This window comes from Nelusetta ayraudi, unplaced genomic scaffold (assembly GCF_046127955.1).
Source record: "Nelusetta ayraudi isolate G7.1 ecotype Tasmania unplaced genomic scaffold, CSIRO-AGI_Nayr_v1 ptg000165l, whole genome shotgun sequence".
NCBI classification, from domain to species: Eukaryota; Metazoa; Chordata; class Actinopteri; order Tetraodontiformes; family Monacanthidae; genus Nelusetta; species Nelusetta ayraudi.
The window spans coordinates 57,100-317,500 of record NW_027466215.1 but is presented as its reverse complement, the minus strand read 5'-3'; the positions used below and the strand labels follow the sequence as shown (position 1 = coordinate 317,500).

General features: G+C 47.8%; 1 protein-coding gene and 1 long non-coding RNA gene across 4 annotated transcripts; one reads left to right on the top strand and one right to left on the bottom strand.

Annotated features, from left to right (window-relative positions):
• Positions 1 to 24,885: 24,885 nt before the first annotated feature.
• On the top strand, positions 24,886 to 231,389 carry LOC142880287 (glutamate receptor ionotropic, delta-1-like). Of its 2 annotated transcripts, none has more exons than XM_076014089.1 (16): positions 24,886 to 25,095; positions 26,969 to 27,124; positions 157,768 to 158,052; positions 169,745 to 169,950; positions 193,229 to 193,282; positions 199,212 to 199,385; positions 202,909 to 203,070; positions 203,717 to 203,836; positions 212,021 to 212,122; positions 213,490 to 213,687; positions 214,752 to 215,082; positions 217,837 to 217,975; positions 222,142 to 222,337; positions 224,133 to 224,299; positions 225,532 to 225,772; positions 230,327 to 231,389. In XM_076014089.1, exons 1-16 carry the CDS (start codon positions 25,017 to 25,019, stop codon positions 230,762 to 230,764), a joined length of 3,048 nt encoding a protein of 1,015 aa, XP_075870204.1. In that variant the 5' UTR covers positions 24,886 to 25,016; the 3' UTR covers positions 230,765 to 231,389. The 2 variants fall into 2 exon arrangements, with proteins under 2 accessions (XP_075870204.1, XP_075870205.1); XM_076014090.1 differs by having other exon boundaries at positions 225,532 to 226,006; positions 230,327 to 230,465.
• On the bottom strand, positions 203,998 to 247,014 carry LOC142880289 (uncharacterized). Of its 2 annotated transcripts, none has more exons than XR_012925414.1 (3): positions 246,846 to 247,014; positions 245,015 to 245,126; positions 203,998 to 204,328 (listed from the first exon to the last, which is right to left on the bottom strand). It is a non-coding gene; the product is annotated as an uncharacterized LOC142880289 (long non-coding RNA). The 2 variants fall into 2 exon arrangements; XR_012925413.1 differs by lacking the exon at positions 203,998 to 204,328 and adding an exon at positions 218,672 to 219,218.
• Between the last annotated feature and the right edge of the window lie 13,387 nt (positions 247,015 to 260,401).

Here is a 260,401-nt window from a genome sequence, read left to right as displayed (position 1 = left end):
GGTTAAGACCGCTGTTGGTTAAGACCGCTGCTGCCGCACAGCGAGAAGGTCACAGACTTGACGGACGGGAATCAAATGCTGGGGTTTGGTGTTGGAACGCCGGTGGCGCGACGAGAGGAGCGAGGGTTTTATCACTGCCTGTCAGTGGCAACATGACGGCTGCTGTCTATAAATACATAGAAAATACACTGGAGTTGGGTGTGACTGCGGCCGCTCTGTTCCACCTCATTAGTCCTCCAACAGAAACTGTTTACTTGTGCGCAACACAACAGCTGCTCGTTGCTGGAGTGCGAGTGTTGACACGGCAACGCTGTGACTCCTGCTGCTGCTGCTGCTGCTGCTGCTGCTTCTGCCGCTGCTTGTCGCTTTGTTTTTCCTTCATTTTTTTAGTACATATGTATTTTTCCGCACAGCCGCGTTGACGAACACAGGCGCTGGTGTCCCGGTCGGGGGTGGGGTGGGCGGGGGAGCAGCGGGAGCCAGTCAGTTCAGGCGCAGCCCAGGGTGCAGAGCTGCACGGCAGAGATAGCTGGGCACACACACACACACACACACACACACACACACACACCGGGGATCCATACAAATTCCAGAGTGCGTTTGACCTCGGTTGAACCCCTTGTTGAATTCTAACGACGCTAATGAAACAAAACTGCGTGTTTTTGGAGAGACGTTCATTTGAATAGCCTCCTCCTCCTCCTCCTCCTCATCGTCCTCCTTCTCCTCCTTGTCCTCTCTGATGATGCCATAAATTTTGATGAGGTCGGCGAGATCGAAAAGGAACAATTTGCCCAAAATTTTGCAAATACACAGACGTTGGGTGGAAGCCTTTCCCTCTGGGAAACTCTCGGAAGCCTTGCAGACTGGAAAATACCAGCTCGGTCTCCCTCGACATAAAGGCAAGGATGAAAATGGGCGAAATATATATGATATTATCATATTTTCTTTTTTGTTTTTTAGCACTCAACAGAAAAATTAATTCCGGCCCTCACCGAGTCATCAAAGTGCTCAAAGTGCTGAGTCATCAGCGTTACTGAATGCGGCACGTCTGTGGAAGGCGAGCAGTGAGTAAACAGCAACGATGGACACATTTTCAAAAATCATTGTTATGTCTCTAAATTCATATAATTCATATCAATGTCATCCGTACATCTTGCTCTATAATTGTGACAAGTGCAATGGCAATGAAGTTGAATCTGATCTAATCTAATTTCCATGAAGCAAATTGACTTACACAGCTTCTGCTCCAGTACTCAAAACGTGCATTCTCAGAAAAAAAAAAAAACTAAACAAAAAGATTTCAAGGGCGAAAGGTGACCCTCGAAGGACGCAACGCAACACAATGCTGGCGAGGCGATGCGGGGGGGGTTTGGGTCGGACGTGGTCGTTCGTCCCTCTGTCGAGCTGCGACGGGTCAGAGCTCAGCGTCGGGCCTCCGCGCAGCAGATGTTTACCTCCTCATTACCGGCAACCTCGGGAACAGACGAGCGTGACGCGGAGAGACAAACAAACAAACAAACAAACAAACAAACAAACGGAAAACATGCCACCGCCGACATGCCATCATTCCCTGCCGGCGGCCCGTAGCCGCTTTTCATTAACGCTTCCACTTTCCAATCGCTTTGCGTCGTTGTTGGAATTTTCTCTTTTTTTTAGCGAGTCAAACCTTGGCGGGAACGTGGAAGAATTGCCCCCATCAACCTCCTCCCCGGGAAAAGTCAGATCTCATTTCAACCCTCGTGATTCGCTGACAGGTTTCACCCCCCCCCCCCCCTCCCCCCGATTCCCTCGACTCGCAGCCTTTTAATCTCCGCTCCCAGGTTGCTATCGTGCGTCTCGGAATGGCGTTCCGACGGAAATGAGAACGCGCCGCCTTTTATCCACGGCCGTGTCTGACATTCAGGGAAGAACGTCTGTCAAGAAAAGTGCGCGGCGTCAGCTGGATGACGGGTTCTCCGCGCTCACCGCCCCCCCCCCCCTCCCCCCCCATCGGAGACTCTGATTTGCCAATCGTGATCTCACTCATTTCTAAGAACTAGATGCAGAGTTTCTGTGTATCTATCACACCTGTTGGCTCCCGTACTGTGCAAGTACTTGTAAACAGAACCACTTTTTCCTTCGCTCTTGCTGCCTCCACCCTGCTCCGCGCTCGCTCTGAGCATGTGTTGCGCCGACCTGAGAGGCGAGCACGCTGGCGGTTTTCTCGACCGACCCCGTTGCTACTCCATCGATTCAAAATTCCCCACCCACATGTTTATTTCACCCTGATGAATTGCAAACACGGCGCTCATTAGAGCCGGCGCCCGGAATTACATATCGAGAAAACCTCGCTTGTATCTTTCTGCTTCTCCTAATTAGGTGCATTTAAACAAGAAAAAAAAAGAAGCTAAACTAAGTCATTCATGGAGTGGGAGTAAAACTTTGCATGTTTTTAATTAGCGGTGCATTAAGCCGCGAAGACGATGGAGACTGGCTGTTTGTAGTTTGATGTAATTGATTCCCCCCTCCCCAAAGTCAGGCTCATTTGAAACATACATTCGGAGGAGTGCAATGCAGAGGCCAAACTCGTCCCACAGGCCGGGATGGGAAAGCGAACCCCGCTCTGATTTCCTGCGAACGCACCGTGGGCGCCGCAAGCCCAAGGACGCTACACACCAAGCGCCTTTCTTCCTGCCATTATTTCGGAAGGTTCTCATTTTTTTTTTTCAAATTGCGCTTTTGCTTAGATGCCGCATAGACACGCTTGGCGCTGATGTTTCGTTAGCGAGAAAGCGACGCAATTTTTTTTTTATCACAATCAATCAATCAATCAATCAATCAATCAATCAATCAATAAGCTTTTGTTTGTACAGAACTAAATCACATCCAAAGGCGTCCCAAAGCGTTTTGTACAATCAGGAGAAAACCAACTGAACCCTCCAGAGCAGCAGGGGGCGACAGTGGCCAGGAAAAACTCCCCTGTAGGAAGAAACTTAGAGCAGATCCAGACTCCATAGGGCGCTCATCTGTTTGGAATAAAAAGATATATGACTGTGAGAGCCGCACACTTGGAACACTTGAATAACATTTTAACTGGGCCAAAAACCACAGCATGTATTTGTGCTTGAGAGTGTTTTTCTATTCTAGCCGCGCGTGATTGTGTGTGTATGTCTTGAAAATATTGCATCTGAACTGTTCTCAATGCCACATGCGACTGCTGTGCATCAGCATCCTTTCAAGGTCCAGAGTGTAAAAATTGGCTTGCTTTATAAGTTTTACATGAGTGAAAGCTTAATATACTGCCCATAAATACATTAATAAAAGTTTATAATAGCGGCACAATAAAAGTAATTTGGTTTTCCTACCCTTAGAGCAGATCCAGACTCCATAGGGCGCTCATCTGTTTTGAATAAAAAGATATATAATATAATATATATATGTAATAGAGAGAGAGAGAGAGAGAGAGAGAGAGAGAGATAATATAAATAAATGTGTTGTTATAAATAGATTTAAATGTATAGCAATGGCTGCTTTAGCTGCTCTGGAATGTGTTTGTCCATGTCTGGGAATGGGAGAACTTTGAGTTTGATTGCGTTCTGCGAGCAGCGTCAGCAGGTCACGAATATCTCCGGTTCACCTCAAAAAAACTGCTTTTTCAGGGTCAACGGGCTTCACAGAAATGAGCTTTTCTCTCCCTCGGATGAGGTGAAACAATAATCAAAAGGTCCACAAATTGTCCCGCTGACATCAGAAACTACGTTCGGAACCGACAATAATAGAATTTGTTTGAGATTTGTTTTTAACAAGTCGGAAACTCCTGCTCTGTGTCTCTGGCTTGGGGGATTAAGTGAAGCTACAACCTCCTCTTCTTTTTTGCCTCCATCTCCATCTCTGTAGTTGATCCAGGACCTTGTGGTTATTATGTATACTGGTAGTTTTGCAGCATTGCAAAAAGTGTTTCCGTGGCGAACTTCCACTGTCAATGACACAAAATCGAATCGCGGCTGGCCCAAATGGATTCTTACGCATAATTAATCGTCCGCGAATGACGTGTAGTTTAGTCGTGGCGGTCTTTGAGGCTCTTGAATATTGACGGCTCTTTTGAAATGAAAAGGATTGTGGAATAGGGAAATTGACAGAGATGCATCTACGTGCGCGTGTCAACACTGCGGCAGACGAGCAACCGACGATGATCTCGACGCACGTTTCCGCAATAAGAGAGGAGGCCGACAGCTTTGCCCTTTTCCATTTGATTTAATTGGATCTCTTATTCCCTGCTAACAAAGACTTTCAGGAAAGTGTCGTAAGGGTTTGCTAGCCTTTAATCTTTGGCGGCGGGGTGGGTGGGTGGGTGGGGGGGGGACATGAAAGAACCGCATCCCGCAGCGTTCACCTGCAACCTGTATCCCGCCTGATGCTACTTTATTATTCCCCTAAACGAAGCGGCGGCGGCGGTGATTGATAAGCAGATTGAGAAAAGATTAAAAGCAGCTCGACCTTATTCCCGTTCCTCTGTGATACCGATGCACCGCGCGATACGCAAAAAGATGCGTCGTGTGAGTTTTGCCTCGGCAGGCATTCACATTCTCGCACACACGCACGCACGCACGCGCACACACGCGTGCATATCTTATCTTCCGCTGTGCATAGCGCCCCCCCCCCCCCCCCTCCCCAATCGGAGGACACGGTGAATCCACGTGAGAGACGGGGATTTAATTTGAGATGGTGGAACGTGATGCCACGCGTCGTAAAGGCATTAACGTGGGACATTATCTCGTCTCTCAAGTGCTATTAGCTCTGTGCAAATGCAGACGGATTTGTTTTGTTTTTTTTTTTTGTTTTTTTTAGCGGGTCGTCCCAGTTTGTTTTCTGCCTTTGTGCTTCCACTGTTACGCTGTTACTGGCTGCGTCTGAGCCTTCCTGTCTGCTCAAGGGTGTAAATATTGAATTGGCTCTCAGGTAATTCAGCCTGTCAGCGGGCGACTGTGAGAGCCGCCTGTGCTCAGTAAAGTGAGCGCGCGTGATTGTGTGTGTATGTCTTGAAAATATCGCATCTGAACTGTTCTCAATGCCACATGCGACTGCTGTGCATCAGCATCCTTTCAAGGTCCAGAGTGTAAAAATTGGCTTGCTTTATAAGTTTTACATGAGTGAAAGCTTAATATACTGCCCATAAATACATGAATAAAAGTTTATAATAGCGGCACAATAAAAGTAATTTGGTTTTCCTACCCTTAGAGCGGTTCTTATTTTTACATATGTATAATATACATCAAATAAACCAACAAAGAAGAAGGTGGACAAGGTATCCAGGTTTGGTTTCAGGCCACTGTAGTTAACAGGCAAGCTCGGGAGGAGGGGGAAGCGTGAAAGACGCTGCAATCTAAAATATAACCACTTGATGTCGCTGTTTTTTCTTCAAAATCTCCAAATTTACACACAGTGTTTGATTGACATTTTACTGGGCACACTTGTTGCACTGGACTGAACATATTTACCCGCAATGCTCAGTACGTATGACAACTTTCAACACAACGCAGAATTTATCCGCTTGCTTGTAAACTCACACAGTGACAAAGTCCTGCAGTGACTGTTGCTACATTGTCCAGAATCAAGAGGCACCTTAGGGCGGAGGAGGAGATAAAGAAGGAAGAAGAGGAGGAGGAGGAGGAGGAGGAGGAAGAGGAGGGGAGAGGTGGTGACATGGACGAGTGTGACTTGCCTTGCAAGTCGGCATGCTAATGAAGAAGAATGCTAACACCTCCTACCTGCTTATCTGTACACGCTCGCGCCCCCCCCCATCATGTGCACGCACGGACTGACAAGTCCCCACACCTCCTCCTCCCCTTCTCCCCCCCCCCCCCATGAAATCCTATTTTTACGACTACACATCAAGGACCTGGAGGTGGCTTGTTGGTGCAGCCGGCAGTCTTCTCCAGGAAGTCATTGAAGAGGAGCCGTCTCCTCTCGGGATGGAGACAGCTGTCTGGGCGCTGAAAGCGGGGACAGCAGCGGCGCCGCAGGAATATGCATGAGTTCTTTCATAATCCGCCGTGTCCTTTGGCAGGGAGGCGAGGCCGCCGCTTATCTCTCCACACGTTCTGTCAGCTGCCCACAAGACACCTGGTTTCCAATTTGCCCGCGCCAGAATGGCCTTGACAAGGGAATTTAAATGGCTGTGGCGTTAATCATGTAGTCTGACCCGCACTTGGGTTCCCTGTTTTCTATTTAAAAAAAAAAAAAAAAAAAAAAAAAGCCTCTGGGAGCCAAATCAAGCCTTCGTCCTGGGAGAAAAATGACTAATGCCACATGCATTACATCCCAGCACGTTATTGCTCCTCCCTATCACAATGTGGGCCGTAAGTGGTCGTAAGCCGAAAGCGAGACTTTAAATTGCTCCGGAATTCTCCCGCAAAAAAATTGTATAATCTGCTTAGCGGCTGTCGCGACTGTTGATAAAAGTGTGACGCTGGCGCGATCTGGGGGTTAATCTCCTGAGGTGACCTCCGCTGCGCCGCAATTTCTCACAGAGTGCGTGACGTGCGCGGTGTCGCGCCGGGGCCGCGGAGTCTTCCGGAATGGAGTTGCAAAAAAAGGAGCAAATTAGCTTGCGAATGGTGATTTGCCAGAATGGGGGCAAAAAAACCCAACAAAAAACTGCCACTGCTAATGTGCTGCCAGTTTGCTGTCACTGGCTGCGTTTCCATGACACAAGTAAAAGCGATATTTGTAAAGTTTCGATTTGCAGGTGTTTCCATCGAATGGTGTGAAGCACAGAAGCCGTAATTCTCCTATAATCTCGTCCGGCGAGACCCCACTTTGTGGAGGATGGAGGTACAAAATTTCTTGTATAAATCTGCATTTCGATGTTGTTTGCTTTCAAGAATGGTTTTTCTCTTGGTTTCCTTGTAACCAAATATTCCGTCTCCGCTTCTGTCCAAACATAACATGCCACTCCGCACGTCACGTCCGGTGACGTGTAAATGCAAAAAACGTTTTTCTATTTCTTTATGGATGCGTCTGAGAAACCACCTCTTGAGAGCATCAAAAACCTTTTTAGTTTAGGTGTTTCCATTATCCGCTTTTCTATTGCTATATAGGTTTTGAGCAGTTCCATAGGGAATGGACACGCAGCTATTGAGTTCATAACAACGTAATTGAAAAAAAAGATAAAGAGAGCCAGCGCAACAGGGCCTCTGCTGGAACAAGGTCCCATTCGAAGGCCCCCCCTCGTAGCCTCCTTTTGCGAGTGCTACTTGCAGAAAATAGCCAGAGCTTAGCGACTCGTTCGTTAGACACCCGTCCTCTCTCGGGGTCTTTCTTCCTATTGTTCCGTCATTGAGGAGCTTTAAGCCCACCGCACATGCTCCGCTGCACTGAATGATCTCTTCTAAGGGGAAAATCAATACGCTCGCCCTGGATTGTCACCGCTGCCTCCCTCCCTCACCTCACCTCTGCGTCTGTCGGACCGCTGTGTGGAGCGTGGCGTCTCGCTAGCCAAGGCTAGCCGCTAACTACTTGGGAGGTGTCGATCAAAGTGGGATCCCGCCCACTAGGTCTTGCAAATTAGCTTGAATCACAAAGCTGATTTGGCGTCTTAACACAACTTTTGTCTGCACTCTACTTTGATGTCATATATACATTTTTTTTCTTCTATTTCAAGCTAAGTTGCCAGAGGCTTTACAGTAAAATGTCACCTTGACTTCTCTATTATCAATGAAGTCGGGTGGAGAAAAGAAATTGAATAAAACAAAGTGCCGGCGTGTCAGAATAAAGACGGAGAGCGAATTTTATCTGGAATTAATACGCTGCCTCTCTGCTGACATGTTTTCTGTCTTGTGCGGCCATATTAATTAAAGCCACATAGATTTTTCTTTAATCTCCCCCCCACACCCTATACGCCCCCCACCCCCACCACCACACCGCTCCAATACTCCAAATGTCAGACTGCGGCGGAGACATGATAATTGCGCTCACACCATTTGTCTGACGAGCTCACCTTGCTGTGAGTGTTTATTAGCCTTTCGTCCGCCTGTCACACGGAACATCGCACCCTTAACAAAAACAAAAACAAAATAACAAAAAAAAAAAAAAACGCCAAGTGACTCACTGTCAGCGAATCAAACGAGCAACGTCGCCAAAGTCATGGCTCTGTTACCCCCCCCCCCGCGCGTCCAATGGTTCCGTCCCTTTTCAGGGAACCGCTTCTTTTGGCTCCGCTCACTACAGAAGACTTTTTCTGGCTCCCAAGCAACACTTTACATTTTTTTTGTTGCTCACATTATTTTATGACCAAATTCTGTGCTAAAAAAATAAAATATAAAATACCAAAACAAACTCCCCCCATCCCAATACAATTATATCCAAGTAAAAGAACACAACAACAACAAGAGAAAATTTGCAAAACTAACAAAAAGCACCATTCAGAGCCTGAGAGGAGCTTTCTTTACTCTGCCGTTACAACATGGAACAGCCTGCCCCCAGAGGTTGTTGGAGACATGACATCAAGCAACATTCATGCCTTTAAGAAGAGCCTGAATAAACACCTCCTCTGTAGTTAAACTAAAACACGTTCTAAATCCCTGCCAACTCTGCCACTGCATGTGCGTGGACCCGTTTTCCGGGTCGGTCCCCGAAAACAAAAAACAAAACAAATAAGTGACTCCCAATCAGGAGCCGTCTCTCTTCGTTCACTTCAAAGAGCCACCTCTGAGAACCGGTTCGTTGGCGAACGACCCGTCACTGGCGTCCAACCTGTCCCTCCCTGCAGCTTCCTGCCACTCCATCCCCCCCAACCCACTGCCACCGTTCTGATGCTAATCGTCCCGTCGCGCCGCCGCCGCCGCCTAAAAGCCACCGGCGTCTCGGCCGCTCGTCGCCAGACTGTCACACGGGGCTCCGTATTGATCCCCTCCCCTGTTTTATATCCACTCTGCTCTGTCGCCTCAGTGCCACTGTCACTCACTCAGCTCTCGGGCGGCGGTCCAACCTCCTGCTTGTCCACCACGGACCTCATCCTTCACTGTGGCTGAGCCCCCAACCCCGAAAAAGTGACCTCAGCCGCCCCGGTCGACTCTACCTGCGGTTCTGGTGCTCATGTCGAAGCACAGAGTGTCCCGATCCATTGGAGAAAAAAAATCGGTTGGGTCTTTGAGATTTTTGCACCTCTCCAGACAGGTGCCTTGTCTATCCTTTTCTTTTCATTCTTTCTTTCTCAACCACTCGTCGCATCTCGCCGCGGAGTCGGTCGATTTTCTCGGCAGTTGCGTTTTGTCTTTGAAATGGGCCGAATGTCGGCGAGCCTCTGTGATTGCTGCCGGAGACGTCAGCGGCTCCCAGGGTGCTAATTCAGTGACGCTTTTGTGCCTGAGACTGTTGATTATAGATGCTATAGTTTCATTCTTCGCGCTAACTCTTTTCACCGAGGAGGTTCAAACATTGATTATTTTTTTTTGTTTGTGTTTCCAAATGCATTGTTGGAAATTGAGTGCATCTACGAAATTGAGTTTTTCTTTTCAACACTTTTCAACACTGTGAAGTTTTCTGATTGGTGAGGGGAAAACCTCCAGATAAGGTATCGGCTAGAATGCTCAGAACTGGTTTTTAGCTAGTTTCTTGGATTTTTACACAATACAACTATGAAGAGCGCAATTATTTTACAGCAGCGGTGGTGTTGTAGCTGTGGCATTAACGGTGAGTCGATTTGGACCAGAGACTCTCGTCACTGTTGAATGCCTCTCCCTTTTCTCCCCCCTCAACTACCCTGCCCTCCTTCACCCCCCCACCCCCCGACACCCTTCTCTCCTCCTTCTGGGGTACCCGGCAGTTATTATCTCTTCGATGAGCTACGGGGAAAACTACTGAAGTCGGAGTCAGAAGGTTTTGCAGAAGCAACACTAATAATAAGCAGCAGCTGTCATCAGGCCAGCGTCATCCCTCCGCGTGCCAATTAAACAGGGAGCAAAAGAACTCTGTGTGTGTGTGTGTGTGTGTGTGTGTGCGTGTGTGCGTGTGCGTGTGCGTGTGCGTGTCCGTTTCTGAAAAAAATCTACCATGTTCCGCGTTGGCTTGTTTGTATCGTCCTGTGTGTCGGCACCGCTTGTAGCTGGGAGATGATGGCTGTCTGGAAAGTGTATGCGTTGTTTGTGTGTGTGTGTGTGTGTGTGTGAGACGGCAACCCACACACATAAGCGCACTGCCAAAAACGGCTCAAACTCGGCTCAATATTGTTGAAACTGGACCTTTTCTGTTTTTTTCCTGCTCAAACACACAACACGGCTTCCTGCAACATGTTGCTCCTGCCCACCGATGCGGATCTAGCCGGTGTTGAAATCTTAGGGAAGAAAGTGCTGATGGAAGTGACTTTGAGTGGCTGTTGGTGGCGGAAAGGCTGCAGGTTCACAAACCACACAACCACCTCCAGGGTTCACAGAGGATGGACCCCCCAAAGAGAAACCATCCAGGTAGCTGAGTGGCAGTTGCATTGAGGAAAAATACCTTATTGATGTCAGGGGGTCAGAGGTCAAGGTGGCCAGACTGCTTGGAGACCCTTTAGAAAGGCAACCTGAACTCAATTAACCACTGGTTGCAACCACCCTCCAAGGCCTGCAGAGAAGCAACTCTGGACGCACAACGCTTCCGGAGTGGCGGAGGCCAAACAAGGGCGTTCAAGGTCAGTCGGAGGCTAAGCGCGGCCACGTTGAAGCGAAAAAAAAAAAGCCCATTCATGCTGCTAACCGTTTGACTGCCACCGCTTTGACGTCAAGCTCGGCGCTCAGATCTCACCAGACTGTTTATCCCAGAGTCCTGATCAAACAGCCGTCAGCGCCGCTTTAATACGAGTTTAACTGACAACTCAAAGGCATTTTTTTTTTTTTTTGTTTTTCTTAGTTTCCAATATTCCCCCCCAACCCGATGGGCAAAAAGTACAAATGAAAAATGGTTTTGCCTTTTGCTGTTTTGTGTTCGACTTTCAGCCTGGCGCGGTCACACGGGCTCCTGTCGTTTGTCAGCAGGTTGCCAGCAGCTGATGGCCAACGCAGGGTCCAAATAATGTCCATAATGTCCCGGCGGAGGCCTCGGGCCGGACTTTAACACACTCGAGCCGGCACAGCGTTCAAATCTGTTTCATCGACGGCCGAGACGACCAGCTGACCCACCCTGCATTTATTAACTCGACGCCCAAACGATGGAAAATGTGGAAAGTTGGTGGATTATTTCCTTGTTGTCGCGATGCGACTGGGGAGGAAAATGTTTGAAAGGCTCCTTATTTCTCTTTTGTGAGAGCACAATCACTGGCTTGCGCTCACAAACATGTGGCTAAATCTTACTGGAATGTAAAACCAATAGATTGCTTGTGTAACCCAGTTAAAAATATAAAGAAATACATAAGTCATAGTCCGGAAAAAAAAAAAAAGATAAATAGATTATTGAATAAAAGCACTCATTTTACTTATTTGTTTGTTTTTATTTTGTTTTGGTATTTCTTTTATGAGAAATGTTTATTTTGTGTTTTAAAAGGAGTGTAAAAGTAATGTTTAAATGTGAAAATATGTGTTACGTTGAGTTTGTTGTGTTTGGGGATATCCAATCAGTGATGAGTGTGAAAGGTCGACCGGATGAGGAAGAGGAGCAGGTGAGAGCACGAGGTGGAGGAACATGAGGAGAGAGCACGAGGAGAGAGGAGAGGTGTGATGGCGGAGCGTGGTGACGGACAGAAAAAACTGTGAAAAGAGACTGGTTGATGAACGGACGTGGAGACAAACGGACAGTGAGTCTCGGAACAACTTCCATCAGCGCAGCAGAGTGTTCGGTTCGAACGGAGAGACTTTGGACAAAAGTTATCCAGCGCAGCTAGAGGCTAGGGTAGCTCATTCTAGCCACCTGGTGGTTTCACTCGCGAGCCGCTCACACAGCGCTCGACTCGGTGGAACTTGCCAGACTACTGTGAAACGGACCAGCCGGAGAAGACCCGCGGTGAGGGCCAGCACAGACGTTACCGGGGAGGACGGAGGACTCGTTTACAGCCGACGCCAGCCACCCGCTGCATCGTGAACGACAAGGACTACGCCATTCGTGCCGTGAGTCTGTGGTGGGTTTTTTTTTTTTTCTGCGCCATGCGCGAAGCAGCCATTAAAGTTTGAGGCTACAACGCTCACAAGCAACGAATCAGGCCTGCAACGATTTACTGGTTAAAGGGTACCCATTTTATTTTTATTTTATCTCATTTCGTTTCATTCCATTTTATTTCATTTCATTTTCTCTCTTTTTATTTTCTTTTATTTAGAAAAGCCGGCTATAGGGGTGAATACTGGGGTTTTGGGGTATTAAAGCATAGAGATTGAGTGTTTGCATTGAAAACAAGGGACATTTGAGTGTTGGAATTGATGGAGAAACTGTTTACTTGAGTTTATTGTTTTGTTTGCTGATCTAAGGTTTAAAGGTATTGAAGTCTTATCTGAAAAGGTATTGAAGACTTATCTGAATATTATTGAATTGTTGGTCTATTGTCTTTTTGTATTTTATATTTGTTTAGGTTCAGTAATTATTACTAAAGTAAATAATTATTACTTACTGGTGGTTTTTCCATTCTTTCTTCCTGCATCATAAGTCTGCTGTTTATATTTATTTAGATGTTTTGAGAGTGTCTAAGTTTCCTTTTAAGAGTGCTTTAGAGAGAGTAAAAAAAACAAACTAACAAAAAGAGTACTTTAATATCAGGAAAAAGAAACTAACGGTTCATAAATAGTGTAAAACAACTTATCACTCATTTGCGTTAATTAACCATTGATCAATAGGTTTAAAAGAACTTGGGGAGCGCACTTCATAGAAGGGCTAGTTGTCTAGAGGGCGCTACACTTGTCTTCAGAGCACACAGTCCTACTGGTATGTTGAAACCAGGGCCGCAACAACAAGCAGGTGCCATTTTGCTCGTTTCAAATGGTGCTGCAGGAGTTGAAGACGTATAAATAAGAAAAATATGGTGTGCATGCAGGAAGCCACTCTACTGGTTTCCTCTGTATGTGGAAAAAGAGTAAAGCAGAATTTCCTGAAAATCTTCAATCTACGTTTTTTTTTTAGATGGCGCTGAGGTACTGAAAGGAAGAATAACAAAAAAAGCTGCTTCTGTGGTCAAGGCCGAAATCTGCTCTGACTTGTGCTCGTAAGCGGAGCTAGAGTTCTTCTGCAAATTGTGTCTGCTGGTACGACGACTATGGTTAGTTTTGCAACATGTCTGGACGAAAAGAGAGAAAAACTGAGGCTTGGCTGTTTCTAAACCCAAATATTGATTGGATCGAAATTTCTGCTCGTCCCTCATTAGTTTTCAATGATATTAAAGTTATTAAATCTCTAACAAAAGTGCTCCTGCATCAGAGACTTCTCTTTCACACCTGCCCAAAACCTGTGATGTGGAAACAGAAGAGCTGAGCTGAAAAGAAATCGTCTCTGCTCTCTTATTTTCCGAGTCCACCAGCTGTTTGTTTGTTTGTTTACAGTGAGTGATATGCACCACTAGACAACGGCAAGGCGCCAAAAGATCACCTGCCCAGTTCGGGCGTTGCACCTTCATGTCTCACTGTTGTCTTCAGTCCCTCAGTCGCCATTGTGTCATTCTGGCTCTTTTGGCTGGCGTGCTGCGCTAACTTGCTGGTCCCACAATGCAAAGTGCAGCTGGCACGTATGAGGCAGTTACATCATGCTGCAAGGAAAGCCCTGCAAGTGTGTGTGTGTGTGTGTGTGTGTGTGTGTGTGTGTGTGTGTGTGTGTGTGTGTGTGTGTGTGTGTGTGTGTGTGTGTGTGTGTGCGCACTTAGTCCCGCCTCAATGCAGTAATGCAGTGTGTGCAGAAAACAGCCCGGGGGGGGAAATATGCAAATTGATTTGGAGCCAATCATCTGTTTCGGATCAAAGCGGGAAACGATCCAAATGGGGAAGCGAACCGGCCGAGTCGCTGCGCTCCGTTTTTTTGTCGACTAGTTTCTGCCGTTGTGTGCGCTTTGCCGGCGTTGCCAATCGCTGGAACGCCCTTTCCACACACCCCCACCCCCCGTCGCCTCCCTCCACTTCCTGCCAGTCGGTCCCCTTCGCCGCCTCCTGCTTTCCAGCGGGAGGATAATTGCATGCTAATGATTTAAAAGAGCGCGCCGGGCTCGGTACCAAAAGCCCGGATCTCCCTCGAGACGACGGCGAGAGCTGGTCTGAGTGATTGACACCTGCCACCACAGACTCGGTCCTCTGCTGCTGCATCGCAGTCGTCGTTGGCGACGTTCCCGCCGATCCGCAAGGTCGCATCCCGGGTCGGCGCCGAGTGGCCCGGGCTGGTGGGCGGGGCGAGCGCACTGTGACAGTTGGCGTTAGCGGGAGCCCGAACAGGAGACTATATCATCTTCCAATGAATTAATCCAGCAGCGCCTGCTTCATGGGCCCATTAGATCCCATTTTAATTAATCAGACGCCATCAGGCTGCTGTGTCACTTACCCTGATTTGATGGATAATTAACCAAATGGAAGCCAGCAATTTAACCGTGGGGACTTTTTTTTCCTTTTTTTTTTTTTTTTCAGATATCTCCTTTTAAATAAGGAAATGAGGCGAGTTCCTGCATATTTTCAACACCGTGGTAACAGATGAAACAGGCCGTTAACAAATGTTGAGCGCTGCTGCTGGTGTGCATCACTCTAGTCAGGAAGAGTGCGTGGGGCCGTCTTTTAGACTCCAAGTGAAAAGTGGGGAGCAATTCGCTTAGCATGCAGGAGTCATACCTGTTGTGTGAGATTTTGAAGCCTTGAAAAAAACGTCTTCCGGCCAGAGGGGCAGAATGTAGAAACCCCACCAAAGCCCCAATTCCACTGGCCAAAAAACGTGATGTCCCGCAACTAATTGGTTGTTGCGCGACAAAATGGGTCAAACAACCCGGCAAGCGACCCGGGTGATAATCGGCTCCAATCGGCTCCGCACCGATCAGCTTGCGATGGAAATTGCGACACCTGGGACATCACCACCTTTTTTACCTGCCGCACGGGGTGACGTTGCTCGTCACGTGCGCTAAATGATAATCTCGCGCCAGTCGCGGCGTATATCAAGTACCGAAGCAAAGGTTTTCAATCACGTTCCATCAGCGCTCGATAATTGTTCATTGTCCCCTGGCTGTTTCGCCCGCTGCTCGCGCACAAAATGCTTCAAGTCTGGCGTGAACGACGTCATCGTTCCACGACAGCCAAAAGTGGCCAACAACTAAGAACACTGGCCACCGCCGGACTCTTGAATTCTGTAGCACTTCATCATGCGATCTCAGTGCGATGACGTCAGCAGACACGCAGCGGTGAAAGCGGAGGGAGTGCAGCTTGCCCGCGGGGGTGACACTCTGCTGGGTTTGGTGCGTGGAGACGGGACTCAATGCCGATCGCTTCTGCAACGTCCCGCGTCAAAAAACATGGTGAAATCCCGCTAATTTTAGTGGAACAGAGGCTTAAGAGGCAGTTTACACGGAGACAGATTTTTTTTGAAACCACACATTTTCCAAAACACCCTTGAAAAAAGTGAAAAGTGTTTACACAGATAAGCTGGAAACAGCTGAAACAGATGTAGTACCTATGCCGGGCCTGGTGTGGCGCCGCAAGTTTACTCCCTGAAGGCGGAAGAAGAAGAACAACACCTGAAGCACGCCGTGTTGAAAGAAGCAGGAGCTCGCTAACAACATTAGCATCACTGAGAACAGAAAGAAAGATCGCTCATGAAAAGACGGTGTGGTCGTCTGCACCTCACAGCCGCTCAGGTTGCGGGGCGGGGGAGGGGTTTAGAGCTGTGACATCAGCGTTTCCAAAAAAAGATTGGTTTCGGCGTTTACACCAATCCGGGCAAGGTGGCGTTTTCAAACTGATCAACCCTGAGGAGCCTTTTCGAAAATGTGCGGGTTCAGTGAAAACGCCGGCTCCATGTAAACGGGGCCTTAGAGTCCAAGTGAAAAGTGGGGAGCAATCCGATTAGGTTGCATGAGTAATACCTGTTGTATGAGATTTTGACGCCTTGAAAACGGTCTTCAAGCCAGAGGGGCAAGAATTTAGAAACCACACTGAGTTGCAAAAAAGTCCAGAAACTGAGCCGCATGCTCACATCTTGTCGCCGCTGCCTTTTCTTTTTATATATTTCTTTATTGTGAGCGACAGAGCAAGGGAACCGAAAAATCTCTCTTCAATTGGACCCTTGAAGGTTGCCGAGTGAGAGGGACCAAAAAAAGCGGAGAGCAGAGATTTGGCCAGCGCGAGATGGAGTGAAAAGGCAGAGAGGGAACAAACGAAGTGGCGGGGAGCTGCGAGAGACGATATGAGCTCCCTTGCTGGACAAGTTTCCCGAGCTGCTCACACCTCCGGGTTCGACAGTCATTCACTCTTTATCTCTCTAATAGCTTCTGCTCTCCCCGCGGTCTGCACCAGGTAGTTTTTTTGTGCCAGGTCATTATTATCATTATTTTATCTTTTACAGACAGTGCGCTACAACCTGCAGAGTGTTGCTGAACATCACCGAACTGTGTGAACTCCTGTAAGGTGCGAGTCACTGAAAAGGAGGTTAAACTGCTGATGCTTGTTCTCATCGCCACCGCCGCCGCCGCCGCTGCTGGAGTAGGAGGAGCAGCTAACTACCTGCGTGGTGGTGGGTGGGGGGGTGTTGTCACATGACCTTTTGAAGTATCCCACAGTTGCTCGCTGCTCTTTGAGAGCCGCAATGTTTCACTGCGACTTTGGGACAATTTTGTGCAGCACTCCGTCGCTCGGTGAATTTGGCCTTTTGAATTTTGAAAACAACTTCTGCATTGAGGCGCTTATTGAAATCCGAATGAATCGCTTTTTATTCCCACACCCAGCCTCCGCCAGCTCCCAATGAAGCAGCGAGTTGCTTTCTGTGAGTGTTCATAATTCCGATTTGTTTGTTTGCACTATCATTGTGAGGCTTTGCAGGCGCCTGTCTGCACTTATCTCCGTCCTCTCTGCCTCCTGTCCGCCGCCACAGTGTGAATAATTGGAGGAATAGATTCCTGCCAAGCGGCCGCAGAGCGTTTTGAATTTCCCCAACAGTCTCCTGTTGCGTCGTCTTCTTTTGTGTTTCCACTTGTTACCTTTGGCAGTTTTTTTTTTTTTTTTATTATTATTATCATTATTTGCCGTCCTTTCCACATTTAATGAAGCGCGCCGACCTCCTCTTTTTAAACCGAAACACTCCGAAGGAGCCTGATTGTGAAATGTTCTCCGTCTATCCTGCTGGTTTGTGAAGGGCTGCTCCCAGGCGGCTGCAGCCCTTTAAACGGCCACATCCGCTAATGACTGTTCTGCAGGCACAGCTGGACTGAAGCGCAGCTGACATAAGTAGGCGCCGGGTTCAATAACGCTGCTGAGGGCGGCCGAAAACAAATGGCTGTGCCTTTTTTGCTTTGTCTTTTTTTGCTATTAAGCGTATAAATTGTAAACATCTCTGCAGGCGGAACGAGCGGCTTCCCATTTCTTCCCATCATTTCATTCTGGACTCACAGGTGCATTTTTCACATGAGCGCCGGTATTTGTTCAACAAGAACTGCGGCATTTGGCTGGCTGAATGCTTTTATCGGCCACCGTTTTCAGTTTTGGGGCTGTTCTTAAAACATAATACTGGGAAAAACAAAAAGTTTTAAAAGCCCATTTGTGAATTTCTGAACAAGAAATGTCTCAGTCAGTTAGAGTCACACGCTTACAAGGTGCTCTTGTTTCATTTCCTTGCATTTGTAGCTTTTACTTGCTGGATGATTTAAAAATTGTGTTCGCTAAATGTGTTTTTATATGAAATTTGTTGTCGCGTCTTGGGTGGTTGTGCAATTGATGACACTTTTTGGTGTGACGATTGTGATTGTGATGATTGTCTGTGGAAGCAGGAAGTGTACGAAGCACTTCCATACATATGAATTCCATATCCATGTGTCGGATCTCTCAGTTAATGCTCTTCTTACTGTATAAGTTACGAGTTCAAACTGCGAGAAGGAACAAAAACAGCAATACAGTTTTGGCAACTCTGATGGTCAGTGTGTCCTCATTGGATCATGCATGCTGTTCACACCATGTACGAGTCGTGTGCGTAGCCATCTGCTTCCTCCACTCTGACCTGGAGAGGCTCAGGCTGTGTACGGCTGGTCAAGTTGGAGCAAGTCTAACAAAATAAGAACCAAACTCAGTCTGCATCTGACACGTAAATCTGTTTTTGAAGCCTGAGAGCAACGGCGTCGCACAGCTGTTGTTACTATGGTTACAGCATGCAGTTGTGTGTCTGGTGTTTCGTCCATTAGCTTTTGCTGGCCCGCACCATCATTCATGGGTCGCTCATCCTCCACGTTTCAGATAATGACTGTAACACAAGAACCCACCTTTGAAACACAGCTTCATTAAGTTAATGACACAGATCCCCATTAACAATAACATCATGATGTTCTAGTGGAAAATTAGGGGACTTCTCCCATTTGCCAGTGTCTATATTTGACCCTTGATTCACACCCACAACATTGTTGTGCACTTGGCGAAGCCCCTCCTGCCGACTGCGCTGCCAGATAGCGGCCGCCGACCAACACGCGGCCCGATCACATTTGGCTGAGCTGCGTTTGGAGGCCGTGTGGACGCTCTCGGCCTATCGTGTTGCTCCTTGGGGCGGTTTTCAGTGCATTTTTTTTGTGTGCTGGCTGGTGGTGGAGATGGACGGCACAAATCGTTCTTTGGGGAAACTGATGCCATCAGACTGGTCGTTTTTTTTTTTTTTTTTTATCTTATCAGGCTGTTTGTGTCCACACGCCGTGACTGCCGGCACTTCATGATGCAAGATGTTGCACTGCGGGAAGGAGGCGAGATTCGCCTGGTCCTCCAGTGGTTGAATGCTGTTGCTTGTTAGCGGGCCGTCTGATCTTTCGTGTTTCCAAATTATATCGCTGGAAAAAAAACAGAAACCCCCCCCCCCCCAGAAAAACAAGTGAATGTTGAGTTATCGATGAAGCTGCAGGTTGTGATTTTTGGGCACCAGATGGTAACGAGCCTGGGATGCGAGAGCCAGATCCAGGTGTGTCTCTCCGCCTCCTGACCCGCTCCATATATATTTATGGCTGCATGGTGTAATGTTGAAATACATAACGATGTGGATAATCATCAATTCAGCTCATTGAAATTCAGAGGAGGCTGCACTCATTCTCTCCCAACACGATAAATCTGTAATGTTACCTCGGGCTGTGTATTTGGACGAGTCTTGCTTGTTCACCTCAACTCGCCGGAGAACTTTATTGCCATTCACGCCGCGTCCGCGGCTCGCTTGTCTGAACTGTAAACCCTCCTCATATTTTTTGGGCCTCCCTGCGACCGCATCCAGTCCCGCGGTGGGAGGACAGGGAACGGCTGGTGTCACCTCTTTGTTTCTCAAAGTGGGTGGCGTGCTCCCCCTGGGGGGCGCAGAGTCACGTCTAGGGGGGGCGCGAAACACCAGGCGGGAGGGAGACGGGCCGCCCGGGGGAACTAATGTTTTCACGTGGGAACTTTATCCACGGCGGAACAATTAACAAAAAGTGTTCAGTGGGTTGTAGCAAAGAAAAACGCTGCTCAGGTACACAGGATGGACAAATATTTGACAGGGACGAAAAGAAGAATTCAGGAGTCCGCCGGAAAAATTTTCTTCCTCCAAGGTGGGGCGTGACAGAGAAAGTTTGAGAACCACTGCCCTGAATACCATGCAAGCCTATGGGGTCAAAAGTCAAGTTTATCCTAGAGACATGGGACCACTTGCAAGTTCATCGGGATCCCTCAAGACACAGCCACGTCAAGTTTAGGGCTTCTTGCCCCTAATTTTTGGGGGGGAGGGCATGAAAAACTTTCTTCCTCCAAGGTGGGGCGTGACAGAGAAAGTTTGAGAACCACTGTCTTAAGCTATCCGCCGTGCTAACCGGCGGGGGCCAGTGTATGAAACTCAAACCTCCCCCGACAAATCAGCCTTTGCTTCTTCTATGCAACGGTGATTTGCATCGTTTCCATCCCTCCAGCTGTTTGAGGGAATGGCAAAGGTGAGTGAGAAGATAGGAAAATGAGACTAGCAGGACACTGTCAAAGACATCATCAACTGCCAGCCAGCAAATTGGTGCTATGGGAACCAACACAGGGCATTGGAATCGAGGACGTCCCATCCGGACGTGTGTGGATGTTCTCAAGGAGGATGCAGGAACAGGAAGCACCAACGAAGTGGCCCGATGTATGAAGAACCAGGATGACTGGAAGCGACAACAGAGGGCTCATCTGAGGACGACCTAGAGACCTGGCCTGCCAACTTGGAGCTGCAGTCGCTTTCATCAATAGTGGTACGAGCAGCAGTCTGTTATTATGGACGCCACTCTGCTGCCTTGGCAGCTAATCTGCCCTGTAATTATGTTGACTCATCGTGCCTTTGTCTCCTCTGTCTCTACTTTCTTTCCATTGACCAGATATATTTCAGGCGAAAGGCTCATAGCCAAATGAGACGCAAATGTAGGCCGCCCGCATCAGGCAGGGCATCGTGATATCGTGGCGCCGTGCCCCACGCTGAGCACACAGACACACAGCGATTCTGGGGCAAATTGTGTGACTGTGCTTTGTTTCATCCTCGCGGGAGCACGGCGTCGGGTCCTTAACCAGCAAAACATTTTCCAGGCCGCAGCGGGACGAGCATAGGAAAATGATTTATGGCTAAAAACTGACTAATGGGACTGATCGGGCAGGCAGAGACTCTCCCTCCGACCGGGGAGACGGGGCTTCTTTAAGAAACAATTCATCACGTCGAAACGAGCGGCAGGCTTTTGGCCAGATAATGTATTATTGTGCATAGCCAGAGGAAGAAGGCAGATCAAAGAATATAGTCGTCGGGACTAAAAGGTCACTGTGCTAATTAAAGGACCTGCATGTGCCATGTAGTGACACCTATTGGTCGGAAAGCATATCGCAAGGAATGTTCATTTTGACCCCTATATTCTGGTCTCCCATTTGATTGTATTGGGATCAAAGTCATGTTGTATTAAAGCATAAACTGTGAATGAAACTTCATCTCCCACAATGCACGTGGTTGTTTTTCTTTACCCACAAACTGACAAATACTAATATTCCAGCACAGATTTAAATCAACAAACCATCTCAAAACATTGAACGTCAGTTACAATTGTGTTTGATGTTTTGTCTTTCTTTCCTACTTAACCCAACCTAAACCTAACCTGAACTAGATTTGGTAAATTAGGTACGCAAATGAAGTTTTTTTTTTTTTTTTTTAACAACACAGAATTGGACTTTCATGCATGGCAAGTAATTTTACCGCATGTTAAGGAGCGATGACATTTATACAGTCAAACGGCTACAAGGGCAACCAGTCAAAACACGATTGACTCCCCTTGTTGAACACGGGGCCTTTAACCTGTCTGCCTTTTTTTTTTTGGTCCCTGTTGTTGTTGCTGCTGCTTCCCCACATTTGCATACGATGCCTCCCTTTCAACGAAACTCACCTTCTGGCCTCGCTCCGAGAAAATAAGGCGTTGGGGGGGGGGGGGGACAACATGTGTTGTCTTTCCCTTTCACTCTTTTTCGCTCGTGGTCATAAACACTAATGACTCTGTTATCGCCTGAGAATGAAATTCTGCCTCTGCGTGCTGCCGTGAAGCGGGCGTGACCTACCTGCCAATGTCCTGGTGACTAGCTTTTGCGGCACTTTCCTGAGGCTGACTCATGCTGACACCCGCTGAGCGGCACCGAGCACATTCTCCATCGAGCCCGAGCCCGAGGAGCCAAATGCTAGCTGATGCCAACATTACTGAACAAAAAAAAAAAAATTATAAAATGGAATGAGTGGCAGTGGAAGAGATTCCCCCCCTATACGTCAGAGCAGGTATGAATCAGAGGGATAATGACGGCCCAAATATGGTTGCGTATCGATTTGGATGGCCTCCTTTCTATGGAAAGTTATTCCTTTTGTCACGTCACATCTACTTACCAATTCATGGAACACACAGAGCCAAACACGCAGGGCCATTCATTCAGATATCTCATAAATACCTTTCTATATGCAGAGGATAAATATTAGAGAACATACATTATTTTTGACAGTGCCTCTGCTTGATGTATGCTAATGGCTAACATGGCAGGAGGCTGCACTTGTACATACTTATACACACTGTGTGGAGCTTTTTGCTGCCCCTGTCACCGCCCACCTAACTCGTCCCAGAGAGAGAGAGAGAGAGAAACTTCCAGTCACTCCTTACAAATTTGCTTGCGGAATCAAACAGTCGTTAGCCTGGCACGCTCACAGATTAAAAATCCAACATTTTATTTGACGGCTTCATTGGCAGTCACCATCATAGGGCGTAATGTTTATTATTGGGAGAGAGTGTCAATGAGTGATTCATAATGAACACAGAAAAAAAAAAAACTTGGACACGTTTGAAATGCCCGAGAGAACCCCCTGTTGTTGTGAGTAAATTGTGCGTATACGTTATGCACTCCCGTTAAAAAATATTGCTTCATAGATCAGTGGGATTGAGAACTCCGCTCCTCCACCGAGTCCGAGATGAATTGCTTGGAGTGGTTTTTTGGATGGCCGTCTGCTTCAAAGCTCAAAACCTCAAGGTTAATCTCTCTGTCGGGGGTTGATGTGTTGTGGAAACTTCAAGTGGGAACTATTCATCAGGTGCTACAGCGGCAACAACGTGTAGCCTCGCATTAACTCGGTATTACCTCATAAATATTCAACAGCAATGTATTGTCGCAGCAGCGTTCCGGGCTCAGTTCATCGTCCAATCCTGCTTCCCGTAAACGTTTCCACCATCTACGGTACGAGGGAGAGGTTTTTTTTTTTTTTTTTCCTGAAGGCCACTTTCCACCATCACCACTGGAGGAACTGGACAGCATTTACGGAAATTTCAATTTGGGCTTAAATCCAAATCCGAACCCAATAATTTATCAGATATCTACTACCAGCAGTCTTTTTGTTGTTGAAACAAAAAATCAAAACTTACTGGTTTGGTTGTCTTGGTTTATTTGTGCGTGGGACTAAATGGATGGATGAAAATCAGTGAATAAATTAACAGATAAACGTTTTGTGGGCACTTATGGGACATCATACATAAGTAAATGAACATGTTCTTAAGCATTGATGGATTGATTACTGGTAACGATTTCTTGCCTTTCGACTGAAAGACCAAAGCGAAGTGATTGGTGTGAGGAAGCCACTTGACAGAAAGCCTGCATGTCTCCACTTGACAATGGCAATTATCCCCCCACCCCGAAAACAAAACCAGCAAAACAAAAACAACCAATAAATGCATGCAATTGTGTGACACTGCAGCAGTGCACACGGGTGGCCAGTAGGGGCAGTGTGTGATTTTTCCATCAACTTTGGAGACGTGGATGTCGAAGCGCTCAGCCGCAATGAAAACAACGACACGAGAGCGACGTGGAATCATTTCAACGCGAACACGCAGCCAGTCTCTCTCTCTCTCTCTCTCTCTCTCTCTCTCTCTCTCTCTCTCTCTCTCTCTCTCCAGGTTCCTACAGGAAGTGTCCACTGTCGCCGGTGCTGAAAAGTTGTTGCTGCTCTGCGCTCCTGACAGACTTAACCAAACAATTAAGAGATATTTCCGTTTTGATTGCAGCCACAAGAAATATCCTTTAATTGTAAGATTATGCCCGTCTAACAACGTCCAACCTCACGCGCGAATTCTTCACAGCACGCCCGGCAACGTTGAATTTTTTTTTTACCCCCCCCAAACACAACGACACCGCTGGTTTTTCCTTCTGACTTCTTCTCCTACAATAACGATAAGCGGCGCGTAAATGACTCCGCTTGCAGCAACAATGAACAGACGGCCGCTTTGTTTGCTGAATCGCTTGTTGGATCTCTGCGCGCATTCCTTGCGTAAAGAAAAAAAAAAAAATCTCCAGGCGCGTCTCCAACGGCTCCTGCAGCCAGGCGTCGTGCACGTCTCCTGGTCCCATCTTTCCGTCCGACAGTCGCCACATCAGCCTGCGCTCCGTCGAGCAAACGTCTCCCTCCTTTTCTTTTACGCATAATCCCTGCGAACAAAAACAAAATCCCCTCCAACTTCTCCCAAAGTAAACCGCTCCTACATCGCTCCTCCAATATTCCCCTCTCCATCCTCATTCTTGCTGATTTGATTATTATTATTCCCTAAATTAGTTGGCACGGACTCGTGCGTATTTTTCTCCTCCCCCCCCTCCCCTTTTTTCCCAGTAAGGAGGTCGCGCGGTCTTTGCGGTTCGCGCGCCTGTGACTCCGGCTTCTCGTCGCGTCTCTCCTCGGCTCCAGTCCAAATCATTTCCACCACGGGCTCGTGTAGTCGTCAAAGTCTCTGCAGTCACGTGATCGAGAAACCGGACTCGCGCGAGCGTGTGTGTGCGTGCGTGCGTGCGTTTGCGCGCGCGCATCTCCACATATGTGTGCCTGCGTACGTTAGTTAGGAGGGTGTCCCTCCTCCGCACCGCACCCCCCACCCCAACCCCACCCACCCACCCGCACCCACCTCGAGCTGCTTCGCCGCGCTTTAGACGCCGGAGCGCAGGAGGAGGAGAGGCGAGAGAGGGAACCCGGCTACCTGTCACTCTTACCTCGGCTTCCCCCCATCTGCTCCGGTTGCCCACCTTCCTGTGGTCCACTTGTGGTTCTCGGGTTGCTGGTGGTTTTTTTGAGAGGGGCAAAAAGAGAGGGGGAAAAAGGAGAGCGAGAGAGAGAGAGAGAGAACTGTCAGAATCCCCTGGTCCGGGTCTCATGCTGCTGCTGCTGCTGCCGTCTGCCGGGAGAAGGACCGAGCTTCTGTCGTGCTCCGGGTTTTGATCATCTCTCCTTCTCTCCTTGTGTGTGTGTGTTGTTTCCCCCCCTCTCTCTCCTCCTCTCCCCCTCCTCCTCCTCCTCCTCCACCTCCTCCTCCTCCTTCCTTTTATCTGGTCGCTCCGTTTGGACAGCGCAGGATAGCCGAGTGAGGCTCTGTGGATGAGCCGCCTCGACGCAAGAAAAACCCCGCGATGGAGTTGCTGCTGATCTGCCTTTCCCTGTGGATATTGCAGTGTAATTCGGCCAGAGCGGACTCCATCATACACATCGGTAAGGCGGCTCGGCTGCTGACGGCCACGCACGCACACAAGACAACGCGCGCTCGGTCCGGGGTAGCCGCGGACGGGCACGGACAGGTGCGCAACGCCGCTGCGTTTCGATTTGCAGGGATTTGATGAGAGGGCGGGAGGAATACGGTGGAGTCGGCTCGCATCCCGACTTTCGGGAAGACTTTGGATGTGGAGCGAGTTGAAAAGTTGGGCGTTTTTCCCCCTCCTCTCCGGTGTCTGACCTTCTCTTTGAATATTCGCCAGCCTCATTTGCGCACGCTTTCTAATGTCGGGCATTGAATTGCAAATTGCGTATTCCAACGTAAGGGGCTGTGCTAAAATAAATAAATAAATAAAAAAAAAAAACTAAACTAAATGCGTCGTTTAATCGGAAACAGCCGGAAGATGCTGCGGCTTGACGGCAGCGGCGCAGCGTCTAATCGCCAAATGGCTCTGGCGGTTTTTTTTTTTTTTTTTTTTTGCAGACCAAGCTATCTCTTGTCTGTATCCGACAAGCCTCAACTTTCACCGGGACGTGACTGCAATATCAAGACGGTGCTGTTGGAGAAGGGAGGAGGGGAGGTGGCAGGAGGACGGAGGAGGAGGGGGGGTGGGGTAGGGGGGTTGGTTTTTAGAGATGCTAAACGCATAGAGACGCTTTGTTCTCCAACTTCAAAACCTTACAGCTGCTCCAATCGTTTTAATTTGTGCGCGTGAAGCGCGTGAGCGCGCGGTGCTCTAAACTCTTCGTGACTGCTTCTGATCTGCTGCTGAGTTGTTTGCAGTATGTCACGTCCAGCGCCCCCTTTTTTCCTATTCCCTCATCGTCTCATCTCTCTCTCTCTCTCTCTCTCTCTCTCTCTCTCTCTCTCCCTCTCTCTCTCTCTCGAGCGCGCACACACACACGTTTCAGCACTGAGTAATTGCCTCAATGTGTGTGTCCCCTCCTCCCGACACACACACACACACACACACTCACACACACACGCACACGCACACACACACACAGGTAGCCTCTTCCAATGACTGGCATTGTAATCTCAGATAAAAACGTCAATGTCACAGAGAGCCAACGTGGCTGCTGCTGCTGCTGCTGCTGCTGCTGCTGCTGCTGCTGCTGCTGCTGCTGCTCAGTCTTTTGCTGCAACAGTCTGGCAAGCAGCAGGTGTTCACTCACTCACTCCCTGGCTCACACAGCGGCGGGACTCCATCCAGATAATATTGGCTGATGTGCCGCTGTCCCCTGTTATATTTCTCATTTCCCGAAATTTGCCCCCCATCCCCTTTTTTTTGGCGATATGTTTCCTTCACACGCAAAAAAAAAAAGCAAAATATAACCAGCTGCTGCCATTTTGATAAACAGAGAGGGGAGCGAAAGGAGGGCGACTGAGCGAAAGAAGAAGAAGAAAAAAAAACCTCCAGCCTCCCACACAGGCCTGCAACGTCGCTGGGTGCCGCTGATCCAGAAGCAGCCTTTTCATCTCCACGGCCGCCTGTTTAAAGCTTCTCCGCGCTACCGACGCGAGGATTTGAGGCTGTCGCTGTCCTCGGTGCTGAAGTCTGGGCACGTCCCTCCACCCACAGGCTCCCCCGTCACCACCGCACAAGTTCAACACGCAGTCACACTCGCACTCACTCACACACACACACACACAATCACATACACATACACATAAGGAAAGCTGCATTTCTCTTGGCGTTCACGCGTGCGACACCTTTTCACCGAGGATGAAAACAAACTCCCTCCAAAGCTCCCCCGCCCCCCCCCCCCCCCCCCCCCCCATTTCGCGTTCTTCTGAAAACAATTCACCCTCCCAACCCCGTCCCCACCCACCACTCACATCATTAACTGGAGGCTGGTTCTTGTTCAACAGGTGCCATTTTCGAGGAAAACGCCGTGCGAGACGATGAGATTTTCCAGCTCGCCATCTCAGACCTGAGTCTGAACGACGATCTTCTGCAGAGTGAGAAAATTACGCACTCGGTGAAGCTGATTGAGCCCAACAATCCCTTCCAGGCTGTGCAGGAAGGTAAGGAAGCCTCTCTGGGTTTTTTTAGGGGGCGGGTGCTGGGGTGGGTTGGAGTGGAGGGGGTGGGGGGGTGGGGGGGGTAGTCCTGCTCTTGTCCCCGATTTTGCATTTGTTTCGGAAAAGAGCTTCTGTTGGTTGTTGTGTCATGATGTGAACCGGTACGTGTCTTCATTTGTGAACTTTCTTGGCTTTTATTTTGGCGACTGCACCGAATCACGTTTCAGTTGTGTGTTGGTTGGCCGGGAGGAAGCACTGAGCGACACCCGCCGCTGAGCAATTCAAATGTGATTAAGTAGCAAATCCAGCCACAGTTCTCCGCTCCTGTAGTCAAGCCAGGAGAGGTGTCTCTGCCCGCTTGTGTCTCTTTGAAGAATAATCGCCGGAATCCCGCTAATGCACATTTACCAACCTTTACCCTTTTTTTTTAAAAAAGGGGACGTCTCGCCAGCCTGACATGTCTTATAATTGCCTGGGATTTACGCTCCTCCAAAAGGCAGTCGGCTCACCGACGCAATTACAACCACAAGAGTCAAGGTTATTTCTGTCCTGCGCAGTTGTGTGTGAAAAGTGATTTTACAAAAAAAATCCACCACTCAAATGAATCATTAAGGCTTTATTAGTTTCCCGGGGACCTTCAGGAAGTGTTAATGTCCTCTGTACGAAGTGACGCGCCCGTACTTTTGTCCCCCCCCGACGAGTCATTGCGACTCCCTAGAAAGACCCGGAAATGGACGACACGCTCTGCCTTATTTTTTCTTTTTTGGGCTGTAATCATCCATTTTCATTTGGTTGTGGTCCATAAAAATGTCTTGGGCGTCCCCCAGTTCCAGTTCACTCTGGCTTTTTCTCATTATGGAAATCGAGTCGCAGGCCCGACGTTAACACACACTCGCTCAGGTTGGACTGCCGGCGCACAAAACCTTCCGTTTAAGTTGTTTCTTGCGGAATCAGTTTCAAAGGACACACATGTGCAAACCCGTTTGCATGTCTTTGCTTTGATAACTGTGATGGTGGGACCCGTGTCGTGGCTGGACGCCAGAGCCTGTTGGGCGCCGAACCTGACGTGGAAGAGGGTTGAGGAGAGGCGGGGCTTACGCGGCGTCATCGCAGCTCATTGAATGAAGGATCCCGAGATAATTGGCTCTGGTTGAGCCGCCTTTTGTCACCTTTGATTTGACGTCATGAAAGATCTTAAATTTGTTTTACCAAGGAAAACCATTAGTTGTAAGTGCGAAGACATGTGGAGCAGTGGGTGGTTGGGATGGGGGGGGGGGGGGGTAGGGGCCGTTGAGAGGGTTGGAGATGGAGTGCTGAGTGACGAGCCGCAACGTTGACCTTTTCACTCTGGTCTTTTGTTCGCCATCGTCCCGCTGCGACCGCGCCACTTGGTACCTGCAGTCTTACATGGCACAGAGCGAGCGAGAGAGACGGAGGGAGAGCGAGAGTGAGACGGAGGCGGGGCGCCTAAAACAGGGCCGGTGGGAGCGTCGTGAGAAATGGGAATGAGACGATAAAGGCGGGCAGTTGGGTGAATGTAAAGAAGGACGGGGAGATTAAGGGTGAGGGGAGCAATGAGGAGGAGAATAACCATGAGGAGCAGCCAGGATAAATATATATATTAAAATAAAACTGGGCAAGGAGGGAGCAGTATGATCAAGGCCTGAATAAAGATGAGGATGGGTGGGTGGGGCTGGGGAGCAGCGGTGCGAGAATTAAGATCGGAGTGATGTGATGACGGAGACTTTGCCAGGACGTGCAGCGTCATGTTTGCCCTTATTTGTTCCTCATTGTCCTTGATCCACCAGACGAGGGCGTCACACAGAAACACTCCGACTGTTTAGTCGCACCGCTGCTGCCCCTGTGTGTGTGTGTGTGTGTGTGTGTGTGTGTGTGTGTGTGTGTGTGTGTGTGTGTGTGCGGTGGCGGTGGCGGTGGTGACAGCTCGAGGCTGGATGGATCGGTAGCCCGACCACTCCTGGCAGATGCTGGCCTATTTATAGGCTGCAGCAGAACGACTCGGGGGCGATTTCAGCAACCGTGAGGGAGAAATTCCGAAAATTGCCATCAGCCACGTTTCTAAACGCCGTGTCATGAGGTCCCGGGGTTGACGGCGGCGGCGGCGACGGCAGCAGATTCCCACCAAGCTGGATGGTCTCCAACTCTAGAACTCTGGAATGTTGCTCATCCGCGTTGTCAAACTCCATCCGGCAGTATTTTCAAACAGCCTTATCTTTTCATAGAAGTCTTACACCCAGCCAGCTTCATTTTGGCTGACCTAAAAACCAGGAAGTGACTGATGGCAGCTTTCCTAGCAGGCGGTGGAAGTTGATGAGGTGTTTAGCGGCAGCCGTCGGAAGTGGCTGACGTTCCTTAACGAGAAAAAGATTCCAAATGTTGCCTCTTAAACGCACTTGCTGCTTCTTAAAACATTTGTATTGTGACAAATGAATGTGAAGATGTTGAATCATAACTAAGTGCCTTTAACTCTGTTGAGCTACGAGAAAACAGCAGCGCACGGCGGCAAGATGTGAGGAGATTTCTGGTCAAAGATTTCTGAAAGTTGCCGAAATCTCTGACCGTCTTGATCTGTTTGCTGTCAGCGAGGCAGAATATACAGCAGTGTTTTATTCTGTTTTTTTTTTTTTTTTTTTTCAATCTTCCTGGCCTGGATGTCTTCTTAGAACGCCTCCTGGCTTTCTGAATGCGTTTCAAGCTTGTCCGTTTGAAATGAAAACCTTTAAATTCAGGACTTTCTGCGGCATTTCTACATCTAAAGTTTTGCAAACACCAGTGGAAGCTGTCTTGTCCTGCCTGGCTTTGTGTTTTTGTGTGTATACACGTATAAATATATATATATGTATATATGCAAAAGGCGGCCCAAGCAACCATTCAGTGCATAGAAATGAACGTACTGTTCAGGAGCCTGACATTTGTTTTGAAAACATCCCTTTTTTTGATTGGTCTTCTGTGATATTTTATTTCTGTGACACGCTGAATTTTAGGTTGTCATTATCTGTAAGCCACAATCATCCAAATCACAGGAAACAAAAGCTTGAATTATTTCACTGTCTGCGTAATGAATCTATATGAGATAACTGTTTAACTTACTGACACGACTGACAAAAAATATTCAACTTTTTCCACAATATTCAAATTTTTTTTTAAGCTGTACCTGTGTATATAAATCAACCTCATAGAAGATGGAAATGGCAGACTACAACATTCTTCTTACTGTCATAATACTGTAAGTCTTATTCAGCTGTGCCTCCTCCAGGGGCAGCTGCACAGCTGATTGGTTGAGCCCTGTGCTGCTGGTGGACCCCCTGCTTAGAAAACTTGTCAAGTTTCCGGGCTCTGGATCAAGAGAGGGACCAACTTGGCGGAACCAAGGCTCAAGGCTCAAGCGAACAACTCCGAAATATTGTTGGAGCAACCAAACGGATAGAGGGGGTGATGGAGACATGACCCTTTTTCTTTTTTTTTGAGGAGTGGAGATTATTCGTAGTGGATTTGACGGATGTTGCAACTCAGGCTGCAGCAAGTTGTGACAGGCAAAGCGCTCCAAAAAAGACTTGAGAGCAGAGAGTTTAGCGAACTCGCATTGAAAAAAAAAAAAAAATCATAGAAATCTTTGACACAATAAATTTTTATCCCATTCTAGTTATGATTTCACTCAGTAGAAAAATGGCATTTTGTACTTTGTGCAGCTTTTCGCAAAGGCAGTAAATCGTCTTTATGAGATTTTTAAAAAAGGAATTCATCGAGAGACGGCGCCGTTCACTTATTCATTTGCGTTATTCACAATTCATTTCATGCATTGTGAACGACTCATCTGTCTGGTTCCGATGTGAAGTGGAGTGTGAAGGGACGCGACATCAGTCAAGAACCCCCGTGACGTGGTTACGCAAGAGGGCGCTGCGAGCGCTCCTGTTTGGATCAGTTCTAAACGGAAACTCCCGCCCACCATCATCACGCCTCCCCGCGGGGATGTTTGTCGGGTTTTCAAATAAAGTTCACACCTCGACTGCCGACCACTTGAGCGCTGTATGTATATTTAACCTGCTGCCTGAGAGTGCAACAGCATGACGTGCATGTATGTGAACACGGAGGCTGATAAAAGACGGGGTCCTCGCTCTCATCTTGAGGTTTGAACCCCACAGTCGCCCCGACGGCTCCGTTTCAAAGTGGAGTTTTGTCGCCCGTAAGCCAGATAAGTACACTTAAGTAACAAAGACCTTAGGAGCTTTCTTTTTTGTCTCACATTTTATTAATAGGATGGCGCAGGTAGGTGGGGACAGTGTCTGGATTATGTAAATCCCACCTATGCATATTTCAGACTTTATCCTGTGTAAGGGATTTGCTTGGAGGACGTGAGCTTTTTAATTTTAGCTGGGATGTGGCTGAGCCCCGTGCTTCAACTTTCCCCAACGGTCACAGCGCGGGGTTTGTGGGTCGGGAAGGGATGGGATTGGGAATATAATGCAAAAATCCTGCCATACAAGTAAGAGGAGGGGAATTTATTTTTCCTCCAACGTCAGCTTTTCTGCAGGTGTGGGAGGAGAACTTGTGCATGGCGAACATGACGTACGGGGTCACGTGACCAGTTCACTTCAAGTGAAAATGGCGCGTTATGTTTGGACGGAGGAAGAGACGGAATATTTTTTAGAAGTAATCAAAGAGAAAAATATAACAACGTAAACAAACAAAAGCAAGCGTAATCTCGTCCGGCGAGATTCTACGTGCATTATGGCTTATGCGCTTCTCACCATTCAATGGAAACACCTGCAAATCGCAATTGTGCTTTGTCAACATTTTTTAGAAATATCACTTTTATCTTGCGAAAAACTGCACTGGAATCGCAGTTTGTGTCTGCTCGCCACTGGGAGTCGGGGGATAGGGTTGTGCAGGGACCCGGTTTGTTTTGCTTAAGATTTGTTTCGAGAAGCACAAACTACAACATCTGGGGGTGTTAAGCAGCGCCTCCTTTTTAAACCGGTCGTTTAAATCGTTTACAATAAAGGTTGTGTGTGACGCTCCCACTGAAATGCTCACAGATTACAAAAACTCTTTATTCAGAGGTGAGCGGAAGCCGGTAGAGCCGCGGGGCCGCAGCTAGCGAAAGGGAAAAGTCGTTTCCTCTAATGTGCCGTAATTTGTTGATTGTTCTTCCCCCCTCGAGTGGCTTTGACAAACGCCGGTGACCTTCCATTTCCATCATCACCCCTGCCAAGGTGACGTGAAGGAGGAATGGAGTCGCTGCTCTTTGTGCTCCTCCTCCCCCAGCGAGGCGTTCAGGGCCCGGCTGTACATTTCCTGTTTCCTTAATAACGAGAAGAAGAGGGGAAATGAGGGTTTTCTTTGAGAGTATCTGCATGGCCAGAATAATATCTTCCAAGTGATGCTCTGCAGCGTGACAACTCATTACACCGCGGTGCTCTAAACGTGATGGAATGCTGCCCTTTCTCTGTTATTGTCCCCCTGAATTTTATAACGCCACATAAATCATCGTAATGGATTTGTTTGTTTTTTTGTTTTTTTTTCCCCTCCTCCTTCCCCCCCCCCCCAACATTTGGTTACCAGCTCCACGGCGAGAGAGGCTCATCGGGCCATTCTGCCGGGCCCTGTTAATTGCCCAGCGGTTATTTTAATCTGTCATAAACCCCTCAATGGGCTGTGTAAAGGCCTGCTGGTGTCCTAATCAGCTAAGTGATGCGGCGTCAGCCGGAGGTATACCTTTGCCGTTTAATCCCTGCACGGCGCCGGGGGGGGGGCAGCCGCTCGGCGCCTGCCTTCAGTTCGCCGTTGTTGGGGCGGCGAAAAGGCCAAGTTCACGGAAGAGGAGGTGGAGGGGGAGGGGTAGGAGGAGGTGGAGGAGGACGAGGAGGAGGAATAATTCCAATAAGAAATGATGGTTAAGATAAGGACGATGAGGATGAGTGTGATGACGACGCTCACAATATGGTGACGGACGAAAAGGTTTATGATCGGGAGGATGAGGATTAGGATGAGATTAAAAAGGATGAGAATCATTTCCATTATTCTGTCATTTCTGTTCTTAAAATCCACCAAAAACTGACATTTATGAATTCCATGTTAAACCCATTTTAGATTACAATTTAATCCGAGAGCCTAGACTGGGGCTGCGTCACCTGAGCAATTATCCTCCGACATCGCGAGGGGTTGAGTTTAACTCAACGTTTTCCACAGGAGCGAGCAAAGGAACTCTATGGACGCGTGTCCTTGGTGTCGTGTGTTGGCAGTTCACTGAGAAAGTGGGTCCAGAGATTGTTCGCCTGGAAAGTGAATTTTCCAAAATCTGAGACCTTTATTTTTTTTTCTGAACAAAAAGTTACTGTAACTGCTCACAACAAGATGGGCGCTCCCTCCTCGGTATCTGGGTCAACATGTTTGCAAAGAGATGTTTGCTGACGTCTTGTCAGACAGATGTTTTTCTTTGGGCGCTTTCAGCAGCACAAGCAGAGTCAGTGTGCAAAAACAACAAGTGAGGAGTAAACAGCTTTTTTTCTGTTTTTTTTCACCCTGAAGAGTGAAGACTGAGAGTTTATATTTTTTTTTCTTTCTTTTTCTTTACCTCACTGATCGTTTACCACGCGCACCTGTTATCTCCTGCTTCCTGGTGTCGGTAGGACACTCTTGGGGGCCTCTGCTGGACGAAGCTCAGCCGTGACCGACACAAAGTTTAAAAGAAGAAGAAAAAGAAAAAAAATCTTTCCCACCAACTTTTAATCAGTGGAATCAATCGTGGCCGGCCTTCCGAGCAGGGACAGGAGGACTAGCAGCAAAATAGCAAAATTTGAAGGCGGCACAGGCAGGTCAAGGCTGTTAGAGGCTTTTTTTCCGCTTCACGGCAACAGAATTTTCTGTCGGTGCAGAAGTGGAACAGCGGCTCGGTGTCCGTATCTTGCTGCGATCCTCGGCGTCACTTTGGCTGGACAGTATATTTTGTTTTGACAGTTCAAAAACCTTTTCTTTAAAAAAAAAAAAAAAAAAATGAACACGGAGCCTTTTTAAGAGTCCTAGTTGAAGGGGTAGAGATATAAAAAAAATGTTTTTAAAAAGTTGCCCAAAAAAAGTATTTCTGCCTTTTGATTCAGACGGCTCAGCGGGCTGATTAACTTTCAGAAAAGCCTGGTTGCTCTTAAATGCCACGCCTGATCTGTATTCAGAGGAAAAAAAACCTCGGCACTCTGCTAAATGTCATCCGAGACGCTGTTTGGGAGGAATCTTTTGAATTGTTCGGAAGCAGGACACTTTGTTTGTCGTAAAGAAAAAACAACAACTTGAAACTCACTTGGAAAAGTAAACAAATAAATAAAATATACTTGCATTTGTTTATTCATAAAGAGAGCTGAAGACTTTTCCTCACGTGATTATGATTTGATTGATTTGATTGGCAGTCGATTATGTTTGTAGAGTTTTGCAGGAAATCTTGACGTTTGGTCTGTGATGTGAAAATGATGAGGTCTACCTGGCTGGGAGGCGTGGCCACTAATCTGGGTTGAATGTCAGTGCCCTTTGTGACATCACTTTTTATTTTTAGTAAAGGAAGGAGGACTTTAGTTGTGTTTGATGTGTTCACTGACAAGATGGAGCTTCATTGGGACCTAAAAGTTGTGTTTTATGCACGGTAGGCCTATGCAAGACGAAGTCGGTGCATTTTTCTTATTAACAGTGTGACACGCTTCCTCTTTGCATGATATTGATTGTTTTGGGGAAATCTGAATGTTTGGTCTGTGATGAGAAATGAATTGGCATGTAGCATGTTGATGCCTCCATCCATCCCAACGTCAACGCCAGAACAAAACGCCCTTAATCACTGACAACTGGAAAGTGATTCTCCTCATTTTTTTCTTTCTCCACGCTTGTCATGTTTCATCGAGGGGGGGGAGGGGGGGGGTTGGTGGGCCACCATAAGCCTGACTAATGGTTGGACCCGCTCTCTGAAGGACAAACACGCCCCAACGCCTATTTGAGAGGCGGACAGATTTTTAATGGGTGCTGAAGAATCTCATGTTTGACAGACTGTTCCTGCCGCGGCGCCGTCATGTTCCCAAGCATGTCGCTTTTAGCACCGCCTGACCACCGATCCCACTGTTGTCTGAAAAGATTTTTTTTGGCACCGGCAGCAACCCGTCTGGGTTGCTAGCACAACTCGCAATGTGACAACTCGCTAGAAAGCAACATCGTACAAGGCAGCTAACGACCATGGAGTCAATGGGCTTCCTGTGACACAGAATGAGTGCGTGTGTGTGAGTGTGTAGAACAGCACGGCGCTGAGTGAGGCTGCCCTCAGGAGATGTTCCGTCCAATCAGATGGAAGCTGATGAACCACACTGTGTTCCGTCGCATCGCGTTGCCACCGCAGCCATTCCTCTCGGCTCGCGCCGCCGTTGCTTCGGCATTATCGACATGCTGCTGTGATTGGCTGATGGCGGGTGGTCTGCAGTGCCATTCACTCCGTGTGCATAGCTGCAATGTAGATGGAATCTACTGAAGGCGGAATATCACCAGAATTTGTTGCTTATTTTTTTTTTTACTTAAATTTGGTTGGCGAAGAGAAGCAGGGACAATAAAAGTAGAAATGCATTGGTTATATTTATATGGGGGGGGGTTTCAAATCTACCTTTATACATCAGGTGACATGGCATTTTGATAGGTCAGAAGGTTTAAAATAAAAAAATAAAAAATGAAATGAAATTAAAATATGAAAATGAACAAAAATCTGGATGAATATTAAAAGGAGAGCGGAGGAGGAGAAACTTGTTGAATGGTGGGAGAGGATTTGTTTGTTTGTTTGTGTGTATGTGTGTGGGCATGTTATGAATGTGCTTCTTTATCTCTTTGTGTGTGTGTGTGTGTGTGTGTGTGTGTGTGTGTGTGTGTGTGTGTGTGTGTGTGTGCGTTCGTACGATCACAGCCAATAGTAGGACTCTTCAAACCGCAGTGTTACTTTTAACAAATGTTCCGAGTCGCAAAAGTGCCACAAGCCTGTGGACGCACGCACACATACACACACACACACACACACACACACACACACACACACACACACACACACGCTCCCCCTCTCCTCCATGCAGACTTGCTCTGAGGGAAGTGTGTATAATTTACTACCCGCCACCTGCAACGTTGGCGGCGGGACGACTTCATCGCAGGAAGGAAGACGGGAGTCGTTCTCAGAGAGGCTGAGCGAGCGGGAGGGAGGAAGAGAGAGAGGGAGAGAGAGAGGGAGGGAGAGAGAGAGGGAGGGAGAGAGAGAGGGAGAGAGGGGAGGGAGTTCAGCCAAAAGACATAAATCAGCCGCTGAATGAATGACGTGCGTCGCCAGACGGTGCAATTTTATTTTAGGGGGAGAGAAAGTAAAGCTGCAGAGGAAGAGGAGGAAGAAGTGAAGGAGGAGGAGGAGGAGGAGGAGGAAAAGGAGGAGGAGGAGTGAGGAGAACTCCCACCCGGGTGGGAGTGGAGAGGGAGTTAAAGGTGCGAGGCGAAATGGAGTGGCGAGCAGAGGCTGTTAAATATCAGTCTGCGGAGGAGACGTGTGTGTGTGTGTGTGGGAAAGGGGGGGGGGGGGGTTGAGATCGTGGTGTCGGCTCACTAGCCTCGGTGATGAAGAGACGCCGTCGTGTCCCCGGAAAGTCGTTGTTTGCATTCGTCCCCAAAGACGTCCCGACACCCGGAGACCATCTGTCACCGGGGAACCCCCCCCACCCCTCCCACCCCCACCACCCCCGCCTCGCCATGCCCCCCTCCCCCTCCCCTCAACCCCCCTCGGCTCCCCGCCGCCTGCCGCCGGCCGGCCGGGCCTCCACTGCGGCCAGGCAACATGGATGTGGTCCAGGCCGAGGCTAAGCTAGTGTGTAAGCTCTCGCAGTGAAATCAACCCCCGCCCATCCCACCAGAAACAAACAGACAACAAAATGTGTGCGCTCGGCGAAAACTGGCCCGGACACTCGGAGCTGTGAATTTACCCCGACGGCTAAAATCCCAAGCGCCGGACTTCGGGGCCCTGGCGTCTGTATCGACCCCTGGTGGCGGTTGCGGTGGCGGCGGCGGCGGCGGCGGCCTCCAGAACCACGAGTCCGAGGATCACGACTTTTACCCTGCATGATGTCACCAAAGCCCAGATATGGAGCTAAAGCAGCGTGGAAGCTGAGAGGCTGTTTCCATGTTGTTGTTTCCCCAAACCAATTCAAACAACTCAGCCTGTGTCAGGCACTTGAGCTGCAGCTTGAAGAGCCATTCAAAAGACTGACTCGTTACACTCATCATTATTTTTTTTTAAAAGTCAATGAGGGGTGACTCGTTTTCATCAACTTGAGAGAGATGTTTCTCTAAAAAAAACCTTGCAGTTGTGCTCGGCACCCTGAAAAAAAAAGCATCCTAACTGGCTCCCATTGTTCCACTTAAAAGACCCGTTCAAACGACTGACTCGTTCACAAAATATACATTGTGAAAAAATGCATCTTATTGGTTACATTTGTGAAGGCAGAATAATGATACATAATGATGATGATGATGATGCAGCAGCGGGATCTGTTTTCCTCATTTTTTGAAATCACCTGGAGGCCGAGATAAGACCAGGACCAACGAGCGTCGAGTACTGCAGCACAATCTGTCCGACTCCTGATGGATGGAACCCACTGCAGGAAGAGCAGGAGAGCAGAGCTGCTGAGGTTGTGGCGGAAGAAGACAGAGGAGGCGGAGGAGGAGGAGGAGGAGGGTCAGTACAATAAAATAATGAGGGAGTCAATCAGTCAAGCTCTTTGAATGCCGAACACGGCAGCCTTTGAATTTGCCCTTTACTCATCTCCATATGTCGACGTGTACAAATATCGTCTAACGAGCGTGGATTCATCTCAGATTTTTGCAGCCAGAACATTAACAATCGTGCCATCGATGGCCGAGTATAAAGTGTTGCAAACTGCAAACTGTGCATCAAACGTGGAAAAACAAAATCACCCGAGTGGACTGTTGCTGTTTTTTCCGAATAGGAGACGTCTGCGGGCCACTTTTATTACGATGGCGTTGTTCATTTCGCGACGCCGCCGCCGCCGCCGCCGCGTCCTCCCCGACGATAAACAATAAACCGTGACGAGCACTTCATCAAAGTGGTCGGAGGAGTTTCAGCTTGATTAAAGTTTTACTTCCCGCCTCTCCCGCAGAGCTTTTAGCGCACGGCTAACGAAATCAATACTTCCTTGTGTCTCCGTCATGCACGTCTTTAAGTGCACGGCCGCTTTTTCAAAAGTAACTAGCGGGTTGTTGATGTCGTCGTCGTCGTTCATCTTCATCTGATCGACCTTCCTTCCTGAATCTCCTTTTGTCCTTGAATTGATCGCGCCTTCGGATGTTCCTCTCCAGAGTTTCTCCTCGGATTAATTCCAGTCGCAGCTGACTTGCCGGTTCGATTCCCCCTCAAAATGTCTCAGTGTGGTGGTGGACTTTGAGCATCCAGTAAACATCCAGCCTTCGTCCGTCACTGCCATAGTTTTCATCCCTGTGGTTGCGCTGCGCTGTTGTCTAACAGCAAGGAGTGGGTTGTGGATTTGATTCCCGGGCACCGGGATCCTTTCTGATCTCGATTCTCTGTGTGTCTGACCTGCACATGATGCTGGTTGACGGCTGTAAGGGAGTCTGAGTGCAAGAGATGGATGGATGAAAACAGTGTCCGAAATACAGGGGAGTCCGGGGGGGTCAGAACCCCCAATTTACCCATGAAATCCCCTGAAAGCCTGAAAGCAACATTTAAGGGGGTCTCATATTTTGTCAAAATGCTAAAAAAAAAATTATACTACCAGGGAAAGGTTTGGAGACACCCAATGAATTTAATGTCTTTCCTTTTATTCTCATGAATATTGATGTTGAATTTTCTCACTGAAGGCATCAAAACTACATAGGAACACACATGGAACTATGTAGGGAACAATCAAAGTAGTCGAGTTATTTATCGTGTTTTTCTTTGCGGTGTAATTATCTGTAATATATCTGGCTCATATATTTGATGTCTTTCGTATCTATCTGCAGTGTAGAAATTTGTAAAGATAAAAAAAAAAAAAAATTGCATGAGAAGGTGCGTCCAAACTTTTGACTGGTGGTGTATATATTATTGACGCTCACCCGACTCTCTCTCTCACTCTCTCTCTCTCTTTAACTTAGTTGTCTTGTTTGCTTCTGCTCAGATGGAAATTTGCCTCTTTCATGCCGACCATCCACGCAACCGTCATCCTGCTCTTCCTCTATTTACGTTTCACTTCAACGCGGTTAATTTTTTCCTGTTAAAAAACTCCCGCGCTGCCCCTGCCTAGCCAATTAGCCCGCCCACCCCCCTCCCACCACTGCTCCCCCCCTTCTCCTCGCTGCTGCATAATGCATGAGCCTCCGGCGCGCTTCCTCCCTCGTGCTGCTTTTTGAACTGTATCACTTGATTGATACCAACTTTCATCACCCTCGTGGCGACCTTTTCATCCATTCGCGCACTTGAACGCGCATTGCGATCCCGCACCGCCGCTTAATGGATAGGAAGGCGCGTTGGTTGCGCGTTTATTTTTAACCTGACCTTCCCGGTGTAGAAATATTTACATTGTGCTCAGCCTCTGGGCTGGAAAATCGATAAAACAACGTATTTCTCAAAGTTGCTATCGCAGGCGTTACTACCGAGCGCAGTAGTAACGTCCCCCCACACTTCCCCCACCTCCCCACACTCCCTCCATCCTGTTGCTCCCCTTCAGCCTTTGTTGCCGCCGCCGCCGCCGCCGTCGCAACGTCCCGATGTTCAACACACTGAACATCCGGCCATCTTTGGAGACAAAGAGCTGTGTCACCGCATTAATTCTTCATTTTGTTTTTTTGTGTTTCCAACGGCGAACGGGTCGGGACGCCTCAAAGTGGGTCACGTTCTGCTGTGTTGTCTAATCCGCCATCGCACAAATCGCTCCGGCGAGATGCGAGGGCCTGATTTTTCTTTTGTTGTTCGTCGCCGACTTCTCTTTGGGGTGAATGAAAGCAATTTGTCATTAGCGGGATGTAATCATGGCGGAAACAAGCTTAGGAGACCCGCCGTGGCGCCGCCGCCACCGCCCCTCAGCCCCCTCTAATCACGCCGATGCAAAGGGAATCTAATGAGACCGCCCACTGACATGACAAGTCGTCACATCTCAAAGCGGGACTCTGAACCGTTGTGGTTCATTTAAAAACCCGCCGCTGACGCTCCGACAAAGTGTTACATGGCTGATGTGGATGCTCATTTCATGAGCTTTAGCGCACGTGGCTCCAACGCTTCAGCTGGAATTAGCCCGTCCCGACCCTGGATTTGCACTGGCCGTATTTTCCTGCTAATAGACGTGTTTTGGAGTGCAGCCGCCGGAGCCGCCGGACCAACGAGGTCCTGCAGTAATTAACCAATTCTGGAAGGTTTGCAAGATATCGCACTATGTGGTTGATTGCAAACAGAACGACAAACTTGAAAAAGATTTTTTTTTTTGTTCCGAAGCAGCAGTGGAGAAAGACTGAGCTGCTTTTTTTCTAATTAAATCATTACAAAACAATAATGTTTTTTGTTTTTTTTCCCGGTAGCTTTTGATCTTTTCTGAAAGCGTGACGAAAGAGTTTCTTTTGAAAATAAACCAGACACTTGTTTATGGCACCCACATCGTGTTGCTCGTCTGTTGAACCGCGTTGTCCAATGCCAGCATCTTTGTGTGTGCAGGACGTTTTGCAGTTTGCTTTCCTCAAAAGAAATGTGGGAACCTTGGAAAAACTGCGCGAGTCCCTCTCTCTTTGGAAATACCATGTTTTTGAATATATTTTTAACTCTCATAATAAGCTATGGCTGGCCCCAGATACCGTATCATTTGAAAAAAAAAAAAAAGAAAATTGGCTGGAGCTTTTAAAGCCTTCTCCGCCTCTTTATAGCATCTTAAAATGCAGCCCCTAATGCAATTATAATGAGGATGCTGCTTCATTTTATCTCAGCACATTTGAACCAACGAACAGAGGGACTGTTTGGTCCCTTCCAGAGGCGCACATTCCCCTTTGCTACTATTCAAAGCGCCACTGCGTCTCAATTTGCAGGCGCACCAGAAAAAAAGTGGGGCGCGAGAACATTTTCGCCAACACCTTTCTCTGCAGCGACTCAAACGATCCTGTGGTCAGTGCTAAACCGCCAAGCTCTAGTAACAGCGTTTCAGAGTGGCCCATTACAGGCGGAGACTGCTGGGATGTGCGAGCACATGGATACACACACACACACACACACACATTGCTTGAAACGGTGTTTCTCAAAGTGGGTGACGCGCCAACCCCTGGGGGTTTCGAAGACAGCTACTTCGAAAACACTGTAACGCTAATGCTAACCCTTTATAGCATGTGCTAGGCTCAATCCCCCAGAGTCCAAGATACTACTCATTTCAATAAAGTTGCTAGTCCAGCGCATACGCCAAAAAAGTTTTTGACTTCCGCGTTAATGGGCCGAATAGTAGTGTCACTTCCCATCATGCCTCTGTAACTCACATGATCTATGTGGCCAATCAGAACGATTCTGGAGAGCATCACTTACATGTCAGGACGCAGCCAATCAGAATGAGCTGAGAATCTTTTCTGGTGATTTTCTGGCATTTATCATTTTTTTTTAAATCTACAATATAAAGATTTGCTCTAAGTTGCATTTCTGGTCACAGTCGTCCTGTCAGCTGCTTTAAAGGCGTTGATTTTTGTACTGCAGACTATGCTTTTTGGACCCATGGGATTTTGCATCAGGATTTTTGCTGCAGTACCTCAAGTGGCCACTGGAATAGATTGGCGCGCTGCCATATTGCCATTCCGGTATCCAGTTCTTATAATACATCCATTGTTAGGCTCCCAGCCACTTCCTGTCTGTCCTCTACCCTCTGACACGCTGCCAGCAGTCACTCACTTCCTGCTTTTTTGTTGCGGCTGACAAGAAGATGGCCGGTTCTCGCGGAATACGGCGCCGTCTTCAGCCCGGCTGAAAAGACTTCCTGCCGGGGCGAACTCAGAATCTGCGCGCATTCAGCCCGTGCTGCCGTGACAGGTCGAAGGAGAGGGGATCGTGGCTCCGCCCCCCCCCCTCCCCCCCTCGCTCTCGTACAGCGCTGCGACGCTCATGAGGGCGATGCCATCAGTTCCTGGCAGCGGCTGCGCTCGCCTAGCAATGCAACCAGGAAGAGAGGCAGCGAAATGAGGCATCTTCCTATTGAACAGCTCAGTGACTCACCACATGCCCACTCAATGCCATTAGAACAAAAACTCCCCCCTTTTTTTTTTAAGCGCAAAAATGGAAACTCTTCAAACACTGTCCTGTTCATCCCGGCACAAAGGGTGTGTGTGTGTGTGTGTTTGTGTGTGTGTGTGTGTGTGTGTGTGTGTGTGTGTGTGTGTGTGTGTGTGTGTGTGTGTGTGTGTGTTCACCGCTGACACTTCCTGTGTGTTTGCACATTAGTGCGGCCGCCGATGCGCAGAGTATTATTTCCACAGCGGCTCCTGGACTGGCGCGGTTTAATGAGCTTGCATTAGTTGAAAAAGACGGCAGCAAAGGGAAAACCTCCAGACAGTGCGGCGCTGCGTGATTGTGACACTGCCCTCCTGGTTTTCATCTTCCTTCTGGGAATGTCGCGCAGCCGCCAAACCTGCGTTCTGTTGGTTTGACATTTGCTCTTTGCGGCGGCTGATGGGGGAACGAGCGGCCTCAGGGCCCCGACCTCGCCGCAAATTCACCGCCGTTGTCTTTTAACAAGAACACCTGCTGCGAACCCGTCGGAGAAATGACTAAAGTCCATCCTGTGTTTCTTGGACTTGCTGCACTTTTCGAAAAGAAAAGAGAAGAAAAGAAAAGCGCAAAGCATTTCTGGAAGTCGACTGAAGATGATGAAGAAATTCTTTTGATTTTAGACTGATTTACTTGTACTTTACTTGTGTTTAAGAATGTGCACGCCAAGGCAAGCAGTTTTTAACAAGAGCGCATGAATACCTCTGTAGCGTTAGTAGCGACACCCCCACATTGTAGCTCCACCCCCACATTCAGACCTCCTTGTTTTTGTCCCCCTTAAAGGTACGGCGTGTAATACTTTGAGATCTTGATGATGGAGCAGCAACATCAAGTGGTTTCATTTCAGATTGCGGTGTCTTTCCCTTCCCCTCCTGAGCTTGCCAGTGAACTGCAGCGGCTTGCACACACAAACCCTCGAAACCTCGTCCACCTTCTTCTTCGTTGGTTTATTTGAGGACGCGAGTGTTCACCCTAATTACGAAGGCTTACTTAGAAATACGATGGAGCAAGATGGCAGCTAACTGGGAGATTGATCTGTGAATATTCTTATATACTGTATATATGATAACTGTTCGAAGGGTGGGAAAACCAAATTACATTTATTGTACTGCGATTATACGCTTTTATCAATTTATTCATGAGCAGTATATTGTATATATAAATACGCTTTTATCAACATAAAAGTCATAACTTAAGCCAAATATTACACACTGGACCTTTAAACATGTAGACTGAAAACAAAACATCAAAAGGCTCTGAGCAGCGAGCTGAGTACGATCTCTTTTGGGGGTTCTGTAGGTAGTTTAGCTTTCTTCTATTGACTTATTCATTGAGGGACAGTGCAGGCAAACATAGTTACAGGCTTGCAGCTGATGTGCTGCATGTAGAGTTTATAGCTAATGCTAACTCTCAACCCCAGTCTCCCAGGCTTTTCCACAATGTTCTCATTCTACAGTGAACAGTAGAGATCTGGCACTGGGGTCACTGTTGGGCTTCATGGAGATTTGCAAGGCATCTGTGTCAGCAGGAGGCGACAGAGCTTCCCAGACGTCCGAAAAATGCAATTTGCTTGCATAATTAAATATGCAGGTGCTGCTCGACTGGAGCCCAGGATGAAAAATAAAGAGCTGGAATTGTACAAGACAGGACAACATTTCGAGGGAGGAAACAATGTTTTGATTTATTGGCCGCATCAAAGAGTCTGATGAGGAGGATGAAGGGATCAAGGGAGGAGGGGAGGGCAAGTCTCGTTTCTAATTACAGTTGATAGAGCCCTCCTTCAAATTAGCCGGTGTCACCCTAAATCGGCCGTCGGCAGTCCGGGATAATCCGGCGCCCGCCGAGTGTGTTTGAGGAGTGACAGATGGCGGAGCAGGTATTGATCACGTCGAGCTCTTCTGAAAACAAACACGGTCAGATCGGCTTCCTGCTGGCCGCCGCTGCTGCTGGGATTTTGTCCCTCACGGCTCCCTGTGGTGCTCAAGGTTTTGCTTAATGGCTTGTTTGTTTGTGTTGCTTTCGTCTTGCAAAACAAAATATTGCTCCTCGCACCGGACCATGTTAACGAATCAAAAAGCAAAACTAATCGACTCTGGTCGTTTGCGACAGAAACAGCAGAAACCTGCCGAGTGTTTTTTTTTAAATTTTATTTATTTATTTATTTTTTGTGTTTGCGAGGTTAAAAAAATATTTAAAAAGCAAAAAAATAAAAAAAAATCCTGCCTGGCACCAGATCCGATTGTGGAGCGGCTAATGGCAGCTTTTGTGAGCAGCCAGGTCAGGATTCGTGCTCGTTAAACTGTTTGCAAATATTAAAGCCGAGCTACGCCTCCTCCGAACATGCAGGGCCGCAGATTTCAGGATTTTTCCGTTCAAATCGCTGCAAATCTCTGATTAGGTCTCGACTCGTGCGGCTCTGCGTCGTCAATAATCTGACTGAAGCCTGAACCAGCTTTCAATCCATATGTTGCCCCCCGCCATCCCCCGCACCGCCCACCCTCCTCCCCCTCTTTCCCCGAGAGCTGTCGATGCCATTTCAGCACTCGCTCTCCTCCTCCTCCTCCTCCTCCTCCTCGACTCCCTCCACCACCGCCGCTGCTCTCATGTCTGATCCGACACAGTGCGTCGCCACTTCTTACTGCCTCTAAATGTCACACACTTGTAGTACTTCAGAACTCCACGTATCATAAAAATAACGTTTATCCCCCCCGCTGCTGCGTTATTGCAAAGGTTCTGAAAAACCGGTAATGACGGCCACCCGTCTCGGCAGTCGGAGATAAAAAAAAACCAAAAAAAGAAGAAGAAGAAGATTTTCTTTTGATTTTTACAATCACATTTATTTACAAAATACAGGCTAAAAAAAGAAGAAGAAGAAGAAGAAAGATGCATCATTTTTTTCCCTCTCTGGTTTGTGTTGGCGCTTGTTGATCAAGGCCGGATTATTATTTATCCGCAGACCTCGAAGCGAGGACTTTCCGAAGGGAACGCAGAGTTTGGAATAATTTGATCAATGCTGAATTATTATTTCTCCGCAGGGTTCCGAAGCAACAACTTGAAATAGAATGTGAAGTCTGGGATCACTGGGCCCCAGAAATTGGGCGGAATGAATTATATAAAATGCAATCTATTAGTAATAAAGGACCAATTAGTACGTTTATCAGTAGTGGTGCTAACAACACGACCACACACACGCTGTTTTTCCTTCTCTGCACTTTTAGCATTCTGACATACGAGAGCATAATTTTTTTCCTCTGGTTTAACACAGATGTTGTTGTTGTTGTTGTTGTTGCGTGCCACAGCCAGCGACCTCCGTACTTACAGCGAGTTATCATCAGCCTGCAGCTCCTGATTGTGAAGCAAGAAGCACTCTGAAAAGCCTTGAGATGCATCAGCGTCTCCATCGCAATGAGGTTGTTTTGCTGTTTCCAGGATTTGAGACTCGCGCCACTCTGCAAATCTGGCGGAATATCCGGAGCCTTTGAACAGGAGACGGGAAAAAGAAAAAAAAAAAACAGAATACGCTGCGGGTGCGTTTCAATGTGAATGATTTAAGCAAAAGTGACTCGAGTCATCTACTGCTGGGATTGGAATGTGTGCTGTATTTGAACAAAACCGAACGTTTACATGGAAGAAAACATCCTCCTGGAAAGACAAACAATAGTTTAATGTGAAAAATAAACTGTCAAGACGTCGTGAAGGTAAACAACTGGGGTTGTTGTGATTGATTGGATGCTGCTGCTCATTGTCGGCCAGCATTGATTAGGCCGCCGGTCTGCCGGGAGTCTTAAAAATGAGCCACTGGAAAGATCCGATGAGATGCCAAGTACTTAATTGTCATTTTGTTTGTTTTGTTTTAAAGCCGTGAGTTTTGCCAAGTTCCACAACTGGATGGAATTCCAGCGACCATGATGGTCACCCGCCACAGCTTGATGGTGGGAACCAGGAAGTCTGAGGGGGGCGTGTGACGGCTGCTGCGTTAATTACGGCGTAGCTGTGAGCTAAAATTGGCGTGTTGCAGCTCGAATCAGTCGGGATTGGATCCAATGAATCCAATTGGCTTCCTGTCGATACGACTTCCCGATCGGTGCGGGCTGATTGGTGGAGCCTGCTGCTCATCACACACCAGGGAGGGAGATTCCCCCACTTCCACCCAGAGGAAACATTTATCGTATTTTTTTAATTCTCGCAATAAAACTCCTTTTTTGTTCGGCCATTTCAGAAATTGCTTCCACGGTAGAAAGAAATGTAACGCCTGAGGGAGCTAAGCCTCTCACGGGCGTAGGTTGGAAAACAAAAAAAAACAAAAAACACACTTTTAATATCTCTTCACAAACTCTGCAGTTTGCCGACTGTGACGCTGAAGGTGCTCCGTCGATGTAACGCGTCTCGACCGAGCGGCGGCGACGTCGCTTTGAACTCCCGCGGCAGCCCACAGTCGCTGCCTCTCACACAGCCAGGGGTTAAAACCAGCAGCCGTCGGTTACACACACACACACACTGGGTGAAAAAGATCCACTTTTATGTTCTTTGCGGCGCCTGAGGATTTCTGCTGATGAGCTCGCTTGTCATAAACCTCGGAGCCAGCGCCGACTCGAACGCCTCGTGTTTTTTGCGCTCTGGTGACAAAGTTGGGCGAAGGTCGAGGTCGGGGAAGAAGGGACAGTTGCCATCCAGCCAGCCAGCCGGTTGGCCACCGCCAGTTCAATCTCTGCTCTCGGCCTCTGATTGAAACCAGGAGGCCTCGTTGGAGCGACGAGGATTCCGCTCCAAATCGCTCCATGTGTTATCAGTTGTTTTTTTTTTTTTTAACTCCCAGTGGGAATTAGGTTTCCAAATGACCCTCGCTTCCCTCCAACTCGACGCCACAGCGATCAAAGGAAGGCGTGTCTTCCACCCACTCAGCAGAAATCAGCTGGGCCGACAGACGAGGGCGGCTCTTCAATTACCACCACATCTTTGAAGTTCCCTTTTGTTCCGTACGTATAGGCGGGATTTTCCAGGATCAGATTATATCCTATAGCGTCAGGCCGTGCCAGAGAGGAGATGAGGCTTAACACCGCCTGTCACTGGGCAGCCAAGTGCTTTGCATGCCATTAGTATGGATAGCTGGTCATTACGACACGCTTATTCCACAAAAGCTTCCAGGAAAAGAACGACAGAAATCGATAAAGAAGAAGCCAGAATGGAAGGTTTGTGATTTCTTCAAGCTGGCCTCGTTTCTCCATCTGGGAAGAAGCCCATGGAGAGAGTTTCTGAGGGGGCGGAGCCTTGTGGACACGCCCCCCTCGTCATCAATATTCAAGCTGATCATCTGTCGAGGTTTGAAGCTTCCCGCTGGTGCGAGCAGCCCCGTTCATAAACCGCTTATAACCGCCTCGCTCCGAGAGCTAGCCGCGGCGTGCTAACCTCTCTAGCTGCAGCTGCCAGCGTGAAGATTGAGATGTAAAGCATGTTGCCATATTCCATCCTTTCTCTCGGGATATTAGGAGGGTCCAAGTCCCAATTATCCCAGTTTTGTCGGAGTTGAAAGTTTCTCACAGCTCATGAGCTGGTTTTGCTTGTTTTTTTGTTCGTGCAACTCGCACCAGTTGTTTCCTTCTTACTTCACAAAGTGAAAGGAATCAAATTGTCAGGCCCACTGTCGGCGAGATGAGCAACGTGAAAAAATGTTTCAATGAAAAGCTTGTGTGGATACAGCAGCAGCACAAGGTTTTACTTGTGAAAATGATTTTTACTGCTTTGCAAAAAGAAGAAATGAAAAAGCGTAATGGCTGCTTGCAGGGGCGTTCAACCCTCCCATGTGTTGAACTTCACGCTGTTATTGTCGTCTATGGTCTTTATTCCATCTGAACGCCACATTATCGACCCCCTGCCCTCGCCGCAGTGTTTGAGTATCGAGTACGTCAGCGCGCTTTGCCAATAAAGTTTTCCTCCACATGCAGAGGGACATACAACCTGGTGTGTGTGCACGTGTGTGCGTTATGCATTTCGTAACCGTGCCAGACGTGCTCCTCCCTTCACCGGGGAAAGGAATTTGAATTAATGTCTTGGCCCGCTGAGGGTCCAACCTCGTTGCTGGAGTTGCTCCGTCTTCCTCCACTGAACACGCCGACGCCGGCCAGAAGACTTCGCCTTTGACGCTGGTTTATTTCTGACTCCGTCTCGAGAGGCGATCTCATTACAGACAAAATGTTAAGACTCGCTTCCACTTGCTTATGCAATACTTTTTGCACCGCTGTTCTGTTTCTTTCTTTCTTTGTTTTTCCTTGATGCTGCTGCTAATAACGCGCTCCGCCACTGCACATTTTCTCATCGCGCACCAACCACCTCGTATGGATTCGCTGCGAGGTCGATCTCCCTCAGGCTGGCGATTCACGCTAAAGCCTGCCAGAGGTCTCACGCTGCAAAATTGAGTTGACGCTAATTAATTTCAGCGAGGGTTTTTTTTTTTTTTCGTTCTTTCTTTCTTTTGGTTGGCTTGGCGATGGGATGTTGCCAGATTTTTCTGTGTCCCTCTTGCCTTCCCGCTTATGAGGAGCGACAAAGTGCTGCCGTCGTGCCAAGAGCTGCTCTGAGGCGATGAGACCTCCGTTACGTCAGCGGCGAACTGATCCGTTCACTACACCACCTCCAGCTTTTGCCAGACCTTCGTCATAACTTTGTAAAGTGCTTGAATTTGTCCTTATTTGGTCCATCATCGTAACTTTGCCTGAGTTGGAAGGCAGCTAGTAGCTATTAAGTTTAGTATGTGCTAAATTGGGCAGTTTTGCAAGTAAGCCCTTTGTGATGTCACACAGGCTACTCACAGTTACGTCCCTCCCATGCCGGGTGGTTTGTCTCTCCTTCAAAGACCAACTTCCCTTCCTCCATTTTCTTTTAGCTCCCCTTCCAAACACTCAACACAGCATCACTTCTAACAGGAAGTTCACACAGAGTGTTTTTTTCAGAGTGCAGCCGGCTGTAAACAGAGGGCTAAACACGCTGTTACCCACAGAGTTGTAAAGCTGACAGAATCGTTAATCGTGCGACGACCTTATCGGAGGAAGAGATATAAAACTGAAGATGTGAAAATGGAAATACTGTGGCATCTTTAAGTTTTCAATTTAAATTTATGGGCCTCCAGTATCTTCAGCCCCCGCGGTCGACTCTGGAGCCGCATCGTCGCCAGCGATAAAAGCGCTGGCATTTGCGCTGAAGGGCCCCCCCCCGATAAAAAGAGGAGCCGTTTCTAACACGTTGCCTTCCAGACGTAGCGGGAGGAGCTTCCCGCCGTGTGCATAGGCCGCGAGATAATCGTATGTAGGTCGCGCGGGGGTTAAAAAAAGAGAATCAAATTGTTCCCGCGTAAATCCGGCCAAAGGGTGAAGCCGCGTCCTCGAGGTCGGCAAAGTGGGCTGTGATTGATGCAGCGATCACGCGGCCATTTGGGACGGGCTATTATCCCGCATATGATTATCGTGACTCTCTTTTGCTTGTTAATCACGGCAATCTGCGGGATGCGTTGGCAAGGTGATCGCATTTAATCTGGCCCTGGCAAAAGAGGGAGGGTGGGGTGAAGGGGGTGGGGGGGGTGTTTTATCGCTTAGCGGGCGAGCGAAGCTACGAGCATTATCACCGGGCGAGAAAAGAAAAAAAAAAAAAACAAGCTGCGGCGGGGTGGGGAAGCTGATTACAGCGGCGGCGCTCCGCCGTCGTCGCTCTTCAAGGGCGCCGCGAGTCACACGGGACGACCTCGGAACCGCTCGGCGAAGGAGAAAGAGCGAAACAATTACGGATGCACCGATTTTTCTACTCGAATCATTTTCTATGCGTCCTTTTTTACAGGGCGAGTACGAGCACGGGCGTTTCAGTACTCAGGGGTCAGCAACTTTTTTTCAACCTGCGAGCTACTCTGAATCATCAGCGATTGCTATAACAAACTCAGTCATATGTGATTATTAACGATACTTATCTATGTAAATAAACTGATCACGTTAAAGGGTGTGGGGGGGGGGGGGGGGGGGGGCGCCACGTTGGGGAACCCCTGCGATACAGAGTACTTAATAAGGCCATTACACATTATAGAATTATTTTTTTCCCACAGATGTTCTGTTAATTGAACAACATTCCTCAGCATGTTTTTGTAGAACAAGTTTCACTGCAGTACAAACACATTTAACAAAATTGTCAGATACATACGTATACAGCTGGTATTGGTGTTATGGTATCGCCATATTTTACAAATATGAATAGGGTACTCAACTCGGCTATATATACGATACCCGATACTGGTGTGGGTATCGGTGCATCCCTAGAAAGAAATAACATCTCCAGCTCAGCCAAACCGAGGGCTTCATCTGGGGGCAAACTTTGCATGCTCTCGCTTCCGCCGGGAGGAAGAGAGCTCCGCTAATCAGCGCGGATACAGAAGTGTTGTCTTTGATTGGAGGAACGGCTCTTCGCATAAAGGATGCAGGAAATTGTAAAAAGTTGCGCGGCGCGCGGAGGGTGTAAGACATCACGGTTTTGGGCTGAAACAACAGACGAGGAGAATGACAAACAAGAGTGTTGAGGAAACATCCGTCCTGACTCATTCATGCACGGAGCCGAGCTGTCAAAGAAAGACAGAAGAAAGAAGAAGAACAAGAAGCCTCGTTGTGGCTCATTCTGTTTGTTTTTAACACAGGCTGTGTTGTGACAGAATCAAACCGCTTTTGTCTCCAGTTTTAGGGAAACACCACCCAAAAGAGTCTCTCTCTCTCTGTCTCCCTCTCTCTCTCTTTGTCTCTCTTTCTGTCTCTCTCTCTCTCTCTCTGTCTCTGTCTCTCTCTGTCTCTCTCTGTCTCCCTCTCTCTCTCTTTGTCTCTCTTTCTGTCTGTCTCTCTCTCTCTCTCTCTCTGTCTCTCTCTGTCTCTCTCTGTCTCCCTCTCTCTCTTTGTCTCTCTCTCTCTCTCTGTGTCTCTCTGTGTCTCTCTTTGTCTCTCTCTCTCTCTCTCTCTCTCTGTCTCTGTCTCTCTCTCTGTCTCTCTCTCTCTCTCTCTTTGTCTCTGTCTCTCTGTCTCTGTCTCTCTGTCTCTCTCTCTGTCTCTCTCTCTGTCTCCATCTCTCTCTCTTTACTCACAATTTGACGACGTAGATAAATCACGACCCATCGTGATCTCACCTTACCGCCCATTAGCTCACCTGGGAAAAGGATGAGGGCTCGAGAGGACAAATGAGCAGGTCGTCCTGCAGCTGTATAATAAGGCTTCTCCGTCTTCTTCCCCCCCGGGGCTGCGCGTGCTTGTATAATCCATTACGTAGAAGACGCTGGCAGGGGTCATTTATGTCTCCGACCCCGCAGGCAATCGCCAGATTAGCGCCGCTAATTACCGCTTGCCCTTCCGCTACATCGTCGGCCGGCGGTGGTTCGCCAAGGTCACGTTGCTATTGTGCGTCGCCCGGCGCAGGTATCACACAAGGCCGCGGTTTCTCCTTTTCTTTTTAACGCGCCGGCGTTTGCAAACATCTGCTCTGCTTCGAGCGTCCTGCAGTCCGGTTCCTACCTTCCTTCCTTCCTTCCTCGCTCCCCTGTCTTCCCCCCACCTTAACCCCCCCCCCACACCCCCCCACCCCCCCTCTCTCTATCGCTCTCTCTCGCTCTCTCTCTCTCTCTACGAGGCAGGCGGGCAGACTTGCAGCCGGACCCGACCCGAGCGTCGACGGCGCTCTCGCTTCAGCATACGAGGCCAAACATTGTAATTAGCCGCTCGCTGGAAAGACACAAAAAGGCCCCCGATGGCGCGGCACGCTCACTCATGCGTCACGGCGGCTGCAAAGAGAGAACGAGGCGGCAGAGAGGGAGACGAGATCGTGGAGTTTTTGAGCATTGAAAGCAGGCAAAAAGAAAACATGAGCTCGCTGAACTTTGTTGGCTCTTGAGAAAGAAACAGTTTGAGGCCACTGACAAGGCTGACAGGGGTTTTTATTCATCTGGCATCTTAAGGAATTTAAAGTTCCGAACCCCTGAAGTCCTAAAAGTTTTTTTTTTTTTTTTTTTTAAATGCCCCACCAACCAAAAAAAACCCAAACTTTTTATGTGCACAATTGCCATTTCACATTGATGTGTCACTCAGTGGGACAGCCAGTCAGCCTCCTGGGTGGGCCGGTGACGCATGTGGGCAGCAGTGAGTGAGTTTTAGTTAAAGAAACCTAGTATGTGAAAGTTCTTTCTCTCTTTTTTTTTTTTAACCAAAACTGAACTGCTGAAACTAGTTGCAGGGAGCCTCCAGAGTTGCAGGGAGCCTCTAGAACTCGCTCACCAAATCAGCAATGTCCAATCCTTGTGCGAGAGCTCGGCTGCTCTGGTCCTGACAGTTAGCTTAGTGATAGCTAGTGGACTTTTCGCCTGGGTAACTGTTCCTGCTAACACAACGGCTAAACAAAGTTTGTTTATATTTTCTAAGCCTCAAAAGTGTCGGAGCAAGAAAGACCACTGCCTATAAACAACCCAGTCCACCCCGGCTAGTTCCGGACTTTGCTAGTACCAGTTTCTGCGAATACAGTCACATATTGAACACGTGGTAGCGACATTGTTTTGTTGTTATGGCCTTTGTGTGGCCTATTGATGTCATGGGTTTGTGTCTATTTCTTCACTTTGTCGGTCTTTCCTCTCTGCTTCTACTCCACTTGACTCAACACCCGAAATACAATTTCTGCCTCGGCCGCCGCTGCCGACCGCTTCAAAACCTTTCATCGCCGAAGCCCTGTTAGCTCGTGTCAGCTGCCCCCTCACAGTCGGGAATGCAGCCGGGGTCAGCTGCCAATCGCCTCCAGCCTTCGCTCACCCAAAACGGAGGCTGATTAACACAGTTCTCTCCTTAATAAGGTCCATGTCTGTTGGCATTTGAGCCTGTTCGACCGCGTACACCTGCTTTAAATCGATATGTTATACCTTAGAATTTCTTCTTTTTTTTTGGTCGAGGGCGCACAAGAAAAAGAATAAAAATACCAGCACCTTCCGGGAGTGCAGGGCTTGCTACGGAACAACAGTTCAGCCTGTGAAAAAATAAAAAGGCACAAAATAGAGATTTCCCCCCCCCCCCCTTCTGTTTGCTTCCTCTGCACCGGTGTGTGATATCTGGGCTGTGACTTCATCAGCCCACTGAAACCGTCAAACAGGTTATGCGAGGGATGCGGTGGTGGGGGGTTGAGGGAAGTGAGGATAATCATTTCTCCTGCGGTGTCGCTTGGATCCTGAGTATTTGGGTCGAGGCCGCGGCGGCGGTGCGAGCTCAGGAAACCGTGACTGCAGCATCTCCAGCTGTGATATCCAGATGCTGGGGGCAGAGGGAGGGGTTAGTGGTTGGGGGGGGGTTGAACACACTTGGTGCGCTGGGCGGGTCGTCTGCTGGGTCAGTGCTGATTGACTGACGTCTTTTGGTTGCGTTAAGCAGTGATATTGTGCAGCTAAAAGGCTGTGAGCTCCAACTGGCCGGTTGGGTCACAACTGGTGGAGTCTCACAACCCACATTTATTGCACACAAATAGAAACGCTTGTCCACTTTCTGTCCTGTCTAAGTCAATAAATTATTAAAATTATTGAATTGAATTGCATGTCCCGCAAAAATAAATAACCGGCATTTTCTCCAAAAATATATGTATTGGGGGCGGGGCAACTGCCCATGAAGCTGCTACCAAAATCAAAACAGCAGCTGGAAATGCTGTATGAGAAGACAACATTGTCGTATTTTTCAGTTGGAAACTGATTTTTCATTGTGTTCTTGGAATATTTTCAGTTTGAATAATTCAGCGTCCATCTTTAAATGGCTCGTTATAATTTCCAAACCTCTTAATATATTTCAAACTATTAATAAAAGAAAGAAATCTTCAAGAGCTAAAAGACGCTAACCTCGCAGCCTCTGGCATTCAATTATTTCAACGCTCCCACTTGACACTGGGTGCCTCCTCTGCCGGTGACATTTATGATCCCAATCTTTACAACCCATCATCGACGGAACGATGTTGAGGTTTTAGCGTTGGATGGAAAAAAAAAAAAAAAAATGGAGCGGCCCTTTGTGAAGACGCAGCGACGCTCATGTGCCGACGGGAGCGAGGCTAACCGTGCCGCCGAGCAGCGCAGAGATCAAGAGGCGGAGGGGGCGGAGCTTTGATTTGATGCCCCGCTGTGATTGGCTGTCGGGGCGACTCGGCGGTGAAGGGCTGCACACAGACGTCCCAGATTCCCTCCTCAGTGTGATTCTCTTCCACTCCCACGCTGTTCCCTCAGCCAAGCTATCTCTCCTGTTCCCGCCAGTGATCTCTTTCTGAGGATGTGGGCTCCTGTTTGAGGTCGGCCGGTCAGACGGCCGGCGAATGCTTAGCAGAGTTTCTTTTTCTCTGCCGTCGCCCGGGTCCGGTGCACCAGATCACCGTTCCACCACCAACACGAGTTCACGTGTCTGACTGCTGACTTTCCCGGGACAAAAACGTCGGCGTTTTATACAGAAAGTAGCAGAGTTAAAGAAAAGAAAAAGTTTGACGACCAGGCTGCAAAGCAAAAAAGGAAAGGCAGAATTTTTTTTTTTTTTTTTTTAAAGAAGGCCAGAGGCTGCTGTCAAATCACAGAAACCATCATAACATAAAAGACACTCCAGAAAAACAAGTGGAGATTAAGGCGTAGAGGGAAAGAAAGTTCACAAACACAAGTCCGCAGTTGCTGCCGTTGCCTTGGAATTTCAAGTCTGCCAGGTTCCACCCACAGAGTCCCAGAAATCACCAGAGTCCAGTGATTTCAAAGAGCGGCTCCAGGACCAAAGTGTGCGTCGCTTTATCGAGCGAACAAACGGCAACAAATGACTCGAGTCGTTTCCTCCAGCACGACCCCTCACTGCTGGACCTGGACTTGTGATTCCTGAGGGGGGGTTAGGTGGTGCATCAGGCCCCACCCACCAATCACAGGTCAGCGGACCCCGACTACATGAACACAGCGACATCAAATGGTTACGCTTTAGATTGCAGCGCTCTTTCCCTCTCCCTCGTCCGTCAATTCTCGGATAAAGCGGAGAGTTTTGCAGAGTTTCTCCTGGGAAGAGAGCAGCGAGAGAGAGACTAAAGTTGCAAACGTGCGGCCGCAGCAGCTACGTGGTGGTAATGACACTCCAAGCCATTAGCCGGCTTATCGCCCCAGCTCTCCTGTGATTAGCCCGCCGCCTCCTCTGTAATCTCCTCTATGGACCTTTGAAAGCGCTTCGCCTCCTTCCACTCCTCCTTTTCTCTGTTCGCCCCCCGAGAGCGAGCCGAGAGTCATGGCGGAGAAAAAAATAGATCAATTAATAAGGAAAGAAAAAGGAAGAAAGAAAGTAGCGAGGTGCAATTGTTTGGCGCCATTTGTTCTGAAATAGCATCTCTGGGGATTGTGTTTTGGGAGGTGGTGCCTGACTAGTGGAAGTGGTTCTGATCGGACTCTATTAATGGCCACTGGGGTGTCTCCAGGTGTCTCCGGGTTTCTCGGCTTCACCCAGAGAAAGAACACCTTGTGTGACGCCATCAAGGCAGCGTAAAAAGGTTGTGCGCCCGGAATCTGCAGAGGCAGAGGCTTCGTTGCTGCAGCAACCTGGTGAACATGTAGTTGTGTGTGTGTGTGTTTGTGTGTCTGCAGTGTACAAAAACGCCAAACGTTGGGTTTCTGATCCATGAGATGAAATGTGGAAGCAGGAGAGAAATGCACGGGTCGGCAGGAAGTCAGTAGGAGCTTCCTGCACCGCTGGTTGCGCGTTGTGTATCTCTGCTCCCCCATGTGTGAGACGTCTTATTGGGCCTCCAGCGTCGGTGTGTGTTTGTGTTCCTGAATGAGAGTCCAGCCACTTTGAGCCAGGCTGCTGTCACAGGCCCATGACACAGTGATAAGATGGACTGTTTGCTCTGTAGAAATTAAAAAAAAAAAGCAAACCCACTGCGGTTCCTCTGGTCCTATCTTCACCGCCCTCTGGCTCCTCCAAGTCAAGTCCTGTGACTGGAGGAGGCGGCGGCGGTGGCTCATCCCTCTATCTCGCGTATTGATCACTCCGCCGCACCAGAGCCTCCCTCCCCCGTCGCTTAGATGGCCGGATTTATCGGAATTAACCTGTTGACAGCCAATAGCCAAGGTACGCCTGGGGAGGGCGCCGCCTCTTACGCCGACGACCAGCTTCGAGCATTTAAAGAAAAAGAGAGAAATAAGTGTCAGGGAGGTAGATATTTATTGGGAATGAAGCGATGTTCCCGTGGAGGAGCCGGACTGCTGCAGAGCAGACCATCGGAAAGAAGAGGGACTTTTGATGTGGAGGAGAAACAGATAGTTTTAATGTGTTTGTTTATTTTTAATGACTAATATTAAGGAAAATGTGTCTCTCATGCTGAGCTGCAAAACCCACGTGGCACAAGTGTTTTGTTTGTTTTTTTTGGCTGTTTTCGAAGTCAAAACTTCTTCTTCAAATTTTCTTTTAGGGAAACGATAAACAGCGACATTGGGAGACAATGTCAGCTTTAATCCCTCCTCTGGGGGGATTTAATACACATGGACGCTGTCTTAAAATGAAATGGGAAGCTTAAAGCTCTTAGATCAAATATATATATATTTTATTTATACATTTGTCGCAGTCTCATCTATTTATCTGTCTGTCTGTCTATGCTGCTCAAGCATGAAATCTGAGATTTCAACTTAGATTTGAACTAATTAAATGTGTTGTGACCTCTCTCCTCTCAGTTTGTCCACGGCGGCGTCGCCGCTTCAGCTGTGTCCTGGTGGCTGATTGAACCTTATTTAGGGCGTTCGGCGGCTACACGAGGTCACTGCGCTCTTCGCTAAAAAACAAACAGGCCGACAAACCGGAGAAACGAAACCCGACAGCGGCGCCATCGATCCGACTCGGTTCCCGAGCAGTCGAGACGCCACGTTAAAGGGTTTTTGCGGCACGGAAAACAAAACAAAAAACTCAAAACAAAACAATTTTCCCTGCCACCCTGCAGCGACTCCGCTGTTTCCTGCCTCGGCTCTGGCTTTGACAGGTGTGAATATAAGGGATCTGTTTTCCCTCCTCCGACTGGGATGCGTATGGATTGCATTACAAGCCGCCGGCGAGCGCGTCCTTGAGCGATAAAGAGACTCTTGTGCCTTTGTGCGGCAGTGAGAGAAGATTAGCCGACGCCGTGGAGTAGGTTGCTTAATGAAAGGAAAGATGTAAAATGGGAACGAAAAACTGGGATCCTCCTTTGCATCGGAGTGAAGGAGCTCTTGTCGAATTTCGAGTCGTCTGTCAGCTGACTAACCGAGCGGAAAGTGGAGGGACGCTCTGCGGGATTACAGTCCGCCGCGCACAACACAACACAGCACAACAACAGCACAGCACAGCGGCTGCAGATAGCAACACTCCCTCACTCGGGGCCTTTATTTCAGCGTGGCGCGCTGTTCCAAGACAAAAAGAAGACGCTGGAATATCGAAGCGGCTGTGATCCAAAGCCAAAATACAAAACAAAACAAAACAAAAAACAAGCTGGTGCAGACGGCTCCGCAGTTTAAAATAGAAAAAAACAAATCTGTTGTAATGCAATTGTTTGGTGAAAAAGAAGGCCACTGGCATCCAGGACTCGCTGAGTTCACCGACCCAAACTCACCGAGCGCCCAACATTGACCCGAGTCACATTGAGACTTGATGAGCTTCAAGCCCAAGTAACCTGCAACCAGTGTGCGAAATACCTGTCAGTATTCCATCCTTCAGATTGCTACTTCACACCAATCTAAACATGCAGGAGGCCTGTAATAACCCGAGTAACATCACATTTTAGACATTCTTCTGAGATCAGCAATGGTTTTTTTTTTTAAATGGGACCCTCTTAAACTTTGCTTTAAGGGCTTTCAGGGAGTCTCATGGGTTAATCGAGTGGGGCCTCTTTCTGTATTTCGCACACCGCCTGCAACAGCCGGAAAGGGTCTGTGCTTAGTCCGTGGGGTCGTTGGGGTTATTTCCTTTTTATTTTTCTTTTTTTTTTTTCTTGTCTCTTGCCTTTTGAAGTCCAGACAGGGATTCGCTCGGTTCCCTCCGGGCTGCTGAAACCAGAGTGAACCACAATGACGAGACGTCAGCTCGAGAGTGAAGGCCGCTGTCGATCGCGGCCCTGATTCCCCGGCGAGGATCGGGATCAGCCGACGACGGCCCTGTCCTCCTCCTCCGACTCAACCGCTGTTCTGTGCTTCCTGTGAAGGTGCGATCCGGGGAGAAAAAAAACAACCCAGTGAAATTCCGAGAAAAACACGGCTGCCTGCGATGCGCGAGAGCTTGTTGCTGTTTGAGAGCGACAAGGTTTTTACACGTTCCACCGACTTTGCAGTGTCCCGCAGCTTGTTGTAGCGGGAACACCGTCGGAGGTAACCAGCCGTCGTATCCAGTTTCCGGATGTATCCGCCCCACTGCAGGGATATTCAGTGGAGAAAAAAAATAATAATAAAAAAAGTTCCTGTGTGTTACAGCTGAGCCGGCAGCTTAGCCAGGCTGAGAGCTGCTCAGCCAGAAAGTGTGTAAAGGAGGATGTGTGTGTGTGTGTTTTGAATTTGGATTTATTATGGGATAGCCCCTTGAGATGCGCCATCTAATTTTTTTGAAAAAAAATAAATAAAAGAAAAGTAAAGCAGTCATGGATTTGAAGTTTCCAGTGTAAATAAATGATGAATGCAGAATTGGCTGCGGGTTCAATGGACTCGGTGGAGTTCGGCAGACGCCCACTCGGTTTGCTGGGTGTTCATCAGAGGACAGGATCACCGTCTTCTGACAAACGCATTCGACAAATGATTTACGCATCACGTTCCGTCGTTGTGCTGACTGTCGAGACGACATCGAAAAGAATGAAGAAAGAAGACAAATAGAATATATAGAATCAAAAGACTTCTTCCATGTTCAGCCCTCAACATGTGCTTTTTTCCCCCCCGTCCCATTCAGAAAGAATAAAGGCTGAAAAAGTATCAGTGAATGACTTCATCGTTAATCATTAAAAGTCAGCATTGGGAGGACGGGCCATGCTGGCAACAGGGTCCATCAGTTAGTTGAATGTTTGCACAAAGAACTTTGTTTGTTAACATACAACCCCCCCCCCCCCCCCCCCCTCCCCGACAAAAACCTATTAACAGAGCTTTTTTTTTTTGTCGAGGCAATAAAAGCCTTGGAGTCATCAATTCATCAGCCTGCTCCTGTGTGTGTGTGTGTGTGTGTGTGTGTGTGTGTGTTTATTTTCCTTTATTCCTCACTGTATCCCCTCCCCCGCCCCTCTTGCCCTTTCGGAGTCTTCCCTTCAGTCGACGTTCTCCTTGGCTGGCGCCGCTCCAGGCCCGTAGGTGCTGCATCATCCAGTGTCAGTGTGGTCGTGGGGCTCAGATCAATCAGCTGCGCCGGTAATGCGCAGTTTTAAGCATGCACAGAGAGAGAGAGAGAGAGAGAGAGAGAGAGAGAAGAGAGAGAGAGAGAGAGAGAGAGAGAGAGAGAGAGAGAGAGAGAGAGAGAGAGAGAGAGAGAGAGAGAGAGAGAGAGAGAGAGAGAGAGAGAGAGAGAGAGAGAGAGATCCGAGGGCCGCCGCGGTCCGTGGGGAAATCACGCGATGCATCGTTAGCGCCCAGGTTTGCAGAGCTCCCGTCGCCGCTCCTGCTTTTTTTTGTCTCTCACGGCCGCGGTTGGCGTGATTATCTAGATTTTTTCTGCCAGTGATTATGCGTGGCCTAGGGCGTTTTCTGGAGACAACGGCGGTACGGCGGTGACCTTTTTGAGTGTATTTATTATGATACGTGAAAGGCTAATGGCTCCGGTCAACACGCGATAAAGCCGATACCTCTGCCGCAACCTCACATTTGCATCTCAGCGTTCTCAGCTCGTTACCACTCGGCTATCTTGGACCCTGCCGGTGGAAAATAAACGGCTTTTTGGTCCAAAATGAAATGATCCTCCCTCCTCCTCAGCGTTTTCCATCTTTCTTTTGTACAAGATACTTAAACAAAGTGAATGAGACGCAGGCATGGTAACCCCCCTTCCAATCCACCAGACCCCCGAGGGAATCCCTGTCTCCTGACGAGAGGAAGGCAATCTGAACAGTGGGAATGAACGCCGGCCCTCTGTCAGATAAAGCACTTAATCTGCCATCAACTCCGCGTCCGGATTGAGACACTTAAAGGGAATTCGGCTCCTGGCGTCTCATGTTTGCCACGCTCGCATTACCAAACAGGGGCCTCGCTTGGCAGGATGAACTTCTAAACCGCCAATTAGGTTTCGGGATTGGATCGAAGCGTGTCTCACTCTCCATAGATTTTCTCCTCGCCGCCACCATCGTGTCGGGCTTGATCACATCCAGCACGTGCTGCTTTAGAAGCCCAGGGAGGAGAGCCGAGACGCACAAACAGCACGTGTGTGAGCGAATGTCCTGAAGTAAACAACAACTTCCCTCTGAATCGTTGTGCCTGCTGTGCCAGTGACACTGTTGCTGTGAAGAAGCATCAACAGTCTCACGTTAAACAGGTTTTCAGGCCTTTATTTTTTATATCCGTGCCTCTTGTGGAACAGCCTGGCAGGATGACTTCCCCCAATGCCATGTAAGTCTATGGGGTCAAAAGTCAAGTTTGTCCTAGAGACATGGGGCCACTGGCAGGTTCATCGGAATCCCTCAAGACACAGCCACGTCAAATTTGGTGCTTCTAGCCCTTGAGGAACCCCGAAACCCTAACCCTAATTCTAGCAGTAACCCTAACCCTAACCCTAATTCCAGCCTTATCGCTAACCCTAATGCCATGCAAGTCTATGGGGTCAAAAGTCAACTTTGTCCTAGAGACATGGGACCACTTGCAGGTTCATCGGGATCCCTCAAGACACAGCCACGTCAAATTTGGGGCTTCTAGCCCATGAGGAACCCCGAAACCCTAACCCTGATTTCAGCAGTAACCCTAACCCTAATTCCAGCCTTATCGCTAACCCTAATGCCATGCAAGTCTATGGGGTCAAAAGTCAAGTTTGTCCTAGAGACATGGGGCCACTTGCAGGTTCATCGGGATCCCTCAAGACACAGCCACGTCAAATTTGGGGCTTCTCGCCCATGAAAGAGAAAGTTTGAGAACCACTGCCCCAAAGACACTCTGTTGATATCCAGTGATCACTGCATTTAGCCCACTGTTTATAGCCAGCCCCACAAAAAAAACTTTCAGTTTTAGCCTCCAGCTGAAACTAGTATTCTGTGGAGCCTTCCTTTTGTTTGGAAGGGGACAAAACAACAACTCTTTGAGGGTCGAGCCAAAGCACATTTCCAGAATGTAATGTAATGAGTATTTTATGTAGAAATCACTGACAACCTAGCAATACTTATTGTGGGAAACTACTGGTAGAATATATTTAGTCTAATATTGAACCTTTCATTTTAGCTGCTGCTGAGCAATCACTTGTCGTGGGAGCTGCTCACGCGTCCTCAGAACAGTTTAGCTTAGCTGCATCCTTCAGTCTAATGTACACGGGCACCGCTCCGTTGATCCGTGTTGATGTGCAGGGGCTGCACACGTGTGATAAAACTGTCTCCCAATCACGGGGGTTATTTACGCGGTGAAAAGGCAGGGCATGGAGATTATTTTGCCGTCAAAAAGCGCGGCGTGGTTTCCAGCCCGCCGCTCTCCGCTTCTCTGCGACTGGATTTGTCAGTTTTTCCTCATTAGCTCGAGCTAATTTTCAGAGACATTTTCTCCAAATGTTAAGTGCAATCACCCGGTTTTCTCGCGGCTTGCCGGCTGACGATTGATTGTGCCGTTAAAGGTTATAACTCACTCCTGAGATTAACGCCCCCTATTGGAAAGGCGGTATAATAATATGGTTCTTCAAAAAACCCTAACCAGATCCCACCAATGCCTCCTGACCTGCAGCTGAGTGTTTCTTGTATGTGAGGAGGAAACTCTCCTCTCACTTCTCTAAGCAGAAGACATATAGTAATAACATTAACACACGCGGTTCTTCCGCGCACCCAGTATTGGTGCGACTCAATAGGCGAAGCTGTATGTCAGCACGTCAACTCATCCCACTGCCCTTTGAAGCTGCGAGTGAGAGAGATCCAAATTGCTCCCCCTACTCCCCTCAGCCCGGTGTGCAGGTCTGGATGCGTGCGATGAAAAGGCGACGTTCCAGGGAGGCGGCGGCGCCGCTCGACCCAGCTGAGAGACTTTAGAGAGCACTTTAATCCGGCTCTCCGGGGTGGGAGTCGTCCGTCGAGTCACGGGGAGAGTTTTGCTTTCCGACCGGGGAGCTGGAGAGACACCAGCCAGCAGTCCAGCTTCATCACTGTTCGCTGGCTTCACAGTCACTTGGTCCACCTGTGCTGCAGTGCAGAAAACAGAAAAAAGTTGAGCGCATGGTTGGTTGGAAAAACACACAAAACACAACCAAGAAATCTGAGAAATAGAAAAGTTCTCTTTTTCCGATGATCCTACCCTCGTCTTCTTCAGGTGATTTAAGGTGCTGGATTGTTTGGTTGGTGCTATTGTTGCCTTATCTTGATGTTTGGTTGGTCTTTCACTGTTTCCCTGTCGAGAGGATGTTGCTGAGGCGGTGATTCCAAAACCCTGAAGCCATTCATTCAGAAGTCCAACATGACCGACTGCATCTGCTGACTATTTTATTAACTTTGCTGTGTGTGTGTGTGTTTGTGTGTGTGTGTGCGCTTCCCACTGTGACTCCCCCTGGCCTGTCTGCCTGCCTCTAGCTTGTTTGCATTTCCTTTTTTTAGCCTTGTGGGGGCTAGTGGTGGAGGTTGGTGGTGGTGGAGGGTCTGCTTGAGGTTTCTTCCCACTGGGGAGTTCGTCTTTCCGCTGCCAGTTTTGCTCAATGCTTGCTGTGGAGGGATTAGGTGGTTTCTGCCTGTGGATGTGATAGAGCGCTTTAGAAATCAAAGTTGGCCGAGCCAATAGGTTGATCTGCCCCAACGTCTATCGTGGCATTTCCCCTCCTCGCAGCAGCAGCGGCAGCAGCAGCAGCGGCAGCAGCAGCAGCAGAAGCAGCAGCAGCAGCAGGTTATCCTGCTGCGACTCTGTTGTCTCTGTCAGGAAATCCCTGCGAGCTAGTGGGCTCCGACCAGCTTCACAATCGTGCAGTGTGAACACAAAGCGACCTGAGGGAAATATGCAAATGGATTTGGGGGGGATGAAGTGAAAAAAAAAAAGCGAAATGGTCCAGGTGTGAAAGCCATTTCTCCAATTTCCATACGCAACAGGAGCGAACTGCCTCCACTCTGGTCAATCTTCTCTATTTTCAGGTGCCGTCGCTCCCAGTTGCCGTCAAACGGCAGAGATGGGATCGACGCGGACAGGAAATTGAACGTGCCCAGCAAACATGCAGCAATTTATTTTATTTTAAAAAACAACCCACTGCCAGGGCTTCTCACCTGAGAATAAGGAACAATCCACTTGAACAACCAGCACTTGTGGTTTCTTTGAGAGGGAGTGAAAAAAATACCCCTTGGGTTACTTTTATTTGTGTTGGGCTAAGTCAGTGTTTTTCAACCACTGTGCCGCGGCCACACTAGTGCAACTGTGAGATAATGTCGGGTGTGTCATGAAAAATGATCCAATGTCACTTCATTGGTTTATTAAAAAAAATAGCGTTCCATTGTGGAGTGGCTGTGCTTTGAAAGGAATGTAAAACAGTTTTCCTCCCTCCATTCTATCAGCTTTGTGTGCATATAAACAGGTTTCCCAGGTTTCACAATGAGGGAGTGTAACTAAGTGAAGAGACTGTATTGTCACTATTAGGCTACATAGTGTCATTTTATAATATTTTGGTTGGAGGTGTGGCATGGGATTTTTTCAATGGTAAAAATATACCATGGCTCAAAAAAAGATTGAAAAACATTACGCTCCATTATTATTGTTCTTACATTGTGTGTTTAGTGTTGTGGGTGCAAGTCGTTCTTTCTAGACGTTTCTTGCTCCAGCAGAAGAACCAGATTTCCCAGCTCTGGTTCTGGCCAGCGGTCTGCCCCTCCGTTGCCTGGTCAGCAGCCGGACGCCTTTGTATTTCATTGACCTCGGCCTGTAATTACAGTGTGAAAATATCAGCCGTCCCGTCGCGGAAATGTCGTCCCGCAGTGAGCAAAGTTTAATCGAAACAGAAACCCTTGTCTGATCAGCCGCGGCTATGAATGCTGATAAGATGGACGTCCTCGGCGAGGGACTGAGTCCAGTTTTTCAATCTCAGGCAAATGTATGTTTTCCATCAGTCATTCTGATAAAAAAAAAATGTATATATATATATATATGTATGTATATCAGAATTCTCCCTGCCAACACAAATCTTTTAATCTAGAATTTTGCGAAGCTGCACCGCCTAAAAAAAGCAACAGTAAAAATCTGAAATGTGCTGACAATCATAATAAAAGGTCTCTGAACGGTTCAGCGTTCTGAGGAAGATTTGGATCGCAAACTGTTTGCCAACATCTGATTCCCTTTTATCCAAAACCTCATCGTCAAAATACGTATTTAGGAATGTTGGGCAATGAGAGCGCTCTTTTTTTTTCTTTTTCCCTATGTGCATCCAGTCGGAATGAAAATGTATTTTCGTACCATGGCGGAACCTCTCCGTGTAATGAGAAGTATTATCATCGCCGGATGATTCATCTCAATCAGCCAGGGGAAAAAAAAAAAAAAAAATCATCCCGATAACAACAAAAGCTGCGTTTCATGACATTTGACGCGGCGCTTACATCGGCCTCGTCTTCTCGCTGTGTGCTTTTTACCTATCGCGGAGAGCGGCGGCGTATCTTTCATCTCCGTAATGCCTCGGCAAACACTCGGGTCGGCTCTGTTAATGTAGTCCTGCAGTGTTTACTGTCATGTAGAATCGATTGGAAATCTGACCCGCGAACGACGTCGCGTCTGTGTTTCTGGCTCGGTGTCGTTGTGACCGAATCGTCTCCCGGCGATTTCTAGCGATAGCCTCGATGGAGATGCTAAGCCATAGTTTTGCAGGAGTGTGGAAAACGGCCACTTCTGGGCATCAGTACTTTGTGATGTCACAAAGGGCCCACATAATCTCTCCCAGGTTAGTGACAACATCCTCAGAAGGTGTTGGCTCCTCCCCCTGAGACCATCTTGGTCTCCTTTCAAACATGTGAAGGGTCCAAAAAAACGTCTTTTCGCAGGAGGCTTAAAACACAGGACTAAATATGCTGTTTCCTGAGCATCTTTAACGTTCAAAAGTGAAACTGAAGCATCAGGATTGCCTGACACCTGCATAAACTATGTTTTGGTCGTGTTCAAAGTACCAATTATTTATTATTACCACGGCATATTAAGAGATAAAAAAACAAACAAATATTGATCTGATCCATGGGACCCAGATCCTCCAAAGCATCATGATGCTGGGTCCAGACCTCCTCTAATTAGGCCGACGATGAGTTCAGGGTGCTCACGGCCTCCAAGAATCAGACGGTGACCGCATGGGTCGTGGCTGAAACAGTACAACCCATTAAAGCCTTGAAAAAAGGCTGGCGGAGGGAAGGTTTTTTTTCCGCTGAGCGAGACAATCATTGGTTGGATTTCATGGTTGAGAGAACAGCAGACGCCCTGGGAGACGCTTTTCCCAGCGCGGCTGCTCTGCGGCGATGTTTATCGTCGCTCACTTTGTCTGTTAGCGGCCGTCACGCTGCAGCTGGCCAGCACACCCTTCCGCGTTCCCTAACGGTCCGTCTGGAGCAGGTCGGTTATGTCATTGGCTTGTCTCATTTTAGCCTAATTGTCACGATAATATGCATTAAAAACAGACAAACAAAACACGTTAGATCGATAGTCAGAGTTTGAGTTTGCTTGCTTCTCTCACTGCAAATCCGAATTGGGTGAAAACCAGGCGACTTGGTCCCAGGCTGGTTGGATTGTGTGCGTTTGTGTGTGTGTGTGTGTGTGTGTGTGTGTGTGTGTGTGTGTGTGTGTGTGTGTGTGTGCGCACAATCCCCGACTTATCTCAGCGCCGCGCAAACATTCCGGGGCGCGGGAATCAAACGCAATAAATCTCCCCGTCCTCCCGACCCTCCGTGAGGAAATCACGGCCGGCGCTATCTCTGAAACACCTGTCGTCCGGGACGCCGCGACGGAACGTGAGGCGTAATGTTCCTCCGCAATATCACCGCCGGACGCCTGAGGCGCTTCGGAGGAGGAGGGGGAGGTGACGGCGGTGGCGGATGCGGGAGGATGGGACACGAGATGAATGACAGGTGGCGCTGGAGGGAAGTCGTTGGATTAGACAACGTGTGTGTGTCAGATCAGGGCTGGGCAAACTTTTTGGTTTGTTTTAAAAAATTTGACAGAGGGGCCGGAGCAGCAGCAGATTCATGGAGTGTTTTTTTGTGAGCCACCTCATAGAAGGACTGCGTCATGCAATCCCGACTCTCGTTTGGTTGTTTGTTTTGCTAAAAAAAAAATATGACGCGCTATGAAACCCGCCTCCCATTATTCGCCTCCGCTCCTCATTTCATCCCCCTCCTCTTCCTCCCTCCGCTCTCCGCCTCCCTCTCCCCTCCTCCCCCCTCACCTGGGGGGCGACGATAACACGAGGCAGAGTTATAAATGGCTGCAGACTCGGTGAGGAATTTGGTAATGGCGCCGCGCTTAGCTTGGCAAAAAAACATAAATAAAAAAAATCTCTCAGCCGACAGCCACGGGGGCCAATAAAGGGCTCGTCGTCGTCGGGCGACTTCACTGGAGCTTGACCTTTCTCATAAGGAGGCGGCGGTGGCTGCTAACCAACTCCCACAGCATGAAAGCCCTCGCCGCCGCCGCTCCGGCCCGGTCCACTGCAACTCTTATGTGTGGACTTGTTGCGCACGAGTGAATGAAATGACAAAATCAGTTTGTTTGTTTGTTCTTTTCTTTTTCTTTGGCTCCCCCCCCCCCCCCACAACAAAAACCTGTTAAAGCCAAGTACTGGAAGACTTGGCAGCTTAGAAATCAAAACATTAAAAAATAACAATGATAATAAAAAAATATCCGTTGGATGCGCAACTCCCCTGCGGTTCCTCACTTCCACCGCTTCTTTTTCAAAACTCTCCGTCTTGGTTTTGCGCTAAAAGCTGGAGCTAACTTCTTGATTATCAACACCGATATCATTGTACCTCGATAGATGGGCTGTTGAAACAGCCATTGAATAGTGTGAGCTAGTGGGTATAGCCACCACTGATGGACCACAAGAAGGCTGTATGTGAGCAAGTGTGACGAAAAGAACCCCCTTCATTTCTTTGCATGCTTTGGTTCCGGTTCGTTTGTGTGGCAGGTGGCAGCGAGCGGAGAGACACATTCATGTGCAAAACCACACGTTAGCAGCCGAGTGGCGGCGGAACGTTGCAGTTTCACGCCATGAGGTTGGAGCTGCTACCAAGGTTCCACCAAGTCGTTCTCATTCTTTCCTCTTTTTAAATGCGGAATACTTATTTACATATGTATATATAAATGCCAATGCAATACATGGGATGGTAGTGCATATATTCATACGCACACACACACACACACACACACACACACACACACACACACACACACACACACACTCAGACACTGAGCTGTGCATGCAGAGGAAGAATTAATGTCAGCCTCCACGCAGATGCAATATGTGAAAATGCGTCTTGTACATTTTTATACTAAACTGAGTAACACATTTGCATAGAAAGAGTGCACGCGCGCACGCATACACGCAAACACACACACACACAGGCATGTTTATTGTATAAGGTCTCTGTGACAGCTCCGCAAATGAAACATGTTGGTTTTTCTCGGCGGTGCAAAAACTCAGCATTGTTATGTAAAGTGAGATGATGGGAGCTGCAGTTGCACACACGCGCACATGCAGAGAGTTGACTAGAGCACTCAGAGGCTCAGACATCGGGATGACAGGACTGAATTTGTATCAGTGAGGAGCCTTTACTTAACACACATGGCCGACCTAGTGGAGGTGTTTCACTGTGTGTGTGTGTGTGTGTGTGTGTGTGTGTGTGTGTGTGTGTGTGTGTGTGTGTGTGTGTGTGTGTGTGTGTGTGTGTGTGTGTGTTTCTACTGCGGACTGATTCTGATGTTTGTCCTGATTCCACAAACCTTTTCCCTCTTCATCTGTACACAGACAGAGACTTCACTTTGTCGATTTTTTTCGACGTCCTTGTCAACATTGTTTGAGCCTTCAAAAAGCTGCTTTCAGGGGAGCTTTTTTTTCCCCGTTGAATTGGTTCATCTTTGAGACCAAACTGCTGCGTTCACATTTGACTTTGTTGTTTTTACTTTTGTTCTTTTGGATGCATGTAGGCAGCCTGGACCTGGCGCTGGACCTCGTAGGTCTGCTAAAGACCACACGGCTAATAAGAGCCTTCTGTTACCACCAGTTGCAGTGTCTAATAAAGGGATTTGAGGAGCCTCTCATTTCCATTTCCCTCTCTGCATCCTCCTCTTCCTCCTCTCCTATCTTCTCCTGACGTGGACGCAGGCTGCTGCTGAAGACAGATAACAGCAAACTGGAGTTTTATATTTGCTTTATTGAGCGTTGGTTTCAGCGATGTGTGTTCGCCACTGATGGATGTGCACTATAAGCTGCGGCCAATATGAGAGTGAGTGAGCGACTCCGGAAAGGGTGCGTGTGTGTGAGTGTGTTTGCGCATGCCTGTGGTGTGTGTGATAACGTGTATAAAGAGTAAAGTGCGTTAAGCAGCTGTTTAAACTGATCAGCGAAGCGTGCGAGGCTTAGGGTAAAAAGGATGTGAAGGCGTGTGGAGATATGTTTGCGTTTTCTTCTTTTCATGTCTGCTGCGGCGCGCAGATCTTTTGCAAGGGCTGCTAACGTGGCAATGAGGACACAATGCGACGCCTTGTATTCCTGCTAGATTTATGTGATTTTATAGCAACAGGGTGAAGGTTTGAATTCACAGAGCCTATCATGGCTGGAGCTAAAGGGACTAGTGTGGCTGGTGCTAAAAGACTAGCATGGCTGGAGCTAAAGAGACTAGTGTGGCTGGTGCTAAAGGGACTAGCGTGTCTGGCACTAAAGAGACTAGCGTGACTGGTGCTAAAGAGACTAGCGTGGCTGGCGCTAAAGAGACTAGCGGGGCTGGTGCTAAAGAGACTTGCATGGCTGGAGCTAAAGCGACTAGATTGTCTGACATTGAAGAGACTAGCTCGGCTGGCGCTAAAGAGATTAGCATGCCTGGTGCTAAAGAGCCTAGCATGGCTGGTCCTAAAGAGACTAAAATGGCTGGCTTTGAAGAGACTAGCGTGGCTGGTGCTGGAGAGATTAGCATGACTGGTGCTAAAGAGACTAGTGTGCCTGGCACTGAAGAGATTGGCATAGCTGGTGCTAAAGGGACTAGGGTGTCTGGCACTAAAGAAACCAGTGGGGCTGGTGCTAAAGAGACTAGCTCGGCTGGTGCTAAAGAGACTAGCTCGGCTGGTGCTGAAGAGACGTGCATGGCCGGTTCTGTCAAAGAGAACAAAAACATTGCCTGAAATGTGTCTCTTTTACTACTGGCTAACACTGTAGTGCCTCATAGCTCCTGCAGTTGGTGGATAAGGTGTTTATGGTTTGTCCTCTATGGGAAAAAGGTTAGTTGAAGCAGCACCACCGTTTTTTTTTTTTTTTGTTGCATATTTAAATTGTCCCAATATATTTTTTTAAGATTCATTGAGTTGTAACGTTGTGAATGGAACTCGTGCATGCGCAGAGTGACTGCGAGACACAGGATCGCAGCCACGCAACTGTAACCCGGACTGCAGAGTGTGACAGGAGGTGAGAACTGTTGCCTTTCACACTCGGCTCGTACTGGTGTCCCGATAGAACGGCAGTCAGCCCTGCGTCTGGACTGGCAGCACACGTCCCTGGCATGAGGGATTTAAATCCAATAAAAAAATGTTTCATTGTGTGTGATATATTTCAAAATGAGCTAATGCTAAATTATCGTCTGCCTTCCAAAGGTGCGAAATAAAAACAAAAAAACTTGCGGGCCGCAGTCAATTGCAGTTTTGGTAAATCACAGTGCGACCGCTGAATAATTTATTTGCTTCCCCTCCACCTTCTCTGTTCTGTCAGAAACGCCTGCGTGTCCATATTAATTCGGGGCTCTGTGCGTAATTTTGCATGTGTGACGGTCGCGACCCCCATTGCGTCCTTTAGTCGATCCCCTACGTCGTTAATCAGCTTGTCTAGTCACGTTTTTGAGTGTCCTTCCACACGCAAACCTTTTGGTAAATCATCATTTCTTCCATCCAAGCAAGAGTTGTCGATGCTCTTCAGTCCTGAAGCAGGCCAGCTGGGGGCGCCGTGCCAATGGCCGCGGTGCCGCCCTCCCCGTTGGAAGTAACAGCCTTTTTTGGAAGGTGTCGTTTTAAAGGTAGAAAATCTTCAAGTGTCTCCCTGCTCGTCACTTATCAGCTCACCTTTGCACAGTCAGATAGCGGATCGTTGTCTTCCCGCCCGTGGCTCCTATTGCCAGACACTCCTCTCTGATCCCCCCCCGCCCCCCGTCTCCCTCTGGGCTCTGCGGCTTTGTCAATTATTGGATTGGCTGGAAACCATTCAGTGGGTTTTTGATATATATATATATTTTTTCAAGCTCCCCTCCCTCCACCTCTCGCACACACTTTGACCTTTTTTCCTCCGAGTCGCAGCGGCGGCAGTAAATGTCTCGCTGTGTAATGAGACCTTAATAAAACCATCCATTCCGCATTGACGTTTATATGAATATTGCTCAAACCGCGGCGGGCTGATCTGACACCGTGAAGTCAAGTGCACTCGACCGCGCCACACATCACGACCCGCCATCTGCTCCGGATACGTCCCCGGCTCGTTGCAGTTGCTCTCCAGAGAGACCCCCCCTCCCTTCCCCCCTCCCCCCTCCATCCAGACGCCGCTGGTCTTTGGTGGTGGCGGCGGAGTGCGTTGGCGCCTCCACGCACATGAAATATGCAGCGTGAGTTTGGTAACATAACAAGTGAAGCCCCGTTGGGGGAGTTTGTCCTGTGCTTGCGAGTTAATTTCCACATTCATGTGAAGCTCCCGAGGAGAAAGCTTTGTATTCGGCGCCAGTCGCTTGGGCCAAAATGATGGAAAGTACTGCATGTATCCTCATCTTAAAAGGTTGGACTGAAACGTTTATCCACCAGTGTTTCCCTTTAAAACTATTTTAAGGTTGAAAAAGTCTTAGCCTTAATTTCATGCTGAAAAATCCTTTGCACTGTGGCAAAATGTAATTGTATCCATTACTGTTTTTCATTCATCAGCGCTCATTAATCTTAAAGGTAGGTCCCGTTCCTGTTTCACAAAATGAGTAGTTTTATTTCACCAAAGTCAGAAAAAAGGGGAATAAAAGTAGTTGCTCATATGTTTAAGGACAACAAATATAACATTGAAAAATCTAAGGAATGGCAATGTAATGGAAAAAAAGTGCATGATTTAACCCTGAAATCCATTTGATTAGCATCAAAAACTGAACAAGTGCCTGAAACTTCTTGCAAGAAGTCTCTCCCAGGAGTGTTTGGAGGTTTACCGACTGATTTGAAGACTCTTGGAAGAGATAAGTGGATAGTGACAAACAAGAAGAAATAGTTTCATTCCCTCCTCTCCCCGAACTGGCGACGTGTCCAGAGCCGGCGGTTCAGCTCCATCCATATTTAATTTGCAGTCACTTTGGTGCTTTTAGGCCCCTTTGTTAGACGGGAGAGACCCAAAACGCTGCCGCCGCCCCCTGTGTGTCCCCTGCTCACTTCCAGTCGGCTCAGATGAGACCGTCTGAGCGTGAAGCTCCGGAGATGAGCGCCGCGCCAGGGAGAACACCGACACAAAAAAAAGGGGGGGGGGGAAGGACGCAACGCTCAAATGCTTTAAGTGTAGCCGACACACACTTTGCCTCACTGTTGTCGCGCCGTCACTTCGCTTTGGAGCGGATCTGTCCGAATGTCTAGTTGAAAAAAAGGCTACAAATTGAGTTGTTTTTGTGAGGAACTCTTGCATGTTCAGAAAGTTTTTTTGTTGGGGAGGAACAAAGCTGCAAACAACGCAGAGGCCGTGGGGGAAACTTCTGTTTTCGATGAGTTCTAATCAGCGGTGATTTTCGCTGGACTAATCCCTCCCTAATTGCATCAAACATCCAGTGTGTTTGAAGTGGTTGCTTCCAATGGTTGAAAAGTGTATTGAAAGGAAATGAACACATCTCTATGCATGGCGGCCGCGCTGCTGAAATAGTTCGAGCTGCGGAACTGCAAATTTCACTCCGTTCCGCAGAAAGCCTCGTAGATCGTTTCTATTTTGCTCCGTCCATTTTTCCCACCATTAACTCCACATGTTTTGTTGACTTTCATTTAAATACAGATGCGTTTTTGAACTTCGAGTGGGGAAGCTAATTTCCCTGAAACACGAAAAGCCATTTCTCTGCCCATCGAGCCGGAAAAGGTCTAGAGCTGTTGATAGACCAGATCTTCTGCCCAACCCCGGCGCTGCTTCCACCAGCCCTTTATTTTGCTTATCGAGTCATCACAGTTGTGTCACCGAGGCGGCTCAGTGTCCACCCTGACTGCGCCGGCTGCACTCTTCATATCAACATCAGTATTGAATTGATTTTTCCCTTGCTCAGCGTAGGTGAAGGTAGAATCAGCGTGTGACATATGTGCAGTCGGGCCATAAATCCACATGAGAGTGATTTGGACTTATGCGTTCTGTTGACTTTGGACCCCCAGGGGGAATAAGTCTGAATTAGTATTGGAGTATTCATGTAAAGAACGCTGGGCTTTTCTTATTTTCCCTGTGCAATAGTAAGAATATATATTTTTTTGGATGTGTATCTACTGTATCTTAAATTCATACCTTTATTTTACCAGACAGAATTATTGTTGCATTTATTTTCGTGGTCACTAAGTGGCTGCTGTTCTTGCCGAGAACCTGGAAAAATTGAAAACCTCTTTGACCTCCCCTCTCGTAAACGACGTCATTGCGCGATAATTCCCGTGCGTGGCCGCCGACCGAGGGAGCAGAGGATTCTGGGACGGCGGCCTCAGCCCTAACCCTCAAGGTAGCGGTTAGCCACTCGGCTGCTAATGACAGCCCTGGAGCGCATCGATGTTTATTGTATGGGGTGGAGAGAGCAGGAGAGGAGGGGGGTTTGGATGGGAAATTCAAATGGCAGCGCACTCTGTTTATTTACACGGCATTTACTGGCAAACTCCCCGGCGGTCCCGACGACATGTGATCAGGCAGCAAGCAGAAATTGCTGTTAAACTGGACAAAAAGGAGAAGAGGAGAATTGTTCAAAAGAACAAAATCAGCCGGGCTAATTGCCTTTTGTGCAGCGTGCCGGCCGTCTTAACGGCCCCCAGGCCTCATTCTTTGGCTTCTCTTTGAACTGCATCTTAAAAAAAAAAGCAAACCTCCCTGCGACCGCCCGCCTGATTAGCCACATCGACACGCTCAGCGGACAGAAAGACTGTTGCTGCTGCTGACTTCCGACTGCGACAGCAACCACCAGCATGACGCCACGTTTGAAGCCTCAGACTGGAAAGAAAAATGAAAAAAAAAAAAAATGGAGCCCGAAGCTTCCTGATGACTTAGAATCCTGATGCACAGTTTTGTCTCGTCTTCGTCTTTATGGGTTGCGTTTATTGAGGTGGTTTCACGTTTGACGGCCGCTCCTTGATTTTGAAAATGCGCCGGACCATTAACCCGATTCAGCTGGTTATTTAGAATTAGCCCGATCTGGGCCAGGCGTGTTTATCAGCGACCCCTTGTGTCGGCACCTGGTACTGTCGGTGAAGCTGGGGCGAGACCCTTAACCCCTGGGCAGCCTGACGAATCAGTCAAAGCTGCTCAGGTTGACGGCAGTCAACAAACAAACACCATCAGACACGAGTTGAGTCATCAACTTTCTCCAAAGTCTTCGTTTCTTCTCAGGCAAACAACAGTTTAGACGTGTCAGTCAAATTTGTCTTTGTCACTTTGCAGGTCACAAAAATCAACCTGCATTGTGGGAGATGGAGTTTAGTGTTGATTCAAAGCAGTGCAGACCGAACTTTGAAGCTCTGGATGGAGCCTTGACTTTGCCTCATGTGTTGTGGTCTTTTGGAGAGAGGAGACGGAGGAGGAGGTTGCAGTAGCGGGAACAGACAGAGGTGGCGCCGCGGGTTGTTGCGTGTTGCGCGATCACCGGCGCCCTCTTCACGCCACTCTTCTGACGGGCCGCGGGATTTTCCCCCTCGGCGGCGCCCTGCCGCATGTGCCTGCCGCTTAAGCCCTCCTGCCCATTTCATTCATTCATTCATTTATTTATTTCTCCGCTGTACGTGCGGCGCTGCGCCTGGGATCTGATGTTATTCCTCCTGCCGGCTCAGATTGATGGCGGCGGGCTCGGCGTGATTGGCGTTAAGCCTCCAAAACTCTCCCGTGGTCATTTGGGTCTGACGGCCGCTGATTGGGTTCAACTGGCTGCCGGGGCTGCAGATGCGATGTGAAGATTGCTTTTAGACCACTCCCCAATCCCCCCGTTCGACCCCCACCCTCAACGCCCCCCAAAACCCCCTAACCCCCCCCCCCATTGAAACACAAGGACAGATAAGAAACAGCCGATTCTCTCCATGGATACCGACTCTCTTCTCGTCCTGCATTTCCTCTTTTAGAAATGCAAACATGTGCGCGCCGTTCTCATTTCACTGCCCTCTGTCAGGTGGACACAGACACAGACACAGACACACACACACACACACACACACACACACACACACACACACACACACACATGCACGCCACTAACTGTATTTGCTCGCTCCAAGGCAATTCGCTTCAAAAGAGAGAGACAGAAGGAAAATAAAAAAAGATGTGTGGAGCGATTGGTCTGGAAACAGCCTTTAACTGGGTGGCCTCCCAGTCCACCTTGGCGCCCTGCTGTCGTCTTATCTCCACCGTACAGCGTGCTAATCAAAAGGCGGTCGCGCCCCGCTATCGCTCGGCGGGATCACCGGCTTTGTCTAAGCCCTCGGCACGAGTGGCTTTAAAAAAACAAAACGAAACCAGATAGAGAATGAGAGAGAGAGTCTTTTCAAATTAGTGTCGGTCTCTGGCTCCGCCCACCCAACACACTCGAAGCCGCTGTGCAAAAAGTGAGTAAAAGAGATGTCACCATTGAGTTTATGAAGGTTTGGAGGCGGGTCAGACTAGATCAGACCAGACCAGACCATACTAGACCAGACTGGATCAGAACAGACTAGACCAGATCAGAACAGACCAGACAGTCTCCACTTGGAGTGTGATTGCTATCACAATCAAATTGTGATAGCAGAACGTTAGCCTGGATTTATGGTTCAGGTATTAATATTTGTCACCTACAGCCAGTTTGTTTGTTTACTTCGACTTTCAAAATCATCTGATTATCTGCACTTACAACCTGCTCTAACTTTGCTCAAACAACCTGCTGGGGTCCATAGACGCAATGCGGCTGGCAAAGGAACCGAGCTGCAGCTGGACGCTGCACGGAAACAACATTTTGTATATTCTGAATGCACGTCGTCCACCAGCTGCAGCTGCAGCTGCTGCTCACAGTCACAATTAGAGAAGCTTTCCATGCCATTTTCAGGTGCAGGCAGAATCCATCATTCATACGGAATTGCTATGGAACCTGCTGAGTGCAATCTTTATTTCTCTCTTTTGCCTCAGCCAACGGTTTAAAAAAGTTGAAAACTGACTTAAGTGTCTGAAAACCATTCGAGCTACAGTAGTAATAGTATAACAATCCTTTCACAGGGCAGTGCTGCAAACCAGCGTCCTGGACGTTCTGCATGTCAGGAGCAGTCAGTCAGTCTCCCAAATAAACGCAGTGAGGGGAGTTTAACGAGATGAAAGGCCCCAATCCTGCTGCACAAACGAGTCTTTAGTCAGAATTTCTGAACGTTTTCAAGTGGGAGCCGCTGTTTCGCACCTCGGGGGGCGGCAGCAAGCGTGCAGCCTTTGAACGCCTCGTGCCTGAAAGACGCAAACAGGTTTGCACGTTTCCAGCAGCAGCGTCAGGTGGCTCGGGAACGTACGGACGGCGAGTCCCACCATCCCACGCTCCCTTTGCATTTCAAATGAACCCCAATCTGCATTCTCATTGTTGAGGCCCCTTGTGGCAAAAAAATAAAAAATAAACAAGATTTACATTACTATACATTCAATTAGGGAAGATTTTAAGCGCTCAAGTAGCCGGAAGCCAATCGCTCTCGCCCGCCGTGCTGAAATGTGCTTCACAGCGTGTGTGTGTGTGTGTGTGTATGTGTGTGCATGTGTGTGCATACGTTGGTGTGAAAAGACAGGCATGATGCATTCGTCGAGCAACCTTCATTAAATCTGCCTCGTGTTCAGCACACATTAGCCCAGCAGCGACTCAAGATCGGGTTGATACAACACGGCTGCCGAATTCGACAGTTAATTGTGCGTTCTTTTTTTTTTTTTTTTTCTCTCGACTTAAGCACCCAGAAAATGAGCCTGATTTGCGTTTGAGTGAATCTCTTGCAAGTTTTTCTCACTCACTCACTCACTCACTCGCTGAGTCTTTGACTCATCGCACCTCATGGCTTCCTGCTTCTTCCTTAATGCACGCTTTACCTTTTTAAAGCTTCAAACCTTCGTGTGGAAAATTGGAATGGCAGCAGAATCAATAAGGTTTCAAATTCCTTAAATCTGGCTCATCCATCTGCGGGAAGCCCCGGAGCTGTAGCTGCCTGACTTAACTGCCAGTAAAAAAAAACAAACAAACAAGAGAAATACCTGATGGATGTTGCACTGCGCAACACTGTGCATGTGTCGCAGTTTTTCAAAGCCCAGCGTGAAACGAAAGGTGCGAGAGGAGCGGCTCCGCCTCCCCGCAGTCGAACCGACGCTCCCCCGCTTTCACTCCCGTTTTCCACCTGCGCGGTTTTCTCCCGCATGACGCCTGCTGCTACAACACCACTGCCTCATGACGAGACACCACACCACATCGCCCCTCTCTCTTTCTCCCCCCTCCACCCGCCGACTCCTTCGCAAAGCTTCACAGGTTCCGCCTTCGAGAGAGAAACACGCTCACTCGCGGGAATTACGGCCGAGTGAGGCAAACAGGCGTTTGCCAGTCGGCGGCGGCGTGTACGATGCCGCTCGACGCCGTAGCATCGTTAATGGAATGCAGAGTGCAGTTCAGGCGACTCTCCAATAACCTGAGATACCGACTAGTGGGTGTTGCAGACCAGCCTTTCCAGGGAAGCTGCGTCTGATGCCTGTTTGAAGGAAGCCGACGACTGCATTGTAGTGAGCAGCAGCATGAAGCAGAAGCATCAGAAGCAGCAGCAGCAGCAGCAGCAGCAGCAGCAGCAGCAGCAGTTCCTGACTGCTTCTGCAAGGGTTCTTTTAGAGGCAGAAATCTCGCGATAGCGTTGCGATTCTCAAAGTCCCTCACTCTGGTCTGGTTCACACTCGGCCAGTTGATGAATTTATTAGGGAGGGGACGATTCAGCAAAATAATCACGTCGCCTTCTCTGCTTTTAAAAGTCCAAGATCATCATTAGCAGCGTCGGCTTCAGTGGCCATGAGGAAATTGTGAGTGCAGGATGAGACGTTGGAGGGGCCTGGAGGGGGGTGGGGGTGGGAGGGGAGGAAAAATAATAGATGGAGTATGGGGAGGAGAGCAAAGTGCAAGTCGGAGCAGAGGCCGAAAGGATTGGATAACAAATAAAGGAGAGGGAGAGGGGCTCCTTTTGCCAGACTAATTGAATTCCGATTTTCCCTCGGAGATTGGTTAGTAGCAGCAGGCAGGCACCGCCGCCGCCGCCTGCCTCTAGCCGCCTGCCTCCAGCATGGATCAGCCCCCTACAAGCAATCACGTTAATACACTGTCTTTTATCCAATCCAGTGGTGCGCGCTCAATTGTTCCTGTTGCGATGCAAGGTCAAGAAGAAAGCTGCAGAGGCAGAAAATAAAAGAGGAATAAGTAAAAATACAACGTTTATTTATATCTTTGCAAAAAGGAGCTATAAAAACGACCTGCAATTACAACACATTTGGAATAATCCTCAGCTCTTTGGTGCCGCGGTGAGAAAGTGAAACGTTTTCAGCCAGGTTAATATGGGCGGTGGGGGGTTGGGGGGGGGTTCTCTCTCTCTGGGCGGCCGAGAAGAATCCAATTTGTGGGAAACCCGCAGCGAGCGGTTTAAATAATACTTGAAAGGCAGGCTGACGTTCTCACATTTTCTCATCGGCAATGAACTCCGTGGAAGGTAGAAATGAATTTATTGCGCAGATCATCGTGTCTGCATGTGTGTGTGTGTGTGAATGTGTGTGAATGTGTGTGTTTGTGTGTGTATGTGTAGTCTTTAGATCCTCTGAGAAACGTTGCGTCAAAAAGCTGCTGCGTGTTATGACTCACTGACCTGCATTTCTTCCCTCTGCTGAAAACACACTTTCCCCCCAGAGGCCACACTTCAGTGATGATCAGTGGGTCAGACACAAGCTCAATTACCCTCATTGCTGACACGGCGGCCCGATTTTGTGCTCATCTGTCTTTGCATAGTCCAGTGTGTGGGGCGCAGAGTCACGTCTGGGGGGGGGGGGGCACGGGGCGCCCAGGGGAACTAATGCTTTCACGTGGAAACTTTTTTCACGGCGGAACAATTAACAAAAAGTGTTCAGTGGGTTGTAGCTAAGAAAAACGCTGCTCAGGTACACAGGTTGGACAAATATTTGACAGGGACGAAAAGATGAATGCAGGAGTCCGGCGGCGGCCAGTGTTCTTTGTTGTTGGCCACTTTTGGCTGTGAAAAATGTTCTTTCTCCAAGGTGGGGCGTGACAGAGAAAGTTGGAGAACCACTGGCATAGTCCATCTGAAAGCATTTTCAGTCCGTCTTTGCGTCGTAAAGCCGACCAAAAAGCAAGCTGCCCTTGGAAACCCTGGAAAGGGACGCAATGCATTCACAGGAAGTGACTGTAAGTCTGGCTAACGAGATTAGCATGGCAGCAGTTTCATCAAAGATGGCAATCAATACAGCTTTAAATGAAGAAGAAATCATTACAAAAGTTTTTTTGTTTTTGTTTTTGTTTTTACCTTCTCTTCACTCCTCCACACCTGGCCGAGGAAATCGTTCAGTGGCGAGGTGGCGCTAATCAAATGCCGCCCCGACCTATTGTTACTGGGCTAAAGCGACTGAAAATTGGAAAATCTGATTCCTTCTCTCGCTTCCTGAACGCTTTTCGTTGGCTCTTTACAGTAGTGATGGCCGATAACATGTTTTTCAAATTCAATACGATAATTGACATTTTTGGGGTCGATATTGCGATATCAATATAGCAAAATTGATTCTTTTTCGTTTCGAATAAAAAATATCGATATGCACATCACTACTTTACAGAATGGAAACATGAGATCAATTTAATGGATGGAACACTTGGAGGGACGCTAAGCCGTGCGTGAAGCTAACACAAGGCTAAAGTGTCACACGTGGCGGTGGGTGTTGGTGCGAGTGGTTGTTTGCGTCTCTGTGGGCGTGACCCCGTTTCCATCCCGTGGCAGCAGCGATAGACTTTGACCCTGAGCGCCGACGGAAGATGGATGGATGGTAGCTGGTGCAGGCGTGTTCTACCCGTGTCTCCGTAATTGGACGTTTAGTGTTAGCCAGGGTTGCGCCTTCACCACGGCCGCCCGTCCACTTCCGGCTGCGCGCCGACGCACGGAGGCCTTCCTGTCCGTCTCTGCTCATTATTTGCGCCCGTCATGAATATTTCACCGCCACCTTTTCCCGCTCACCCTTCCTCCCGCCCCCCCTCGTACCTTGCCGCCGCCTGACTCCCACCATCTCCGTCTTCAGCAGGAATCGTTTGTTCCTCCCCACAGTGGGACGGAAGGAAGCTACTGATCCACACTCGGGGGGGCTTTAACGCCCAATCGTTGTTTCTTATTTAATCTGTTCCGCTTTATTGAACTTAATTATTTCTAAATGATTAACGGGGGGGTCGGCTGGAAAGAGGTGGGGAGGAGTAGGGGAGGAGTAGGGGGGTGCGGAGGGCCGTGTTGGTAGATGAGGTGGAGGTTGGTCCACTGACAGGGAGATGGTGGAGATCATGTCTTTTTTTTTTCTTCTTTTTTTTTTTATTGGTTGTACCGCTTGATCCAATTACTCATCAGTCTCGGATTCCATTAGCTCGGCGTGACTGCAAACACACGGCTCACTCCCATCGGTGCGCTTCACCCAGACTCAAACGAAGCAAAGCTAACTGGGTCTTGTGTGTGTGTGTGTGTGTGTGTTTGTGTGTGTGTGTGTAACTGTGACACACAGTGAGGGCAATTTGCATTCTCTTGAAATATTATTTTGCTGTGCTTCTGGGGAGCCACAGGTAGCAGCTTAGTCAATTTTTCGGGGTGTCACGGTGCGTTTGTGTGTGCGCGTGTGTGTGTGTGTGTGTGTGTGTGTGTGTGTGTGCGCACGTGTCATGGGTGAAAAGGTGCAATGGCTGCTGTTCACTTTATGGTGCCCCTCAAACAGAGGTATTCATTACAGTGGTGGCGGGCGGGCGCTGAAGGCATACATTATGTAATAACGTCCAATAGGCTGGCGGCTCCCTGCAGGGGGATGCGACTCACTTTGTATTGTTTTTTTGTCAAGCTCGGGTCACCTCAAATAATTGCGGCTGGCGTGCCTGAAAGATTGGTCCTCTTTGTTTCTCCACAGCGGCCGGGAATAAACATTTCATCAGAGCGGCGCAAACAGAGTGATGTTGACAGGCTCCAAACCTGCGCTTACTCACGCTTGTAACTCGCTGACGTGAATCAAAACAGAACAAATGGAGGGAAGCACCTCGTAGAATGTAGCTGCTGCTGCTGCTGCTGCTATCGCGGCCCAGCGGTGGGTCCCACTGCCAGCGTGGAGGCTTGAAGTCCTACTTCTCATACTGATGGACTCTGTGTGTGTGTGTGTGTGTGTGTGTGTGTGTATGTGTGTTGGTAGGCACGCCGCTGTGCAGCCCCTCGAGGCGTTAAAGTTGTGTTGATTCGCACAGATTCAACCGTGGCACTGAATGAAGGAAGAAAGAGTTTGCAGAAAGAATGTAAATCATCATCCTTTCAGATTTCCACTTGCACTGAGAAGCAGTGTGTGTGTGTGTGTGTGAGAGAGAGAGAGAGAGACTTGGAAATGTGGGCAGAGCGTTTTAGTAGCGATCTGAGGGTCATTTCAAAAGTTCAAAACGTTTTCTTCCCCTCTTTTAGACTTTTAGACGTTGGAATTTCTCTTCGCGTTTGGCTTTGACATTCAGATGCGGAGTCAGATTCCGAATGCTTTATTAGTCCCAGGGGGCAACTGACTTCCCAGTCAGTAAAAATAATACCGGAGCAAAGAAGAGACAGTACAACATTTGGCATTTCCATCATCTCATCAGGCATTCACAGTTATTGACTTATTTTACTCTCATGAGCTCCACTTGTATCCAGAAGGCGTCCATGATGCAACGCACTGACCGCCGATGACCTCTGCCTCCGAGCGGCCGCAGAGGTTTTGGGGATGGCGAACAAGAAGCTGGAATGTTTTGCTCACGCCGGCAGTTTGCACGTAGCTCCGGCGGGCGCGTTGCAGGCGATTAAGCAGGGACGCTCACAGGTGCAAAGACGGTGGAGGAAGGAAGTGGTATTTAAATGAGGGTTTTATGTCCCCCGTGCGGAGGCTGTATTGAGAGTGAATTTTAATGTCACGTGCCTGCAGGTGCGAGCACAAAGTGGGGGGGAAAGCAAAGAAATGAGGAAAACAAGCAGTAGAGCGACATTTCACTTCCACTTTCAGCTCAATTCCAATTTCATTTATTTGTTTTTCACCTTGCCAGTGCATTAGGAAGAAATGTTATATATATTTTTTTGCCTCTACAATGTGCATCTAGTGAATTGGTGAAAGCAGAGAACCTGAAAAAAAAAATAAATCTGCGCATAAAACAGCTGGTATAGCATCCTCTCCTACAGCTTCAGAGAAATCACTTTGCGTCAGACTGATGCGTCTCTGCAATCCCACAATCCCCGGCATCCATCAGCGGGTGAAGGCTGCCACTGATGAGCACCTGCCTCGTAAACATGCTAAGTAGAAAAAATAAATAAATAAATAAAACAAGCCTGGGGTTATTTTAGATGGCAGCGCATGTGCCAAGTGTAGACATTTCCATGTAATCCTGCGTTTTTCCATGTTTGTAATTATGGCAAACGGGCAAAATCAGAGTGCATCACATTCATTTCTTACAATAATTTACATCTGACAGCCCCAATCCTCACTGGCCCCCGTTTCCCCGAACGCCTACCCATCAAGTTTACACCTTTATATTATCAGTGTTTTGTTTTTTTTTCTTCCACACGCCTAATACGTGTTTGCGGTTTCACCCGAGGTTGCGCCTCCTCGCCGCCTCCCTGCATTTCCAGAAGCTGAAGTCATCGCTCGTCGGTTCCAGTCGGGATGATAATTAGGCCCTCATTCAGTCCCGCTTATTGCAAGCATCCCTGGCTAACAGCGGGAGTTGGGAAGCGCGGCGCGGCGCGGCGTGCCAGCGCAATCACCGCGTAAACGTGCGTGTGTGTGTGTGTGTGTGCGCGTGTATGTGTGTGTGCGTGTATGTGTGTGTGCGTAGCCACGGCGGCTCTCAATTAGGGATTTCAATTAAATCATCACTTATGCCGATTAATTAACGGGGCTTAGCGGGCGGACACGCTCGCTAGTGTTGCAGTGATACCGAGAGGTTTTACAGAAAACCCCTGGCGGCACCGTGCACTTTATTAAAAATACGATGATCCCTTGGTATGACAAAAAAAAAATGAAAAAAAACTTAAGCGAGAGGAATGCGAGGTGGATGAAACGGAGTCGGGCATCGCACTCACCCGTCACTCCTTCAGGCAGTGCGAGGCTTCTTCTACTTCAGCCGCTTTTGTGCACAATTTCACGGCAACAACAGTGAGATGCAAGGAAGGGAAAAAAAAGAAAGAGAAGCTGTCTTAAAGGTTTGAAGTTCAAGGCGCGGAGCAGAAAATGTTGCCGTTCGTCAGACCGCGGCTTCGACTGTGAGGGAGGAAGGGTTGCCTCTCCAGTTCTCCGCTCGGCAGTCGCAGTTTGACGAGGTAATTAAGGGGCCAAACTACGACTTCACCACTAGTCCCAGGCTGTGCTAAGTGAGCCTGCTGGATTGTCAGACGATCATGTTGTGATCGGCACTTTGAACATGTGAATTCCTCATTAGGACTGAGGATAGAAGAAGCATTCAAAGAAACATTTAAGAGGCGTTGACTGCACCACGGCGGGTGCGAACATCCTGCGCCCCGCCAGCTGAAGAGCACGAAGGGCTGAGCTTTGAGCTTGCTCTTCCCCAGACATCAGGTGGGACCTGAACAGAGACTTAAGCTCTGAGCCTCCGTCTCGGTGACACCACCCATCGAATCCGCACGGCACTTTATTTAATTATAAAAAAAAAAAAAAATGAATGAGAAAACCCGAACTGAACCTCGGTAAACACGCTATTTATAAACCGCCAGGGCTAACTGATGATGACGCCTGGATGGTCTGACACGTACACGGGAGGGAGCCGCTGTTTCCTGCTGGAGCGTCAAAGAGTCGCCTGTCGACGCCCCTCGGAGACTCGCAGCAAGGTTGACGGGTTTCACCTTTACGCCGTATTTCCCAGCGCCGCAGTGACAGAGTCGCACTCTGAAACAGTTATCCCACCCCCCCTTTTTTTTTTCTTTTTTCCCCTCTGTTGCACCTGACAGCTTTGTAACGTAGAGAACACAGTAAGGTGAGGGTTTGACTTAATCAGGCTGTCAGTCTCACTCATTGTCTATCTATCTATCTATGCAAGCTAACTTGCAAACCAACTTGTGTGTGTGTGTTTATATATGTATATATATATATATGTATATATATATATATATATATATATATATATGTATATATATATATATATATATGTATATACATATTTATATACATACATATATACATATATAGAAATATATATAGATACAGATATAGAAATATATTTAGATACATATACATATACATATATATATATATATATATATGTATGTATATATATATATGTATATATATATATATATATGTATATATATATATATATATATATACATATATATATATATATATGTATATATATATATATATATATATATATATATATATATGTATATATATATATATATATATATATACATATATATATATATATATGTGTGTGTGTGTGTGTAAAAACATAGAGAGCATGTATGTGTTGAAGCGGTAAACTCCCCTCCTGGGGACAGTGACCCACTGTGACGGCTGGACTCCTCCATCCATAATAGATTGTTATTGAGCTCAGGATGGCTCCTCACCTGGGCCGTTGCAGGGGGGGACTTCTTTTTTTTTCTTTCTCAAAATGTCATAGGCTCAGCGTGACGACTCGCCGTGACATTGTTATCTGACTCTGTGAAAAAAAAAAAAAAGAATAAACTCGACCTATAGCGGGCGTAAGGGTGAGCCATCCATAGGGTGACAGGATGGAGGGCGCGGCTCCAGGCACAGCAGCGCTGGAGGGGCGTCAGCCGCTGAAAATGTTTCCCTCCCTTTTCCGACGCTGTCGTCCGCGGCGCCGCCCCCGAGGCCTCCGTGTTTGTCCACTGACACAAGAGTCCCGAGCCGAAGACCGGCGCTCCCCTCTGGCGCCCCCTCTGGCGCCCGCCGCTCCTCCTCACCGCACCGCTGCCTTTAATCTGCCGTTGGCGGCGATCAAAAACGAAACACGGGAACAAGCAGTTAATCAGCGATCGAGCTCCTCTTCCTGCCGACTCGGCCTTAAACCGCCATCATCGGCTTTTAATTTGCAGTACAATCACCCCGATGACTCGGCGGTGATGATGAGAACTGCCCTGAGCTGGACCAGCGTGCAGGGAGTCCGGCCAGGAGACTTGACAACAGAGCGGCTGAAAATGTATCGTTTGCTTTTTGCATGTAGTAACGTCCAGCTAGACCAGGCGTGGGCAAACTACAGGCAGGGGGCCATATGCGGCCCATTAAGCTTTTTAATTTGGCCTGCCGAACTTGGAGAAATGGCAATAATAGTAAGTCATGAAATAAAACATTTTTTCAGTGTTTCAAGAGTCATTTCAATAAAGAGCCAAATACCGTGGGGTTTCAAAGACACTGATTTGGTTGTAACTTCGCTTTGATTCATTTTCAACTGACATTAAACCACATTTTCTACATATCCCATGATACATTTTTTCCTCCTATGAGGTGGGTCTCCAAAACACTCCATCCATCTGCTGCTGCTTTGGCCTCCTCTCCTCCTCTGTCAAGAATTACAACCCATTGTGGCCCCCAGTAAAAACAAAAAGTTTGCCCACCCCTGCAGTAGACCCACTTCAGAACTTTTTGTCCCCCCCCCCCCTGCAACCTGCGTCTGTCTGCAGGTTTCGCCCACTGTTTGCAACCTCCCACAAAACCAGCTGAGAGTTCTATCGACCGAAATTGAGTTCTATCGATCGATCGAAAAAAAATTGAGTTTCTTCATCCTTGTGCCGCTTCCTGAAGAGTGCAGCAAGCAGCAGAAACCAGAGTTGGGCCAACACACAAGCGTCTTGTCGAGGTACCGAACCCTGGAAACAGCCGTCGTCGCCGCTGTCCGTTGCCAGTCAAGTGGGGGCGGTGGTGCTCGTCTTTTGCGCCCATCTGTTGGCGACGGCGCCCGGCGAGGCCACCGAACAAGCAGCCGTTGAATGGAGTGAGTTGTCGTCCCATTGTGTTTCCCCGCTGCCTTTGTTGTCGTCGTCGTGTTTCATCTCGACTTGTTCTGTCGCTGCTAGGTTGCTGCAAGGTCGCTGCAAGGTCGCCGCAGCGGATGTGACTCTCGGCGGCTGTTTCCTCACCTGCGTTTTTTTCTTTGCTGCAAGCAGATCGTTTTTTTTTCTTCCTTTGACTCTTCTTGACCTCTGTCGCTCAGGTCCCTCTGTTGCTCTGTTTCTACTGCTACCACTAGCAGTACTACCACTCCTGCCTCTACTCGCAGTAATGACAATCCGTCGGATGATGAAGGGTCTCTGCTCTCTTTCTGCCTGCATGAAGGAACCTAATAAATGAATGCCAGCCATGTCTGATTTAGTCAATGGTTTTAAAGTCACGCCTCCGTCCAGGTGACGGCCATCGCCGGCATACTTCAAATATCTATTAATTTTAATCCTCCATCCATCTGTAGAGTTGAGAAATGTCCTGAGGGGGGGGGCAAATATCAAAACGCTGCAGAGAGAGAGAATCAGCCTCAAAGGAGACACTGTCCACTTTGACCTCTTTGTTTGAGAGAAGAAAAAAAGAAATCTAAAATCTAAAATTCCACAGCCCATTTCCCAGTAAATCCCCCGGCAAACTGCCCGACAACACACCTCGACGGGGATAAAGGTCGACCTCCTCTGCCCAACGCTGAAGAAAATCACCGCAGGGAGAATGTGGAAATGAATGGAAAAATAGGGAGGAAAAAAAAACACGCAAGTGTTGGCATCCGATTGGACGGGCTGGAAGATCTTCCGACAGGCGCCGGCGCTCAGAGCCGAATCCTCCGACGCTGCTGCTGCTGCTGCATTTTTCATTCACAGCAAACATTTTTAAAGCACTTTAAAGCCCTGTGGTCCCCAACACTTGAGGAATGAGTAATAGCCTTCATCCCAGCAATCTGATGCCGTGGAAACGCTTCCTCCCCCCCCCCGCCCCCCCCTCCCATGCACGCTCCCAAATGACACCTGACACTTTATTGCATTAATAAACTGGAGGTGGGAATTCCTTGCAGCATGATTGCCGCTTGATGTCTGATCTGCATGTTTCGCAGGAGCAGCAACGCGCTCGACAATTGAAAGAAAGCGTAATAAAGATTAAACGGCCGCGTGAGCTGAAGCAGCAGGTGGAATATTTGGTGCATTTTCTCTTGATTTTCCAGAAAGCAGGTGCGAGAAGGTCAACTTATCTGTGACGTCACCATTTTCTGACCAACCTGAGATTTAAGGTGACCAGGTAATAAGAGCCGAGTTAAGATTCAACCGATGAGGCTGAATTTTAACTAGTCAGTATTGAGAACTTACAGAGGCTGCTCGCGTAATTAGGTAGCCAGCGTCACCGAGGCATACCAAAACAAAGTCCTATTGCTCATTGGCTGTAAACTGATTAGGTTTCTAATCAGGCGCATGCTTATGATAGTTCAACAGCTGTAGTGTTGAATGTTGAGTTACAAAGAAAAACATATCTGTCGAAGCGGCGTCGGCGTCAAAATCGCGTTCACGCCAGAGGAAGCAGACGCAGGGAAACGGGAAGTGCGAGCGGTGTCAAGTCTCGGCAGTGATGGAAGCCGCGGGGCCGCTGTTCGCTCCCGGTAATCTGCGGCGAGATCACATGACTCGTTTGTCTGCCGGCACATTTGCATGAAGCTACTTTATCTACATGAGAGCGACTGGGAAAGCTGCTGATGGTACAAAGTGATTAGCTGACCACCTGCAAACAACATGATTAGAGTTGCGTGGTTATTTCCTGGAGCTGAGGCGGGACTGGCTCTTATCTTTGGCAGGGGTGCAGAGTGGGCAGCGCTCGTCGGCTTCGGGATAAAAGCAGCAATAAATCAACACGGTGTGAAGAATCTCGGCTCCATCAGCCAGGGGAAGGAGAAATCTCTATCGCCTCCCGCAGGTCAAAGATTGCAGACAAAAATGCTTAAAGAAAGTCACAATAAAAAAAATAAAAAAAACAGATTGGATGTAATTATTGAAGTTACACAATTTAAATGTTTCATTGTTCTGTTTTTTGTCTCAGAGACAAATGTTCTCCAGATTAACTCAACAGCCACGTCGTCTCATCTTCGCTGTTGCTGTTGTTCATTAGACCATTTGTGTGTTTGCTTCCTTGTTTGCTTTTTGGCCGCGTTGACAGCGACTGACCGCCGTGCTGCAGGCCGGCCGTCTCTTTGAGCCCTAATGAAGAGCAGCGTGTCAGCTGCCATATGGCCGGTCGTCATGGTGATGGCAGCGGTCGCTGGTCGGCGGCGGCCGACGGCGTCTACACCGACCGCGGCTGTGCACGTGCGGGCTCGCATGCACGCAAATAGTCTCTGTTGTCAAGTGCATGGACTTGTGCAGTTGTCTGTGTGTGTGCGTATGTGTGTGTATGTGTGTATGAGAGAGGGTTAAAGCAGGTCTAAACTGGGCCAATCACAGGGCGGCTGGCTGAGGAAGCCAACAGACGGTCTGCGTTTTCATTAGCGCGGCTCAGCGGTCGGAGGACCTGCTGGCTCTGCAGACCGTAGAGGAGCTCCCCCAGGGCCGGCTGGTGAGGTCAAGGGTCACAGCATAGCGGAGGTGCGTGTGTGTGTGTGTGTGTGTGTTCGTCTGTGTGTTTGTGTGTGTGTGTGTGTGTGTGTGTGAGGCAGCGGCCCCGAGCGCTGTGGTTTTATTTATCACTGTATCGCCTCAAACTGCAGCTAGTTGTTTCACCTTCGAGGCATCAAACAACAAAACCCAATAGTTCCGGAGGTAGACAGCATGTTTAGCCCTCTGTTTGCAGCCTCTGTTGGACCTTCTGCATGTGTGTAAGGGGTCCAAGAGGGTGGAAACACCACCGGGCCATTGGCGTTGGTGTGCCCGCTGTGACATCACAAAGGGCTGATTTCCGAGGCAAGCTCAATCAGTGAAGGATGGATTCTCGCTACTGTGATTTCACTGGCAGGTCGGATATTGAAAATACACTTACAACAATGATAATACTGCAGCAAAAAATGTGCAGCTGTATTTGAGACGACATGCAGCAATTTGCTGTGCGTGTCTTTAAAACGAACCCCCGGAGGACAGGAAGGTGCTGAGGCTGGAGGAACTTTTCTCTCGAGTTTTATTGGTCTGCACTAATAGCCTTTGTTAACTGGCTGGTTCGGACACAGGGGGGGGAAAGAAACGAGTGTTGTTAAAGAGTTGTTAGGCTAAGTGGGACCGAATTAGCAGCAAACCAGCAAAACGTTCCGTTGAATAGTCGGGAAGAAGGGATCTGTTCGCGCAGATAGAAGCCGCTCGTTTCTGTTAGCGTCGGAATTTTTAGAAAATCCCCCTCATTTTGTTGAGCTGGAAATAATTCCTCTCCCCGTCACTTCTTTGTCTATTTATTTATTTGTTTGTTTGTTTCAGCTGTGCTGAGTCAGTTTTCCCAGGTTGCAACACTCGCCGCCATGAGCTGTGTGAGCTGTGTACACAAATAAATAAAGAAACAAATAAAAGTGCCGTTAATCCACAGCGGCGAGCGGCTCCATTACTTCCTGCCAAGACGTCAGCGCGCGGGAAGGAAAAAAAAAAAAAATAGAGGTTTGGGACAATAAAAATCGTGAGAGAACGTGTTTTATTGTTTCATATTCAACTGATGCAAATTGTACTTTAGCCTGCCGCCGCCGTAATCCCGCTCTGGCGGCCATAAAAAGACGTAACAAATAGACTGTAATGCCCTGGAAGACATTAACGGTAATGACCTTATTCATTTGACACCGTTACAATTACCCAGAAGCCCCGGGGGCGCCGCACCGCACCGCACCGCACCGGTCTCCCCCTCTCTGCCATCCGATCTCCCGGCGGCGCCGCGGCTCGAGCTTTGATTCACGGCCCCCTCGTTCGGCGAGATGCGTCTCTCGGCGGAGCAGAGGATGCTGGGAGGGGGGAGGGGCAGGAGTCGGGGGGGAGGGGCAGCGGTGTCGAGTCAGAGTCGTCTTTAGTGAAGGTGCAACGGCGAATTAGCGGAAAAGTGTCCTGAACTAATTAGCTGCCGTCTTGCTGTGGGGGTGGGAGGGGGGAAGAGGGGGAGGAGCCCGGGGTGGGAGGTGGAAGGGGCGGTGGGGAGGGGGGTAGAGGGTGTTTAACAGATGATCTATACACGGAGCGCCTCGCTGTGTTCACCCTCCCCCAGCAGAGAGTAATTATCACCGCCAACACAAGCTGAGTCTCAGCGACACATCATGAGAGAGAGAGAGAGAGAGAGAGAGAGAGAGAGAGAGAGACATGCAGTGAAACCTCTCTCTCACTCTCTCTCTCTGTCTCTCTCTCTCTCTCCTCACGGTTGCAAACAAAACTTTGTCTTTCGCGTTGTAGGTAAATACGACTTTTCTTTCTGTGTCTTGCAACAAGCGTAACTCTGCCATTACATTAGTTACACCTTACCCCACAAACCCAGCGCAACCGTCCTTCTCTGTGAACCCTAACGGTGGTTGTTTGAGAAAAATCACCAGTCAGTGCTTTCTTTTCCCCAACCTGCTGTGATTCTCACTTCAGTTGCTGCCGTGTTAATTGGCTGAAAATGAGTGACTTGCGTCAACGAGCGTTTCAACATTGTACCTATTAAAGTGGCCGCTGCTTGTCGGAGGTCCCCACCGTCGCCGCACCAGACCTCCTCTCTATCTCTCTCTCTCTTTCCCCCCCTCTCTCTCCTTCCCTCTCTCTCTCTCTCTCTCCCTCTCTCTCTCTTTCTCTCCCTCTCTCTCTTTCCCCCCCTCTCTCTCCTTCCCTCTCTCTCTTTCTCCCTCTCTCTCTCTCTCTCTTTCGCTCTCTCTCCCTCTCTCTCTTTCTCCCTCTCTCTCTCTCTCTCTTTCGCTCTCTCTCCCTCTCTCTCTTTCTCTCTCTCTCTCTCTCTCTCTCTCCCTCCCTCTCTCTCTCTCTCCCTCTCTCTCTCTCTCTCTCTCTCTCACACACTCACATTTTAATATGTTTGGCAGCCGTTTGCGATTCGAAAAACGTCAGATTTGCGCTGAGCAGAAGTCGAGGAGCGTCGGGAACGCCAGAGTTCCAGGTTGTATCTGTGATGGCGGGCCGCTGACAGCGCTGTCAGCTTCAGAGTCAGTCACAGTCAAAAGATACAGCCGCACGCGTGGCTTATTGCGATTATTTTGCCAGATACCGTGAATGGAATATGAGTTTGGTTGATTTTGGGGAGTGCGGCTCTCTTTATTTATGAGAAGAAAGAAGAAAGAAATATGTTTCTCGTTCAGCTGACAAAAATGTGATACTCGGTTTTGAAATTGGATCCGAGTGTAATTTATGCTGTTGAAATATTTGTGAAGCAGTGCGGCTGAACGACAACTGATGATTTAAAAAAAAAAAAAAAAAAAAGCATGTTTTAATCAAAAATATTGACTGTTCAAACTAGCGAGCAAAAATAACAGCTCTCCGTGTTTGGAGAAGACTTCTCCTTCCAATATGCCGACGCCTCGGCGGCTTTGTGATTCAGAAATATTTGTTTCATCCTTCGAGTGGCTCTAAAATACAATTTAATCGCAAGTCTGTCGACGCAAATTCATTTTGGACAAATTGCAAATTGGCAGAAGGCTTTTTTTTCTTTTCTGTCTCTCTGTTTTTCATTTGCAACACAGGCATTTAGCAGATTTCTTTTCACCAACCCAACTCGGCTAAAAGTGCAGTTGACAAATTCAGGCATGTCGAGTGAATTCTTGAAAGATTTCGTTCAACAACAACAACAACAACAAGCACTTGAACGCGTCCAACCCGCTGCTGAGCTGAAGCAGCAACAGCCAGCTGCTGCCGCGGTAATGCTGTTTCTCGCAGCATGAGCAGATGTTTAAGTATTAAAGTCCTCTCGAGCATCTTCAGCGCAGCTGCGCAGCCCGGCAGCAGCAGTTGGACACCAGAACCACCACTTGAAAAATTCTCCTAAACGGATCACAATGACGACACAATGAGCGTCGATACGACTTTTAAAATACATTGAGAGAAACGTCGAATGAAAGTCGACACTTCCAGGCTGCGGCGCTAACTTACAGATAGCGCTTGTAATTGGCTTTACTCACTTTCTGCTCTTGCATTTGGTCCAAAGTCTCTTATGTATTTCCCAAAAGCAGAGCTCCACTCCCATAGTTTGGTGTTTTACATTTAGCCGAGATCACGTAGTTTCAGGGGGGAAAAAAATTTATCTTTCAAAAAGACGTCCAGAAAAACTGCTACCTTGGATTATTTAAATTGGATGATGGTGTTTTATGAATGTGTTTTAGAAACAGGCCTTCCGTAGGACTGTAATACATGCAAATAATTATCTCTGTGTAGATTTAACCATCCCAAGTTGTGTTTTGCTCCAGGAGCAACAACAGAGTCCTTCAAAATGAAGAAAAAAAAAAAGCTGTGTGAAATAACTGCAAAGTCTAATTAGAACCTGGGAACTGTTTCATGCTGTCAACTCCTGAGACGTGTCCCAAGCGGTTTACCTCTGTTAGTGTATCTAAATCCTCTACGCCGTAACACCGTGCACTAATTTTGATGGTTGCGTTGTCACAAATCGCACGCAGCCAACTGGCACTTGACGGAGGTTAGCCGCCACTTAGTTTTCCCTTCTGCTGATTTTTTTTTATGGCAGAAACCATGTGAACCAAATACACACCAGAGCAGTTACCTTTGACTAAAACCTGCTGCTGTGACTAGACGCATGTTAGCTTGCTTGAAACGGAGTGCACCTCCGCGGCCGGTTCCCAGTGAGAACCACTGCCCTAATGGCAAGTCTATGGGGTGAAAAGTCAAGTTTGTCCTAGAGACATGGGGCCACTTGGAGGTTCATCGGGATCCCTCAAGACACAGCCACGTCAAATTTGGGGCTTCTAGCTGATGAGGAACCCCGAAACCCTAACCCTAATTCCAGCAGTAACCCTAACCCTAACCCTAATTCCAGCCTTATCGCTAACCCTAATGCCATGTAAGTCTATGGGGTGAAAAGTCAATTTAGTCCTAGAGACATGGGGCCACTTGCAGGTTCATCAGGATCCCTCAAGACACAGCCACGTCAAATTTGGGGCTTCTAGCCCATGAGGAATCCCGAAACCCCGAAACCCTAACCCTAACCCTAATTCCAGCCTTATCGCTAACCCTAATGCCATGTAAGTCTATGGGGTCAAAAGTCAACTTAGTCCTAGAAACATGGGACCACTTGCAGGTTCATCGGGATCCCTCAAGACACAGCCACGTCAAATTTGGGGCTTCTAGCCCATGAGGAACCCCGAAACCCTAACCCTAATTCCAGCAGTAACCCTAACCCTAACCCTAATTTCAGCCTTATCACTAACCCTAATGCCATGTAAGTCTATGGGGTGAAAAGTCAACTTAGTCCTAGAGACATGGGGCCACTTGCAGGTTCATTGGGATCCCTCAAGACACAGCCACGTCAAATTTGGGGCTTCTAGCCCTCCAAGGTGGGGCGTGACAGAGAAAGTTTGAGAACCACTGATCTAGATTAAGATGATTTGGTGCTTTTTGTGATACTATTGTTGTTTTGTGGGAACACCAGATCAGTATTTGCTTCTTACATTAGGATTTGATTTGATTGGTGCAGCCGCTGACTGCCATGTAGTCACCCTGTCGGGTGGACTCGACAGGGTGACATTTTTTTCTTCTCATTTTCGTGCGTCAGAATGCTTTGCATGCTATTGGACGCGTGCCTTTTATGCATCCGTGCAGGCGGCCACTGCGTGTGCCCTGTGTGAGATTAATCTATTGGTGGGAAATTCAATCAGAGCCTGCTGTTGATTTCACCCTGTGAAGATCCATCAGTGGCGCCGGGGACATTTATTCAGCGGCGGCGAGGCGACGTCCTTAACGACGGCAGGCTGGGCAAGGAGGGAGGGGGGGGGCTGTGGGTCTTATGGGTGTGTGTGTGGGGGGGGAGAGGCAGCAGGGCAGTAGGAGGCAATCTGTGCTGGGCTGGTCTGAAGCTGCCATTGGCGCAGACTTGCCGCTGTGAGCGCAGAGGAGCGAGCAGACGGCAAAGTTAGCACAACATAGAGAGAGAGAGAGAGACGGAGAGAGAGAGAGAGATATAGCGGGAGTCAAAGGCAAAGCGTGTGAAATAATGCATGTCCTTTATTCATCGCATTTTCCCTCGGTCATGGTTTGCTCGCTGCAAATTAAATAGGCCTCCCTCTCCTTTATCACCTCTTCCTCCTCTCGGCCGTCTGCCGGGAGGAGCAGGAGGAGGAAAACAGTTGAAAGCAAAGCAGCGCCGGTTCGGTTTTAAAAACGACTGTCACATGGCGACAATTTCCGGTATCAAATATTCTTTGGATCAGTTCCCAACCGCGGGTTAATTTCAGACCTTTTTCATCCCGTCACTCCAGCGGAGTGAGCCGCCCTCAGCGTTCCTTATCCAGCGAAGCTCAGGCAAAAAAACCCTGCTAGGCGCTAGCCTCTCGATAACACTTTGGTGCTAACACTTTGATGTTGACACTTTGATGCTAACACTGTGACACTGACACTTTCGTGGACCCTCCGCATTCGATCAAGGCTGGTTGAAGACGGTCTTGCAAGGTGGAGAGTGTTGCGTTGGCACTGAGTGCCAGTGAGTCCCCTCTGTGACATCACAAAGGGTCTTATTTCCCCACACGCTGTCTCTCAGCGCACACAAATGCCGTGAGTGTTCTCCATGTATCACGGCCAAACTGCAGTTCAAGCCACTATCGTTCGTCAGCGCTGCTTCACGCTCTTTGACCTCCTGATTTTTCTTTTTTTTGACCCTCTTAAAACATGCAAGACGCTTCCTCCCTTATGAATTAATCCTGGTGGTGGTGGGATCTCGAGAGGGTTGGGGGCGCTAATAAGCTCGCCGCCTGTACGCCTGATTCGTTTGGTGCGCCTTGGTTCTTATCTCATCTCATTCATTGTTGTTGTATTCATTGTTGGTGGCGTCGCTGCTGTTGACACACACGACATCAACACTGTTTCTGGCATGGTGAAATTAACACGTTGGCCAACGCCTCGCGGGGGGGGGGGAGCACGACATACAAGAGGCACAATGAAGTCCTTGTGTCGCTGTCATTGCTGATGCTAATCTATTCATCTATCTGGAGATCTTCCGGCCTTGTCTCCGCCAGAGACTCACGCAGCAAGTCAGAGCTGCCTCGTTGACGACTGGCCTTCATTTCGGGAGGAGATTTAGCTGTTTTTTGGGTTGTTTTTTTTTAAGCGAATATTGGGCTGTATAATGTTGAGCGTCTGCACTGGAATCCAACTTGCGCTTATGGAAACATGCACAGCGTCCTCGGCGGTGGCCGGGATTATTTAAATGAGGTTGTTCCAAGATACCGCCGGTTCTGTTGAAACGTGAACATTGAATTAGGAAGGTTTGGACGGCTTTTATTCCAGACTCGATTAGCTGACTCGTGATTCACCCACCCAAAGAGATTCAGGTTCACGAGTCTCAGAGATGAGGAATCACGAGCCGATGAACGAAATCTCAGGTTTTGAACGATTTCTCCGAGAGCTGCTCGACGCGACGCCGGTTTGATTTCAAAATAAATAAAACCCCAGAAACTCGGAGATGAAAAAAACGCCGAGTACGCTTTGGTTTATTTCCTGTTCCAGTATTTGATTAGAAATCACACAGGATCTTCTCCACTTGGGATGAGAAAAAAAAAAATCTCTTTTTTTTTTAGTGTGTAGTTGTCAGCGGCAGCTCCCGATGTGTCTCTAATTTGTCTCATGCCTCAGTTCTCCCTGGCAGCAGGTGAAGCAGCTGAGAGATGAAACAAACGTCTCCTTTCAAAGAGCTGCTCGGCCTCTGCTTCTTCTCTCTTGGACGCTCCGCCATGCAAACGTGAAAGAGAATAACCAGAGCAGCGAACCTGCCGGCAGCTTCACTCGACCGTGTTCACGTGTCCCTCGCCGGCCGCCTTTGATGACGTCATGAAAGACCCTCGTCTTCATCACAGCAGCCCCTGCTTCGCTGTGGACGCCTCGTAACGTCTACACCTGTCTGAACAACGTCCAGGCCTCCTCCTCCTCCTCCTCTTCTTCTTCTTACCCTTCCTCCTTGTCTTAATCCATCTCCTCCTCCCTTTCCTCCACCTCCCCTTCCCCTCTCCTTCCCCCCTCCCCACCCCCATCCTCTTTCTCCTTCCATTCCTCTCCTCCCTCCCCCCCCCCCTCCTCCTCGAGGTGCCCGAGGAGCCGTCAGATCGCAGCTTGATTAAAGGAGCCGTGTGATGGAGGATCTCAGCGTGGAGGAAAGGAGGGAGGGAAGAGGAAGGGAAGGAGGGAAGAGGAGGAAGAGGAGGAGGAGGAGGAGGAGGAGGAGGAGGAGGAGGAGGAGGAGGAGGAGGAGGAGGACAGCAGCATTGTTGCAGACAGCCGGGCTGGAAAAAAAAAAGAAAAAAGACAGATAGAAAATTCTGTGTTGCCGAGACGCTGACGTGATCTTCCTCTCCAAACACTGGCACTCGACTCTTCCAGCCACCTGTCAGGAAGTTGTCAAAGTTGTTTCCTGCCAGAGCCAAAAAAAAGTTCATTTTTGTCTCAATCTGTTGCTTTGATTTAATTTTGATATCAGAAAAATGCAGAAAATCCTTGTTCGGATTTTTGGTTGTTTTTCAGCATTTTCAAGCTTTTTTTCTTTCATATTGGACAAAAAAAGTAAAATTTTGAGTTATTGTCCAAAATATTACAAACCCGCACACAGCGGCCACTTTGTGAGGCACAGAGTTCAGCGGCTTATCGACCCCATGAAAGTGTCTCTATCGGCCAATCACGTGGCAGCGCCTCAAGCGACGATAGACAGACGACCTGCCGGGTCGAAGGTCGTGGTCGGCGTTGAGTCTTTGCGGAGCCTCCTGCAGCGAGCTCCTCTCGCCTGGCTTGAAGTCTTTATCAAGATGGGTGCATTTCCAGAGGATCAAAAGACAACAAACAAACAACAAACAACAAACAATGAAGAGGGAGCGCCCCCTCCATTCCCTGTTTCTCTCTACCTGAGGGCCTTTTGTGTTAATCTTGTAACAAACGCCCCGCAGTGCTGAGATCAAAACACCAAAACAAACTGAACAAACAAAGAGTAACAAATGATTGTTGCCGCTGTTAGCCGCTAGCTGTTCGCTGCCCGCCGCTAGCTGCTAACTGTTCACTTCCCGCCGCTAGCTGCTCGGTGCTAGCTGCCTGCTAGTAGCTGCTTGCTGCTAGCTACTCGCTTTTTTCATCCCTGTGACTGGAAATACGATCAAACGCCAGGAGTTCACACTGGTTTCAACCTTTTTATCTTCTTTTATCTTTTTTTCTATCTCTTTTTCTCCCCTCTTTTTTTCTTCCCTATCTCTCTGTCTGTGTCTCTCTGTGTCAGGCTGCAAGGGCATCCTGACTTTGGTGCCCCTCCATTCTCCTTTTTGAGGTATTTTATTTTTTCAAAATAAGCGATGGTTTGAAGGTCGGGAACGTTGTCGTGACGTCGCCCGGCGATGCTCACCGACTGGAATGGAGTCGGCGTGTTCCCAGGACGGAACTACAGGAGGCGCCGGCGAGTGCTTGGGTTTTTTTTCTTTTTTTTTTAACAAGGTCAGCGTGACTGGTGTGCACGCATGGCGAGCGAGATGTGCGGGGTTAAGGTTCCCTCTTAATGGCCCCTTTCGCTGAGCGAGGCACTTAACCCGCCCAGCCACGACTGCGCCAGCGATCCTCCATCACGGACGCTGACTTTCACTTTTTTTTTCCTTCATGCCGGTCGGTCCGGCGTCATGTCTCTGCTGAGTGACCGGGCCGCGTTTTTAAAGGGAATGACGAAACAGTTTTGGATCCATTGTTCACACAGGCTCAAGGTCGCTCGATGAGATATTCAATGCGGAAATCTTGCTCATCCGTCTTGACAAACTCCAAGTTGGAGCATTTTCACTCAGTCCTGGTTGTCCTCCGTTTTACCTTTGGCTGCTGAATGTCTGGGGGAAAAAAGTCCCAGAAGAAGAAAGATAAAGAATACAGGCAGTGGAAATGACTGCTGTGGATGCTGCAATATGGGCAGTTTTATCAGAAATTGTTTTTGCCTTCTTCCTTTTTTCACTTTTTGTGAACTTTCGGAGGTGTTTCTGCCACAAAGGACGGAATTATTTGGAATTATATGCTTGAATTTTGGCAACTTGTCATTCCTCCTGAAAGATGTTGGAGTAGCAGTGCAATTTGATGAAGCTGCCCGTGTTCATATTTTGTCCCGTTTTATCTGTCCTGTTTTTGAAAAACCAGAGATCCAGCGTATTGTTTGTTTTTTTTTCTTGTAGACCTCCTAACATGTAACTATAATGTGTTTTTGACGACAGTGTGAATGCGATGGACGGAAGAGTCGTCCACTCCTCCATACAAACTCTCTCTGTCTGGCCTCTTTACCCGACAGACATGTGAGACAAATCTCAAGGATTCGGGGAAATATATATAAAAAAAAAAAAGGCGTCTCTCTGCCGTGCTGAGTCGTGTCTAAGTCTCCAACTCGGCTCAAAGTGAAACATTAATGACATTAAGATGTAAAATTGTACGCCTCCGGAGCTCTTCGGATTCCGCCGTCGCTATCTCCTCGCTCCTTAAAGGTCTAGTGCAGGGGTCCCCAAACTACGGCCCGCGGGCCACATCCGGCCCGCTGCGTGTCTCTGTCCGGCCCGCGTGAAGGCAGTCATAATCCCCCCCCCCAAGCTTGTACCAATATAAAAACTATAAACCAAGCTAAACTTTACACACTGGACCTTTAACGCCGCTCGCTCCGTCTTCCCGGCTGAGATTGATCACGTCGCGCCGGTCCAGACCCGGCTGGGACCTAATTACCTCTTAGTTATGAAGAACAACTTGCTTCATGTTCATTCATGCAACAACACCAAGAGGAAGTGACGGAGGGAGGAAATGAAGCCGACGCCATTATTATTCTGCTGGGAAGAAACCTGAGAGAGCCGAGTCGTCCCGGCCAGTCGGACGCGTTCAGCCTCTATTAGCTGCCAAATAGCAGCAGCTGCTGCCCCAGCAATTACAAACTTTTTCTATTTTTTTTTTTTTTTTTTTTTAAATCTTTGCACATTTCCATTAGAGGCTAAACGATGAAGATCAGTGGGTTGTTTTATTTTTGTTTTTGTTTGTTTTCTGTTTCTGCAGCAGTGCCGAAATATTGATTGCGACTGATTCTCAACCAACTTCTGGCTCTCTCTTTAATTTGAGCTTCAATTGGTAAAGATCTCTCTCTCTCCCTCCCTCCCTCCCTCCCTCTCCCACTGGGTTTTTATGACATGGTGTGGTAAATAGAACATTTTCAAACACCCGCTCTGTTGTAGTGCTAATTAGCCACATCATGCTCGGGACAACGTGCCCACTGAAATGGCACTTTGATTGTTTTTCCTTTAGAGTTTACAATAATTGCGAAAAGCTTCTTATTTAATTGGAATTCATTATAATCTCCCTCTTTTAATTGGCAGGGCCCCTGAACTTCTCTCTCTCTCTCTCTCTCTCTCTCTCTCTCTCTCTCTCTCTCTCTCTCTCTCTCTCGTCTTCGTTCCCAGCGGGGAATTTTTATTTTCTGCGACATGTTGCGGCGTTGCAGCCGCGAATGTACACGCACGCCGCACACACGCCGGGGGTCTCCTGCAGCTCGCTCCCCTCGCGGCTCACGCGTTCTCCTTCTTCTGAGCTTGTCGTCGCCTCGCTGGATTGTGCGTTCCATACCCACGCATGTTCACGCCGTGCGGTGTGCCGTCACGCCAGACGTACAAGGGACAGCAGTCAAAACAGAAGCCGAGAGCGGAGGATGCTGTAATTGTTGTGTGTATATATATTTATATATATATTTCCATGTAGGGTTTCTCTGGCTTTTCTGCCCACCTCTGGAAGTGATGAAGGAGGTGTGTGACTCGTGATCGTTGATGACGGTGAAACAGTGACAGTTGCCAGGATGCCGTTTTAAAGCACAAAAGCAAATAGTAATAGAAACATTAAAATTGTAAAATTAGTTCATACGAAAGAATTTATTCCTGCTATTTAAAGTTATTGCATTTATATTAAAATCACACATTTATATTGTGAAGAGTAATTCCCTGGAAATGGGAAAATTCCCATTTCCAAAAGTAATTGGAAATGTTTGGAAACTTGATCCCTTGCTCAACAGGTTGATGCTTTTCCGTTCGAGGCCCGCGGGGGGCAGCGACACGGGACGTCTTCTCTTTCTCTCTCTCTCTCTCTCTCTTTCTCGCTCTCTCGCTCTCTCTTTGGCGTGCGGCCAAGCCGCAGGGGGCCTCTTCATTTCCCATCTTCTCCGGCACTCTCTCTCTCTCTCTCTCTCTCGCTCTCTCTCTCTCTCTCGCTCGTGCCCTTTTCCCCTCTGTGCTCGGCTAATCTGGCCTGACAGAGTGGGTGTAACATTACATAAACCCCGGAGCCGTCGCTAATTAGCTCTGCTCGTCGGCCATTACTGTATGAGGAGCCGCGTCTCTTAAGGAGCGTCTCCGCAGAAGCCCCGAGGGAATCCGCAGCACAGTCGAGAGTGAGAGACGACTTCTTCTTCTTCTTCTTCTTTTTCTTCTTCTTTTTTTTCATAAATGGGACGGTGGCGGGGGGGGAGCTATCTGCCGCACTGTACTGCTGCTGGACTGTTGAGCTGCTGCCACTATTGACTGGAGGACGTGGCGGAGGCCTCTTGTGACTGACTGGCGCCGAGCCTCCAGAGCAAGTCGTGCTAATTTGAAAAGGAAGTCGCTGTGTAGCCCCACCCCCACTCCCGTGTGCACTCAGTGCCCTCCTGTTTGGCTGTCAAGCTTCAAACAAGTCGCGCGTCTTCACCACGGCACCGCTGCCTCCTTGCAGCGCGGGGTTGAGTGGGCGGATTATGAGAGCGGGGAAAACAAACTTCAAAACAAGCCTCCTTGTCACAGGCTCTTCCCTTCAGCTCTGCCTCCCACTGTTCGCGTTCCTTTCACAGTAAGGAGGTGGGGGGGTAACTGGGCCAACTGGTGCTGCGGTGGTAAACAGTCGAGGCCATCGACTTCCACGTCTTCACGCCGCCGAGAGGATTCCGGACGCTCACCGCTGCTTTCAGTGGCATTTATGACCCCAGAGCTTTTCCACATGTGTCAGCTATTAACATGTGTGTGTGTGTGTGTGTGTGTGTGTGTGTGCAGCTGTGCGATCAGATGGACAGGTTCGACCGATAGTCACGTTCTCCTGCGGACTCCTTGCAGAGTCCTGGGTTTGTTTTGTGTAAAACCAATTATCCACATAAAAAAAGGAACCAGGTTGGTTTCCTGTGGTCTGAATGTATTTGTTTTCTATCCTTTAATGACCAATTCAAGCTTGGACCAACAAACTTGTTACATTTAAATTCTTAGACACTTTCTGTTTCCCATCTTTTAAAAATGATAGGACTTTTCTGCTCTTTGCCACTGTGTGTCTCTTTTTTTCCACTGTGATATAAAAATCAGCTCAGCCCCCGAGCTCAGGGTCACAGGGGTCTGCTGGAGCCTATCCCAGCTGTCATAGGGCAATCAGGGAAATATCCAGGAGAGAATTTATCCTTGGCAAACTCTGGCAAACACGCCTTTGTGCTCTGCTCAGTTATTGCAATATGATTTTTTTTTTTTTTTTGGCACGTGTCATTGCAAAAACGGCCAAAAGAGTGGGAAAATGTTGAAGACCTCCATGTAACAGGACAAGCTGTCTGTCCATCGGCCAATCGGAAAACACAAATCGGATCCGCCTTTTCAAGACGGATCCGAACGATTTAACACTTGAAGATCTCAGCGCTGACGCCTCCATTGCAGAGGTTAGCGGTGGCGGCCACGCATCACAACACAGCCAGCGTACATAATACAATGTAAATACCGCCGGCTTTTATCAAAGTCCTTTTGGTGCCTCTTGGCTCTTTCGCCGTCCACCTTGACACCGAAGCTCACAGCGCACTCAGCCCTGCAAAGCCTCTCATCCAGGCAGTAAACATCGTCTCCGAGCATTAGCGGCAGCCCGCTGATCGTCTCTCTTGGTCTGTCGACGCGTCGTCGTTAACACAAACTGCTTTGCATTATGCAAATATGTTTCGGGGATGATGACACGTTTATTTTTCTCGCCAGCAAAGAGCTTTTTTTTTTTTGTCTCCTAAACTCACGTTGCACGAGGCGAACGAGCACAGCAGCCCCCCGCCCCCGGGGGTTGGTTGGGGGAAGGGGCAGTGAGGTGATACAGGGAACATGTGCTGGTTGTGAGGCTGAGTCAGCGCCGAGCGTTTGGCTGCTGTCCTGGTGCCTCCGATGAGGTCGCTAATCCTCAGGTAAAATAAAAAAAAAAAGGGAAAAAAAAAAGAGGAAGGTGCTGATTGGTGATGGCTGCCCTGCTTGTGTCTCTTTGGAAACGCTCCCAGTGAGTGTGACTCAAACACTTTCTCACAGGCTCCGCTCTCTCTCTCTCCTTTTTTTTTTTTTTTTACCTCATCAAACGGCCGGAACATTCTGAGGTACAGCTCATGTTCACAGGATCGGCGTCGGCTTTTCAACAGACTTTTTTTTTCTTTTCTTTTTTTTTTTACAGAATGTGTCATGCTTGGCCGGGTGGCGACGTAGAATAGAATAGAATAGAACAGTATAGAACGGCTTTATTAATAGCACTCTGTAGAAAATTACATAATTACAGCAACAATATAGTGCAAAGAGAAGGAAAATTATATATATATATATATATATATATATATATATATATATGTATATATATATATATATATATATATATATATATATATATATATATATATATATATAGAAAATAGAATGAAATGAGTTTGAAAGGAAAAACAAGATATTGACATCTTATGAACTGTTGGATTATTTACAGTTATCCACATGATACTGACTTATAAACAAGTGTTTCGTTGCACCTCTGTGAAATGTAAAGTGGTTAAGAAGAGGATTTTGTTGAGTGCAGTTGTACAGTAAACACCTGGAAGATGAACGGTTGCACACTGCGACCCGATGTAAAGGAGTGTGGAGGGATTTCCAGGCTCTTCCTGCAGGATCTAGTTTGTTTGTCGGATGCAGCGAGGGCTCAACAGAAGGGTGCATGCAAGGAAACAAGTTCCAAAGTGTCAGAGGTCTCAGGTTCGATGGCAGGAGTTCTTTTACACATGCACCTCCAGCGCTCATCACATTCAGGCAGAGAAATAATATCAATAATAACAACAACAATAATAATGAGCCTGGTGCAGTTTTAAACGCGCTCCGCTGCGCTTCGCCTGCGGCGCACGTCATCGCCTCCTGCAGGCAGACGCAGATACGCGGAACGCCGCCTTTTAACCATTCAACGTGCTCTGCATGTTGATACCATTTCAATTTGACATTCTGTTACAGCGTCGGGAATAGAAAAAAAAATAATATAATGATCTTCTAATATTGAGTTTGCACCCATTTAAAAGGCAAATTTATGGTGATTCATCAGTCAAAATGAAAATGTTTCTGAGTGCGTCCTGACAGCGTCACGAAGAGCTTTTTTTTCTTTCTTTCTTTCTTTCTGTTCTCCTGCCGACTGTGCGCCCTGCGACAGCTGCTTTGCATAAGTTATTCTATAAGTTGATGTGATAATGCGATAATGCGACTCCTGAAGTCCTGCGCCCGCGCGCGTCATTTTGTCACACGGGACGCCCGCACAATTCACGCGCCGGCGGTTGCCAAGGAACCTGCAGTTCCGCCGTCACCTTCCTCCTGAACCGCCGCTGTTTGTGTGTTTGCCGCGGAGCCGACGGCGCAGCGTCCCAGTTCACCTTTCCTCCCCGCTTCCTGTCCTGAGACGCTGATCAAAGACTGTTTTTGTGGAAACAAGTCAGCCCAGCTAATCATCGGCAACATCAACCAGAACACGGACCGGGGGGGCTGCTCTGAATCCGAGCTGAAAGGATCATTGTCTTTCTATGAAGCTGCTTTGATTTTCTATTTTTAAAGACTCACATGGGAAACGTTTATGGAAATAGGAATTTGAAGTCAACTCCTCCTGATTCCCAACAAAGTTTGCGGACGTTCTTGAGGCGACTTTCGCGACTGTCTTGTCCACTGCCTTTCCCAGATAACAAGTGGTCCAAAATGTTGTGGTAATGGGAACTGGCGTGGTGGTTGTTGTTTTTGCTGCTACAGTGCCGCTGCCATCGTCACCGAATGACTGTAAACATCTGACCCCTGATTTTCCTCTTATGTTTCTTCTTTGGAAGAAGTGATGGCTTGCAGCTAAAGTGCACAGCAACCGCGCTGCCTCACACCATGTTGCCACCCAGTGCTACACACCTGATTCAGACTTTAATCAAGCTGCTTTCAATTTTTTTTGAAAACACACCTTTCGTCATCATCAAGGGAAAAACCAAAACAGCCGAAAGACTCGGTCAGTGTGTGAAAAATAACACGGATTTCGAGGCTTAATTGCCTGAGATCGAGCAAAACGCGGAAGATTGAAGACTTTAAAGCGCCACTGGCTTTTTGCGGCGACTTGGAAACGGTCGCCGAGGTGTCTTTATGCTAATTCTGGCCTTTACCCACTTGTGTTTGATTTTGACTGTGCACAGTGCCTCAGAGGAGGACACAAAGTGGGCGAAACTGGTGAAATTGAAGCGCAGTGCAGCGGCCGGGCTCCTTCTCAGAGCTCTGGCCAGAGGGCGAGGAGGGTGGCAGGGGGGCAGCAGGGTGGGGGAGGGTCGGGGGGTGTGGGGGGTGGTGGTGCAGCTGTAAAATATTATTCTGCTCTGCCCGAGGAATCAGGCACTGTCTGCCCCCAAGAATCTAATTACTGTAAAACGGCAGAAAGGAAGGAAGTCGCACTGTATTTTCCGGATGCCATTTATGTTTCACCTTCTTCACCTTCAGCCGGAGAAACTCTCGGCATCGTGTAGCTGCAGTGCAGAACAGGCCGAGCGAACCGGTTGAAGTGAAAACTTGCCCACCTCTTCTTTCTGTTAGGAGCAAAAAAAATAAAACCTTGTAAAAGAAAAAAAAAAAAAAAAAAAAAAAGTTAAAGGGTGGAAGTTATTCTTTCCAATTTCCCTCTAGCAGATAATCTGACATAGCCTGGAATGATTCCGACATACACATCTTTAATCTTTTTGTTTGCACCTCCGAGATGTGCATAAAAAGGAGCCATTTGTCATAATATTTTTCGCCGCTGCCATTTGGTACATTTTTGCAAAGTAACATTATTGCGACTCTGTGTCTTAGACATTAGATCTCTGGAGCCCCGAGGCAGTTTTAGAATAAAAAAAAAAAATAATAAAAAATAATAGCCGGCACTCTTTCTGTCTTTGGTACAAATTGATGTGAACAGCATGGAATTACTCAATCCAATCGTAATCATGAGATGGATGTGTTTTTTCACCCGCTTCAGGCGTCTCTTCACGTTGAGCTGGAAAAAGCGGGTAAATTGTTAAATATTGAAATGAAAAAGAGTTTTTTTTTGGTTTTTTTTCCTGGTGGCAACAGTGAAAATGAGCACCTGCCTCGTAGAACAGGAGCAGTGAGAGTTGTCAGATTTCACCACTGCCCTAAGGTGCAGCTGTCAGCCAGGACCTCGTCTAAAAGGCCCTTTGAGTCCGCACAGGTGAAGAAATGAAATTGGACGTCTTGCAATTACATCTTTCTCCAACCTTCCTGGTTGCAATCATGCTAAAGTTCCCGCAGATGATTGCAAGTAGCAGCCTGATGATTTGCACACAGCCGTGCAGTAACGGCGGCCGCGTCTCCCTCTCACGCATCCACGCGAGTGACGTTTGGCTTCCAGCAGCGCAGCCTCGCAGCAGGGGAATTACTCCTGTCTTTCATCTCACCGCCTTTCATGGGGTTTGAGAAGTTCCGGCTCTTTGGAATTGATGGCCGTCGGATGGATGAGATGGTGTATTGTGAATGCAAATGTGTTGTACGTTGATTCCACATTCAGTTTTCTTCCAAAGCAGCTGGATGACTCAGGTTTGAGCGCTGGGTTTTAGGACATCCATCATGTCGACATCTGGTGGGGAATATTTCTTTAAACGGAAGCAGAACCAGCCAGGTTCACCTTATGCATTTGTTGCAAACATGGACGATAAGAAGAAGGTCCAGGCGTACTTGTGTGGTTTTCACAGTTTATTTATGTCTTCCAACCTCTGCTACCTGTCGTACACACCGGCATTAGCTTAGCAAAAAAACTCTTCTCCAATCGGCGATCGGAACCCCGAGCAGCGTCAGGACCCCCCCCCCTCCCCCCCCTCAGCTACAGGTGTCCTACAGGTGCCCGTGTGCAATACACAAATATTCGATTCCACGCCAAAGCCTACCCTCTACCATTGTTGGTGAAACAATAACACAACAGTAATTGGAAATAATAATGAAATAAAAACAAATCAAATGAAATCATTAAGTACTGTCCATAATAAAAACTATGGGCTCCACACATTGGAGATGGACAGAAGAGTTTGAGAATAACGGAGAGCTCGAAGCTTGTCTGAAAAAAATACCACAGAAGAAGAAGAAGAAGAAGCTGTGACTCGATTAAAGCAGTTTTATCAGCCCTGGTTGCCGCTTTCAGGTTAACAGGAGAACGAAGGACGGCACTGAAACCTTCTGCATGACTGCAAGAGCCTTGGTGAGCGGTGGCAGCGCGACGCTCACCACGAACTTCTTCCCAGTCGCTTTCTACGGGATCTTTATGTGATGGATACGTAAGATGAAGCTAATAGATTTAGGATGCAAAGCGTTTCATCAGCCAGGATCCTGAAGTTCCTCTCAGTGGGAAAATACCAGGACGTGTCCGTGGGCAGACTGAGAGTTATCAGAATTCAGAGAGCGGCTTCAGAACTGCCAGACGCACGTTTGGAGAGCCTGGCTCCACCGCCGCAGTTCCCTCGTTTTGATCACTGCCGTGCTCGGAGGACGGCAAATTAAGAGGTTGGTGCGGTGCAACAGGTTGCCGCGGCAACACTTGGAAACAGAGGGGGAGGGGGTAGGAGGGAGCAGGAGGAGGAGTGGGAAGAGAGGAGGAGGGGAGGAGATACTTGGAGATACGTCACCTTTTCCCTCGTCGCATCAAACGAGTCCAACAGCGCAACAGCAACAAGCACAATTATTACTTCTTGTTTTCTTTCATCCATCCATCTTCCATCCATTCACCCACCCATCCATTACTCTCACTGCTCACATTATCGCCTGAGCCTAAAAACATTGATTCAGTCTCACTTCCAAACTTTCCCTTTTCCCTCATCCTCCACTTCTTATTCCCCTCGTGTTCCTCTTGCTTTACTTCTTGTTTTGAGCGCTATAATCGTCCCAAATGGGGCGCCTTGTCGGCGGTGGGAAAAAAAAATGTTGATTTCAGCTGCTGGTGTCAGCGCGTGTTGTGCCGGTGTCACTTTGATGATGATGAAGGAGGCGCTGCGGATGAACAGGGAGCCGCACAATTACAAACATCTAATAATAGCCGCCCTTGGCTTGATGCTGTTGCTCCGCTGCCGTGCCGCGCTATACATTTAAATGAGCGCGGCGCATTGATTGGTCCTGACCGCCACCGCCCGCTTCATCCTACAAAAAAAGAAAAAAAGAAAAAAAAAAACTGCTCCGTGCGCACACGCACTGCAGATGTAGCGGCGCTGCGCTTGGCTGGAAGGACGCGGCTTCAGTTGGGTTTCCTGGAGTGTCTGCAAGAGGAAAGTGGGCGGCGACGGTGGCCGCCATCATCTCTCTGCTGTCAAATGATTGCTGAGGGTCGTGGTTATCGTATGTGATCGTGTGCCATCAGTTACGTCCTCTCTGGAGATAGAGCAGGAGGGAGACGGGGCGCCCCGGGGGAACTAATGTTTTTCACGTCTGAACTTTTTCCACGGCGGAACAGTTAACAAAAAGTGTTCAGTGGGTTCAGACCCGAAGCGAGGTGCACGTCCGCGCAGCGATCGTTTCGGCGTCTGGTCTATTTTCTTTCTAATGCGCGAGCCGCGAGCGAAAAAGCCAGAGGACAATGAACTGTTTTCGAGCGCTGATGGAACGTAATCAAACACCTTTGCATCAGTACGTGATCTACGCCGCGACTGGCGCGATTTTATGACTTGGCGCACGCAACGCTCAACGTCCACGACCACATCAAATTTGGGGCTTCTAGCCCATGAGGAACCCCGAAACCCTAACCCTAATTCCAGCAGTAACCCTAACTCTAATTCCAGCCTTATTGCTAACCCCAATGCCATGCAAGTCTATGGGGTCAAAAGTCAACTTTGTCCTAGAGACATGGGGCCACTTGCAGGTTCATCGGGATCCCTCAATACACAGCCACTTCAAATTTGGGGCTTCTAGAAAAATGTTCTTCCTCCAAGGTGGGGCGTGAAAGAGAAAGTTTGAGAACCACTGCTTTACATCAAGAAATGTATTTTGTCTAATTAAAAAGATTAAGATTAAAGAGATTAAAAAGAGATTATTGCTCCGGTCAGGGGTCACACATTAGTATTAGTATATACTGTATTAGTATAGTATTAGTATGTATTATATTTTAGCAGTATTTCATATGCTTCGCCATCTGCTGTGGTAAACGAGGGATTGCAGGATTCTTTTGGTATTTTCTTTCTTCCAAAAAAACATACAATTTCCATATTTTCAGCAATATTCAGCCCTGGCTGCAAAATCCCAGCAGTGCCATGTGTCAGTGCCGCTTTTGGTTTTAATAGCGGCTAATAAGTATTGATTCGCGACCACGACCTCTCGGCCATAAAGCCAATTATCAGCTAATTGTTCTCGATCCTTGGAAATCTTGATAATGTTCTCCTGGAGGAAATGAACAGCGCAGCATTTTTTTCCCCCCCTTTGTCCTCTTAATTTCACACCAGGTGGCAATTGCTCACCCAGAAAAACTGTTAATGTTTGGCCGTATAATTCGACCTCCTCCGTCTCCGCATCCCAACTTCTGAAGGATGGAGAGACGGTGCAGACTCAGCCCGAGACGGCATCCAGTGAGATCGCAGTCTGCTGTGAACGTAGCATTGGTCTAGCTCGTTGACTGTGTGTGCAGATGTTGCCAGTGCCAGCTGGATTTGGTGAAATTTTCGAGCCTTAAACCTTAAATCTCAAGTAGACTGCTTTTTTTTCTGTCAATATTTTCTCCCTTTATGGGAAAAGGCAGAGGGAAAAAAAAATCTAACTATGTCTATACATTAGTTGAGTAATATAAATGATCATTGTTGCTATCATCAACTGAGAGCTGCTTATTCCTTATTGCCAACGTGATCTTCGGCTGCATGTTACATGGATGGCTTTCCGTCACTTCACCGTGACCTTCGTTAATCCATCATCCCACTTTAAGCTGCAGCCAAGGCATGCTGCACACACACACACACACACACACACACACACACACACACACACACACACACACACACACACACACACACATCTCTGCAAAGCCACAAACACAGATGCTCAGGCGCTATTAGCGCGTAATTGCGAGCTAATTGTGAATAATCAGGAACGTGTTGGCGGAGGGATTTGGCGCACCGTCACCTGTGCGTGTACGTTCCAACGGTTCCCTCCGTGGAGACGGGAGGTCACAGTCAAGGTGTTCGGCAGTGGGCGGCGGTGCTGGGGGGGGGCTTGGGGCGCTAGCAGGGGAGGCTCGCAGGGGCCTAATTGAACACAGCGACGACGGGCTAAGTGAGCGGGGCAGCACGGAGCGTTTAGTCTCAGGCTGGCCGTTTTAAGGGGTGGGTGTGTGTGTGTGTGTGTGTGTGTGTGTGTGTGTGTGTGTGTGTGTGTGTGTGTGTGTGTGTGTGGGAGGGGGGGGGGGTAGTAATCAGACCTGCTGATAAGCGCACCGGTGGCGTCAGCAAGAGCCACTTATCGCTGCTCTGCTCTGAGAGGAGGAAGCGGCGGGAAAGGTGTGTGGGGAGGGAGGGGGTGTGGAGCAGCGGCTCTGTCTAATTCCCAGAGCGGGAAACAACACACCTCAGCCTCCGAGTCCGTCAGCCTCTCATCCAGATGCAGGCAGCGTGCCGGAGGAGCGAATCCGGATCCCTCCGTACGGGATCATCCTCCGCAAACATCACGCGGAGCCAGTTTAGAAAGGCGCCGTGTCCCGAGAGGCTGTCACGATCCGGTGCGATTAGTGCAAAACTTGCATGACTCCTCACGCAGCAGCGCATTCAAAATGCTACATCAACATGCTAGGCGAAAGCACAGTTATGCTCTGACATGCCGTCACATGACAAAGTGAGTTTTCAGAAAATCTGATAAATGAAAAAAAAAAGAGTTACATATGCATCTCCAGAGTAGCTTTGGCACATTTTTTTTTATTTGTTTTGCAGTTCTTTCTGGATGACAAGGTATTAGGTTCTCAATCAATATGTCAAAGCCTGAGGCTACATTGGGTAACAATATGCCCCTTTATGGTGTTCTGCCAACATTTTTTTTCCCAATAAACGAACCAAGCAAACTGTGTGCAGGCACAGTTTGTGTGCAAGACATGGAGAGTCAGCAGCTCCAGAGAGCCAGTAGCCACAGAGAGTCAGTAGGTACAAAGAATAACTAGCTCCACAGAGAATCAGTTGCTCCAGGGAGTGAGTAGCTCCACAGTGAGTCAGTAGCTCCAGAGGGAGTCAGTAGCTACAGAGAGAGTCAGTAGCTCTAAAGAGAGTCAGTAGCTCCAGAGGGAGTCAGTAGCTCCAAAGAGAGTCAGTAGCTCCAAAGAGAGTCAGTAGCTTCAGAGGGAGTCAGTAGCTCCAGAAAGAGTCAGTAGCTCCAGAGAGAGTAAGTAGCTCCAGAGGGAGTCAGTAGCTCTAAAGAGGGTCAGTAGCTCCAAAGAGAGTCAGTAGCTTCAGAGGGAGTCAGTAGCTCCAGAAAGAGTCAGTAGCTCCAGAGAGAGTAAGTAGCTCCAGAGGGAGTCAGTAGCTCTAAACAGGGTCAGTAGCTCCAAAGAGAGTCAGTAGCTTCAGAGAGAGTAAGTAGCTCCAGAGGGAGTCAGTAGCTTCTAAAGAGGGTCAGTAGCTCCAGAGAGAGTCAGCAGCTCCAAAGAGAGTCAGTAGCTCCAAAGAGAGTCAGTAGCTTCAGAGGGAGTCAGTAGCTCCAGAAAGAGTCAGTAGCTCCAGAGAGAGTAAGTAGCTCCAGAGGGAGTCAGTAGCTCTAAACAGGGTCAGTAGCTCCAAAGAGAGTCAGTAGCTTCAGAGAGAGTAAGTAGCTCCAGAGGGAGTCAGTAGCTTCTAAAGAGGGTCAGTAGCTCCAGAGAGAGTCAGCAGCTCCAAAGAGAGTCAGTAGCTCCAAAGAGAGTCAGTAGCTCCAGAGGGAGTCAGTAGCTCCAAAGAGAGTCAGTAGCTCCAAAGAGAGTCAGTAGCTTCAGAGGGAGTCAGTAGCTCCAGAAAGAGTCAGTAGCTCCAGAGAGAGTAAGTAGCTCCAGAGGGAGTCAGCAGCTCCAAAGAGAGTCAGTAGCTTCAGAGGGAGTCAGTAGCTTCAGAGAGAGTAAGTAGCTCCAGAGGGAGTCAGTAGCTCTAAAGAGGGTCAGTAGCTCCAGAGAGAGTCAGCAGCTCCAAAGAGAGTCAGTAGCTCCAAAGAGAGTCAGTAGCTTCAGAGAGAGTAAGTAGCTCCAGAGGGAGTCAGTAGCTTCTAAAGAGGGTCAGTAGCTCCAGAGAGAGTCAGCAGCTCCAAAGAGAGTCAGACGTCCTCTCGTCCCTCTACCGCTCCGAGCAGCATCGCCACCCTGCAGACAGCTACAGCAAACCTTTCGATTGTGCAGCGCCACGTCTCCGGTCGTGGAAGAAAATCCCGACACGCGGTTGAGTTCAGCGAGGCTGAGTCAGCGCTTGTAGTGTGCAGCTCCGCCAGTCTGCTGCATCCAGACGGCTCAGCTGCAGCACGATACGCTCAATAAATCAAGGTGATTTCCCTCGGAGCTCCTCTCTGGAAGCAACTTTGGAGGAAAACAAATACAACTTTTTTTTATTCTGTCCCGAATCAATCCTTCTTTGACTCAGAGCACCGACTGACAAAAAGAAACTTTCCATTGCATTTTATTGACTCAGATTTTCAAATGTTAATGTCTCTCTGATTAAAACGAAGTTATATGGAAAGTTCTGCAGGTAATGTAGTTTGAAACCTGATGATGGAAGATGGAACATAATCCATGCTGAGCATTTTAGCTGCTGTGTCTTTATTTTTCACTGTATTCTTTTTCCCTCTTTATCGTCTGCACCACTGGGGAAAAGCTCAGCAGCAGATTAAGCGTTCGAGCATTTATCTGTTTCTCTCCGGAGAAGTGCTAAACTTGATATTTTTTTCACACTTGGCTGTCTTTTGTTATGTAATTACTCCATTTAATTGGGCCGATGGCGCTCGAGACAAAAACACGTTGCCACACACCTGCTGAGTTTGTGAAAGAAAGAAAGAAAGAAAGAAAGAAAGAAAGAAAGAAAGAAAGCTGGAGCCAAAAAGAAAAATAAGAAAAAAAACAACAGTATTTGTTCCTGTAACTGGCAAACCCAAAAAGTTGCAGAGCCACTTAAACATCTTCTGGCTTATTATTGTGAAAGGTTCTTGGGACAATAATCCCTCAAAACTTTTTTGCACTCTTTCAAGTCCTGGAGATTGTTCGAGGGACAAACTGTGACTGTCTGAAAAAAAAAAATGCTGAATAATAAGTTTTTGCAGACAGTCGCCAGTCAAACAAAGTTTGCGCCCTTCAGCCAACGTTATATGCAAAATTCAGCATATATCTTTCTAAAATGGAAATGGGATTTTTTTTTTTTTTTTGCTAATCCTTAGCAAAACGTTCATCATCATGAAAAAGTCGAAGGACTCAGACTTCCTTTGGCTGAAAGAGGCTTTTGCTCGACACAAATGAGAGTGGCAGAGGCGGCGGTGGCGGGTGTGGAACGGCGGCGGCGGCCCTCTGAGGTGATTGGTTTAAATTTTCACTGAAGGTATAAAAAAATATAAAATTGGCTGGTAGTGGGAGATTACTTTAAGGTTTCTGGAGCAAGGTGTCTCTGCCAATTAAATCAAGGCCGGCGACTTGCTGGTGTCATTACGGGCCACATCAGTCGGGGGGCGCCGTGATTAATGACTGCTGGAATATGGACGTGGCAACGCTGACAATGATAGATGTCACTTTGCCAGTGAGGCTTTTAACTCACTCTGAAGCCGATTTGCTAGAGTGCACGGCTAACTGTGTGTCTTCTCTCTCCCTTTCTCCCTGCCACTCCTCCCCCACCCCTCCCTGTTCCCTTTTCCCTGCCGCTGCTGCTGCTGCTGCTGCTGAATCTGTTGCTGCCATCCTGCAACCAAAAGGTAAGACAAGTTTGAACTCTTATTTGCTTTAGTGTTGCTGCAAAAGTGGATACGGCAGCATCAAAGGAGGCTTCAGGAATCTTTTTTGAACCCTCCCCTCAAAAAAAAAAAAAAAAACTCAAAATAAAAAAACCAAGCTCCAGCTGCACTGGGTTTTCTCTCTCTTGCTGTGCTGCAAAACAGAGTCGCACCAACTCACTTTGTCATAATTCTACTCTCAGCAATGATTCCGGGGTTGTTGGGGGACTCAGTCTCGGCCCATATGTGCACATAATTACTTTTCCCCCCTTTTTTTTGGACGCTTTGAATGTGTTTTACCCCCCTCCCCATCTCTCCCACACACACACACGCACACACACACACACACACACACACACACACACACACACACACACACACACACAAACACACGTAATGAGATGCACAGCCTTGGGAGGAGGAAGGAAGGAAGGGGTTTTGAAAACAGATGCGTCTGTGCATCACAGAGGGGAGAAGAAGTGCGGCAGAGCTACTGGCTGCCTTTGGTCTTCGCCCCATGTGGGACTTTATTTAGCTTTAACTTGATGTCATGTGGTTCAGTAAAGAACCGACCGAGCGACCAAACAGGGAATAAGGTCCGCGGGGGGGTAGGGGGGGAGGGGTTGAGCCAGCGGAGTTCTTTTTTTTTTTTTTTTTTTTTTTTCGAGCAGCAGCAGCAGCAGCAGCAGCAACAGCAGCAACAGCAGCAAGCAGCAGCAGCAGCTCGATACGGTTCGCGGCCGAGTTTGAGACATAAATTAGTGGGAACATGTTCGCCGAGTACATGTTGGGCTTCACGCCGGATTAAAAAGACACGGCGGGAGGCGAGATCTGTGAGCCACTAATTGAGATGACAAAGGGAAAAGCAGGAAGTGAGGTGAGAGCGCGGCAGCCCGGGCCGAGGGAGATGAAGGGATGACGGACCGGGCGAAGGACGGACGGCGGGAGATTCCAATTGGCAGGCGGAGTTGAATCAACGGCGGGAGGAGGAGGGTGATGGGATGGGAAGGGGGGAGCGATGATGGAGGGAGGAAGTGGACGGGTGAGGGCTGGAGTGCGCAGGCAGACGGCGGGAGGCGGTGAAGTGTGACACCGGAGGATTTCTCCATCAGTATTCGGCCTCTGTAGGCTGCAGGCGGCCGTGTTCCTCATTCCTCCTGCGTTCCTTTCACACACGCTGGTGCAGCTGGCGGTTCGTTCGCACATTGGCATCAGTAGGCACCTGCAGGCGTCTCACACACACACACACACAAGTATATGTGTGTATAATATGTATTTTTTCCCCCTCACAGACGTGATGACAACTTCTTTCTAGAGAGGAAAAGTAGAGCACTTGCAATGCAGTGTTATTGGAATTAAAGGTGCTAAGCTCTCATTTAATCTCCTCCACAGCGTCTGTGTTACTATGGTGATGCGTTTTGTTTTTTTTAATTTCGACCTTTGACTCCAACGTAATAGACATTAAATTAGAATGGAAGAAGAATCCAGGAAAGGAAAACAAGGTAGACTTGACTGAGACGACCCTGTTTCGAGAGAGTTTTCACTTTGTCATTTGCATCCTGCTCTTCTGGACTGAAGGTCCAGCGATCCAGCGGCTTGGCCTCGCTCGTTATCTCCACCCCGTTTAAAAAACTGCCCCGATCAGAAAGAGCAAATCAAGAAAACAAGACGGCCAGTGTCGGACTGCGCTGCTCAAGATTCCAACTGGAAAAAAAACATAAAATACCGCTGTTTAAAAAAAAAACAACCTTGGATGTTCTGGTTGTTTCGATCGGGCAGCAGCGACCAGAGAGGAAACCAGCTCCCAAATGCTTGATTTGCGGCAGAGGTCACGGAAAATGTCGACGCCCATCGATCCGTGACCTCGACATCCATTAGCGTTTATCACGGTCAACACGCTGCCGCGGCTAATTGGCGTTTGAACACCGGCGGCTCCATCGGTGGTTATTTACACAGTTGCTGCCTTGACACGGCGGCACGTGGCTGATGATGAAATATCAGGCCGCCGCTGTTGCCACCCAGCGAGCGCGTTTTTTTTCTTTTTGAATGAAAGAGTCTTGATTGAACCCTCTGACTGCGCCTCTTTCCCTCCTCCCCCTTCTCCTTCTTCTTCTTCTTTTTCTTCTTCTTCTTCTTCTTCTTTATGACTTTCTTCTTTGCTGATCTTCCTCATGTCCTCTGACTTCGTGTCTTAGTTCTGGGTCTTGTCTCGGTCTCGCTGGGTTGGACTCAGCCAACATTGCAATAACAGATAGTAACAGATAAGGAAGTTCTTGCTTCACCTCCTCATCCCAAGGTCTTTCACAGCCACCATGAGTGAGATTGATGAGTGTGTCTTTAGTGTTGAACTCAGACAGTCAAGGTTTTTACTCATTTTGTTCATGCTAGACATGCCATAATTTTCAGTGAAATTATTCCTGGTTTATTTTCTAATTTTAAGGAGCAACAATTTTTTTTTTTTGTGAAAACGGTTCAAAATAGCTGGCAAAGCAGCAAAATGTTAAAGAAAAAATGTTGCTGTTCCATTCATGTAGAAGCAAACAAACTAAAAAAAAAGGTCATTTGTTCTGTTTTGTTGTGATTTTTCTTGTACTCTCATGTACGGTCTTGGTCTTGTCTCGGTCTCAATACTCTAGTCTTGATCACGTCTTGGTCTCGTTTGGTGCGATCTCGACCACCACGCTACCTCTGACGCCTGAACCTAATTGGAGTTTCTTGGATGACGCTGAATCGAGTCTCTGCAGATTTTGCAGAGGAAGCGGCTACAAGCTGTGGCACAAAGCCTTTTGATTTTTCGTTTGTCAGGTGGTTTTACCTCCTGCCTGTGTCCGGCTGCGTTCAAGGACGCAGTTAAGACGCTAAAGACGTTAAGACGCGGCGTCCCACCCCGCCGTGGATTTTGGCTGAATGAATTTCTCAGCTGCGACGGCGACCTGTGGCGTACTTGATGATTTTTCCCTCTTTCCCCCCCTATTTTCTCTCCCTCTCCCCTGGGATCCTCCCCCCCCTCATAAGATAAAGTCAAACAGTTTTCACAGGTCAGCGGAGAGAGAGCAATGAGAGAGTGTAATAGATTCCCGCTTTATCACCGAGCGGCCGTCCTCCATTATGGACAAAACAAATTGAGTGAGAAAATGAAGTGTGGAGGGGAGGTGGATGGGTGGGGTGCGGTGGGGGAGGGGCACTGGACTGTCTGGATGGCTGTGGAGGAGCCACCTGATTCCTGAACATGGATCTCAATGCTGCTCTTGTGTGTGATTGTGTTTGTTTCTTACACCTGGCTGAGATACTTTCTCAAGTCGAGCAGTTTGTCTCTGCTGTCTTCAGTGGGAGGAAGCTTCATTGATTCCTCGTTCATTCCTGTTTGAATCTCAGGAAACGGCACGCAGGTGAACAATGAAAATCATCATCTAGAGGTGCCGACTGGTTTTGCTGCAGGATGTCGGAGTTGTGTTTGTTTTGGGGCTTGTTTAGCTGAAGGTCTGAGGGTCTGAGGCGACTGAGGTGGTTCAGGCCTCCTAGAGCAGCACACTGCAAGCTTTTCATTTGGCCTTGCGTGTGTGTTTGTGTGTGTGTGTGTGTGTGCGTCCAACTACTTATTTATTTTTTGTCTGTGTTCCATCTCCCCTCCAGTTGCTCGCTGCATGTAAGAGGATCAAAGGTTCCAATAAGAAATCCTCCAGCAGGCAGTTACTGGTGTTTTTCTTACAACTTGTAGGACAAATAGGAGCTGCTTTCATTTTCCCAAACTTTTTCATTGCTGGACCAGCCTGGAAGTGTGCTGCTCTGACTCTCTGCCCCGCTGGCGGAAGCTAGAGGGAAGAATGTCACTTCGTTTGGCGATGTTCCTCGTGTCTGTGTTTTGTTCTTTTTATTCCGACACGGCTGCGACACGAGGCTTTCAAGCTGGTCGTCTTCAATTAATTGCCGTTTATTTTTCAGTCACGTTGGCAGCGCTTTAATCAGTGTGTCATCAAAGGGTTGTTTTTTTCTTTGTTGTTTGAAATGAACCTCTGCATTAGCAATGGTAATAAGTGTGACGGCCAGATGTTTGTGACAAGGACAGCAGATGCCAACTTGGAAACAGTCAAACAGCCCCTCGGCCATGATGGACTCAAACGCATTGCAAATGTAAAGTAAAAAAGAAAGAAAAAAGATTAAAAAAAAAAAAAGTACTCTACATGTCTTGGCCTTGATTGAGATCTGAGTTTTACCTTCTCTCATCCTTCAGTTTTGAGGAAAGCTCAGCATTACAATGTGGCTTTTGTTAAACTTTGGCTTCAGAAACTCAAATCCCTGAAAAGAGAAAGATGCAAATGTTGGGACTCACCCTGAAAATAAAGCTGCCCCTCTGATTAAGTAAAATCTTCAGTCTGTCTCTTCTGCTCCAGCGGTTTGAATCGCTTCGTATTTCTCCCACTCCTCCTTTTGACTGTTTGTTGAGATTTTCTGCATCACTTGAAGCCCTTTTGTCTGACCTGTTTAAATCCCGACTCCAGTCGTCTTTCCCTTCTCCCTGCCTAACAAGCAGCTCTTGAATAAGCTCCGCCCCCTGGCTGAATCCATTGAGGAAAGGTAATTAGTATGAAACAGTGAGGTTTTGGCGGTTTTGGCGGTTTTAAGGCCTCAACAAAGAAACAGCGTCTCAGTTACGAATGCCTTAATTCTCTCTCTCGGCTTCCAGTGAGACCTCCACAGAATTTTATCGATTCATCTAAATGACCTTGTGTGCTATTTTGCCCGGCGATGATAAACCAGTGACCCGTCCAAGGTCGTGACCCCGCTGTCGCCCCGGGACGGCTGAGATGGCGACCCTGAGAGCGTCAGGGATGTTTGCTGATGAAAAGGTGTCGCTGTGATCCAGCAGCTTCGATCTTCACGTCAGGACATCATTCGCGGTGGAGTTATCACCCCGCGACGAACACAGCCACGTTAATTGTCCAATGAACCAAATCCCTGCTGAAATAAAGGCAACCTATCAAAGGCTTTGTGCATGAAGAGGCTTCAGAACACTTTCCCGCTGGATGAAAGGAGCTTGTTACGGCATCCTTTACATCATCGCCTCCCTCGTGTCAACGGATATATTTTAATCCTAGTATGCTTTAATCCCACTTCTGGTCTATAAAGCATTAATACATCTCCGATCTGCTTGTACGGTTTGAGACTCTCAGACCTCGGCCGCCCTCCGAGACAGGCCTACTTAGTGTTGCCGTAATCAGAACAAAGCAAGGTGAAGCAGCTTTTAGCCTCTTTCTGGCAGCCGCTGCCTGTGAAATAAATTACCTTCCTTTGGTCTGCGGCAAAAACTGCCAGCTCATTTAAATCCAGGCCCCAAAACCGACTGTTGTGTGCATTTTTTTTTTTTTTAATCCATTTTCGAAACACTTTTGTTGTTTTTCTGACCGCCCCCCCCAATGATCCGCTTGCCTCTTGCATCTTTTTGTCCTCCATTTGCATTTCAAAATGCCTCCTTTTAACACATTAACTGTGCACGGATGATTAAGTCCAACGCATCTGTTTACACACTTTGTTGTACCTCTCAGCGAAACGGATGGCTGGCATTGTCCCACTGCCGCAGCCAAAACAACACCTTTTACGTTTATGTGACAGTGGAGGACGGCTGTGGTGCTGTTTTTGCAGTGATAGATTTTGTAGGGGAAAGGGTTGAACAGAACCAGTAGCCAATGAAATATTGGTACCAACCTGCAACTGAATTGCTGTTGGCTTTTAATTAGGGCTGTTGGTCGATTAAAATTTTCAATCATGATTAATCACATTAGTAATGGCAAATTAAGTGCAATTTTTTTTTTTATATGTAACTTAACAACTTAACACATTAATAATATGTTATTAGCGCGTTATTAACACATTAACTTCGGAGCACTACTTTTAACACGTTAATATTTTACGTACTACTTACTTTTTTGGTCTGGTGTCGTTTTCAGTTTTCTGTTTGAGATTCTTGTAGGTCAACAGAAATGACTTTGGCCTCCACCTTTCACACTCGATTGTGATTATGCTGAAGGTGCACACTACCTTTTGTTTCGTTTTGTTCTGTTCCTTCTAAACAGAATCCAGCCTGTGTGCTGTTTATCAGTCGCTGCTCCAGGTTCACGATGCCAAGCGGCACCCCTCTGTTGCTGCTGCTGAGTGAGTCAGCGGCGCAACGTTTGGTGGGATTATGAGGATTTAAGTTTTGTTCAACTTTCTCGGGCCACCGAGGACATATTTTGATGTGATGTGAAGTTTTATTTTTTTTTCCCGGCATCGAGAGGGACGGTGTTGAGGCTGGGCGGACAGGACAGTAGGCGGCGCTCTGAGGTCCCTTCCTCTGAGGCCTCACACTGTTTAATAGAGTAACGTGGGCGCTGGCAGAGGTGGTGAGGAGGTGACAGCCAGGTGAGAGACGGCCAAAATTGTTATTTCGCCCCAGAAGCATCTCGGGAAACTTGCCTCGCCGCCCCCGGACGCGCTGAATAGCTTAACTTTGCCCGCGTCTTTCATGCTTTGCTGTGAGCGCTAACCTGCGCTGGCGCTGCGCCACCCGGCCCCATCCTTCACTGCCCTCCCCCCCTTCCCCCCCACCCCCAACCTCCCCCGACACAAACAAGACCGACACCGCCTCAGCACGCCGCTATTCATCATTGCTAATTACGTCGGACATCACGTTAGTCACGGTTACGCTGGCTATCAATCATGCGGGGAGGACTGGGAAACCTGGGGGGCGGAGTGGCCCGGCGCATGATGAATGCCCCACTCCCCCCTCCCCCGCCGACGTCCTATGATTGGTCTTGTTGTTTGTTTCCACCTCGACATGTCGCCGCTGAGCGCACCGGTGCTCTGCGCCCTCCGTCATGCAGGGGTAAAGCAGGTGATGACGCTTGGTTTTAATTTGGACTGGAAGTAGAAGAATCTGATTGCAGATGGAAAAGGCTTGATTGGACCAGATTCCAACTCTGGAAATTGTGCCCGTCTATCATGAAAGCTTTCCATAGGACCCATTTTTCAAGCCATATGACTGGACCAATCACAGTCTTTTGAGGAAAAAAACAAACTAAAAACAGGAAGTTGATGTGTTTCCAAGAAAAAGCTGAAGTTTTGTCGGAACTGGAGGAAATTGTGATTGTAATAAGAGCAAAGAACAAAAATTGATAACTGAGATTGATTGGTTGATTGATTGGTTGGTTGGTTGAAAGACACCCAAGGCTTCTCCATGTTCCGACTTAATTAGCTGTCATGTGACTGTGGCGTCACTCAGGGGGAAATGAACCAATCGGAAGCGTTTAACTCTGCTAGATTGTTTGCGTGTGCGTGTGTGTGTGTGTGTTTTAATTTGATTGATAGAAGGTCTGTCTGGCCCAGGCTGGTTGAGATGCATATGTGAAATGTGTCCTATGAACGTATAAAACTTTCAGTTTTAATGTGATGGACAAACCAGGAATGCAGGAAATCTGTAGTTTTACAACGTGGCATTTATTGCATTAAAAACTCACACACACATTAGCACCAAACATTTCGCAGTGCCTCATAATAGTTATACTGTTGTTGTTTTTGTTCATCAAGTCTGTAAATGACTTCAGCATAAAGAAGTTTTACGGGCAGCATTTCCTTAATATATTCACTGACTATTTTCAAGGACGGTAATGTTGCCATTTTCTCATTTTCTTAATTTCCAATTGAAGCTTGAGGTCGCGCCAGGCAAAGTCAAGTGGACGTGCGTCTCTGTGCTCTCAGTGTGAAAGCGGAACGGGAGCAGCCGGGAGAAGCGAAAGCGCAGGATGACTGAACACATGAGTCACAGCCAGAAAAGACTTGAGTGGACTCAATAAGGTGCAGAAGCCCCTGAGAGAACTCCGGCTAATGCCTGCAGTTGTTTGTCTGCTTCTTCTTCTTCTTCGAGATAGAGAAAAAAAGACAAGTTAGTGGTTTCAGCATCAGTTTGACCCCTTTTTAGTTGTCTATGGTTCAGCTCCTGAGCAGGCGGTCACATGATGCGGCATAATGCAGGTGGCGCAGGGTTGGAGATGCTGGGTGGATTGACTTTTGTTATGGCAACGCTAAAAAAAAAAAAATAGCTGGAGAAACGTTCCGATCTTGAACCTGACTTGTTCTTGTCGGATGCGCCGATCCTCCGAGAAAAAAAAAAATCAAACTGTGCCCTGGCAAATTTAAAAAGAAAAAGAAAAAAAAATCATAGTCAAGACCTGAAGTGTAGACGTAGCCGAGTTTTTATTGGAAGTCAATGCTGTGAACATTTGGAGGGATGAAAGTTCAGGTAGGAAACACTTCTTCCCTTACGACCTCCTGGTGGCCACGAGTGGGATGGCAGAGCCCGGTCTGACAGCGTGGGTGTGAAGCGTCTTGCTGAGATCCAACAGTCTTTTTTTTTTTTTTTTCCCCAGAAGCAGAATGTTGACACTGATGTAATATTTAAGGCAGTAGCAGATGAATCAGGTGGGAGAACAGGGCTGGTGTGGTCGACGGAGCAGGAAACAGAGGAGCAACAAAACTCTGCAAATGTAAAAAAAAGGGGGGAAAAATATGGTATTAATCAGTTGCAGCTGCAGCTCATTGAAATTAAATTTCCACTGTTGTGCTCGTTGAAATGCAGCTGTTTGCATCTTCGCATTAGTGTCAAATTAAACCGTATGCAAGAGCAAAATTCTCCTCCTTTTTGTCCCTTTGCCACGATGATTGCAACTTTTTTTGTGTAATGAAAAAATTCTATTTGCAGCCATGCATGAAAAGCCGAGTGAGAGGAGGCGTCCCGCAAGAGTTCAGTGATGAGGAAAATGTCCAGATTTCCTGCAGGTCCTCAGAGGCACTGTGTGAAACAGCAGCAGCATGTGTCGGAATTTTGCAAACAAAGAGGTGTGAGATGTCCTGAGACTCGACTAATTTGGTAATGTCCCGTGGTGTGTGTGTGTATGTGTGTGTGAGAGAGAGACACAGGGAGAGAGAGCTTTAGAGAGAAAAAAAAACACCTTCCAGCTGAACTTCGGCGTGAAGTTAGTCTATATTCCATCATTATTTTTTGAGGGCCTTTGACATGTCAGCAGCCGTCCAACACAACTGTGTAAATCCACAGTTTCGGGTTCATAAGAGTGTGTTTTGTTTTGTTTTGTTTTGTTTTGTTTTTGGGTTGTTGTTTTTTTCCGTTCTCCTCTTTGCCAGCAGGGGAGTGTGAAGTTTGGTCAGTTAACTCTGCAAACACAGCAGCACAGCTGCAGGAGGCCGGCAACCCAAAGAAGTGATGCATTATCCATAAACCTTTTGCAGACCCTCAGGTGCTTCTCTTTCACAACACAGACCATCCGTCTCCACTCCAGACTGAAGGATGACTGGGAGAAGAAAAAAAAATGTTGAATGCATCTTTTAGCGTGAGCTGCTGCGCTTTTGTTGTCTTTAATAAATGCATGGAAGCATATAGAAAAGTGAAGCCGCCCGGCGGTTGGCGGACCTGCCTGGGATGCCTTGATATCGAAAGAGCAACACTGATAGGGCGCAGTGGGAGGAGCTGGAGGAGAACAAGAAAGAAGAAACGAAGAAGCTCTGCCGGGAGGTTGAAGCTTGTCAGTGCGGCTACAAATGAAGAAACGCATCAGGCGGTCGCTGCTTTTGGAAAGTGAACTCAGCAGTGTAGGAAGCTTGTCGGTTCTGGTGACCCAAAAGTTGAGTCAGGCTCAGCTTCGGATCCACATCCATCCATTTTCTATCACCGCTTCCTCTGCACTTGAGGTCGGAGGGGGACGGAGCTACAGTCTGGACAAGGCACCAGTTTATCGTCCGAAGACAAACAACCATCTGCCCAGTTCTCAGTTTGCCTCCCTTGTATGTCTGTGAAGGTTCATCCAGTAATGTAGAAGGGGTTGAGTTGAGGCAACTCGACTCGGAAGAACAAGTCCAGCTGCCTCAAGTGAACACCTTCTAGTACCGTACATGTTTTTGGACTGTGGGAGGAAGTCGGAGAACTTGAGAGAACCCACGCATGCAAACCCCGCATGGGGAGCGAACCCTCGAACCGTCTTGCTTTGATGCGACTAAAAAGTAAACGGTAAAGAAAAGAGGCTGTAAAACTCCGCGCTCCTGCCGCAGCGACGGCTGAGACGAGACAGTCGTCCTCTGAGGAAGAAGGAGCGAAAAAAGAAAACAAGTCTGGTCTCCTCCAAGGTGACGAGGTCCCGCCTTCATTCCTCCCTTCAGCTCCTCTCGGCAGCGATCGATGAGGCATCAGCTCCGGGTCAACACATCAGCTCAGTTTCGGCAGAGAGGATAGGGGAAAGGAGAGAGAGAGAGGGGAGGGGCGAGAGAGACAGAAGATACTAGCCGACGGGCACGAGCTGCAGACTGTAATAATTAATATGTCCATAAAAAGCCGCAGCACGGGCAGCAGAATCGCGGTTGTAAAAGCTGTAAAAATTGCCGTAAAATGACGAGACGGCGGCGCTGCCATGCGACCTGCCCCGTTTCAGTGCGTCCGTCTGACCGCCGCTCCGTGGCGCTGACACATATGTCCATCAAGGCCAAAGTGCCTGTGGCTTTATATATATACTGTAGTCACGTGATCCCATGCGTCATTTCCAATGACGTGTAACTGTGAAATCAGCGTTTCCACTTCTATACATCTGAAAAACCACTTGACACATGATAGCGTAAAAACCTTTTAGCGATATTTGCGAGGTTTTTCGCTTTAGGTGTTTCCATTACCAGTTTTGTGTTTTTGCCATATGTACGTTTCGCGCAATTCTATGGCTAATGGAAAGGCAGCCATTGTCAGTTCATTTGAAAGAGGATTCAGTCCACTTGCTGGCCCACTTCAGCTCCTGTGTGGGATCTCAGTCCCAACGTAAAGTAGTGAGTCGTCTATCTACAGCACGCATGGAGGGCAAAAAATACCATGTCAAAAGGTGACGCGTACCGGCAGCTCTCTGCTTTTGATTCCATTCATAATTAAAGCGACCCAGGTGGTCTGAGTCCTGTTGGAGTGTTATTCCACGTGTGTGAAAAAAATGCTGCTCTCAAAAGTCTGCTTTTGCTTTTGGTTTGCTTTGAAGTTGGCTGAAAGGGACCAAGTGTGAAAGCACCGCAATATTTCACTTATTAAAGGTCCAGCGTGTAAAATTCTTAAGGAAGCCTGCCTGGACAGCACGTTTGGTATTTAGTCCACTGTCAGTCGGGCCAGATGGCAGCTAACTAGCGGCAAGAATCTTAATGCTCTATGTATATTCTTATATATATATATATATATTATATTATTGTATTTATGGGCAGTATGTCAAGCTTTTACCACTGTAACAATCACTAATCAAGCCAAATTTTACACACTGGACCTTTAGGTTCCCTGTATGCTCAGTTATCGCCCCCTGCTGGTGCTAAAGGGTCCACGTGAACGTGATTGTGCAACATGGTGCACGAGGAGCTCCCGGAGCTTTTGCCCTTTCTCGCTCTGTCCTAGCGGGGGGGGGGGGGGGGGGGGGGGGATACGGATACGGAGACGGATTGCGGCCTGCTGAATGTGTAATGGATGCTGTTTGTTTCGATCCTTCCTTCCTTCCTTCCTTCCTTCCTTCCTTCCTTCCTTCCCTCCGCCCCGATGCCGACCTTTGCCCCCCCGCCCCTCCGTGCCACACCCGCCCAGACTCCACTGCCAGGATGGATTGCGTCTGAAGTAGCAACTCTTTCCCTTATCTGGCGGCTAATTGATTCCCAACGTCCTCCAGTTAATAAGATCTCGCTACTACGTTTCTCTAAAGGAGCTGGGATGCGGTCAGCCCGGTCCTGGCCCCCCTACCCCACCTTCTTCTTCCCTTTTTTTTTTTTTTCTTTGTCCTTGCGTCACCAGCCCGGTGAGTAAGCACTTTCTGATGCAAAGGGTTTCCCCTTTTGACGCAGAGCGCCACTGTGCTCACTCATTGGAAGAGCAAAGCCGGTCGGGCTCGGCGATGCGTCGCGTGTCTCCGTCTCCCCGGCTGACGCGTCCTTTCACCTCCCGCAAATCCACCACCGTGTCGTTCTGTTTCGGGGGAGGGGGAGGGGAGAGGTGGCAAAGTGCATAATTACCAGAGGCTTCGTGCGCTTGGCCCGGGTGATTGATTTGTAACTGCTGAGGCAGGATAGATGTCAAATGCCACTCGGAGGACTGTATGTCAACCCCCCACCGCCCCCCCCTACCCCCACCCCTACCCCTACCCCCGCTGAGTACAGGCCTTTTAAATCTTTAATTATTCATGGAGTCTCGGAGGTCGGGCGGCCGCCAACGATGACTAATGCAAGATTGGAGCGACCCGGTTCACGGCCCCGCCCGATCGCGTTCCGTATTCGGAGCGGTCGCAGCGGTGTGAGAGTGAGTCAACCCCCACCACCCACCACCATTCCGCCCCGACGACCAAACACCGCCTCCGCGGCAATTAAAAAATTTTGTGCACGGATTGAAATGGAACACCGTTGAGTGGCAAAGCTGCTCGGCTTGTTAGCGCCAATGACTCGGTGGCGCTGATTAATGTGCTTTTAATCACCCATTTTCTGATAGTGTGAGTCACTCTGCTCCAAGTTTGTCATGTGTGACCACCAATTCTGTTGCATATCTAAACAGGAAAGTGGCTTCAGCAGCGGCCTGCAGTTGGCTGAACTTTCTCCCGGATACTACACACAACATTTCTCCGAACTTTACAGAGAACTTTTACAAAACGAGAGGAAATATCCAGTTAGCAGTAAAGTGTGAATGAAAAGACCGAGCTAATGTTAGGCGTCAGAGGTCAGGATGGGCAGACTGGTTGGAGACCATAGAGCGGCAACAGTTCCAATCATCTCTGGATACACAACAAGCCTGAAGGGGCTGATATATACATGGCCTCTATATTAAGTTCCCGGCACTGGCAAGGTACCTAATAGAGTGGCTGTAAAAGAAGAATCCAGTAGCAGGATGTAGGTTGGGGAGGTGCGGCAGAAAAGAACGAGATTCATTCAGTCTTTGTGCGCTAAGTTGGAATTATTATGTACGAGGTTGGAATTTATCCACATTAAGTCGCGTGTCAGCTGAGATAAAAGAAAACAAAGAGGGGGAGGGAAACGGTTGGCGCTCTCCGCCAGAGACGGAAGACGAGATGCACATGAATCAGTTTTAGCCGGAGCGTCTCGTGTTTTCACGCTCCGTTGACAAATTAACACTGAGTTATTGGAATGGAGCTGATGTCTCCTTTAATTGCCGGACCTCTAGACCTCGTCTAATTATTTTCCCCTTTGTAATTGGAATTGCAGATAACCACCAGGCTTTCTTCCTTCTTATTGGCCTTGATAAACCAGGGTGTTGAAGGTGGTAGAGTGGAGGGAGGGGGGCGAGGACAAAAAAAAAAAAAAAAGGTGTTAAGAGAGAGAGAATGAAGAATATAACGGGCAAGGAGAGGCAGATTAATTGTCAGTCTCCCTGAGTTTTGGCCTTGAGCTTTCTGCCGCTTGTTGCGCTTCTTCTTCTTCTTTTTTTTATTTTTTGCAACGTGGAAATGAAAAGGGGAGCCTTGTGTCCCACATTCCCTGGCTGATGAAATTAAGTCCCAAAGAGAGAGACAGAGAAAGGAGAGTAACAAAGGAAGCGGCCCACAGGAAATAGGAGGCGGCGGTGGGAGGTCCAAACAAAACCCCAGTGACGGAAATGAAAAGAATCCAGATAAAAGTGCTTATTGCTCTTTTCTCTGCATTAGTTTGGCTTCACTTGACCTGTTCCGAGTGCAACAGTGGGGGAAAAAAGCCCTCTAATCACGCTATTAGTTCTCGGACTGCTGTATGTAAACCCTCAGCGCTAATCCTTTTTAGCCACACGCACACACACACACACACACACACACACACACACACACACACACACACACACACACACACAAAAACGGATGCAAATGTGCGGCGACGTTTTGCCCTTTTCAATTACGGTAATCCTGCTGCTGAGGGGGCTATCGGGACAGAGTCGCTGACATTTGACGCCATGTTGAGTGCTTCCCTTCATTGTGCAGCGATGACACTATTGTTGAAGTGACAGCGGCAGGCAGGAGAAGAAAAAAAATAAAACTGGTTACAAAAGCGGTGTGTTCCTGGTAAGTCCTCTGATTGGTCCAGTACAATGAGCCCGCCCTTTCCTGTCAGAACTTGTGGTTCCTGTTTGGGATTCTGCTCTAATAAATTGCTCTGATTGTTGATTGCAGACTTAAAGTAATACTACTACTACTACTAATAATAATAATAATAATAATAATAATAATCATAACAATAATAATAATAGTAATCTTATTTTATTTATAATGCACTTTATATTCCAGCAATCTATTAAAAAAGTATTACAGAGCAGAGCAGGAAAAATGACCTAAAAAATTAATGGAATTCAAAAAGTTATCAAAGTCAATAAATAGCTAAAAAAAGAGAAAGAGATAAAGTATGAAATAAGATATGTGGGTATCGTAGGTAGTTATCTTGTTTCTATCTACAGAAAACCAACAAAGGCAGAGTATCTTCATCTTCTAAGGATTTCAGTTACAGCGTTCACTGAGTCATACTTACTGATGGGCCTCGTGACTGAATCTGTTCATGCAGAGATCCTGGGGCCCAATTTCTGTCCATTTCACAGTCTTTGACGTGGAAAAAAAGAGGAGTAAGAGGGAAGAAACCTGTTTGTTTTGACACATTGCCACGCTGCCCGAGGCTCGTGTGTCTCACCATCACTTTGATAAGAGTGACCTGCGCTGGCTCCTACAGGCTGTCACACCTCCAACATTCTGCAACGACCATGCTGCGTCTCCCCGAGGGCGTCATTCAAATATCACATCGCCAGCAGAGCGGGAAAATATCGGGGGGGGGCAGAACAGGCAAACTGATAAAACATTGGTTTGCTTTGAGGCGATTTGACTTGATGCAACATGAGCGAGCTCCACGCTCCCGCCGCTGGCCAGAAATCAAGGATTCAATTACGGCTGTGCATGCGTGTGGAAAAGGGGCGACGGCCGAATTTGAAAACTCAGGGTTGGGATTTCCTGCGATTTTAAATAATGAGAATGAAAGCGATACATGTGGAAAAATTCACAAGGAATGATTTTTTTTTTTTTTTTCAATTTGAGAGGCTCAACATGTCGTTATAGACAGCGCTGCCGTCCTATCAGGCATCCGCTTCATCGATTGGATGGAGGCGGTTGCAGTCCCCTTGTTGCTAATGACCTGCTGATGTGTCTAATTGGAGTGTCTGACCTTTTCCTTTCGACGCCCCGCCTTCCTGCTCCCTGCACGGCTGCACACTCACCTGCTGTCCCCAGTGGGAGTGCAGGCGGCTCGCAAACACGTAGCTACTGTGTTAACACAGTGGCTGCGTTTCCATTCCATAATTGCGCGAAAGCTAAATATTGAAATAAAAAAAAAAAAACTTGGAATGGAAACGCCCAAAACTTCGAAAAACCTTTCAAATATGGCTGAAATGTTTTGACGCTCTCATGAGGAGGTTTTCCAGAAACAATAAACTGTAATGTAAATGCAGCTAATAATAAATACAGAGCATTTTACCCACTGCAGAAATATAGTGAGTTCGGATACAAAAGTTGTTGGACTGATCTTCAGTCAGTCTGTCAGTTTCATTCGATTTTTTTTTCTTTAATTAACCAATTCATTTGTTAATCATACATTCAGAGTTTAATTGAACTCAAAATAGATGCTGCAGCTGTTTATTTCAGAATGACAGACCTCAGTGTCAGTGAGTTGAAATGAGAAGCAACAATTAAAATGCCGTCAGTCAAAAATTATGAAAACGTTTCCAGCTACTACAATTAATACATTCACAACTGAAAATACAATACGTAGGGCGTAGGGTTAAGGGAGATTTGGTCTCTAGTGGTAGGAAGATGTATTGCAGTTGCATTACACTCCCAGCGATTTATCCTGTGACTGTGATGGGTTTCCTTCTTAGCTCCTCCGTGGCTCTGGCAATGTTTCAGCTGAATGGCCAGAAGTGCGGCACAGCCAATCAGATTCAGCCTCGGAAAAGCCAATAGCGCAGCAGCCATAGAAGATGTTAGCAACTCCACCCGTCACTCCAGTCAAATTTTAAAGTCAAATGCCCAGACTGGCTCCTCTCCTGTCTCCGATTTGCCTGAGAGGTGATGAATGAGCCACGACCGTCTGCAGGAGGAGATGAGATGTGAAGAGACTCACTGCAGTCTGAAGACTCCTTCTGTGGTCACTGCAAACCCCGTTTCTCTCCTCTTACCAACTGGGCAGGCCTGAAAAATAAGGATTTTATTAATTTTGCCTATAAGCTCAGACCTGTCATGGGCAATTTTGACATTGACGGTGAGGTTATTGAACTGAAACCATTGTGTGTATGTATTTACGTGTGCGTGTGCGTGTGCGTGTGCGTGTGCGTGTGTGTGTGTGTGTATGACTGTGTGTGTCTTCTATCCTGCTTCCATTTGGGTTTTTGTCTGTTTTTTTCATCCATCACTGAATCCTCCATACAGTGAACTTGTGGTTTGGCTGCCAAACAAAGAAACAGTTGATTGACAAAACGAAGACGAACAAAACGTCTTGGCACTTCTGCTCATCATCTTAATCCGTTGGCCCCTCACCTTGTTATCTGACTATGTGGCGCTAATCTAATGGATTAGTGCTGTGCAGTCAGCTGCAGCGTCCAGCTCATTACTAATGTTCAATAACGGGGCAGCGCCGGTCAGTTAAAGACTTCCTGTTGCCGTGAGTCATCGTTGAGAGCAGCCGGGTGAGATTCCTCTTGGCTCCGCCGAAGATCGATGTGAGCTTCCTGATTCTTCTTCATTTTGTAGGCAGTCTAATTGTTTTGTTTTTTTGAAATTAGCAGGAAAATAACAAGGAAACCAAATGCAGTTTTGGCATTTCTGCTTTTATAAGTCTGCGCTTAATTTCGTGCCACACGGTTTCCATGGCAACAGCCTGTTAGCCACGGTTCCCACATGTGTGATTCTCCAGTACAGAAGATTTTAGCCCAGCCATGGGCAAACTACGGCCCGGGGCCCAGATGCGGTCCGTGAAGCTTGAAGAAATTATATTAATAGTCAGTGAGTCATGAAATAGCTGTATTTTATCCATTTTTTTTCAATGTTTCATGTATTTCAGTAAAGAGCTAAATACCATGGGGCTTCAAAGACGCATATTTTATTGTAACGCTTCATTTTCAATTAAAATGTTTTCTGCATATCACCAAAACACTCCATCCATCTGCTCCTGCTCCGGCCCGTCTGTCACATTTTAGAACCCATTGTGGCCCACCATTCAAAAACCTTGCCCACCCCTGTCTTAGCCAGACATTTAAACTCTCCGAAATAACAAAACTTTGTTGCAAAGAAAACTGTTTTTTTATTTATTTATTTGTTTGGGTTTTTACAGAAAAAAGAAAAAAAAATCAATTTCAATCTTTGCTAAATTAGTATCAGAGCTGGGGAATGAGGCTGCCGCTGAAAGACACTTGGATTCATCTTTGCTCGGTTCAGTGTCATTGCGGTGAAATGGAGCCATTTGGTCTCATTATGTCTGGCGCCGGGCGGGTTTTGTTACAGCTGCGAGAATATTGGCAAAGTTTCCACCAGCTTCTTGTCCCTCTTGAGTTTGGTTTTTTCAGATCCTGGTGCTGTGCCTGGCTTCAAAAGCTCTTGAGAAAATCCCAGCGGGCTGAACAAGAAGTCATTTCAGTGAGACAATTCTCCCTGGCTATTTGGGTTCTTTAGGGACATTGAGACGTTTTTTTGTTTTGTTTTGTTTCATAAATAAATAATGATTTGGCTTTATTGCGCTGTGAAGCCACTTTATGTGCGTGACCTTTGTGCTTCTCTTAACCGCTTTACCAACGTGGGATAAAGCGGTTTGTGTTCCTGAACTTGGATCCAGCCGCACTGCTCTTCCTCTTCCTCTTCCTCGCCAGTGTGTTTTTCCCACTTCTATTATTTTCTTTTTGTTTTTTCAGGACCATCTTTGGCAAATACCATCTGTAGCATCCAAGTCGACCCAAAAGAAGAAAAAGGAAAATCTAACTTTCCTTTGCTAACTGCACTATTGTTTGTGCTAAGGAGACACAATTCAACCTTTAATCACTGTTTGAACACAATAGAATAGATGCACTTATTGATCCCAAATTTGGAAACTTTGCTGTTGCAGCACTAAAATCAATACAAATAAAAATCAGCTTTACAGTAATTACAAGAAACATTCAAGTCAATCAATATGCAACAAACAAACAAGAGCAGATTTGCAAAAGACAGTCAGTTGTGCAGAGGCAGGAATAAGCAAGGTTTTGGCCATTGAGTCCAGGAAAAGTCCAGAATATTATGTCACACAGCAAGGTAGAGTTATAGAGAGTAACTCACCAGTTACTTAGTTACTCGCCCATTACTTAGTTTCTCAGTAATTACCTAGTGGAGAAGAGTTCTAGAAGGTAATGGCTCCAGGCAGGAGGATCTCCTGAAGATCCTTCAGACAAGGAAGCTGCCTCAGTGTCTTGGAGAAGACGCTCCACTGTCTGTCTAGTAGTGTGTGGGTGGTCCTGGTTGTCCATGATGGATGGCAGTTCAATATGTTCAGCAGTGTTCCGTCTGCTGGAGTCACTGGCTGAGATGTTCCCTCCTCAGCAGACCACAAGGGGAGAATAGAGTGCCGGCCACAACGGTCTGGTTGAAGATCTCCAGCATCTTGCTGCTCACATTGAAGGACCTCAGTTTCCTCAGGAATTAGAGACACAGCTGCGCTGTTGGCCTTCCAGTTCGGTTGGTTGTCGGTAGTCGCACACACAGGTACTTGTACTCTTCAACCCACTCCTTGGTCTGGTTGTTCCCTTCAATCAATCACCATCTCTTTGGTCTTCTTCCACATGAAGCAGCAGTCAGTACAGGACAAAATCGCTTCTTCTTCTGCTTCTCAATTTTTATTTTTTTTAAGCTGACTTCCCTGCACCGCTTAAAACCACCTCACCCCCCCCCACCCCCCACTCTGTCACCGCTCGCTGCCTGCCCGAACTGCTGCAGTGTAATTAAGTTTTTGGGATGAGGCCTGGCGCTCGGTCCTCGTGTGTGTGCAGGCTCCACTCATTACTGAGGCCTAATTGGGATTTGTTCAGCGTTTTGTTTTGGCTTTGTTAACAAGCAGCGCAGCCGATGCCAGTTTCTGGCCGGTGGCGGCCAAACGCCGGAAGCCGCCACTCTGCTCGCGCTCGCCGCCGCGCCGCCAGCCGGCCGGCCCGCTTGGAAAGAGCCAGGGATGCATCAACGGGTTGATCATTCCACCTCCTTCAAACTGCGCATTGGACACAAGTTCTGTCAAATTAAGAGTTGCAGTCACGTGCGTATGGATTTTCTCTGATATCCAGCGACTCTGGCTCGGCCTGCCGCGTTGTTTCCTCGTGGTCGGTGAGCCGCAGGATTTCCGTCTCTGCAACTGAGTGAAACTTTTTCTTAATTGAATCTTTTTGTTCAAAAATTCCTGATTTGAAGCTTCGCCATGGACAGCAGCGGTAAACGTGACTTCCTGAAGGGATCTCAAGCTGCTGAAAGCATGTTAAATTCATTATTATTCAGGTAGTTAATTAGAAATCCTTGAGTTCCCGAGGTGGTGGAAGACGAAAAATCTGCCAAACAATGATGGAGGATCAGAAGCTCAGCCCTTCTCCTCCTCCTCTTTCCTCTCCTTCTCTTCTTCCTCCTTCTGTTCCTTCTCCTCCTCCTCCTCCCCTTCCATCTCCTCTCCTCCTCCTCCCACCCCCTCCTCTTTCTCTTCTTCCTCACCCTCTTTCTCTTGTTCCTCCTCATCTTCCCCCACCTTCCTCTTCCTCCTTCTCGTCCTCTACCTCCTCCTCCTCCTCCTCACCCCTCCCCTTCTGCTGTAAAGCATCAAAGTCTTTCCAGGTTTATGCTTCTGTTTACATGAACCACATTGTGTTTCTTTTTCGCTGAGTCTTTCTGTGCGTGATTTCTGCCACCGCAGCAGGACCTCGCTGCTCTCACGACCCCCACGGGGCGACGCTCCGTGCCCCGCAACACCTCGAGCATCTGCTGGAAATTTAGTTTGTCACGCCGCGACCTCACCTGATGGCCGCCTCTTCGGTCAAATCGACGTCGCTGTGAATTCGTGTGGAGGATTTTACCGGCGAGCTGCTAAGCTGCTTATCTAAATCAAGCCATCCAGTTTTTTTTGTTTGCTTTCTCCGACCCTGAATTCCAGCACCGCAAATCTGCTCGCTGCCAATCCGTCAGGATTTATGTCAGCAGCCTTTTTTTTACCACCTGCCTGTGTGTTTGTGTGTGTGTGTGTGTGTGTGTGTGTGTGTGTGTGTGTGTGTGTGTGTGTGTGTGTGTGTGTGTGTGTGTGTGTGTGTGTGTGTGTGTGTGTGTGGATTGACGATCCCAGCAGATGGAGCTATTTTTTTGCCGTGACTGAGATCCAGCGCCGCGAAACGCTAGTTGCCCTCGAGCCAGAGCTCCACCTGCGGTTGACACAAGCGCACAGTCACAGTCGTGACGAAGCCGCACGCTGGTTACAGCTGCAAGATCTGATGGCGTTTGCCGCATGGAGGGAATATATGTTAGAGCGCTTCGCCAGGAGGCTGGAGAGGCCAGCTTGTGATGGGAAGGTCGCTGGTCCGATTCCCCCGAACCAGCTGGAGATTTTGGCTTAGATCAGCGAGGCGCTAACTGCGACAGCCCGCTGCCTCTAACCCGTGTAATTAAGGTGAAAAATACGCCTTGGATGGGTTGAATGCAGAGAAACAATTTCCAAGGGGATCAACAAAGTTATTTATTTATTTGTTATTTATTTTTTAAAAGCACACATTTCTGTTTTTGGTGCTTCCACACTCAGAGGCCACTTGAAACCTGCTTTCAAGCTCAGAAAACCTCCAAGCTGAGGAAATATTGGCAGTAATGTTGAGTTTCAATTTTCATGTGAGCTCCCTCAAGGGGGGAAAAAAGACATAATTTGTCATAATGGTGCCTGCAGTCAGCGGCTCCTGTCAATGAGTCTTTGTCAATTAGAAGCACTTGGAATTGATCCCTCATTGGTTCACACTGGGTGGGGAGGGGGGGGGGGGTTCACACTTAGCTGCGCTGAGATCAGTGGCTGCTCAGCTGTTGGAGAGGTCGTCCGTGATCAATTCACAAAAATCATTTTGCATAGATCCGCCACTTTTCACAGGCGTATGAAATGACGCCGGCCAGCCGGCTCGTATCAAGTGCCGGAAGTCGATCCGGCGAGGTGCCATCGTCACGACGAGGCGCAGAAAATCAAATGGCCCATAATTTCACCAGTTTAAAAAAAAAAACCCACATATATTCAGTTTTTCATCCCGCATTCGAATGTTGGATTACCTGAGAAAAATCCATAAACCTCCAGAGAAATACAGGCAAAGTTGTATTTAGCCCTGTGTTTGCAGCCTCCTGCAGCTAAAACTGCTGCTTGGTTGGTAGGACAATTGAAACAAGGTGGCCTCAGTGGGCAGAGCCAACACCCAGCTGGGGGATGCTGCTCACTGACCTGTGACAGGTGGTATAGGTGCCCGTTGTGACATCACAGAGGGATGATTTCAGGCTCCCAGAGGAGCTTTATTATCCCCATTACATTTAGCAGCAACATGAGGACTGTTTCTTTCCCTCTGTTCATTTCAGTGGACGCTTACGTTTCAGTTCTTCTCATTATAAAGTTTCTCTATGGCACAGACGGCGGGAGACCAGTTTTCTCCAGCGCTACGCCACATATCTGTGCTGATTCTTTGAGACATTGTATTCCAGTGTCATAAGTCCCGGCTTTAGCACTTTCATTCGGCGGCGTGAACAGCCAAGGACTTTCTCCGCCGTCTCTCCCCACTAATTTCATGAAAGTGACACGGGGAGAGCTTACCTTTCTCCGCTTCCTGCACAACCTGTCAGCTCCAGTCAAGACGGGTTTTAATGCCCCGCCACGAGGGAGCGGTGGAGGAGGTGGGGGGGTGGGGAGAAAAGATCCCTGAATCTCCTCATTACTGACGAGTCTCACAAACCCAAGCAGGCATCAAAAAACTCTGCAAAGTGACTCCTTAATTCCCCCTGAATCTACAGCAGAGCACCACGACGCCCTACTTTATCAACATGCACGTCACCTTCAGGTGACACCGCAACTCCCCGTGCACTGGTGTCAGTGGCTGAGTCTTATTTAATGCTTTTCTTCTTCTTCTTCTTCTTCTTCTTCTTCTTCTTCTTCTTCTTCTTCTTCTATTCTGTCAGACGCCTCACTCGCCGCATTTCTACTACAAAGTGGAGCAAAGGCTCGGCAATATTTTAGAAAGTGAACAAAACGTTGTGAAGCAATGACTGCTTTTCCATTCAGTGAAATCCAACAACAACAAAAAAGTGTTTTCTTATGTTTCTATTTTTTTCCCAACGCAAAGGCAACATCGGCGTGTTACGGAAGCCGTGCTGGAAAAACTGGAACCCTGAAAATGCTGAGGAATTGTGATGAGAAAAATCAGCAGTTTCACTGGAGAAGCGTTGGTTTCTCATGCAATGCAGCAGGACCTCTTGTTGCACCTGCTGGATTAGAACGTGCACTGAGGAGACGGCTCCCGCATCGTATCATGTGACTTGGACATGCGAGGACAGTTTTTTCAAATGACACACATTTCGACTTTGCAAAAGCTTTTGTTACAAAATCTGGGATTTTTTTTTTCTCTTTTTTCAGTTTCTTCTTTATTGAATTTGTCGTGTTTGCAGAAGGTGTGAGACCTTGTTGCAGTCTCAGTTTTTATAGTAGATTCAGCTTTTGGACCCCCTCCATCTTTCCTTGGTGTGACTTCTCGATGCTCTCTCGGTTTGTTGTTCAAGCTCCAAACTGTCGGCAGAATTACTGTGACCTTGAAACAGAACAGGCTCCGTGAGAGCAGCTCCACTGAGACAAAGTGTTTTCTTCTTAGCGCATTGAAACCGTGTCGCGGCTCCTATAGAAGGCACCCAGTGAATATATTTTCATTTCAAGCAAAATAAAAATCCCTGCCCCCGTCTTGCGATTCGTCTTTTGTGTGTGTTTGAACTTTGACCTGTGCCTCGTTGCTTCCGTTTGCTGTTTGCAAATTTTCCGCCCTAATTAAAAAAAAAAGACCTCTTCCGCCTGCCCGCATGAGAGTCGTCGAACAAATCTGTGTTTTTTTTTTTTACTCACCTGCGTGAACCCTGCCGAGTGCGTGACGTCGGAGTCCGTCACCACCGTGTTCTCGGGCATGTTTGAGCGTTTCTTTGTTCTACTGAGGAGCTATTTTTAGCCGAAGATGGCTCCTAAAATAACTAATCTCATTACGGAGAAGACCAACGTGGCCTCAGAGTTTCTCGCTCATGCGTTGCTTGTTAGACGGCTCCGCCACACGCTTCAGCATCAGGGTCGTTCAAGGACGTATTTCAAAGCTACTGTTTAACAGAGGAATGTGTACGTGTGTGTGTGTGTTTTCTCCATTGTTTTCTCTGTAAATGAGCCTGATGATGGAGTGATTCAGGCATCAGAGCATTTGGAGGTTTCGTTTGTGCAGTTGGTGCGTTTTCCTTGAGGTCGTGAGGCAGATGGTTGTCCCGCAGAGCGAGAGTAAGACGATATTTGTTGTCTGTAAATATTGTCGGATTGGTTTTGGGCCACTGCGAACACGTGAGTTGCTGCTGGTTGCTGCTGGTTGCTGCTGGTTGCTGCTGGTTGCTCCTGGTTGCTCCTTGACTGGATCACCTTCGCTGCCAACAAACTCAAGTGCAAAGTTTTGTGACCCTTGACGCTAACCCGAGTGCAGCTAGCGTTGCGTGTTGACGTCTCCTTGAGAGCCACCAGAGGGCAGCGCATTTTGTTGTTGTGTGACTTGTCATTTTTTATTTATTTTTTTTTTGTAAAGGTAGTGTGTGCACCGTGAGGTTGAAAACAGTTCCTCTCTGTGAGTTTCGGTCGGTAGATTTTTCTTCGCTTGACATTTTGCCTGCGTGAAATCCAAGCGTAACTGCGATCCGTTTGAACGATTTTTGGGCCCGGAGCAAATAAACTTTAGGTGAGAAAACCCTTCATGAGCTGCGGTTGCATTGTCTGGTTATTATAACAAGCGAGTCTCCGGTCATCGATTCATCATTTAACAGCGTGCAGTCACTGTTTTATTGACAGATTATCTGTACTCCTAGCAGTAAAACCTCACGTACGTCCAAAACCATCCCATAAAAAAAACACATAGCATATACACTACAGCAATTGCACAACAAGGAGCGTCTGCTACCTCAGTGTTTCACCTCTGGAGTTGCCAGGGAGCCGCCAGGTGATGATGCCTGCGAGGCTCCTGACCGATGTTGACTCTTCCTCTGCAGCACTTAAGAGCCTATTAGGTTTCCTGCTCCGGCCTGAAGGGCCTTGAAATTGAAAACAAAATAACAAAAAAAAGCTGCTCTTATCAGAGCCGCTGTCACTAGATGAGAGGGAGGGGTGCAGGTGGTAGAGGAGGAGGAGGAAGAGGAGGACGTGTCGCTGTCTTTTTCGTTTGTGTGTTTGTTTCCTTTGAATAACCTTTGAATAATCGCACAACTGCTGGCAGGTTCAAGAAAACGTCAGCCTCTCGCGGAGCAACTTAGTGTGTGTGCGTGTGTGTGTGTGTGTGTGTGTGTGTGTGTGTGTGTGTGTGTGTGTGTGTGTGTGTGTGTGTGTGTGTGTGTGTGTGTGGTTGTTATGCACGTGCGCGTTTTTAGTCGGAAGAAGACGATGATTTCTACTACGCACTGATAGAAGAAAAAGCCGGTCTTGTGTTTCCACATTAGAGAAATTCCCACTGCTCCTCCTTCTCCTCCTCCTCCTCTTTCTCTACATCCTTCTCCTCCCCATCTTCCTCCTCCTCCTCCCCGTCCTTCTCCTCCACCTCCATCTCCTCCTCCTCGGGTTGCCAGTCAGTTACGTAAGTCGTTGACTGTCTCAGGAGTTTGGGGAGGAACTACACACTTTTTTCTCCCTCTTTCTGACAGATTCCAAAGAGATGAACAGCGTTTCGGAATATCGCGGCTGACACTGTCATATTTTTAGATACGTGTTCATTCTGCCCCCCCCTCACCCCCTCTCCCCTCGGCTAACAGGAGACCGCTCTGCCATTGTGCAGGCACTCCGGCCAGCGTGTTGTGCGTCTGTGTGTGTGTGTGTGTGTGTGTGTGTGTGTGTGTGTGTGTGTAGCTCTGCCATTGTGCTGTTGTGTGCGGTGGTGGCAGTGTTTCTAATGAGGATGTATGGCCCTCGGTGCACGGCGCCACCCGGCTGCTGTGCTGCAGGAATGCAAAAAGATTTTCACTAACACCCCCCACCCCCCAGCCCTGCCTCCTCCCATCTGTAAGTCCCTGGCACAACTCTCCGTCTGTCTCCACGTTCCTCCTCTCCCCCCTTTGGAATCTTTTCTTTTTCTTTTTCTTTTTTTTTTTTTTTACATTTGACATGTTTTCCCGTCCCCTCTTGACGCACGGAGACGAGCGCAGCGTCGTTCTGTTGTTCCTCGGGAGTTCGGACACGTTCGCATGTCGGCTCGGAAAAGCAGCTGGTCACTTGCTGCTAATTTTCGTTGTGTTTTCGCTCTGGTGCAGCGGCGGAGCTGATGTGTTTCCACCCTAGTGGCCGTGTGTGTGTGTGTGTGTGTGTGTGTGTGTGTGTGTGTGTGTGTGTGTGTGGATGTTGGGGAGTTGAAATAAAATACAAAAATAAAACCACACTTATTTTTTTCAAAATAAAACAAACAGATCAAATAAATGAACTGACTGATACAGCAAGTGGCCCCGACGGCGCAAACTAAACGAATTATGAGAAGTCAAAAATCCTCCTGTCAAACGGCAGCTCTCCTTCTCCTCCTCTCTCAATGGAAACAACTTTTAGGTTTGTGGTTCTGTTGTCTCGGGCTCTTCTATTGTGGCCTGCATCGTTTCTGTGCACCCACCATTGACTTCGACCTCAATTCCGCTCTTTGCATTTCACTCCCAAACCTCCCTAACTACTGTAGTTTACTTTGGCTGGTATCGTCTTTGCTCTCATACGTTTAATTTCTTTTTTGGGCTTTTTCTTCACATTTCTTTCCTAATACATCTCCGGAGATCGATTTTAATGAAACGCTGCGCTGCTGGCGTTACCCTGCAGGAGCAGACGTCTGGGTGAGCCGCCGCTCCCTCTCACTGTGGGGCGGGGCCACGGCGGCGAGGGATGAGATACGCCGAGGTTCTTGTGCACGGAATGCCAGATCTCCTCTGCGATAGCGGAGGCGACCAGAGTTGCACTGAATGAAGCGCACGTGGGTCTCACGTACGCCAACACGGTGCGTTGCTCCAGCGCCGAAGCGCGGCGATGCAACTTCCTGATCAAAGGAGCGTCGCTCTTTTTTCTTCTTTTTTTCACTTCTTACAGTAAATATATATGTAGTCATTCCTTTTTCTCGTTGTGCTGGTATCTGACGGGAGATCAGATTGCGACAGCCCGGAGCGATGAGCGCCTGGAAGAGGTGGGCGACGTGCAAGTCGAGGAGACGTAAAGCGAAAAACCCAGAGGCGGCAGGCGTCGGAGAGACGGAGAGACGGAGCGAAGAGGCCGAGGAGATGAAGCATGTACATGAGACTCACGCTGGGAGGAGGAGGAGGGAACAAAAGGCGGAGGCTTTGTTTGAGCTCTGAAAGACGGAGGATGCTGCATTGGAGTGCTGCGTGTCTGCGCAACATCACAGTCAACGGTCGGCTGCAGCAACGGCGATGCCGTCAACGGAAAGTTACGAGAGAAAAAAAAACACGTTTTGCGTCGCAGTTATAGAGCCTGACCATCAGGCGGCGTCAGGGAGGAAGGCAAACAGGTCGGCTATGAAAGTCACTGAATGTTGAAAAGAGAGGCGTGTGTGTGTGTGTGTGTGTGTGTGTGTGTGTGTGTGTGTGTGTGTGTGTGTGTGTGTCAGGTCTTGCTCACGTATGTCATCAGTCTCTTGTTAACTCTTGTTAACGCCACAGCTGCCTTCTTTTTTTTTCTCTTCCTCTCACACGTTTCATCCCACTCGATAAAATCACTCTCACACGTTGGGAGCTCAGTCACGCCGCCGTTGTTCTGCAAGAGGAGGAGAACAATGAGCTCCGCCGAGGGGGAACCGCGCCGCTGTGTTAAAGGGTTGGCGCGCCCCACAACGGGGTATTTTGCTCCTGCCCCCCTTTAAATAAAACTGCAGCTCCGCAGAGGGGGGGGGGGGGGGGGGGTCGAAGGGGGTGGCGACTCGTCAATCAGGTGAAATGACGACGTCGAGTGAACTTAATGAACTTCGTTTTGCCTTCGTTCTGAACAAAAGGCCTGATTACGAGGAGAGGAGGACGGCCGGCACTGAGTGGAAGAGGCGGAGCTCCAGTCAGGTTTCCCATTAGAGCCGCAAGTGAGACCTCACGGGCCAATTAGAAACCCCCCAGTGCCGCGCTGGAAGCCTGTAAATTGAATAAAGCGAGCGGTTGAGTCGGATGGAGAGGGAGGTTGTCCACTGATGAGCCGTTTGATTGGTTGTGACCCGCTCCGGATGATCCTCCTCACTTGTTAACACTTCCTGCAGAGAAACTACTCAGCAGCTGGGTTTTTTTTTTTTTCTTTCTCTCTACGTCACATTTCATTGCTCTTTGGATTGTGCTTCAGCAGCGTTTGATTGGACTTCGCTTTGATCCAATTTGTTGTATTTCAGGCAACTTTTCCGAACAGTTGATCACTTATTACTGGAACTTCTTTGGCAGAAAGGGTTTCTTTCCCCCCTCCTTGTATTTAAACCACTCTTGAAATTTGATTAATGTGCTTTTATCATCAATTTCATGAGACTATATATATTTCTTCAAAGATACCCTTTTGAGTCTGTTGAATTACGAAATATGATTTCACACTTTCCAACCACAGTGAGAAAAAACACACACATACTAGAAACAAAAGTCTGCAAACTACATTGAAAGTATTTTTCAAGAAAGCAGATGGTTTTAAGGTTTATGCTGATCTCATGGAGTGTCAAGGGGAAAGTGAGAGGGGACTCTCTGCCTGAGCTACAATAACAATACACAATCCCCCAAAAAATCTCCAGCACAGCAGACGACCAGCGTGTGACGGTGGCAAAGAGGGAATCTGAGGCTCAACTCTCAAATGACGACACTGCGACAGTGCTCAGCTTGATTTTACTGACTGAACTGCTCACACAACCACCCGGCAAACCAACGCTAGACACACAAACACAGATAAAAAAGCAACAATTAAAGGATGAATAGCAAATAGTAGTAAAAAAAAAAAATGACTGGAAAGTGTTCAAGTGGCTTTTCTTGATTTCCTGGAGTGACTGAGACTAGCTGGCGGTTGTGGTGTTGTGTTGTGTTGTATTGTGTTGCACTGGTTACACAAGGGTCGGCACAGAGTGAAGTCGATGGTGAAATCCTCCTGGGAGAGAAGAGGCCAATAAACCCAACATCTAATTTAAAAATAAATAAATAAAATAAAAAATAGACTCTTAAAAGTTGGCCTCTGAGACTGCGAGTGACGTCCAGACCCACTTCACACACAAGATTTTCAACACAATCTTTTTTTTTTTTTTTTTTTTTTTAATTCAAACGCTCTCCCTCCTTCAGGTCCTTTTGTCTGATTAAATTCTTGGTGCCTTTTCCTCACATTCTCTCTTCCAGTTTGCCAAACGGCTTGGTCGTCTCGTTGGTGTGTCGTATTTCAAGGCTAATCATGAAAAAAAAAAAAAAGAAAAAACAGAGAAAAGTAGAATGGAGAATTCCTGCAGGGGCCGGCAATTTATTCACAGCTCCCCACTACTTTTACTTATGTAGATTTCAGCGGTCTCCCTGCCAGCGCCCGCATACATCTAATTATAGGCGGGCTCACTGGAGACCTCCTGGTTATTCCGAGGCAGACCTTGGATGCTGTAATGATTATTCCAGGCTGGGAGGTGAAACAACCCCCTCATCAGAGACAGCAGGTGTAGGAATAAAAAGCACTTGACTTTGAACGGCTCGGCTCGGCGGTAATGAATGTTGATTGGTTTCGCGAGTTTGCTACTGTTGCACAAAGTGTTGTGAGACCGAGACCGGGGCGCCCTGCTGTCGAAGGGATCCAATCAGAGGTGGCGTGGACCGGGGAGGCTGGCGCACAGGGTGACGGGGTTAAAAGTTTGTTTTTTTTTCCGAGAGATTACACGCATGACGTTTTAGAAACCCGGGAGACTGACAGGAAGTGGTGGGAGTCGCCCAGCGGCGGGGTGTAGGAGAGGGCAGTTCCGCTGGGTCACGCACGGCTCTGATCAGCCAACCTGCAACCGCGTTGTCGCCACCTTCGTTTGAAATATTAACCACAATGCATTGTTGTAAAGCCACCGAGGGGGTTTTCTGCAGTTTTAATCGTCAAAACGGCTTCATTGTCTCCGCGCTGGTAGCTGTGTTATCAACGAGCTGATAGTTATTAAAATGTAAATTGATGAATATCTCCATCAATTATGTCCCTGGTGATTTAATTTCAGGCTATTAATCACTATCAAGCTGCTTCGTCTTTTTCTAATTTGCTGTTTTTTGGTTTTGTTTTTTGGTGGGTTTCCATGGCAAATCAGTGCTTCAGCTTTGAGAATCGTCACTTTGGTCAGAGAAATTCCTCTTTCCAAAAAAATGTATTTTTGTGAGCAAGTTTAGGACTATTGATCAATATTACCTTGGCTAATATTCCGATGAGTACGTCAGTAATATTAATAAAGCGTTCTCGTCAAGACGGCAGATTCGTGCTTGACTTTGATGGAAGAGTTTGAGCTCAACCAATCAGGGGAACCGAGTTGAGACGGAGTCAGGAACTGAGATAATTGCTTCTCAAGAAACGTTGCAGCCACTTTTGGTACTAAAAAGAAATACTAGACTTTTTTACATCGACACCAGCACAGTGTACCCAGACCCGGTACACTGTGCTGGCGGCCCATTTATTTACCCAGTGCATTTTTGGGCCCATGGGATTTTTTTGGCTGCAGTACCTGGAGTGGCCACTCGGAAAAATCGTCACGCTGCCATATTGCCAGTCGGGTATCCAGTTCTTATAATACATCCATGGGTTTTGGCCCACGAGTGTACATTGATCAGGCTGAAAACTAAGTTTTCCAATCGTCTCGTGTTGCTTCTGTAGGGGCGTAGCCTGAGAAAACGAGGCAGTCCTCCCTACAAACTCAAAGGCCTCTGCAGCATGTGGCTGAGGTAGAAAAAAAGAAAAGAAAAGAAAGGGAAATCCAAGTGAGTGAAGCCCTTAATAAATGTAATTGCTGCTGCAGGATGCGTCCCGTGGACGTGGAGGGAAATGAACGGCTGGTTTGTGATGCTAATCAAAGCAGAGCCATCGGCCGAGCAGGACTCGCTAGCAGCTCGCCCCTGCACTGACACCTCAAATTGATGCTATCAACACGGTAATAGAGCTGCTTTCGCCCGCTCCCCTCATGCATTATGGGGGATGACAGCTTACTTAGGGACGACATAAAGCGGATCATATTTCCTCTTTCCGTCTCCTTACATTCACCTGGTGACTCCGCTGGAGCAGATGGCCCGGCGTGACCGCCTCCGCCGCCCACCTGTTGAACTGGCACAAGTGATATTTCACTGTGGGGAGAAGAACCCGGGCGGCGTCAGAGCAGGATGAGGTTAATCTCAGGTTGGATGAAACTTCACCGACGCCCTGAGAGGTTTTCTGTTGTTGTAAACAAGGCATTAGTGGAAAACAGATGGCGTTAATCCAGGACATCAAAGGTCCCTGATTATATTCCACCCATTTTCAGAGATTTATTTTTATCACAGAGTCTAGTGGAGCGGCATCCCACGTGATTAAATTAACCGGAAAATTCCATTTGTCTCATGAAAACAGTACTTTTAGCCTTCTGTTTGCAGCCTCCAGCTAAAACACATGGGTTTAGCTTCCTGCTGAAACTGGTGATTTGAAGGAAATACGTTTAGGAAGTTGGAAAAAGAACAGCCGCAGGGAGGCGGAGCCAACACCAGACTGGGAGCGTTGTCAGCTCCCAGGAAGGCGTCAGCGCCCTTTGTGACATCACATAGGGGCAGTCTCTGGAGCTTTTTTCATCCCCAGGGAGTTGGCAAACGGACATGGCTGATACCAAGTAGCTTCTGGTTTATGCCGCTCAGCGGCCACTACACAGCGGCCACTACACAGCGGGTTCATGGCACATGTTGCGTCACCCCTGGCGTCGGCTGGGTTTGTTTGGCGTCACATGCTGTTATTGTTGTATGAATCCCTGCTGCTGTTCTCTCTCCACCCTTCAAGTTGCAACCCAAAAAAATGATTCCACACTTGAACACAATGGAAGCACTTTTTTTGAACTGGTGTCCAAACCTCACTCTGTCATGTCTTGTTCAGTAATCTTTAATAACGTCCCCGCGATGCTTCCTGCGTTGCCACCGCTGCAGGCGTTGCCCAATTAGAGGATTTTTTATTTTTTTTATGGCTACCGAACTGGACCGCTCACATCAGGGAACTGTTGGTTCTCCTCAACAACGGTCCGCTCTCAATGTTCACCGTATCGCCAACTGGGCTCTTCACTCTTGTCTCGCATCCTGCAGACTCTACAAACGCTGTGTGGAAGTATCGACGGCAGACAGCAACTGCGAGATCTCTTTGTTTTCCAAATTTGTAACCCGCACACGCTGACTGAGTGTCCGGAAAAAGAAACCAAAAAAATGACTACATTTGCTACAACTCTCGTGATCCCGCTGACGTTACCGTAGTGTGAGAAGCCTGTGAGATAATGAATGATGCAATACACCGAGTGGTGCCAGGGCTTTAAAGTCAGAATGAGCTTTTGTAAAGCTGACACGTCGAATACAAACGCATCTTAAATGTCAGCCGTCGCTGGAAATGATCGCCGTGGCAGGAGAATTACAGGGCAATTCAGAAGAGGAGGACAATCATACAGCGGGGGAAAAAGAAAAAAACGACTTCAGCTTACCTGATGGTTACTTGATGGTGCGCCATCTACCTGTGCATTTAGGTATCGCTGCGTCGCTTCCACAACGTTACGTTTTTGTGCCACCGAGTCCTGCGGGAAATTCCAATCCATCCCGTCATTTGTTCAGTTTACTATGTAAACGTATTGTTTGCGTTTTACAGCCTGCCGCAGCTCCTCTCCGTCCCAATGCTGCACACCTGCACGTGCGCACGGTGACACTCTGAATCTTGCAGGTACCTCACGACACAGCTGTCAAGCAGGGGGCGTCTCACAGTACGTGCACGACCGTGAGAAGTTGAAAGGGATTTTCTTTTTTAAATATGCAAATGTGTGTGTGTGTGTGTGTGTGTGTGTGTGTGTGTGTGTGTGTGGGTGAAGCCCATGCACTCTGACTGGCAAAAAAAAAAAAAAAAAGCATCAGCAGTACGACGCGGTGCGCTCTCACCTCTGAAGAACATCAGTTTCATTTTATGCATGATGGACCTCCTCCGCCATGTTTCGCCGTCGAGCGAGGAACAAAGTGAACAAATGGGGAAGCAGATGAGCAGGAAATTGGATACTCAGTCGGGGAAAGGACCAGTCCAGTGGACCTTTTGGGGGTTTGAGACAGTGAGAACTGGATGATTTTTTTTTTTTTTTTTTTTTTTTGTCTCTGCAGGCGACCAGGGTTCGCTGCCTTAAACACGGAAAAAACAGGAGTGAGCTCGACACGGCTCCATAAGGAGGCGTTAAATATTTATTGTGCGCCTTTGAAAGCAGGTTGACCATTTAACCTGGACGTTCTCAGGCGTTTTATTTTTTAACATGTGTGTTTAAGGCAGTGTTTCTCAAAGCGAAACACCGGGCGGGAGGGAGACGGGGCGCCCGGGGGAACCAATGTTTTCACGTCGGAACTTTTTCCACGTCGGAACAATTAACAAAAAGTGTTCAGTAGGTTGTAGCTAAGAAAAACGCTGCTCAGGTACACAGGATGGACAAATATTTGACAGGGACGAAAAGAAGAATTCAGGAGTCCGGCGGTGGCCAGTGTTCTTTGTTGTTGGGCACTTTTGGCTGTGGAATCGTTCCGCGAGTAGCTGCGGAACGATTCGACGCTCACGCCAGACATGAAAAAAGAGACATGGGGCTACTTGGAGGTTCATCAGGAACCCTCGAGACACAGCCACGTCAAATTTGGGGCTTCTAGCACAGCTGTTTTGCGGGTCAAGTGATGAAGTCAGGATGTGTTTCTTGACACCGGGGGTCACCAACACGGTACCTGCGGGATCAGATAGCCCCCCCAAGGAAGACATGAGTCGCCCCCTGCAGGCCTGTTTTAAGATTAGCACATTGTATTGAGCTGTGTCTAAAATGTAATTTTATCCAATCTTGTTAAGTCATTGTTGATAATTATTGAGAACTCATTAATGTGATTATTGTCTTCACATGGATCAGTATCATTAATAATATTAGTATTATAATAGTAATGTATAACTCAAGGCTAACTGAGAAAATGTGTTATTTCAGGAGAGTGTAGCAGACTGGTTGCCCTTCATAAGGCTCAGTAACCATGAAGTAGCTCTGAGGTTCAAAAGGTTGGTGACCTCTGCTTACTCACACGCGTGTCTCCTCGACCTCGGAAAGATACACAATCGCCCAGGAGTTGTTGCGTTGTGATGTTTGTCACTCTGCGATTTCTATACCCAGACACTAACATCCCCCGTGTTTTTCAGGGTTTCATTTGATTATCGGTATTATTATTTTTAGGCAGGCAGAAGTGTGGCTGGCTTAATGGACTTGGTAATGGGTATCTGCCTTCTGACAGCCATTATCGCCGCAGTTTTTAATGTGCGCTCTCAAGGTAGCGCGCTGACATTTCCAGCTTGGCACATCGGAGGGCTTGGCTCGTCACGCATGCTGCTCCTATGTGCCCAGCTTTCCAAGGATAATGAGCTCATTTGTTTTTCAACGTCGAGGAGGGACTAGATCAGTCGGGGGAAGGGCCCGTGGCTCCTCCTCCTCCTCCTCCTCCTCGGAGGGTTTTGGATGCGGCTCAGAAGCGCACGGTTTGATCCGGCGGTGCGCGTGTCCTCCGTCAGAATACACAAACGCGATGCAATGGTGTGCAGCAGGAGAGCTAATGACCGGTGAGCTCACCGTTCCCGCATCCCACGTTCTCAAATGAGTCTGAACCGCTTCGGTTTCTTCTGTCTTGTTCTTTTGACAGCTCTGCAGAGCTGTGATTTAATTACAGCAACCAGAGCAGGTGGGCGTTGGACCAGCTGCTGGCTATTAAAGGAATTAGATTTCATGGAAGAAGTTTTTGGTGACCTGAACTTTAAATCAGTGTGTTGTGCATTAGGGAAACAACCGGCACGCGTTTTACGACCATCCGAACGACTTGCTGCGGCTGAACTCCCCAGCGTGGGATTGAAGATTGGAGGGGAAAAAAAGCCGTTTTCAAGCCGCCTCCCTACGGCTTGTTTACTTTTCCTCCTTCACGCCATTAACTTCATCGACGGGCGTTGCTGCCGTAAATTCACATTTTTTTTTACGTAGTGTGCACGCACTCCCAAAGTGAGCAGGTCCCAACGATTAAATATGTAGATGCACCGAGTTGCAAATGTTGGTTTTCGGTACAGATCGCTGAATTAAACATAACTTCTTTTGTTTGTAATCGTAACTGCTCCTCGGGGCCCCTCGTCAGACTCCTTTGGTGGTAAACAGCTGGCATCATTACCCATTGGAGTAGCCTGAATTAAAAACAAATCATAATAATTATATTTGTTGGTTTTCCGCTTCCAATAATTAAGACGTCTTACTACATGTCAAAGGTATGAATTATTAATGAAATGTATCCTCCAGCTTTTGCTAATAGAAGGGTAAAGTAAATATAGTGAAGAGATTCCATTTTATAGCCAGTATAACGAGAGTCTCCTGGCCACCAAGGTAAATACACACCTACTGTATAGACGGTTGGTTTTATCATTCTATCCTCACTCTGTTCTCTGGAGAAACGGCCGTCTGAGTATCATCGGTCAGTGAAATTTTGTACGTTTTGTAATATTATCTACTTTCCAAAAATATCATATCAGCTCTTGAATGTCAAAAAATGTTCACCTGTTGGTGAAAAAGTATTTTGGCGAGAAAGAAATCACACACACTTCCCACTCTGGGGGGAGATGTTGCCCAGAGTTGGCAGGAGTTGCCAAGAGTTTCGCATCCCACATTTCCAGATTTTCAGTTTTTTTGCTTTTCCAACGGTCGCATGTGTTGTGTTGTGTACACTTTGCTCAATAATCTCAGAGCGACGTGCAATCGCTGCCTGAGGGTGATGCAGTTCATCGCTTTCTGTCGCCAGGAACCAAGAGTTACACCAGCACAGGTTCCCTTTTTGGTTTTATTTACAACCTGACATTGTTTTGCTGCATTGACTCAGCAAAAAGGATGTAGCGGCGGCGGCGGTAATGAATCAGAGCCATCAGGCCGTTCTGACAGCTCAGAGGAAGGCCGGTCCTGGCTGTGGGACGGACGTGGATGAATTACCCGGAGACGTGTGTGAACACCTACCTGCACCAGAGCAGGTGTCCGGCTGCGGCTTCAAGCTGTGCCGACAGGTGGCTGCGATGCCGTTTGCCAACACGGCTCGAGGTGGAAGCCTCCCGTGTTGGTTGTGTTTCCAGGCCGAGATGCTGCCGAGATGCCTCCAGTCCTGCGCAGCGGCGACCACGCAGCCGTCCAGCTCCAGCCAAATGTGAAGGTGAAAAGGGGAATTATTCTCGCTTTTCACTCTTCGCTGGAGAATTCCAAGGCAATCTCTGGGATTGTCACCAATTAAACGGGTATCAGTGACATCAGAAAGGGCTGAGATCCTGAACCGCTTGGTTTGGCAGACACTTCCTCAAAGAGTGAGCTTTTTTTATTTTATTTTATTATATATTTCTGTATAGTTTAGTGCGAGGCAGACTGTTGTTGGAAAACTATTACTTTTAGAAAATATGGGATGACGTGGAGTTCATCAAACATGTTGTGTTATCCTGGTATGAATTTATAAATCCCTTCCAAATATCTCATATTTTCTTTTTCCTGTTGTTGGTGAACTGGAAAACATTTCCCAACTTTACTGTATTTAATATCCCATAAGAAGGGCTACATTAGACTAACTTCCTAATGTATTTCCCCCGCCGTCCTGGTTGTTACACATTTAATTTTTCTCGACCTCCCAGGACCAAACACTGATGTTCCCTGCCACTGTGAGAAAAAAAAAAAAAAAAAAAAAAAACCTTGCGGCACTGCAAAGTGTCTAATGTTGCTGCGGAATCATTAGCGGCTGCAGATTGAGTCAACTTCCCAAGTCAACTGCTGCCAGGAGAATTTAGAAACTTGTCTGTGCGAGGTGTCAGGGGATGAAGTACAAATCGCTGGGGCACTTTGAGCAGTTACATTGCTCCACCCCTCAATCACCTCTTCATAATGTTATCACATAAACCACATGTGTTCCCGGTCATTCCGGAGCGAGAGGCTGGAAGAAGACAGGAGGCGGCTCCACGTGCACGGTGTCCATTTGGACCCCCAAGCACCTACTGACTGATTTCATTTAAATCGTAACTCTCCCCCAGAATTGATTCCTTCTCCTATTAATTTCTATATATACCTATATATATATATATATATATGGATTTATTTTTTAAAAACCCTTGTAAAAATATGGATTTAAAAAGAGCAAATCTGCTCGGAAGAACACGACTTTAGAAGAGGGGGGATTATGTTGTTTAATCCTCTAAACTTGTATTCTCCGCAGCACAAAGGCAGCCGGAGCACCGCCGCCACCACCAATGGACCCGTTGTAATTCATTATATTTGATGCCGGCCTGACACATTGCGCGCGATGAAGACGGGTCTGCGAAACAGCCAAGGCGGGCTTTTGATAAGAGGGAACATGCGGGGCGAGATGAAGAGGTCAGCCGGCAGAGAGAGGCGGGGAGAGGGGGAAAAAAAGAAAAAAAAACTCCACAAAATGACAGAGTGAGAGATAAAGACTGTGGAAATGAGGAAATAGGCCATAAAACTGCGCAGAGAGCAGGACGAGAGATGATATCAGAGCAAAATGACACATTACGGGAAAGAAATAGCGTGAGATGTGGCCTAATTTGGGCGACAAGCAAATAGCCTGTCCGTGTGATAATGGTGAACAAAGCCAAGAGTTCTGCTGCTCAGACAATGTGGAGCATTTTTTTTTTGTCTCGCTCAGATTACACCTTCCAAAGTCAGTCAATATCAAAATGCAAACAGGCGTTGCCCTGACACACTCATCACCACTGACTCTTCTGCCATGTATACTGTATATTGTGAAATCCTGCACACGCTTGTTGAAAATCTTCCTTTTTTTTTGCATGCCCAGTGTGTGAAAAGAAAAAAAAATGTTTACGTATAGGCGAGAAGTCATTGCCAGACCCTGACGTCACAGCAGCTGTCAGGAGTTTCTTACTATCAAATGCTGCTAATTCCAACACACTGGGTCATTGCCATAGGGTTGGAGTATGAGCGGACCAATGAGCATGCTTCATGAGTAAAAGGGGCGGGGTTTAGTGTTGACCAAAGACGGGAGTTTCAAACAGGTAGCTGGGGTTCCAGCCATAATGGCAAAATCCGATTGGCTCGTCTTAAATCTGCAATTCTGTTTCCCTAATGGGTGAGGGGGTGAGAGCGTGGGCGGATTTAAATGCAGTATTTTCCATGAGCAGGTCTAATTCAAGTCCATCTATTAGAATTAGTGAATTAATAATCAATAAATTGTTAAATTGTTTAAAAACCCAGAGATGATGGCAAGAATGGTAAAAAAAAAAAAAAAGAGGCAAAATACATATCAGACAGACATCAGTTTTACAGTTATAGTTTATGATGGTGAAGGCTTTTTGGTGGGTAGCTGTTTGGAGGCTGATGAATCTTTCTTAATATTTTCTACCGGATGTGTCTCCCCAGAGTGGAGTTTCTGTCCGGTCCCATTTTGTTTCCGTTAGTGTGTTTACTGAACATCTGAGAAGGGGATTCAGCTGCAGTAGGTCAAGCTATTCTCCGAGGTCCCAAAGACCTTTAGCGACAAACGGACGACAACAACAAAAAAAAAGAAGAAGAAAAAAAAACGCTCACAAGGAGTTGGTTGGCAGGCTGCAGCCGCCGTCCTCTTCACAATACATTAACCACAGCAATTTTCAATATTGTTTATTGTTGTTTTTAAGTGATTGATCGCAGCTCCTACATTAAAGAGCCCTATGCATAAACCAACATTAACCTTTAGACCAAACTGACAAACATTTTGTGCCGAGCACGTTTTTTACTGTTTGGCTTTGCTGTCACTTGAATATCGCACAAGGCAAAACAACAGTATCGTCCTTTTTTTCCCACTTAATAATACAACAGAAAAAAAGACGCAACCTGATGATTTCTTTTTTTATCTATTTGTCTGCAAAGGCATTCTGTGCCCTCAGGCGAAGGGCAGAACTAGTCAGAGAAAAAAGTAGAGTTAGTGTGTGGTTAAACAAACACAAAAGGCAAAGTCTTGCACTTACGCAGCCGCATCGGGGTGAATTATTTACAGGCAAGTGGCGCCACCTCGGCTATTAGAGAGACGCAAAGTGCACAATAAGTGGCTTTACTATTAAATTCAGGAGCCATCGCCCTTGGAAGCAAAGATACGTCGCACGACTCAAAACACACACAGAAGAATGGAGTTTGTCGGAATTACTGTTTGTTTATGCAACGGAACTGCGGGATCAAAATATTGTTGAATAATTTAAGACCTAAATGAAAGAGGCGAGTTTTGTTATGTTCAACTAGCTTGCAAAGTGTATTCAAGATACTCCAGCGGGTTGTAGAGGGTTGCAGGTCCTTTAAGTTGTTGTTTCACTGTACATGATGTAGAATTTGTCTACTCGTTTTAACTTGTTGCTGTGTTTAATGCTGCATCAGTTTATCAGTTTATATCTTTGGACGAAGAAATTGTCAATAAAATATATTTTTTATTTATTTTATTGAACCTTTATTTTTTCAGGCAAGCAATTAAGAACAGATTCTTATTTACAAATGCAGCCTGAATGTCTAGTTTTGTTTAAAAAAAAATAACCATAAACAGTATATAACTACATATAACTTTTCTATATGTCTGTGTGTATATATCTATATATTTTGTTCTTAAATCATTTGAATCATGTCGACAGTACAAGTAGCATTCTGCGTTTCCTTGACGTTAGTCGTTGATCATTTGTGAGCAAAACCAATGTCTCCGTCTGGCTCCGCCCCCTCACCCGTCAACGTTGTCATTTGTCGAAAACCCGTCTCCGGAGTCGAGACGACAGGGGCGGCCTCGCCGTCAATAGTACTGACGTGGGTCGCGGAGGCTTATCTTTGTTTGGCAGCAGGGGAGCTGCAGAGAAGGCCGCAGATTTTTATCTCCCTCCGAATAGAAGCAGGCAGACAGAGTGAGCGAGGAAGCGACGCATTGTGATGGGATGATTCACTGCGAGCGAAGGATCACTGCACTTTAAAAAAGCCGAGCGGCCGCGGTTTACAACGGAGTTCTTCTTTTACTGCCCTCGTTCTGGTGATGAAGAGCGCATTCATGATCAGGGGGAAGCAGCAGCGTAGCGGTTTGCACTGATGCCTCACTGCCAGAAGGTTGCAGGTTGGAGTCCCGGGCTCTGGGGGGAGGGGGGGGGGGGTGTTGTCAGTTTGCACGGAGTTTACACCGAGTTTGGAGTTTGTTGTGTTTGGCAACTCTGAATCGTCTGTGTGAGTGTGAGTGGAAATGGTTGTTGTTGCCAGCGGTGCAGGACAACAGGAAGTGGATGGATGAGGGAAAAACCAGCCAATCGCCTGGGCTCCAGTCGGATCCTCAGTCAGTAAACAAACCCTCACGCTGCCAAGCACCAAACTGTGACATTTCTTCAAACTGAAACATTAATAATACTTTTTTTTGTTCCCCGCTTTCACCCACACGGCGGTCAATAATTGCAGCCTTCCCAAATGTGCTGTGTTTGACCTTATTATTTAGACCATTAGAGGCAGTTATGTTGTCAGGGTAGGTTGTGTGCAGGGGAATTAATTGTGCTCTTGTGCCAAGTCAAGTACCATCTTGAAAGCTGCAGCCAATCACGAGGCGGCTAGTGTTTCATTCTCAATAATAAGAACCAGAACAACAACAACAACAACAACGATAATAATAATAATAATAATAATAATAATAATAATAATAATAATAATAATAATGATAATAATAATGATGATGATGATGATGAATAAGTCCCCCATTGGAAAAAGACGTGATGATTGAATTAGATCAGGAATACAGAGGAGCTGCCACAGGGCGGAACGCTGTCTGGTGACTCTCCTCCGGCTCCCAGGATGCTGCTGTGACTCAGAGGAAAGTCAATGAAAGCGTCTTCAGTCGCAGTGAAGAACCGCCGAGGCAGACCCCATTTATGCAGAACTCACAGCGGCGGCTTGCCTCGCCGCGCCTCGTCTCCCCTCCGGCTCTGCCATTCCGGGGCAATCCGCCGGTGACATCATCACCACTCGGTGGGAAACAGAAAAAGCCCGGCAGTGTCTCCCCTCAGCCCGGGGCCTGCTGCTGCTGCTGCTGCTGGTGGTTTGTGACGGCGTGGTTTAGTCCGCCAGTCCGAATGGGCCACAGACGGTTTTGCATCTCGGTGAGATGACTGACCGTTGCGGTGGCCGGGTTCAAACCAGTAGAATCCAGTCAGAACCCAGCTCAGCCCGTCGCCACGTGACGCAGAGCACAGCGGCGCTCTCAGTGCGCCTCAAGCTGCCCGTTATCAAGGCAGCGGAAGCTTTTTTTCCCCCCTCTCTCTCTCTCTCTCTCGTTGGCGTCTGAATATGAACTGTAAAAAATGATGTCATTCAGTGTCAGGTTGCTGGCAGGAAGTGAGTGATGGGCTCAGTCCACTTCTGGGGGAACATTTAAGAGCCATTATTCCGCCATTATCATCTTTGGCAATGACTGCGGAGCGCCGCCGCCTCCTGTCAGCGGGGGTTTTTCGCTTGGTCAGAATCCATTATCCAAAGCCAACAACGGCTGCGTCCGCGCCGCAGCCTCGGCCAGCGCGAGCGACGAGGTGGCATTGTTTAAAAAGTCAAAGTAGGAGCGGCTGCAAAGTCAACGTTTTCCTGGATCTCCGCTCAAAGTCGTGGGAGTTGCAGTGCAACTCGGTCGTCCTCATTCTGCCGTTGGGGCCCTGAAGGGCTGAACATTAAAATGTGACCAGCAACAACAATAAAAAACAAACTTTCTTCTTTGTTGGTATATTTGAAGACGCGCGCATTCACCCTAAATAATCCCTGTCAGGCAGCTGGATTGTCCACACCAGGCTTCCTTAGAAATATTGTTAGCCTGATAACATATTCGCCTTAGTAGTCATATTTAAATGTTTTTGGAAAACAAGAAAAAAAATTTTTTTTTAGCAAGCACATTGGTATTTTTTTTTCAGTTTTCACAATTTCGCCAAAAAATGACTTTTTGGCAATTTTGCTACTAGGCTAACGATATGGCGGTGCAAGATGGCAGCTAACTGGCAAACCAAACTACTTTTAGTATTCTGTGATTATACACTGTTAATAAGGTATTTATGGGCAGTATATCGAACTTTCACCAATTTAAAAATCAGGAATCAGGCCAAATTTTACACACTTGAATTGACAGGACACGCACAGAAAGTCGGACTCAGGGGGTCGTCCCTCTAACAAGGGGCTCAAAAAAATCCCCCTAAAACCTAAAAACCTGGTGTGTGTGTGTGTGTGTGTGTGTGTGTGTGTGCGCGCGCGTGCGCGCGTGCGCGCGCGCGTGTGTGTGTGTGTGTGTATGTGTGTGGATGACTCATCACGAACCACCGTGAAATCCATCCAGCATTTGTCCTCCCTGTGGCTTCTCTCTTGCTTCCTTCGCCTCTCCTTCGTCGTAACTTAGTGGAGCCTCCTTCTCTGCAGCAGCAGCAGCAGCAGCAGCAGCAGCAAGGTTGCAGCGCTTTGTGAGCTCCCCCTCCCCAAACAAAACAACCACACAAACCAGAAAATAAAAACCTGACCCCGCCTCCATCGGCCAGATCTGGCTCCAGATCTGAAGCAGCGTTAGTGATTGTGGTCCACTTTTTATTTTTTTGCAACTTCCCACTGAAACGGCCCTGAACGATGTTGCGATGTTGTGGTATTTTGGCAGCGGCCGCGTCGGTACGTGGGCCTCGATACGAGGCTCCGCGCGTCGCTCCCACACAACCGTGCGGTGAAGAGAAAGAGATGAGGAAGACTTTGGGTGATGCTACCCCCCCCCCCTCCCTCCAGAGGATTCATTCAGCTACAATCATCCACACTAATCCTTTTTTTCACCGTTACCTTGCGCTCCGCTCGTCCTCGTCCTCGTCCTCGTTCTGCTGCTGCTGCAGCTGCAGCTGCAGCTGCCGCCTGACGTCCCTGCTGCTCTTTACTGTTATTTAGTGGCTCCTGTGCCTGTGATTTACGGAGCCTTAATGTAGTCCTGTGCTTGCAGTCGGCCGATGAAACATCATTTGTCACAATAATAGTCCCCACTCTCTCTCTCTCTCTCTCTCTCTCTCTCTCTCTCTCTGCTGTAACAACCCCTCCTCTCTCACACACACACACACACATACACACACACACACACACACCTAGTATGGCTCCATTTTACATCCTCTCTTATCACCCTCCGTCTTCCACGCACTTCTTCCCACATCGGCATTCGTTCCCTCCCTTAAAACTCATTGGCTGAAACAACTTTTTTTTTTCTGTTTTTATTGTATTATGATGTATGTATTTTTTCTTATTTTAATTATTCATATATATATATATATATGTAATGAAAAGGCGGTCCGCTATTTAAAATGCAGCGAGGGGAGGTTTAATTGCTGCTCTGTACAATAGGCTCAGCTGTTTATTCCGGAAATCATAATAGCCGCTGCTGTTTGAGAAGCAGTGACCTGAATTTTAAGCGTTTCCTTTTTTTTCTATTCGTTTTGTCAAATGCAAATTGGACCGTCACCGTCAGAAACACAATTGTGCAGCGAACAACGCCGCGAGTTCAGATCCGTTCGTTCCTCTTTTTCGCTTCTCTTAAATTGCCTGCTTGTGGCGTATTTGATTCTTGATCGCGGGCGACTCCGCCCCTCGTGCCGGATTATCACCGTGTTTAGACTGAAACGGGCGTTTAGCTCGGTGTCAGACGCACTAATGATGTCAAATGTTCTGCGTGTATCAGACGTCTCGTGTCAGCAGACGTGTTGACGCGTCTGAGGAGGATTTAATTCTAATATCACAGCAAGAGTTGGGGAGCGGCGGCGGCAGCGGGGAGGCTCAGACCAGACGTTACAAGGCTGCGAGTCTCTGGTCTTAATCTTGTTTGTTGCAGATTAACTCAGTGCTGTTTCTTTAGAACCAGACGGGCTCGGGAAAAGTCTGCTTTTCACCAACAACGGACGTTAACTGCGTCCACAGCGTCCACAGCTGTCAGATCTCAGTCCAGTAGATCATGGCGACCCCCCCGCCCCCAACCTTTATTACACCACGGCCCGGTTTAATGTGAGCCACATAACATGAGTAACATTCGCTAACATTCTTTCTCAATACTCCAGAGACTCAATACTACCTCATTAGAGAGCCGGTCGCTGCATGTTAAGCAGAGTGGGCTTGTTGCGTAGGAATCTTCTGTATTAATGGTGGGACTCCTGGTGTTGTCTGTTAAATATTGCTTTCTTTTTCTTGGAAGTCGTGGGCTCTTCTGTCTCCTCACTGGGCCTTTTCCTCCTTCCAAAGACGTTTGTTCTTACTCATGTTGCTAGCTAGCTTGCTGGCTCGTGGGTTTATCTAGTGTTAAACGTATCATGTGACCAAGAGTTGAGTCATAGATGGATGTAACAGAGAGAATCCGGTCATTTTTTTTTCGAACTAAAATTGTTCAGACTCAGATCATCAATAAAACGGAAGTAATTAAAATGAGTTAATTATTCTGTCTGTGCAGTAGATCACAAAACATCTCTGTAGAATCTGTGAAATGTGATTTTTTTTTTGTTTGTTTTTTGGTTGTGTTTATTTTTTAGTTTTAGTTTTTTTGCAATAATTAAAAAGAGTTAAGGTCGCCCCCTAGTGTCTCTCATTGAAGCGTGACATCACCGCTGCCCTCCAGTCTGATGAATCTCGGATATCTCATAAATCTAATCTTAGTGATGATCAAACTCTGCTTGAGAGCTAACTGACTCCTCTCTTCTCCCCTCCCCAACCCTTTCTCCTCCTCCTCCTGCTCCCCCTGTACCCCCCACCTCCCGCTAGCCTGCGAGCTGATGAACCAGGGCATCCTCGCCCTGGTCACGTCCACCGGCTGCGCCGCCGCCAGCGCCCTGCAGTCGCTGACGGACGCCATGCACATCCCGCACCTCTTCATCCAGAGGAACGGGGAGGGGGCGCCGCGCACCGCCTGCCAGTTCAACCCCAGCCCGGACGGCGAGAGCTACACGCTGGCCGCCCGGCCGCCCGTCCGCATCAACGAGGTGCTGCTCACCCTGGTGTCGGAGCTGCACTGGCACAAGTTCATCATCTTCTACGAGAGCGACTACGGTGAGCGCGGGGTCAAAGGTCGGCGTGGCCTCGTTGTTGGCGAGACCAACTCACCGGCGGGGGGGAGGGGGAGGGTTAACTGTCGCTGCTGGATCGATGTTGGAGATCCCTTGAACGTTGCTGTTGGTGTTGTGTGACCCTCGACAAAGCGCTGTGTGAACTCTGTTGACCGGATCCCACTTGAACCCTGCAGCCGTGTGTTTGCAGCAGGCACCACCGACACTCGCTGCCTGGCAACCGCCAGCGTGGCTGATCCAACATCCCACCTCAGGGTCGCCGCCCGACTCTCTTTATCTTTTATTTCTTCACCTCCTTGCGAGTGGTTTTGTCAGGGGGGGGGAAAGTCCCCATCTGCCAAAATTCTGCCCAAAAGATGTTGAATTTCGCTTCCTCGCTGCGCCGCGATAATCTGCATCACCGTCGTTGTTGATGCCCAACAAGCTCCTGTTGCTCAAAAACCCACCCAGGGGAAATATCTATTGCAGTATTGATTCTGAGCGAGTAATCCGTTTCGGAAAATAGCAGATGAGTCCAGGTGTGAATGCGGCCCAAAGATTTAATTTGTTGGGAAGGAATACAGTATTAAGAAAACAAGATGAAAGATCTCCCCCTCCCATCCAGCAGCTGATGGGAAAAAGAAAAAAAAAAAAAATCAAAGTTGAGTCTAAATTTGAAAGCGAGAGCTCATCATCGCTGCTGCCGCCTCCATCAGCGTCCCGGCGACGGGGACGAGTCGCAGCCTAATTGGCTGGTTTGTGAGGCTGGAGAAGCAGGATGTGTCCCAGCTGTGTCTTCGCGCCGCCTCACAAGTTTCTCTTTCATTATTCTGGTCACGACTCCCCCGAGGCCGAGGCCGAGGACCAGGCCCCCCCCAACGTCTGGCCCGAAAAGAGGAAAAGGCCGAAGACGACGGATCCAGGAGTGATTGGCACGACGGATGAGGAGAATTTTTTTTTTTGTTTGTTTGTTTTTTCTTCTCTTCCTCTGACACTTTCGCCACTGTTGGCTAATCCTCTCACCACTTGGCAGCGCGTATCTACAAAGAAGTGTAAATCTTTTTCTTCTTCTTCTTTTTTTGTTTGTTGCTATTTTCCCTGGATGTAGTACTGGATGTAGCCGAAAGTGGAGCCAAGTCTTGGAGGGGATGCAGCCGCCCCTTCACAAGCTGTCGGCTCGGCCGCCTGGACTTCAGAGCCGCTCGCTCTGCAGCGCCGCTCACTTCTAAAAACATGCCCTTGGATTTATTTCCCAACAGCAGGAAAAAAAATCGATTAAAACCCCAACCAGAAGCATCCGTCTCACTTTTCTTCTCCTACTTATTCTATTTTCCCTTCTTCTTCTCCTCCTGGTCGCTCCCTCCTCCCTGGCTACAGGTCTATTATCTGCCTCTATCAGCTCCGGCTGACGCGCCAGCTGTCCGTCCGCCTTCAGCCGGGGCCGCTCGCCTCCTGCCCATCGATTTGGCGTATTGAGTCGCTGTCTCGCTAACTGCCCCCCCCCCCCACCACCCTTTCACTCCGTCTCTCCCCCGTCTCTCTCCGTCTTTAGCCCGAGATCCTTTCTGACTGAATTAGCGGCGGAACACGGCTGCCTGCCACCGGACGACGGCTTGGCCAGCGTTCTGACAGAGGAGCGCTCGCGCTAACAACTTCACACACCTACGCATACGCAGTAACGCACACAGTGGGGGAGGTGGGCTGCACAGCTTGAAGTGAGATTCGTTTAACAAGAGAGGAGGGTCCAAGCAAGAGATATCACAAGATGGCGGCCCATTCATTTCAATGACGTTGCTCACATACGCCGAAGAAGTTTTGGACTTCTGCATTCATGGGCCCATAGAGCATGCGCAGTAGTGTCTCTTCCCATCATGCCTCTGTAACTCATATGATCTATTTGGCTAATCAGAACAATCCTGGAGAACATCACTTCCAGACACGTCAGGACGCAGCCAATCAGAACGGGCTGAGACACAGCAGCACGTGCGACGTTGTGGCGTCACGCTGGGAATAAACTCTGTTCTGGTTTCTGGCCTTTATTGTTTTTTGAGAGAAAAAGATTTGCTATTAAACACGATTCAGGTCACAGTCGTCCTGTCAGCCCATTTCAAGGTGTTCATTTTTTTTCAATGGGATTTTTCTGTTGCAGTACCTGAAGTGGCCACTGGGATAATTGGTGCGCCAGCATATCAGAACGAGCCTGTCCGGTATCCAGTTCTTATATTATACATCCATGGTCCAGTCGCTGATGTCGCTAATGGATGGAGGGAGGTATTGGGAGTGGGTGGATTGAGGGGGGGTGGAGCGTGGGGGGGGGTGGAGCGTGAAGATGCGGAGAGAAAACTCAACTCAGCAAATGTGTTTTACTTGAGGAGAAAGGGTGTAATTAAGTCTTCTCTCAACCCACGACAACTGCCTGCTTGCTTCAAATTGCGTTACAGCTAACGAGAGTTTTTGCGGCTCCAACATGCGCTTCGATTCAAAACTGCGATGAATCGGAAGCATCGGGCTCTTTTTCCCGTCGCAGAGAACAACAACAAAATCAGGTTTGCAGCGTGAGGAATCTCATCCGATACGAGCGAGGGCTTTTATTTATCCTCCCTTCCTGAAATCATACTTGCTTAAGTGCCTTGTTGACCCATTAGGAGGCCCTGCCGCTGCGGTCCGGAGCGGAACGCTGTGCTAATGTATGTTCCTCCCACTGCTTCTCTGAAATGGATCCGCTCTTTCCAACAGCAGCCGCTGCTTTGATTTGTTTTGTTATTATTACTCCTATTTTTATTTGCCGAGTGTAGCCTTCGACACTGCGTCTGCAGGTTCCTCAAAAGGTTCAAATATTGAACAAATTCATCAGGAACAGAGAGAGTCCCTGGTTTTTCCTGTGGAAGAAGAAAAAAAAAACACCCTCATACCAATTCAGGTGGAACACTCGTTTTTTTTTGTGAAGGTGTTATGAGAGATTGCTGCAGATTCCTTGAATATCAGTCCTGCTTGTTGGCAGCTCACGTCTGCTTGTTTTTTTTTTTGCCCGGGGTTTGGGGCCAGTTTCTCCTCACTGTTTTTTTTTCTTCTGAACCATCTCTGCCTGTCTGATCTGTTTCTCCGACGTCTTATCTGGAATCGACCCCCTCCCCCCCTCTTTTCTTCAGCAGATGCAGAGGCAGAACTATCGACTATACGATCACATTCCTCCGACGGGTTCTTTAAGCGGCTGCCATATTCCGCTCCGCGTCGTCCTCATTGACTTATTGGATTGTGCCGCCTTTGTTTAGCTTTTGTTCGACACGAAACATCTTTTTTTTTTCTCCGACACTTGTTCTGTTTCTCTTCCGCTCTCCTGTGTATCGAGCACCGACCTCCCTGTTTAGGTTGCATCAGAAACTCCTTCTGTCTTAAGAACATAAATAGGTAAAGGAAAAACAACAGTATTGAGCGTTCTGTTTCCCGCTGGCTGGCTGGCTGGCTGGCTGGCTGGCTGGCTGGCTGACTAGCTTGCTGGCTGGCTGGCTAGCTTGCTGGCTAGCTGGCTGGCTGGCTGGCTGGCTGGCTGGCAGGCAGCAGCCGTGAGTGAGAGAAACAGAAGATGTGTGTTGACACGCCGCTGTGAGAGAGCAGCCGGCAGTGCAGACTTGGGTGGAGTCTCAGCCCCGTCTTGTAATTATATTATTGGGGTTGAGTTTGTGGTCGCGAAGCAGCAGGATCTGTTTTTGTGATCTGGATCCGAGCCGCCTTGACAACCGGGGACAGAGGATGCTCAGATTTGCACCAGTCGTGTGTTGCCAGAGCTGTTGCGTCTATTCTCGTCATTGTGCGAGTTACCATTGACTGTGTGTGTGTTGCGCCTCTGTGTCAGCCAGACGCTGGAGCACACTGAGGACTGGAGGCCATGCACAGAAACCATATAAAACATTTGGTTTATTATCAAAATAATTATAAAAAAAAAAAGTCAATTTTAATGGCTCATCGCATTTCTCTGCAGTGACATCAAACGGCAAAGGAATCACATGCTTCCAAAATATGTTATTGACTATTACTTAAGTCTTTAACTTATGATATACTTCTCTACGGCATCTGAAAAATCTGGCAAACAAAGACTTGAGGATGAGCGGCTCACTGCTTCTTCTGCTCCTTCTGGGCAGAGAAACAATCACTTCTTCTTTTTTTTTTTTTTTGCAACTGCTCGTCTGAACCGCATCGCGTTCGGTCTCCGAATCTTTTTGTGCGGCGGCCTCGTCTTTTGAGAATTGTGAAATTCGCTCTCCCCTCCGGCGCCCGGCGCAACGGAGGTTATTCCGAGCATTTTTAATGTGGACTGTGACTCGAGGGTGGACGGCTAACAGCCTGAGTCGAGCGGCAGAACGGAGGGATTCGTCTCGACTGGACCAGGAGCTGCTGCAAGACGACTGAGGGGGTTTTATTCTTCTTCTTCTTTTTTTTATTTGTTTGTGCCTCATTTGAGAGTTTGACAAGTTAACAAGACCAATTACGTCTCGTTCTTTAAGGCAGGGAGCTTCACAAGGCCGCATTCCTCTGACTGTCTCATTTTTGTGCACGCGTTGTTTATCTCGTTGGACTTAAAACAACTCGTCAAACGCGGCGAGCGCATGCACACAGACAGACAGAGCAAAAGCTGAAATAGTTTGTGTGTTTTGCACATTCAGACCGCACCTCGAGACAGATCTGCATCATTTTAATGTGAGTACTGAAAGAAAAAGCTGATTTATTCCAAAAGACAAAGATACCCACAGAGCGTCCTGCTTACCGTGTTGGTATTTCTCATATTTGCTTCCCAACACTGGGTGGATACGAAGCAGCAGAGCCTCGGTGTTGATTTGCCATTGCCATTTACCTTTACGCTGACTCATCTGAGGACGACCCAGCGTGGCTGAAGGCTGCAGGCGCTGCAGGGGGAAGATAATGGATGGAAGCGGCAGCAGCGGCTCCAACAAAAAGCCACCACCACCCCCCTCCCCAACCCTCCCAACCCCCCCCCCCCCCGCCTCCTTTTTTGTGTGTGTTTGAAGCTAAATTAGGCGCTACAAAGTCGGCGCGGCTGACATTTGAGCTGGCGCCGCGCACCGCTCCACTCTGCCGTCATTAAATTGAGGATTGTAGCCGCTAATTAGGAACCTCATGGCGGCACGGTCAAATTAAAAAAAAAAAAAGAAAAAAAAAAAAGCCTTGGCGCCTGCTGTGAAGCGGCACTGCTACGGTGACCTGCAGCACTGCCTGGATGTTCTGCAGATCTGTGGCGGTAATACTCAGCATTTGGAGAAATAAATGCAGGAAGTGATGAGTTAAGTCGAGGCTAAGCAGCAGGAGCGGCAGCATTTATTTCAGTTTGACTGTGAGAAAGTTTAAATCCGTGTGTTTAATGCACACACACACGCACACACACACACACACACACACACACACACACACACACACACACACACACACACACACACACACACACACACATAGGGAATTGTTTTAATATTTCGATTCAAAGCTTATATAAGAACAAAACTCGACTCACTAGTCGGGCAAAAAGTCAACTTCCTCCAGAGTTACAAAAGACGACCCAACATTTGCACAAGGCCTTGTTTGCATAGAACCTGGAGTCAGATGAGGAGAGCCTTGCCTATTAAGAAAAAAATAAACATACAAACAGTGAACTGCAGTAGGGACAGCAGCAGAGATCTGCAGGCAAAACAACAACAACAACAACAACAACAACAAATAAGCGAATAGCAAACAAGTAGTAAAAGGCGATCTGGGGAATTTATAGCAAGACACTGAGTTCTGTTTTGTAAGGTAATGAAGTGAGGCTGAAGCCACGAAGGGTGAAAAACTAAAGAGATTTTCAAATCGAGTGGAAGAATTTTCGATTCCCGAGTCAACAAACAGCGTAGGAGACGTGCAGACGCTCGCACTTTAATGCTTCAGCGCTCTTATTCTGAAAATATGCAACGTGCAAACATCGCTGGGTAAATCTCAGTTGCACTTTCTGTCGAGTCTTTGTCTGTTTTTTCCACCTCGAAGCATCGTTCCAAGTATTCCATTGTGGTGGTGACATTGAAGTATCAGCAGCAGCATGGTGGGGTTTCGATATTGTTGCTTCTCTGTCTCACAATAAAAGGCAGCTGGATTAATCCTTTAGATCCTGTGGATGGTGCAAAAGAAGAGTTTTCTTTTACTATCATCATCATACAGCCCTGCTGAGGTTTTGCTGGAGGACTGCGGCGCGCGAGGAGGCTGCAGCTACGACTCTGTCGCAGTCGTGTTCCACCACCAGTGGCTCGGTCCTCAGCCGCAGTCATCAGCTGCCGTGTGCCTCTCAGGGTCTAGCAGCCATCATCACTACCAATGGCTTCTTCTACCTTTTTGTCTTTACACATTTGATATTTAAAGCTCCTACGAGCACACACAAAAAAACAGAGACCTGCATTGTGCATTGTTACGGCTAACAAGCTAGCCTAGCACGGCAACTCAGGGGCTTTCCCCTCGCAGGGCAGCTTACGTGACAGCGAGCCTGCTCTTACCTGGGTGAATGCCACTTACCTGAGCTAGTGGAGGTTAATGGAATTTGGTGACTCACCCAGCCAGGCTAAAGTGACGGCTAGCTCGTCGCATGGCGAGGTCTTTTTGTATCGATCGCTACGCGGAGTGACCACGGGCAGCGCGCATGATGCAGCGAGATAAGGCGCTGCTGCGTCAGCTGGTGGCGGCGACGAGGCCGTGAAAGAGGCCGGTGGTCATGAGGGTACAACAGCCAAAAAGGCAACGGCGGCGCCGGCTGCACATGCCCGGAATGTGGCTCCGCCAGCGAGGAATCGCACTGTCTTTTGTTTTTTATTGTGTGTTTGTTTTGTTTTTTAAGGGGTGGGGGGGGGGGGTGAATTGAGCGACACCAGACGGTGGCAGAACGGGACGAGCTGAGTCGCTTTATTACGGCTCAAACAGCCGGCACGTCACAACTCCCCCCCCGCCCCCATCCCCGGGGGGTAGGAGTGTGTCTGGGTGTACTCAAGTGTTCCGGCGTCGCTGATTCATCCCGACTTCCCGACCCCTCCGTGCATCCGCAGCACACACGAGGCTGCGTTATGTAAACAAGTTCCCTCTCCTCCGTCCCCTCCCCGTCTCCCACACTTCATTTTACTTCACCCCCCCCCCGATGGGCCTTCGTTAAAGAGAGGACGAGGGGGGGGGGGCTGATTAACGCCGGCCCGCTTCCAAGTGGGAGGCGGCTCCTCGTGCAGTAAGTCGCCGAAACACAAAAGAAAGAAAAAGAGGGGGGGGTTTAATTTTTTTTTTTTTGTATCAAGTCAGTAATGACAATCGATTGGCGATTTGAAGAAGCGACGCGAGAAGAAGAAGAGAAGCTCCTGCATAATCTCCACCATGCCTCACCGCTCCTCCCCCCCCCCCAGTGAACCCAGGAATCAATCGCCTTCATAAGCCGTCGCGGTTCCTTCGGGAAGTGGGAGGCGATTATAGCGCGGCGACTGCGAGGCATAAGACCCGCCCCCTTATGCCTGAAGCGGGGAAGCCTGTCGGCGGACGGAAGTTTTTTTTTTTTGCGGGGGGGAAAATGAGGGGCAAAAACCGCTGTGAGTCGTGCTTGCGCAGCACTCTGGCCCGTCGGTTTGTGATGCAGCGAGCGATCGATTGATCGGTCGGTCGGTCGGTCGGTCGGTCGGGCCAAGCGGCGGGGAGGCATCTCACAAACAAAAGCCCCCACCCCGCCGACACACTCCCACCCTCCTCCTCTCTTCCCCCCTGTCATTTTTTTTATCGTAACAAAGACGAGCATAAAGGACGAGCCAGGCGCGATTACAGCAAATGTGAAAGGCGGGTCGATCTTGAACGCGGCTCCTTGGCAGGTCCGGCCCCGGTTAACACGAGCTCGCTGATGAACGTGGAGCCGCTACGCCTGTCTCCGCCCGCCCCTGCGCCGAGCGAGCGAGCGAGCGATGGGCCTTCGTTAAAGAGAGGACGAGGGGGGGGGGGGCTGATTAACGCCGGCCCGCTTCCAAGTGGGAGGCGGCTCCTCGTGCAGTAAGTCGCCGAAACACAAAAGAAAGAAAAAGAGGGGGGGGGTTTAATTTTTTTTTTTTTGTATCAAGTCAGTAATGACAATCGATTGGCGATTTGAAGAAGCGACGCGAGAAGAAGAAGAGAAGCTCCTGCATAATTGCGTGTGTGTGTGTGTGTGTGTGTGTGCGTGCGCCCCCTCCCTTTGTGCCGCCTGAATTCGTGCTCCGTTGGGACCAGAAGTTCGGCGGCACCGTGGCCGACTGACTGTTGGCGCTGATTTCTCCGCCACTGTACGACATGCAGGTGACCTTCAGCTAATTAGCGGCGAGGCGGCTGACAAGGAGAGGTGACAAAGATCGAGTGCAAAGATAGCGTGGCAGAGTGCGGAGAGAAGTGGTCCAGGATGATGAGACCTCTGCCGCTGCATGGTGTTCAAATGATACAGAAACAAACAGACTGATCGCTGCTGTGTTTCCCAAGAGACTGAAGTCTGACTGGTTTCCCCGTCTTCAGCTAAAAGTTTCTGCCCAAGAAAAAAAAAGTCGAGGATCCTGTTGTTTATTTCTCACCTGACGGATTAATGCTGACTCGGCAGAATAGCTCAAAGTTGTTGGTTCCTTTTCATCTTTTTTTTTGTTTTTTTTGTTTTTTTGCACTCCTGCCGTTGCCGCCGCTTTGTTGTGCACAAAGCAAACGTGCAGAGCGCCGATACTCAACGCCGGAGGGGTGGAAAAGAATCAACTTTTCTAAGGTTTCTAAACCCCCCCCCCCCAGGAACATATTTGTGTTTGCTGGGCGGCTAAGGCCCAGAGTAAACATGTCCAGGAAATCAGACCTTCAATTCCACGTTAATCCTCTTTTCCCGCGGTCCATTCCCGTGGCTGCCCCCCCCCCCCCCCCCCCCCCCGACTCCAGCCCCTCCGTCCCCTCCCTGTGGAAAAGTTGTCCAGCGGTCTGGAACGCTGCCTCCGCCGCTCCCGCTTTCTCGCTTTTCCCTCAGCACTTTGCGGCATTAAAAACTCTGTTTGCTTGTCACTGCATGTTTCCTCCGTGTCCTCTGTGCGGCGACAAGACATTTCACCCGGCCGCGGCATCGCGCCTCGTCGCCGCCCAGCGGGAAATCCGGCCGGCGTTCCCGAGGGCCGAAGGCGGGAAGTGCATTCCTCATTTGCCCTCCTTTTTATTCAGTCCCCTTGAGCTCGGCCCTGATTTTCTATTAATTTTAATCTGCCCACACGGTGGCCTATCGCCTTTGCTGATGTCACTCCTAAATGTGAGTCGCCGCTAACCTTTGGTATTTTCTCCGCTCTTACTCACGGCCTTCTGCGCCGCGTCGCCCCCTGATGTTAATCAACCTCGGTGGAGTCATCGGCCCGCCGCCGCCACCTCCGCTTACGCAGCCCCTCAGTCAGTCAGAGGGGCCACAGGGCAGGTGGCCACTGGGTTGTTAATCCCCCCCCAGCCGCTCCGACTCAATCAATGAGTCTCGTCTGCGTTAGTAGGAAAAAAAAAAAAAAAAGAGGTGATTCTGTTATCCATGGATTGAAAGACATCTCACATCAAGTTCTTATGAGACAGCATCCTGCAAGAAAACTACAAGGCTTTGCAATAAAAGTTGCAATAAAGTGCTTTTTTTTATCAGACTGAAGGTTCTGCTCGATAGATAGATAGATAGATAGATAGATAGATAGATAGATAGATAGATAGATAGATAGATAGATAGATAGACACAGTGTTGGACTCTAATTACCAGGAAAGGTCTTATGGTTCTCGCATGGTTGCAATAAAGATTCCAAACCAAAGCTAAAATCGTTTTTTATGAGCACTTTAATGCTAATGAAAAAAAAAAAAGGTCCACTTCAACAGTCTGTAAATACGACGTTATTATTTGTTATACAACATTTGGCAGCAAATCTGAAGCGCCTTTACAGCTTTTGGTCTTTTCACACACTTCGGGGCTTTTCCGACTGAAGAACAAAATAAACATGATAACAGATTTGGACACCGAGTCCAAAGTCAAGCTCCCCTCTGTTTTACTGCGGCTGCACGCGTCATAAAATATTTTACACGAAATTAAATGCAACCGTGCGCGCTGGTCCCACTCGTCGGGATCGATGGCCACAAGCTGTGGCTGAGTTGCAGCACAGAAAGAAGGGGGTAAATATTTTTCCCCATTATTTTATTTAAAGTAGCACGGCTCAAAGTAATGGGTCCCTGTGTGTGTATGTGTGTGTGTGTGTGTGTATGTGTGTGTGTGTGTGTCCAGAAGCACAGAAGAGAAAACGAGTTCTCTAAGGGTCCTGCAGCAGAAACTTCGGCGATGCTTCAACATGATGAATGCCTTAATTTCGTGTTTTGTTCTACCCTTTGAACATTTTTATTTGTATTTACGTTGCACTGAAAACGAGTCGCCGGACTCTGCAAACACGCGGGAAGTATCTCACGTGGCATCCGTGCCGTGTAGCGTTCGTACTTCACCAAACAAATAATGTTTGCCATGTTGTGTTGCTCTGAGATTTTCAGCACGACTGCTTCCGCCGAGAATCTGGAAATGAACAAATAGAAAAACCACATCACTGCCGGGTGATAGCGGGAGCTGGTGTTTGTGCATGAGCGCTACCATATGTCCGACCGAGCTAGTTTCCTTTTGCTAATGCAAAAAAAAGAAACGAAAAACATTAGAAATTCAATGACTCGAATCCCACAGTAATACAGCAGAGGAATAAGAACACACACACACACACACACACACACACACCTCTCCAGGGGGAAAAGCAACACCTGCGCACAGTTTCACACACATTATGCATGCAGAAAGGAAATGTGGCCTTAGCGATTTTGGTTAACCTCCCTTTAACGCTGCGTCATGATTGGCCAGGAGCGGCGCCGCGGGGACGCGGCTGCTTATTGTCGACCCTCTGCCGCGCATCACCTTTGATTTGTGCTGCAGCGCAGCCTCCTTTCCAATGGTTGTTGTGTGCAGGCTCGCGCGCGCACACACACACACACACACACACACGCAAAGCTCTCGAGGGAAAGCAACACCTGCCTGTAGTCTCATATCCAGTAAAAGCCCGTGGAGGCCGAGAGGCAGGAGTGAGCGCGGTGTTTTGTCACATCTTGTTTCAGGAGAAAAGAATGTTAAAAAATAAAGTCGTCTTGAAGCCTTTTTGGAAACACAAAAACCAGAAGATACTTTGTGAAATATAGCAGACATAAGACAGGTTGGGGGTGGAAGCTGAGAGAGGTTGACCTTCGTTTAGCCAGGTCAACCTCTCTCAGTCTCCAACCCCAAACTGCCGTCTGTCTACTGAAGGGGTGGACAAACTTTTTGACTGGTGGGACACAATGGGTTCAAAAATGTGACATAGGGGCCGGAGCAGCAGGTGGATGGGGTGTTTTGGTGACCCACCTCTTATGAGAAAAAAATAATATCATGGCATATGTAGAAAACGTGCTTTAATGTCTATGAAAATGGTGTCTGTATTTGAAATACAGCTATTTTATGACTGACTCACTATTAATATCATGTCCTTAAGTTTGGCGGGCCGGATTAAAAAGCCCAACGGGCCGCACGTGGCCCGCAGGCCACAGTTTGCCCACGTCTGGTCTACCGTCTTCTCCTCCTAACATTCTCCACCGACATTCTTCTCCTTCTCCCTCTGGTCCACCAGACATCCGAGGCCTGCAGACCTTCATGGACCAGTCGTCCCGCCTCGGCCTGGACGTCTCCCTGCAGCGTGTGGACCGCAACGTGAGCCGTGTTTTCAACGACCTCTTCAGCACCATGCGCACCGAGGAGCTCAACCGCTACCGGGACACCCTGCGGCGGGCCGTGCTGCTCATGAGTCCCCGGGGGGCGCAGGTGTTCATCCACCAGGTGAGGCCGCATTCCCGTATGGTACGCATGTGTCCGTCGAGGCCGCGGCCGCGTCCATCGGCGACGCTAGCGTCCCGACAAGCCAAGTCACTTTATCAGCGGAATGCCGGGTTTTACTGGGAAAGCGGTGTGAGGCGACCGCTCCTGCCACCCCCGCTTGTCGAGAGCGATAAGACAAAGTACGACTGACGGTCGCCGGAGCCCCAGCGGAGGGACGACAAGACGCGAGGCAGGTGGCGAGATCAGTCGGCAGTGACTCTTGCTTTGAATATTGCCTCGGCGGCGGGACGGAAACCGCTTCCCGCGCGACAATATTGCCAATCAAAAAGATGGCGAGGAATCTCGGGGCAGCATGGAGGGTATTTCTGATGTGAAACACGGCGGAGGGGAGATAGATGGGGTTTTGTTTTGATTCCTAAAGCCTTTTTCTAATCTCCGGTTTGTCAAATCTCAACGGCTCTGGGCATCGTGCAGCGCAGGGCTGCTACTCCGTGACTCACCCCACTTTCTGTTGTTTTGTCCGCGACTGACGCACTTGAGCTGTGCGTACCTGTTTTGGTGAGGAAATTAGGAGTTTTTTTTTTTTTTTTCGCTCTGTTAAATAAGCTCTCTATGTTTCCTGTGTCTGAACCTGATCAAGTAATCACCTTGAGTAGCAGAGGAACACACTCAGGCACACACTCAGCAACACAGAGCCTTTCTTCTGCCCATAGAAAGCTTTTGTAAGGGGCGCCATAAAGTTTGAAGGTGACTGGCTGGATCTCCATCTCCGAGGAGCATCAACGCCTTCCCCAGGCTAGCTAGCGAGCTAACTGCTGCGTGCCGGGATGTTTAACAGTATTCTTGCCATAGCCAGTCAGGTGAAAAGACAAAACTGAGTTTTTGCGTCACCTTGTGTTTTTTATTTTATTGTGAGGACTTCTGTAAAACCATCTCCCTGATCTTCTCCTGTGGTGTTTCACAGTAACCTCGTGCAGTTCTACACACTTGCGTCACAACCTTTCTCCTACCCGTCGACTTTTAAAGGAAGTGAGCTTACTGTGTATTCCGGTGCAGCAGAAAAATGAAGGTCTTCCTCTGATAATCGGGGTCTTTTCCCTCTCTTTTGCTGAGCTGCAATGGCAGCGTAGCAGAACAGACTCGCACCGTGCTTTCTTGGCCGCGGCGCACGTGAACCGAGCTTCTGCCTGCCCACCGTGGCTCCCCATTTAATGCGCCTATTATGAGCGGAGACTAAATGAAATTACCGGGCGAAAATCCGACTTGTTAGCGTTGCAAAATGCCCCAATATTCATCTGAGAGGGAGCGCAGGTTGTGAATGTGGCAAGTCTTTTAAGTTCCATTAATGCTTGTGCAGCTTTGATCTCGTTACTTGGCCCAAACAGAGTCTTTCTCACACACACACACACACACACACACACACGCCGAATGACGCCACCATCTTTTCATATAAGTTTGCAATTAGTCTCGCCAATTATATTCTTTATCATTCCTTACACAATTAGCATGAGGCGTCTCGGGAGCTCGGGAATAAGCAGGGCTCCACATTTAGCACATCTCCCAAGTGTTTTCTGTAAATATGTTAATATATTGGCGGCAGAGAATCAAAGCTTCATTAACACTTTGGTTGCTGCCGCAGATAGTTGGCAGGGAGTCCAAATATGCAAATCTGTGGGATGATGGTGGTGATGGTGCCTATGAGAGCCGACTATGCATGAACTACAACAGAGTGGGTTAATGATAGGGGGAAGCTGCCCCGGTGACGAACTGATATATGATCATATGATTTTCTTTTTTGTTTTGATGGTAAATAAATGCGTCTTGTCAGGGGGATTGCAGGCTCTTGTTGTATTAATAACCCTTGCAAGGAAACATTAATGAAGTGGCTCAGAGCGATTTGAGAAAAGAGGGGCGACGGCATCATTGCCATCTTATATGCATTCATCTCTTTTTGGGATTTTTGTACCTCAGAGGGTTTTTCTCTCTTTCTTTCTCTTTTCCTGTTGTGCTCCGCTTTTCTTCATATTTAAATTTTAATGTGAAGCAACGAAAAAAAAAAAAAAAAGATTTGCCATTGGACGACGCCGCTAAGAGACACAGAAATGACTACAAAGTGACAAAAAAAAACCAACCAAAAGATGCAAATCAGCTATTAAAAACTCCAAGGATGACTGTAAATGGTGCAGAATTAGCAGCAAACAGTGACAAAATAAATGAAAGCTGCAAGCAACTACAACCCAGCATCAAAGGGATGTACAAACAAGTCAACTAGTCGACGTAACACAGCACAGCGATCCGAAATTACAATTAAGCGGCATAAAATCACCTGAAAATAGACCCGCACTGCACAACAAACAAGCCTTTGTTTTGTTCTTGTTTCATTTTTCTCCTCAGTGGAAATATGTCTTGGCTATAACAAAAAAAAAAAAAAAATCCCATCATGTACTCGTCAGAACATTAATTCATCAAAAGTTTGAAACCGCACAAGACTTTATTTTTATAACATCAGTTTGCCTGACCAGCCGCTGTGTGCTGCACACCAGCGTCTTTAATAACATGGTCACTCTGCATCACTCCCACTTCTCACTCTGGACGCCGCCTCCCTCTCTCCCTCCCTCCTCGTCTCCCCCTCCCCCTTCCTCCTCGTCTTCCCTCCTTCCAGACAGTTGCCATCTCCTCTCTGCCTCATTTCGGCCATGAGAGGATGTAGCGTCTCGTGCCGGCCGAGGCGCCGCCCTCGTCCCCGACACCCGGCCGCTCTTCATCCTCTCCCTCCCTGCAGTCACGCAAGCCTCTGAAGGGGATGCGTAAAACGGGATGCCAGGCCGTAAAATGGGATTTTAGGCCTTGAAGTGGCTCGTTTGTCCTTGGCTCGCGATGCCGAGTGTTTTGCCTAATCAGGCGGATGTAGAAAATACACATCAGGGCACAAAAGGAATTAATAAACAACCCGACATCTTTTACCGTCTGTAAAGTCACTTTCCATGTGATGCACAGTGGCGGGAAAGAGAGCCCAGGGTCCACCAATTCTCGACTCCTACCTGGCTGCTCAGCGTGCAGCTCGTGGGAGACATTTCCCGAAACGTGTCTGTGATTTGCATCTGTGAAGATTTTACAGGAAAAAACTGCAGCAATTTGAATGCATTTCCCCTCATTTGCATTAATGTGCGCACACTTGCTTGAGGAGGCTGTAAAGAGCTGAAGAGCCACTCAGCGGACGGAAGTTGAGTGAGTTGTGACGTAGCGAAGGTATATAAATCCCATCCATGACTCACTGCTTTGCACTTTTCCGCAAAAGACGGAGTGGTGGTGGTGGTGGTGGTGGAGGGGGGGGGGGGGGTTAGTCTGGAAGAAAGGTCAATGATGAGACGGAGGAGGAGGTGGCTCTGAGGAGCTCCTCCGGAGTAGCGCTGCACCCCTGCTTGAAAACGCAGCGGGTGAAATAAAGTGGAAGAGCAGCGGAGAGTCGAGATGGGGCGCTAAAGAGCGCTGAAACTGATCTGACAGCGGAGAAACTCCAGAGAGCAAAGACGTGTTTTTCTGGTACCTGAGACCCAGTGTTGGTGAGTAATTTATTACTAAGTAATCCACTACTGTAATTAAACTACTTTTTGAGTAACGGATTGTAACAGGATTACTGTGGCAAAACTGCTAATTATTTCATAATTACTTTACTTACCTTACTTTATCTCTTTTTTAACTCAAGTAATTAGTAATTAGTAATTGATTACTTATGAAGCAAAGTAGTTAAAGAAGTAATTAGATTACTCTATTAAGGAGTAATCAGTAGCATTACTTTTATGGAGTAATCCCAACATTGCTGCTGAGACCACAGGGAGGCGACGCCTCTTCTTCTTCTTCTTCTTCTTCTTCTTCTTTAATCATTTTATTTATGTTAGGAAAGGTGCATAAGTTTTTAGCCTGTACTTTGTAAATAAATGTGATTGTAAAAATCAAAATCTTCTTCTTCTTCTTCTTCTTCTTCTTCTTCTTCTTCTTCTTCTTCTTCTTCTTCCACCTTTTAATCATTTCTCACACACCCGGCAGCTGAAGCCACCGCGGCTCCTCCAGGCTCAGTTGTGCTCCTCTGCAAATCAAGTTTGGTGTAAAAAAATAAGTCTGCCGTATTATTTTGGGGGGGGGGGGGCGAAGCTGTTGCGTAATGTTGTCCGTCTCGATGCTGGTGCAGCCGAGCCTCTGTCTTCCCCCAGAGGGTGCGAGGGAGAAGGGTCGGTCAGTGGTGAGAGTGGCTGGAGGAGCAAGAAGAGGAAGTGACTCTGAATAGGAAAAAGGCCTTTAGGGAAGACGAGTCCCCAGCTGACCGCTCAACAGCTGAGGTCGCCGTGCTTGAATATCTCCTGATAAAGACCATGGATGGCTGATTAAAGTGGGACGCCTGTGTTGTGGCGGTGGAGGTGCTTCCTGGAAACTGTGCGGTGCGTCTCACCGTCAGAATCTTTTGCAGACGGTGATTTGAAAGCGTTGTTGAAAGACAGCAGCGATGGCTTTGGTTTTTGGTTGTTTTCATTTTATTTTATTTATTTATTTTTTACTGTTGGCAGCTTCACTTATCGACATCCAGCAGGCGGACGGTATTCCGCGGTGTCCTGTCTCTGGCCTTCAGAGCACTTGACTCCGGGTGCTCTTTTCTTGTGTTCTTGGCATTTCTTTGATGGAGGTCAAATCATTGTGTGTTGGAAGGCTGACTGCTGTTCTGTGAACTGGATACCTTGCAGCGGCTGGACCGTTTTCTAAAAGCTGCCTGTGGTGTGTGTGTGTGTGTGTGTGTGTGTGTGTGTGTGTGTTGTAAAAAGATGGAAACGAGATTATTATAATTATTCATGTTATCTTCATCATTTGTTTGAATAGGAGCAGCTTTTTATTGTGGAAACCGAATCGAATCACAAGGTGTCTTAGATTATGCACCTCAATTAAAAACATTTTATTAATCATTGTTGGATGGAGCTCATATTTTCCTGAATGTATTAATCCCTGTTTTCTGTTTCCTCTCCAAATGTCTCTTTTTTTTTCCGATTACTTAACAGATAATTACTCTATTTTTCTTTTTCAACCATGCATATTTTTACTGTCTGGCCCACCTTCCTTCCTTCCTTCCTTCCTTGCGACTCGGGCTTCTTGCCCGCGTCCTTCCCGATGAACAACAACAACAACCCTCAGCCGTGACCTGGAAGTGTTTATCTGAGCACGACTCATTAACCTGACACAGCGAGCGTGCGCGCTGTTGTCGACGAGCGCGGCGCCGGAACAAACTGCTCCCTTTGCTTTCATGCACAGACGCATGCAGGTGCCAAGACACGCAGCAGCAGCAGCAGCAGCAGCAGCAGCAGCAGCAGCAGCAGCGATCGCAGCCCCGCCAAGATCAGTCACTGGCAGCTCCTGCCGCTAATGAAGGAGGTCGGTCGGGCTGCATCCCATTTCTTTTCTTTTTATTTCATCGCGCAGAGAGCTTGTGGCCTCGCTGATCTGGTTTTCTCTGCCCCTCTGTTCACAAATGAAGGCGACGGCGTTTGTCTGTGGAGTGTGGATCACTTTGATTTTGCGAGCTGGCGGCTGACGTCAGGAACAGGAGGGGGAGGGCCAATGGTTATTGGTGGTGTATGATCATAGCAGTTGCAGTCTGGGATTAGGAGTCCCTTAGAGTGATGGTGTTATTGTCCTTATTGTCAACGTTCAAAATAAAAGATACTTTATTCAAGATGCAAATTTATCAGATTCAAACGATTGCTCTCCGAGTATTTTTTGGAAGCAAGTGTCTAAAATTTTCTCTCAATAATTCTTAAAATTCCCCCCAAAATAAAAGTCTCATTAAGATGAAGAGAGCAAGAATAGAGCAAGTGCCGCGTAAACTCTCCCCTTAATAAATCCAGAAGTCCTTGCTGACGTTCTCAAACTCTGCCAGAGATCATCTGGGACTTTGGGAAGGCTTTTTAACGAACTTTGAACTTTTACTTTTACTTTGAAGGGACTCAACAGAGGAACTTAAGCAGGCGGAACGATCGAAGACTTCGGGGTTTGGTGGTGGTCAGGATCAGATGGTGTTTCCTCGTCTAAACACCCCCGTCGACAACAACCGCCGATATTTCTAACAGTTGTCACATCTCGCATCTTTGGCACGAAAATGGAAGGCGACTCCAAAGTGTCGAGCGTCTCTTTTTAAAGGAGCTTCACGCAATAATTGAGGGGGTAAACGCATCAGACGCGCCTCTGTCTCTCATTCAAGATAATAACAATAATGGAGTGGATTTATACGCCGCTTCTCCAGACGCTCAGAGCGTTTTACATTGAACCTATTATTCATTCACACCGCATTCACACTGCTGGTGGCGGTGAGCTCCATGTGTAGCCACAGCTGCCCCCAGGCAGACTGATGGAAGCTTGGCAGCCAACCTGCACCAATCGGCCCCTCCGACCACCACCCAGCATCCACCCACAGTCGTACGAGGCGGTGTGGGTGACGTGTCTTGCCCAAGGACACAGCGGCAGACTGGGATGGAGCGGGATTTGAACCGCCACCCAAGATGAATCTGATTGGCTGCTGCTGCTGCTGCTGCTGCTGCTGCTGCTGCTGCTGCTGCTGGAGCTGGAGCTGGAATCAAACAGAGATGTGAGGGAGATGAAGCCGTCGCTGTGTGGGAGGGTCGGGAGGTGAGGAGGCCCTGGGAGTCTATCCCTCTCTCACATTCCCTCTCTCACCTTCCCTCACCTCGGCTTTACCGCTGCCACCACCGCCTGGACCCCCTGTCCTCCCCCTCTGACCCCCACCCCCGCTGCTCATCTCTCCTATTTTCCTCCCAATATCAGTGTGACAAATTGTGCCTGCCAGAAAACTATCTGTCATTGTTCTACATCTCCTCCTCCTCCTCCTCCTCCTGCTCCTCCTCTCTCATGGTCTCTCTTTCCTCCCTCTCTTACAGCACACACTGCCTCCCAGTATTTTCCCCCACCCTAATGGTTTCATGTTCCAAACCCGCGTGGCCACTTTATCTTTCTCCCCTCTTGCTTCTTCTTCTTTTTTTCCCTCCTCTGCCTCTAACCTCATCTCATTCTGTCTCTGCTCTTATTGCGCGCCGCAGTTGTGCCCTTGTTCTCGCTGTTTCTCATTTCTTCTCGGCCACCTCGACAAACTTGTTTTTGTTTCCTAATACCGCCGTCATCACTCTGTCTGCTCCTCCTGTCTGGCAGCGGCGCGGCGCCGCGGTGGTCCTGGGGAGGAAAAGTGGCTTTTGTTTCTCTCAGGTTGTTCATTAACTGTGATAAATACCTGAAAGCTGATCAGTCCCAGCTGCATAATGGCCGAGACCTTGTGTCATTTTGTTGCTAATCAATAAAGAGTTTCTGTTTTTCCCTCCATTACATTGGCTGGAACTGCTTGTAATTAATGGGACCTTGTTCACACACGTGTGTTGATTTGCTGTTTGTCTTCTTGTCACCAAACAAGCAGATTCTCCGCTGGTGAAAAATCGTGAGGAATGAGTCGAGATGTTTTTGGCTCGTTCCTTTGGTATTGAAGTCCTCCGGTGGCCTTTTTTGTGCTTCTTTTTTAACGTCGTCTTTCAGTGTAATACTCTGAAGCAAGTCATTTTCTTTGTCATACAATTTTGTTGTTCTCAAGGCTCCCGATTGGCCAACGGGTCGCTGTGCAGAGGTCATTCTGCCACAGTTTGGTCTGATGTGTGTTGGCATCATCTGACAACCTGCATATACAGTGGTGTGGATGACATTTTCAAGAAAAGACAAGGGACTATTTATATTCAGGAAGTTGGAGGCTGCGTTTCACAAGGGAGGAAATGCATCAGGATGAAAGTGGATCAATTATGAAAAACTGACTTTTTCAGCTAATTTTGTGTCTTTTTGCATACTGGCGTTCCGACTAACACACCATGTTCCACAAAGTGACAACTTCCTCATTTTTAAGTGGGCCGACTTTGTGACTGCCCTCAAACGAGCCGTTGGGATTTTGCTCGACTTTCTTCATCACTACCGCACTTCTTCAAAGTAGTGAGCGACTGGCCAATCGCAAGGGAGAGGGCTGTGCCAGGGCGGAGCCTCGGATGGAGAGAAACTCTTGTTCTGTGAGGCCTGTGCAGCTCAAACTGGGACCGGTTCCACCAAACCACCCTTGTTTATTGTTGGAACTGGGACCGCCAAAGTTAGTCTCTTAAATCTGGAAGTGACCATCAGCCCCCTCAACACTGCGCTTAGACAGGTGAAAGATAGGCGGTGCTTCCATCAGTAACGACGACGACGAGAGTCGACTCCAGTTGGCGAGTGAGAGAGACGGCGGAGGAGCAAGAAGGAGCGGCGAGGAGGGAGGAAGGCAAATAGCAGTGTTTTGCAAGCGGCGGCGTTTGGCAAGCGGCGCGCGTGATGGATCATTATCGCTTTCCCGAGCATGACTCATCTGCCGAAGCTAAAGAGCTTTTCATAAATAATTTGCCTTTTCATAAGTAACGCCGGGGAATTAAAAAGTGGAGGTGAAGGCCTGTGACGACACATCAATCAACGTCGCCGCGAGTCCCTGGGACGTGGAGGAGGACCTTTAAAGGGTAAACAAGTTGGAATGGTGGTTGGCGATCGCGCCAGGGTGGGGTGTGTGTGTGGGGGGGGGGGGTTTGGCAATGATGGCAGTGCTAATGAGAAAAAAAGCAAGTAAACCCCCCCCCCCCAAAAAAAAATCAATCTTTCATTATTTGGGAAGCACTTTTCCCCCACAGCTTTTAGCTCCCTGCTGTCTGCGATCACACTAACTTTGTCCTTCTGGCTTCACCTTAGAAATAAAGCGGAGAAAACAGGCAGGTAAAGGGAGCAGAAAGCCTTTCCTTTTTTTTTATTTTGTTTTATTTTTTTTTCGCACTTTATGCATTTCAGCAGGGGCGCCTTAAACCGGGCGCTGACAGAGGGTGATAAACTTTGATTGATGCCCGTGATTATGAGTCATGCTTAGCATTATTGAAACAGTGAACCTCTTGGGCAATTTATTCAGGAGGAATAACAGTTAACCTCATAAAAGCCTCCCAGTCAAGTCTGCCTCATTTATCTGCTGACCTCTAAAGCTGCGCGCTGAATGTTAGAAGTTGTTCTCTTTGCTCCCCGCTGCTCCCTTTTCTTTTCTCTCTTATTGTTGTTGGCGTTTCTTGGCAAGTCGGCCCGGAACGCGATCCGATCGCAGGGGCTGGCTGCTTTGAACAGCAGCGCTCTCTTCCATGTGAGAAAATTGTTTTGCGCGTGTATGCGTGTGTTTTAATTTCGAACGTTTTCTATTATAGTTTTTTTTTCCTGGCGGAGCCGCGCTAGAACCGAGCCGCTTTTATTTTGCGCGTGTATGCTCATGGCTTTATTACTCGTCTCCTCGCTGCATCGCACGCCTCGCAATTACACCAAAATCCCGCCACAGTGTCGGAAAGTTCTGTCTGTGTTAAACTGTCGCCGCCAGCTCGGAATTATTGCTCAATTCCCGAGTGGCGACCTCGAAAACACCGGCGGACTTTCTGGTGGTAATTGCAAAGCCAACCACTTGGAAAACAAGGGCCGCCCGTCGCTGGTAGCCAGCATGCAGCCCCCCAACTCCTCCCACAACACGTTCCTAAAAGCCCCGGAGAAAATGTTCAATTAAAGGGCGCCGCCGCTGAAAACACTGGCCGAAGAATCCGGCGGAGGTGTCGTCTCACGGGTTCTCCTCCACTTTCTTTGCTGTTTGTCCCCGTCGTCTCTCTGCTCCTTTCTCCTTCTCCGCAAATATGGATGAGCAGGTTGCTCAACATGCGGCCATGCATATTCACATGTTCCTTTGATGCTCGGCTCCCAGGTCCGTGTTAACGCCCACATTTGAAAATGAGCGCAGCCGCTCAGGCCCGGCCTTGTTTTCCTCGGCGAGTCCGGCGCTAACAGCGCGCAGGAAGCTAGCGGGACGTTTGTCGGAATCGCCTTCTGGAATCAGGATCCGTACAGCACATTGGCTCATTGGTCAGACCACACACTCCACTCAAGGTTTATGTTACCGATGTACTGCAATAGAAGATGGACATTAAAAGTATCTGTCATACACTACCAGTCAAAACTTTGGACTCATACTGTTGATTTAATGGTTTTTCTTTCATTTTCATGACTGTTCACATTGTAGATTGTCACTCAAGGCATCAAAACTATGACTGAAAACATATGGAATATATATTAAACAAATAAGTGTGAAATAACCAACAAGTTTTTTATTTTAGATGATCTAGAATAGCCACCCTTCATATGAAATACATATAACATAACATATTTCGGTTTTTAACTTCAGTATGTATCTACAGCGTAGAAAGTAGTAAAGATAAAGATGAAACGGGTGTTTGCAAATGTTTGACTGGTAGTGTACACATGTATAAATAAATATATTTGACCTACGACATGACGGTCAAACTGATGTCTGTACGTTTTGAAGGCGGTGCCACACAGCGCACGGTAGCAGAGCACTCAACACTTCCGGCAATTGATTCTTCCACCGATAGGGAGGCCTGCGTCACGTTAGCAGCAGGAATTAGGGGGGAAAGCAAACCCTCACAGTGGCGGCGTGAAAGGCACAGGAGGCACGAGCACTCAAGACTTGTGCTCCTGCGGCCGCTGAGTGGTCGCAATGAAGGATTGCCGGAGGGGAGAAAAAAAGAGAGAATCTACGGAGACTTTTAAAAGCCTTTGATGAACCGCAGCTGTGGCTGTGTCAGAATCGTGTTGCAGACATTGAAAAAGCTCTGATTCCTTTATGCACCGCGCGCTGCCCGGCCTTCATTTGCTGTCAGCCAGCAGCAGGAAAACGGAAGGAGAGAAAATAGTGTTTCCCTGGAGGGCCGTCACCCCCCGATGTGGCTGACAGAAGGAATGTAGATTCCCCAACATGTGTATTACTCTTATTATGGATTTGCAATTATTCAGCCCAGCTATTATTATTTTTTCGCAACCAGCCATTAACATGCCGGCACAGGAAGTTACTGCTGGGGGTCGGGGGGTGGGCGGGGGAGGGTCGTGCTTCCCACCTGCCTGTGGGAGTTTTCACCGCCGATTTAAGTGCCTCTTTAATTTCATTAGTGGACGTAGGGTTTTTCTTTCTGTTTTTTTTTTTGTTTTTTTTCCGCCGCGAGCGCCAAACGGAAGTCTTAACTGATTCTGATGTGGAAACGCAAAGAGCCATATAGAGAGAATCACTGTAAATGCTAATGAGCACGAGCGTGCGCGGGCAACGCGCTCAGAGCTTTCGGGATCTCGACGCCGTAAAGGAGAATTTAGAAGGATTTCAAACGGTCCCGCAGAAATGGATGAAAGGAAAGAGGGGCGGTGGTGGGGGCGCAGCGTTTGCAATAGCGCACGTCACATGCACTTCTTTAGTTTTCATGTGAGTGTCGACTGTAAGCTCTCCCTCAGGGATCGCAGCAGATTTCCCCTCTCCAGCCTGGCCTCTTTGCTCCGTTCAACATCGCGTACGCGTTAGATTGAAGTCATCATCAACCCTGCAGGACGGCTCCAGTCATGTGTTCAACCCAGCCGACTGCCGCTCAGAGGCCCGTCTGGCCTGATACCGGCATGCGGTGGCTTCAAAACCCGCTCACGATTCCAGGCCAGCATTGAGGGTTGGACTCGGGGAGTGGTGGAGATGATCCCAGACTGGGATCGATCAAGTCCTTTTTTTAAAATACATAGAACACAGTACAACATGAGTGCAGCACCGAGCCAGAGGTTCAGCTGCCGCTTCCAGCGGAGCTGCCAGACATTTTAAAAAAAAAGGGGGAAAAAAAGAAATAAACTTTTTGTTTTCCTTTTTCTCGCAATAATATCGCAAATTGTCTGATTTGGATCTCACCGGCCAACTTTTTCTGGTCTGCTGTAGACCGCCTCCCACACGGCAGAGCCTTAGAAAAGCTGCACTAATTGGACAATTGTGGGCGCCACCACCTCGCAGAACATCATCAGGCTTTATGTACAAATATAAACCACGTCAGTGATTATTTTTGCCAGGTAATTACCCGCATTCAGCCCCGCCATCAATTTCATCGATCGCACTTCTTCCTCTTCCATGAATCACAAACGCGCCCAAACGCCCACCGCCATGTCGGCTCTCTGTAGTCTGCTGTTGTCTTTATGTAACCGAGGGGCTCCGAGGGTCGTGTGATTAGTGTGAGTGCAACCCATGTCTCCTTCTGTGGCACTGTGCCAAGGACTGCCCTTGGAGGTCACATGGTTGCACAAGGGTGTGTGTGTGTGTGTGTGTGTGTGTGTGTGTGTGTGTGTGTGTGTGTGTGTGTGCGCGTGCGTGCGTTATACCGCTGGCTGGGTGTGACCCACCACGCGCAAAATTGGACCAGGCAAAAACTCAAGCGAAAACAATCATGTCTAATGTCTAATGGTTTTTATTTTGCTCATCCGTCTGGAAATAATAATTACAAAAAAAAACGATGTCACGAACTGTCCAGAAAGTAAAAAGCTTCTCCAGTTGTGAAGCTATGGAAGGAGACAAGTGGTCAACCCTTCTGTCTTCCACATGCAGGGACCGACCAATCAGGTTTCTTCACCGCCAGTTGGGTCAGTTGGTGACAGCGACAGCAGACTTCAAACTTTATTTATTTATATGACACTTTTCATACCAAACTCAAAGTGGCTCACAACAAAGAAAAAAACATGAACAACAGAGATAAAGAAAAGAAAAGAAAATTAAAACACATTCATTAAGACAACCAGGCAAAATTCAAACATCTTAGCAAAAAAAAAAAAAAAAATCACCTAAATGTTTGACCATAACCCAAAACTAATTCCCCGTGAATTAGGGAGGGACGTTGGAGGGGGCGGAGCATCACCTGCAGAGCGCCAAGCGGCGTCAGACGGGCAACATCAAAAGATGCTGCAGATGCATATTAATCATCATTCACGGCGCAGCAGAGCAGCGGAGCAGCAGTGCAGCAGTGCAGCAGTGCCATTAAGCCTAATGACAGCGGCCTCGGAGGGGGCGGCCAACAGAAGGGCTTCAGGGTCCTCGGTCGGGGGGGTTGGATGGGAGACGGGATTGCCCGTCTCCGTCTCCGGGATGCTGCTCCGAATCCCCCCACTTCCCCCCCCACCACCACCACCACCACAGATCCTCCCTTACGCCGGCTCTCTTCAGCCCCTCTATTCAAAAAGCCGTAATTGCATCATTTTTCAAGGCCCTTGCTTCTGTCTGGCGGCGAGGCCGGCGCCATTAATCAAACTAATGGAGAAGTAAGTGATTTCAAAATATAGGCTTTGATCATGCACCTTCCATCCTCTTCCCGGGCTCCGCCCCTTCTCTCCCGGCCGGCTCTTTGTGTTGCCCCTCCCACCCTGCCACGTCTCTCTTTGCTCAGGGCGGCACCGCGGGCCCTCGCAGTCAAGCCCTGAGATGAAGACCCTCGCTTCTCGTCCTTGCGGTCAGTCCGTCTGTCTTTGTGGCGCTGCATCCCCCATTAGAGCTCATCTCCGGCCGTTTGGCGGCGGCAGTAATGTGCGCGAGGGGTTGCGGGAGTCGTCGTGGCCTTTTTAAAGAGCGCCGCGTCCCGAGGAATCGCAGTTCAGACACTTTTATTGATCTCGATGAGACAGATTGAATTAAAGTGGCTCCTCAGCTCTATTGGAAATCTTGCTGGCCGCAAAGCAGCAAAACCATCACTCTGCCGCTACTAGAGCCTGCTGGCAAATTAGATTCCCCCGCAAGCGAGCGAGCGAGCGAGTGAGCGAGCGAGCGAGACTGGAAGCCCTGAGCTTCGAGAGCGGCGCTTTGAGTCTTTATTGTACAAGGAGGTACGGCTGGATGCAGCAAATGCTGCATCCACTGAAACAAATTGCTTATTTTCTTGTCTGTTCATCTGAAGAGCGTTTCCATTCCTCTGCAAACCCCCCTGGAACGTTGTTTACCTGTAATTACTGTTTTATAAATCTTTTTTTGTTTTGTTTTGTGAAAAACCCAGAATGGCCCTTCAGCTCACGCGCTCCACTCTGCTAATCGTCACATAAAACAAACCCAAAAGTTAAACGCATTTGACAATAAAGACTTTAAACTTAACAGCTCGCCGACGTTATATCTCAATATTAGCCAAGGAAGCAGTTGGCAGAGGACGAGCGAAGCCTCCTCCGCTCGCTGTTTGGAGGGAGGAAAAAAAAAATAGCGCCGTGTCAAACTTAAACTTTCACACTCCCACTCGCTGTAACACCTCTCCTTTCCCATGGCGGTCCGAGAAGACGCTCCTCAGCCTGCGCCGGAGTAATTAGGATGAGTTTCAGATCCTTCCTCGGCCCGGTTAAACTCGCCGTGACTCCTCTTAATCCGTCTTTTCTTGTTTGCTTGCTTCGTTTTGCCGGTCGAGTTCAGCCGTTTGCAGCCTGATCAGCCCGAGTCCGGTGCATCGAGTCTGCCTACTTAACATGACCCGTAGTACTTAACGAGAGCCAAGAACTTCCTTATTGCTGCGGAGAGGGCGGCAGCATCAATACAGACCCAGAAGGCAGCAGCGTGATTTATTAAAAGGTTCTCTTGTGTGTGTGTGTGTGTGTGTGTGTGTGTGTGCGTGTTGTTATTGTATTGTTTCTCGGAGAGATCAAACTTCTCCACGGCGTTCTGGGTTGTGCTCTGGGCAGCCGCTTGTTCTCCTGTTCTATTCTCATACATGTTGTAGGCACCCATGAATTTCTCATTCTCACAGCGTGCTATTCGTGTCAGAGCCCCCCCAAGGATGTGATTGGCAGCTAGAATGTGGCTTCAGGCTCTGGCAGGCAAAGTTGAAAACTGTGTTGGGTGAAAAAAAAAAAAAAAAAGGGACAAGCTTTTGATAAAAATGAATGAGGAAAGCCTGCCTTCACGCCGTGGCGGCGGATTTTGTTTGATTGCAGCCTCGATGCCATTTATATGCTTTGAATTTTTTTGGGCCCTTGACTGGAGCTCATGTGTCACACTCAAAGCCCGCCAGTAAAATCTGGGTCTGGTTTGGCACTTCATGGGGCCTGCAGGAGTGTAAAGGGTTGTGTAATCGTCTCAATATCGACTCCAGTGCTGCTTTACAGTTTGCATCGGCCGTAAACTACATCTCCCGCCGTGCAGGCGTGAGCCATGCGGGAGCACGGTGGGGAAATACCCACCAATGATCCCCAAATAATCCCAAGTTTAGGGTTTGCTACAGAAGAGGATTAGGGCCACAAGAAGAGAAAAAAATTGATGTAAAAAAGACGGAATTTTGTGAATAAAATCTTAATTTTGCGTCGTTTTTACATGGCCTTTTTTTTTTTTTTTTTTTTTACAAAATTTTGACTTTATTCACAAAATTTCAATTTAAAACTGGAAATGAAAACTTAAATAAAAATCTCCTTCCTGCAATATATTTTTTCTCTTCTAGTGGTCCTAATCCTCCTAATCCTCTCGTAGGTTTGCTGATGCAGAATTTGCACTTCTTAGTTCATAGCTAATGCAATGGTATTTCTCATTTTTAATGATGCTTATCTTTGCAACTTAATATGGTTTTTATTCGTATGTTGGAATCTCTCCCAGCTGCTAGGTGGCCCCTTTGCACTCGACAACACTCAGTCCACTGCACTCACTTTGTTTGCCAGCCAAGGTGGCATTGTTTCAAGTTAAAAAGAAATTAACCAAAAAAAAAAAACCTGCTGCATCTGATGGAGAGGGTGTTGGAACACACAGAGCGGGACCTTCAGGCCAGGTGCACCTGTTATTCCTCATGCAGCAGCAGCAGCAGCAGCAGAAGGCTCTGTGTCTGTGCAGGTGGACAGCAGCATATGCCACGTTCTCCTGTGTCGCCGTCCCAGAAAAAGCTGCAAATTATTCTCAATTCTCTCCCGGCTTGCCTGCCACATCACATCCCAGCCGCTGCCTCAGCCGCCGCCACCACCACCGCCGACTTTTTTTTTTTCTTCTTCTTCTTCTTCCGCTGGCAGCTGATAAGACGGCTCCGTCTGCCGGCCGCTCCATCACAGCGGACGGGGAGAAACTTGCTGCTGGGGAAGAGTAATACAAGTGTGCGCTTGACCCTCCGTCCACATCAGTCAGAGGAGCCCGTTATATTCCTGCATCCGGGGCGGCCCGTCCACATTCATCTTCCTCAGCGTCAAGTTAAATGCGGCTCTGTTAACAAGCTGGCGGCCCTCAGGTGATGCATCAGCGGAGCTGGCGAAGGTCACGCGACGCGCTCGCACTCGCGCACCCGAGCTGATGTAGAGCCGCGCCGTGGACCGCAGTCATCGGATGTGTTGCGGTCAGACCTCGCCGAGTGAGACGCGGCGCGCTCAGAACTATTGAATGCAGGTTCAAAAATAAAGTCAACTCTGAAGCCTTAATGTAACACTGGTGGGAAGGAGAGGGAGAGAGAGCGAGAGGGAGAGAGAGAGGGAGGGAGAGAGAGAGAGAGAGAGAGAGAGAGAGAAGCAGCTCTGAAAGACGTTTCCTATTCATTTCACTCCGACTGCGTGCGCAGCAGTGCAGGTGCACCAGGCCCGTCACGCCTGTGATTCTGCAGTTTATTCCTGGCGCTGCACAATGGAGCAGGCGGCTTTTCACTGCTCTCAGCTCCAGGCACTCAGTCTGCGACTTCGTCTCAAAGGACTTTGTGTGAAAAGACCCCAGTGATTCATTCGTTCATTCATTCATTTATTTGTTTATTCATTTTTATTTTTTTTTCCTGTCCACTTCTGTTTTGCACAGAGGTCCCAAATGCAGCGCCGACAGAGAGGGACAATTCTATTATTTATGCGCCCAAATAAAAATGAGGCACCTCGCTCTGTCTTTTAAGAGCTTCATTCAGCGGCTGATTCATTTTTGTGAAGCTAATGGCCTAAGAATGGAGGGAAGTGCTTCACTGTTTTAGTCTCTTCACCTAAAATCACCAGACTAATGTTGGGTAATGGTGACATGCATTATTTAGTCAGATTTGAACAGCAGACTTTTCTACATTTTTTTTTTTTTAATCCAGTCTAAGTAGATTTTTAATTTTAAATGATGCCATTTGCAACTTCATTTTTTTTTTTTTTTTACATTTCTTCCAAAGTTTTTTGATCACCTTCCCTCTCACCTCAACAAATTGAGGCCTTAATGTCACCACTAACAATTCCTTACCGAAAAATGGAGGAATTCCCTAAAAACAAATATGAATTTGGGACTCACTAATATTTCCCATGCACTCCGGGTCCTCCTGCTCACCACCTGTATGGAACTCCGCTTCCCTCTGTGACATTCTACATGTTATTTTTAGTTACAGCGTTTCTTCCTCAGCTGACATTGAAGTCTTTGTCTGCTGCTTGAGAAACGGGGGAAGTTCCAAATTCATCACCTGGATCCTCTCCCACTCTCCTGGCTGTCCGCCCGCCCTCTCGTCAGACTCTTCAGGCTCTTCAGGCTCTTCAGCCTGCTGCCGTATTCAGACAATGTCACATCAGAGACTTTACGGAAGCCTCCTCCTCCATAATATTGCAAGTCGTCTGGTCTTTATCAGCATGAATTCAACTTTGAAATTAAAAAATTACAGAACGGTTCGTTCTTATCTTCCCCTGTTCCGCTCTTCCCCTCCTCGCCTGCGGTGGCGCTGCAACGGGATTGGCTCATCGCTGAGGGAGGAGACGAGACAAACACTGACCGCGAAACCTCGATATTCATCCGTTGGCTAACCTGCGAAGCTCCGCAACCACGCAGACTGCAGGCTGCTGTGAGTCTGGACTCTGAGAAACTTCGCCGAGAGGAAAGTGTAGCAGATCTGAGGCATGATTTTTGTTTTTTGACGTTGCACTCCCGTGCCGTCGCCGCCGTGGTGGTCTCGGGAGGCCACCTGCTCCTGATCGCCGACAGCAGGGACGCGTTAAGATGGCGGCTCCGCCACCGAGGGCCGCGGAGCAGAACTCACAGCGACTCTTTGTTTTTTTTAGTTCTGTCGCTTCACAAATCTGGCAGGAATTGGTGAAAGTCGTGAAAGAATCTTTTCTTTCTTCTCTGTGCCGCCACTGACGAGTCGGTGTCAGTGAGATCGTGTTGGCCCATCAACCGAGAAGGATAATGCAAGAGATATTATCACCTTTCATTAACAAATTCTCACCAAGTGAAACTACATGAGAGATTTCCCCAGCGAAGCCTGAAGCCCTTTTAGAACAAAAAGAATCAATTTTACCCCCCGAATGCCAAACAAAGTGAGACAAATAATTGATTCATTATTTTCCAGACTGTGAGGAAAAGCTGCTGGCAGGTTGCAGTCATTTGTTGTTATTAATCTAACCTAATCTGCTGTGCTGCAGCTACAACTACACTGTTCCAAGATGATGTTCAGTGACCATTGCGACGCTGATGAGTTTTTTTGGCTTTGTCGGCGAAACAAAAGAAATGCATCTGGTTGTCTTGTCATCTCGCCGCAATAGTTAAAAAAAATACACATTTAATTAGCTGTTAGCTTGAGAAGACACGTGCATTAAACCGAACCGCTTTCAATATCACTTGTTTCCTTTGACAGCGTTCTGAAAGCTGAAGACACTTCTTTTCTCTTCCTTCAACCGCTTAACATTAGGATTTCAGTGAGAGTCGCTGAACTTGTTGGCGAAGCGCCTGCCGGGGCTAAATTAGTTTTAGTGAGGCATTCAGCGGCTCAGCCCCTGGACCTTAAGTGCTTTTTATTGGGGGGGCATAGGGGGGCACTCTCGACCGATTTGACGCTAGTTCCTTTTGGTTTGCTTAACAACCCTCCTCAGCTCCTCCTCAGCGCACTCCCTGCGCCCTCTCAGCCGGCAGGCTCTACAATTGGAGCTGGCGTCCCGTGGCTGCCTTTGTGGCACTGCTACTGTATTTTTTCTTCTTTTTTTGGGGGGGGCGGGAGGGAGGAAGAAAGAAAGGCAGAGCCTGCCAGGGGGTGCTTTGCCTCTCTGATTGGAGATCTGACTGTCGCCGGGCTTCAGCTGTTTGAACGGCGTGGAATATTCTCAGATGTCACTTCAGGCTGTTGCGTCTCTGAGTGTCTGAAAAAAAAACCTCACTGCTGCCCAAAGTTCAACGCTCGCATATCAACTGAGGAGAAAGGAGAGAAGGGAGGCGCAGGAATATATAACACTTGGCCGGATGTCGGTGACATTTCAGGCCCCGGAGGAAACGTCAGACTTTGGAGGGATGTATTTTTAGGGATGATACGGCTGCATCATGCTACTACTGCTGCTCGCAATGAATGCATGCACCCCAGAAAAAAGCTGCTGGTGAGTGTGAATGTGAATGTGTGGAAATAATAATATTAATAATAATAATAATAATAATAATAATAATAACAATGAGAAGAAGAAGAAGAAGAAGAAGAAGAAGAAGAAGAAGAAGAGCAGGGAAGGAAAAGTGTAATTAAATAAAGGGGAAAAAAAGTTTTTAGGTGCTGCCCTACAAAGACGTTCTCCTTCCTGCTCAAATCCATTTCATAATAGATAAGGGGGGGGGGGGGGGACAACTGTTAGTCCACAGTGCGGCGCTTCCTGTGAAGGTCAAAGTGCCTGATTGGCTGCTCTGCTTTTCCTTCTATTGATGCTGGAGAGACCAACACCTTTCCAGCACAGCTCCCAGTGTCTCTCTCTCTCTCTCCCTCGCTCTCTCACACACACCCACACACACGCATGCACGTCTCCGCTTGTCACATCCGCTCGGCTGCGGCGAGGGTTAAACGGCGGCGTCGTTTAGCTTAATCAGGCTTTATTTCTGAAGTCGTCGGCGCTCCGACGCGCCGTGAACTGGGCCTGAACCTCTCCAGCGGTTGGTCGGCTGCCGACGGGCGAGAAAAAAAAAAAACCCAAAAAAGCAAAAAAACAATGGTGCGCATTAACCAACCAACCCACAGCGCAGCACTTGACTTTGTTTTCTTGCATCATGGCATCTGACAGATTAGGTCTGGAACAATGAGCGCGGCTGCAGGAGCTGTCGTCTCCCGTGAATGTCAAGATTACTCTTCAAGGCAGACAATGGTTCCCATTGTCACAGCTGGTGGGTGTGTGTGTGTGTGTGTGTGTGTGTGTGTGGGGGGGGGGGGGGGGGAGTTGTGATTATAATTTGAATTAATGGCTTACGTTCACATGAAAGGAATCAGATCTTCTTTTTTTGGGGGGGGGCCATTATGCACATGACAAGAAGAATTCCCAGCTGATCTTTCACATATGCAACTTTGAGAAAACGCCTGGCGGATTTGCCGAGTTTTGCTTCGCCGACGCCGTCGCAAAGAGTTTGTCAAATCTCGGCTCTTGGCGGGCGGCTCCGGCGCTAATGCGAATGATCCGTGTGAAAAATCTGTCTCGCGCCATCTGCGACGGGATCAGATATATAAATACATGGAGGCATACGCATTTATTCTGTGCGCTACATTAGAAAGGAGACGCCGCTGCGGATGCAAGCGAGCTACGAAGATTTCGCTCAATCCTCCGAGAATGCACTTTTTTCCCGAACCCACCCCTCACTCTCACTCCATACTCACGCCAGTTCACGTTCCGTCCGGCCGTTTCCCCCCGTTGCCTGCACATCGCCCGCGGCGCTGCCTCCAGCGCTCCGTCCATCCAAGTCCTGCATCGTTTTGCACTTTGCGCCGCTCCTGTGTAAACACAAAGACACGCATTATTTCCATCAGTGGAAATCCTCCCCCTGCCCCCACTCCGCCCAACTTCAACTCAACTCCATTTGCTGTTAGCGTTGAAAAAACTGCTGAAAATCGTCCCTTAATAAAGTGGACGGTGAGTGTTTTGCAATGGGGTGCAATGTAGATGTTGGCCTTGTTATTTTGTTTTTTTTGTTCAACCTTGACTACACTAGAATATTGATGTATGGATTCATTCCAAGTAGATCTTGGTGGGATATTAAACAGACAGCCGTTCATTATGCAAGTTGAATTTTCCTAATGTCTGCCTCTATAGACGATCACGCCAGGAGGGAAAAGCAGCCGGTGGGGTCTTTAAATTAAGAGTGTTTAAAAAAAAAAAAAAAAAAAACATTTTCCACTTTTAAAAGGCCACCTGAGCAAATGAAGCTCAAATGAATTAATTGCCCGTGCAGAAGGCTGAAGGTTGGCCCTCATCAAGGTCCAACCGCCCCCTCACTCACTCACCCACCCACCCACATACCTTTTCACATGCAAATTCACACGTGCCGCTGTTTCCCGGCATCTGCTAACAAAGTGGAATTATCCATTCAAATTTGCGCCGTCTCCTTAATTTAAAGTACACGGAGCGGCACTCCATGCGTGAAGGTAAACACTGGTACCGGCTGCTGTCGCGGTCGCGCCTGTTTGATGGGCTGGAGGAGCATTAAAGTCAAATCATGTCTCGTCAAAGGTGAGGAGATCGATTCGCAGCTTGTTGGTTTTGTGTGTTTTCTTCTCTCTCTCTCTCTCTCTCTCTCTCTCTCTCTCTCTCTTTTTTTTTACCCTAAAGGAAAAACTGCGGCAGATATTTCTATTGGATTCATGTTGAGACATCAGTCTTCATTGCTTCGTGTGAAACAGATTCATTCCTACACTAATGAGAGCCATTTGCAGAGCGAGAGAGAGAGAGAGAGAGAGAGAGAGAGAGAGAGAGAGAGAGAGAGAGAGAGAGAGAGAGCAGGTATTTGGACATTAAGCACAGCAGGTTTTGACTGTGTGCAGTTTCAAGTATTGACATTGACGCTGCGTTTCCCAGTGCTGTTTATTTTATGTTATTTCATTTTTACTTGAGTTAATCTAATGCATAAACACTTGGTCCAATACCCAGATTATTCACATTATCACCTTGGCGCGATAATTACTTCGTGGGTTGTTTTTTTTTCACCCTGTAATTCCTGGAGAAGGATTTACGGCCGTTCATTCACCTGACAAGGACGGCGACAAGGAGGAAATTTGATGGGAGAGCGGCAGAGCGGAAAGCGGGGGGGGATTATCGTTCCCCAATCACGCTGCCAATTAGCCGCATTCAAAAACCAGCCGACAGCCAAAGTGAACGGCAGTAATCACGGCTGGAGAGGAAAACATGGATTCTGATCAACCGCGTGTCGGAGCAAAAACACTTTATAAGATACCCACGCGGCAGAAGGACTTGGCTGCACGCAGCTAAGTTTGATGAGAGTTGTACCAGCAAGCAGGGTGTGCAATATAGAGTAAGAGCAATAACTTACATCCACAGGACAGGATATCATGTACTGTGTCGTATTGTATCACCACCTGAGATCATACGATACGATACGATAGATCCAAGATGATACGATTCGATATGGATTGTATTGGTAGGTTAGGACACAATACGATACAGACTATGGTACGGAAGGGCAGTATGTCACACCATGCATACGTTCCCGATGAATGTTCCAATAAGATGTGAAGCGATATCGTACCGTATAGTATCGTATCGTATTGAATCGTATCGTTTCGAATCGTATTGAATCGCATCGTTATCGTATTGAATCGTATCGTATCGAATCATATCGTATCGAATCATATCGTTTCATACTTTATCAACAAAGTGATACAATATGATATGGAATGCTATGTTAGGACACAGTATGATGCGCAGGTCACACCATACATACGCTCCAAAATGTTCCAGTGATACGATGCGCCTTCACTCGGCAGAGTTGGGAATACCTTAACACATAAAAGACTTTAAAAACCCGTTTTCTTTGGCTGCCAGTAAAAGCCTGGCCTCCCACATGTATGAACATATTGGGCACGAACCGTTTGGTGCGCCAGAAGAGCTAATTGAAGACGTGAGTCCGAACAGATTTTCCCGGTGCCGTCCAGAGTTTTTACGTGTGAAACATGTGAAAGAAATGTTGGCTCTCTTCTACTTTTTCCATGTGTTCTGCATTCTCACCTTCCACAGCGTGCTTCACGAGCCAGTGCGGGGAAGCCAAAATGCTGGGAGAGCAGTAATATATGCGGCCGCACTTTGGCGCCTCGCGCATAGTCGATGCGGAAAAAAATATTCAGCTTGCGCGTTGCGGCTCCGCATACTGCATTATTTATGACGCTTGGTTTGTCTATTGTGCTCCGGGCGGTGGGATTTTCATATATTGTGTGATTGTATTTATTTTATTTATATATTTTTCTCTCCCCCCGCCTCCCTTACCTTGACCTACTGGACCAGAACGCCTTGCTTTGCCAAATGCAGCTGAGAGACACTCCCTACACCCAAAGAACAAACAAACAAACCCAGAAAAAAAAAAAAAGTGACTTGCTTGGAAAAACAAAATGACGTTGTGTCTTAAAATGTTCTCTCTCTCTCTGTCTTCTCTTTGTGTTCGTCACTGCAGGCTGTGGAAACCAACCTGGCATCCAAAGACAGCCACTGGGTCTATGCTAACGAGGTGAGGCCAGACACAAACACCTGTACACACCTGTGCACGTGCAATGACTGATGCTCATGCAACCTGGCGGCCGCTGCTGCGTTGCCAAGGCTCACGGCAACAACAAAAAAAAGAGCCATCACATCTTTTTTCTTTTCTTTTTTAGACTTTGCCGCCCACACAGGTCTGAGCCTTCTATTAGATTTGGTGTAATTAGCCTCTTGTTTTTGTGTCGCCCTCTCGGTGCTGCCGCCTCTTAGTAGTGACTTTGGCTTAAACGCTCGACTAAAGTGGCTAAAGTGGCGAAGCAGCTCTGCTTTGTCACTGCCGAGCCGCTCGACTCCGCTGGTTCCTGGTAGGTTGGGAAGTGGAGGGGAGGCGGTGAGACCGGCTTCGCACTGGAAAGTCTGGCATTAGAGGAAAGTTTTTTTTACTTCCTCGGTTCATTTCCGCAGTTTATTAGCAGCGACGAGGAGGAGGGAGACACACTCGGCCCTGCTGATCTTCAGGGTTTCCTGGGACAGTGTATTGAACTGTAACATCCAACTTCTTCTGATTCGCTGCTCAACTTAATTTGTCAATGTTCTCATCCAGAACTGTAAATAACATGTTATTTAAAGTTATACACTAAACTGTAGCTCATGATAATCAAGATGATTCGGTGAAGTTGACATTTTAGCCTCACTTGAAATTCATTATTCACTCCAGCAACAGGGTTATTGATAGCCTCCCAAAAAAAAATAAAAAATACAATAAAATAATGAGGCCGCGTTGAAGTCCTTTACGCATTTCATTTCATAGCGTAATGAGCTTTTAAAATATAACCCGCTACGTGTTAAATTATTTTTGGCCCGTGCATTCAGCAGTGGTGCGTGAACGGCAGCGGCAGTATCGATCTGCAGCCGCTAATGAGAAACTTTTTCTCCGGGCCGGGCCGGGCTGCCTGAAAGCGCTGCAGAGGTTGGAGCCTCTGGTTCTAAATCTGGATCGGCACCAACAACCAACAGACACAACGGAGAATTTTTGACCCGCGGTCGCTCATCGCGAAAAGGAAGAAGAGAGAGTAGTGCTTCAACCCTGGCGTCACGTTAATGATGACCCCGCTTGAGTCATCCAACCACTTCACTTATTGAAAGGAGACATAATTCCTCTTCTTCTTCTTCTTCTTCTTCTATCTTGTTTCTCCCACCATACATTTTTTTATATAACATCCCTGAATCGCGCTTTAATCCATGTCTAACCTCCTTTCCAGCCTTTCTCTTCCCCTTCCAAGCGTAAATGTCCGTGAACGCCATTTAGAATGAAAGCGCCTTTTATAGAAAGCAGCATGAAAGCTTTCCCACAGGTTTCATAACGAGTCTGTACTTTTTTTTACCCATATTTTTCCCCAACAAAAACAAGCATGTGCCTGGCCGGCCTAGCCGCAAATGATAAAACCGCAGTTCTGGCTTATCTGTGAAGAGGCAGGAGACTTAGTGGGAGGCACGGAGCTGCTTCCATTAGCCTGTGATTTAATTTCCAAGAGGCTTTTATCACGGGTGATGGCACAAAGATTGCATGGCCGGGTTTTATCCCCCCCACCCCCGTTTGGAACATGTGGATATAAGGTAGGGTTACGTGCCTGCCGCAGTCCTATCTGTGCGAATCCCGCTGCCTCCATCTGATACGCCGGCGACTGTTTGCCGCGCTCGTTGAAATCCTGCAGGCGGTTTGAGCAAGTGCGGCGCAGCAGTGAGACGGCAGAAACCCCGCTGGGAAATAACAGTTTTCCATGTTAGCCCTTGATCCTGCAGAGGCTCCACCGTCGCCGCCGCCTGGTCACGACTGAGCAGTGACATTCATTTCAACCAGGTGATCCTGAGGGGCCCCAGCAGCTCAGCCTGCGGGGAGGTTCCAGCCTCCCGCCTTTCATTCAGGTGGGCTAGCGTCCAGCCGCTATGCTAATCTGCCAGCGGTGACAGCGTGCAGCCGTCGGGGGGGGGACGGGATGCAGGATGCAGGCGGACAGTGATGATGATGAGTGAGCGGCGGCGGCGGTCAAGAAACGAGGGGGCGGAACATGACTCGCAGAAAAACAGGGAACGAGGTGGGGGGGGGGGGGGGGGATGCTGCGGCGTCTCTATTGAGAGACGCTCGATGTCAGCGGCCAGGAATTTTTCAGCGGCTCAAAGTAAAAGATTCCCCCACTCAGATAAAAGATAAAGAGAGATGTAATCATATTAAAGTCAGTAAAAACAAGTCAACAGGATTATATTCATTTCAATATCAGATCAAAACAAAAAAGACAGACAAATGAAAAAAGTTAACTCTGGGTTTATTAAAACAAAAAAAAAAAAATCAGGTTGAACTCATAATATAATCTGGCTGCGTCTGCAAATGTTTCCTGTATTTTAACGTTTTTCACTTTTTATTTGTGGCTACACGGGGGGAAAAAACCAAACCGCTAGCCTGCTAGTCAGCAGCCACCTGCTGCATTCCGCCACCCAGGCTCTGCTGCCAGCTCCTCGATCTGAAGTGAGCGGAGCACAAAGAGCGCTGGGCCGACGTGGGCTGAAGCTTCCTGTGGCTCCTGCTGCTCTGCTCTGCTGCGGCAAACATCCACAATCACAGCACAGACGCTTTGGTCTCTGCGGTGCTGGCAATTTTTTAACAGCCCTGATAATAAATGTTGAATGTAATGCATGCTGCTGTTTTGCAGGCCAGTCTTTTAGTCCAGCCTGCACCTGCATTTGGAGGGGAAAAACAAAACACAAATATTCCAGCAAGAGTATTTTATCCTGGAAATTTCTCTCAGATACAGTTGAATAAACACACTGCATAAAACACTTCCCTGCTTTTTTGCCTCGCTCTTCTCCTCTCACACCATCTAACTGCACTGCATCCATATCTTCCTCCTTTTTATTTTTTTTTCCCCGGTAGATTCCAACTTTCCTCCCAACGGCCCCCTTTTTTTAATTTGCAAGCCTTCGGACTCGGAGGTTAATGAAGCGTTCGGGAAGGAAGCAGCTTCGAGAGCCAATGCAATCTTGGAGAAAACAGTCGAGAACGTCCGTTAAGTGTCCAAACGCGCGGGGATGGAAGGCACGTAAGGCCGGCCCGGGAAAGAGGCGGCGGTGGCCGCTGTCGGCCGCGCTCAGACGGATGGACCGTTCAGCCAAGATTTGTTGCTATTTTCCTCCCGCGGAAGGCGGGACGGTGACACCTCCGGAATGTTTGATGGATGAGGCGGCGCTGCCTGCTGCGAGGAGGAAGAGTCCGGCGGAGGAGTCACGGCGTGACTGATGTGTGGGGGGTGGGGGGGAGTGACAGTCGGGTAACTGAGACGACACTGATGCACTTCGTGCCACGGCAGACTGGGAGGACGCCTGGATAAAAAGGCAGCGTCCACTTATTTATTCATTGGACACAGTCGGATCTGTGAACACCGACTTCATGGAGAATTGAAAGAGTTTGTCCTTCGCCCCAACAGTTAATACCACGGATTTATGACAAATAAATATTGGGCTTGGTTGGTAATTTCATCACAATTCCATGGTAAACGCTCATCTTGGACCTTAAGTCAAAACTATAAGGCAATAACATTTCAGCCCTTCCTGTAGATGGATTATACTTAAAAAGATTAAACGATGATGCAGCAAAAAAAATAATAAGCTAGAACAAACAACACAAAACTTCAGAACAGAGTTTCTTTCAAATTTAAATTAAGTTTACCTTTTTTATTGGAAATAATAGACAGTACAGGTCACAGACTCATCACACACTGAATGTCGAGTTCAAGGATTTGATTTTGTTTTTCAAACAATTCTGCTGCGCTCTTGACTAAAGATGAAAGGAAGGTCGTCCTCTTCTTCTTTTTGTCAGTGTCCACTCTGCTTTCTCACTCCCTTCACAGCTTCTTTCAACATAGCCGCCGGAGAAAAGGCCCCTAAATTCCAAATGAAATAGCTGTCTTTGTAGAAGAGGCATTTCATTCATTTCATCCCGGCGAGCGATTAACAACATGGGCCCAGTTGCGCACGCAAGGATAATTTGGCCAATCCGTCTGAATTTAATTGGATTAATTTGTTTCGGTCATCATGTGTCGCTGATACACGGCCGCACCGTGATATCCACTTTCATTCCGTTGCCTCAAAGACACTATAGAGCCGCAGTGATTGTGTTGTCGTAATGGGTTTTGATGTTATTGTGAGCCTTTTCACGGAAGAGGAAAACACTCTCTTTCGGGTTTTTTCCCCCCGTTGTTTTTTTTTTCCAGTCCTCGGGGGCTGGCGGGGGGGGATTACATCATGGCGTCACGACCAGACCGAGACCTAATGGTCTGTACTTTCCCCCCGTGGAGAGAGGTCAGAGGGCGCGCACCCTGTCAGCCTCCCCTCCCCGCCCCCTCCCATTGGCCGGCGACACGGCCAGGTCGGGTCGCGACACGATTGTCAGCCGCGGCGGTGACGGAGCGCTCGGAGCGCCTGACACTGGGAGTTATTAGCAGGGCTGAGAGGCGGCGGCGGCAGTGGTGGCGGCAGTGGCGCCGGCGCCGTGAAGCGTGCAGCATAATTCATCTGATTAATGTGTCAAGGTGGCTCATGAATATTCATACTTTCCACCTGAGTGACGGCAGAGGGGGCGGAAAAAGACTCAAAGGGTAAAAGTAGTTGACTTGGAATCACTTTAGAGACTTTCATATTGATGGTGTTGGTGGTGATGGGGGTGGTGGTTCTTTTTTTTTTTTTCTTCTTCTTTTCAAGGTAGCAGTCGAGCCGAGCGGGATTTGCGGTAAATCAATAAACAGTTGCTGATATTTAGCCTGCAGGTTGGCCCTCGGCAAATTATTAAAGCGGATATCACTTTTTAGAGACGGTTCACGCCGTTATTGTAAATAAGGATTTACTTTTAATAACTTCCATGTTTAGATAAAGGTTTAAATAAAAAATAAATAAATAAGACAAAATCGCCAAATTTCAATCTTAATTAAATAGAAAAATGACCATTGTTGCCTTTTTTTTTTTGTATTTTTGTTATTTTCTTGAAATTAAACTGTCCAAAAGCCGGAAATAAAACATCTGATGTGACTAAAAAGCAGACATCAGGTCACTTTGTTCATCTTGATGTTTTTATTTTCTATAGATTAATATCAGTTCGGTGACGCCATCTTTACCTTACGTGCACTCTTCTTTTTCAACCAGAGGAAAACTGCCTTTGAAATAATAAACTGTCAACACGGGAGGATCGAAACTGCAGCACAAGACGGCGACACCGATGGCCAAAGTCAGATAAGGCCGAATAAAGAGGGAGGCGAGCTGAATGAAATTAGCGCCGAACGAGCACAGAGAGCAAGCCGTCGCGGCCGAGGGGTCGATGCAAAAGGGCTGCGGATCAAACTTTGACTGATGAGGACCCGGAGCGCCCGCTCAGCCCTGCCGGTGGTGTAGGGCTCGCAGCAACCTGGAGCTCTGACCCCGGCGGTGACCCCGGCGAGCTGCTCCGACAGTGCGTGAAGCCGACGTCTCCCACGAGGCGCCGTCTGCCGTCTGACATTGACCTGCATCCAGCGCCACAGACCGCCCTGGCGTCTCATGAATATTGACCTCTCACTTTAATGCAGGGGGCGCAGGGGAGGCGAGGGGGGGGGGGACCTTGAACTGTGATCAGAGGAAGGAAGTCAAAGTGCCCTTTGCGCTCGTTCTAATGAGAATTAGCAACGAAAATGGGTTGCAGGGTGATGGATTCAGAGAAAATATAGCATTATGGATGGAAGGATATATATATATATATATATTATTTCCTCTGAATCCATCACCCTGTAACCCATTTTATATTACATATTGTAGATAGATAGATATGTAGATAGATAGATAGATAGATAGACAGATAGATTAGTTTTATTTCATTTTCTTGCTGGGAACTAACAGCTTTGCCCGGTCGTGTCCTCCTGTCCTCCTCGCTCCGTCTGCAGGAGGTGAGCGACGCGGACATCATGGAGCTGGTTCACAGCTCCCTGGGCCGGATGACCATCATCCGTCAGATCTTCCCGCTGTGGAGGGACACCAACGTCCGCTGCATGAGGAACAACCACCGCATCTCCTCGCTGCTCTGCGATCCACAGGAGGGCTACCTGCAGTCCCTGGAGGTAAAGGCGGGGGAGGAAGTGGAGGCTCTTTGAGGTGTGATTCTGATAAGGTGATGTGAAGAGAATTCGGGGGGAGCAGGGGGGGCAGGAAGAGGAGAGATGAAGCAGCAGAGGCAGAGATGCAGGGGGAAAGGGTGTAGGAAGGAAAATATGAAAAATAAAAATGGCAAGAAGCCCCACCCACTCACTCAGTTAGGCTCCCTTTATTTGGATAAACCCCTTGGGATGTGCCTCCTTGGTTTTTTCGGGGAGTCACATAATACGCAACACAAACAATAGCTCTACTTGTTTATTCATACATTAATCAAACAAAGAGAAATACGAAAAGAAAAAATCAAAAGAAACAGTAACTGATAAAAAAAAAACAACCCTGGGGGCAGCACAACAGTGAAGAAGCTGATTAGTCCGTCAACTTCAGAGTGTATATGGTATATATCATGAAAGATATATTAGATCGATGGGTATGTATTTATTTCCTTGTTGCTTCGCCCTTTGTGCATTTTCTGTAATTACAATTACAGTCCACCGTCGAATAAGACAGAAAAATTAAACAGAAGTCGAGGAGAAACTTGACTTCCTTCCTTTAGCAGGAAGCAAAAACCATGAAGACCTCTGAACGGCAAGCAGAGCCTTGCAGCGTGACCGCCACTCCACACACTGAGATGCTGCTGCCAACAGGACACACACACCTCGATCGATACTCATGATACCATAAGTGTGCGTTTGGTTGTTTGTTCTCTCGTGCTTCACCTCGAAATCACGCAAGCAGCCAACTTACGCTCTCATCGCTGATGGTGGAGCCGTGATCCTCTCAAACCAGCCAAGATGCCAGCCACGCACACACACGCACACACACACGCACACGCACGCACGCACAGACACGCCGAGTGTGGACGTGGGAGGTTAGAAACACATCATCTGGTATAAAAAGCCACAAGCGAACCTCCACCAAAGTCCCGCCCCCCTCCGAACTCGGACGGCGGTGGGCAGGCGAGCGGAGTGATGGATGAGGCTCCGCCGGCCGTCTGACCGACGGCAAGGTTGTACTGTTTTCCCTTTGTTGTTATCCATTTTCCCCCAGTATTTATGGAACAACAGCATTCTGCTTTAGCAGCAGAAACCAATGCGTTTCATGTTCGCAGCGGCAAACAAGAGGGTCACTTGTTATCAGCCACACAACAGAATCGCACAACACACACAACACACTGCTCTCCCCCCCCCCCCCCCCCCCCTGTGGATTTTGCTTGATGTGCTGTAAGGCATCGGGATCATGATTCACTCTTATTCAAACACATCTCTTTTTCTTTGGCTTTTTTTTTTTTCTGAAGTGCTTACTGTGCAGCATATGGGCACAGCCACAGTGTAGGATGATATAGATAAGCCTGAGCCAAGTGCACCATGAAGACAAATAGTGGGAGAGGATGAATGCATCTGAATTAAGATTAAGCTCCCTAGATAATGTAATCATAACTGCATGATTGTCCATGAATATAAATGACTCGGGGTCAGCGTGAGGAAGCGACAAGTGGAACGGCAGCGGATTCCAAGAGGCTTCCAAGTATAAACAAGACTCGCTTTGGGAAGCAACACTTTGTTGTTTTTCTACCATGTAATGATACAGTGGTTTCACACCCGTTTTCACAATCCATCGACTTTTAACACAGCGCCCCCCGGTGGCCTGATCAGAACAGACTCGTGCAAATGCTTCGGTGCTGGGCAGGCAACGGAAGCTATATATAGTGCTGCACCTGGCCAGCAGGGGGCACTGTGTCAAGTTTCTGGGTGAATTTCTCCCCCCCCCCCAAAAAAAGATTCAGAAATTCTGCCATTAAGGTAAAATACCTGCTCTGCTGCTGCTCTGCTGCTGCTGCTCTGCTGCTGCTGCTGCTGCTGCTGCTGCTGCTGCTGCTGCTGCTGCTGCTGCTGCTTTAACAGCTAATTGAGGCGAGCCTCTCAAAACTAACATGCAAATTCCCAGAACCCATGAGAGGACTGAAAATGAATTCACAAAGAATTGTTCATAAAAAGTGAAAAAATTTATTGCCATGGACCAAAATCCAAAACACAGCAACGACTGAGGAAATTGAAGGCCGGCACTATTCATTCTAATCCGTCCTGATGAATCTGATTTTATGACGTCACAGATCTCTGAACTGAAAACAAACAACTTGAGGTTTCCCATTTTCTGCTTTACTGCCGTCTCCCCGCTGTTTTTGGCTTTTCCCAATCCATCTGGAGCGCACAGGCTCTGTCTCCCTGGAATGTTCACTCCCGCCTTATCTGTAGTCCGGACAGATGGCAAAACCATGTGGCACGCGGCCCCGTGCTTTTCAATAATTCACAAGAAAGAGGGTTAAATATCGGTTAACGGCAGCGTAAGCATTCATTAGGGTAGTTAGAAGGTGCGAGTGTGGATGGGGTGAGGGTGGGGGAGGGGAGGGGGGGGGGGGTGTCGGTTGCTCCCCTTTCACAACCAATCAGCTGCAGTTATAACCTCACGTGCCCAGAGCCGCCCAGCCTCTGCCTGAGTGAGCCAGGAGTGGACTTGACTCATATCCTGACTGACTTGGATTACCAGTCTGGAGGCGTCACAAGGGGCTTCGGGGGCCGAAGTGTGCGACCGGTGTCGGCTCCCACACCGCGGGACGGCGGTCTGGCCTGGACTCGGCCCAGAGGACCAATCAGATCAGCTGTCACAAGCTGGGGCTTCCTGAAAGAGAGGCGGCCCCCGGAGAGACAGCCGGGGCCGATGGCAGCTCTGAAATTAGGAGCGATTAGAGCGCCAGTGCGTCTCCTCGTTGTTGTCTCTGTTTTGTTTTGTCAGCGGTCACGACGCCGTGCGTTGCGATGCCACACTGATCCGTGGTCGCATGTTTACGCACACACACACACACACACACACAAAAAAAAAAAAATGTTTTAACTGAGTTTACAAGAGAAAAAAAAACTGGCAATTACAACCAATTATTAATGTGGTTTTTCACTTCTCTGATTCTTTGATCTCGATTTACATTAAACTTGCAGCAACTCGGCAGCTGAAGATATAAAGAGGGAAAAAAAAAAATCATTGCTCCAGACGTGGCTGTGTGAAGGAAAAACAAGCAGGATGGCTCCTCCATTATTAATGACTGCAGCTCGACTTATTTCCACTAATTGCTTTTGCACTGTTTATTAAGTGCACGCAGAGAGCACCACGGGGCTGCAGTAGCGCTACATAGCAAGCAACTAAATGAGCTCCATCAACTCAGGTCATCTGCATGTGAAGGTACAGGAGAGTGCAGTGGAAGTTATTCCTTTCTGTTCGCTTTACATCTGATGTCAACCTCCAGTGGCGACACACGTCCATAGGTCTCGCTGCAAGCATGGGGGGTTTCAGGAGTCTTTTTTTTTTCCTCCCAACAAACCGGATTAAACATTTCTGATGCATTGAAAAGCTTCCGAGGAGCAGCAGCGTCAGGGTAGATTGCCGGGGAAAATTCTAACCACCGGTTGTTGTTTGTTTTTTTTCTCCCCTTCCAAACAGGTGTCCAATCTCTACCTGTACGACAGCGTTTTGATGCTGGCCAACGCCTTCTACAGAAAACTCGAGGACAGGAAGTGGCACAGCATGGCCAGCCTGAACTGCATGAGAAAGTCCACCAAGCCCTGGAACGGAGGCTGGTCCATGCTGGACACCATCCAGAAGGTACGACTTTAAAGTTGGCATGCTGTTATTATTTATGGCTGCAGCGTGTTTCTCCATACTGCGGCCTTATCTCAATTTCAAATTTCCTTCCTGTGTAAAAGAAATAAGACAAGAAAATCCTTGAAGCACTGCAGATGTAAATAAATAAATAAATTAATAAATAAATAAGTAAACAGCCTGAAGGAAGCTGCTGGTTGAGCTCCATGTGTTGAGGGCAGCAGGTCGTGAGGTTGTTTGACGCTGGGCACCGCTCCTCCGTGCAAACCAGGCGGCACGTCCTTGAAAAGGAAATTTTGTGCCAATTTTTTGTTTCCACCTGATAATATAATTTTCTCGCTGCTTGCAAAAAAAAAAAAAAGAAAAAGAAAAACAAGGTTGTCGCTGCATGCGGGACTTGAAAACAACAACTTGGGTCGCAGTCGCATCACCCATGTGTCCAGGACGTCACTGGACTTTATTTAGCTTACCCGAAGCATTTACCTCACCGTGCTCATTTTGTTTATCTACTGGCATGAAATAGAAATCAAAAAATATAAGTACGTTTCAGTTTGATAAAGCCACAAACAAAGCCTCAAATAATAAACTAAAAAAAAGTCAAGTTTTCAGTCCACATCAGGCTCTTTTTTTTTCTCCTTCCTCCTGCCAGGGGCGGATCAGCGGCCTGACGGGACTGATGGACTTCCGAGCCGAAGGTTCAAATTCACACGTGCAGTTTGAGATCCTTGGAACCAGCTACAGCGAGACGTTCGGGAAAGACGTGAAGCGGGTGAGTGCCGGACACTCTCGAGACATTCTGGTGTGAAGTACACAAGGGATGAATGAAAATGAAGAATTGCAGTGAATAGAATAGAATAGAACACCTTTATTAATCCCACATTGGGTCAATTTGCATAATTATAACAACAAAATAAAAAATAAAATAAAATATTTACAGAGTAAGGAAGGGAAAAACAAGATATTTACATGTTATGAACAGTTGTATTATTTACAGAAATTAAAGGAGATTAATGATCAATTCATTCATTCATTTCATCACATTGGTGCACTGTTAATTTCATCGTGCGGCGTCATGTGTGACCGGTCATGGGTGAAGTTGTGAGACTTCGCCACACCAGTCTCCACGGTGAGGCGTTGACATTGAGAATGAACACAGACGCTTGGCTCCAAACGCCGGTCGGCCTTTGTCGCAGTGTTGGCCGCGCTCTCTGTCTTGGTCGGTGCACTTCCTGTCTGGACGCCCCGATTCTATCGCAGACATCTGACAGAATGAAGAGGAATCGACTTTACTGGCAATCAATGCGGAGCAGGACTGACCAGGAAGTGGTAATGAAGATTTAATCACCACTCAGCCGGGCTAACGTCACCGGGCCGATTCATCATAACGTAGCCATTAGCATCAGCCACTCAGACGCAGTCCAGCACTTATATTCGTTTATTGTTAAACGTATTTTTTTTTTTTTTTGCATTTTTCTCCCAACCAACAAAGCTGAGCAACAAAACAGTCAAACAAACAAACGGAGAAAAAAAAAGTGTCGTACAGGCTGTTTTGTGGATTTTCTAGGAAGGCCGACGTGGGGATGCTAACGCGCCGGCACGCTCGTTTCTCAGAATCATTAGAGGCAGGAAGATGGGACAGCGGGGCCAGATAATAGGATGCCGCATGCGCTCAGTGCTCTTCTTCATTACCTGCCGCGTCTGTCTGGACCAGGACGTCCAGCCCCCCCTCTCCGCCCACCTGCTTGGCAGAACCATTTACCGGGACAAAACAGAGCGCATCGGCGCGGCCCGTCCCCTCCATTTTCCCTGTAATAGGACGTTCAGATGTACGTCGGGCAGCATTCGGCGGCCGCGCGGCTTATGTAAAAGAAAAAACAAAAACAAAGAAAAACTGGCGTCGGGGGGGCATCGAGGACGGTCGGAAAAACCATTACAGAGTTTTCCCAGCAGTGCCTTTCGCTTGTTGGATCGCAGCCTTGATGGCGTGCGACCCGAGTCCGTCCTCCTCCTCCGAGTCGCCCTCGTCCCCCCACCCCTCCCGCCCCCGCCCTCGCTCCACTCTTGTTGCCTTCCGTCCTTCCCCCCCCCTCCTCTCCTCTCCCTTCTTCCCCTCACCTCTCGCTCTCTCTCTCCGTCCGTCCGTCTGTCCGTCTGCCAGCTGCGTCGCTCTCCATCATCGTTAAGCCGCATTCAGTCCATTTTCTCCCCAGCCTGATGGCCCTTAGATGAGGCGTCTCCCTGGTTAGTAACTGTAATGAAGACTGAAATACTATTTCCTGGATGGCCACTGCGAGTTTTCCCCACCAGCCAGCGCGCCTGCCGGGGGGTGATCGATGCACTTGTTGTTGTTTGTGCTTTCCCCCCATTTGCGCTTATTGATGTGTCAGTTTGTCTCTAAGCAGATATTGCTAATGACCTCCAGCTTGCAAAAACCTCTCGTGGAGGGGCGAAAGTCGGCTCATTTGAATGCAATTGTTCTTCGCCGGCCGAGCATCTTGCATGGATCACGTCGGAGGGTTACTTTGTTTTTTATTTCCCTCCCCGCAATGCGCCCGCAGCGGCGCCACTTGGAATGTTTGCTTTATGTGAACTCATTTTGGTGATGTGTGCCGTCGCGTAGCAAATAAGCTGATGGGATATGTTACCGAAAGTCCATTCTGGGATCTTTGTTTTGACTTTATCCACCCCGACTGCAGCCTTCTACCATTAGTCACCCGGGGAACTCAGCGTATCTCCAGAGAACAGCGGGGGGGGTTTTTAGCCCTTTGTTTACAGCCTGCTGCTAAAAGTGACGGCTCAGTCGACCTCCCACAAGGTTGAAAGGGGACAAAGGCAAATGAACAGAGTTGTGTCCCAAGTGGATCCGACACCTTGCTGAGTGTGTCGTTGGCAGTGTCGTTGTCAGTGCCCTCTCTGACATCACAAAGGGCTGTTGTACGTAACATATGAAAATGAAACGTGCACTGCTCAGTGTTCCTGTGGCTTCCTGTCTTGCTCAGTTCCAAACAGCTCGACTTGATGACGTGTTATTTCCTACTTGGAGTCTCTCATTTGCTCAGTGTCCATCTGCAAGAACACGACCTAAAATAAACATCGGCTGTTGCTGGGGCAAGTCTGACTCACAGGGGCCGCAAGAACGTGACGACGCGTCGCTGAAAAGTTTCAAATTTGGGAAGTTGAGGCTTCCCTTCCGGGGAGCAGAAATAGCTTTTGGCACCGGCCGCGTTCGTCTGGCGACTGTCGGCGTCTCTGGACTTGCCACAATTTTTAAGGGCAACACGGTCGAATTAGTCCAGGTTCATCCTTCCAAGTCTGCTAGAAAAACGCCGGCCCAGAGTGGGAATCCAAGAAGCAGCAGATGATATTTTCGGCTGTCGAGGTGGCCGGTCATGTGCGTCCTGTGAGCCTCTCGGCAAAAAAACATGGAATCCAGTCCCAGTCCTTCCCAATCCAGGCCCGAGCCGGAGAGTCTCGCTGCACCACGCAACTGTGACTGTCGAGATGAACAGATACGGAAGTTAATGCGTTTAAACGTCGCTGCTCTTCCATCACAAACGTCTGCATTTCGTGCCATCCATTCAAAGATACAGTGACTCCACCCCTTCCTGTTTATCAGATCAAATGCAGGAGTTTAGAACAGAGACAAATGCATAAAACCGCAAACGCTTCGCGCCATTACAGCTGCTGATATAACACTGAGTCGGCCTGTTTTGCTGGTGATTGTCATTAATTATCACTTCGTATTATCATTTTATTCCATTTCACTAATCGCTTTAAGCTGTGCGAGGACACCTGTTATTTTTGAAACTCAAGACTCGATAATCATTCGCTGGCTAAATTGAATAATTACGCTATTATTCTCTGTTAATCGTTTTGGGGGGGAAGATTTTCTTTCATCACGTCGGTGATCAGAGCATCGGGAAACCAAATTACCGCCGTCCTTCCCGCAACTGTGGCAAAGTGAAAAGTACACGTCAAAAAAAAACAAAACAAGGATGAATCGTTTGGAACAGACGCGATTCATCCTGATCGCCAGCGCAGCCGGTTCATTACTGAATCGTCGCGCGTCGCGTTATCGACGATCAAACGTCACAGCCGGGGCGGAGGACGCGACGAGTCGGAGGCGCGTGCAGACGTCGCAGGGAATGTGGAAGATTCGACGGCGGACGAGAGTCCCGTCGATACGCACAAAAGCGGCGCGGGTCAATGACTGGCCGGGCGCCATGTGATGGCCTCGTCAATACCACGATGAGGAGCAGATCCAGAATGGCGCCGTTTTAAACGGCTCGATAATGGAGAAGCCAAGTGGTTTTTACACGACTTTTTTAGAGTCGGCTGTAATTGTAACATTTATGTCGGTTAAGAAGAAGACGAAGAAGAAAAATCCCCTGGGCAATTTCACCTCCATCCCTTCATTCTCCAGCTGTCATTGGCATTTAGCCAGCGCCATTCCTGATGATCATTGTACGATATCGAGCGTCACGGGCATTAACTAAATAGTGGCTCCATCATCGCCGTGACTTCACGAGGCGATATTTGAAAAAAAAGAAAAAAAAAAAAAAAAATCTCATTAGCTCGGTATGGTGGCCCGCCGCCGTCGCCCGCGGCATGAGGAGAAAACAAAGCCGGGAGAAGAAGGAGAAAATATCTGGTCGCTTTTGATCTTATCACGGGGAGGTTTATAAGTGTTGAAGCGATTATTATGCATATTTATTGAGAGTGAATCTGAAACCTTGCTTTCAATTGAGCTGACACTTCAAAGAAGAAGGAGCTGCGAGGAAAAAATAAATATATATTTTTTTAAGAGATTTAGCATTGTGCAACAAAATCCGCTCTTCTTTCATGTATCATTCAGTAGTTTGTTTGTTTTTTTCCCTATGATACCTCTTTGAACAGCATAAGCATCCGTTCACTTCCCAACATCCCCCACAGCCTTTAATGCCAATGGAAAGTTTTGTGCCGTTTGTTTCGCCGATGTCGGTCAAAAGAAATTGGCAGCCTGATTTAATTATCGCCCGCCAAATTGACAAGTTCACCGATATTTTTTGACAGCGCCTTGTTTCTCCAGCCTGTCAGTAAACACCACAGGCATTTTTAATATCGTCTTGCACTTTGGAGCAGGATTTCAAATCGTAAATCAAAGCTGATAAGTTAAGAAAAATTGCATTAGACGTCCAACGTTATGCTTTCTGACATGACTGTGTGTCTCTTTTACTTCTCTTCCTTGCCGAGAAGCAAAAGCTGAGAGAAAGGTGGTGAGCGAACAAATCATTCTGAGAATCAGCCTGCTGCAGTGTCACAAAGGGCAGTGCAGTTTTGTTTTTTTTCCACAATTGTAAAGGAGGCTGCAAACAGAGGGCTAAATATGCTGTTTTCTGGAGAGCTACAGGGATTTTCATGGATGATTAATTGTGTAAAGCTGCTCCACTGAATGAAATTAAGGAAAGATAAAGATCCAAACATAAATATTGCAAACTTTTTATTTTATTACAAACAGCTTACTTAAACATTACACTTTACTTTAATGTACGTACACTTATAATTTATTTCAACCGAGGCCGCAGTTGTGTGTCTGACTGATTTGTATGCGGGCGCCCATGTGGGCTGCGTGTCATTGTTTGTGACCTTCCCAGTGGCTCCGTGTTGTGCGAAGCTCTGTGAAGTAGAAGCGCTCTCTCCCTGTAGCGTTCTTCACTTTAGAGAGCCGAGATTGCTCGCCGCTTTGCTGCGAGGACAAAGCCGCTCATGGAGAAAATAGTCCCCCGTGCGGCGGCCAACCCACGCTGACATTTTGCTTCCGCACGCACGCACACGCGCACGGGGAGGCCCAACCCTGTTGCGCCGCTCCCCGCATGCTGACGAACCAAGTCCGCCACGCTGCAGATCGTCGGGTGTTCGCTGAGGTTTGGCGCCGGCAGCCACTTGGTGGAAGATCTGGAGCCGTGCGGAGGAACTCTGCCGCTCCGCTGCAGGGCTAAAGCAGCAGCTGGGTGGGTGGTGGAAATTTCAAATGGCAAATCCAGCTCGTCTCTTTCAGCAGCGTCCAACAGACAGCGTTTCCAGTCTGTATTAGCTCTTAACATGTTCCAACATGTAACCAATCAGCTCTGTCTATAGATAAAGAGGCGGGGCTCAGGAGGGCGCGAGAAGAAGCTGGTTGTGTTTCCAAACTGGTTCAGCAGCAGGTTCATTAAGAGTGGATGGCATTTTCCTAGTGTGGCTGTGCCGCGTTGACCTTTCGCCTCACAAGCCAGAAGGTTGCAGGTCTGCTTGTGACTCAAGTCTGCATGTTCTCCAGGTCCTCCAGCCTCCTCCCACAGCCCAGAGACCTGCACGTTAGGCCGACAGGGCAGCTGTGGCTCAACTAGCAGAGTGGGTTGTCCAATGATCGAGGGTTGGTGGTTGGCAGTTCGAATCCAAGTGTTCTTGGGCAAGACGCTGAACCCTAAATTGCTCCCAATGTGGCTGGCAGCACCCATTGGTGTATCGATGTGTGGGTGACTGAGAGGCCATTAAAAAAAAGTGCCTTTGGCTACCGTGAAGGTACTGGAAAAGCACTGTGTAAGTATAGTAGTATATTATTTACCATTTAATTGGCTATAGCAAATTCTCCACAGAAACATATATGTCCCGTTTCATCACCACACAGATGCAGTGACAGAAATTGAACGAATGCGTGGATGTCACTTGAAAGCTTCCCTGCAGCTCCTCTGCCAAGCGCCCAGTCGAACATGTAGCACGCCGCCGCCCGCCGTGTGTACCTGGCACGCAGTCGTCCAACCATGGCAGCAATATAGGGGAGCCGCAAATCTGATTTATGTTTGTCCAAAGGCCTCCTTGTGATCACCTCCGCAGATCGGAGGTCTCCGAATGATGGAGGCGCGCCAGGTTGAAAGCTCCTGCGCACACACGCGTTGACCCTATATTATATTTACAACAAACACGCCTCATCCGCGCATCCGGCTGATCTCCATATCGTTGACGCGCACGCGGCGCTTTGATAGCACGGCCCGTCTGATGAGTGACGTCCCGGCTGACGGGAGAAGGTTTACTTACACCTACACAAGTTGGCAGGATGTGAGTCGGTGGCAGCGCACGCGGTGACTCAGAGGAATCCACTGCGACTTATCGTGACGGGGAGTATTCGGAGGATCACAAACTCAGAGAGATTTCACTGATACTGGAAGATTCTTTTGAAGTTTCCTCGCCAATGCGCCTCCTTTCACAAACGAAGCCCTTTTTGTTGCTGGCGCGTTTTCTTTGGGGTTGCAGAAGTGTTTGTCTCTGCACATTGTCTTCAATCTGAAATCGTGTTCTCTCTCTTTTTTCTTAAATGCACTCGTTTGTGTTGTTGAGCTGGGTTATTTCCAGGCCAGGTCTGTAGCGTGCTCCCCCACCTCCAATCAAGCCCATGATCAAAGCTGACTTCAATCTCACTTCAATGGTTCCACAAGTGTACGACTTGTCTTGAAACCTTAAAACATCAAAACATCTCTACTTTAATCCGAGTTTCGTCTCTGAGAGCGCTTTTTTTTTTCTTCTTCTTTCCTCATTTTTTTTTAACTCAATATTGATAAACGTGTCCAGAGCCGTCTCCTTCAGGGCAAACATGCCTTTCAGCATTTTAGATAAATCTACCTTCCCTCATGAAACATAAAACACTTGGAGCCACTTATCAGCACTCAGCTGCATGTAAATAGACCAAAATGAGAGTCTTCAATCTCACGCAGCCTGCAGTCTGAGATGATCGAGTTCTGCTGGAGTCGAGTCATAAGAACGGCGGCGGCTGAGTGCAGCTGCAGTGGGGTTCCGATAATTGCGTGACAAAGTCGGAAGTGCGAGGCAAATAATTGCGAGCTGAAGCGTTTCGCCGAGCTGAATGCGGGCCAACGCCGGGGGTTGCGGGGGGGCTAGGGGGGGCTCAAGCCCTGACGTCATCCACGTTGGGAACGCCGCGTCTCTCCGCTGGCTGCACACTGAGGTGCGCTGCGGCCAAAAAAAACAAAAAAAAAAACCTACCCTGGTGTTTGGCTGCGGGCCACCATTCTTGTCCTGTCAGCTCGGATCTCTCAAAGCACTCCGGATGATGTGTCTCCTTCTGGAGAATCCCTGTCCGGCCAGCAGCGCTGATTAAGAATTGAACAAACATCGGCCTCGCCTCGTCGGACACGGTTCAGAACGCTGACGGCGTGGAATAAGACTTTTAAAGACGGGAGGTGGCAGGACGAGGGGGCGCAGGTGGGCTGGAAGGGAGGTGTGAAGGGTCTCCAGTCGGTTGGGTTGGTCGTTTTATGGGTGGTGAATACTAATATTGCAATATTTTGAACATCTCAAGATGTAATAATGCCTTCGTAGCCAGTCCATGCTGGTATTTGTTACAGACTGATAAGACTTTATGAAAAAAGGAAAAGTGCTGTAGGTGTGAGTAACCACCACATCACCTGTTGTCCTCCCTCGTTTCTTTCTCACTCTTTTTTCATTGCGCACCAGAAGTCTTAAAAACTCAACCGCGGATCCATTTCAGAATTTCGGAAACTTGCATCACCCACCGCAGACACGCACCTGCATAAGCAAGTTCGGCGCAGCAAATGATGCACTGAAAAACACCTTTTGCTATCGCGAGGTCCGTCGTCCCAGATGACACTAACGCACTTTCTCCACCTTTTCATCTCTAACAACTGCTGCTCACGCAGACTGTACCACTTGAAAACTGCCTCCACTGATCCAGGAGTCCTGGGAGTCTGCGAGTAAAAACGTTCTCGCTGCGTTTGCTAACGGCTAAGATGCCTCACAGCGGCAGGTTCATATACGCTCTTTGTTGTCACGCAACAAAAGAATTTATAGCTCCATTACACACTGTTGTTTCCCGGAGACGTGCTCTACATTTTATTTTTTCAATCTATATTTCTTCTCCGTGTGTGTGTGTGTGTTGCGGTTCTTTCTTCCCCATTAGCTGGCATCCTGGGACTCCACTCGCGGTTTGAACGGTAGCCTAAAGGAGAACCGGATCGAGAGCAGCATGCAGGGAGTGACGCTCAAGGTTGCAACACTGCTGGTAAGTGATTCTATGAATACTTGACCTGAGTAGGCATGTATCTGTAGCAGCGGGACGAGTACACAGCGGCATGGAGGCCAACACACTGGCAAGATAATGAGGTTGTTGGAACACTGGTATAAAGAGAATATGAAGATTTCCTCTTTGAAAACCTTGAATTTGGATCATGATTAAAGCAACGTTTGCATGGAAATGGAAGTTGCAGCAAAAATGAAACAACAGCCTTTTAGAATAAAGGGACAAGGAACAGAAAAATAAGTAGGAGATTGGGGCTGTGGCACTGTTGATGTTCTGATATCAATAGCAGGGTTTTGTGCTGTTGTGGATTCTATGATCACTCTGGTTTGAGCTGTTTTGTTCAGAAGCTGTGAAAGAAACGATAAAACAATGCTATAAAAAGTTTTTTCTGGAAAATCTGCTCTTAAATATTTGATGTGATATCGGAGCCTTGATTTGATTTGTCACAATGCTGAGGTGAATAAAGACAGCAAACTGTTTTGATGTTCAGGTGTATTTATAGACAGAACAGAACGTCCTCGTTACTCACCTCAATCCGTTTAATCTCAACAAGGATGATAAAAAATCGAAACAACACTGAAGGAACTTTTAAAGAATAATCGTTTCAAAGACCCCCCGTTTTCCCAAAACCTCACCAATGCTTCCTCCGGGGCTTTGGCTCGGCCCCCCTGAAGCCGCCCAATTCCAGTACCCTTCACCAATGACGTCGCAGCAGTGTTACCAGGAAGCCAAGCTGCTCGCAGCTGCTCCTCTGGAGCCCAATATGAAAAATAAAGCTCTGAAATTGTCTGTAATTGGGGACTTTAAAAGGCGTTCTGACCTTTCCCCTCCCCTTCCCTCTCCAATAATTTACCCACACCATATTTTTCCATGCGGGGTCTCTCTCAGCTAACCTTTGACAGTCTCACTTAATCAAGCAATTTGCTTCCAAACTGCTCGCTGCTTCGTTCCCCCACCCCCAACTCCTTCTTTGGCCCGCCTCAGTGTGCCCTGTCACTCACACCATAAGGATGAACCACCGCGTTTTCAAAGTCAATCAAAAAAAACAAAAAAAACAAAAAAAACTGATGAATTGCCACCGTGTGCTACAGGTCAGCAGGTGACAAGAAAACAATTTTATCAAGATAAAGTTTCGCGGTGGAGATCACCTGAAGAGCTTTTCATAAATGTGTCACCCTTAAACATCCTAATGTGAGTGAATGTCTCCTCGCCTGGTTGGGCAGTTGGGCCCCGGGGCAGATTGCAGTTCATGTTGATAAGTGACTCCACGTCCATGAAGTACTCACGCGCTGCTCTCTCTTAGTTTTCAAAAGAGAGTTCACACCTGCCTGATCACTTTGCTCCGACAGGAGGAGCCTTTCGTGATGGTGGCGGAGAACATTCTGGGCCAGCCCAAGAGATACAAAGGCTTCTCCGTCGATGTCCTGGACGCCCTGGCCAAGATCCTGGGCTTCAAGTATGACATGTACCAAGTTGGAGACGGGAAGTACGGCACGGCGCTCCCCAACGGCTCCTGGAACGGCATGATTGGCGAACTCATCAGCAAGGTTGGCTTGGCCCTCTGGAGGTTTTTTTTGTGTGTTTTTTTTTTTTATCTCAATCAGTCTAAGTCCATTTTTCCTTCCAAATTGTTTTGGCTTTGCTGATCTTCAATGATTGAATGATTACCACACTTCTCTTGTTGAGGGGGTACAAGCCAAATAATAAGGCCCAGTAAAATGGAAAGTGATTAGAAACCACGGAAAGCCTCTTTTTGTAAACCAGTTTTCCCCAGCGGACGATGGGAGATCATCTGGATATGACATTTTTGGAGGGACGCTGATAAAGTCTGCTAACTTCAGAAAGCCGTAATGATGAGAAGCAACCATGTAAGGGCTTATTAACCTTTGAAGAAATGCCTTCTTTATTGACAGAAATGTGGGCAATTAAAGCAAGAGCTGGACAAACCAAAAGTTTGCTCAGAGTTTTTACAGACTGTTATTTATGTGAGTGTAAATATTTGGCTTCTGTGTTTTATTATTAATATTTGTTTTTATATCTACACAGCCCAGATTTTTCTCTAATTTTAAAACCTGGACATGGCAGCACAGTTAAACTTTTTATTTTTATTATTCTCAAATTAAAAAAGGTTCCAAGTCTTTAATTTAATTTCACCACAGTGTGTGAATACCAGATTACTTTAAGGAGGCGTTCACACGAGTTGAAAAAGCTCTTTCAAATCCCAGCGATGTCTCTGGTTTTTCGCATCAGTGCGGACCATTTTCAGGTTCCTCAGCCAGAGGAAGCAAAAAATAATAATTACCAGGCACCACTTGTGTCAAAAGTTTTTTTTTTCTTTTCTTTTTTAACTCCATGGAGGAGACAGTTTCAGAGAAAGTGAAAGGTTGAATGGTGAGATAAAGTTTAAATTGGCCTAGAAGTCTTTAAGAAGATAACATTAGAATATTCCAGACGTTTTTTTTCCCCCACCACGAAATGGGCCGCCAGATAAAAGGAGTTTAAAGTCATAGCGAGGGGATCATATAAAATCCTGTTTCTGCTCTTTTAAAAGTTAGAGGCCGGGAAATAAATAAAAGGTCGCGATGCTAAATGTGATGAAAATCTTCCTCAGCGCGCCGACTTGGCCATCTCGGCCATCGCCATCACGCCGGAGCGCGAGAGCGTGGTGGACTTCAGCAAGCGCTACCTGGACTACTCGGTGGGGATCCTCATGCGCAAGTCGGAGGAGAAGATCAACATCTTCTCGCTGCTGGCGCCCTTCGACCTGGCCGTGTGGGCGTGCATCGCCGCCGCCATCCCCGTGGTGGGCGTCATGATCTTCCTGCTGCGCCGCATCCAGGCCGTGCGCTGCCACAGCGGCGCCGGGGGCCACCCGCCGCCGGCAGTCTCCACCTCGCTCCAGAGCGCCATCTGGATCGTCTACGGGGCTTTCGTCCAGCAAGGTGGGTGACCTAGTGCCTGTGGCCACTGCAAGGAAACATTTCCAGCTCCACCACTAGTGACCCACAGCTGCTCGCACGGCCTCAGTTTTTTTCTGTTTTGCATAAGTGACTGGAAGGGATTAAAGACCAGGGTGGTGAAGGGAGGAGGGGGAGGGTGTTAAAAATAACACACCCAATCACGTGTGCAGCCGCCGGCGAACACTGCTGATTCAGTGGTGACTCAGTTTTTTTGCGCCCACTACCTTAGCTGGCAATTTTTTTTTCCCCCTCCCCTCCAGAGGTGCCCTTTTCCGTACGGAGCGCCGCGTCCCTTATCTTTGAATCTGGTCGAATTCCAGGGTGTATCATGACGTTTGAATGAATAACTGCTTCAGCAGAAGCCAAAGCTGCATCCATCAGAGCCTGGCGCGCTGCCACACAGCCTTATTTTTTATTTTATTTTTTTCATTTTTAACCCAACAACAGCGTATTTCAAGAGAAGCTAATTCCATCTTGTACCCTCAATTCCGCATTTTTTATTCTTTTTTTTTTTTTCCTCTTGGGGGAACAGTTTTTGGCACGCCCGCCGCCGTTTCCATTTTCTCGTCGCAGTCGGCCGGAAAGTATTATTACTCACAATGACGGAGGTCACTTTGATGCATGTCTGACTGATGACGCTCAGTTGGCCGCTATCAAAGAGCACAACCTTGGCAAAACGCACCGGCTGAGTGATTTCATTACGATGCACTAACGTTTGCTGAGGCCCGCTCAGTATTTAATGCAGATACGCCAATGCGCACGCGCAGCCCTGGTGTCTTCGACCGAGGAAATTACATCTGCGGGCTTTGGCTTTTCCTTCAAGCCAACATCCTGACGTCCCGTTGAGCTTTAAGACCTTTAACGGATGTCATACGAGTCCGTGTGCATTTTCGCTTGTAGAAGAATCACATTTTATGTCTGCAGGGGGAACCATAAAGGCTTTCAATCAGCTCCTATTCCACACAGGGGGCCAGACGCTAATGCAAACTGCCCGTCCCACTTTATCCATCGTTTAGTTTCAAGAGGAGGAGGACGACGAGGTGATCTGGAAGCGTCCTGGAGAGCCGACGAGAACTGCGCTCATCTCATTTATTCCCAACAATAACAAGAGGGAGTTTGTTCCAGTTGAGAGCCACCAAAAGTTCCCGGACACGCGTTTCACATTGCATGACCTCGAGAAATCAGTCAAAGCCGGCCGTAATAAAAATGAGTGATGCCGGAGTTGTATGCAACTGACAAGGCACTCATTTTTTTATTTTTTTATTTATTCATTTATTTATTTATTTTTGCTCCGCCCCTCCAAAGTGTCCCGAGGGTGCAGCCGTGTTGGATCGGGACACTTTCAGACAAATATGTTTCCATCACATTTCACACCCCTGAACAGTTGTGCGCCCGGCGTTTCCGCGGCTTCGACTCCTCAGCAGTTGGAATGCGGGCTGACATGTTTCTCATGCTGCTCGGCGCACTGCCGGCGAGGGAGAGAGCGAGAGAGAGAGAGAGAGAGAGAGGGAGGGAGGGAGGGAGGGAGGGAGGGAGAGTCGGAGCGACGGCCCAAGTTAATGTGACAAACCAGCCTCACTCCCTCCTCCATCCCTCCGCTCCTCAAAGACAACAAGGAAGGGCAAAGGATTGAAGACGTGAAGGGGAGGATGTCAGAGAGGCAGGAAGCGGCATGAATATTAACGAGGCCTTCGAAAATGTTTTCAGATCGGGGCGTCTAATGGAATATGAACCAGGGCCTGAGCAAAATTAGCAGTGACGAGAGTAAATTCCTCACATCATCGCCCATAAAGCCGGGAGCTCCTGTGAGGAGCGCCAGGCAGCCCTGATTGACTGGCAGCATCCGGAGCGAACCGTGTTTCTGATTGGATGATTTGTTGAATCATCAGAACGTGATTATGATGCCGACGTTTGATCTGCCGCGCTGCCATTTCGCACGCGCTTTGAAATTTGCCAGAGTGATTAACAGGAAGCAGCAAGCCTTACGTGTATGCAACGTTTTGCGTCTGCAGGTTGCAAAGGTCACGTCAGAGCAGATATTTAGCCCTGTGTTTGAAGCCTCCTGTAAGAATGTCGGGTTTTGGCTTCCTGCCAAAAAGTGACGCTTTGTTGAGTCCACGGTGCGCAGTCAACACCTAGCTGGGGGTCGTTGTCTCTAGGCCATTGTCTAGGGGATCTTGGCGAGGTATCGGTGGCCCTTTGTGACATCACGAGGGGCTGATTTTCACAGACGTGTTTATGCATGCGATTTCTTAAAAGACGAACTTGCAATAGCACCGAATAAAATCAAATACGTAAGCGTGGACTTTCTCCCTGTTCATTAGGAGGCCACACTGACTTCAGAAGTAATGTGAATACTGCGGAATCCAAGACCTTTCATTCATAAGTTCCTGTCAGCTTCGCCCTCGTTTGATGTCATCATTTGTGTGGGATGTTTGTCGCCCCTAACTGCTCTTGAATGCTGTTGAAAGTGAAAGAGCAAGAGAATGTGTCGCACTAAGCCTGATGTGTCAAACATTTGCAAACAGTAATTTGAAATGTTTGGATTTCATTCTGAAAATGAACCAGTAAGTGAAAGCAATTACCACTTGAAAATACAGGCACCCTTGCGACTCTGGCTTTTGAATTGAAATGGAACTGGACCGCAGTCGGTTTTCTCCTCTGCCTCGCTCACGTCCGTCTTCTGTATGTCACTGCTACACCCACCTGACCACCCCCAACCCTCTCCGTCCGCAGGCAGCGACTCCATCCTGGGATCAGTGGCTCTGCGCATCGTCATGGGCAGCTGGTGGCTCTTCACCCTCATCGTGTGTTCGTCCTACACAGCCAACCTGGCCGCCTACCTCACCGTGTCCCGCATGGACAACGCTGTTCGGTAAGCCTCCCCGCCACCACTACCACCACCCCCACACTCCCCACACACACACACACACACACACACCGCCGCCGCTCACATTCTCATTCAGATGCTCCGCAGAAGTAACTTTAGTCTCAGGAGCGACTCGCCGCGTGAGTAACGGCGGCTCTCCTGGGAAAATGTCAAACGCCGAGTCGGAGCCTCCATTTGCATTCGCTTTAAAACCTTTATCGCTTTAGTGTTCCGGCAGTGAGGGAAACAGCTGTGGCCCCGTGAGTCCCGCAGCTCGTGACGTTCAAAATGAACGTTGACTCCTTGGCAGGTGCTGAGCGGCAATCCCAGGTTGCGCACAAATGAAAAGGAAAAGGAAAAAAAAAAAAAAGTATTATCTTTGTCAGTCACGCTCCACAGGCGGCAGCCATGAGTTCAACTCACCAGCCTGCCGCCACCACTGTTGTTGTTGTAGTAGTTGTTCTTTTGGCTTGCTTGCCTCTCTAAAAAGTTTACTCTAAAAATTTGCAAAAAAAAATTCTTTAAAGATGAGATATAAAAATAAGGGATAGATTGATAATTGTGCATGAGATGAATACACCCAGCACGCTAGCGCTGTTTTGAATAGCACGCCGCCCTTTCATCAATTTTTCCACCACTCAGCCCTCAGTCGGTGTAAAGCCTTTGCATGTGGGCAAGATTCTTTAAAAGAGGAGACAGTTTTGCATGGAGTTTTTTTTTCTTTTTCTTTTAAAGACAGAAAAAGAAGGGGTTGTAAAACATTTCTCCGTAAGTGTGGACAAAGCAGGGGAGCGTTCAGCACAGGATCTCCAAATTCCCAGAGATGTGGAAATATTCTGTCTACAAGGTTTGTTTCTGAGGGTGTTTCCCCTCCTGCACTCTGCTGCCACTCGTCTATGCAGCGGCCTTGAGCGAGTGGAGGAACGAATGAATGCGCATCTCAGAGGGTTTGTCTCCTGTCGTCGGCTTTTTTTTTCCTTTTTGGCTCGGTGGAGACGCACGTACGGCGTCTACAAGCGCGTTTGCCGCTGTGATTTCTGACCTGCTGACCAGCGGCTGGCCTGTCTTCACTCCAAATGGTTTTTGTCAATGAATCCAATTTGTGTATCCCGCAAGACGGGCCGCGGAGGCAGCTGATTGCGGCCGGGTCCATCTCCTGTCAAGCAGAAGGCCATGTGTGGACGTGTAGGGGAGGGGCGGGGAGAATAGCAAGCAGCCCACACACCTGTGTGGAGACCCTGGCTGGTGTCTGTGTGTCTGTGTGAGAGAGAGAGACAGATAGAGATAGAGAGAGAGAGCTGAAGAGTCTCTCTGGTTATGCTTGGAAATTGTCAATTACATGGACTCTAATATTCCCTCTATTACATTTGTGATAGTTTGCGGGAGAGAATCAGTCTGGCTCCCACAAATAGGGCGGCTTTTAAAGGAGAAAAGTACACGCTGTCCAAATTGTAAATTGGATCAACCCCGCGCCGCACACGCTCTCATCATGTTAATAAAATGCAAAAATAAATAATTAAATACAAGAAAAAAAAACAGGGGATGGAGGCTTGAAGCAGATTGAGCCAGGATTGTGAATCGGAGAGATTCTCCGCCGGCACTCGTGACGGCGCCTGGTGCTTTTATTTAGCAGGGAGTGGCGTGCAGCTCCCCTTGAAGGGGGACGATGAACATTCGTTCCAAACTGCGTCACGACAAACTCAAAGGAAACTCAAAGGAAGTCATTATTCCCTTCATGGCAGAGAAAGAGGAAAAAAAGAATGACATGAAAGTTGATCTCCGATCGCCAGACATTTCATGCATTGATTCTCCCCGTTTGAAACAAGTGTTTATTAATCACGCCTGATTGGATTTTCTCAGTCGACCATCTGGGTTTCCCGGATTTGTTACACTTCTTGGGGGGATGAGGGGGAGGGGGGGGGCACTTGGTGCCTCTGCAGAAACCCCATCGAAAGGTCAGACAAAATGGAGACAAAGCATTTTTGTTCTGTCTCAGTAGGAATTAATTTCCTTTGATGATGGGAAAAAACATGCTTTTGTGTGTCTGCAGCAGGAGCGAGTGGATAAACAGGAATTACGGTCTGTTGACTGGCTGGGTTGGGGGGGGGGGGTGGGGGGGTCAGAGCATATCAATCAACATGGGAATCAATGTCTTTATTTTATTGTTTTATGTGTGAAATAAAATTAGGGCGTGAATCGTTACTGTTACTGTTTTGTTTTTTTTTGCCTCTATTCAGCTTCACGTTTGACTGTCGACGTTCGAGCGTTGGCTGATTTTTGGTAATGATTTTAAATAAGCCTGCAGAACGCTGATGCTTGAGCGTTCCATTACCTGCTGCTGCTGCTTTTGTTTTTCAGCTTGTTGTGTTTTTTCATACATATATATATATATTTATATATAAATATATATATGATGGGATGCAATTGGCAACAATGGCAGGCACACATAACAGGAAGTGTAATGATTAAATGATGTGTAGCAGAGCACGTCGAAGGGAATGAGAAAAGGTGTGTGTGTGTGTGTGTGTGTGTGTGTGTGTGTGTGTGTGTGTGTGTGTGTGTGTGTGTGTGTGTGTGTGTGTGTGTGTGCGTGTGTGTGTGCCTTGGTTATGCCATGATGGATCATAAACAAAGGGCCACCTTCAGCGTATTGATCCCGAATTGAAGTGATTGTTGCTGCTTTGCGAAGGGAAACAGTCAAATCTATATCTGCGCCGCGTCTGCAGCCAAGCTGAGTCAGACCTTGTTCCGCTTCATGTTTCTGTGTCGGATGTTTAATCTGACAGAATCCTTGTGTCACACGCCGTCCTGCTTTCTCGTCTTTCTTTTTTTTTTCTCCCTCCTTCATCTTATCCGGCAAAAATTAAAACACAGGGGGTTCCGACCTCCTTTGATAATATCGCTTCCTCCCGGAGCAAAATTTAAATGTCACGTCTGCAGATTACTTTTTTTTTTTTTTTTTCCAATCCATCGTTGTGCCTCAGGTGCTCAGGTGTTTAAATGGAGAAATGCAAGCAGTAATTAGAAACGCTGGGAATGTGACACAACAAATAAACGGTAATGGTGAAGAAAAGAGCACCTGCTCAACCTGCTCGGGAAATTATCATGAGAATAGAAAAGAAAAACTTTGCGAGGTGCTTGTTGCATCAGAAACATTAGCATTAGAAAGAGCAGCACGCCGGAATCATCAGCCAGGAGCGGCCGGCCGGGGATGCGACGGTAATCTTCCGCGTTCGTTTTGGCGGCGGCGGCGAAACGACAGCGCGGGCGGTCTCTAATTACGAGGACGGCGCCATTCATCACACGCCGCGTGTGCAAAATTGGCAATGATCTTCAGATTCTTAAAGTACAGCTGCAGCGCCGAGCGTCCTTTTTGAAAGTGGCCACGCATAATCAGCGTGTCTCCTGGGAGGGACACGTTCCGCCGCCGCCGCTGGATAGCATCCATTAGGACGAGGCGGCGCTCTGCCAGAGGCGGTAGGGAGACAGAGCTGCCGCCGGTGACCTTTGACCTGCTCCGTCAACGCGACGGACACTTGAGTACTTGAGTTGCTCGAATTCTCGATTGGCTTTATGCTGGCGTGAAATTCTTTGCACAATATGCTGCTGGAAACGATGTTGGAGGGGGAGGTGGGGGAGCGGGGGGGATAAATATGCTGAACTGGGTTAATTAGACTGATCCCCAACTGTTTCTGCTAGTAAACGCTGACACACGTTTAACAGTGTTGGCAGTTTTGTCGGCCGTAAACGCGGCGCGACTGTTGGTTTAGTGGCTGCGTTTCATTAAACTCTGTTGTCGTGAAGACATTTCGTAGTCTAAAGGCCCTCCGCCATCTGTTGGCAAGCGACCGAACGGACAATTTATCGTGAAAGTCACTAAAAATGAATAGCTAGCGTGTTTTTATTCGCCAATAATAAGCAGCTGCACCTTTGCACTTTTGCTTCTGAAATTTCGCACAACGCGGCTCCGATCAGGGTTGTTGTGATTGGCGAGAAAGACGCGAGTGGAACATCGGAAAGAAAAAGCATCAACATTGTTTGCAGTTGTGTTTTCTTTCCATTAGATGCAGTAAAGACTGACTAATAATAAAATTCAACTTCCAAACTCTCCCCTCCTCAACATGTATTGATCTGCCGCACGCTGAATATCTCTGGCGTGTCTGCGGCTGCAGGTCCTTCCAGGATCTCTCCCGGCAGACAGACGTGGTTTACGGAACGGTGAGAGAATCGGCCGTGTTCCAGTATTTCCAGGCCAAAGGCACCAACCCTCTGGAGCAGGACAACACCTTCGCCGAGCTGTGGAAGGTCATCAACAAGAACAACGGCTTGGACAACTCGGTGTCCAGCCCGGAAGAAGGCATCAAGAAGGTGAGCGTTTGCCTTCCAAAACACGGGTCCGAGTCCCGCAGACAAACGAGTCAGTTTCGAACAACGCGTCGCGCAAAAGCTCATTTTGTTTTCGTCGGGCGACAGATAAGGGATGCCCTAAAAAACAGACTTGCAGACAAGTCGCCCTTCTTAATACGCCGCTCCTGTGGCGAAGACTCACCTTATTTTCCCCTTGGTTCAAGTCTGTGAATTCAATTAATTGCTGGGGTTGTTGCTGAGCAAGGAAACAACACAAAAAAAACATCACAGTAGTCGCTAAAGGCAGTACACCTCCTACAGTGTCTCCAGACAAGCAGCTGATGTTCATTAAACAATTAACTCCCCCCCGCCCCCCCGTTTAATTTATTTAAAGTAATAATACTCACCTTCTGAAGTTTTAAATCATTCCGAGCGACTGTCTCGCCCCGTCCCCCATCTTGCCGTTATTTACTCTTACACACGGCGATGAACCATAATCAAACAAATTAAAGTGCCGCGCACACAGAGACTTGTAATTAAATTGCTGTATTATTTGTTTAGCTAATTGCGTTCGGCTCTCTCTCTCTCTCCCCCTCCATAAACAGAATCCAGACCTGCGCGTTCAGGAGAAAGCGAGTTACCTCCCACGCGCTGCTCAATCCCTGCGTTTTGTTTTGTTTTTCCGTTGGCTATAATAAAAAATATATTGTCGGTAAAGGAAGCTAAATTAAGGTCCCGCAGTTGTCGAGTGCAGCATCAGGAGGAGGACGACGACCAGAAAAGGCAGTGTGAGAGATGGAGAAAAATAATAAAACAAAATAAACTTCAGAAGGATTCCGAGCCGATTTTTCAGCTGCCCCACATATTGTGTGCAGCGTGCGCTTGAGGCTATACGCTGCACAAGATAGTGTCTCTAAAAATACACGGCAGGCAGAAGGATGCAGGCTGCTCTGGAGCTATTCATATATTCAACGTTTTACATAAAGAAAACTAGATTAGCTCGTGTTGCTGTGTTCTCTGCGACAAATTCCTGTGAGCGTCGCAAACTCGTCGAATTTAACGGGGGCCAAACTTAACAAACGTCAAATCTCCGCTGTGATTGGACTCTGTGGCTGTTCGGCCATCGTCACGTGCCTGCGGTTGAAGTGGGTGCGCTTGGCGATGATTTGTTTGTGCTGATTGATTGGAGAGAGAAAAAAAAAATAAATCCCCCCCAACCCTGATCTGGCAACCTGGTGTTTTGGAAAGCGGCAGCACAGTCCAAGATCGTAAATGTAAATTTAAGTTGCAAAGGCAGAATAAATAAATCAATAATCAAGCTTTGGGTGTTTGAAATGACGGCGTTTCCGTCTCATATTACAAGCAAGGAACCAAATCACGTTCGGCTAAAAGTTTCACTTCTTTCTGCTTAAATAAAACTAAAGGAGAGGCAGCAGTGTGAATATCTCAAAATGATAGTATCTGACACGTCTGCCATTATCTTGAGAACACTGAGCGGTGGCTGGCGGAGAGAGAATTCAGCATTGAACCGCTGTGATTTATAAATAATTTGACATATCGCGGGGAAACGGCCCGTTTAGAGAGTCACAGCGTCGGCCGAGGAGGGAAAAGAGAGAATAGCTAACCGGGAAGAAAAGAACGTGTCGGATCTTTGTGCAAACTTGAGGGGGAAGAAGCAAAGTAAAGTGGCAGGTGGGCCAAGACATCCCGGCCTGCATTATTTATCATCCTTTGTGTTTCAAGTGTGCCGTGTTGGGACTGTTTTTTTTTTTGTATTTTTATGGAATATTTCCGCCCCTCCCGTCGAACCCTGCAGGCGAAGCGCGAGTCCTACGCCTTCCTGTGGGACATGGCGGTGGTGGAGTACGCGGCGCTGACCGACGACGACTGCACGCTGACGGTGGCGGGCAACAGCATGAGCACCCGGGGCTACGGCGTCGCCCTGCAGCACGGCAGCCCCTACAGGGACCTCTTCTCCCAGAAGTACGTTCCACGGCGCTGGGTTCGGACCGCCGGACCGTTTACACCGGTTCGAAACCAGGACCCCAAGAGTCCAAGATGGCGGCGCGAATACGTCGAAAAAGTTTTTGACTTCCGCATTAATGGGCCCATACAGCCTGACATATACAGCATTTTGGTACCAGAGCTTGAGAGCACTACAATTGGCTGCAAAACTGAAGCCACGCCCACAACTTTATGGTCATTTTAGCTAAAAATTAGACCAAATCAGAAAAAAACGGAAATTAGAGTGTTTTTCATGATTTTTTTTTTAATTGCAATTTACACCCAAAAAAATGTAACCAGTCTGTAAATGTGTTAATTTAATGTTCATTTCCAAATTTATAGTTTGTTTTTTTCTCCTTTTTGAAACCGGAAGCTCTGTCCATCTTTATATACAGTGAATGGATCCAACCTGTAGGTTTCAGTCCTATTAACAGCGACTTCCGCCTGAATCCAGTTGAACACAGTTGAAACACAGTTGCAACCAAACCAGCTGTGCTGCCAAAATAACTTTTGAGCCCGGTTGAAAGCAGCTCTTGGGTCTGAAATGCTACTTGCATGAAAAAGTTGAGCAGTTTGATTGGCTGGTTGTGCACGTTCCACCAGGGGCATATCAGGTTAAGAGACAGCATGAGGACGGCAGCGGAACCGTTGACTCAGGATGGTGCGGAGTGCAGAGCCAAATTCCAAGAGAGTCATTACGATAAGTCAAGTTAGAGACAAAACAAAAACAAAGTTTGAATAAGAAGCCCCTCCCTCTCTTTATATCGCTGCGCTCAATACGCTCTTTACAGGTTGGTGTTGGAGCAATAATTAGAGCCATCATTCAAACCAATTACAGCCTTAAGAAACCAGCCACGATGTGTCATTCTCCCATTTTAACTGCAGCCAGTAAACCGCACAATGGGCTTTTAATGAGCTTAGTATTTATGCTAATGCAGGGTCAGGTCGGCAATAATGTAATGTAATTACAGTCATTAAGAGCATTCGTACATTGATTTTAGAATCCTCCTTCATGTGTGCAGATTAAAATTAAATTTCCCACCAGTTAATGAATCGGCTTTTGTAATCGGATCAGCCGGCGTTTGGCGAAATCGCCGGGCGCTATTGACGCGCGCGTCCGGCAGCGGGGGCCGCGGCGTTACGACAGGAAGGGCGAGCGCGCGGGCGCCCAGGCGTGAAAGAATAAGGAGTGCAAATGAACATCTCTGCAGGATTCTGGAGCTGCAGGAAAAAGGCGACCTGGACATCCTCAAACAGAAGTGGTGGCCAAAGAAAGGCCGCTGCGACCTGCAGAGCCACGCCGACGCCCAGCCGGAGGGCCGCTCGCTGCACCTGCACAGCTTCGCCGGCGTCTTCTGCATCCTGGCCGCCGGGCTGCTGCTGGCCCTGCTGGTGGCCGCGCTGGAGACCTGGTGGAGCAGCAACCACTGCCGCAGGGAGCAGCCCAAAGAGGTGACCGCCGACAAGCCGTCGGACAAGGGCCCAGGCCCGAGCCTGCTGGGCCAGAACCGGGCCGTGGTGGACGCCACGGGTCCCCCCGCCCCACCGAGGCCCTGGTCCAGACCCAGACCCCCGGGCCCCCCGGTGCTGCCCAGAGACGCCACTGCCACACTCTACTTTATGGATCCAGCAGGCCCTGACGCCAGCCCCGATTTAGTCGAGCTGCAGTACACCCAGTTGTGATAGGTGTGCCCCTGACGATGGTCCAGACATCATGTGATCATTCCTTCTCATGGCGGGCGGGAGAGAGGTTGGGCTGCTTTTTGGGTGGGGAGGGGGGCCAGTGTGCGAAATATCCGTCAGTATTCCGCGGTGGGGGGGGGGGGGGTCCCCATCCTCCGGATTGTTACTTAATACCAATCTGAATTTCCTTGAAATGCAGCATGAGTATTTTTAAAAAAAAATGATTATTTGACAAGGTGATCTTAAAGACATTTTAGTGACCATTAATGACAATTATATAGATTTTTTTTTTTTTATATATATATATATATATATATATATATATAATTTTTGAAAAAATTATGAGACCCTCTTTAATGCTTTGATGATTTCAGGGGTTAATTGGGGGGGGTTCGACCTCCCTGTATTTCGCACACTGGTCGGGGGGGGACTGCTGAGGCTTCTCTCTCATACCACACATTTAAAAAAAAAAAAAAAAAAAAAAAAAGTTATTATTAAAAAAAAAAAAGAGGGAGCAGAATTGTGCACATTAAGGCCTGAACAGCTGAGCTGAGCTCACTGGAGTTTGTGTGATTAAAGGGCACCTGGTCTTTGGAGGAAAAAAAAACACTGAGATTGTACTGCTGAGTCCACAAAGTGCTTCAGTTGTACAATAGCTCTCTTTAGCTCATCCATTCAAGTCTTAACGCCCTCGAGCTCCGACTCCATCACCTCGCCGTCCGTCTGCATGAGGCGTCCAGACCAAAAAAAAAAAAAAAAAAAAAACAAACTAAGGCTTGACATGGATCCCTAAACTAAAGTGTGAGCAAAAAAAAGAAAAAAGAATGCAGATTTGGAATGTGGAACGTGAGCCTCGGCCTGCCGCTCTGACGCAAAATCAAACTCAACAGATATTAGCGTTTGATTTGCTGCTCTTCACGTCCCTGTTTGGTGTATGTGTGCCAACGACAACATGCTGCTGTTTGTCACGTGCCGACGCAGAGACTTTGGACGTGTTTGACGTCCGTCCTTGTCTGCCGGTCGCAGCGTTTATAGATTCACATCAAGCATATTTTACGCCCTTGTCAGCATCAAACACTTTGTCTCCCCTCTTAAAGGTCTAATTCACCCCCCAAAAAGTGTCTTTCAGCCAGTTATTGCTCACCACTTTGTGGATTCAGGCTCCGGTGGCATTTTGCAAAACCCCGTAACCTTTCCGGAGTTTCATGGATGGACGGAATTCCAATTCGAGATCTTAAAAAAAAAAAAAAAAAAAAAAAAAAAACTGCTTCAAGCGAGAGAGCAAACTTTACTGCGAATTACACAAAGTTGTCTTGGATTATTTCTCTCTTGAATGTTAATGAGTTCAAGAAAATGTCACCAGGGCCCAAATCTACAAAGTGGTGCGTGGTAAAAACAAACTATCCCTTTAAATGCTGCAAGGTTAACAGCTTTTTGGGTTCTCCAGTTACTTATCAAACCTACCCGGGCACCAGTCAGTGTGAACGCAACCCTAATCTCAACAGCACTGAGGAGTTTAACTAAATTGACTCCCTCTCAAATATATATATTTGTTTAGGCCTTTACAAAATTAATATCGCTAAATTTGAAAGCTATGTTCGGAGAAAATTAAAAACACGGAAATTGGAGAGTGTTTTTTCCTGAGGGTCTTCATTTGAGATTGAACTCCACGAGTCGGTAATAAGACGGAGAAGAAATTGGAAAGGTGTTTTATTGCCTTTTAATTCGATGACTTTGAGGATTTGTTGCTTTGGGGGCCAGAAAAACATGCAATTTCAATTTGAAGGAAGCAGATGTTTGATCCTTTCTGGCGGAGGGAGAAAGTGCTTTGATGTCCAAACAAGCAGTTGCTTGGCGTTAAAGATTTTGTTCAAGTGTTTCTGCATCATTGACAACTTGAATAGAAAGAAAAACTAGACAAGAGGCCGAGGCTCTCACAGCTCCCATTTGTTGCACTGGAGGGTCACTGGCTGCTGTGTCGGGGGGTGGGGGGGAGAGGGGGCCGGGTGGGGCGGGGGCGGGGCATATAGAGGGGGTGGGGCAAGGGTAGGAAACGTCGCCCTCATCTGTCACCTCACCGCCATCGTCCGTGCTGTTGTTTATCGTTTGCTTGTTCACGCCATCCAGAATGTGACACGCACACGCACACACACACGCACACACAGACACACACACACGCACGCACACACACACACACACACACACACACACACACACACACACACACACACACAGAATCTATTTATTTAGCCGTTTGTTTGTTTTTCACTCCCCTCCTCTTCTCTTGCGTGTGCTGTCACCTCATTGGTCAACAGCGAATTGACAAATGAAACAAGTATCGATGAACCAGCGTCATCGCCAAAGATACTTTAACTAATGAAAAAAGGTCCCGTATCATAACTTGTCTTTTAAATGAGTCTTCTGAACACTACATCAAATTCAGGAAAATAAAGACCAAAGCTGCTTGGTGGCGAATTTAACGCAATTTTCATTAGCAAACATTAGCTGCGTTTCCATTCCCCTTAGAATTGCGCAAAACCCAAATATCGCAATCCAAAAAAAAAAACTGGTCACAGAAACGGCTCAACTTCGAATAAACCTCTCAAATATGGCTAAAAGTTTTTTACGCTCTCATGAGGTGGTTTTTCAGACGTATTGGTATAGAGGCGTATCGCAAAAGAGTCATGGAAACACTTTTTTTTGAATTTACACGTCACCGGACGTGACGTACGACCATCGCGAGATTCACTTCCAAGTGAAAATGTTGCGTTACGTCCGGGCGGAGGAGGAGATGGGATATTTTTTTTTTTTACAAGTAATCAAACAGAAAAATATAACGACCACTCTCGACAGCAAACAAACGTAAACAAACAAAAGCAAACGTAATTAGGGCTTATGCACTTCACACCATTCAGTGGGAACACCTGCTAATTGCAACTGCAGAAAGATGGCTTTTATTTTGCGGGGAAAAAAAACTGCCGTGGAAACGCAGCTACTGTCACTAGGCCACATGAAGCCGCAAACTTGCCCTCATCCAGTTTTGACTTCCTGCGCCGCTGCAGCCAAAAGTCTCCAAAAATAAAAATGTGTCCGTGTCCCTGCTACATTTTTTTTTTTCCTCCCCCCCTCTGGGCTGTGCAGCGATCTGAATAAAACGACAGGGACGGGAACATCACACTCCTCGTGACCTTGCTGCACTCTTCTTCCACCCCCCTCCCCCCCCTTTTTTTTCTTTTTTTTTTTTGGCCAAAAACTGGCTGATGATGAGCGTCCTTGCGCAACAATTTGACTCACTTTTATTTGAGTTTGACAAACAATGATCTCACTTTTTACGCAGCGGTCCAATTCTCAGATCTCCCGTCCCCGGCAGGATAAAAGGGGAGACGCCTCTCTGACATGGGACTTTTAATTAGGTCGTCTTTGTTCAGATTTTATTGCCTGTGATTTATTGAGCTCGTGTCTCGTTAGCGGCCGATGCTCCTCAGTGGGACGCGTCGCCGCCCAATTGCGGGGGGAACATTTTTTTAGACGATTGTGCACGAGGAGACGTCTTCGTCTACTTTACCTTCTGCGAACCCGCACATGCACACACACACACACACACACAGACACTCACAGACACAGACAGACACGAGCACACACTTTGGTCAAATCTTTTTTTTTTTTCTCGGTTGCCTTGTCTAAAAAAAAAAAACATTAAGCTGATAATCACTTTGTGATTCCCTGATTTCAGCTTGATTAAATCAGAGATTTGGGTTCGACTTTCTCAGGATGACAACAGTGAAGTGCACTGGTCTCCAGTGAAACTAGGCTTGACAGTGAAAATGAAACAAGCGTTAATAATAACCGTCTCTCTCTGTTCTCCGTCACTCTCTCTTCTACCTCCATCCCATCTCATCCATCACTTTCCCGCTCTACCACCTCCCGCACTTCATGCTCCGCCTCCTCACCTCTGCAATTTGCATTCACGCCTCCTCTTCCTCCTCCTTTTCCTCTTCTTGTTCCTCCTCCTTATTCACCCTCTTCTCCTCTTCCTCCTCATCATCATCCTCCTTATTCACCCCCTCCACCTTTTCCTCCTCCTCCTCTTTCACCTCCTCCTCCTCATCCTCTTCCATCTCCTCCCCCTTCGGCTCCTCCTCCTCCTCCATCTCCTACTCCTCATCCACCTCTTCCTCCCCCACCTCCTCCTGTTCCTCCACCTTATTCACCCCCTCCACCTCTTCCTCCTACTCCACCCCCTCCTCTTTCTCCTTCTCCTCCTCCTCCTCTTCCATCTCCCCCACCCCCTCCTCCTCCTCCTCCTCTTCCTCCACGCTGCAGGACAAAGAGGTGAACCTGGAGCAGGTCCACCACCGTTTGAACAGCCTGCTGGACGACGACCTGGCCCACAAGCAGCTGCCGGGTCAGTCTATCGAGATCTCGGCCCTGGACATTGGCAGCATGCAGCCCAGCCACTCCCTGGAGGCCTTGTCGGCACGGGACTACCCCGGCCACCGGGGGGCGCTGCCACGGCTCTCCGTCACCACCTTCCTACAGGAGGGACACGGAGGAAGGACGCTGGGCAGCGCTGCAGGCCGGACCTTGCCCCTGCCGCTCAGCAGCGCCACCATGCCCTCCATCCGCTGCAAACACAGGGCGCCCAACGGCGGCCTCTTCCGCCAGAGCCCCGTCAAGACGCCCATGCCAATGTCCTACCAGCCAGTGCCGGGCGGGCCCATCCCTGAAGGCAGCGAGCCCAGCCACGGGACGTCAATCTGAGCACATCCGCACAGGCGCGCGCTCGCACAAACACACACAAACACATATACACAGACACACACAAACACAGACACGCGCAGAGAGAGAGCGTTCACAGACACTCCAGCTCCGACGGGACAGCGCAGAGCAACACCGAGTGCAAACAGAACAGAGATATAAATAAAAAAAATTAAAAAACACTTTAAAGAGAATTTTTACTACTAGTGATGACGAGTCAGTACGACGACAAGACACTGAGACTTTAAAATGTACATATTTGTAAGTACCAAGAGAAGAGAAGAGAAGTTACATTAAAAAAGGTGTATTTTGAATATTCAATTGTTGAGTTTATGAAAAAAAAAAATCAAAAGTATCAAAAATATGACTGTTCTAATGGCTTTGTAAATTTTGTTCCCGATGAATAAAGGTGACAATTCTTTGTGTTTTTTTAAAGTGCCAAAATAAGAGGAAAAAAAAAATGTTTTCTTTCAGATCAACATTAACTGAATGTACTGTGAGAGTTCATGACAAGAGACAAAAAAAAACATTATTTCACACACATAAGCGACATTGGAAGGAATTGATTTGTTTCATATGAAAATAAAATAAAAAAAACATCTGATAAAAAAAATGTTTAAACGCTGCGATGTCTGCTTGGCTCGACGCCGCACCGATGGAAGGTCGTTCGGGCGAAGGTGTAGCGAAGCTCAAAGTGTTAGCTTATCACGCATACTGCAGGTGCCCCACGATTTGAAAATGGCTCGTTAAGTATCACTAATTAAATAAGTTGTTGGTTCTTTAAAACAAAAACAAAACAATTAGCTTAGGGGAAAAAAAAAAACTTTTTACCTAGCCCAAACTGGGTGTAATGAATAGAGTGGTTCGTGCATAGCTTGCAGTAAGAGTACTTCACTATCCTGTCAGCGCAGTATCAGGACTAATAGCTCAGTGTTCATTCTAGAGAGAGTTGGTGTATTGCGTGCCAGGTTCCTGGTTCAAGCCTCCTTTAACAACTTCGCCTCTTAAAGAAAGAAGATGTAAACAAATCAGTGCGAATAGTTGGTGACCCAACCCTTACACTAACTAACTCCAATCCTAAACTTAAAAAATATTTAAATAAGTACGAAACAGGTGTGTTGGTTTGAGTTTTGTTTTTTTTGGTTTTTTTTATCTGAATTCATTGACCAGAATTGGGACCTATGTTAAAATTTTGAATTGGTTTAAACGAGCCCAGTTGTGCAATGCATAAAAGCAGGACAGGAAATAAGAACGCTTTTGGTGTCTCTTTCACGGCCGGAGCTGCGAGGGAGGCCACACGGGGGGGGGGGGCTAACTCACCTGTCATCATCAGAGGAAAGGAGACAAGGCATCAATCAGCAGGAAAGACGCAAAGAAGTTACTAATCTATATACACGGCCCTGTCAGGTTGAGTGTCCAACCCAAAGCCGGAAGGACTGACACCGATCTTTGCATTGATGAACTCAATGAAGGCCGCCGTAACCACATCCCAATATTACTAGGAAAGCTTGAATTTTCCCAATCCCGGCAAGAAAACCAGCTGTTTTTCCCAACATGAAGGAAAGAGCTCCTATATGCAGCAACCATGGCTTCCCTTTGGCTACTGCAGTGCGTTTTTGTGTTTGAATATTTACCCTGCCGATGTATTCAAAATAAACTGACTCCAGCTAATCCCTTCTCGCAGGCTCTGGCCCACACTGTTGGCCTGGGCCTCAGGATGCAAGCAAACATCTGACTGTGACACGCGTGGAGCCGCCATCTGTTGCTTTTCACACCAAAAGCCGACTTTCAGCTGGCGGGAAAAAAATATAGACTTAAATATATATACAGTATATGTATATGTATATATATGCAAATTCCCAGAGGAGTCGCCGCTTGGTCGCCTCACAGCAAACAGGACCCGCGTCGCACCTGACACTTCCTCCGGTGGCCACGACAAACAGCAGACAGAGAAAAAAACAATTAAAAAAATAAATAATAACAAGGTGTCTGCACGCTGCTGCACCACGGTGCCCCCGCTGGAAGAAGTAACACTCAGCCAAACTATTCCTCCTCCGCTCCTCGACTGAGGAGACACGTCTGGTCTCCTCTGTGGGTGGCGACACCGTCGATTCGACGCGGCGTCACCTTTCCTGTCCGGAGGTCCTGCCTGCCTGCCAGTCTGGACACCGCGCTCCGAGGAGAGTGCCTGACTCCTGCCACCGTCCCACTTCCTGTTCTAACTAACTGACAAGAGCAAGCAGTCGGCTGCCAGCGCCAGACTCTTCCTTCCACCTCCTGCCTCTGCTGATTCTAAAGGAAGTACGACTGTTCGGTCAGAGAGGATGTGAGTGTACAAGGTGTCCAGTTTTCTGAATGTAGGAGATTCAAAGCCAATACAAGTAAATAAAATCATTAAAACAAAAAAAAAAAAGCTACATGCCACCAGTGGAGGGCCATCGGGGCCCAGCTTGGCTTCTCTGTAGAAAAGTACATTTTCACATAAATATGATAATAAAGTTATTCTCCATAATCTGTTCCTTCCAAATCATATAATATCCACTTGGTTGTGCTGCTTCCATTGTTGTACATTATGGTGGAGTTTTTAGCCAATCATATTTCAGCTAGCTTGTGCTGTCAGGTTCTATGAAATCTGCCCGGGGACGGCAGAATTAACATAGCGGGCTCCTGTTCACTGTCATGTTTACTTAGTTAAGTTACGACAGCCAATCAGAACTCGAGCCTAAGATGCCAAGACCAGCGAGCTGGCTTGACAATGAATTTCACGCGCACGCGTCGTGTGATTGGGTAACAAGCCCTGAGAACCTTAGAGACTGAACTCAATCTACCACGGCAAACCCACAATGTTTGAGGAAGAATATAAAGATTTAGCCGCCGAATCATCTGAAAATTTTAATGTAAACATGGCGTATTGGCGCCAACATGTTCAAATTTTTTTTTTTCCATTAGTGTTTCGTTGGTGTACACAAAATGTCGACAGTGCATATTGGACATGTTTGGACAGCAGTTGAAGCTCACCAAGTGTAGTTTTGGTGGACTGAATGTACTGGCTCTATGGATTCTTAAGGCCGTGGCGTCATATCGAGGATATTATGAGTTGTATTCATTTAGTGTGGACTAAATATGATGACACCGACGGCCTAGACGTGAAATGCACGGCTCGCCACTGCATGCTACGTAAACACTCGACATGCAAACCTTTCCTTCGGCAAGGCAGTGGAAAAAACGCACAGAGTGAACAGCAAACTGCAGCCGAACGCCTTCCGCATGTGAGATCCGACTTGACAGCAAAACACAACAGGACAAAACAAGGGTGGCTGTGGAGGTTTTCTGCACAGCCACCTAAAAAAAACAAAAACAAACTGCAACACAAAACAGGGGATGGCAGATCTGACAGTGACTTTATCTAAAACCATAAATCCCCACAACAGCCCACACGGCTCCGTGAGTGAGATTTGTGAAACATCTCAAAGTTTTTCTGTCACACTCGGTTGGCAAAGCACTTCCCTCTGCAGGTTTCTTCGCACCCTGGGCTTTCTAGAGATTTGGAGCAGGCGAGGACAGGAGGGTTAGACAAGGCGACGTCGTCAGGGCGCATCTCTCATACGCCAGTTTGGCACCTTAAAAAAAAACGACTCAAAACAGATCAATTCAAAAATAACAGCAAGCAGTGAAGAGCAAAGACGGGCCTTGGTTATTTTTTTTTTTTTTATGAAAGTTGGCAACACCAGGCATGTCATCACAGGAGGTTGACGGCAAATCTTAAAGGGATAGTTGACTGTTGACTGATTAAAATAAAAATGTCACCCAATTTTAATTGTCACTCTTTGGCCCATTGAGGCTCTGGTATTTCTTTCTAATTGGTAGAAGGGTGACTGAGTTACAGTTTCACGGAGGGCAAACGACACTGATCAACGGCAGTAAAATGAAAGCCTGTGGTGGCCACAGTTAAAAAAAATTAAAAACAGCAAAAATGTTTTCATGTCTGGCTCAACCGGCGAGCGTTAGCATGACTGTAGCTGCTAGCTAGGAGGCTACCCTGGATATTCCTGTCTAAAAACTCGACAGTTTTGAGGCTAATTAGACACCTGCAGTTTGGGGACAACACACAAGCAGTTCAGAGACAGGTTGTGTTCTTCTGTTGTTGTTGTGTTCCGCTTCTGTTGTTTCTGGAACCCACAGCTGAAAGCGTTGCCACTGTGGAAGCCCCAGAATGGTAATGTGGACTGGAAAACATCAGCAGAGCTTCTACAGTGCAGGTGAACTCTTCTTTTAAATCTGAATCATTTCATGAGTTTGCGCTGAAAAAAAAAGTGCTCATGTAACCTCAGCTAACGATAAAACTTTTATCTAAAAAAAAAAAAAAAGGCATCAGTGCACTTCTGACTGTTGCAACAAGCAGAGTGAAATGAATCCACGTGCCAGTAAAAGATCTCTGTGGAGACATATAGATAAAGATGATAATGCACCACACGCGGTTGGAAATCGCCTAATGGAGCCGTTGCTTGTAAAACTAAAATCTCCATCAAATACGTGTTTTTTTTTTTCTTCCCCCCCGTCTTTTTCTCCAGCACATTATCACACGAACAGAGTCTTTGTAATTATACAATTCTGCCATACAAGACTCGCATGAATAGTCCGTATAATTAGCTCGTGTGGGCAGCATGAGGCAATCTGCTGTAAAATAACTTCTCCTCTCCCTGCGGGGAGATCGCTGACCGTCTGTCCAGGCTGCCGAGGCTGCGGCAGCCTTATTATCCATTCATTGGCCATCATACCTTAAAGTGCTAGAGGGATTTTCTTCTTTTTTTTTTAATTTATACTTTTACTTTTGCTCTCATGTCCTGGGGGAAACTTTTCAATTTCTGCTCTGGAAACTTTGAGCTTTGACGACAGTCACTGGACTGATATTTAATATCATAATATATTAATTATAAAGCACCTGCCATGACAGCCGAAACCATGTGAATGGAATCCCGATGTCATTGGGAGGCGGGGTGGAACGACCAATCACGCAGTCAGCGCGGTTGCATTGTTCTTAAATGAAATTTCTCTCGAGCCTCGCTATCTTCCTATCATGTCAGATCAGATTTTTTTTTTGGGGGGAGGTGAATGATATTCTTTTAAGGTCCATCTGTTACCGACAGCGGCATCTACAGTATAGACGACCAAGTGATTCACTGAGTTAATCAAGAATGAACAGCAGATGGCGAGCTTTAATGAGTAAACTTAGATTGACAGGAGCACTGGTCTCAGAAAAAAATAAAAATAAATATATATATATATATATATATATAAATATATATATATATAGCCTCTGACGCTTGAAAAAGCATCTTTGAAATCAGCTTGGGGTGCAGTTCAGTTATCCCACATGATGTTTTTATTTATTTAATCATGATTTCTTTTTTAAAAAAATCACCACATCTATCATTAAGTTAAGTTATTGCTCAAAATATGGTTGATTGCTTTAGTACAGCACAATGCAACGGCGCAGCTTCATTCCTGAACGCAAACGACGCTGGTGCAGGATGTTGACAACTGCAGGGGGTCTCTGATACGCAAAACAACATCACGCCGCCGTCACTGACCTGTGGCCGAATTATACAGGGACTAATCAGGATTAGATAATGACTTTATTGCGAGGCCGACCCTGGTGCCCTCACAGCTTAATTGGGTCAATCAGCGCCGACCTCTGATTATCTACAGATTACAGACGGTGTTTTTAATAAGGAGGCCGGCTGTGTCCCTGGGGAAGCCTATCAGTTCTGCCTAGCGCCGCTGTTGCAGGCATGCTAGCCGCCGACTTCCCTCTATTAGCCGCACTGTAACGCACCAATATCCGCCCTCCCAAAGGGTCCCCATTAAATCATGTATGCCTCATATTTGTCTCCCCCCCCCCTCCAAGACAACAGTGCAGACAAGAGCATCCACCACACTGGCACTCTCAGGTCAACGCGGAGCCCCGCGTCCGTTTCTCTCCCTTCATTTTGCAGCAAAAACAGATTAATATTTATCGCGAGGCCCCACCAGGTTGAAGTTGCCAGGCCCCTACCTGAGCAGCATTAGCCGTGTGATAAACAACTCCTCGCTATTTGATAAATAATCCACAAGAAACACGGCATCCTGACGGGGCCATAAATGTTTTATTCGCTGCGCCGCGGCGCCTCTCTCTTTCTTTCTCTTGCCGAATACCAGACGGAACTCCCGGAGCCGGCAGAATCCCAACAGTTGTCTGTTTCTCCCACACCACTTCTGTCTCGTCAAATGTTACCGTAAAGTCCCAAGCTCGTCTCTGGCTGGTGTTTGTTTTCTCCTGTCCGCTTGGATGAATATTGTTTGCTGCTCTCCACCAGTATGTTATTTACAACGTACTGCGTCCCCCGCAGTGGTCCGGTTAAGAACGACCTTGTTTCTGAGGCGGCCGACCCGAGTCCGAGCGGAGACGGAGTCAACCGGCCAAAAAGAAGAAGAAGCTGCACCGTTCAGCAGGATATCCAATATGCATGTGATACAGTCTGTTGCTTGTTTTGGGACCCTTTTTTTTTTTTTTTTTTTTTTTCAACGTAGCAGATTGTTTGACCATCTGGTGGAAGTAAAAGAAACAGACCTTTAAAATGCATGACTGTACCGTCTTAAAGCAGCACTATGCAGTTTTTCAGCCTTAAAATGAGGGTTTATAAAAATAGCTTGTATCATTAACAGCCGTGAGACGGGGGAGCGTGGGACCCCTGGCATTCACACAGCGCCCCCGTCTGGTTTGGCAGAGGACTGTACAACTCTGGTTGCCTGCCCGGCGCCCTCTTAGGAGAAGACGGTAAAGCCTGGCCATCGATACGGCGTTGCGCAAATCGTAACTTGCGCGTGTGACAAACGTGGTTCCCTCGCACCAGGAGGAAGTCTCTTGCGCCGTTACGAGTTTTCCCACGGAGGCTCGAACGGCCTTGATGTGGTTCTATTTAAAAGCAGCACGGTGTGTTCGGCTACAGCGAAATGACTCAAACACACGACGACACCGGCGACACTTTCGTGAGACAAACGCGTGAAAGAGCCAAACCAAAAAACACCCATTAAAGAGGGAAGAAGTTGTGCGCCGAACTTTTAGATGAACTGTGAAAACTAGATTAATTCCCGCCGCACAAACATCGCGGAAGATATTAAACTTTTTCCGAAAATGCAATAAGAAAAAGGTCTTCATTGGCAAAACGGCGCTGATGAAGAAAGAACTGAAAACAAAACAAAAAACAAAAAAACCCAAAAACAAAAATGAGGAAGCCCGTCTATTTATGCTGCTGGGGTCTATTTTTACCGCCGCTCAGTCAGACAGAATGGAATTGTGGGGCGATTTCGCCGCAGCTGCCCTCGCTGCCTCTCTGCACTCCATTATCTCCACCTCCCCATTCTTCCTGTAATGACTATCCTTATTGAATTTAAAAACTGAATAATTACACACTAATCTAATGACCCAGCCATTTAAAAAGAGAATGTGACAGTTGGAATAGGAACTCTCTCTCTCTCTCTCTCTCTCACACTGATCACTCTGCAGAGTCTGAAAGATTTCAGCCTGTAATTAAACCTTTCAGCTCGCCGTGTCGACGCACCCGGAGACAAACGCGCAAACACAAATTGTCCGCGTTAACATATAAATTAGGATTTTAATCGAGGGCATTTATGGAAAGACATTTATGTTGACAATTTGAGTATTTGATTGTTTGTTTGTTTTTTGTTGCCTTTGCTCAGATTTGAACAACTATTAACTAAACTATTGCATATCCAACAGGCTGACAGAAAACAGTTCCAAATCAACAGTTTTGTCTGACAAATTAACCAACCAGCTCTGTCTGGCAGCTTCCCCTGTACTGTTTACTATCCCTCAGAACTAGACGTTTAAAACAAATCAATGTTTCCTGCCGCTTTCAATTTGTCTCCCTGTGCCTGCCTCAGTCAAGGAGGTTTGATTATCGCAACTCCACAGTGGCGCTGCGCTTGCGTGTCAATGCAAATTTCTCGAAGTATCTTCTCTTCTGACGGCCGGGGGACATCATGACAGAGCAGCAATTGTTAGGGATTTTTTTTTTTTTTTTCTTCCCCGCGCAGCAAAGTCCTGCTTCCATTCCAGAACTTGTTGAAACAAAGTTAAACCGAGCAAGCTTGTTACAGAACTCGCAGCAATTTCTCTCCCTGGAAAGCAGCAGAGAGGCGTTGGACGCCGACCAGAATAATCGGCGAGCGGTGTTTGGATATCGAGGAAGGAAAGTCACGGATGCATCAGACACAAGACGCTACGGACGCACTCAAGATCTCAACATTTTGACTCCCCCGCTCGCTTTTTCAAAATTTAACAAGTTTTTTTTTTCCTTCCTCCTCTCAGCGCCTCAGCCTGGGAACACGCAGTTTTCACAAACAGGTGCCGTTTGCTGACCAGCAGCCAAAACAGAGTTTAAAAAGAGCAGCAGGCACGGCAGCTCGGAGCAGAACGAAACATCGGCTTCCTGCTTCAGCTGTCAGGAGCATTTACAGTGGGGTTTTTTTTTACTCTGACGGCTAAGTACAATGCTGTCTGAGTGCTATTAGAACAAAGCGTCTGAAGTTTCTCCTCACACAGGAAAAACTTTAGCATCACTGGGGAGGGAGTAAAAAAAAGATTTTCTGTTCATCGGGAGACTTGGCGTCAGACAGAATCGACCCCTTTTGGGTTTTTTGCAGAGTGGGATGCAATTTAGAATTAGACAGCCTTTGTCAAACTGTGAGTCTCGTAACATGAACCCGAGCCAAACACTCCATTAAGAACAACCATAAGAGCATTTTAAGGGATTCTTTCCTGTCAAATTGCTGTTTAACTCTCATTTTTGTCCTGTGCAGATCAATGCATATGCAAAGTGGGCGGATGCATTCTACAAGTGCTGCGACAGCGAAGAAAGTTGAATAAATGAACGTTCCAGGAAAAATAAATCTCCATATTTGCTGCAACTCTGCCGTTGATTCGTAGCTTCTGGTCGCTCTGCTTTCCCTGCACCGTCACATATTTAGGAGTTTTTGTAGAGTTATAGTTGCTACAAGTCTTGATGTCGATCGGGAAAATTATGCCAGCTAGAATTTCCAAAAACAAGCAAGAAATTTTCCTATTTAACGAACAGCAGTGAAATTCAACAGCTACAGTTTCACTGATGACTTGAATTCCTGTCTTGTTTTTCCCTAAACTAAAAGAAATTTATCAACCATGACGGTTTTCTCACTGAGCCACATGTTAATCCTCCTTCTTGGAGCAGCCCTCCACTTTCACATTACACACATCAGGCACCAGGCAGACCCACGAAAGCCTTTGGCGCCGTTTTTTTACAGCTGCCTCCTCAAAATGCAGCTCAATCTGCGGCGCGTTTGAGAACCAGAGGCCCATCTGCCGTCCGCAACACACGCGTTTCCTTTAAGAGGACGGCTGAAACGCGACGGCGCCAGATCTCCTCAGAATGCCGCCGAGTGGGATTTGACATGGCAGCGGCCAACTCTTAAGTCACGCAGCAGGCAGAAGCGATGAGGCCCCTGTTGGATCTCAGATACTTTTTTTTTTTACACGTCCTGCGGTGCTGCTAATAAAAAGAAACTGCATTTCATAGATCACCTGTGTCACACCTGCGGGCCCGGCAGGCTGCCGCGTCTCTTTATGCAGCCCGCGAGAGCCTAAAAAAGAGCGAGGCTGTCTTGAAACAACAAATCTAAGCTGAATTTTAAGGGTTCGGTGGCCATAAACTACACCACTACATGCATGTTGATTTTGCACGGAGATCGTTATTTTCGAACCTGCACAAGAGTGATTTAGGAAGTCCTTCAGTTGAAAGCAGAACTTCAGCTACGACGCTGACAAGGTCAGAGCAAGACGAAGAGTGAGGCAGGCAGCTGCACAAACTACATGCAGATTCTTCTACAGCAACATTGGAGAAGAGTCCAGGCCCTCCTGCAATACCTGCATCAATATACTAGAAATATATTGATGAGCTGGCAAGCGGCACGCCATCTGTCAAAACAGCTGACACACACAAGCTCTGCTTTGTTTCTGTCCCCAAGTTTTCAGATTAAAAGTTCAGGGTGACACTGCGGGTGAGGCGGCCTGTCCTCTGCAGACACTGGGGACAAGCGTGTGTGTGTGTGTGTGTGTGTGTGTGTGTGTGTGTGTGTGTGTGTGTGTGTGTGTGTGTGGGGGCGGGAGGAGGATTTCGTGCCTGAGCTCCGCCGCCTCCGGTCCTGTCGCGGCACACAAAGTCGTGGCAGGAAGGCAGAACTAAACTCGGGCGAGCCTCGATAGTCGCTCCGCCAATTGAATTTAAAGGGAATTACGGGCAAATTACAAGCGTCGAACCGGGATTATCGCCACGCCGTCACGCTTCACTCATCCTACAGGCCCCCACTTAAAAATTGAAAACTCTGGGCCACTCTGGAGTCAAGATATTGCTTTTGAGCTGCAGACTGGCAGCGTTTATTACTGACGCACATTTTTAGTTTTTTTTTTTTTTTTTTATGAGACTCAGTCAAAGACGGCTGAGACTTCAGCTACCGCGGAGCAGCAGTGAGCAACATCAGAGTGGGACGACGTCCCTGCACCTGGATCGGCCAGATATCACGTCTGTAATCACGTCCATTAATCTTAAAAAGCTCCAATCTTAATAGACTTCTGCCGCTCTTAGCTCAGTGTAACCAATCAGCTTCAATCAGCTTGAGTCGTGACAAAGAAACAAGAAAGAAATTGAAAAAAAAAAAAAGTGGGGGAAGCGACTGCTGCGAGTCGTCCTAAAAAGACCCCGAATAAACACAGCGAGGGACGCCGAGTCAGGCTGCTGCTAAACAGATTAGCGCCGATGCTACAGCTGCTGCTGCTGCTGCTGCACCCGTGGCTGTTTTAGCGGGAAGAGGCGGGAAATTTCACGTGAAAGGAAGACCGAAAAAACAAGGCCGGTTTCTGGCAGAACGGTGCGCTGCAGCTCAGCAGGGGGCGGCGACGCAAGCCAGGTGTTGGCGTCGCACCTTAGCTGTTGCTAAAGGGCTAAAGTGGCAGGAAAACCTTACGGCGGGGGTCACCAGGCCAGTGCCCCCCGGCAGGCCTGTTCTAAAAATAGTACACTCGGTCTAAAATAGTGTTTTATTCTGTTGCTATTCTTTTGTCATCGCACTTGCATTTATCTAGATTCAAAAATGACAAAATCTTGAAAATAAAATAATTAAAAATATTTTATTAAACTAGAGAAGTTTAGGCGAACATTTAACAACTGTTCAGTTCAAAAGTGTGTTAATGACATAAGAGATATAATGTTAAAAATGCTGATTTGCTAATACAAACATATGGGGCTATATTGAATCAAAGTTCATGATTGGTTAAAAGGGTTTGTCAATGACAAATAGTGAAAATGGGACATAATGGGACATTTTTCCTCCACGCACAAAACACACAAAAAGGTTTTGGAGAGATGATCCGATTTGCGTAGAGTCACAGGAAGCGAGAGTTGAGATCAGAGCCGGCGGGGGAGCGGAGAGCAGCCGAGATCGACTGGACTCGGAAACAACAACACCAAAATACAGCTTTCTGCACCTCAGCGTGAAAACTGGGGGTAATGACAGAATTGCAGACGGCACAGGACTGGACCGCAGACCCGCAGTTTCATCAAAGTCAGCTGAAAGACGGTGGTGGTGACCGGTCAGGAGCTGCGTACCTTCTGGAGCAGCTTCTCCTTCTTCTTTTTTTTTTTTCTCAATAGAGGTGTTAAAACTATTTTCAACACCTCATGTTCTGTTTCCCCTGGAGCAGCACAAGATGTCAGGTGAGAAACTGCAGGTCTGTGTCCCAACCTCTCCGACTTTCTCTCTTTCTCGCTCACACACGCACGCACGCACGCACGCACGCACACACACACACACACACACACACACACACACTCCAGTTTGCCGTCACTCTGCCCGGGGGGCCGAGCAGATGTCCCTTCAGATGGACGAAGGCGGAGCAGCTTGGATGTCATTAACCAAGCTGCAGCAGCGACCACACCTTCGCCTTCACCTTCGCTCTGCCTCCTCATCCGGCCGCCGCCGTCCCAACAGGAGCAGGGCGAAGCAACCGAGGCCCTTCGACCGAAGCCAAGCGACGGGATCTTCCGTAAGCAAGAGCTCCTCTTCCTCATCTGCGCCACTTCCCGCCAATCGCTGAATCCACGCCCGCAACTCTGCTGGCGTGGCCCCACCTGTGGACTCCGCCCCCTCCTCCGGAGCGTGACCGTAGCAGCACGGACGCTGAGAACTCCACCAAACGCCGATTGACAGGAGGAGGCGGAAGTTAAATCCTCTCTGGCGTGGAAAAATGTCAACAACAGCCAACGCTGGCACTCGCTGAGCGCCGCAATTAACACCTCGCAGCATCACTTCAGAATCAGGTGAAGTCGCAGAGACTCCCGCCGCCCTCGGCAGCGCAGCCAAGCATTACTTCGTTTCACTCATTTATTTTTATGACTCTTTTAAAAGCAACATTACCCAACGCTTCAGAGAACGTCTGGAAGTTAAATATGAAATATTCAACTCGGTTTGTCTAATTCAGTAATACGATCGGAAGCAAACAACTGCAACTAGTTGATGATTAAAGATTGAAAGAAACAAAAGAACCTGCTTAGTGTTTGTTCACATGGGTGCAAAGCGCTGCTGTCAAGTGCCACTGACACTGAATGCCACTGACTGTTGGGTACCCTTGTACCCAACAGTTGTGACCTTCACTTCATTAGTAATGCATCCCATCTTTATTTTTAGTATTTTTAGCTTTTTGTGCCAATCTTTGGATGCTAATTGGACATTTGAGTATTTTCACGTGACAATCATGCACAGAAAAAAACGAAACTTTTTCTAAATATATTTTAAAATATAATCTTTTTATTTTTTTTTTGCTAATATTGCACCACGACTTGAGCATTTAGTCAATGTGTGGATGTCTATGCTAATATCTGTTTGTGTCTCTGTGTTCTCTCCAAGCGCTCCTACTTCCTCCCACCATCCGCCGACAAGCGCCGTGTTTCTAATTGTCGGTAGGCGTTTAATGTGAGCCGGAGCGCTTGTTGGTCTCTTGGCGACAGCCCGGCGTTGAACCGGCAACCTGTCCAGGGACCGGAACCAGCTTGTGACTGCGCATCGCCGGGGAAACAACTCCACGGATCCCTCTGACCCTCGAACCGCACGCGAGGAGCCGCTTCGCCGTAATGGATGGAAATTAAACACATCGCATTCGCTCAAGCATCTAATTATTTATAGGCTGCGGGCTCTAATTTGTTTTGTCATTTGGAGATGGAGAGACTAAAGAACGCAGACAGAGGCTTATTATTACATCCACATTTCACTTTGGCGAAGGCTCCTTCGCGGGCCTGGACCTGATTCCCTCGGGCGCGGGCCAGGTGTGTTTGACGGTGACGGCACGAGAAATAAACACATGGTTTGGAACTGTGGGGGAAAAAAAAGATTGAGATGCAAGCAGAAGCTGGCGCCGGTCACATTGTTCCGGGGAGCAGAAAAGTTCCCGCTCGGCTGCAGCGATTCCAGGAAGGCGGTGGTGGCGGCGTCAACAGTCCCTGCGAGCGCGCATCGTTCCGTCTGCTGGCTCCGCCGGAACAGAGCCGCTGGTAAACTCGTCACGTCTGAAATTTGCATACATAGGCCTAAACTGTGAGCCAATTACGAGATAAGTGACAGCTCTCCATACATGTGATCATTCATTTAGAGCCCGGCGGCGCGTAATTCGCTCCTGATTTGTCGCCGCACGAGCTCCTCGTCAAGGATCAGAGTCCGGACCTGTTGCACCGAGATGTTTTTTTTTTTTTCTTTCCCTTTTTTTCCCGCCCCCATCAGGTCAGCTGCTAAACGTGCGCACGAGGCGTCGTCGCGGCGCACGAGGCTGAGTGATTTAAATTTATATGACTCCTTTTGCAAGATTTCCATTTTGATTACGTTCACCGGGACCATTTTTCTGGCTCGCGGACTGAGGAGCCACTGGGGGCAGCGGGCAGCTGGTTCCCATAGAAACCAATCACCTCTTTTTCTTTTCTTTCCTTATATGGCGCCTACGACATCAGTGATATATTCTACATACTTCATACATTGTACTTACGTCCTGTTTCTATATATGGTTACATGTTCTGTTCTGTGCTGGGGATCTGTGAATCTGCATGAAGAAAAACCATCTAATTAAATACATACAGCCGTCTCTACTGTATGTCCAACAACAGGATGGCAACTGACCTGGAAATACAAAGGACTCGACACTTGGTCCTTGGTCCGGGAGAGCTGTCTGCCTCTTCCACATCAGAGGAAAACCTGATGCTGACTGCCAGTTGCTGGGGTGCTTGAGGTGCTGAAGACAAGAGAGACTCGTTAGGAATCACGTGGTGGTTTGTTTGAAAACCGTGCAGTAACAGGGTTCGCCACACTTTAACGGCCTTCCATGCACACCAAAATGAATGCAAGGGGAAATTATTGTGTGCACAAGTCACATATATATGTAGCAATTTGAGGGACTTGATCTGATAATGCAATGAAAAATGCAGAATGAAGAAAAAAGCAATTTTGTCTGTATTTATTCCAAATGAAATTTGGTTTAAGTGATTTATTTCATTTTTACCGATGATGATGATGATGATGACGATGATGATGACGATCATTGCCAATGGCAACTTTCATTTACATCGACTATTCATTTCAACTTGCATGTTTCCATCCACTTGTCTTTCCTCTGGTGCTTTAGAGCTTCTTCTTTTCCTACAAGGCTTCCCAGATTCAGTTTATATCACTCATGGTGTTTATCCTCCTCATCCAAACCATTGATTTCTTCTCACCATCAATAAACACAGCGGCGGCTCACAGAATCCCGTCCTCAGATCCATCAGCACCAAAGAAAAGCGAAAACAAAACACCCCTCACCTCATTCAACTCCAGGTGCCCACAAATCTCTCCAAAATAAAGTGTTCCCATCTGTGAGCTAAACTTTATGTCTTCTTTCATTATAAAATACAGCGCAGGATAAAGTTTTCTAAAAGGTTATGTTGTCGTATACGTCGGCCCGGGCCTGATTTTATGTATGACTAAGCTACCGCCAGCTGGTGCCGAGCCGAAGAGGAGGAACTCAGTCACCCAGTGAAGGTGCGAAAAACAACAACAACAAAAAACAGTGAGTAATGCTTTTATATTTTGAGCGTACTTTTGTTCGTGGTACATCTATTTTCCCGGATAGTTTTTTATTTTTTTCCCCCCCAGCAAAGACACCTGCAATGGCTGCTGCTGATGAGCGGGTTCTGTGTTCCTGCGACGGCGTCAGATGGATGGTGGCAAACAGCTTCCACCTCTAATGGAAGAGAAGCAAAGATGGCAGAGTTCCATCTGCAGCACAAACACACACACACACACACACACACACATAACAAAATCTGAAAGCCTTTGCTGCACTTTGCACTAAGTTTCTATGTATGTTGAAATACTTTTTACAGGATAGTTTTAAGAAATTCTCCGTCATCTGGCGATTTATTTATCAAGTTGGGACGACATCAGAAGGATTTCAAAAGCAGCCGCTCCGCTGCCCGGATGGCGGTACACGCATCAGGGCAAGAGCAGGGAACAAACATTTCAGATGAAAGAGCCCAGCAGCCAACAATTACTGTTGTTCTTGTCATCCAAATGTGAAATATGTGCATGAACATTTGCTTGTTATCAAAAGAGAGCATCAAAGTTAAAAAAAAAACAAACAAAAAGAAATTAGATTAGAAACTTGATTATTTGCTTATTTATTTATCTGAGGCAAAATTGGCAAAAAAAGAAAAAGATAAGGGAAGGGAAGAGAAATATACCAGTGGTAACTTTATAATCTGACGTGGTTCTTATGGAACTTAATACGATTGACAAGCGCAAATGAAATTTAAGACCAGCTGTGGTCCTGTCACTGTTTGTAAAATGAGGAATAACAATGTCGCTGGAAATCTTTAGATTTTTTTCCGTCGCATCGCTCAATTAAAAGCTAAGCCTTTTGTCATTTCGAAGCACACTCATCTTTTCCAAATATCGCAGGAAAAAAATAACTCACCCTTCCGGGTAATCGATGGCCATGAACAGCGTGTGTCCTCTCCGTCGGCTCACAGTGACATCAGGTCAGGCTGTGTTTGTGTTCCCGGACACAATAATATGATTAGCTAACCTTCAGTTTGTCCTTGGATGAAGGTATGACTGGAAGTGGAGATTGAATTGGCACGCGTGTGTTTTCCTAGCTAAGACAAAACATGAAGCAAAGTTATCACTAAGACAAAAAATAAAAATAATTGACTGCATAACTTCCATTTCCTGTTACTGTCAAGTAATTTGATTGGTTGCAAGAGTCGAACGGAACTTGAAGAATACTTTCCGCTTCATAATTGAGACCAGCAGTGCACCGCGACACAATGCTTCGACAGTTAGCTACTGGGCTAAAGTAGCGGTGGCGAAAGGCTGTTGACAGACACAATGATCTCGACCAATCAGCTTTGGCCTCCCTCTTTGCCATCAACGGGCTGAGACGCGACCAAAACATTTAGAAATGCTTCATCTGACGTCTCACGTCAAGCTCTGCCGATCTCAACGAGTCCCGTCCTTCCTCGGCTCGCACAAACCCTCCCTGCTCTCCGTGCCGCCCCATATGTCGCTTTTCCCATTTCAGCGCAATATTTCGTCCCCTCCGACTGTCGAGGCGTTGTTGTGGGTCGGCTGTTCATCAGCGATCTGAACACGGTGCCTGAAAACAACAATGCTGCGACGCCGACCCCAGAACAGCCCTGATGACGGATCTCTCTCTCTCTCTCTCTCTCGCTCTCTCTCTCTTTCTCTCTCTCTCTCTCTCTCGACCTCTGATCTCACATACGGAACGTGTGGGATGTGACAAAATGCTTTTTGACAGCTTCAATCTATAGACGCTGACAAGGAAAAAACAAATAAAAAAAAAAAGAACGAAGAAAATCACAAAAAGGTAATAAATATTTTTCCATTCGTGTCTCTGGCCTTTGAGACCCTCGTCGGATTGCCGGCGCTGTGATTCATCCGGCTCGGAGCGTTTGGAGCGGGCCGATGATCTCTCTTGAGCAGCGCTGGGTGTCGCAGCCTCAGAGGGAAACGCGGCGTGGCAGCTGCAGCGGCGTGGCAGCTGCACTCGGCGACGGCGTTTTGAGTTTGAGGGCTTGCGATTAGCTCCGCGAGCGATGCGACTCCTGCTATCGCTTCTCCTCCCTAATTACCTCTGTTATTTAAACGAGGATCGTTACTCCTGACAGCAGAGGCGCGGGGCATCAGCACGGCGTGAAACGCGCTCCGCTTTAACTCTGATTCAGCGAAACAGCTCGGCAGTCTGAAAGGGATCAGTCCTTCTTTCACACCCTCGTCCGGTTACAATCGTTCATTCAGCGGCGCACGCAGAGGGCGGAGAGGTGGAGCAGAAAAATCAGACATAAAAATAAACCTGCACCGTTGACAGCCAGAAGCTGCGGTTCCTGCAGGTGGCGCTGTACCTTTGAACCTCACAGATAACACTCGCTCGCTCACACTCTGTTTGGGCGTCTTCAGTCGGTTGTCTGAGCTCTCTGAGGCCAGACTGCAGGCGGAGGGACGACACCTGTTGAGGCGCTCGCCCGGTCAGATCGGGTTTATCTTCATCCAACACGCCAGCCGGCAGTTTGTGAGGCAGCAGGAGGCCACAGCAGGTTGGTCAACGCAGATGAGTGCCCAGTGGAGTCTGGATCAGCTCTAGGTTTTTTTCCCACATGGGAGTTTTTCCTGGCCACTGTCGCCCCCTGCTGCTCTGGAGGGTTCAGTTGGTTTTCTCCTGATTGTACAGAACACTTTGAGATGCCTCCTGGTTGACTTTCGAGAGAGTTTGAAAAAAAAAAAAAAAGCACCACTGTAAATGCCACTGACAGTGTTGCACGACACCATACATGCCATCCAGCCTCATCCAAGCTACTGTTGCATATGTTGTTTCTATGCCGCTGATTATTAGCTTACCCTGATTTGATAAAACCAGCAAACTTACTGCTTTAGGCGAACTCGTATGCAAAATAGAAACGGGAAGCAGCGTCTCACTGCGGCGCGTCGGCGTGATGCAAACCCTCGACGGCGTGACTTCGGCTCCAGCTGGGCCGCTTCTCCCCTGTGGGCTTCGGCGTCCATCAGGAAGGGGGGAGGCAGTCAAAAAAAAAAAATGAGGCGAGTAATGACGTTTAGTCGAGTGGGTGATGTGTAAGAAATTAAGCCTCGTCAAAAGTCTGCGGCTTTTTCCGGCTCCGCTGGGAGACTCGCTGATCAAAGGGTCTCTGGCCCTGAATAGCAGCAGCAGCAGCAGCAGCAGCAGCCGCGAGATGAATCCCCTGCAGAGTCCAGAGTGCTGCTCGAGCTGCTGAGACTGATGACTCTGGAGACTGAACGGCTGATGAACACGTCAAGACTGTGCAGTGATGGAGGGTTTCAGCTTGAATATACTGAAACCTTTGATACAAAGGGGACAATGGTCCGCCGAAAGAAGGTGTACGTCTGTCCGACTGTTTCCGTGGGTGTATATATGTTCACCATCAGACTGCAGCAGGGACTCAGCAGCAGTTCGTCAGGAGCGTGGATGGGTGAGACGGAGCGAGTCGCACCGGAGACTAATTAGACGAGGAGGAGGCCACACCCCATGGCGACGAGCTGATCATCTATCCCCGCCTTCCTGCCAACTGGCCGCCTGCTTCCTAAGGCCCCATTTACACGAAGACGGCACTTTTTTTTAAACAGATCATTCTCGTAAAACGCAGTACCTCTGCCGGGCCTCCCAGTCCGCCGACTCAATAGAAAAGAAATAAAACAGTAAAACAGGAGGTTTGCAAATGGCTTTCGTTGTGTTTATTTTCACTTTGCACACAATCCACGATGGATCCATGAGCACCGACGTGGTTGTTGTTGTTGTGAGTTGTCGTCTGCACCTTACGGCCGGCTCAGGTTGCAAGGCGGGGGATCGGGGGATCGGGGGAGCTTTTCAAACTTTCCTACCCTGCAGAGAATTTTCAAAATTGTGTGGTTTCGGCCTTTGGAGAAAATGCCAGCTTTTGTGTAAACACGAGCCCAAAATGACAAAGTGTTTGACCTTTTTCAGAGAAACCCATTTTCTTTTGAACGGGTACGAACTTCATCTTCTTCATCCACACTGGTTACAAGTGTGTCCGATGCAGCTCAAACGCCCCCTGGAGGCAGGCAGTGTCGGAGCACCACAGCGAGACACAACAATCGTCACCTCACGAGATGAAAGTGTGTTTTTTGCAGGCGTTGTCTCCAGCCAGTCAACGGCCTGAGTAGAGTCCATCATCTTGCTCCATTTTCTTGTTCCGACAGGCACTCGTGTAAACCAGTGTGAACCGGTGTGAGTTCACACACCATACTGGGCCGCCGCCTCTCCCAGGTGTTGCAATCGCACCCCAAGCCCATGCTTGAGCCCATGCTTGGGCAGAGGCATTGGGATTTCGGCCTCCAGCTGTCTGTGTCGACAGCAGCAGCTCTTTTCGAAAACTCAATCTGAGCACCTCCCCAAAAAAACCAACTCACACGTCTCCGCCCGACCGGATGACTCAGGGTCTTTCTCCCAACATGCAACAAGAAAAAATCTCACCGCCTCCTGCATAATTCATGGGCCTCATCAAGTCGAGCCCTCCCATCTGCAGCTACAGCCGCCGTCGACGGTGTTATTGTGCCAAGTAAATCTCGAGATGGTCCAGACTGCGCAGAATGTACAATGAAGCCCCTTGAACACCTAAACTTGGCCGACCGAGGGGAAGCACTCGTCTGAAGAGTCCGCGAGCGCCTCAGCTGTCGAGGCCAGATCTCCTGGTCCCGCCACTCAGGCACGAGCGCCACCTCCCATCCAGGTTTTAGGGGACAATAGGAACAAGTGCGGGGAGCTCGACGGCGTCGGGAGGCACGTCTGAGTTATCGGTGTGGAAGGGAACAGATAAGAGAATCCACATCTCGTTGTCGCAACGGCAGAACGAAAACAAAAAAAAAAAACCCTTCAGAGGATTGACAACCTGAGCGGCAGAGTGAGTGAGCGCAGCACAGCAGGAGGAGACGTCACAGCTGACGGATCTAATGAGCGACATCAGGGGAGGAGGAGATGAGAAGTTGATCTCTGATCGTCACAGTGAGCAGGACCAAAAAAAACAAACAAACGAAACAAAAGGGAAATCATCAAAAAAAAAAAAAAAAAATTGACTGGAGACGTGATGAGTCAAAGATTCACACAGGCTCATCGTTTCGGCTCCGAGGGCCATTCGGATCGCTCAGATTTCCAGCTGCGTAATCCGGCTCATCCATCAGCATCGCACTCGGTGCCATCAACAGGCAGCAACATGCAGCAACATGCAGTGTGTGAAGATCACAGAACGAGGGCAGGATCCAAACTTCAGAATTGCATTTATGCTTCGGTTCACATTGTAATCACACGGAATAAATGAAATCTGCAGGAGACAAAAAATAATATAAAAATAAAATCCCAGAAAACAAATTTGATTTTTGTCGAAAAACAAAAACAAAAAAACAAAATAATTCCGACTCTCTCTGTTGTTCCTTAAACACAACAGACACGGCTGTCATGACCGTTCCATTACCGCCACTCTGCTGCTGAGCACGCGGCCTCATTTCCAGGTATCAGGAAAAAACATGCGGAAGTGCATTTGCATGTTGTTTATCCCCCAGCGCGCCAAAAGACCCTTTAAAAGAATCGTCTCCCGTTCTGACAGCGGCGGCGGGCGAGGGCGAGGGAGTGCAGCGTTAATGATTCAAATGAATGAAAAATGAAGGGGAGAGCGAGCGACTAATCAGGGGGATGGAGAGAGTGTCCGTAACATTCTGCTCCGCTGCCCACCGGTCAACTCAATAAGCTTTCAAAAAGCCGGGGGGATGGGGGGGAGGGGGCGCACAGCTTCTCTATTGAGAGTCACCATGGCAACGCTCAGCCTTCTCTCTCATTTTCCCTCCTCTTCATACGTTTCCATACCTTTTCAATGGACGCTTTCAATACCACCTTTAATTTAAAAAAATAATAATAATAATAATTATTCAGTTAAAAAAACGCACTAGCAATTTGTGGCGCGTCTCTCATAAACTAAAAAAAAACATCACTTAGTGTCTCTTTACTGTCCGCTGGAGGCGGCGAGCGCAGTTGATACAAAACAATTAAAATTTAAATTAAATGAAAAAGTGTCAGTCGGACAATAATGAAGCTTCAAACGCAAAATGAAGACACAAAATGCTGCAAAAGCGTCGCAATGACGTCAGATTTTACTGACGGACTCAACATTTACACAAAGGGGGGAAAAAAGGAGCTGTGACTCGAGTCACTAATGGGTGTCTCGACCAGGAAATGGAAGGAGGGTATTCTAGGAAAAAAAGAAGAAAAAAAAAAGGAAACCCTGAAGCCGTGTCCATTATTCACACGGAACAATGTCAGACTTTCATCTGGCGTGACCCCCGGTTTGATCTTACAAGACTCACTTGGCACCGAAGGCTCAGGAGACGAATTCTCAGCTCGGCAGAGGTTATTAGCAGGGAGGGAAGATCATAAATCAGCTTTAAAAAAAATAAAAAATAAAACATTTATGATGATAATGAGTGCAAGATTCAATTTGTTTTTTTTAATGAAATAGATGTTCTCACAGATGAGAAGATTACAATACTGAGTGCTTTAAAGTGTCGCAATGATGTCGTACTTCAACTTAAATATCAAATTAAAATCACAAAGCGATCACGTCAGGCGACTAGCGCGCGTCGACACCACAGGTGTGCAAGTGGCTGCGGAGGAAACGGAAGGAAAGTCGTGGTCTCGCTGCTGTGCGCCTGTTCAGCGCTGACGGCGGCGTGATTGCACACATTAGCTTTAATCACAGATAATCACAGCAGGCGGCAGCAGGACGCATTGTTAAAATTAACAATAATAATAAAAAAAAAAAACGGCTGAAAAACTACTCTAAAAAAATTGATGTTTGGCATCAACAGTGGAGAAACCACCTGAAGATGTGACCTTTGAAAGGTGAACGTCAATATAACACGTCGGCCATGAGTTATGAAGCAGCAAGCGTTCTGATTGGACGAGAGGTTTTCTGCGGGGGCTACTCGGTCCCAGCAGGAGTGGCGATCGCTCTATGGCACTCGATCCAGCTACACCGCAGCGTCAGGTTGAGCATCGAGGGGAAGTCGAGGTGTAATCACGAAGCGATGCAGAGCTGAAACTGTCTGGATTTCAGACTCATTTGTGATTGGTCGAAGTGCTGCGATCTCAGTGATGCATTGGATATTGGATACGGTGGCGCTACCGTTCTGCCGGCACGCAGTGGCCACCGGTGGTATTGCAAGAACAGGTCAAAACTTTTTTTTTTCCTCCGATACACCGCAATACAAAAATAAACGGGACCAGACGCCTCCGACTAGAAACACGATTCATGGTAAATCTTAAAATATTGCCATGGGAATCAGACCCACAACCTTCTTGCTGATAGGTGACAGTGCTGACCACCAATTACAAAATAAACATTTAAAAAAAACTAAAAACACTAAAAGGCGCCGATGCAATCGGCTGCAGAAATAAAATCTCCAGCCGGGAACCTGCTGCCGGCTGAGGCTCGGCGGAAACGACGTGAAATGTTTAGGCATTCTGAGGGTGTCGGCGCCGGGCCGAGCTTATCTGCATAACAACTGAGCCGGGGATCATTAGAGGTCAGCGCAGGACCTCCTGATTGCCTCTGATTACGCCGCGGCCGGGCAAGTTAACCCTCGGCGTCCCGACCCGGCAAACAGCGGCGCGGCTCATTTTCCAATTCTGAGGACAGCGCCAGGCGCAGTAAACACTGCCTTTTCCACCTGGAGTGCTCCTTGTGACTTACATAACTTCAGCCTTGTGCAACTTTGACAAAAGCGAGCGCAGCACGACACGGGGAGCAAAGGGAGGGAGAGAGAAGGGGAACATTTTCAGGGCCTAAAAAGACATCAAAGAGAAAACTCTGACAACTTCCTTCTGTGGAGAAGAAAAAGTCCAAGGATGGAAGTTAACCTCGTCTGCACAACAGTCCTCTCGTCTCTCATTTGCTTGAAAAAAGTGTTCATTAGCTTGCGTATAAAACACAATTAATGCTCTTTCTAGAGCTAGTTGTATCGTAACAACTGTATCACTTTATAAAAACATCTTTCCTGCGCTGCAGTAGTGTTTTCATGCACATCCATTTTCATTTCCACCCTACAGCTTGACACTTGAATTGCTGCACACCGTCACAACTGCGGAGCTACAAAATATAAGTTTGTTTTTAGCGGAAACTGATTTCTCACATCTTCCAGCATCTTTTCTTCACACGAAAACTCATTAAAGCCCCTCTGACGTCGAGCACTTGAGATGCAGTCACAACAACAACAACGTCCCTCCTCCTGGTTCAGTGCCGTCAGACGTCAGTCAATAAAATGTTTTCAACAAGACAACCTCCAGCTGTCCAGGTTCCTCATACATTTCCAACCAAAACTCTTACTCATGAGGTGACAGAAAAAAATGCCAGTTCTGAGATACAACAAATGCATTAACTATCAATAGGTCACCACAAAAAGCATTGGGAGCACTATATTTTTCTCATTTTCCTTCTTTTATGGAACTAATAGTTGTGCAAGCACTCAATGAGCATCTATTGTGTTCTTGCAATGTTTTTTTTTTTAAGTCTTACGGCTGTACTATTGTATCGGTGGCTGTAGGAACCATGGCAACAAAGATATTTGGACAAATTGCTCTCAGCAGACAATGACTTCATGCAAGGTCAAAAAAACAGGCTTGCACTTAAAAACAAACAAACAAACAGATTCATTTGTCTGTGTCCCTTCCACTAAGTGACCTTCGACCTTTTGATGAAACCAGACAAGCTCTCTTGAACCCGTCCTTGCTAATCCCTGTCTTGCGAAACCACCTCCGTGACACTGCCACTGTCGGAGTTAATTCCCTGGTTTCTCATTGGTTCCCTACGTGCCTTCTATCCGCTTCCTTCCCAGCCTCCACTGCCAAATTGCAGCTGGAGATCCCGGCAGGAGGGCAGATTTAATCCTGCGGCGGGCTGACCGTCAACCAGGCGACCGCAAATCCACCACCGCAGCTAACTGATTCATCTCTGCACACCGTGACACGGATTAGTCCGACTCCAACCAGGAAGTAGCCTGAGGGAGGAAACTGCTGCTGCAGCTTTTGAACGTGGCAACCTCACTTGCATAGCTTTAGCCCTCTGTTTACAGCTGCCCGCAAAAACTGATGCTTTGTGTCAAGGGACACGACCGCTCATCAATCTGTCATCACTTCCCATTTTGATGTCACAGAGGGCCGAAACTAAAGGACTGTTACCTTTAAAGGTGAAGTGTGTTACGTGTGGCGATTTTGAAGAAGAAACAGCGACATCAAGTGGTTACATTTTAAATTGCAGCGTCTTTTGCTCTCCCTCCCCCTCCTGAGCTTGCCAGTGAGCTACAGTGGCCTGCGCACCCAAACTTGGATACCTTGCCATCTTCTTTTTCGCTGGTTTATGTGAAGATGGAGCATTACCCCAAATTACGAAACTTGCTCTCCTGCGGGTTGGATTGTCCACACCAGGCTTCCTTAGAAAGTGGCAGTGTAAGATGGCAGCGACCCTTGTTGATCTATGTATATTCTTGTATATATAAGCAGAGGAAAACCAAATTACTTTTATTGCACTGTGAGTATACACTGTTATTAATGTATTTATAGGCAGTATATTAAGTTTTTTTCCAATATAAAATCATGAATCACGTCAAATATTTCACACTGGACCTTTAAGTTAGAGCAGGTGATGTTCTGTTGTTGACCTGTAGATGACAGTGATTCTATAACAGCAATCAGACTAGAGATCGAGATGGACGTAGTTTATCAGCTAGTATATGAAATAATAAAAATGATGATGATTATAATGATGGCCCAGTTGAATTTGGGCATTAGGAGGACAAGAAGATGGACTTCTTGTCATTTCTGCGGAGTTCATGGACATCTTAGAGACGAACAAAGCACTGCTAGAAGACGTTGATGAAGTGAATTGTTTTGACAAATCTGCCAACGGCAACATATTTCTAATCCTGATGGGCCTCCTGTCTCCTTTGTGCGAGTGATAAAGACTTTCTACAAAAGGCACGCATGTCCACAAAAAGTTTTTTTTTTTTTTTTTCCAACTTCATTTCACTCTTCAAAAGATCTTTGCTCGCCTCGTCCCCGCATGCTGCAAAATAAATGAGTTGTGTGGTTCAAAGTCCGCAGGAAGCCGGCTCCTACCATCACCGCTGGGACGTCCTGAGCGGGTGAAGCTTCAGAGTTGCACGTCACTCCTCAGAAATGAGTGTGACAGCCGGAGCGCCCCCAAAAACTGCATCACCATCATCATCACCATCATCACTGGCAAGCTAAGAGCAGCAGTTTGCTGATAATTACCGAGCATCCTCTCTCGGGCCATAATCAGAGACGCCTAACCCGTGCCTGACTCCCTCGGCTGGGGCCGCCTTGCAACAGCATCACGTTACTCACGAGGTCTGCAGCGAGGGAAATTAAAATAAATAAATAATAACTTGCCACATTTGCCTTCCACTTTACACTCACTCTCCCCCAAATGACTCTCTTGAAGTGTCTGCCGACGCCGCCACTGCAGCGTCCGTGTCCCCCGACAGCCCCACTCTCTCCCCGTTCTCATCTCTTAATGTCTCTTTGTTTCTCGGCCTGCGTCTTCACACGTCAGTTTGTTGGAGTTATTGCTCACCGGCGCTCGGCTCCTCCCCCCCCCCCCCGCCCCCCCCGGCAGGGACCAAAACAGAACAACAAAAACAAAGAGAAAATGATAACAATAATAATAACAATTGTACGACAAGCAGAGCGGCGTCAACTAGAAAAACGCATTAAATTATCAGCGGAGGGCCATACGTTCAATGAAAAATGGAATTAGCTGAGATTCACTGACGGAGTGGCAATTAAAGCAGCGGCCGTAATTGCAAGTTTGCCATTTCATTAAAGCAGAAAATCACAGTCGGAGTCGGGGGAAGCGACGACGACGGCGGGGACGGAGGCGGCGCCCCGCTCATAAATAAAAACAGGAAGGCAGGTAGTGTGCACGTGTTTATGTGTTTGTGCGTGTGTGTGTGTGTGTGTGTGTGTTTGCTCAATGTAAATTATGAAACGCAAGCAGTTCATTGCAGCTGATTAATTAATAGGGAACTTCCTGCGTCTTATTTGATGCCACTTCCCATTAGGAGCCGCCTTCATTATGGCGCCTCAGACTCCCATTCTGCTGTCAGGGCGTTTATCACTCTGCTGGTTTATTAAAGTCGTTACTGTCCAAATATGCTGTGGGTCCGATGACACTGGAACATCATTTCTTAACTTAAGGATTTAGGATTTATTATTTTCTTTTATTGATTTTTTTATTGTTTTTTTTTTTTAAATGGCACAAGAAGGCAAATGTTCTAATGGCTTAATTATTTATTTTAATTTGATTCCAATTTACTGTTCCGCTGATATTAATGGCTTCATTTAGAAGTCAATTTTATTCTGGGCATCATGGAGTAATTAACATGGCTAAGTAGTAATAAATTCACTATTTTAGATGTAAATCTTGAGGCTTAATGATTAAAAACATGAAAAAAATAGACTGGTGAAATGATCTGTCACTTCCCGAGCCTAATTTTCTATCTACTAGTACGTAAGAACCTATTTTTTTTAAGCTGGTTTCCTAAGTTGTGATTCACCCTGACAGTGTGAATGTTGTGAAGATCATCTGGCCAGACATTCCTGCCTTTTTGAGGTGTGCCAAATGTGAATTTCGCCCCCCCCCCCCCCCCCCCCAATATTAAAAAGTGCGGATATTAAACACATCTATCAGCTGTGATCGGAAATGGTTTGACGAGGGTGAAGGTGAGCCGGGCTGAAGGATCGTAACTGTCGCAGCAGTCAACCAGGAGCCAAGTTTTGTTTCTCATGTTATTTTGTTACATTCAAAAATAAAAACTATTTCAGGACGCACAAGGCTAAAGTTTCAGTCGTGTTTGGTCAGACGGGCCACAAACTATTCTGAGCTAAGCATCTGTTTGGAGCTTCTTCTTCTTCTTCTTACTACTCTCTGCTCTCTTTTCTCAAGTTCCTCTGTCAAGTCAAATCAGGTGAAGGCAAACAAACTTTGAGATGACAAAAGTGGGGTTAAAAAAAAAGGAAAAAAAACAACATAGTGCCAGATCAGGCCACATCTTTTAGCGCACGTGCGGCCGCTAAACCGGCCGTCCGCCCGCGTTTGCAGGGGGGGGAGGGACGAGACGGGCAGCAAAGTCGTGGAGGCGTCGTCGCTGCTCTCGGCCGCCACCGATAAATATTTCAGCGCCGCCTCGTCTCTCCGCATCGCCTCACCGCGCCCTTGTTAGCTCTCACGCGCGCTTGCACTTACAGTAGGGACGCGGGACCTCCGAGACGAGCCGTCGGCGGAGGGAGAGGGCGCCGTCAACGACAGGTAACCTTTTCCTTCTGGCCGGAGTCCTGACAGGAGCAGAGTCGGGCAGGCGGCCTGCAGCTGGAGGAAGAGGAGAGGGAGGGTGAGGGAGGATGAAGAGGAGGAGGGAAGATGAGGAGGAGAGAAGAAGACACACTAGTGAGCAGTGACTAACTCACATCCAAAACATTCTTTATTTGTCTGTACTGTTGAACTCAATCAAAACTCAAATGTTGCCGTTTAGATGAAGGGTGTCAAACTCAGATACACAGTGAGGCCAAAATGTCAAACTTGGACAAACTTGCAAGGGCAACATTGATATTTATTGAAAGAATCTTCCTCCAGATAGAACAGTTTGACCGTAGGTTTGACTCCTGGGGTTTTAGAGGCTCGGCGCTCCACATTTTGCAGCCTCTGGTGGCAAGAGAGGACAGTGCACCTTCAATCACACAGACCCGGTGTCATGTATTCAGCTCTGACTCGTCAGGCGACTTCACTCTGTAAACATTTTGTCTCTCGGCAAATCCCACCTGGTGGAGGTCACCCTGATGTTAATCCCCGTTTTCTGATGTCCCACTTGATCCTACGGCTTTATTTTATGAGCTGTGGTATCGCGGTTAATAAAAAAAGAAAGCACTCACCTTCTGAACTGCTGTCGATACTCGATGGCTGGCATTTTTCTTTTATCACAGACCTTGTGTGGTTGCGTGCCTCTTGAATCCCTGAACCACCTGTTGATTTGAATAGATATACTAAGAATGGCAGATAAAACCTACAGATCTTTGTCAGTATGCATTTTTAAATAGCTTTTATGGCAACAAATCCCTTTGTATTTGAGAAACTGCAAATTTAAAACTTTTTCAAAAAATAGGCTGCAATCAAACAAAAATATTTTAAAAAAAGAGCAAGGTGTGCGGGCCACCGTAGTTCACTGGCAAGCTCGGAAGAGGGAGGGGGAGAGAAAGACGCTGCAATCTAAAATGTAACCATTTGATGCCGCTGTTTCTTCTCAAAATCTCCAAATATTGGACGCTTCACCTATAGATGTCTAGAAACAGACGTGCACTTGAGTTGTGTGCCAGAGTCCCAGTCATTTTAAAGTGTAATACGATGCAGCAGGTGGGACCGTAGATTTATTACGGTGACCACGGTAATGTGATTTTTAACGTGGTTTTGGGATTTTGAACCCCCGACATTTCAGCAAGCATCAGCCAAATGTGAGATCAGAAAACAGGAACCAACAACAACACCACGTTGTGCTAAATATTCCACCCTCAGCCTGTAAACACAGTCTGTGGAGACGTCTGTGGGATTTCTCCTCCGGTGGGCACGAACGAGCGAACTAAATGTCAAGACAGTCCAATTAAATTAAAAGCTCCTAATAAAAGGGAATTGACTGACTTGTCAGCCGTCGATCCATATCGCCGAACACGCTCCCCAAAATGGGAACACATCCACGCTCTCGTGAATTCTGACTGCTGCAAATGAAAGCCGTTATTTTCATTATTAATTGATTGAGTCAAAAGGCGAGGCCACGAAATTAATTAGGCTGCGTGATCGATTATAATCCCCGACTCAAAAGGTTTTCCATGAAAATGAAAAATAAGACATAAAAAAAAAAAACCTAGGAGGAAAAAAACAACAGCTAAAGGAGAAAAAATTTGCTTCCTGTTATTGACACGCCTGCAGGGGAACAAAATGTTAGCGCAACAGGTGGAGTTTTTTCTTGTGCATCCATCTGGAGAAAAAAAAGCCCACAGGAAACTGTTGCAGAGTTGGTGGTCAAACCTTCTGTCTAGCACTCATAAGTGGTCCAATCAGACTTATTTAGCACTGTTTAGCAGACAAAAGTCAACGTTGTCCTAGAGACATGGGACCACTTGCAGGTTCATCAGGATCCCTCAAGACACAGCCACGTCAAATTTGGTGCTTCTAGCCCATGAGGAACCCCGAAACCCTAACCCTAATTCCAGCAGTAACCCTAACCCTAACCCTTACCCTAATTCCAGCCTTATCGCTAACCCTAATGCCATGCAAGTCTATGGGGTCAAAAGTCAACTTTGTCCTAGAGACATGGGACCACTTGCAAGTTCATCGGGATCCCTCA

What these genes read in the sequence shown, in the direction of transcription:
- LOC142880287 (XM_076014089.1), top strand. Translation starts at nt 25,017, where the DNA reads ATGGAGTTGCTGCTGATCTGCCTTTCCCTGTGGATATTGCAGTGTAAT. An exon ending in CGCAGGTGTTCATCCACCAG is followed by an intron (nt 169,951 to 193,228) that starts GTGAGGCCGCAT and finishes TCGTCACTGCAG; the next exon opens with GCTGTGGAAACCAACCTGGC. An exon ending in TCGGGAAAGACGTGAAGCGG is followed by an intron (nt 203,837 to 212,020) that starts GTGAGTGCCGGA and finishes CTTCCCCATTAG; the next exon opens with CTGGCATCCTGGGACTCCAC.